Below are 288,358 nucleotides of genomic sequence, written 5' to 3' on the forward strand. Positions count from 1 at the left end.
AAATTATAAACATAGTATAAGAAAAACACACATTTTTTAAAAAGTTATATTTATTCGAGTAATAACTACATCTTAATATAAATGGATAATAACTATTTCTCGGTATGATAAATATGATTTTAGGGGGATTTAAGACACCAGCATATTAGCGTGTCACTTATTTTGAAAGCACTATCACATACTTCAAGTTTGTATTACATCGTCGCGTAGAAAAATATTTTAGCATTTTTAAAACAGCGGTAAAGCAATGTTGCAGCTGGGAGAGAAGTCTGCATTTTTTATTCAACCATATAAAAAAACTTAAATAAAAAGTAGTTTGTATCGACAACACAAACGAGAAGCAACACCATTTGTGTTTGGGTTATGTATTTGCTTGCTATATAATTATTCATATAACAGTTAAGCATGAATAAATCCAGCAGCAGTTTTCACTAGCACCACAAAAAGTGAAAGTCCTCGGTAGCGTTGTCGCGTTGTCAAATGGCACTCAAATGTACTTGATTGTTCTTACTTTCTTAGTACCTAAAGGTGGTAAGCAATCGATGCCATGTTACCACCAATATTAGTATTCAAAACACATTTCTACAAAAATAGTATCAATACAGAATGCAAATACATATTACGCATAAAGCCTTCATGTTCTGGTAAAATACGTTCTCTATATTAAAATATATTTTATATAAAAGTTCCATTACACATTGTAAGAATAATAAAACTAATAAAAATTATATTGCAGGGGCATGCCAAATTGGCGGTAATTAACTCAAGTAAAAAAATATATAAAATTCTGGTAAAATATAATGTGTGTCTCGAATTGAAACACAATATTACATAGAATCTTTTCAAGTATATGCAACTCATGAAAAATAATGTCTAAATGTTTAAAATATGTGACAGATGAATTGCAAATACTCGACATTCCTTTTCATATAACACACGATTTTAAAATATAAAAAATACAGCTTCCTCCCTATTACTCGTCAACATTGAAATATAGTTGTTCCCTAAAGTTACTCAAGAGTTAAATTGAGCAGGATGTATTATAGCTACATTTACACTAAGTCAACTTAGTTGGAGGACAACATGATCGATACAGTAGGCCTTCGATTATATAACTATTTTATACAGTTCCATTAATGATAATATTACATCAGAAGTCAGTCCCTTACCGTCATTTAACTGTTCTTATAATACATAACCCCATATTTCAACTAAAATTGCTGTAAATCTAGCTCTACGTTTTAATCTCAAAGCCTGCGGGAGGCGGCGCCTCCGCGATACATCCGCGACACACCCGCCACAAGACAGACTCCCGTCATCAGCATAAACATCATAAAATACTCGTTATAAAAATACTGTACAATTACAATAATTATTTGAAGGTAATAAACTCCTTACTGATAAGTCGTAAACGATTAATGCTCTGATATAATCTACGCCCTTCGCTTCCATCAATAATACACCATTCACAAATTATATACAATGTCTCTTATTTTTTTACATGTTACATAAACACACATCCAAATTTGTTCCCAAAACTGTAGTCTTTACCTCATTTTATTTTCTAAATTAAATAATGAGATCGAACATAAACATTATGGAATTTTGCAAATGAACAAGGAACAGAATTAACATTTAGAAATATTATATTGTATAAAATTTTATATGAATATAGCAGTACCTACGTGTTATGTAATGTTGTAAATTTGGACGAAGCCAGGACTTCTCGTAATACTTTTCGTTCATAAATATGATCATAATATCTTTATTTCTTTCAAGGCACTGAATTCAACAATTGATAACTGTATTTTGTTTATTTAGATCATCATAGAATCTTACCCTAAATAATAGCCAATATTAAAATATTTAACTCGCAGTACAAATATTTCGTATGAAAATACACACATGACTCTGCATACATACATCTATACTAAAATATAATATTTCAGTGTAATATACAATAGCTTGTAAATAGATCCCCGATCCTAGTGATCAGTCGGAAAACCACAATCTATACAAAAATATTTTTGCGAGCTTGCAAAACATATTTGCTATAGTTACAATATAAAATAATCGCAACAGCGCGATCACGAACGCTGGGTTAGGTGGGATCTTGTTTTTGGACTTCAACTACACGCGCCAATCGTTTTATTGTGACAATGGAATGTTCTTAGGACAATTTACTGACGACACCACAAGTTTACTGTTCGAACTTGTCATACATACATCTTATAAATCACGGATATATTGCTGTTTCGCTTAAATGCTATATTTATCAAAAATCTTAGATCGCATTTACATGATACATAGCGCATGTGTACACTTGTACAGCCGTGTTTTCTAGCACGACCTAGCGAAATTGACCGAATTTATTTAAACAATGTTTGTTTGTGTGTTCAGTCTCACGTGTCAGACTTGCGCCAGCGCCTTCGTCCCGCTCAGTGCTTCGACAAGTTCAGCGGCAAATCTGCAAACAAATACAGGAATCATCAATAAACAAAATAAGCGTTACCTCGGAAGTGGTATCAAATTCCGTGCCGACATCGACAAATAAAACGAACGTCACACTAGAAACTAACCTGAAGTGGGTTCATCCTTAGGTATGTGGTCGTTAGCGAGCGGAATCGCGAGCGGCGCCCAGGGCCCGGGCGGCACGCCGGGCGACATGGGGTAGTGCATCCACAGCGGCTGCGGCGGCGCGCGGTACAGCGGCGCCATGTAGGGGTAGGGGTACACGTAGGGCACGTCGCGCGCCCACTCGTCGCGGCCCGGCGAGCCGCGGTACTGCGCCCAGCGCACGCCGTACGGGGACGTGGGCGGCGGGTAGGGCGCGCGGTACCGCGCCAGCTCCGGCGGCGGCGTGGGCGAGTCGCGCGCCAGCGGGCCCTGCCCCGGCGAGCTCATCAGCGTCGAGTACCGGTAGCGGTAGTTGTCGGGGCTGGGGCTCAGGTCGGGCGAGTTCACACTCGACGGCGACTCGGTCTTCAGCGAAGCCGGGTGCGAGTGCGGCGATCGCTTCGCCTCCGGGGACCTCCTGGTCGGACTCTCGTCCGGCATGCTCAGCAGCGAGTGTATGCTGTAGCTGCTGACGTTCTTCGAGACGGTCGGTTCCTTTCGCGGCGCGGTGCCGTTGTGCGAGCGCACCGGCGTCTCGACGACGGGTTTGTGCGCGGTGTGACTCGGTCCCGGAGACGGAGGGTACGACGCGGTGCTGAGTGCGGGGACCGTCTTCGCACGCCTTTTCATCCCTTGGTCTTCGAGACTGACTCGTTCCAGTTCTCTGAGAATACGCTTCCTCGGCGAGACCATCATATGCTCCTGCCTGCAATTGGCCAACTTCGCGTTGATCGGCACAGGCAGCGAAGAGATTCTCTCGCGGAGCTTGTTAATAGTTTTTATCAAGTCTTTGCGTCTTATTGCCGACCTCGTCTTTTTATACACTCTTAATTTACGATACTGATACGGTTTCTTTAGTTTCATATGATAGTATTTTTCTCGGTCGTATTCCGTCCATCGATCGTCGTCCGAGTTTGTCTTCGTTTTCGGCGCTACACCGTCGACGGTATCTTCACTTCGACTACTCCTGTTTTCTGGTGAGCCGACATCACCGTTTTTCTTATCGCAGACCCCATTAGTGAGAGTTCTCCTGGAACTAGTGCCGTTAACTAAACCGTCAAGGTGGCTGGTATCGTACGGCCTCCTTCTCTTGAGACGGCTAGCCGCCTCGATGGCGGCGATGTGCAGCGTGCTGGGTCTGCAGTAGTACATGGCTAACTCTTTGGAAATGTTTCTGCGCGGAGCAGTTTGCTTCCAGCAGTGGTCGCGCTGCCAGGGCGAGGACTGCACGGAGCTGTTGTCGTCAGAGACGGACAGCGAGGCGGAGGGCGGGTGCACCACCGCGGGCGGCGTGGCCGGAGCGGCGGCGGGCGGCCAGAATGTCTTGCGCTGCACCGACACCCAGCCGGCACGCTCGCCATTTCCGCCGCACCCGCGCACCAACTCCAGAATAAACTTTCCATCTGTAAATGTGACAATACACTCACTTTATTATTCACTGTCTCTACTAAGGAATAGCAAAGCATTTTTTATAGTACTATGTATACGATTCAAACTTTATTTATATTTGTTTGAGGATCTACTATTAAGTGACTAGCTTGTAGTGGTTGTGGTTCATAATTGTGTTGAGCATAATAGGCAGATATATTTAAATAGTCATTGCATATAAAGTTAAAGGGTAAAGTTGAGCTAAGGATTGAAATTGTTATGTTTTATATTGCTGCATGAGCAGGGAAATCCATTGATACATAAGAAATATTGATAACAAAAACATGTTGCATAAATATAAAAACTACTAATCTATTGAGTAGATATTAATAACACTATCTTCAAAAATAATGGCTCATAAAAATTAAGAAAGAACTATGTGAATCAAACTATTAAGTCACATGATCATGATCAAGTATTTCATATACACATTTTATAATCCCTGAATTATGACATCATTGAAGAACCACCTAACATTCTATTTTAGGAGCACAATCACATGCAACAATACGAAAACACTTATATTATGATAATTGCTCAAATAATCCCTGGTTCATATTGTACTTTGATAAAAACAATTATTCTGTGGAATATCCATTAATATTGTGACATAGATAAATACATAATTATGTGCTAAGATAATGATAAATATACAAGAAGTATTTAAAACATTTAAGCATATTTTGCTCTCTGATCTCTAGTCCTATAGAAGAAGACATGATTTTATATAATATGCATGTTTGTATGTAAGAAGGATATTACTGACTAATAATATTTTAATCAAGTGATTAGTTAATGTATAGCTAATGTGTTCTGAGAACTAACTTCTTAGGTATAAGATTAGGAATGAGAGAACTCACTTCAAAAACAAAATCACACAAATCACATGCCTATTCCTATATACAGTGGGCGTGTATTTATACAGGGTTTATCTATTGAAAACATATAAACTACCTATCAAGAAACCTACATAGATGTTATTTCCCTTAATCAGGATTAAAGCAGATCAAGATCAATTCTGTATCACACCTGTTATACACCTAGGTCGGCCTGATACAGTATCAGTAACATAAACATTCAGATAGAAATGAGTATTTCAAAGTCACAAGTATGTCATACAGGTTTATTAATTTCAATGAAATATTACTTCATAATAACAGCTGACTTTCACATCCTTCAAACACAAAAATCAGATAACCAGATAAGTATTTGGCAATGATTCATAAACATTATTCAATAAATCAGACTTTACATGGTGATATTTCATTAACAAGGGATTAGCATGTACAATGTTCAATGTAAGATCACTATACATATGAGGCAATTGCGTCTAAGTCATTTGTAACCTTATCAAAATATTGACAAATATTGTAAACACTGAGGAAACAAGTGTACTCTAAAAATAAATACTCCTGTTTAGTGTTTACTTATGTTCACATGACATTCTAATCTGACCAAAACAATATACATAGTCAAAGCTAATATTTGTTCAATGATAGACCATGATATGTCTCTAACACACTCACCTTACTGTGACAAGTGAAATTGTTATTAGATCAACAATAACATTGATTTATATCCATGTCATATTATAAACAGTTCTAATATGTACCAGGAAAACTCATGTATCAAGCTTAGGTATAAATTATTGTTTACCACCAGTTATGTATTAAAGTAATAAACAAATATCCAGAAGCTTCATATCAATAAGACACTACATTTGCAAGTGTACATTAGTAAATAGTTGACTTGGGCTTTGATCTTGATGCTTGTGTACATATTTACATAAAATGTTACACACTATGAACAGACCATTTTAGTCACAACCTGTAGCTGTCAAATAAGAATTTATAACATGTACTATTAATGTGTAAACCTAACTCCATCACTCAAAGCATTGTTTATATTTTATTACTGATCCTATATGAAACCTATCTATTCATATGATGTTACAAATCTAAATTTTTCTAACAAAATTACACACTGACTGTTCAAAATAAGTCAAGTGCCCCAAGACATTATCAAATAGTTGTTTGTTTCCGCTAGGGTGCCCATACCTCCTTACGAAACTCACAACAATAGCACAGAAGCTGTGCTTAGACAATTGGCAACGGCTGAGTCAAATGTGCTTATGTAGGTTTATCAGAGCATGAATGACTTTCTAGTTTTTCTTAACACACTAACTGGCCCAATGGGTGCCACATATAATGAAGCCACATATTGCCATTTTATCCTAATCCTTGATATCAAAAGGCAACAGACACCTACCTTTGAAGAATTTGAGCCTCCCACCAGTAGCAGTGAGAGCAGAACTGTTCACAGGAGCATCTTCACTTGCACCCTTACTACTGCTGTTACCATTCACGCCATGTCTTCTGTCTACTTCCTCTGTCATTTTGGTACATGTTGTCAGAGTTGTGTTTGTTCCTTCCTGTATATGCATTTCATTTCTGACCGCTCATACATCACACGAGCGACACTTTAGTCCGAACCTTCTCGCCATGTCGTACCGAGACTGGGGAACGACGACGCATGAAACACTCGCGAATTAGGATCGACATACAATATATCCGTCAGAGTCCTCATCCTAATGCCACCTGCGGATTGTGAGCTCCACCGAATCTTTCGTATAAACACATTACCGACACGGTGACTTCTGAATTGAAAGATATTACGGTCGATCCTGGATCCAATTGCACTTTGAGTTTGTCACTGCCTAAATACTTGCAAACCAAAATCGCGACGCCGGATTCCCGATTATAATCGGGCCCACGACACAACTCAATAAAAAGCTGTTCGTTTTTCAGTACATAGTTCATTCACACCCAGCATCCATTTTGATTCGTTCAAAATCAAATATGATCGTTCTTTTGACCACAAATAAACTTGAAATCCGAATGGTCCGACGAATGCGTTGTTAAACGCGTTTAGTTTTTCCTGTAGTTAGTAACATCACTTCCTTCAAATTAGTAACCGGTGCGCTTTGCATGTTTGTGCTTGAAAATTGTAACGACCTTGATCTATTCAGTAATTAAGTATGAAATATCTGATAAGTTCAATAGTTAAAAAAGGGGTTTGACTTAGATGCGCCTGATTTTAAGTTCACATAGTACTACTAATGGCATAAATTGTTCCTAAAATTATTACTCTCACCAAATATAAAGTACATCTTCACTTATTCGGTAATTTCAAGATCTGATGACCCAATGTATAAAATAATAAAGTAGGTAAACAAAACTGTACGGGCCTCAATGGAACTCTCTACCGACGTTTAATTAGTATTATTTTAAAAGTCTGTGGCACGTAAATGTTATCTGTGAAAATTACGCATCGGCGGCCATATTGGTCGCGTATTTTGTTCCCATTTTTTCTTTCTCTCTCTTTCTGACATAGTACTTTGAAAAGAGATAGACATTAGAAATTGACCACACATTTTGTTTGCTATGATCCCAACCTCGCTTATTTCCTGAGGATTTTGAAGTGAATAATTTGTGTAACGTGTTCTAATTTAATTTTTTATTTCATAAGTAAATTCAATTGACGAAGCTTTCAAAAAAGAGTCAAGATGAGTGCATCAGAAGTTTCATATAATCGCAAAATAATATCGGAAGATTTGTCGAACGTTGAGTTCGATACAAGCGAAGATGTTGAAGTTATCCCAACTTTTGATTCTATGGGATTACGGGATGAGTTACTGCGAGGAATATACACATATGGTACGTTCAATTACCTATTTAATATACTTAAAAGTACTCCCTTACAATTTACTTTTTGTTACACGACTATGCATCACCTAACTTTCACATTTTTTCAGGCTTCGAGAAGCCGTCCGCGATTCAACAGAGAAGTATATTGCCTATTGTAAAGGGCAGAGACGTTATAGCACAAGCTCAATCGGGTACCGGCAAAACAGCTACCTTTTCCATTTCTATACTGCAATCTTTGGATACAACACTACGCGAAACTCAAGTACTGGTTCTATCACCTACACGCGAGTTGGCTACACAGATCCAGAAAGTCATCCTTGCTTTGGGTGACTTTATGAATGTACAGTGCCATGCTTGTATTGGTGGTACAAACCTTGGAGAAGATATTAGGAAGTTGGATTACGGTCAGCATGTCGTCTCTGGCACACCTGGCAGAGTGTTTGGTATGTTGTTTATATGGTGTAAGAAATATTATAGATATTACTTTATACAAATGGCATTAAAAAGATTGTATGTTAGAAGTTACGCAAATTTCTTGCACAATAATTATACATTTTATACCCGAGGTAGGTAGTATTCAACTAAATACAACAACATTGTTCAAACTAGATTAGGTTTCTATATAAATCTTATAAGGATTCACAAGTACATACATAATTTATGAATATTAAATCTAATAAACTTTTATTCAATCTTTATCTAAGCAAAGCTTCAAACAACATACCTATTTATCAATTTAAAAAGCATTAGATACTCAAAATAGACAATTTCTTATTAAATGTACCTATCATATGTTATGTAATTAATTGTTTTTTTTCAATTACAGACATGATTAGACGACGTGTGCTGCGTACAAGGTCCATTAAGATGCTGGTTCTTGATGAAGCTGATGAAATGTTGAACAAAGGTTTCAAGGAACAGATCTACGATGTCTACCGTTACCTGCCCCCGGCAACACAAGTTGTGCTTATCTCAGCCACATTGCCCCATGAGATCCTTGAAATGACTTCCAAATTCATGACTGATCCCATCAGAATTTTAGTTAAACGGTAATTTTCTAAACAAAAATGTACTGATTTTACCTGACTCCCTCTTAACCAATCCATCATCTCCAATTATCTATATTATCAATTCAGGCCAATGATGAATTATCCAAGAAAGCACTTTATACTTTTTATTAACATCAATCAAAATAAGCAATTAATAATTCTTATAGACAGAATACATTAGTATGATTAAAAGAAAAGTAGAATAATCAACTTAGATATGAATTTATAACCATGAAGAGATTATTAACTATACTAAATTTAAACATATAATTTCCTAATCCACAGTGACGAGTTGACACTGGAAGGTATCAAGCAGTTCTTCGTAGCAGTAGAACGTGAGGAGTGGAAGTTTGACACACTCTGTGATCTTTATGACACACTGACCATTACCCAAGCTGTTATCTTCTGCAACACTAAGAGAAAGGTTGATTGGCTTACACAGAAGATGCAAGAAGCTAATTTCACTGTCAGCTCCATGCATGGTGACATGCCCCAGAAGGAAAGAGATAACATTATGAAGGAGTTCAGATCAGGCCAAAGGTACACAATATTTGTCTGCATTATATCTCAATTAATATTATTTCTTTTACAATTTAGTTTTATTTACACAATGTCTTGTTTCATTGCAGCCGAGTTCTCATCACCACTGATGTATGGGCGCGTGGTATTGATGTACAGCAAGTATCCCTAGTCATCAACTACGATTTGCCAAACAACCGTGAGTTATACATCCACAGAATTGGCAGATCAGGTCGGTTCGGACGCAAAGGTGTCGCCATTAACTTCGTCAAGTCAGATGACATCAGGATTCTGCGAGATATTGAGCAATACTACTCCACGCAAATTGACGAAATGCCTATGAATGTTGCAGATTTAATATAACTTAATAAATACATAATTATCATCTTTTTTACCCAGTAATAAACAACTGGTGGGACGCACTTTGGTGGCAGGAATTGACAGCACCAACTTTCTTACTTTGTAAGCTATTTTCTAGATGTATCTCGGTATAATGTCTTAATAAATAAATAATTAACTCAACTATTTTGTTTCCTTTGCTCCTCAATTACAAAGTATACTCATACTATCTACTATAAACCTTTCATTTTAAAAAAAACTATAATCACAGCAATAATCTTGTGATAATGAGGACTCTGCAAGTGTGCAGTTAAAAAAGGAAATAATAATATATCCTATTTCTATATAATATACTGGATTCTATAGTATTGAGAATATTGTAGCACTTTGCCTGATCCAGAAGTCAAACCAATAACCTTGTGATCAGCAGTTGCATACAGTACCACTCACAGAGGTATGGTATGTGTTATGTAACAATGGTGTTTCCTACGCTGTTCAGCAGTCTTGCTAATAAAGTAATGATCCTGACTTTTTAAAGTTTCCATGCCTCGGTCTGAAGACACAGACGAGTCGGCCCTGCGCCTGAGTAATCAAGAGTACTTATGCACATACTCGATCGGCGGAAAACAGCCGCGAACAGGAAGAGGCAGTGAGGACATTAGTTTATGGTAAGATCAACAAATAAATAACAGCAGTCATAATCATTATGTAGTGAATTTACAAACTTTATTTTAGTAAAACAATGCAACTTAATATTCAGTAAGCAACATTACAACTAATTTACACACAATATAATGTACACAAATCTTATAACTACATGAATTTGTTATAACAAAAGTTAAAAATATATTAGTTCCAAAAGTTTGTTGTATTATGATTTATGAACAGCTAAGCTCTTGGAATGTTACTAACACAGATTGCATGATCTATAGTCAAAATAATTTATTATTCTATTGAAAAAAAGATAGTGCAGAATAAATAATTCGACATTTTATTATTTATCTATCATATTGAATACCTACTTAACATGGTTCTTAAGAATATTTTAGTTATATTGTAGTAAGTAGTATTAAAAACAATAGTAAAATGCTGGGAATCTGTAAAAACATCAATATTACATAAAACTTACTCTATTTGTTATTTAAATGTATGATTATTACTAGAAATACAGTGGTAATGATGAATGATGGCAAATGTAGTTAAGTAGGCCAATTATATTAAAATAGAGATCACAAATCAAGATCACTTTCATTTTCTTTGGCAAGAAATAACTATAAATTGTTAATAAATTTGAAACAAATTATGTTATTTCATCCATATTTTAACATAAGACCACATTTGGTCACAATATACAAAGTCACCATGTAACTTTTGAATCACATCATAAATTTTGCAATATTAAATATCCTGATTTGTTTCTTAAAATAAATAACTTAGGCAATAAAACTAGAAGGTTGTTTATGAGCAATCACATAGATAAGTGAGTGATGTAATTTTGATTCCTCTCAGAGGCATTAGGACGCCTTATAAGTATATCCTTATTCTTAAGGCACAATTTTCAAACTAAGTAAAACAGAGAGGATAAAAAAACAAGTATGAGAAGTCATTTCTATTTCTGATCGAGTCAACACCACAATTCAAAATTGATTTTAGAAAACAAAGATGCATTGCATCATTTATCATCACTTGAAAATACTTCAAAATTATTCTTAGGCCCTAGTGTCAAGGATCAATAATACAAATTACAGTTCTGTCTCTGAACTGTGGTAATGTGCATTCCAACGCCTGTATATAAATATGCCTATAGCCCCTACCAGCAGAGCAACCAAAATCTCTGTCAGTTGATCTAGGAAACTGTTTGTAGGCTCTGATGACTCCAGCACCTGAGGCTCTACTTCATGTACAGGTTCTTCTGGAGGCTTAGCATTCTGCTCATCTTCTCCTTTAAATGCTATCTGATCTAGTACTGATTTCTCCTCTTCAGTGATTGGTTTAGCTGCTGTTGAAGATAGGAGTGTTGATATTTCACCACACTGAGAACACACCCAACTAGCTGATTTCTTTGCGAGTACTTTGCGTTCTGCAGGAGTATAATCGAGAGAACCGATTGTTCCCTCGGCTGGCGTCGGCATAAATGCTATTAGCGCCAATAGAGCCGTCCTTATCGACCATGATGGTTGCCAAGTCTCTGGATGATGACCAGAAATGGACAAACAAATCTTTTTATTCACTTCAAATCTACCATTTGGCGTCAGAAGTATTATATGAGGCGGGTGCATGGGATATTCTTTCGGTAACAATATCCTACCGTGATAGATACCACCTTCAAAATCGGTGCCTTTCGGTCCTTGAACCGTAAAGTGCCACTCGAAAAGATTATCTTCCAACGGTCTTGCACAATATTCTTCTGTAGCCTCCGCTAATTCCATGGCCTCCCTCATAAGGCGTTTTACACCAGGACATTTTGTATTGTATTTCTCACTCATTTCAGCCATATTATCGTTACACAAAACGGGCAGTAATTAACTAAGTGATAATTGTTGTGACGCAACGGCAACCAAGCAGTGGTACACGTATGTTATTGATGTAATCACAAGAAAATTTGATAACAAAATCCTTTTGTATATGAGCGAGCGATTGTCAAAAACGTCAGGTGATTGTCAAACCAGCTGTTGTTTGTGGTTATTTGTGTCGCGCCGTGCTCGAACCCCATAGGTCCTCGACTTACTTCTTTGAATCTATGTCTATTATACTTTTGAAGCTTATTTAATGTTCAAAATTAAAATAATATTACCCTTTGGTTGTACAACCTTTGCACCAATAACAATCCCTATGACAGATACTTACCATCGCCACTTTAGTGGTTTGTAGCTCTTGAGCATTAAGATGGAGATTCAATATACCTAATTAATGTTTTGTTATGTACCTACATATATTATTTGGTTTTTGAGGTATTAACTTGTTAACGTCAACACGCCACTAATAAATAAAAAGGCGACGAACTGCGAACTGGTGTATAATTTCGAAACATTTAACAGTAAAATAATAAATGTAATTTAAAACACCACCAGTTTGTATTCTCATTCATAGGGATTGGTCGGTGCTGCCGTGTCGCGAACCTCTCCGGCTTAAATAGGTATTTAATAATAATATATCAACCTACGGACTATAGGTACGAAGCTTTATAATCGAGATTAGATAATACTCCATACGCTTCTGTTACAACACTTGCAACTTGCAACATTAGTAAGTTGTCAAATGTGTCAAAATCAGATAGAAAAGTGTGTGATAGGTTTCTACATAATAAAAAATCAATTACTTTCTTGTTAAAACCATGTAGTGTTTCATACGCGCCTGCAGTATCATAATTGATATGTCGAGTACTTAATTGTTTTTATTTTGTGCATTGGTTGTGTCATAAATAAATAATCCAAGATGGGTAATATTAACAAAGACAATTCGCTTTTTATGGCGAAATACTCTGCATTTAACCCATACAGACTGCGTGAGCGAGAAATGGGCTTTCAGAGCCCTATAGGATCGAGTGATGCTATGGCTAAGAGTTTGTATTGTGGCATGAAGCCCATAGCGTCATGGGATTTCGAAAGAGACAAGTCGCCTCCAACTGGAGGTGTTTTCAACCTTGAATTTTCCCCGGAAGGGTAAGTATACATTATTATAACATAGCAAGTTAGCCTTGACTTTGGCTTTGCGTCAATACCATTCTATCAGACCAACTCTGAATGCAGGAAATTAGGTATAGATACTGCTAATTATGATATGCTGCCAAACATGTCGACTCCGCCAGACGTCATTACGCTTTATCAAACAGGTAGTTTGAAAAACAAAATGTGTACTGATATTATTAATAATCTATTCCATTAGGTTGTTATAATGCTGTAATAGAGTAGGAAAAGTTAGATTTATCACAATGTTTTGTTTTTGTGAGTATAAAGCTTTTGTTTATAAATCATATAGGTACCTATCTAGTATTTGTATTTCAAGTCCACAGTATCTATCTATAACTTAAAGATAAGATATCATATATAATTAAGCAACAGCAAACTGATAATGGATATTTTGTTGTTGATATACCTAATTAATACAAAAAAAATTGTACATAGAACTTATCACTAGAGTTCTGATTGCCTATTAGAAATATTGTCATTTCAAATTACAGTTAGTTGATATAAAATTCATGGGATCAGTTATAGGCTGGAATTATAATTTGTTGCTGGAATGATAAGCACTGATGTAGCAAATGTGCTGCAGTATTGTCAAAACAATAATGTTGTCACTTTTCCGTTTGTTCCGCTTTCATCATGTTTATTGTCATTACCCCAAACTTATATTTGTTTTATGTAGATGTTGTGAATATTTTGCAATGTCTGAGACTTAAACCCACATAATCCTTAAACCATCCACAAAAAGTGACTATAACATTTCAAAGACTCCACTTTGCAGTAGCACATAGTCCATTTTTAAATTGGTCTGTGGCATTATTTACTATTGGCAGTGTGATGAACCTTATGTAGGGTCATTGACCTCAATGAATGGATTCTCCCATTGCTTAAACAAAAAAAAATTTACAAAACATTGCAGTTTTCTACGCATGATTTGTCATTATTAGATTTATTACTATTAATTCATTACTTTATTATAAGCCTTTGTAAATTCAATGATACAACCAGATGACAGATCCAGGGATATGGACATTGTAACATAAATTTCAATTGGGGTCAATTTAATCTTTTCTTAACATCAACCTGAGCCCGAGAGAAATGGATACTGGAATTGATTCTAGTATAATGTTAGAGAATGTATGGAAACCAATGGTCTGTCAATGATTTTAAAATTTCAAGTTTTCAGGATGATTATTACACATTATTTTTATCCCTGCTAAAAATAACATAAACTCCTGGACTAATAAAAGGTTGGGAGCCCCTGATGTAAACAATAGTCAAGCCAGTGAAATTCCTAAAATCCTGATAAAGAGTTGTACGGTTGGATCAATCTTTATATTGTGGTCTCTTTCCACAGGTCCCTGCTAGTAGCTGCATGCGAAAAGAAATCAATACAAATATTCGACCCTCTAACACAAGAGAAGATCCACTCAGTGACGGGAGCCCATTCTGACTGCGTCAACTGTGTTAAGTGAGTATTATTGAGTATGTTTTTTTTGCATATTAAGGATGGTAAATAAATTTAACCCATTGATGTCCCACTGCTGGGCAAGGGTCTCCTCCCGTAATGAGGGAAGGATTAGGCCTTGAGTCCACCACGCTGGCCAAGTGCGGGTTGGGGACTTTGCATGCCCTCAATAAATGTTATTAAACAATATTAAACAAATTTTAGGCATGCAAGGTTTCCTCACGATGTTTTCCTTCACCGTTGGAACAAGTGATAATTATTTGTAATACACACATAACTTCGAAAAGTCATTGGTGTGTTGCCTCGGGTTCGAACCTGCGACCACTTGCGTGGGAGGTGTCAACTTATACCACTCGGCTATCACTGCTCTTATGGATATCAAGGATGGTAATGGTCATAAAAAGAAATAAGATATAGTTATATATAGAATCTCACAACTGTTATACCCAAAGGAGTAAGCAGAGGTTTTTTAAATACATTTATATTTTGCTATTAACATTACAACATTTTAAGTTTATGAAATGGTAAGATAATGATATTTTTTTATATAACCAATAGAACTGGAGACTAATATTGTTAAGTCTTTTAGTTTTCAGAACACAATTTCATACAAGATAAGTCACAGTCCAAATAATATAATGTTTATATGTTCTTATCAATATGTTAGGTATTTTTTATCAGTTGTTTTCATAGTGTGGTTTCAAAATATTATTTAAGTTTATAGATACAAAGGATATATTATTAAAATATCCTTGGATTCTAAGATCACTGTCTGATTATATCAAAATATGTGTATGTCCTAATTATTTCTGAACTACATACATACTAATACATAATGTTAATGTTTTAACACCTAATTAGTACTAATAAGTACTTAAATAAATTAAGTAATTGAAAGTTCTTTCCGGTCTAAATTCAACAATATTTTTATTATCATATTTTTATGCAAAGTTGTTGAGATATCAAAATTTATTCATAACTGTGTTGAAAATAAAAAAGTTTATAAGAAGCTAAACAATAGTGTGTTATTGTTATTAATTATGTATTCATTCTGATTACTCGTATATAATTTTATTATTTCCTTAAATAAACTATCGTAAAATGGCAAGGCTAAAATTACGATAGTTTAGTTCATTACAGAATTGCTAAAAAATATGTTTTTGCGGATGTTAAGCATTGTATATAAATATTGCAAAGAGTAGTTTTAATGAAAAATCATCGAACATTGCCACCCTCTACTGCAAGAGTATTTTAAGTTATCGGGTTTTATAGAAAAAGGTTTAAAAAAATATCACTTGTTCACTCAGACGCTATAGAAAACGACTTGTTATCAACTATCGTCATCATGGTTGTTGTTCTCATTATCTTAACTACTTATTTGACGACGAAAAATTATCAAGAAGTAATTCTAGTTAAAAATATGTCAACAGCACAGCCTACACGAGTTCTACAGTGGGAATTACTATAAATAATCTACATTTAAGTGGATTAAATAGAAGCCGTCCTTGACACACTCGCAGTCGGCATTTATTATCAACACGCCTTTATTGCATTTGCTGTTTTAAGGAAAAGTATCATTAGCATTGTAAATGACATACGACGGTACATCTCGTACCGATTGAGTCTGTTTTATCTGGCTTTTTAAAGTCCATTAGAATGCAGACTATCTATGTGATTACGAAACATCGCTTGAATAAATGTTCAAGCATGTAAGATCGCATTTTGATGTCCTTGAAATTAAGGATCACGTCGGTACGTACTGCGTATATTATTATGCTGGACTATGTCATGTCATAAATATGTGTTATGAGCGCAAGAAGGTATTTGCAAAATGACATTTGTGTTGCCAAAGGGCCAGATGACAGGGCTAGGAACTACTGTAACTGTTTTATTTGAAGCAACTCAGAGACTTCCATAGTAGACCCTTATACTTCTATGACCTCCTTATTTGAATTTCAATCATAATTGCAATTGTGTACTCTATCTATCCACACTCCATTCATACATAATTATTATCTATTCATACTCTATCCACACTCTTTTGTTTTCCTAGATTCCTAGACGGACGTATGTTCGCAACGTGTTCAGACGACACAACCATCGCACTGTGGGACGTTCGAAACCTCAAAAAGAAAATCCGCTTACTCCTAGGTCACTCGAAATGGGTGAAGAACATAGAATTCTCAGTAAAAGACAAACTTCTCGTCACATCGGGTCTAGACGGGAGCATATACACATGGGATATTAATTCTTATACAGAGTGTAATCTGTTGTACCAAAGAGTGTTTCACACGTCAAGTTTGATGCGTTGCCGGCTTTCTCCCGACGCTAGACAAATGGTTATGTGCACTACGGGCGGTTTGATCGTTATTATACATGATCTCAATCTGTCAACCTTGTCACAGGATTTACATGGTTTTAAGGTTTGTGGACCCATTTTAACATTATAGATAACTTCGTCCATCATGCTTTAACTGTAGCATTTTACATATTTATCCTATATCATATTTTGATTTCTGCAAGTACCTACCTACTAAGTACAGGGCTATACCCAAGTTATAATGAAGGCCTATCGAGAGCAAGTTTGTGCAGCACCTTCCGGCAAATAGCGACGTTAAAAAATACCCTTGTAGCCAGATTTATAGTGATATTGATAACACAACGACGTTAAACGCAAAATCATTTTTCTTATCTAAAAGTCATCTATATAATTTACAGCCAAACCTGTATCGTTTGATGCAAATGAGCCAGCAGCTGATCCCTATCGCGGCGATGTACGACCACTTGTTCGACTCGTCGCGTAAGGAGAACCGCGTCGAGTTCGTCTCTGACTTCCCCGAGGGTAATGATGCGGAGGTCGTCAGCGCGCTGCAGGTATTAAGCCTCACCGTTCACTACTTTATAAACTTCTGACAAAGGTACTTTATATGTTGTTTGTGGTTAATATACGTAGACAATTGACACAAACTGTCTCACGGCCTGAATGAAGGACTATGGCGTACAAAAAAAAACCTGCATCACGAATAATATCAACAAAATGCTATCTGTACCTTCTTTTAATATCTTTATTACTATGAAGGACAAAAAATACGTCGTATGTCCCTAGTCTACTGGCCCAATGCCGAAACAGACGCAGTACGACTAAAATATTATGATAAAGAAATGCCTTATAATGTGAAATTATAATTCAAAGATTGGTCGTTTCATCATAATTTTTTTATCATAGATTCACCCACAAGGATGGAGCGCTTTGAGTAGAAATATCAGCCACGATGATAAATCAGAGGTAAGACATTAAGAATTTAACAAAACAGACATTTAAATACCTATTATACTAATATAGACATTTGTTCGACAAATAACCGAGATGAAGAAGGACGTCATTAAGTAGAAAAAATAATGCGAAGGTCACGATTGCATTCAAATTTGCACAGCATGCTATCTACCATACGTACGTCATAGGAAAAACATAAGTGCATCTAAATATCAATCATTACGTCATTAATGACATTGCTAAACACATTAATAAATGTCAAAGGAACGTTTAACAAAACTTTCACAAAGTGTTTGACATTTAGACGATAGGAGTTCGATACTATCGTATCGAACGGATATAGAACAGTTAGATTAAAACTGTCATCTACATTGGTTTTTGAAAGTCTTTGACTATATTCGCTTAGGTTGGCTTTCTGCCTATGCTGGAGTTACTAGGGGTCAGTTTTACAGTTTTGAAATAAGTGTCAGATAACTTTGTTATGATAAAATGACAGAAAATGTATGAAAACAACTGTCAACTTTTATAAGATAGGTAGCTTATAAGATGAAATTGTAATTATAATTAATTTTATTACAACTTAACAAATTACAACTGACAAAATGACATTTTGACAGTGGTTTTCCATGTAACTATTAAATGATAGTAACCCAGAAATGATGAATCAATACCTAGGAATAAAAAATATATCTGTCAGATAAGTTATTCGACTTTTATTCATAAGATAACTGGCTCTTATGTTCGTAATGAAGAATCCAGTACAATATTTACTTGACGTGAATGTGTGCGTGTGTGTAGTGGACGTGCATCCACGACATCCAGTCGCACGTGGACGCGTCGGAGAAGAGCACGCGCGACCCCGAGCCCGTGCCGCGCCGCGCCGCCCCGCGCCGCACGCGCCTGCGCGTGTACCGCATGCCGCGCGTCAACCACTCGCCCACCGGGTCTGTACTCACTACTCACTATACAATATACATACAATACGCGCAATCTCTCTCGGCCAACTTGAAGTTAGCAGCAGTAGCTGCCAAGATGACATTTTTTGGAACTAAATGGTGATGTTACAGGCGTTGCCTGCTCATATGTTCTATTATGCCTAACTTCAAGCCGGTCAAGATAGAATGCGCGTACTGTAAATCGTTTTTTCATTATTAATGTGTGTGATGATACATTATAGTGGTGTGGGTTAATTGTATAAAATAGAGTAAGCTAAGTAACTCTTTAGAAGTCTAATTTGGTTTCTTGAATTAACTTTTTGTTACTCAAATGTTTGAACTAATGCTGTTTTTAATAGTTATTGAATACATATATTATCAATTGAGATGCAATTCACTGATTTAAGAGATACTTAGCTTGAACTCTGTTGGTTGCTTACTATTAAAGTAACAGTCAGCAATTAAGTCATTTCATCATCAAAGTAGCGCGATGCAGGATACAAAGTTAAGGAAACAGATTTAAACCCAACCGATACTATTTACGAAAGAACAATACGCGCTCAAATTAATTGTAAATAAATAGTTTGTAAATGATAAATAGTTAGATGGTAAAATTTGTCGACAGATCGCCTCCCCCCTCCATTCGCATCCGTCGGTTCCCCGGGGAGGCGGGGCCCACCGCGATGCACGACGCCATCGCCGTGCCGATGCCCGGCAGCCGCTCGCGACTCCTCGGGGTAAGCACAGCACCCCAAACACCCCATTAACGAATGGTGAAAAAAATCCGTTAAAATCATGATAAGCCTTCGTATGAACAAGCCTTAAAACCCTGTTACTTTGTTTAAGTAATACTGGAGGAATAAAAAAGAATAATTTTATTAATATTTACCTCTTGTATTCTATTGTCAGAGAAAACCTTGTTAGGCAAAGAGGCAATTAATTGTGTTTTTATATAGCATTTTTCTTGCTTAATCTCCCAGTTGAAAAAATAGCTTTTTAGCTACAATTTTCCTTTTCCTTTCAATATTTTTTTTTTCTTATTATCTCAATGACAAGGTACCAGTCCATTAATCTTAATATTTAAACTTTGTATTTCTATTCAAGCATAGATTAACTGAAAATTCAAGTAAAGGACGTTAATTTTAAAAAAAATATTTTAATGTACCTTTTACTTACACGTGTAGTAAATACTGTTAGTGTAAGCTGGTAATAAATAAAGTTTACTTAACTAATATAACACTGGGCTGTTCTCCAGGGTCTGTCTGGTATTCAGAACGATGTGTGGGAGGCCGCGATCACGATCAAACAGCACAGACTACTGCAGGACATGTATAACAGGTGAGAACTAACAGACAGACAGGCAGATAAACACATTTCTATTATATAAAACTTTAACCCGAGTCCAATGTTAACACTGCAAAAATTCAGATATTAAACTTGGAATTAATACCAATTAAAAGTTTTACATTAAGATGACGTGAAAGTACATAGTGGTACCTAAAATTTGAATCCTGCATCGCGCTATTGATAACTTTTATGAGCTTGTAGTAGCAATTTAAAATCATCGGTCTCTTCCTATCAATGTAATTTGTCGCCGAATATCGATTGGGAGGACATAACAGTCTACGATATAAGCAATTAATAACTGCGTCACCAAATTATCATAACAAGATAATAGTAATATATCTTCATTGCTCATGTCTTCCTCTCACAGGAAAATAATATTCATGCATCTTCAAAATATATTTCACTGTATAATAATATTATTTTTTTATGAGGTCTAATTAATAATACCAATGTTTTACATAAAACTAATGTTAATGTAAAATATATGGGTACAGGGGTCAGGTGCGGCGTAACTTCAACATGCAGCGGATAACGGGCGTGAACACGGGCATCTCTCCGCCCACCGCGCCAAGACCGAGACCGGCACGGAACGATGAGGACACGAGGTAATTGATATGAATAACTTCATCTCATATATATACATACATACATATTATATACACAAAATTTACGCCTTTCCGCTTTAGCTTTAGGCAGAGACCAAAGAACGTCACTTATTACGATTCTTACAAACTTCCCTTGCTTCATTCACATCTTGTGATACATACATAATAAAGAATTTAAAATAGGTAGTAATTTGATTAGTTTTCACTTTAATCTCTTTCTATTGTAATTATACAGACTATTAAATGCGTTAACCAATAGTTCTCATATTTTTAATATGTCTTGGACAAGTTGTAATGGTTAATCATTTTAATGACCGATATTCACGTGACAAAGTGATGTACAGCCTATCATAAGAAATTGGTACTCAAAAAAAACCTAGAACTGAACAGAAAAAAAAATGTACTGGACTGCCTTGTAATGTGAGTGACAAGTGAGCGTGTTGAAGCCTTTGAACACGCTCACTTGTAAAATTTTGGTAAGCACAGCATAACGTATTATTACTTTTTATTCTCAGCACTTCACCATCGACGTCGGGACAGACACCATCGCAGGACGGAGCCGGCCCCAGCGACGAGGACTCTGCCTCCACCGCCAAACATAACATACGACAGAACAAGAACAGACTACTCTATTACATTGAAGAAACTAACGAGGGCAAGGGTTTCATCAAGGTATATTTAGTGCTTAATTATTATTATAAACTACATATTAAAAACTACAAGATTCCCAAGGAGAGTAGCCGTCAAGCAGGCGGCCGGTTGAGAAAATATCAGCCAATGTCTTTACAGCATGTTTTTGACAAAGAAAACATAATACAGTATGTTGAAACTGAAAGAAGGAGGCCTTCTTGATTGACTGATTCTACCTAAAATTTCATTTGATGTGACCACTTTTATTTTTTTACTCAGAAATATTTGTGGATGATGCTTCTTTTATGCTTTTTAGTTGTTATTATTTACGTTTGTATTTTTTATTTATTTACAGGAGCTATGCTACTCAGCAGACGGCCGCATCGTATGTTCACCATTCGGTCGAGGCATGCGTCTCCTAGCGTTGAACAACGACTGTAGCGAGCTCTCGAGCTGTGTGCAAGAGGCTGGCAACGCGAGGCCCATGGTTGAGGTCGGTCAGAGCCTCGGCATCCACCAGGATCTCGTCGTCAGCTCCAAGTTCAGTCCACGCTACCACATGCTCGTCACCGGCTGTCTCGAAGGCAAAATAGTGTGGTACCAACCCTTCAGTGGCGAATCCCTGTAAACATGAACTCTCAATGAAACGTTACCATTTAATGCGTACTTTTCTTTACTCCAGCTTGACAAGTGAATGTGTGGAAATAAACAATTATCCTAATTATTGGTGTCGAAATGTAGTTTTATCTGCGTCTCGTCTGTCGCACTGTGTCGTAGTACGGAAAAGATGACATAAACATCGCAACCAACTGACAGGTCATGGTTATCAAAGGAAATTGTTGGCATTACGCCGTGCGGCTTTCAATGTAAATAAATCTGTGCTACAATGATGGGTTATAGTTCTGGCAGCTTTGTTTGAAATGCTCCTTTGTGTTCTGCTGTATGTCATTATTAGCTTTTTGTTGCAAGAACAGGAATTGAAAATATTACTTGTATTTTCATGCATCTTTAGTATACCTGTTCTATAGAATAATCCCTGCAGTTTTGCCATAAAATAGTTTTACTTAAGCCAAAGTTCACGATGTATCTTGTCAGAAACATCTTTCAAAGTTTTATCTATGAATGTCTATGATAATTAAATAAACATATTCTCTTATTTGCTGACAAATAGATTAGCATTCGATGTGGCATATTCAGCATGTATAACCAACAATGCATTTTACATAAATATAAGATCATTTTGTCATAGCTCTAGGGAATAGTGTTATCAAATCTATTGCGTCTTAAGTAAGGAATTAAACATAAGGCTGAATATAATGTATGTTTATATTGTTTCTTACGCTTGCTACACGCGTAATCGGCGCGGCACGTTCGGTGCGGAAATATTTATTTAACAACATAACCGACTTGAAGCAATTACTGCACTTATTTGGCATCGTCACAATTCTGGATTGGAAAACTAGATTTTTCCCGAACGTTCCTCTACACATAATCGGTTTTGCCGCCCGGCAAGGCCGATTAATACCAAACTGAATATGTGTGTAGCAAACCTTAAACACTATGTCGCCAGCGTACAGAGCTTGAGAGTCATGTCTATATTTGTCAAAGCATATGTCCGACATTGCAAAATTTTTATAAATAAAGGCAATTAAGTTACTATGGCAACGGGTAAACGACACCGAGTATTCAAGCTTTGGTAATAACAAACCGTTTTTCAAATGACAAAGGGCGATTGGCGACAAAGTGCATACACCCTTATGGTGAAGATTTCAATAAGAATGTAATATTAACTTGATCGTTTGTAACAATAAATCAAAGATAAAGTGTATAGAGCAACACGGCTGAGACTCGCCTCACCGTGTTTTAAGAAATCAGATTGACGTAGGAGTTAAAGCCTGTAGAGGCAACACAGGTACTTAAATAAATTTAATTTATCATTCAACTAATCTTTTATTTGGAAACTACTTTACTTTCTAGAAAAACATCACGAAATCGAGCTGCTAACTTGTAGAGTGTTTTTATAAAAACTAGACAAATCTTATGTTCTTTTGTAGTAGCACGGTTTATACTCATGCTTTAAAAATAAAAAAGACTTAATGTTTGTTGATAAATCGACAGTGAACATTTAGACCTCCCCTTCTAAATCTCATGTTTGAATACTTTAGCGACAAAACACATAGCCACATAAGTTGCTACGTCATTATGATCAGGTATCTCGGGCCTCCATTATGGACTAATCCATATAATAAATCAAAACAAAAGATAACAGAGATTAAAAACGTGTATTTTAACATTTTTACATAATCTACAATACCACTTTCTTCATACAAAATATCAGTATATAAATATGATTTCGAATTGAACACTTTATTTCACTATGTAGTTGATTTGTTTAGATGTGTCCGCCTTCTTTGAGCTTAGCGACGAGAGTGTCGACGTCGGGGACGATGGAACCGGCCTGCCTCACTGGCGGGTCTTCGACTGACACCACCTTGATCCTAGGCGCTAGGTCAATACCTAAGTCCTTAGCTGTCACCTTCTTTAGAGGCTTCTTTTTGGCTTTCTGAAATGAATATAAGATAATGGTCATGAAAACAGTAGTACAACATGGTTCCATTATTGCTGTAGTTGACAGAAGAATATTAGAAACAAAGAAATATCTTCATTTATTCAACATTGTTAACAAAAGCAACAATATAATATATCCCGAAAACAGAAGAAATTAATGGAACTCGGAAGATTGTTTTAAGTAGTTTGGATTAACGTTTCTTGTTAATTACTAAGGGTGCATACTTTATTCATATAGTTCGTAACTCACCATGATGTTAGGGAGGGTAGCGTATCTGGGCTCGTTGAGTCGCAGATCAGCGCTGATGACGGCGGGGACCTTGGTCTTGATCACCTCCAGACCACCGTCGATCTCACGGGTCACTGTCAGACCCGCGTCAGACTTCTCTACCTGAAAAAAATAACATTTTAAAGTTAAAATTTAAATCATTATTGCAACTACAACAAGCTCTTGTCGTTTACTCATCATCAGCCATTAAGCCCTTACATTTACATGTCTTCCTTTATCCTTTAATATCACATATCACATAAGTATGTTTTGAGTATATAAAAATAATTTCTATAGTAAAGGTATGTTAACTCAAAAGCTTAGCTTAGCCTTACAAAGAGTTAAAAAATTGCAATTTACAATGTTTGCTACTTACTTTGGAAGCAAAAGTGCCCTGTGGCCAGTCCAGCAGAGCAGCAGTCATTTGTGCGGTTTGATTGGAGTCATCATCAATAGCCTGAAAACATATTATATATTGAAGAAATATGTTCAATGGAATATTGTCTAAGATGCGACATATGGATAGTCATATTTAATATTAAATTACATAATTTGGCAGAATATTCAATTAGCAACATCTAAGTTGATAATAAATAGTTGCATATTTGCCAAACCAACCTGCTTGCCAACAATGACCAAGTCTGCTTTCTCATCCTGAGACAGCTTGGCCAAGATCTTGGCTACATGGAGAGGCTGAAGGGTTTCATACTCGGCTCCAGCCACTTCAACGTGGATGGCACGGTCAGCACCCATGGCTAGGGCTGTCCTGAGGGTTTCCTGAAAAGAACCTTACTATATTAACTCTTTCATTTCAGACTTTGTCACTATATTTTGTGAAACAGATTATTTGTGAAAACAAAAACATAATGTGGGTAGGTAGTTTAAAATATAAGTCTTTGTAACATTAGTAGTATGATAACATAGTCTTTTTTGTTGAAAGATCATGGTAGGAAATCATGCAGTATAAATAAAAATCTTACCCTGATAGCACAAATTCATAAAATTAATAACATTTGGTTTTTTTATCAATAATTGTAATCTATGATTGTTTAAAACTTACTTGTGCCTGTGCAGGTCCACATGATACAGCAATAACCTCGCTGGCAATCTTCTTCTCCTTCATTCTGACTGCCTCCTCAACGGCGATCTCATCGAAGGGATTCATTGAGTGCTTCACGCCATCAGTCACCACACCAGACTTGTCTGGCTTAACACGGATCTAGAGCATAAACAAATTTAAAAACCCTGTAAGTAACTAATTTTCATAACAATTTAGGTGCTATAAAGACTAAGTGATCTAAGTGAGATTTGATTTATGGATTCAATACCTAGTTTTAGTTGCATTCATTATAAAATTCTATGCTTTTGTGAATTTTCTTTGATAGCTACACCTAATTGGAACCCATCCTTGCATAATAAATTAGAGTTCCACTTTTAAATATTGTAGCATACATTTGTTTTGAGTATGAATGTGGCTACTAATGCATTCTGTTGCTAGGGGACTATGATTATATAATGGAATTTTCACAAGGTATTGTATGTTTTCATCTAATCACTTTTAGATATTTTGATAATGTCAGTTCAAGGCTGCAACTGATAACAAGACCTGTTGATGAACAATTAATTTGTGGTTATAAAATTATTTCTTCCGTGTATGAAGTGCACAACTGTAATACATAAGTGTAGTTTAATTTATACCTGACCTTAGAATTAAACTTTAAATTGCAATGAACTTGAAATCTAAAATAACAAGTTGAAAATAACCTTTGCACTCAACAAATACTCACTTTGACGGCATAGTCGATGACTCTCTTAACTCCAACAAGTACGCGAGACATGTTTGATGTTTGTGCTAATTAATTTAATTCACTAAAAACTGTTAGAGCTTAATTTTAATAAAAACAAATGAAAAACTTCCAACAAAGTACGAAGTCCAGTTAGCTTTTTTTAATGTCAGTTTTTGGGAACGCATCTGACACCCAGCCTTTTGAGCCGATCAACAAGACATTGGCGACAAGTATTACCAGACTAAAATATTTACTTGCGTAAATACCGTATCGAAACCTTATCAACAAGGTTTATTCGGATTATAAATAAAATGAACCATATTTTTATATTTTTTTTATTACACAAGAATAAAATTACATAGTTATGTACCGATACACTTATAAATAACAATTAGAATATTTTCTATTATCACTATTAGAACTTGAATTCTTTGTATTTCTTCGATTGTTTCGAATCTGTATTTTGCTGTCGCTTTCTCTTGTTCTGTAAACAAATTCAAACATTAGCATAAGAACACATGGACTTAAACATACAACGTGTTTGAACAGTAATAATTACCTTTTGCCTCGCGACGTGGTCGGCCAACATGTCTGATAGATCTTCGTGTGCCTTGGGCCTGGTCTCTCGCAAGTGTCGCTCGTACCTGGCAGCCACGGCCTCTGGTTCTAACTCCAGTTCGGACGGGTCTAGCGCGACTTCTACGCCGCCCGCCGGCCCTCCAGCGCTCTCGCTTGTGGTGCCGCCTGGTGGTGCTGGGATTGAGCGCGCCTTGCCTGTGAGAAAGAAAATTATTGACTATACAACCTATGAATTAACCATACAACGATTTTCCCTCTATTCAGAACTAACAAGTTTGGTCTTTTTTACATATCAACAGTGTATAAATATACAATTACAGAGTGTTTAATTTCAAAGAGTAACAGAGGTTTGAGATAGTTTTCTTACCAGGGTTGGCGGCGCTGATATCGTATACGTGTGTGGAGGCCATCATGCCGGCAGTCAGACCGACGCGGCGCTCCGGTAGCACCTGGTACAGGGCGGGTGTATCGCCGCTAAAAATATAACATCAAGTTAAAATTGTTGACATTACAAATTATAGACATAATTTATACATATTGCTTGTTTAAACAATTTGAGAATTCATTCAAAATATTTTTTTCAGATAATGTTTTTCGCTTGAGACAGATGCACTAACGTTACATCTAACTTTACTTCTTCGAACATCGACATACATAGTAAGAGCTAAATAAGTGTACAACAACCAAAAACATCAATAATATTTCTTACCCTTCCATATCGCTCTCGACTTTCTTCTTTCTGAGCTCGATGGTGTCTGGTGTCTCCATACCGGGCGGCACGGAACTGATGCCGAGCGGCGTCACCAGCCCCTCGCCAGGGGTCGCCACTCCCGCCGCCACGTCGCCGTCACCCGGCTTCTCGCCCTCATCGCTCTCCTCCTCTGTGTAAACAGATAGTGTTAGAAATTCACTTAGAATATTGCAGAAACACAAAAAAAGTTAAAACACGTGAAAAGGAGATTTTTTTTTATGACTATACAAAACTAAACAAATCAATTGATAACAAAAGCTGGATTATCAGTCTATCATTACCAATTAAGTACATAATAATATATAACGATTGTGCATGAGTTACCTTCTTCTGATTCTTCGTCAGATTCCGACTCCAGTTCGCCCCACATTGTTCTGTCAATATCTAGGTCTTCTACATCCTAAAACATAAAGTAGAATTATGTATTGTGAGTAAACACTGGGCTGGATACTTTAGAACCATAATGTTGGCTAAACTATTGGCTTCACTTTAGTAGTAGCTTATTCGACAGAATTACTACGGTAAGATGCATTGAGGTAATTGTAGACGTGCATCGATTTTCGAGCAGCGCATACTCGTACTACAATCATCGGTTTACTATCTCAAATTTATACACATTGATACAAGTTGTATGTAATTACTATAGTTCGTGTTACTTACGTCCTGTCCACTGCTCTGGTGTCCAAACACATCACCATACAGCGGCTTGCCAGTCTCGTCAACAGGCGGTTTGCCCCAACCTCCCGCATGATAACCGAAGGCACAGCCCTCGGGGATGGGTGCGTTTAGACCAGGGATCTTCAGGTTGGGGTATGAGGGCGGAGGCCCGTAACGTTGCTGGGCAATTAGCCATGGTGGTGGTACCTGGGTAAATAAAGATTATAATAAATACTTGTATCGTTTGGATGGAGACCCTAGCCTAGCAATAGGACAGCCAGAGGTTAATTTTTTTATTATCCTTTGAGAGGCTTATTTAGACCTATCCAAAAATCCTTTTCAAAACGCTTTTCACGTGGTTCTAGCGCCAGTAAACCTGACAGCAAAGTCAACACACATGTATGCGGTAGCGGGGTGGAAACCAACCTATTTGTGACGACTGTAAAGCACATTTAATAAAAATGTTCGAACCTAAATAAAAAGTACCTTTATGCATAGAAATCAAAAACCATTTACTTGGTTTGTCATATGACTATTAATCACTAATGAATACAAACCTTGTGTGAGCCAGGTCCCACAGGCATACCGAGAGCCGTCCTCAGCTCTTCAGACAAGTCACCAGGCTTCTTCTCCCTCAGCCGTGTCTCGAACTCCTTACCTTCGTAGTACAGGTCGCCGTGGATTGTCATGCGCGGTTTGGTCTGCCACCTGCAAGAAAAAATATAATTGAAGAAGCTTATAATAAAATTAAATTGACTGGTTTACCAGATAAAGGAATAAAATAGATAATAGCAGGCTAGTTCTATCGCCGCATATGTCTGCCTGCTGCTCGCAAAAAAAAATCGACTGAACGGATTTTTATGCGATTTTCACCAATAGATAGATAAAAAAAAATCACAGCAAGGTTTAGTTTTGTGTATAAGTAACTGTTTTAGCCGAGCGAAGCTGGGAATGATCGCAAGTAATAAATAATAGTAGTCTATTCATATTTATATTGTTAATATGTGTTTCGTCTCTTTCAATAATAAAACATACTCACCATTAGTGACTAAATTCTCCTTGCTTTCTTCTTCCTAAAGGAAAAATACGGTGGCCAGTGTTCAAACTGGATCCTATGTGATCAAAAATAGTAGGAGTTCAATAAACTCACTTTTAAGATCACATGAAATAAATGAAATTGTAGAAAGTTAAAAGAAAATATGAGCTGATCTTGATCTCACTCCCATAGAAAATAAATAATAATAATAATACATAATTATGAATATCCCAAATTCAGGACAGATCGAGCTATTAAGCATACCCTCTGAAGCAAGTACAAGTACTGCTAAAACTAAGAAGAGGCTTCGACATTTGTTATGTAAATGTATGAATGATCATATAGTTATTTAGAGCAAAATAGGAGATCATTTTGCACACATAAATGTCAGTTGTATAGATATTTTAATTGTTGATCATGAGGAACCAGAGATGATTGCGGATTCAGTTTTGTTAAGTCTTGCGTTTTATCTATTCACCTCCAAATTAAATTTCACATAGGTATGAAACAATATTTGACATTCATACTCACTTGAAGAAAGCATCATGAAGTTTCTGGTAGTCAATATCAATCTTGCCGAGTTTCGGCCTAGTACGTTCCCGCATCTTCGCCTTGAGGGTCTTTGTTTCTTCCTTGTCTTGCAACGACGCTCGCATTTCCATGATGCCAGTCTTCTTTATAAAGTCGGGCAGGTCGAACGGCGGCTTCTCTATACCACGTTTGCCTTGGAGATACTGGTACAAGAGAAATAATGTTAGAACATTTCAACATTAATTTCAGTTATTTTAGACTGCTATTTTCAAAGCTATCATATCTTCTTAATGCTTTATATTGTCAACTGAAGCTATCACTAATTTCCGAAGAAGTGATTAATTAACAATAAAATGTAATTGAATGATTATTAGGAATCTTGTTACCCAACCTATCCTAGGGTTAGGAATGAGGTCAAGCTGGTGGTGTTTAGGTAAGAACTTAAACATCGATTGGGTCGCCATTGTTAAGATAACAAACTTGCCATCAATTTCAGATTTTCTATAATCCTTACCTTTCGTTTGTAACACCAGTGTCTCGGCACTTGGACAGTGTTCCTGTGCGCCTTTAACTGCACCAGCAGCTTGGGGTCACGTGCCGTGACGTCATACATCTCCACCACATCGGGCCTCGACACCAATTGCTTCAGTTCAGCAACTGACAGTCGCGATAACTTCTTGAGTTTACGTTTTGATAGACGCTCCTTTTCGTCTGCTGCGTTTTTCTAAAAAATATAATGTTAGTAAAATCTATATGAATAAAAATGGATCATCGAAATGTTACACACATAACTTTTGAAGAACTTAATTGGATTATTATTTTTTTAATATGTTTGGAACTGTCGGGAAAAGGCTTGCTAGTTGCTAGGGATCAAAATTCCCACGGGAATGGAATCAACTGGATATAATTACTCTATAAGTGGACATAGTCGGACTAGTCCTCTAGTATTCTAAATAAAATGTCATTATACGCTTCTTAAACATGCCTGTTAAATGGAAGGTGTCGATATATGAGGCTAAAAATATATTAACCAATCCACATTCATATTCCGAATGTGATTAAAAATTGCTAGGCTAAAATAATTTATTCTCATGAAACAGATGTCGTAATGATCAAGTGCTCACCTCAACAGCTTCTTCATCAGCTGCAAACTGATCCTGGACCTTCTCCTGAGGTTTAGAAGGCTTTGGAGTGTCTTTGTCCTCCTCCTTGATGGCCTCATCTTTCTTCTCTGTGATTTTGAATGCCTCCAGAATGCGGTGGAATTGACGGTACATTGGCTCTAGCTCATGGAATTGGATAGACTCTTGGACATATCTAAAATAGAAGATAGCATTTGATTACAACTATTGTCAATATAGAAAATGACTATACAGGATTAGATAGAGGTTTATGAAATAGACTAGTGTTTTGCAACTTATAGTTTTAGCCAAATGTAATAGTGGACAAGCCTGATACTATGGTTTTTTATTTTTTTAGAAAGCCAGCTCCACCGCCTAATACCCGGTACATAACCCAATATTTATTTTGTCCAGAAATCAATGCATGAAGAATCTTCTCTGGATGTATATTTTACCTCTTGTGAATCTTCTATAACTAAAAGCACAGTTTATTGTATACTCACTCAATATCAGCCTCTTTCTCATTCTCTTTATCACTAGACTTCTTCCCAGGCTCGTCCTGACCAGATGCTGTGTCACCATCTTCCTTCTTCTTAGACTGTTCCCTTCTCTTCTGTCTCGCTTCCTTCTTCTTCTTTTTCTTCCTTTTATTTTTACTTGCTTTGTTTGGATGAGCCTGTATTTGATAATATAAAACTAGATAAATTGGTTATATTATACACACATAAATAAAATCACATCTTCTTACCATAAATAAACAGAAACCAAAGGTGTGATTTATTTGTGTATGTATGTATGTAATTTTAATATAGGTTAATGACACAGTTTAAACAGAGAAAGAAAAATAAATTATCAGTAGAGGTAGTGACAAATCCATAAATAAGTAAATAGCAAAGAAAACAAGCAATTAACCTCAATCCAGGTTTCAAAACATTAAATCAGCAGACTCAAAGTTCTACTGGACTGAAATCATCCCAAAATAGAATATAATTTATGGATTTCTCAACTATTACTTCAGAATTCAGGCCCACAAAATCCTGGCAATCAACACAATGCCACAGACAAAACAGTTTTTTTTTTTTCTTTAATTGTAGATAAAGTTATAACAGACCTCTTGTTTAGATATGACAGGAGGTAATGGTGCATCAGGTATGTTGTCTTCATCTGAGTCACCCTCGTCTTCCTCAGCATCATACTCTGTACTGATCACTGGTGCCGGAGGAGCTTCTGGCGGTAGCTCTCGCTCTGATACAAGATTATTACATGTTGATTTATAAAATAAATGTTAGAGATATTTTTTTTAAAACCAGATTATATAGTAAGCAACATTTGACTTCTGGTTATCTGAGACTCTCAAAAACAGACTGGCAGAGAGACACAATTTGTGTTTCAGTCACTGGCATTGACTAAGAGCCATCATTAGTTGATTGTGATCAATAAACACTACATAAAAGTTCCATAAAAGAAACTTTAAATACAACATTTATTTACAACATGTGTACATTGAACAGTTTTATGTTCTTTTTTTCCACAAATACAGAAAAACAATAGACTTCTTACCTCTTTCTCCTTCATCTGTATCACCCAATGCAGCTTGCCTCTGATCTTTGTATGCCAGAGCCTCTTCCAAAGCCTTGGGCAACACAACACCACCTACACCAACAGGCTTGTTTCTAAACTCCTCTGGGGTGTCAATCTTCATAGTCAATAGTGATGGCAGTGATGATGGTGGTCCCTGCATGCTTCCTGATTCATCTCCCTCCCCTTCATCCTCTTCACCTTCATCTTGATGGTCATCCCATCCTGGTGGTCCATCTTGCCTCCCCCAACCAGGAGGACCCTGACCTTCCCAACCCATCGGTGGCATACTAGGCGGAGGACCCATACCAGGTGGACCCAAATCCATGCTTTGATTACCAAAATTGCTTTTCATGCTAGGCCCTCGCATCATATTTGGTGGCATTCTAGGTGGTCCCATGCCAGGCGGACCCATTGGAGGTCCCATACCCATTCCCGGCGGCGGTGGACCCATGCCCGGGGGCGGTGGCCCCATACCTGGAGGGCCCATTCCCATCATACCGGGTGGCGGACCCATACCTGGCGGCATAGTCGGAGGCCCAGGAGGCATATTTGGCGGACCAGGTGGCATGTTTGGTGGTCCTGGAGGCATATTCGGCGGCCCTGGTGGCATAGTTGGTGGTCCGGGCGGCATACTCGGTGGGCCCGGTGGCATGTTTGGAGGACCGCTTGATGGTCCGCCAGATGAGCTTACAGGAGGCATCGCTCCCGGAGGTCCCATGGGTGGTGGAGGAAGACTCCCTGCTCCCATAGATCCTGGCGGCGGCGGCATCGGGGGAAAGCTTGGGATACCCGGAGGACCCATTGAACCATTGTTGTTAGGTGGCCCCGTGCCTGGAGGCCCTTCCATTTTCACACAATTTTAGCCTTTATATATAAATAACACTATTTTGCTTACAGTTTTATGTATCTTTTACCAAAAGTTTATTGACACAACAGCGCAACGCATAGGTTATAAATTTCAATAGAGATGTTCATCTCTTTAAAGCATCTATATCGATAATTTACGCGAATTGACATTGACACTTATTAGCTGAATTAAATTGAACCAATAAAAGTTTGTAAAAATTGTATAGTCTAACATTATTATTAAAACATGTGAAAAAGAATTTACGATTTAAACAAGTGACATGATATTATCTTGCACGGGTTGGTTTTATCGAAACAAACAACGATAGGTATTAAAAAAAGCGTTTTATTTCACATCCTTATAGTGCTGCGTTCACATATATTTACGATGTGAAAAAGTGCATTCAAATATAGAAAAGCCGTAAGCCTCATATAAAAGAGTACTTTTTTAAAATGCGGGTTTTAAATAATTTAAATGCTCAGACACTGATTGTTTTATATAATGACAAATCATTTTGCCATAGTACAAACCCATAGCTTGTACCAGTCAATCATAGAAATCAGAATACAACTAACTTCTATATCCTATGGAGCATACTTACTATAATTTAACCGGAATAACTACAACTAACATTAAATTTGCTTTAAATAGTGCTTTGTAAAATTATTTTATAATTTCCTCCAACTTTAAACTTTTTATCTTGAGTGGTTTCTAAAGATATTAATAAAGTACCTACATATTTAGCTACTATACATACCGTTATACCTAAAGATGTAGGTAGGATAGGATAGGATGTAGATAGGATACCTAAAGACGTCTCGCCGTTATCAATGTCAGTCCCATTTAACAGAGGGCGAGTCTATCACCATTTGCTGAAGCCTAGCAAACTCCGGGATACTATTGAGCACAATCCTAATATAAATTAGAAAATACCAAGAGCACTTTGCCCGACCCAAGAATCAAATCTGAAACCACATAATCAGCAGTTGAATGCACTACTGACTGCGCCACAGAAGCAATATTAAGTAAAACATATTAAAAATATTTAGACCACTTTTTATTAAATCATTACAACATGTTCTATATAAAAAGAGACACTTAATAATATTACCTAATTAAAATTAATGAGTTCAATATTTACAGGCAAAATCACAAAAAAAGCTTATACTAATTACTAATCAGTAACACGTCAGAATAAACAGTAACAAGATTACATTAATTTGCAACAATACTACATAATATTTCATTTACTATCTGGTTAGGATCTTGTCAACATTATTACCAATTGATTTGTTGAGCAGGTACAGGTGGAGAAGGAACATCATTTGATTTTAATACAGTTTGCAGGTACACCTCCAACCTAGTCTTAGGTCCGCCCTCATCAATGTCTTCTAATATTTTTAGATACTGAGAACTTGTTAATTCTAAAATTTTTCTAAATTGTTTACCATAGAATTTGTTAAATTCTGATCCACACATAATATAAAAATCATGAATTAATGTAGCAGAGATGTCAGGTTCTGGTTGTAAATTGATAAAAGACGCAAGCCATTGCCAGCCATTTCGTAGCCCTTGTGGATGTGGAGTATTCATGAATTTAGGCATCTTAGCTGTCCATATTGCACAACGTAATCTGAAGATACCAGTCATTCTTTTGAGGAATTTATCTTGTTTTTCAACAACACCTTCGTCATTATATGTGTAGCCTCTTGACAAGTAGAATTCTTTGTCTGTTTGTCCTTCTTTTTGGGGCAGGTACATTGGTACTAGGTAAGGACACATCCTATGGAAGTAGGCTTCAACCAATTTGCCAAAATGTGGGAATTGGGCCCACAATGCCACTGTCACAGCAGCAAGAGGATATGCTGCTTCTGTGTTGCTGGATACCAGAAGATCACCCTGCCTCACTATTTTTTTAGCAAGAAGGGCAGTACAGTAATACAAGCCTTGTGGGTGTTGTGTAGCTTTTACATGAATATCTAATACTTGTACAGTTTCTCCTTTTAATAACTTAGAAAGTTTGTCATACTTGTCCTTCATGTGCAGAGAACTCACAGATGACAAAGCATTCACTGGGGTGTTGACTGCCTTTTGACAGTCAAATCTAAACTTCTTAAGATTGACATCTTGCAAGAGATCTTTATATTGTGCTTCATACTGGTCCAAATAATTTTTAAGGTCTTCATAATAACTGTAGTTTTTAGCAGAGAAGAATATTGGTCTAGATTTCTTAGGAGGTGCACTTTTAGCCTTCTCCGCAGCTGCTGCTGCTTGTAATTCTTGTGCTTTCTTCTCTTCTATCTCCTTTTTTAATAGTTCTTCCTCTTTTAGTTTTTTTGTCAATTCTTCTTGTTTCAGTGCTTCTAAATCTTCAGAAATTTTTCTTCTAATGTTTTCAATGTTCAAAGCTAAGATCTCAGCTTGCTTAACATCCTTGTCATTGATGGCTCCTGTTTTACAAATGTCCATAATAGCGCTGATATTTCCTACCACTGTATTAATAGCTACCATATATCTTTCGCAAGCAGTTTTCCCCAGTGGTTCAGTATTTAAGATATTTGATATTTCATTATAATATATACAAATTTTTGTATGACTGTCTGTGATAGCAGCAAACCTTGCTGTAGCTCTATTTTGCTCTTCTAAAATCCTATTCATGTTATCTATAGTTTCTGTGTTCACAATCTGACAGTTCTTTTCATCAAGTCGTGCTCTTTCCAAAAATGTGGAGTTATCGTTCTCTTGTAATCTTTTCATCATTTGTAATTTTCGTGCTTTAAATTCTAGAGCTCTGCGTTCACACTCTTCGCCTTGTTTCTTCCAGTATTTTGACATGACTTCGGCACGGTTGGATAGCAAATTGTCTAGAATATTCTTGAACCTTTCTTCATAGTTTTCCTGTATTCTGTTTTCGCACTGCTTCATGATGAGTGTGTACCGAAGGTCCTCACGAAGTTTGTCTTCAACTAGATTTTCTTCCACTTTTGGTTTTTCGACTACCGGCTGTATGTCTCTATAATCATCTCTTTTTGAAGGACTATTCGGTCCTATAGTCACTTCTTTCACAAGAGGACTCATTTCAGCGGCTTTTGTAAGAGCTGAAATGCGTAACCTTTCAAAATCTTCCAGTTGATCACTGATGCTAAGGTCACCCTTGCGTGTAGAATTATGCTTTGATATGTCCTCATAGCTGCTAAAACTTATATCGTAAGCACTATCCATTTTGATAAATTAATAAAATTCGTTAATTTGAAGACGATGCTACTGAGACATGTTTTTCAATTTCAAAGTACCACAGCTTATGTCAGCTTATGCTCAAATGTCACTTGTCAACTTTTCATTCTATAGTTGTCATTGTCTGTCATCCTTCAGCTTCAATTTGCTATGCTAGGTACCTACCGTAAAACGGAGTGAATAAATATAAATATAAATAAATATAAATATTAAATATTATTGGACAACTCACACACGGTCATTTGATTCCAAACTAAGCAGAGCTTGTACTATGGTAACCAAATAACTGATAAACATACTTATATACTTCTAAATACATACTTATATAGATAAATTGACAACCAGGCTCAGAACAAATACTCATGCTCATCACACAAAGATTTGTCCCGGGTAGGATTCGAACCCACCACACGCGGCGCTACGGTTGTTGCGGCGAGGTGAAATAGAAATAGCGGATTGAATCACGATTGAATAGGCAAATCAAATATAATGAAGACATTTCAAATATGATGTCTATTACTATTAGAGATTATATTTTGTATTAAGGCGACGAAATAATGATAGCAAATTTGAGACTAATTGAATAAAGTTTTTTTATTTTGTTGTTACTATACCGTAGAACACTGTTATATACCATTTTTCACAAATTACAACTATATCTTTATGTAGTTCCATTTCAGATTAGGCTGTTTAATATCTGTTCCTTACCTGCACCAATGAATCAAAGAAGCCAATATTAAAAAGAAAAAAGTGGCGCGAAAATATGACAGTTGCAGCTGTTCTGTCAAAACTGTTTCAACGATGTCCTTTCGTTTCCCTGAGACTATAGTTTTTGAATGAAATAACAAAATGGTTTTACAAAACACAGGAAAGTACAGGGCTGATAGAAGTGAATATAACAAAAATGAAGCAGGTACATCATCAGGGCCCAGGTATATAATACAAGGCAATTGTTGTGTTGGAAGTGGAACCATTCAGACTGTTTATGATTTGATTTGTTTATAGAGAGGAGTCGTCGGAGTCCCGTATACGTGTGGCATTGGAGAATGATAAGATTGATTCAAAGTACGGATTTGACAGAGTACGCGATGCTAAAGAGAGGACAGGTTACCTGATAAACATGCATACTGTAAGTAGTTACTGATATTGAGTGTTATTTCGGTTACAATCTATAATACTATTGTAGGTAAGAAGAATTACTGTGATATTGCTAATTTACATTAACTGTATTATTTATAATAGTACATGTGTACCAAGTTGGAGGTAAATTACATATGAAACTGAAAAAAATTGTGTGTCCAATATTTTTTACCAGAACTGGTAAATATGCTTCTAAATGCACATAAGTTGGCATTTCGGCTGAATAAACACCTGCCTGAGGAACTAGTATTTGTCTGGCATATAGATACATTTTTTTTCTGCTAGGCGGAGATACTGGATGAAGACAAAAGGCTAGTAGCAGCTATGGACTACTACTTCATAGAGATGGACGGCACCAGGTTCAAGGTGTCCCTGACCTTCCAGCCTTACTTCCTCATCTTGGCTCGCAAGGACTGTGAACAGGAAGTCATACAATTCTTATCAAAGAGGTTTGCTGGCACTATACATAAAATTAATGTCATAGAAAAAGAAGATTTGGACTTGGTAAGTTTCATTAATGTGTTTGAGTGAAATAAAATGGGATAGTTTTATTTTAATGATCTGCTAAATGGATTAAACAGCATTATTCAGGCATCATAATACCATGTGATTTAAAAACTACTACTATTCTATTCAAATATGATGCATGAAAAATTAAAAATATTTAAAAGATATATTTACTTTTTGCTTTTATTTTCTGAAGAACAATACTTGTAACTCACAATCTCAGCATTTTACATATATATTTTTGTTTCAGTTAAATCATCTATCAGGTTTAAAACAGCGCTACATAAAGCTGTCCTTCATATCCCAGTCTGAGATGATGAAGGTGAGGAGAGAGATCCTCACTGCCGTCAACAAGAACAAGGAGAGGGAGAAGAAAGATCATATCTACACAGAACTACTTACTAATGCATTGACCAGTGCAGCAGCTGTAGAACACGCTAAGAAGACTACAGATCATATGGAGAATATTCTAGATATTAGGTAACACTCTTGTTCAGGACACTAAGGGCCAGTTTTACAGTTTATGAATAAGTGTTAGATAGCCTTTGTATGCAATAAGATGACAGCAATTGTATCAAAACAACTGTCACAATTTCATCTAAGAAGCTGTATGATCCAGAAGTGGTGAAACTGGGCTTTACATTTAAGAGTTCTTCAGGTGAAATTTTGAAAGTTGTTTTAAAACATTAGCTGTCACTTTACCTATCAGATAGGATATCAATTACTTATCCATAAGCTGTGAAAGTAAAGTATATCCTATTTCTTTCCCACAAAGACATTAGATAGCTGATACTGATTAACTTAGCTGTTCAGTGAATATTTCTACATTCATTCACAATGAGGTAATGAATTGCTTACTGGCCATATTTGCTGCAGCTTTCCAGATATATGATGTGCATGTAATACACACTGTAAAGCAGTCTATACTACATAAACAAATGGTTTTGTGAATATAATATTTATACACAATCTAGGTCTCACATATATTTCAATTGTAAGGCGAAATTAATATCTTATTATCTGTTACAGAGAACACGACGTCCCTTACCATGTGCGTGTGTCAATCGACATGCAGATCTTTTGCGGTACTTGGTACACCATCAAAAGTAGAGGGACAGAGACACCAATATTTACGAAGCGAGATGACATCATTGAAAGACCTGATCCAATAGTACTGGCATTTGACATAGAGACCACTAAATTACCGCTAAAGTTCCCAGACTCGCAGACAGACCAGATTATGATGATCTCTTACATGATTGATGCTCAAGGGTACTTGATTACTAATAGAGAGATCATATCAGTTGATGTTGAGGATTTCGAGTACACTCCCAAGCCTGAGTTTGAAGGGTAAGTGATTGAATGAGACACAATTAAAATGTAAGCAGGTTAGAGTAAACTAATTTCAAAGATTTTCTTTATGTGTTCACTCTGCATTACATGTATATTTCATACACTTCTGTCTATACTTTCGGGTAAAATAGGCGTGATATTATGTATGCGTGTATTTTCACAAAGTGGCAATTTGCAGGCAATTCATAGTGTTCAATGAGGAGAATGAGCTGGCTCTCATACAGAAGTTCTTTGATCACATCATGGATGTAAAGCCACACATCTTCGTGACATACAACGGTAAGTGCGTGCACGTATTTATTCGTACACGTATACCAATACAAATCTGTTACGTACTTGTCTCGTTGCAGAAATATAATAACGTTTTTATATATTTTTTATTTAGTCTTTTTCTGTGTCCCACTGCTGAGCAAATATCTCCTCTCTGGGCTTCCAGACCCTCAGTTGATTGTTATGTTCGGCCATTCATCCAAGAACGCGTCCAAGCCGTGTATTATTAATTTTTTTAAAATATTGCTAGTATTATTCGATTACGATAAAGCCTCACTAAAACAAAAAACTGGGTATTAACACAACAAATCTTTTGCTTAGCTCACATCGAAGTTTCAAGCTTTCCTTCAAAATGTTTAAACGTACATATATCTAATGTCTATGCTCTAGGTGATTTCTTCGACTGGCCGTTCGTGGAGGCTCGCGCGGCTGCGCTCGGCTTGGATATGAAACAAGAGATAGGGTTCAGTAAGATTGCCGCCCGAGACGGGACTTACGCATGTCGGCCTGCTATGCATATGGACTGCTTATGGTGAGATATTATTTTACGGGGCTATGTATATTAATTTCTATCTTTTATTGATCTAAAGTCCAATAACTTAGTAGAGAGCCTTGTATGCAAAGTTCACAGCAAGCGGACGTATACAAAATACTGAATTTAGGAGATCAGTGTCCCGCAGGTTTATGCCGCCAACGGTGAACTGTTTTTAATACAGCTACATACTTTATTTTGTAAATAAGTAGAATTCATCAATTCTTATAATTATAGTCCAGATGAATTTTTATAAATTTTCTTACTAAAAGTTACTTTATAGAGCTACTGATTATTCTCGGCTCAGCATCAAAAACTTTTGTGGCATTTGGCAGATTTATATAAAGATAGAAGAACCTTCCATTTATGGGAACATTTCTTTCAGTTGGGTGAAACGAGACTCGTATCTACCGGTAGGGTCGCAAGGTCTTAAAGCTGTGGCGAAGGCCAAATTAAGGTACGATCCGGTAGAGTTGGACCCTGAAGACATGTGCAGGATGGCAGCTGAACAACCACAGGTGACTTATTTGTATATTTGTCTATACATCATGAGACTGGGTTCGAGAGGTCGATTCCCACACGGCACAAAATATATTATTGGGCCCCATAGTTAATATGAAGTTTAGGTCTAGTCCGTGTCAAAAATATGTGTACATACGTAAATATGTACTGAGCGTAATTTGAATAAAAAATATTAAATGTTTTCTATGCAAAGTAATTATGGTATGTACTTTCGCAGGTGCTATCAAACTACTCAGTATCAGATGCAGTGGCGACATACTACTTGTACATGAAGTATGTACACCCGTTCATATTCGCCTTGTGTACCATCATTCCACTGGAACCCGATGAGGTATATAGTATATTCCTTTTTACATGTTGCATACCTAAAAAAATCCTGAATGTACCGAAATAACCTGTAAGAAATGTCAGCGTCGATATTAATATTACTTTAATGATTTTCTACATTTTGTCTTTCTGTTAAACTCTTCGAAATTTACTTTCTAAAAAACATAAATTAAAAGTTTGCGAACGTTACTTAATTACAACACAAACTAAAACTTCACAAAAAGAAAGGACCAGAGAAACATCATTCAAATCAATAAAATCTTTAAAATACCTTCTAAACAACTTCTTATATTTCTAGGTTCTTCGAAAAGGTTCAGGCACGCTCTGCGAGTCGTTACTCATGGTGCAAGCCTTCCACGCGAACATTGTGTTCCCGAACAAGCAAGTGGAGGAGCTCAACAAACTTACAGCCGACGGACACGTGCTTGAAACTGAGACGTATGTAGGAGGACACGTTGAAGCTTTGGAGTCAGGTATGTGGAAAAATGTCCTGTTATACCCGAATGTGAAGGTAGAGGTGTAAAAAATACACCCAGGTTTCGCCATTAACAATGTTAGTTCCATGTAAATGGGGTGAGTCTATTGCCGTTTACTGGGTTAGTTACCAAACTCAGGACTGTTATCGAGAGATATTCAATTATAAATTAGGACAGAACAATTATACATTGCCCGACCCAGGAATCGAGATCGAGAGCTCATGATGAGCAATCTCTGTCAGTTTATATCTGTCTATATGTGTCTGTTCAAATATAAAATGGCATGTCAAATAATCGAATAACAATCATGAATAGTCACTATAATGGTTCACGTATTAACAAGTTTGATGTCAACGTATACGTAAAATATATTTTGTATTTTAATTAAACAACGACAAAAAATACTAAATAGAGTTAATTATAGTGTTCAATTATTACATTTTTAGGTGTATTCAGAGCCGATATAAAATGCAAGTTTAAAATCGTGCCGTCGGCGATAGACAAATTGATGGACACCACTGAGAAGACCATGAAACATGCCATAGAAGTAGAGGAAGGAATTCCTTTAGACTTGGTGACGAACTTCGACGAAGTGTGTGCTGAGATCAAAGCGAAACTGCAGCACATGAAGGATCATCCAAGGAGAGATGAGAACCCGTTGATCTACCATTTAGATGTCGGTGCTATGTACCCAAATATTATATTGACTAATAGGTAATTAATTGTCATATAAGCTCTCTCTCTCTCTCTCTCTGTGTCTCTTTAAATATTGTATATCTGTTTTAGATAATTTTAGTGGTGGTGAGAGTTTTCATAAAAAATATTTTTTCGTGGTATACGTCTGTAAGCTACGAAAATATATTTTCAAACACTTAATTTGATTGACTTATTTTAAGTTGCTCCAAAAAATGATTTTATAACATATTGAATTATTTTTGAGTCATGATTTGCGTACCAAACAATATTAATTAAACTAAAATGATGGCTTTGTAGTTAATAGTATGTAATAAAACTATTTATGTATAGGTTGCAACCGTCGGCGATGGTGAACGCGAGTATATGCGCGGTGTGTGACTACAATCGTCCCGGCGCTACTTGTCAGAGGCACATGGACTGGATGTGGCGAGGAGATTATTGTGAGAATATTCACTATTATAGCCTTCAGGTCGATACCGGTCTCAAACAAAGTGTAGGAACTAAAGCAGTCTAGTCTTTCGCAATTAAACATCGTTCTTTAATAATTTCTTTATAAACTCATTGTTTTTTTTGTCCATGCATACAGCGAAGTCTGTGAGTTCTGTAAATGGAACGAGTGGAAATGAGGTAATAATCGAGTTTTCTATGAATTGGAGCAGAGCTCTGGTGTGCTCAGTCAATGGCTTCTATACACTCATTAAATCCATTAAAGGGAAACTTATAGAGATTCTATATTAATAGAGAAATATAAATACTATAAAAATCAAGAGTAAATAAAATATGATAATATGGTTTATTTTGCATACAGTGCCAGCCACAAGGAGCGAATACCAACGCATTCAACAGCAGTTAGAAACAGAGAAGTTCCCGCCGCTACATCCCGGCGGACCTACGAGAGCATTCCATGCTTTACCGAAAGAAGACCAGGTAACAAACTATATTTTGAAGACTGCTTCTTCAGATGTATATCTTATACCGCCTTTTCTTTTGGGCGTAGTCAAATAATTCCACTTGCTGCCATTCTTACAAACTTCTTTTGATCCATTGGTATTCATGTATTTTATTATATATGCATTAATACCAGTTTCAAGTTATAGATTTATCTTATATATGGAGATTTACCATGATTAATATTAAGAATACTTGAATAATATGATGTTTCCTTCCTTTTTTAAATCGGTTAATTATTTAAAACGGCCGTTTGTCTCAGGCGGCGTATGAGAAGAAGCGTCTAGCGGACTATTGCAGAGTGGCTTATAAAAAGACTAAAGTGACGCGCACTGAGGTCCGAACCACTACCATTTGTCAGAAAGAGAACTCTTTCTACGTCGACACTGTAAGAGCCTTCAGGTAAGCATACAATCGATACGACCTTTAGCTTCTAGAATAAACACTTACGCTGCCTTGGTGAGTTCAAAACATACACTTATTGGGTTGGTGGCAGCGAGTGTTAAATATCGAAATCAAATTTTTAGGTAATATTGTATTTGCTAGTAAAAGTTGACCTTGTTAATACGGGTTTAATTAATAAAACCTCTGCGTTCTCTACCCACACCTTTGGGTATAAATCGCATCATGTTTTATATTTATCTGTTTATTAGGGATCGTCGTTACGAGTACAAAGCTTTAAACAAGCAAGCTAAGGCGAAGGTAGCGGAGGCCGTGGCGAGCGGCGACGCGGCCGAGATCAAGAGTGCCAAGAGCAGAGAGGTGTTGTACGACTCACTGCAGCTCGCGCACAAGTGTATTCTCAACTCTTTCTACGGATACGTCATGAGGAGAGGGTGAGTTGTACCTTATAGATAGGTGTAATGATTTCGACTTTGTTAGTTCTTTCTAGAACTTTATAGAAAGGTGTAATGTTTTCGCCTTTGTTAGTTCTTTCTAAAAGTGCAATATACCAGATTTGATTATGTGTATTGTAACATCGAGTAGAAGGCAGATAAAGACAGATGTTGTCGGCTTTAAGAAATTGCGATGTGATGCCTAGAATGCGATGCCAAACGTCACTTGCACAAGACCCAACCCTAGCACACCCTTAATAAACACCGAATAAACAATAAGAAAGCCGTTGACCGACACTTCGAAAAAGACATCATCATCATCATCAATAAATAATATCTGATTTAATATAACCCTGTCTTTCTGAAATAGAGATGAGAAATAAACTTTTGCCAAATATAAAATATGTCAAAAATATTCAGTATACGTAAATTGATTGTTTACTAATAATTGTTTTGTTATTGCCAGTGCTCGGTGGCACAGTATGGAGATGGCAGGCATCGTGTGTTACACGGGTGCCAACATCATCATGAAGGCGAGAGAGATCATCGAACAAGTTGGACGACCGCTCGAACTTGATACTGACGGTAACTATTACCTACATTGACCTATTTTAGGCTTAAAGAAACTTAATATAGTTATATTTAGACGTAACAAAATAAAACTTAGTGTCATTTTTATTTGTGCAAAGTAAAGCGACGAATTTAGCTATTATATGGATGCTATAATGTCCGTATATATATTGTAATCGGCGTTTATACTAAGAAAATGAGTATATGCAGTGCACTTAAAGAGCGTACGAATTAAAAGTAGACGTGCACGGGCAGTTTTGAAACAAAAAATGTTATTGTGTAGCTTATTTGATTCTCGACTCGTGTGAGCCCTCATCGTAAATCTTTTGCAGGTATCTGGTGTGTGCTGCCGTCATCATTCCCAGAGAACGTGACAGTTCATACAACTCATGCGAAGAAAAAGAAAATTAATGTGTCCTTCCCTAATGCTGTACTCAATGCCATGGTTAAAGTAAGTAGGAATTAATTTATCAATTGTTACTGCTTCATGCATGCATGCATTCTGTTCGCGGTCTTGTACAATAGAAACGATTTCCCGCGGACAAAATAGAATCCTTTGTGTCCAGGTACAGGAACGGTGCGTATTCCAAATTTCATCAAAATTCGTTAAGTGGTATCCATACTGTAATAATTTTTATTTCTACTTTATGAAAGACATTTCAGAAAGCTGAAACATTTACGATTTACATAACATATATATTTTTCACAATTCAGGATCACTTCACAAACGATCAATACTTCGAGCTGACAGACCCTGTGGAGAAGAAATACGAACAACGGGCGGAAAACTCTATATTCTTCGAAGTGGACGGCCCTTACCTCGCTATGGTACTACCAGCCTCTAAGGAAGAAGGGAAACGGTTGAAGAAACGGTACGCCGTGTTCAACTTCGATGGTTCGCTGGCAGAATTGAAAGGTAAGATAGCAATAACATTCGATTTGTATGTACGGCTGTACAGGGTGTTAAGAAAGAGTAACTGACTGTCACTGGTGCGATCGGTAGTGCATACGATTGTCATGCAAAGTTCTTGGGCGGAAGGTGGAATCCCGAGTCAAGCCAACTGTAGTGATGTATATACTTAAGTTTTATAAACTAAGCTATAAATAACAAAATCCAGCGTCTTTTAGACATTGCGAAAACAAATAGTCTGCCCTTTCGGGACATTGCGTATATTGTAGATCAAAATCATGATTGCCAATCTATATTTTTAATTATTTTACTATGACTTACCGGCCTTCAGATTTACGGAAACGGACTGCAACATTTATAAAGTTAAAGGGCTTGCAGGTTAAATTAATCATTTGTACATTTTTTCTCCAGGTTTCGAAGTAAAACGCCGTGGTGAGTTGCAGCTCATCAAAATCTTTCAATCGTCGGTGTTCGAGGCGTTTCTCAAAGGGAACGACTTGAAGACTTGCTACGGCGCCGTGGCGAAAGTAGCGGACTACTGGCTCGATGTACTATACAGTAAAGGAAGTAACATGCCCGACTCGGAACTGTTCGAGCTTATATCAGAAAATCGTTCTATGTCTAAGAAATTAGAAGACTATGGCGGTCAGAAGTCCACTTCTATTTCTACTGCGAAGAGATTAGCTGAGTTTTTGGGTGATCAGATGGTGAAGGATGCTGGGTTGGCTTGCAGGTCAGTTTCAATTTAATGTTTTGCCTCTTAAGTAAATAAATTATGCAATTATCAAACATCGCTGTTTAATATTTGGTTATACGAAACTTTATCGTATTCTTAGGCACCTGAGGTTTAATATACTTTTCTCAGAAGAAAAACATTTTCTCATCGCTACTACGTCCAAGATTCTTCTCTCTAAGTTTAAGTTATATTATCGAGTCCGAAAGCTGCGGCAAATACTACATTCCCATGTAATATTTTAAAAGGTTTTATGCCCAAAGTATTTAAATTTTTTTCTAGGCATTGAGCTTTAGTTTACTATTATATTACCGCCTAAAACATGGAAATAATATTTATCTCAACAACACTCCACAAAATCTACAATAACCACGTCATTTTTAGGTTCATAATATCTAAAAAGCCAGAAGGGGCTCCAGTAACAGAGCGAGCTATCCCCCTCGCAATATTCCAGTCGCCGGCCGCCGTGAAGCGTCACCACTTGCGGCGCTGGCTCAAGGACAACAGCATCACCGAGGACATCGACATACGAGATGTACTGGACTGGGGATACTACATAGAACGACTCAGTGGCGCTATACAGAAGATTATTACTATACCTGCCGCTATGCAAGGGGTAAGTATAATTTAATTTTCTGGAATTTTGTGTTATTGCTGTGCCAAAATGTCAAGAAAATCGAGGTTTTAAAAGTTGTTATCGCTTTAATCTCTGTGTATATTTCAGTTTTGTTAACTAGATTGGAGTAATTTTGAGTCATTTTTCTTTCTTTTTCAAACACAGCTCTCGCTAAGAACTTAATCTCATGGACCAGCTAATTAAGCCTGCGGGTTACTGATTTTCTAAGTTTTGTATAGCTCCGCCAGCAGAAAATGTGGCATACAAGGCTCTCTACTAAGTTGTCGGAATATATTAAAAAAGCCCTTTTTGTTTGAAAGGACTCTTCAATGCTTCTGCTTTATTCTGGAAATCCACAGAATTGATAATAATAAATTAGATAAATGCATATCACTCTTCGAAATTGCCGAGATGTAGCATTTTTCTCTTTAGCTGGATAACCCGGTGCCTCGGTGCCAGTACCCGGACTGGCTGCACAAGAAGATGCTGGCTAAGACAGACAAGTTTAAAACTAGGAAGATCACGGACATGTTCAGTGTACAACCCAAAGACCTCAAGAGTAAGCACGACGATGGTGATGATGATGAAGAGGCTTCTACTAGCGCTGATGGTGATATGGTAAGTTTATTACGACTTTTGTTTAGTATAACTACGCGATTGACGCAGTGGTCATAGCGAGATGACTACTGTGCCGTGTGTGGTTCAAATCCAGGACAAATATTTGTGTGATGAGCATGAGTATCTGTTCTGAGTCTGGATGTAATGGATCCATCCACAATAAGTGTGTATTATTCGTAAATAAGTATTCTTACGAGTTGTCTGGTTACCATAATACGAGCTTTGCTGGACTCGAAAGACGGTCGACCCCCTAAAAACGTCTACATGTAGTAGGTCAATTTAGAGTTTGCAATTATTCTTTTTTTTTTCCTGTGAATAGGAGACTGGCGACATAGAAGACATAGGTAAGCCGAGTACAGAGAAGGACAACACAATCCGCCCTATAGTCCACACAGTGAAGAGAAAGCGTGAGGAATCACCGCCCAAGCCACAGACGTGGAGGGAGGCTCTCGGCTCACCACCACCCTTCGGAACCACTAAGGTACTGTCTTAACACCTGTTTATCTCCTTTAACATACCCATGCTTAAATATTACGCACTATATATACGCGTAATGTGCATTCTCTGCCTCTTGTACCTATATAGAGCACTCTTGTATACACCTGCTAATTATGAGTGCGATTCCCTGCTCGACAAATCTGTTGAAATAATTGCAGTGACCCCGTATAGCAAGGCTCTCACTGTTACATGGGACAAAAACTTATTAATATTACACGATTTTAATGAAATGTACAGCATGTGCCGTTAAATGCTAGCATTATAGGAATTATTGTTCGGTTGTTACAGCAAGAGCGAAGAGAATGGATACTGTTTCAAAAGAAGAAATGGCTGTGGCAAATGGAGCAGCGCGGTCTACGTAACCGTAACAAGAGAGGTAAGACAATATGACAAACTAGCCTTGGCTGGCGGATCTGTCTGTGACGAAATTTTCACAAAAAATGTCTATCTATTTTTTTTTTCTGTTCGTAGGTAAAATGGACAATGACGTAATGATCCCGCCTGCTAGCTCCGGTCCCGCGACAACACTGGGCGGATTCATCAGACGAGCGCAACGAACTCTGCTCAATACTCCATGGCAAATTATACAGGTAATTATATTATAACTATAAATTAAACATTTAAAAACCCCCCGATTTTATACTTAATTTCTTTTTTCATACTTTTTATATATTGGGAAGTTAGGTTAAGCCGTTCTTATATTTCCACCACCAACTTTCTCATCGTACGACGCTATTTGAGACCCCATCTGAGTAACATTTCCTCTCTTTTTGCGTCGGGGGTTAAAAATGGTTTTCGACCAACCAGGTAAGAGTAAACATCTTACGCAAGAGTGATATCTAAACCAAAGATTCAAGCAAAATTCATTGTTATATTATATCATGGTCAAGTAAAATTTTCTCGATACACGCCTAGTAACCGCACTTTAGTAGTCTTTGCTCTTTAAGCCGCGTACATAAGCGTCCGCACGGAGCATACGGTTCGCTAAGGTGACGTTCACGACGGTCAAATGCGACGAATGTTGACAGTAAGCTTTCACATAATATCTGTAAAGTAAGGCCAACCAGACAAGATAAAAAAATGTAAACAATCGGCCCGTTTAGGACTTCGGTTCGGTAGTCGACTCGCCTACGTTCGGCCTCGCTCGGCGGCAGTGCTCGCTTGTTTGCGAAATGTAAAAAGCCTAACAAAAGCCGGACAAGACGGACAACGTTTATTTTAGCCGGACATGCAATCAAAAAGCCTAACTATGTCCGGCTTTATCCGGACGCCTGGCAACGCTAGGCCCGTTACTGAGTTACATTTCGATAGCGACCGATTATAATCTCTGTCCTTTTCACTCATACGTGCAGCTATAGCGACGACAGCTGGCGTTATGTGTTTCGTGGTACAGGAATGCAGTCAGTACCGTTGTTGTCAACATTTAGTCCGCCATTTTGTGCACAAGTTCATTTCTGTTTGTTTTTCGTCTTCGTATTTACTTAGATTTCTGTTTAAAATTCGAACTTTATAATAATTTATTCAAATAAATATGTTTTGAACCCCTGAAACTTTATTTACATTCTTTATCTCGTCTGGTTGGCCTTACTTTAGACGGCATTACGTTTTAATTTTTCAGTAAGTGCAGCTTTGAACTCGTTCCTTTTCATTATGTTCAGAGGTTGTGACTTAAAATATTCGTTTATCAAAATAACTTCTTTAGGTTGCCGAAACAGCAGAGCCGGGTCTTTTTAAAGTGTGGGCGCTGGTGGGTACAGAGCTGCACCAGATCAAGTTGTCCGTGCCTCGTATCTTCTACGTGAACCAGCGCGTGGGTCGCGCGGCGGACAGCGGCCCGTACTGGCGCAAGTGTAGCCGCGTGCTGCCGCGCGCCCACCCCGCGCTGCACCTGTACCAGTACTGCGTGCCCGAGAACGTGTACAGAGAACACCAGGAGTAAGTCACCCACCTACTAGTATTACTATGTCCACCTATTTTACCTCTCGCGACTTGTACACATAATACTCGTATTATATTTAAACCGCCACTACACCCGCCAGCCTGAGACTACGATCGATGTTATTGGATCGAATCGCCGGTAAACAACTAAGGTGTCCTCCTTAGCATTAATTTTCAGTCGCGTTAAAACCTTTTCTTTTAATAACCCATTTCTGTCCCACTGCAGGGCAAGGTCTCCTCCCAAACGAGAAGGTAGGGGTTAGGCCTTGAGTCCACCACGCTGGCCAAGTGCGGATTGAGAACTTTGCATCTCTCAATAAATGTATTAAACAATTTTTTAGGCATGCAAGGTTTCCTCACGATAATTTCCTTCACCGTTAGAGCAAGTGATAATTATTTGTAATACAAACTTCGAAAAGTCATTGGTATGTTGCCTCGGGTTCGAACCTGCACCCACTTGCGTGGGAGGTGCCACCTTAAACCACTCGGCTAACACTGCTAAACCTATTGCATTTTAATATTAATTTGTACTTTCTTCGACTACTTATCGTAATTATTATTGCATTAAATGTCTGGAATGATAATTTTGTAGTACAGCCAGAAGATTTACTTTTAAGACGGCGTTCCGAAACGTTTGAAGATTTAATGTTCCTATCTGAAACGGTAATGCTTTCAAAATGGTTTTTGGTAAATGTTACATTTTTGTTATAGGCAACTGATGGCTGAACTGTGTGCTCCAGAAATTGAAGGAATATACGAAACTCAGATGAGCTTGGAGTTCAGAGCTCTCGTGCAACTCGGTTGTATATGTACCGTAGATCCACAAGAAGCGAGAAAGTAAGATAGTTTAATATGAAGTATATTTTTTCTTTTGTATGCAGAAGTTAATTATTCTATTTTTTTCCAGACAAATTCAATTCGGCTCAAGTAATATGGATTCATTTTCGCTCAATCAACTACAGTTCAAGAGTGTGGCTCATCAACCTTATTTACAGAAACAAGTAAGATAATCGTTCATTAATTATTAAGACAGTTATTGAGTAATGTCTTGTTTCTATAATTGAGTAAAAAAGTTGAAAACCCATTGCAAACGGATTTCTAACTTTTTTATGACACACAAGGTCCCTCCTACTTCTATTATTAGTACTTTTACAATGTGTATGGGTGTAAAAAACCGCTTGTTGATGGTCAGGACGGCGTGGCCCCCGTGAAGCACATCTACATGTACCAGCACTCGGCGCCCAGCTCCAGCCGCAGCATGTGGGCGCTGGTGCTGCCGCCCGTCAGGCGCGCCTACATCTATGTACTAGACACTGTCAAGACCAACCAGGTGCCCAACATGAACACGCTGTATCAAGCTGAGAGGACTGCTAAGTAAGTTTCATATAGGCACAAAACATTTTATTCAGGCCTTGTATATCGAAAAATTTGGTATTATTAAGTATGTCGAACAGACTTACTGCCTAGATAATATGTTTTCTTTATTATACATGAACCATGAAGTTTACTGTTAATAATATATTTCCATATCGCACTTTTTTGTTACTTTCTTTTTGTAGTCGTTATTTTTTTATAAGCACTTTTTATAACTCACGTCTGTCCCATTAGTGGGCGAGAGTCTCCCACCGAATGAGGGAGGTGTTAGGCCTTGAGTTCATCATGCTGGGCAAGTGCTGGCTGGGGACTTCGCATGCCCTCAAGAAATGAGTTAAAGAACTTTTATGTAAAGTTTCATCACGATATTTTTCTTTACCGTTAGAACAAGTAATTCTAAACCGAAATATTATTATGTTCTCGTCAGGATCAACCTAGGCACAGAGGAGAGTACACTCCCAGGCTCGGAGCTGTCGTGGGAGGTGGTGGTGGAGTCGGACATGCGCGCCGTGTCGCGGCACATACAGCGCGCGCTGCAGCGCTACCGCGACGAGCGCTGCGGGCCCACGCTGCTGGCGCTGCAGGCCGCGCTCACGCCGCACGCCTGTGTACAGCACATGCCATGTATGTAACACATCACTTACTATTTAACTGATTAGAACAGAGAAGTTCTCACGATGATGCGTTGATTCAAAGACCATGTGAACAAACCCTTACGGGCTCCCTGCTGTGCAAGTGTCTCCTCGCTAAATGACGGAGGAGTCTACCATGCTGTCAGAGTGTGCATTGGGACTTCGCATTATTTCCAGAGCTTTGTTAAAGATCACTCATGCATGCATAATAAAAAAAAAGTTCTAATTTTCGACCGCCTGCGTTTTAGGTGCATGCTGAGACCACTCGGTCTTCACAACTTTTTTATTAATTTTCTGTTATGAATGATTCTGCCATATAATAAATTGTTTGCTTATTTTATTTGGCCTCACTTTGATACCTACTGTTTACTGTTTTGTCAGTAATATCGGAGTTCCCCCTGGTCCGGCTGCACGTCCGCGACGTGGAGACGTTGTACTCTGCGCTGGACTGGCAGCGCGTGGGCGCGCGGGCCATCGTCCGACACTACCTCGGCCTCGACGCCATACTGCAGCTCACTGTCGAACAGTGCAGGTACGCAAGACACTATGCATTATTTTTTTACTTAAGTGCTGAAACATTTCGCGTTCCCCGATTTTTTATTTTTGTGATTATTATATCCATTATATGTCGGGACTTGTGTAATAAGAAAACTTTATAGTATTATGAATAAGCGTAAATAATGTTGTCATTTAAGGATTTGATTTGGTATAATTGGTATGTCAGGTGAATTGATATTTTCTTCTAAAGTACGGGACACAAAAGGGTATGATGTCAACTAGGAAACTCATTCAAATTATTTCCATGTTCAGATACTTCCACGTGCCTCTGGGTAACATGCCGGCAGACCCCACTCTGTTCGGCGCGGACTTGTTCTACGCGCGACACCTCGTCAAACACAACTTCGTGCTGTGGTGCTCCAACACCGACCGACCTGACCTCGGCGGCAGAGAGAATGATGACAATAGGTAACACTTTATATTATTTCTAGATAAGATTTTAGAAAATGAAAAATTAAAGGTGCCAGCAAACAACTTAAGCTGTTAAGGTAGCAGTTATATTATGTCTGTTTTGGAGAAAAACTGCGAAGAGCGTTAATGAGACATGGTACTATATGCCGATTAAACGTTGTAATTAACCGAAAAAATTGTGGGGGCGGCGTTGGCGAGCAAAGGGTTAAGAACTTGGCGCCCGCTTCACGTGGTTACGTGATACAGCGTCGCATGCACTCTCCGCACTACGCGACACGCACGCAGCACGCACGCTAGAGAAACGTGCACGCCTAATGTGGAGGCGGCTTTAAAAACTAGAGAAGTTAAGACTTACTTCGCGACGTCTTATTAATTGCGTTATCAGCCAATCCGTGCACGGCTATTGAGATACCAAATGTGTATCAAACTTTCGTTTTACAGGTTAATGAGTGAAGTAGAAGATCTGTCGGGCTGCACGCACTGCAGCGGCGGGGCCTACAACAGCGTGTGCGTGGAGTTAGAGTCAGACGCGCTTGGTGTATGTGCACTGCTACAAGCGCAACACATCCTGCAGCTCGAGGGCACGTCCGTGGCCACCGCGTTCGGCGCGCAGCACAACAACATACATGACGTCATCGCTAACACTGGTCAGTTCATATATCACATGTTATATGGCGAAATTTTGAGCTTATCCTACACTGGACACGTTGCCAAACTCCGGTCTAATGTTAAGAGGATTCCGTCAAATGTAAAAACTCAACAGTTTCTCCTATCCGGGACCTTTTAATCGGCATTCGTTTACGTTACTACCAAGACCAAAGAGACAATCAGTCAGTGAATGACATACATTTTAGATCATCAATTATGCAAGGTGAAATTAAAATCCTGTAGTTAGGTACTGTTTATCATCATAGTCATGGGTTTTGTTGTCAGGAGTGAATGCATCTCTAAGTTACGACGAGACGGCGCAGTGCAGCGCCGCGTTCAAAATCCTCCGCACAATGGTCGCGTCGTGGCTGCGTGACGTCACACTGTACAAAAACGTCTTTGCTGACTTCCAGATATCGCACTTTTATAGGTAACTACTTATTACTTCACCGACAGGCTTGTTCATAAAAGATCTCCTTTTGATTTGCAAAACCTGCAACATATGAGTCAACAGATTATGATTTTGTACCCCCTTATATATTAGCAGTTACTTTAGTTTACACACTACTTAACTACAAAAACTAAAATCCATGTGTGCCAATACCACGATTGATCCCGCGTTTTTTGATGTACATAACATTTATGTATATACTTACGATCACACTGAAAAACATCCCGTAAGCTCTTACAAGTTGTACAGTCTTTTGCTTAAAATTGTTTGGAAGTGACAAAACATTGGATAACTAGTATGAGCTTACACGACGTTAACTTGTAAGATAGTTGATATATACATAATATAAACTGTATCGTTGTATTTCCCAGGTGGTTGAAGACGTCATCATCACTGCTATACGACCCCGCACTACGCAGGACTCTGTACAATCTAATGAAGAAACTCTTCCTCATGTTGGTGGCCGAGTTCAAGAGACTCGGCTCACAGATCGTGTTCGCAGACTTTAATAGAATACTCCTTTGTACTAAGAAGAATACTGTTATGGATGGAATAGGTAACGTTTTAGTTACTATTGAGTTCTCCTCTATAAAAATATTTATTTTATCTTGTACTAACTGACTCGCGCAACTTCGCTTGTGTCACGTAAGAGAGAATAGGTCAACATTTTTCCCGTTTTTGTAACATTTTTTACTGGTACTCTGCTCCTATTGGTCGTAGCCTGATGATATGTAGCCTTCCTCGTTAAATGGGCTATCTAACACTGAAAGAATTTTTCAAATCGGGCCTGTAGTTCCTGAGATTAGCGCGTTCAAACAAACAAACAAACAAACTCTTCAGCTTTATAATATTAGTATAGATTGGTTTATAGTTCTCTTGTATAACAATTTTTTTATCAATTGTATACCGGTGTACCTGCAAACTGTCGACTTGTTGTATGAAAACTTGATCAGAGCCCCTACCGGGTGTCATAGGAACGAATTACTTTGGTACATTTTAAAATTCCTTCTCGAAACTCAATAGCACTTTCTGGTTCTTTAGAAAATTGGGCTACTATATGAGTATTGCCACTAAGCATGGCTGGTGTGGTGAAACATATAGAAGCTATTTAACAATCTCCAGTCGTGCTGAAACAATTTCGGTATCCTTATTATATTTCTTAACACAGTATTTGTGTGCAGGTTATGTGGAGTTCGTAGTGCAGAGCATAAGAAACAAAGAGCTGTTCCACGGCATCGACATTAGGTACAAGCAGTGCTGGTCTTATCTGCTGTGGCTTGACGAGGCTAACTACGCGGGTGTGCAGGTATACACAAATACACAATCAATTATCACTTCTAGTCACTTGCCATGTCTGTCTGTTCGCGATTAACTCGAAATCTAATGAACCGATTTTAATGTGATTTTCTCCAATAGAGTGATTCACCAGGACGATTAAAGTGTATTATTTATTACTGCGATGTCGAAGTCATACAGGTGTCAAGGTATTGATAGATTTGTCATAAAATAAAAAAACTGCCATCAACAGATGTAAATTTATAACAAATTTCTATTGTTTTTTAGGGTAAACTGCCAGAAGGTTTGACCGAAGTCGGCTCTTCACAACTACCACCTCCTAGTGAAGAAAATGGTGGCGATGAAGTAAGTACACATGATCATTTATTAAAACATAATTAAAATAAGGCAGTACTTAATTAAGCTAATTATATTTTTCATTGTCCACAACCAAAACAGTTTTCACACATTATTATCAAAATCAATATTTTTTTCTTTGTATTACTATCGTTTTAGTTACTTAAGCATTACTAATTCCACAGGACAATTCTATCACAATGCACTGGAATCTATCTAACTTCTTACCGACGGCTGTACGGGAGCCGTTCGCGGCCGCCGTCGCAGGCTTCCTCAGTGCCGCCTACACACAGCCAAAAGAACTGCCGAGTCTCATACAGGGAGAAATCTCACAGAAACTGTTTCAGTAAGTAGAGGATTTTATACTGCTAGTTGTAATACTTTTTCATAGATAGTACTAAAACTATAATACACAGGTATATATGACAGAGGTTTTCGATCGACTTTAATATCTTTTAGGGTTTCAATCTTACGGGCTACGTATTGCGACGTCCGTTCGATACTACGATATCTATGGAGTTGTTATAGTGGCCAATCACATGGAAAATACATGATCCATCCACTCTTATAACCTAATAAGGCGGTAAGACCGACAAGACGCCGAGATCAATGTCTGGTCTCTGCCTACAACGTATGAATTTAGGGCATTATCAGTTTCACATTACAGTGTTTTTGCAATACAATTCCGCGGAATAATAATGCTTGCAGTAATCAGTTAAAACAAATTTGAAATACTGATATTTTGTTTTCGTTATCTAGAGTGACAGAGAGGATAAACACCCGGTACCCGTCGCTACGTCCGTCTGACATCGGTCCTCAGCCGGGGTTGAAGGCGGACGCGTTCGGCGCGGAGATGTCCCCCGCGCTACTATACGTCAACGCTGTTTGCAGAGTGTTCTCACTAGACCCTGCTTTAGAAGATGACGTAAGCAATTATAATTAGTATTTTGAAATTTAAGTAATACACACATAGAGCAGGTTTCTGCTCTATGTAATGAAGCCATACATTTTTGAGTATGGTAAAACCGAGTTTCCTAGTACTGATAATTGTACAGTTTTATCGCATGCCCACATATCCTGTCGGTTATGCATGCATGGCTAAAACCATCCTGCAAACTTTCACGTGTATGGAATCCTCAAGCTATTGTTGTTACTCAACAAAGTGCATTGAGAGAGGAGCTAGTCACATTTAATTTATTTTGATTGATTTGACACAAATAACATCGTGACATAAAACACAATGGATTTTAGATTGTGTTCTTATTTAAGATGTACTGTAGATTGGTTTATAAACAGTTATTTGTGTGACTAATTGATATGAGTCGTATGTCGTATAAGTTTATGTTAATGGTGTACCACATGGCAGGTGACCCTCCTCCGGCGCAACTTGCTCCGTCTGATCGGCGTGGGCGAGTTCAGCGCGGCGGCGGAGTGGCGGGACGCGTGCAACACGTGCACGCTCACGGAGGTCATCTGCAAGGTGTGCAACCACTGCCGCGACCTCGACCTGTGCCGGGACACGCATCGAGGAACACATCATGACGAGTAAGAACAAATTATACTTTTTTTTAACCTGTTACTGCCCCATTGCAGGGCAAGGGTCTCCTGCCAAACGAGGGGGAGAGGCTAGGTCTCGAGTCCACCACGCTGGCCAAGTGTCGGTTGGGGACTTTGCATGCCCTCAATAAATGTATTAAACATGTGTCTTTGTATATTATCATATTATAGACCATAATAATATACAACGATAAGTCATAGAACACCAATTGCTTTTTTGAGGAAGTTTGCTTGCTGTTCTCCAAAGATATGTATATAAAAACTTTAAAAGCATTAGAAACTATCTAACTGAACTTACTGCCCGGTACTCCCTGTTTTCTGGTTTATTCGTTTTTTTTTATTGTTCTTCGTTCTTTGGTTCTATGGGAAAAAGGCGTGACTTTATGAATATAATGAACACCCAACACAGAGCTGATGGTAAAAAAATTAGGAACATTCCTAAAAATATGAAATATTTTTGTCAACAGACCGGTATGCTTATGTCCTACATGTGGCACTCCTTACGAGAACCAGGAGTTGGAGTGGCGACTAGTCGAGATCATGAACAGACGCACCATGGCGTTCATGCTGCAGGATCTTATCTGTACCAGGTGTCATGAGGTATGTCATATTGTCACTTAGTCTAATGAAAGAATTGTCTTACTGTTGTTTTTTTTGACCTGTAACTGATTCACTGCTGGGCAGGAGTCTCGTCCCGAAGAAGGGAGGGCCTTGAGTCCACCACACTGGACAAGCCTAGGTTGGGGGACTTACATATCCTCAGGAAATGTATTAAATATTTTTTTCGACATGCAAGACTTTATCACGATTACATCATACAAAATATTATGAAGCTATACAAATTGTTTTAAAAGGCTTCTTGCTCTAATATAATTAGTTAACCTGTTAATGAGTAGTAATCCAATATTTACTTATAATCTTGTTTGTTTTCACAGGTAAAACGCGATAACATGACTATGGTATGCGAGTGTGCTGGCGCCTTCGCTCTCATGGTACCTACAAAGGAGGTTCGAGCACAGCTGACAACCTTCAAGACCATAGCAGAATACTATAAAATGCCCTTACTTCTAGAACTCATAGGATTCCATCTCGGCAATATGTGATATATAAATGTATTAATAATGTTAAGTGTAATTAAACTATATTTTGTAAAGATGCCTTTATTTTGTTACCTTGTTAAATCTTGTAGCTGATAGATCGAAATTATTACAACTTCTATGATCCACAAACTTACCTAATGAGATTTTCTAATTAGAGATAGCTGCAGTGTGATTAATTCATAAATTAACTGGAGATTCTTCAATAAATGAATAAATATATTAATAAAACATAGAGTGAAAGTTATCAATATTATGTATATTACTATTAGGAAATTATTCACAAATTAATTATAATAAAACAAAAAGAAAACCATAAATGAAATCAAAGTGTGCTTCTTTCATCATTTGGAGTTTGTCCCAAGCCTTTGGCAACTTCACTGATGCATAGCCATTGTCCATCGGTCCCTTCACGCCAGAGACTCACTTTATTGTCTCCTCCTGACACTGCAAGGATGTTACCAGTGAGAGACCAGCTCACACTCCAGACTACATCATCAAAAGTATTCAGTATGGTAGGTGTCCAGGACACATTGTCATCACTGGTCCAGATAACGACTCTCTTGTCCTGGGAACAGCTGGCAATCATGGAGCGTTGAAGACCAAGAGATGGAGCCCAAGCAACATCACGCACCCAATCCATATGCATCTCAAGCCTGTTTTCTTCAACCCATGAATCACCTTGTTCTCTCCAAATCTGCAAATAAAATAACAAACTGTTTACATATCATAAATTAAACACAAATTCAATGACTTTCATAAGTTATTGTGTCTAGGATTAGTAGGATTATGAATATATTAACCTAAAATTCAGTTAAAATTATATAAGTATGCAACATAAAGAAGAGCTCCTTACTACTATTACCTTATTACTTATTCACCACAACATAAATATGATGATGTAAATGTTTGTAATTGAAGTAGTATCAATTTATGAAAATTTATCAGACAAGTTCAAAATGATTGCCTAATGTCATAAAATGCTTACTTTAATCAAGTTATCACATCCTCCGGTAACTATCCTCTTTGGTGCCTCCTTGTTGCTCAGCGGGTCGAGGTTCAGGTCGGCGGATATCGCCGGGCACCAACTGACTGAGTTTACGCCAATAGCATGCGCACCCGGGATCTTCTTAACATCCCAGTTTCCTCCATCCTGTGAGTACGTTATGATAGACACAGAGCCGTCAGAGCTGCAGCAAGCTAAGATGAGCCCGTATTCGGCGGGTGCCCAGGCTATAGAGTTTACAGAACTTTCATGGCCAGTGTATTCATATAGTTTTGTCCACTCGCCGGCTTCCTTCCATATAATAACTTTTCTGTCGTAAGAGCATGACGCCAACAGATTTCCGTACTTCGGGTGAGCCCACGCTACTTGCCACACCGGACCAAAGTGGCCTTTCAGATCAGCAGCAAGAGTTTGTGTACCGCTCTTGATGTCATAGATCTTCACTGAATTGTCGGATGAGCACGTTGCCAATCGAAGTCCGTAATAATCTAGTTCTGCATCATGTATCATATCCTCGTGACCCGTGTCGATTGTGTTTAGTACAGTAATCATTTTGAAAATATTTATCAAAAAACACCAAAATGAACTAATAACCGCGAGTACTTCAGCCAGCTGTCAAACGGTTGACGTGGAATACAATCGATGTTGCTATATTAAGTCTGTGTGAAATGTGTACAATCATCATTTATTTTATTATAACTTTGTTAATTAATCTATTAATGATTCTGGTGATATTTTAACTGCGCACATAGTTACTAAAATGTAATAAGATATAACTAGAAGACAATATAGACATTACATTTAACAATCTATGGCCTGTGAATCCGAGCAAATAAAAAGTTGTGAACTTTACTAGCCTTGCAACATCACTAAGAAAATGTCAAAAATTGTGAAAGAAAGCAAATTCCTTAACTCAAATCTGAAAATATTGATGAGCTAATATAACGAAAATTATGAAAGACTTTTAATAATAAATAAAAAAATGGCACTAAAAGAAGAAGGCGGATTTTTTTACAATGTTCAAAATCTATTACAACAAGACTATCGCGGAGTTAATGTAAGTGCAGTGACCTAAAAGATTTATCAATGGTTAGCCGATGATTATCACCTGACAATTATTTACAGATAGCGGTATATGCTCTGGCGACCGCAGGCTTAGCGGTATCAATACATAAGATCCGTCCGGTAGGTGACACTTGATCTTGTGTTTAATAATACTGGCATTATGTAATAACATCTGTATAAATGAATCTGTTAACTAGGTTAGCAAGTTCTCTAAAGCAAGTAAAGTTCCTGATCACTTCATAAAGCAGCATGAGCCATTACGTGGGACGTATGCAGGTGTACAACATTCACCAGTGCGTGTTCTGGTGAACCATAAAGCACCAATACACTTACCACTATGGCATACAAGTAAACCACCTCTTTCAGTCAAGGTTAGTTATGTGTTTACGTTAGATATCTTGATTTAGCCTAATTGGGTCTCTGCCAAGATTAACAAATCATCTGTTACAGCTATGGGGTGTTGACATTGTCAGTGGGAATGCTGTTAACTGGCTGGAGTGTGTGGCGAGAGGTCACCAAGTGACGCTCAAACCTATTGGGAGAGATAAAGAGGATCTTGTGTCTGCTGTCTCATTGCACTTACCACAATCTAAGGTACCTATGTCTTACTGTTTATTTATCCTGTTTGACAACTATGAGTTGATTGATTACTAATGATAACTTACCCTTGTATTGCCGTACTATGCACATCAAGTTTGTATACATACCATGTTTGCTTTACAGCATAATAAACACAATAATTAAACTCCAATCATTTTTGTATGTCAAATGCTATCACCAGATTTTGTTTTACGTAATATTGTTATGACAATAAATTATCTTAATATTCCAGGCAAAATCTGTGGAGACCCTAGACATTGGACAAAAGCTTATAGAACTTGGATTTGCTAAAGCTTCAGTGCCCAAAGATATTAAGAAAAATACAATTGAGTCACAACTAGCCCCAGCCTTGCTGTCAGCAGAAGCACATGCTAAGAACTATCGTAATGGCATTTGGTCAGACAGCCTCCCACCATTACCGTTATATGTAGTATACTGGAGGAAAGGATCACAGTGGACCGCAGACATCACAGTTCTCACATTAAAGACACTGGTCCATCTTTTAATTCTAGCATCAAAAGGTGCCTTAATAGGTGTGAAGAACCTGGCCCTGTGGCCCTTCAGAGCATCCCGCAAACAAGTACAAGCAACATGAAAGCATTTATTAATAGTTGTTGTTACTTAAATTCTAGTTTATAGTACCAAATGTGTTACAAGTGATGTAATTTTTTGGGTACACTGAAGCTAGAGGTTTATTCTTCCATTTGTTTAAAAAACACAAAAATACTTCATTTTGTATATAATGTTGGCCAATAAAATGTTGATACTATTATTAATTTGGGTGGTTTAATTATTACAAAAACTAGTTATGTAAAAAAGCACTTTATTCAAATTAAATATCATATATTACATTAAAATATATATCTTAATTAAAATAGCAAAAGGAAAAGTACAGCTAAACAATCTATTGAATAAACCTTCCAACCATTATTTGTATGATGTAACACCGTAATTTCGCCCTAATATAAAAATAAATCGTCACTTTAGAAGTAAACAAATGTACAAGATAATTTACGAAAAAATACTGTTTCGTCTCAACCAAACGTCGAAGTAGGTATCATAGTCGGATATAAAAATACAAAAAGCAAGTCTGATCCCCCTACGGAGTTGACGCACCAGTTTAAAAAGATCGAAAAATATAGTCGAGGTGGGTGTTATGTGTGTAATGTCTGTGGAGGCGGCGGGGGCGGGGCGCGGGGCGCCGTCAGAGCAAGCTGCAGCGCGACAGCCACGACGGCGGCTTGCGCTGCTGCTCGTTGGCGCGCAGCTGGTGCCCGCCGCCCGTCCGCGCGCCGCCGGGGTTACTCGCCTCCTGCACACGCACCATGACACATTAGGATTCATTTAAGTCTTACGAAATAACGATGTAAAGCATACTAGTGAGGAAAACAATCATCTATTAATGTTATTAACTCCAGTTACTTCCTAACATAAATAAATAAATTAAAAATAATATTCTATTCATCTAAGAATAAATACAACTATTGATAATATTATCAGTTCAGTTATGGTTCATTCTATGTCTGCAAAATCTACGAGTGATGCACTTAAAAATGATAAGAGTTGACTTGTTACGTGAAAAATACCGTAACGACGATAAGTAACAATGCTTATCTGATAAAGCTTTCAAAGAAGTATATGAATAATCTACATTTTCTACGTGAATGTTATCGATGATGGCGCACTATCGACATCTAGGCGGCTTGTTCAACACTGCTAGTTAAGTGATACAAGTAATTAATCAGAAGATATGGTATAGTTAACAAAACGTTCAAGAAAAAGATCAACTCTGCATGTTTTTTAGGCTTTAATTAAGACTCATTAACACTTTCATTTCGAACCATAGTATTAATGCAAGACAAGGCAACTATCATCACAGAAGGAGAAGATTATTAAGTAAGGTGTATTAGCACCTACATACTATTTTGGCTCCATAACTCTTGGCTTTGATCGAAAGGATACCTTTCCCTAACACCAGTTTCAACTGCCTGTTTACTATGCTCAGTGTGTAGAAAGCAGCACATTTTGTATTTTGTTAGAAGTAGCATAACATGCTTGTTTTTCAGAAAGCTCTTAAAGACATGAGGGTGAGGATGAAAGCATTCCTCCAGAGCCTCACAATAGCCTACGCATTAGGAAGTCCATCCGCAACGTCAGATACACAAAACTGCTATCTCTGTGCGAGTTATCGAAGCAATGATGAAATAAAACATTTAAGATACCGTAAAACATAATACTAAATGGAATTACTACACGTATTAATAACTAATCTAAAGATAACTACAGCAATGCGAAGTTTCCTGCTTCGTAATATAAATTAACTAACCTCATATATCCTCTGACAGCGTTTATTTACCTGAAATATTCCTAACAAAATACACTATCGAATTGATTCGGGAATCGAACCCGAAACTTTTAGACTTTTCGGTTTTGACCAATAGAAAATGAGGCACTATGGAAATACTTCTAAAATTATTAAGTAATTCATCATTTAAATTCAGTCATATTTCATGTATATGTTTGAAATTCTAGTTTACTATATCAATCATGAACGTCGTAAGTAACAAAATAAACAAGTTATTTTTAAACTAGCAAACCTAACAACAGATATTTATGTACTCATTTATATAATTTCAGCATTAGTCGTAATGTGAATAGGTAAGCTATTAGAACATCTATACAAAAAAGGCAAATGCATGCAATGCACCTACATATTTATGTACGAATAAATCTCCACACGAAAACGTGCCACTAATTAGTAATACACGGCAATTATTGCTATTTTTTGTACTTGAAACTAAACAAGCAAACAAAAAGACAACGGTAAAAACAAAATACACTCGTAACATTACCTTCTGTATTCGCATAGAATGTCATGGAACAAAAGAAGACATTTTAGAAACGTAATATTGGGAAATGTTTGATAGTACCTAAATGTAGTGGAAAGCTTATAATTGATGAACGTGACTTAACTTAAGATGAACGTATGTAACGTAACCTTGCACTAAAATATGTAAAGGCTAAGATTTTTTCCCAACATGCCTACCCGTGGCCTATTACCCCGTGGTCTACAAAGATGCCTCTCACTATCGCTGTACGCGTATTTTTTTATTAGCGCTATAAAAATACCCCAGTTTACCACATATTTTGACGTGGCGGTCATATTGTGTCCATTGCAGTTTCTATTACGATAATTTATTAAGTAGGTGGTGGGACGAGATCACAAATAGTCCCGTTTATGAATAAGACCTTGATACAATTGTTACATGCACAACAATGTAAATAACATATAATTGGTGAAAGTCCATGAACAATGGACCTATAGAATTGTTTTTAAACCTATGATTATAGAAAGCTTCTGAATCAAATTGGGTCAAGATTGTAAAGAACAAAAGCATTTTGAAATCTCTATAAAATTAAAATAAGCATTTGAAGTAGCCCTTAAGCTTTATCAACTAAGCAAAACAGTATGTAGTTTCTTAGAGGCTAAAGAATTACCAACAAGTTATGTAGGTATGTTTAGTACAAGAATAGATAGATGTGACATTGATGGACATGGCACATAAACAATCACAGCTTGTGTTATGGCAATATTCCCAGCTGATAAGAAAATTCCATGTGATGTCATCATTTCCTTCATGTTATGAAATAGGTTTTGTTATTTATATTTAACCGGAATAATTATCCTTGTGCGTAGTATTTATTTCCTACATCGAGGACACGCAAGACGACTGTCGTTAAAATATTTGAAGTGAGTTTGTCTCGCGAACTATCTATTTATTGGCACACACTCAACTTCAGCACGCATAAATCATTGATGTACCTACATGCTTGAAGAGTGGTCATACTCTTTTAAATTGACGGCATTTAGATGATTCGCAAATTCTACAATTATTAAATATGTGTACAGCGACATATTTAGGTATATTAGTTTATGCATTGAACTGACTTCAGTACGAATATACAACAAGGAGGGAGCACATAGAACTATTGCGATATTGTTTACTACAAAGTTTGACCATGTATCTGTGATCATCAATCCCATTATTTCGAATTTGTGGAAATATTGGTGTTAATGTTTATGAACTACTTTCTTTTAGCATGATAAATGTGTTTCTTACCTGTTTCTTTTCCATTTTAGCCTTGATATCCCTTGCTAGAGTATAAAACGCTGATTCCACATTTAACGAGTCTTTCGCTGACGTTTCTATAAATTTAATCTGATATTCTACAGCTAACTGTTCACCTCTTTCTTTTGATACCTAAAAATATAAAAAAATAATACAACATATTTTCTCTATTTAACTATTATCAAAATAAAAAATATACATAATAAAATGGAAGATTCCATAATTGATGATGGTGAGGGATTTACCATAACCCATGACTCAACAGGGAACATTTTATCTTGGAAACAAGTAAGTTGGACTACATTTCCCAGCAAGGGTTTCCCCTCAAACACGATAAAAAATAATATAGGCATGAAAAAAGGATATGAATGTTATAACCATTGTTTACCCTGAACACTATTAATTCTTACATGAGTTGGTAGAAACTTTGCATTAACTAAGCTAAAATACTATAGAAAAAAAATTACTATGTAGAGCACTTAATAACAGATTATTCAAACTTATATTATGAATACAAAAGCAACTGACCATGTATTATATTTTCATATAAATAATGAACTGAACAATAGGAAAAAGACTGCAACTTCACCTGATCTGATTCATTATGGAAAAGTCTATTCAGAGGAAGGACATTATACTAACTACTTTAAAACATAGTTAATTATATAACTCCTGTTTCAATATGCTATGTTAATGTTAATTATTGTTGTATAGTGCAGCTGAATACCATTATTTTACATGGAGCCTATCAGACCTCCAAAACCTAGTTACTTATATTATATGACCATGATAAGACTGACCCATTGGCAAGACTTCAAGTCTCTGACTACTGGTAACAACTGTCAAAGATCTTTGAGACTTAACTAAGTAACCAATAACTTCATAATAGGACCTTAACTTGGCGATAGATAGTCCTGTTGATGTTGCCAAGTTCTGGTACTGTATAAGTATGATTGTGGTGAGTCATTGGCATGATAGAAGAAGAAGACTAACTTCATAGTAACTTATTAATGACTAACACACTATAATTCTATTAGCAACATATTAGCAGTTTATTCAACACTTATCAGCACCAATACAAGATAACAGTATGAGTGTATAACCTATATTTTAAAAAACATTTATAATTGATAGTAAAAAAATTGCCTGTGATTTGGTTTAATGTTTAACTAAAGCTTCATCTAAATATTATGTTGAGAAATTTTGACAACTAAGAAACAGACAAACAAACAACAGTAACAGTAATGTTATTAGTGGTATTATTGCTATTTTAGTTTCAATAATAATATTGTCACCATATTGTTAGGTTCTTCCTTAGGGATATTACATAAAATCACTGACTAACACTGCATTTTCATTAATGATACATTTATGTTGGATTGTTATGGATAAATGTACTAAAGATAACATTTATGTAGTTGTTTTGCAGCAATAATTGTTTTAATATTAGTGCAGATAGAGTATGACAGACTTTAATTGGTCTGTATATTTACACTGGAAGACTAAAAATAGAATATAAACATTCTTATAACTGTATTGATAACAATGTTAAGTGTTTACCTGTCTTTTTGCCTCTAAGTCACACTTGTTCCCAAGGATCATCTTTTCCACATCGGCACTGGCATTTTCCTCAATATTCCTTATCCAATTCTTAATATTTTCAAAGCTCTTTTCATTTGTTACGTCATAAACAAGCATAATTCCCATTGAACCTCGGTAATATGCTGTGGTGATTGTACGGAATCTTTCTTGACCCGCAGTGTCCCTGAAAGTTGTTGAACATTACTTAATACTAGTTGACTAAATATCAGTAATGTTTTTAAAAAGAAGTTATTAGTTTTATAAATGCAAATTATGCTGATTTTAACAGGATAAATACATTTTTATTTTGTACAATGTCATGAATAAGAACATCTAAATACATAGTTCACAAGTTTAGTGCTACTGAAGTTGATTGAGGCCACCACTGGAAATGTAAATTGTTGTTTTGTTCTCTGTTGTCTTATAGAGCTACAGCTTCAACCATTGTGTTCACTGGCTACAGAAAGGATGTGGGTACATTGTATTAGCTTCATTACTAATTTGCGACAGCATACTGGCCGCTAACTCTAATATGACCCCGCCTCCTAATAGATCCACTTTATTTTATCCCCTAAAAACAAACACTCCAAAAAAACTACAAAACACACTTACCATATTTGTAATTTTACTTTTTTCCCGTCTAAATCTATCGTACGTATTTTGAAGTCGATACCTGCAACAACCAGTCGACTGTTATTCGGGAGGCAACTAATTAATTAGTGTGTATGATGTCATAAACTCTCGATCCATTTAATTCGATAAGGGCTCCATTTATCACGGCGCCGCGCCCCATCCGCCATGAATATGTATCAGGATAAAAAATAGACACAATGAACATTGAAACAAAAAATCCTGTTCATGACAAAAAATTATCTGACAATAACCTTTGATATAAAGACATGAATCAAAGCACTCACCAATAGTCGATATAAATGAAATATTGAAAGCATCCTCTGAAAATCTAAACAATATAGACGTCTTTCCCACTCCAGAATCACCTATCAGAAGTAATTTAAATAAATAATCGTAAGTTTTTGCCATTTTTTACAACAATCTGATTACGATACACAAGTCTGCCATTCATTTGGCATTTTTGAGTAATCATAGTGATGTCAAGAACGACATTCCTAATTAATTTTTATCCGATTTTTCTTTTTATCGATTCAGATTTTATTAAAATTAAATCAGATTGCTTAGTTAACATTAATAGAGGTAGTCAAGGAATAACAAATTTTATAAAGAGGGAAATATATTGGTATCAAAAGTTTTTATTTTATTTCACATTATTACTAGCTAGACAATGTGCCTACGGGTAGTAATAGTGGAATTTCCTCAACACATATTGATGAGATAAAGACTGATCATTATAAGCTGTAAAGAATATCTAAATAGTCATTCTAAAAAAATATTTTTATTCTTTACAGTACGTCAATCTTAATCATATGGATGATATTAATTCTAAATCCTCTGAGCCTCAAGCTGTTTCAGCTCAACCAAAAACTGTGACAAAATCTCTTTGTCTTTTCGAACTAGACAACAAATTAGCATGTAATTTCGCTGCTGTACTATCAAACTTGCCCATTAACTCTAATCGGTTTTTTCAAGAAGAGAAATGCATAAATCGATTAAAAATGGTACTGACTTAAAGTATTGCATACAGCCACATCACTAAAACAAGATCGGTTTCGTTCCATTCCACGCATATTCGCTAAGTCAGCCCTGTTGTGAATTTGTAAGTCTATTGACCTGTCACGTCACGTTTCAGTATATCTGTCAAAATTATACTTGACATTCTTGACAATGACAGATATTTGTTGTGACGCCAAAGACCACCGTTTTAACTTGGTAGTGATAAGTTCAAGCATTTAAATGAAATTTAACTAAAAATAATTTTGTTTTAGTACCAAAAAAACATTCACTATGTTTTATCACGTAAGTTTAAAGTCTTTAATTCACAGGTTCCTAATGTAATTGCTAATATAAAACTTGGTTTGTAAACAAACGTTTCAGATTTCTTTAGAACATGAAATTCTGCTTCATCCAAGATATTTCGGACCTCAATTACTTGATATTGTTAAACAAAAGCTGTACACCGAAGTAGAAGGAACTTGCACAGGGAAGTAAGTAAATAAAAACAAAGTTTATTAGCTTTTAAATTAGAGGTTAGGATTTACAAACTGAGATATTAACATTTCTGCAGTTGCGTTAGACTGTTTACGTGCTATGTTTGGTGTTTTATGTTACTTAAATATGCCGCATGTGACCGAATAAGTTGACTGTCTTGTATTTTGTTCATAATTGTTAATTATATTGTTGCCCTATTGGCATTACATGTTAATGGGAAGTTAAAGGGTGATGTTAGAGTATTATATATTATGTATTTAATAATCATTAAATACCTAAGTATTCTAGCTTCTAAAGTCTGTAACACTGCGTCTTTATACTGATTGTACCGTCAAGTTTGTTACCAGCGCATAAAGTTTTGAATAGCATGATTATTATGTCATGTATCAATGTAATTGTTTGCAGGTATGGTTTTGTGATAGCAGTAACAGCTATTGACAGTATAGGAGCAGGTCTCATTCAGCCTGGACAAGGGTTTGTGGTATACCCTGTCAAATACAAAGCTATTGTGTTCAGACCTTTTAAAGGAGAGGTGCTAGATGCTATTGTCACTCAAGTTAACAAGGTAATATTATTTTTCCTCATAATAAATCTAAATATCATTTTAGTAACCATATTGCATGTTGGTAATTAGCTTGTGACTTGTGTATATTCCTGTTTTAATCTGATAATCTTATGTATTTTGCCTGTCTTAACTCACTGTGCTCAAAAGTGGTCTCTGACTGTAGTTCAGAAGTCTAAACTGCTAAATAGCAATTGAAGCATTTTAACCTAATTTTTTCACCATATGTATAGTCTGCCTGACAATGGGACAGTAATTGGTTAAAATAATTTAAAAAAGGCTAATTTGTAAATAATTAATCTCTTTATCACCACATAGTTTAAAACAAAGCCACTTAAGACTGTTTTGCCTTATGCATGCTTAGATCCTTAAAACTATGTTTTGTTCTTAATAGATAGAGTGATTCAAAAAGAAGGTTAATTGTGTAAAAATTGTAAAGGTTTTTTTGCAATATAACTCATAAACCAGGGTGGGCCACTAGTAACATGTAACATTATTTTGCAGGTTGGGATGTTTGCACAGATTGGACCACTCAGTTGTTTTATTTCACATCACGTAAGTCTTACCATACTGTTTTATATTTTGACACACTAGAATCAATTGTTACATACATAAGTCAGTAAGACTCTCCTGTAAGACTCCTGTTATACCCAAAGGTGAAGGTAGAGGTGTGTGAAACGTGTGCGTTCGCGCAGCGGAATGTTGTTGAATTTAAAGATATTAATTATGCAGATATTTAGTGTATGACGTCGTATAATTGTGTATGGTAAAAAAAAAATTGTGTACGCAGCCATTGTGGAGAAATTCACCAAAAACTGATTCCGCTGGGCGAACGTTGTCCTGGCGGAACTTATTTTAATCCATAGACTTTAGAAGAAAAGAGGTGTGTCCAAAAATTAGTGTGTATTTGTGTGTAATTGTGTATGTATGAATAAAATGAGTGCATGCATAAACTTCGGAGAAATTCAAGTTTCCGCTACGCGAACGTTTGGCCATTAGCTAGTTTTCATATAAAGCGCTTACATAGAGAGCTGTAGATTTTTACATACGTTGTTTTGAATTTGTTTATATTTGTTTAAAAAACAGATTTAGAAAAAATCGTAGGGCTTAAAAGATAAAAATATAAACTTAAAATACACTTAATAGGTCTTAGTTCTTAAAGTATGCACTTTGGGGTCTAGATTTTCACGTTTATACAAACCTTGTAAGTATCTGAAACATGTTGCCAAGTATCAATGATGTTCCGTTAGTAATTAAAGAGTTAAAGGACAATTTTACCATGAATAGATCACTGTTTACAAAACAGTCAAATATCACGACGTTCTAAAGGAATTGCATGGTAAAATGTATGCCAAAAATTAGTTTATTCTTCAACTATTCACATGCAAAATTTCATGTCATTAAATTTAGTAATTAAAGAAATCAATTAAAATACTGACGAAGCATCGAAAACCTACATAACCCGACCAAGTTCGGATAGCTACAAAAAAGCGGCCCAGCCATATATCTAAGAGACGTTCTTAACCTTCCAATATAGTATTTACTAATATGGTACAGTTCCGTACACAAGCGTTAGGAAAAAATAAAACAATTGCATTTCTTGAATTAAAAATATTTTTTGAATAATAACCCAACTATCTACGATAAAAACAAATCTTCAATTAACAAGTACTTTTCTATTTAAATATCCGTGTACAAATTTTTTTTTATTAAGTATATTACATATTATTGCCCTCTCTTTTCTTCAAGGATGGAAGTACCGTTTCAAGCGGGAAGCCGCGCGCGTCCTGTTCGACTAGCAGTTTGTGGAATATTCCACAGACGTTAAATAACGTGCGTTCACAAGAATATAATTAAATCAAAATATTAACTTTTAAAAAATGTGAATACCTATCGGAACTCCGGAATTATTCCAGTCAATTCTGGAGCTGAAAAATCAGAACAATTGAACAACAATTTGGTGTACAAAAATAAATGACCTTTAAATTATATCGAAACAACAATTGTGTTATCACCTATACCAATTCAATACCGGTATTATACGGTAAATTTTGGGATGTTACCTAAATATATTGCATGGACGCTTTTTTGTAGCCATCCGAACTTGGTCGGGTTATGTAGGTTTTCGATGCTTCGTCAGTATTTTAATTGATTTCTTTAATTACTAAATTTAATGACATGAAATTTTGCATGTGAATAGTTGAAGAATAAACTAATTTTTGGCATACATTTTACCATGCAATTCCTTTAGAACGTCGTGATATTTGACTGTTTTGTAAACAGTGATCTATTCATGGTAAAATTGTCCTTTAACTCTTTAATTACTAACGGAACATCATTGATACTTGGCAACATGTTTCAGATACTTACAAGGTTTGTATAAACGTGAAAATCTAGACCCCAAAGTGCATACTTTAAGAACTAAGACCTATTAAGTGTATTTTACGTTTATATTTTTATCTTTTAAGCCCTACGATTTTTTCTAAATCTGTTTTTTAAACAAATATAAACAAATTCAAAACAACGTATGTAAAAATCTACAGCTCTCTATGTAAGCGCTTTATATGAAAACTAGCTAATGGCCAAACGTTCGCGCAGCGGAAACTTGAATTTCTCCGAAGTTTATGCATGCACTCATTTTATTCATACATACACAATTACACACAAATACACACTAATTTTTGGACACACCTCTTTTCTTCTAAAGTCTATGGATTAAAATAAGTTCCACCAGGACAACGTTCGCCCAGCGGAATCAGTTTTTGGTGAATTTCTCCACAATGGCTGCGTACACAATTTTTTTTTTACCATACACAATTATACGACGTCATACACTAAATATCTGCATAATTAATATCTTTAAATTCAACAACATTCCGCTGCGCGAACGCACACGTGTGAAACCTTCCTGGGGGCAAGCCTATTGCTCCTTATCGTTACCAAACTTCAGGTTACTATTAAAAAAAATCAAATAAAAAAAAATGTTTTAGTTGTTTTATTGATAGAACTATGATGTAATTGTTATTATTTGTACGTAACAGTCGATCCCCGCCGACATGGAGTTCTGTCCGAACGTGAACCCGCCGTGCTACAAGAGCAAGCAGGAAGACAACGTCATTCAGGAGGAGGACGTCATCCGGTTGAAGATCGTCGGCACCAGGGTCGACGCCACCGGCATTGTGAGTAATTATTTGTGTGTGTGTGAATTGAGTGAGCACCCTAAATAAAATTTAATAATATATACTAGTCATTTAGTAAAAGGTGTGAAACAATTGTAAAAACAATCTTACAATTTGTAAAAAGATAAAACATGAGATATATCAGTTAATGAATGCTCACTCAGTTCGCACATACGACCACCCTGAATCTCAGAACGTATGAAGAATTCATGTAAGATTTATGTACTACTCTTTAGTAAAACCTTTATAAAGTTGTCGTTTTAGATATCAATCGCCAAGGGCCGTATAAAAAAAAATTACAAATACTTTCATATGCTCACTCAATTCACACACTTTGAAAGGACCCGATTTCTTATGAACAAACCATAATTTCATTTTGTTATAAATCTTGTTTTATTAAAAGGTATACACGTGATTTTGTAAAATACAAAGCGAACCATAAATGTAGCACGTTTTGTAATAGTTAATTAATATAAGTGCTCACTCAATCCACACAATTCTGAAAAGTTATAAACGTTAATATCTTTGAATTTATAAGGATTAGAAAGCTATAAATTGCGCTAGTTTTAGTAAAGAAAAGTTACTAAAGATTTGCCATTTTACATTTAGTACTCTCAGTTTACTCTAAAAGATATTCAACTGTTTGTGTTTCAATGAAAATCTGCCATACTGTAGGGTTGTCACGGTATTTCCGAACGCAGCCTTATCCATATTTTGTTAATTTTACTAAACTACCCTCATAATAATATGCACCTAGTTTCGGATTATTCAATCCTGTTTGTTTGTTAAGTTTGTCATTTAACATTAATCGTATTATTGTGTGGCATACGTAGTACAGTGCAATAATGTACCTATTCACAAGTCGACAAAAAAAAAATTTTTTTTTGAGCCTGTGTTTTAATGAATATTTTCTGATAATATAAATCAAAAAGAAAACAGGAACAACATTAATAATAAATTAAGTTTGCTTTTGCACTATATATAACGAAACCTAAATATATGGGCTTTTGGCAGATCTTTTGAAGAGCCGTTGCATTTATGATGCAAAACCAGGGGTAAGGGGGCTGGGGGTGTGAAGTGAGTGGTAGCAGAGTATCATGGCAGTATGCGCGTGCGCATTCTTTTAAGGAAAAACGTATTTTTTTGCGTCTCGGGGTCTAAAAATGGCATCGAAAAAGTGTAAAAACGAAGTGGACTCTTTTTGCTACATTTGTGGTGAATTTATTAAAGTGAAAGCCAATAAAATTTGTTTATCATCAAATAAGGCATTTTGTGAAGCCTATGAAGCTTACTTTAATATGTCAGTACGAAATCAGGATAAAATATGGGCACCTCACTTCTTGTGTAATAACTGCAAAAACACTTTCGAAGGTAAAAAAATACTCCTTATATTAAATGAACATTTATATGCCTATATATTTTTTTTTAAATATACATTACATGTGTACATCGTTCATTAATGTTATTAATTTTTTTTTCAGCCTGGTACTGAGGAGAGAAAAAAAAGATGAAGTTTGCATTACCACAAATATGGAGAGAGCCTACTGATACATCAAGTTCATATTTTCACACAAGAAAAACCAAAAGCATTCATTTCTAAAAAAAAAATTGTATCGTTTTTGTATTTTGTGTTTCTTAATGCCTTATTTCATCATTTTAATTAATAAAAATACATAAATCATAACTTTTTTACTTTTATATATTTATAATTGAATGTGAATAAAGAGCTTTTCCATTAAAATTTAAAATTCGTTCTAAAAGCTACAAAAGCAAACTTTTTTAGGTAAAAATATGATTTCTTTATTTAGTTAGGTATACGTAATCAAAATCGAAGGTACAGAACTCAGACTCAAAATTCGTGTTGACCAATGTTATCAATGTTATTGTTTTTCCTGGTGGTGTAAGGTCATTATAAAATAAATAAAATTTTAGTTCAGCAAAAATGTCCAGCGTGACAACCCTACAGTATGGCAGATTTTCATTGAAACACAAACAGTTGAATATCTTTTAGAGTAAACTGAGAGTACTAAATGTAAAATGGCAAATCTTTAGTAACTTTTCTTTACTAAAACTAGCGCAATTTATAGCTTTCTAATCCTTATAAATTCAAAGATATTAACGTTTATAACTTTTCAGAATTGTGTGGATTGAGTGAGCACTTATATTAATTAACTATTACAAAACGTGCTACATTTATGGTTCGCTTTGTATTTTACAAAATCACGTGTATACCTTTTAATAAAACAAGATTTATAACAAAATGAAATTATGGTTTGTTCATAAGAAATCGGGTCCTTTCAAAGTGTGTGAATTGAGTGAGCATATGAAAGTATTTGTAATTTTTTTTTATACGGCCCTTGGCGATTGATATCTAAAACGACAACTTTACAAAGGTTTTACTAAAGAGTAGTACATAAATCTTACATGAATTCTTCATACGTTCTGAGATTCAGGGTGGTCGTATGTGCGAACTGAGTGAGCATTCATTAACTGATATATCTCATGTTTTATCCTTTTACAAATTGTAAGATTGTTTTTACAATTGTTTCACACCTTTTACTAAATGACTAGTATATATTATTGAATTTTATTTAGGGTGCTCACTCAATTCACACACACACAATTATTTTAAATCATGCGTATTTCCTGTAAAGTTATAAACGTTCCGCTTCTTTTTCTGGAATAAAAAGTATCGCCCCGCTAATTTAAATCTGGATCGGTTTAGCAGTTTTTCGTGAAAGAAAGACCATTAACAGCACATTTTCATATTCCTATTCCCTCAGTACTATTTGTGCATGTCGACTAAATGAAATGAACGCGCCAACAAAACAAAAACATTTCCATTCGACTGTTCAGAGGAAAAACGTAACAATACTAGCAATTTTTAATTTTTGTATTTTTTTTCAAAACAGTCTTAATTTTATCATTTCAGTTCGCAATTGGGACATTGATGGACGACTACCTAGGATTAGTGACGCAGTAATATAAACGTATTATTAAAATAAGTATAAAAATAAATTAATTTTCAATAAAAATAAAAAACAACAAATGCTTTGTAATTATTTATTTGGCATTCAAATAATTGGGTAAAATTCCATACACAATGTAACAAAAACAATCGATCAAAAATGATAAAATATTTGGACACCTTCAGTCTATTTGGGCAGTATGAGTGGTGGCTAATAATTAACACGTAGTTATAGTGCTCACTGTCGATGCTTCACTGACATACATTATCCTATATTATTATATTAGTTTTAAACTTACGCCTACAAGAAACGATTCTAGTTTGAAATATTGTCTATAGATATAGTGTGCTCAATGTTAGTACTGACGCGCGCGATTCCTACAGTTCTCGTGCTTACAAGGAAAGCTAATCTTGTCTTAAGGTCTTCAGGATCGAACAGATCACACAAGCCCTGTACAGAACCGTGCGCGTATAAATTTATAAATCGTGTTATTACGAAGTAACGGTGTTAAAAATTCATAACATTAAATAATTGACTTACAATAAGCCGGAAGCCAAAAACATCGTACCGAATGCCAAACGTTCCAATAATTTAATATAATTTCAGCCTCTATGATATTACGAGAATTTCACGTCAATGAGTATACTATGATGTCAATAATTATTTACAAAAAGTCTAATTGGAATAAGTAAAAGATAATAATTATCCAAAGGGACGTTTCAAGTCTTTGGTTCACCAATTATATACAAAGTTATCAAAATACATTATTAAAAATAAATAAAACCTAATCAAATATTGCTCGTAAATCAAAATATGGCATCTAAATAAATAATACTCAATATGAGATCAGAAACACAAGCTAAGCAACTTCGGGATAAGCACCAAAGAGGTCAGATATAACGTGTGTCGACGATACAACAACGAGAGATATGGACGCGACGCTCCACGGAGCGACATCACCTCCGCGCGTCACGTCCAGGGCGCACTACACCGTTTAGGAGCATAAAGTCAAAAGCGCGAAATGACAAATGATCGCAAATGGTCAAAAGCGCAGAATGTCACCGACGATAATACCGATAATCTGTTTATAGACATAGTCGCAGGAAGCGAAGCAAAAAATCATTGCCTATACCAGTGGTAGTACCGACGGAAACGAGTATGTTCACCTTTTGAGGCGCTGCTATTCTGTTTATTTCTTTCACTCTTATCAGTAATACAACATTGTCAATAGTCCTCGTTGTCTTTTAGTTTTGATAAACGTCTGCTGTTTGAACATCAGTCTTGTTACATACGAATATCGGTCGAAATATCAATATCATAACAGTTTAGACAAAATTGAACATTTTCCTCAAATAAAGAGAATAACGCAGCGCCTCTACAACTTAGCGTCACGACAAAGTAAAATTTCTTACATTCCAATTAGTTCTACAATATCAAATATATTTTTATTATTACAATAAAATATTGAGACATAACATTGTGCAATATAGTGTAATATGCATGATAGAAGTTATACTTTTTAAACAATCAGTAATTATTTTGCAGTCACAATAAATTTGCACAAACGCTCACAGAATTTCGCCTAATAATGCGCTGACAGCCCTTATATTATAAACTCATTATTTTAATTGATAAATGCAATTTGTTAGAGATTTAAATGATAGGCTTTGATCAGCAACATTACTTCAGCTTTATACAAGGCACAAAACAAGAGTTCAGGATAAAATATACTATTAGGCATACTATAAAGAAATGTATAATTTCTATTATATACTATCGGGACTCTAGAGGGAAGATATTTCTATAGTAGGATACAGAGTAGGAATCTGAAATGTTAATATGTGGAAATACAGTCACAGAAACAAGAATACATTTGGTACATACATACTAATCAAAACTTTGATATCTTTCCCTAGACATTTTATTATACTAAACACTTCAATAATTGCTACTGATGGAATACTGTAGTAGCAATAACACAATGCGTATAATTATATCTTAATCCAACTCGCATGTAACACTTGTTCACGTATTCTTATTTCAATAGTAGACTGTAAGTCGCACAGTCACTATTACACATTATATACTCTACAACAAAGTTAAGTTTTAATAGAATATCATAATAGAATGATTCACAGTGGGTTGGCTTAGCCGCTTGTATGGACACTTTACCTATATCCGCGTTAAGTAAACACATAGTTCAAAATGTCGATACTAGATCTTACAATACCAAAGACTAAAGGGGAATAAGATTGATTACTATCTACCACCAGAATAAATCTTAAACATCAACGTTCAATACGTCTAACTGCAACATTTAATCTAACATACAATTTAACAGTAATAATACTGGCATACATTTACTGTGAGGAATTCAATAGACCGGAATATAACAACTATTATATAATAGTGGGTTAAAACTGTTACTTTAATGACTATGTAGTATGTGGATCATTTTTGCTTCCCCGTCTTTTCTGGCAACTGAAATCGTCCATTCTGACACTCAAAACCTAACACCACTCGTTGAGACCTGTTGCTCGTGAAGTAAATGCGTTACTTGTTCACAGATTATGTACAACTAATTGTAATATAAAATAAACGTAACAACGACTCGCGAGTCGTCGTATGGGACATTTTGAGCCGATGCGGTCGCATCAATTCTTCATTTACTTGTCACTACCAACATTTACTTCTTAAAATGACTGGCGTTACCAACTGTGTCCGAGACGCGAGCGTTCACTCCGAGCACGCAACTTTTAATATATCGAATAAATCTTGCGTCAGTCGCATGTTCGGAGTCAGATGAGCGAAATAAGCCCAAGACTAACGCGTTACACGATTTATATTTTAGTCAAACCCAGTAATAGAATGGAAGACTCGAACGGTAAATAATTTCAAAATATTCGTTCGCACGTCACGAAACCGTGCGACATAATAAATTTTACTAGAGATTCGAGAGAGATTCTCGTCGGGTTAGAGCGTGTTTCAAATCGTGCGCAGCGTATAGTCGGTCAGGTCGCGCGTCGAACGTGTCACATTCCCGGCCGGCGTGCACGGTGCACTAGCGGCGGACGTGGAAGCACTGGCACTAGGCGGCCGGGTGTCACGAGGGCGGCGGGCCCGCCTCGGCGGCCGCCGGCACCGCGGGCGACACCGGCCCGCGCACCGCCTCGATGTAGTCCTTGATCAGCGTCGCGATCTGGTACGCCTGCACATTGAGATCGAAACATTAGTTCGTCCGTCGAGCGCGGTCGGGTCGTCGGCGGAAGTCGGGCAGAAGGGTCCGCTCGTACCTGGTCGGTGGAGAGCACGAGCTTGGCGTGCTTGCGGTCGGCGCGCGTGACGAGCAGCAGCGCGCGCGGCGCGGGCGACACGGCCAGCAGCTGGTCGTGGTCGTGCGACACGAGCGCGGCGCGCGAGTTGCGGCGCAGCAGCGTGAGGCCGCGCGCGTCCACGGCCAGCCACAGCGCGCGCGGCCAGTTGGACGTGAAGGACTGCATGACGTCGAAGATGGTGGCGCGCGTCAGCGGCCACGACGAGGCCAGCGTGAGCGCGCGCTGCATGGCGGCGGGCGGCGGCGTGCCGCGCAGCGCCAGGTGGTGCAGGCGCACGGCGGGCGCGGGCAGCGCGGGCTGCGCCAGGCGCGCCGGCAGCACGGCGCCCGCCGCCGCCGCGCACTCCTCGCCGCCGCCCGCGCACTCGCCCTTCACCACCTGCGCGTGCAGCGCCGCCAGCATCACCTGCGAGATCACACCGCGCGTTAAAGTCGTACTTTAATATTAAAAACACGATGTAGAAACTAGCCTGTCGAACTAATGCAACGTGTTATATAGTTAAACTCATTTAGGTGGTCGAAAAGTACTTACAGCCTCATCGGTCTCGATAGGCAGTCTGTCGTGTCGCACGGAGTGCAACACTTGGTAGTAAAGTAACTCCATCTCGGCCGCACAAGTCGTCTGGAGAGGACGCTCGCCCAGGAACAAGCGCTTTTTGAACACCAATCTATCGAAGAAAAGAAAATTTAAAATTTCACGAGCGATTCCTTAACACGGACATCTTAAAAAAAAAACAATCTAAAAAGGCCTTTATTTCTGATCAAAACAAACCTGCAAGCAGCGGCAGTGGCGCCAGCTTTCTCCCATCGAGCGAGCACATCACCGACACGCTCGCTTCCCGCTAGTGCGCGCTCACCCGCACCTGCTGGTGTTGAGTTAGCGCACACTTCGTAGAGTGCGTATCCTGCACAAAACAAGAAAAAAATTGTTAGCAATGATAAAAACGTTGTATATCGACATAAATACTGTTGAAATCATCATCATAAAAGAAGTTCTTCGGACTAACTGACCTGTAGCAGCATCGCTGAGTCCGATCTTCTCGCGCAGCATGGTGACGAGATGGTCGGCGGTGGCGGCGGGCCCGAACACCAGGCCGTGTTGCTTGCCGTCCAGCAACAACACGCGCACGTGCATGGGGCGCCGCGCCGCTGCGCACAGGATCTCTTCCTTTGACGGGGCGGCGAGGCGGCGTGGCACTTGAGCTATACTGAGTGCCACCTACGAAATGATAACACGAATTAGTATACGCAGTTTTAAATTATTATTGGGACAGCATGTACCGATGCCAACAGAAGGCAAAGAAGATTTTAATACTTTATTGTGAAATCGTCCTGGAGAAGTAGACATAAGCAGATATAATTAGTTGAGAATACTACACATAACAATAATTAGAAAAAAAAGAGCTGAAAAATGTTTAGAAGATAAAAATACTGAGAAACTATGGTAAATATGAAAATGTGTTAACCAAGTGTTGGTACCTGTTCAGCCCGCCTGGCGAACTTGCCCTCCTCGCCGGCGTGCAGCGCCGTGCCGCGGTAGCGCAGGTGCGCCAGCAGCAGGCGGCGCAGCGGCTTGGCGGGCGGCAGCGCCGCGCCCACCGCCGCGCACAGCAGCGCCCAGTGCCGCGCCGACACGCGGGACGACGGCTCGGGGTGGTCCGTCGTCTGCGCACAACCATTACTTACGTAAAAAATTCACATAAATGCTTCACTTAAACACACTCAAATTTCAAAGAAGAGTAGACGAAAGAAACAACACACAACTAAAGTGATGCTTTGTATGTATGTACGTAAACGTACACGTATACGTCATACGTAGCTTTACACAATACATAATATATTCAGTGATAACAACGCCGCCGTGACGTTAACTGTCTACCTTTTCACGTATAATAACATAGAGGGTATTTGATGCTCTCATACCTGTTTGATAAGTTGCATGTACAGTTCACAGAGCAGCGTGTCCTTCTGCAGACAGCGCTGCAGCAGCGCCTGCGCCAGCGCGGTGCGGTCGTCGCTGTCGGCGTCGTGCGCGTTGTTGTTGTTGTGCAGGCTCGTGCTGCTGCCCGTGCCCGCCTCGCTCGTGCTCAGCCCCGCGTGACTCATTATGTCCTGACATTACAATCATAAATTGCTTAGACGTCAATGCTACAGATAATTATAATGTTATTAAAATTACAGTGAAAAGAACAGTCTCCCCTCTTACACCACTAATCATGAATAGTAAAAAGCATTTTACAGAAACGTATTGTGGCCTGACACCAGTCCTCGAACGCCAAAGTAGCGAGAAGTCATTGAGTCTAAGGTTCTGGTTGTTAAGTATTTTCGTATTTGAAGCAACGAAAAATTCGTTTAAGCGGCTGTTACCTTTTAACAGAAGAGCGAACGCGCTCGTGTCCGTGCTCGTAGCTACATTACTGAAACACGCGTGACGTTGAAACGAATATTTTTTTTATAAAGTTTTAAGTGTTTACCTTGAAGATCTGCATGGCAGCCACCTCCTCGGCCTCGTTGAGCTTGGTGAGGCTGTGCGGTAGAGTGCGCGACCAGCTCCAGTAGCCAGGCGGGAAGTTCTTGTAACTCTCGCCAGACATCTCCGCCGCTTGCACCATCATCTTCTCCAGTCTGTGTTTACTTAACCTGACCACCAAAGATACATATTTTTTATAATATATTTCTGTTATTATTCAAAACATTGATAAAATTAAACGACATTGAAACCAATTTTATTGTTTTAAAAGATAAAAAAATCGACTTGGGGCTAAACAAAAAAATTATTTATGTCGGCAGTAGAATGATGAATTGTAAAAATTAATACTTAATTTAGGGACGGATGGGGCGGGATGTCACGTGTTAGTGCCTCGGTCAAATAGACGTTTGGGCGACCATCTCCAGTTTGGCGTCATCGTCGCTTTCGTTCTGTGCGCAACGGACGAATGCTTTTACATTCATATATTTTAGAGTATCTTTCGTAGTTGTAGAAGAAAAGCTGAAGAGTCCTCGAGCACGTAATTAAGGAAATTTGGCAAGGAAGAGGAGAGGAGTTTGTCTTTCGATATTGAAGGCTATTTACAATCATATACACAAAGCATAAACATTGTACGATAGACTGAATAAGAAGTGAGAAAACAATGTGAATGAGAAGGATATCTTGGATAAACATGGCTAGAAACTGGGTATTCTGAGCGAGGTGGTTACATACCGTCGCAGCGTGTTGCGTAGGAAGTTTCCAGGCGTGGCGTCACTAGGGCGGCGCAGTACTCCGGCGTCGACGGCAGCCCGGCGCGCGGCACGTAGCGCGGCGGCCAGGCGGGAGCGCTCCGACAGCGGGGCGGCGCGGCGCGGGGGCTCGTCCGCCAGGCCGTTGCCCAGCACGGGGCTGTATGCAGCCATCAACCACGCCGCTTCGTTCTTCTGTGCTGATTCTAACACTATGCACCTACACACAACACAATTATAATTATAGGTTTGGTCTTCAGATGTTTAACAGGACAATTTTATCTTGATTTTTTCTGTTTGAGTAAGCGCGCTTCTCAAATCGTGGTGCTTATACCCCACGGCTTTCGAAAATGTAACCCAAAGTTCACTTCTTTTGGATCTGGCTGTAGTTAACGCATCAATGAAATAGCTACCTTAATTTTACAAAATACAAAACACTAAGGCTATCTAGTACTTACCGGTGCCCATCATGTTGTCCGTGGTGTGTGAGACTGATGGTAAGTCCGTTGTCGACGGGGTCCATGAGTAACGCCGCGATGTTGCTGTACGGGTACTCGGCGAGCACCACCTTGTCCGTCGGCCGCACTAGCACCACGCCCTCAGAGCCCACGCCCAGTAACACGTTGGGACCTACATTAACAGAACACATTAAATATATATATGCAGTGATTAGTGCTCTGAAGCTAGTAAACAAACGAGTGGATAGAACGGCATTATAATTTTTTAGTATGGCGATCATGGGGCGGCGATGTCGAAAAGTTTATATAGAAAACTTTAAAATCTGAGTCTGAGTAATGCGTGTAAACTAGCACTAAAAACAGAAATACCTATTTTTTCAGCAAAATATAACTACGATAATAAACTCACCATGAGCCCAATATCCCTTGTAAGTGACGGGGAAGAGCGTGACTCCGTACAGCGGGTACTGCATCACACACGACAGGTACAACGCCTTGGCGGTCAGCTCCGCACGGCCCGCGCCATATTGACGATGGGCTTGTGCTAGGATTGTCGCCTAAATAACAAAACACTCATGATCAACTTTTTGCCCATACAGGTAAATAGAAGATGTCCTATTTTATATAGGCATATCGATCTACAGAACAAAATTGCCTGCCTATGATTGAAGCTACCGTATGACAGAAAGCTGTTTGTTTTGCATGCATTTACACGTATATTACACGTGTCTTTTTTTTTATTAAAGACCTTATTCGTTATGATCTAGAGTCTACTCACCCACTGATGGGCAGGTCGAGCCCTTGCGATCCTTTGCGGTAGGAACTGGTCGGGCTGCGCGTAGTAAGCACGCGTATGCGGTGGCGGCGGGCTGGGAGGAGGCTCGCCTAACGACACCTGCGCCTGGAGCCCGGCTAGTTGCAGGGCCACCTTCTCTGACACTGGGAACTCATCCATCTGTACAGAAAAAATATTTAGATTCTCCTTTAGGCGAATCCAAGAAATTTATATATTTGATTAATTTTACTTTCAAGACTAGTTATTTACGAAGTTTGAAATCTAACGTAACGTAGGCATACCTTTACAACACTGTGTACAGCTTGAGCGTATAGTAACGCGACTTCTACAGGATCATGAGGTAGTTCTCTTCCGCCGCGGAACAGACGGCGTTTGAACACGAAGCGATTGTCAGCTGAACCACCGCCTGGACCTTGTTGCCTATAAAATAAATAGATAACTGTAGCAACATTATACTTTTACACGCTTACAGTTCAGCAAATACACGTGATGACATAATATAACCGCAAAATCAAATCAAATATAATACGCCAGATCTGAAGGCATTCTGATACGAATAGGAAGTCATGAGTATAGGACCGTTTGAGTGGGGAATCATGTTTAATTTCTAAAACTTTAAACAATATTTTAACTAGTTATAACGACTTACATTTCCCAAGCGGCGATGACGTCATATAGATAGTGCGTCGCTCGCACATGTTCCTCTGTGCCAGCTCGTTGCTGGTACACGGCCCAGCCTGCTCGCGAGTGTGGCGAGAGACCCAGCTTATCAGCCAGTCTAGCCGCAGCCGCCGCCGCCGTGTCCGCCGGGTGCACGTCGATGGCCTTCGTGCGACCGTCCAGGAAGAAGAAACGGCAGACTATCGTGCCAAGACGACGCATTGCCTGGTGGACAATAACGCTGGTTTCAAAAATTGTATGGAACAGTATGATAGACAATATTATTCATTTTTTTTAAATAAATAATGTTCTATTTCGAATAGACCCTGAAACTTTTCATATTTTGCCTTCTTTTCTTATTTTACTATAATAAATGACTTACAGCGATCTCGACAGTGCTGGGCGGCAACTGCCTGGGTGCGGCACCGCGGCAGTTGTCCAGGCACCACTGAGCGCAGTGAGCAGCTCGGGCGGCGGGCGCGGGCTCAGTAGGCGAGGCGGGCGAGGCGGCCAGCACGCGGGCGCGCGCGCGCAGCCACGCGCTGTAGTAGCGCGCCAGCCCGCGGGACGGCTGCCACGCCACCGCGCACAGGCACAGCACCAGCCACACGCGCTCCGCCCAGTCCTCTACTGGACACTCCGTTATCTGTGCGACAAAAAACAATTGAAGATTCACGTACTTTCTATCAAAGCAATTGATAAAAAAATGTTTGCAAAAAGCACCAATTACTTTAAAAACCACGTTATTGTTAAATTTCGATGCACAATGCACATATTGCACATCATAGCGGTTTACACCACAAAAACGTTTAACACGATAACAAAGTCGAATTGTATTTACCTGTCTCACACATTGTACGAGAATCTCGTCGCGGAGTTCTTCTCGCTCGATACCTTTGCCGATGATAGACTGTATGACCTGAGTCTCCTTGTCCGCCGTCAACTCGCCGCGCATGTAACGACATAGATCCTAAAAGAAAATGGCATTTATTATTTCAATGCACATTTTTTCAACTAATTACAATGCATTCTTACATCTTAAGCAAATCTTGTAAACGAAAAATGAGTTTGATCGTACTTATCGACCGAGTCAACGTTTAAAAAATGCCTTCATGAGACACAATATATTATTATCGGAACAGCACGAGATGTTTTAATGAACTTTGAACTCTCTCACAACGTAATAAGGTGCATTATCCAACACTATACTCACTCTGAATATATTAACAGCAGCGGTGACACTGTCGGGGTCGTGCAACTGAATGTGCGAGGTCGGTATGTTGTTGCCCTTATGGTACGTGATCATCTCCTCTTTGGTAAGCAGCTCCATCGACTTGCTCTTGCGGGTCAACGTCGCTATTATTGTACCTGGTGGAAAATTATATGATTAATTACGATAATTAAAAAGCAGACCTTCATTACCGGCTCAAGGTGTTCACATTTTCACGACATTTTTTTCTGTTAAAACAAATGTTTTCTCTATATTATTTACGGGCGTATACGGACATATAAGCATTTGTTCGTATTTTGCAAGCGTTCGCTGCAATATGAATATTCGTATAATTTAGTAGAGTAGTTGTCAACATAATGTAAAAATTTGCTAAAGCTCTGTAAGGAAAAGTTCTAGTAGTTCTACTTATAATTAGTTAAAGTTCTAGTTTTAGTAGGAGAAGGTTACCTTCGGGCGACCTCGGGTGGTCGTTGAAGTACAGTTTGGCGAACTCTGCGATGTCAGTGGCTGGGTCGGCGGCAGGGGGCGTGGTCGGCGGCGGCGCTTCAAGCTGATGCAGCCGACGTTCTACGCGCTCCTTGCGACGAGCGTTGCGGTCGTAGCCCTGTAGACAAATGTTATACATTTATATTGATCGTTGAATATATTATTATGATTTTTTTGGAATTGGTAATTTTATATAAATTTTGAGGAAAAATTGCATACAAGTTAATAGTTATGCATCTTTATACATATATTTATAGGAGACGTAACGAAGTCATTATGACGTCAAGACTTCTATGGTGAGTAAAATTTTATAAATACAGAAAAGGAAGGCTACTTGTAATTAAATAATAAGTACGTACATAAATATTGATAATGGACGTTCATACAAAATACATACATACAAATATTTATTCAAACCACAAGTATCGGTTACGTCGTGTCCCCCAACAGCGCCAATGCCTTAGTTTGATGCGCTAAAACATTGTAATAGCAAAGTAAGCAAAGTTACAAATTGCACGGTCTTTTCCAAACCAGAAGCTCTTACGTCAATGTTTAGTATTTACCAGAAGGCTAAATTATAGGTTATATAATTATTAATTCAGCGCGTCAATAAAAATATATATTGTTACCCTCCACCACAAATTTTCCTAGGAAAGTTAAGCATATAGATAGTGGCAGAAATATAAGCACTTGAACAGTAACTTTACAGATGTTTGACAAGATCAGTTTTTAATTTATTCTGAAAAAGTTCCACATTACACAGATTCATCAGCTAAGTAATAATGCGACGATGTATGCGCTTACGTTTGCGTCTCCGTTGAGTGCTGGCGGTGGACTCATGCATGTGTCCATAGGCACTGGGGGCGGCGGCGCGACCGGCTCGGGCACCGGCAGTGGCGGCAGTGGAGCATCCGCCGGCTCTGTCTCAGTCTCCACTTCCTTCGTCTTTTGTGTAACGAACCTGATTCAAATACAATTCGGATTTATATGGGAAGTCTAAATACGTTACTAAAAGGTATCTTTTTCAAGGTTTTTGCTATAAGCCCTTATTTTAATGTTCGGTAATAAGTGTACGGTATAAACCTACACCTTATCCGTGCGTATACGTACACGTGAGAATCTTTTTACATCAACATTAACGTACAAATTCGCTAAAGTTTCATAATAAAATGTATGTACTTCTCTTAACAAAGAACATGTAATAAAGATATAGACAGGAAAAATACTATGAAGTATCATAGATTTCTATGATAATAAAGCATACCCATTGTCAGTGGGTGCAGTTTGCACAGGTGGCACGCCGTTTTCACCGGGCGGGCGCGGTATCACGGACTCATAGATGGGCTCCTTGCCTTTGATCACGCACAACTTGCCATTGGGGATCACGCCGTTCGTCAGCTCGGGTGGGGTTACATCTGTGAAGTATGTGCAGTTATTAACATTTGCCGAACAATGATAAATGAGCCTAACCTGCCTAAAATTGACTCATGAAACCAAGCCCGAGGTAGTTCTTGACGGAAATGCAGGTTTCTTTTACTTTATGACATATTTTCGACTATCGGTGTTTTTAAAAGACAACTACTAACACCTTTAGCTTTGAGGCAGCTTAAAACGCAAAATTAATGTCAAGAATTTGTATGTTTGTATACAAGTCAAACAGATCTAACCTTTGGTAGTCGGTGGTGGCGGTGGCGGCGGTCCAGCGGGTTCCGGCAGCGTGCACGTGGTGGGAGGCGGCGGGAACACCGGCGACTCCTCCGATAATGGCTCTATGGGCGGCGGCGGGGGCGGCAGGATTAACGATGACGTCATCGCGTCCCCGTTCGACATCGGAGACATGCCGTTCGTTAGAGATGTCGACATTATACCTGAGAGCAAGATATAAGTTTAGAATTGAGATTGCTAGGCTTTATTTTAATAGCGATTAAACTAATTTTACAGTTATTAGCTCCAGATACCGAGATTTAGCTTCTGAGGATGCTTTATTATTTAATACTACAGGGCAAAATGTAAACGGAAAGACTAATCACATTGAATTCTGACGAAATTTTGGTGTCTCCATGTAATTGAAAACCAGGGAGTTAAACAAAGACTATTTGTTTTAGCGAATTCGTGGACACAGCTTGTAGGTATGTAGAAAACGTATCCGTACCGTTCATAGAAGACGTCATGGCGGGTGGCGGCGGCGGCGCGGGCGGCGCGGGCGCGGCGGGCGGCAGCGGCAGGGAGCGCGGCGGCGACGGACACGCGTCGGACGGCGCGCCGTCGGGCTGGCGCTGCGCTGCCGTGTGCGACTTGCTCAGCTCGTTCATCTCCGCCGCCAGCACGTGCTCCAGCTACCGACATAATGGGATATATAGGGACTCTAGATAATGGCCTATTATGTACCTACGTATTACTAGATTTAGCTATAGAAGTAACGATTATTTTTATTTGAGGTAACTACAGAATATTCATCGATGATACGATTAGATCTTTTTGTCAGCAGAGTTCAACATCTTTTGTAAGAGTGTACTACAAACTTTAACAGCTTAAGTTTTATTTTAAAACAGCTTAATGTGAATTGCTCGAAATGCTGATTTTGATTAACTACATAAAGAACCAAGACCATATTGTAGTATTTTCCCAATAAAAATAAATCCAATTTTCAAACAAACCTCTTGATGCAGATCATCAGCGAGTCTCTCCATGGAGTCTCCAATCTCTGCGATAGTGGGTTGATGCGTGTCGGGCTGTCCATCGGGCGCGCCACGCTGTGTGGGCACGTCGGCGAGGAAGTCGAACAAGTTGTCCAGGTTCACGGACTCCGCACGCGTGCTGGACGGACAAGATAGACCACGGAGCTGATCCGCCATGTTTTCCAGTTCGGCACGCTCTTGATTCGCTTTTTCTTGTAGACTAGAACAAGAGAGATTTGAGTCAGCTGCATTCTGGAGCGGTTAAGATAAAGATAGGTTTTGATTTGATTGCTCTATTTAATACATATATTTTTGTTGACACTGAGGCAAATTCCAGGCTAATTAAATCGTCATTAAATTTCAGGTAACAAAGAGTCACTTATTGAAAAGAGCGCGACACAGAAAAAGGGGAGTATCACTTTCCATTTTTACCGTTACGACAACGTTCAGTTCCGACAAACAATACAAAAGGTAAGACGTGTATAACGTACCTGTTCCTCTCCTCGCGCAGCTTGATCTCCTGGTTGACGCGCTTCATCTCGCGCAGCGCGGCGGCCACCTCCCGCGCGAAGGCCCCGCGCAGGTGCCGCTGCAGCGTGAGCGCGGCGCGGCGCATGCGCAGGAAGGCGGCGCGCTCCTTCCAGCCGCGCCACGCCGCCTGCAGCACCACCACCGCGCGCCGCCACGTCACGTACTGCCGCCGCTTCACCGACCCCTTGTACCACTACGCAGGACACAATAAGTCAAACTTTGTCGTCGATGTCAGTTAAAAACTACTAACTTATTTTGTGATGAATATTGAAACGCCTACGAATAGTTTAAAGACTGTTACATTAGGTCAAGTCATCAAATCAAAGTATATCTACATGTTAGACGAATAAGACATCCTTCATTTAAAAACCTACTAAGTAATTTAACTACTAGAAGCATATTTGTAATAAAGTGGAAATGATTCAGCATCGTACCTTCTGTATACATAAGGCAGAGGTCTGCAACAACGCGGTCCGTTTGGCTTCTAACGGCGCGTGCACCGATGTTCTCATGAATATCTTGGTGTGACCGATCTGCCAGTCATCCTTAGGGGCATTCACTATCGCTGTTATGTCTCTGCGGAAAATAAAAAATAATATAATAAACTGAAGACAATAACACTTCTAAGACTAATTTCTCAACTGACTACGAGTGAGCGTTCTTTGGTCTCTGACAATCCCTAGAGAAACAAGCGTGATTTGCTGTATGTATATAATTATCTGACTAAGATATTTGGCAGAGCTATCTACTATTTCCATGAGTATGACGAAGTAGAGCGTATAACTCTAAGAATATGATAGAATTCTTATTCTAAATGATTGAGTGAGCAGAGCCGTGAGGCAAAAACTAATTTACCGTAACCAAATGGTAACATTCAAGTGACTCACTTAACATCAGGGTGCATCGGTCTGGGATGCGGCAGTAGACACCGGTAGCGCGCTTGGAACAATGGCGTGTGGAGGTGTATGGGGTAGCCGTCGCGGCGGATGCGCACGATCTCGTTCATGCCCAGGTAGCGCAGCTGCTCGAGCACCAACTGCTCGTTGTACTTGCCCGCCTCTTTGTTCTCGTTCGGCTTTATACAGCGGACGTACCTGTGACGGAAGAAAATAATATTCAATTGATGAACAACGATTTTGGAAGTAAAATAAATTATTAATTGGTAACGGTTGTCTAGTGGAAGACTGTTGTTTATTAGAGTTCGTGTGATAAGAAAACTTAAAACGATTTGACATCTTAAGACGACCAGTGCGTATACGTCAACGTTATAAAGTTCTCCGTAGTTTTTGTCAAATTGTGTGTGTAGGCTTTTTAATGTACAGGAAATATGTATTTTATTTATTTGTGTGTAAAAGATTGGCTTTAATTTTAAACTTACCACACATCAGTAGCTTGTAGCATATCTACAAGTGATTGCAATTGAGCTCTGAAAGTATCGACGACTGTCGGACGCCCCTTTGACGTGCCTCGCTGTGTCGTTCCCGTTGAGTTTGGACTTGATAGTGAAGTGTCCTGTAAATAAAAACAACTAAATTCTGTATTCTATTCCTTACTTTAGACTACTTTTTCTGGGTTTGACACGGAACACAAGCCGTGTGAAAACCAGAAGTACTTTAAATAAGCTTCCCCACTAAATACCTGGACTATAAAACCTGAAAAATATTTGCTATAATATCCTAAAAAGTGCGTAACAGTAAAGTCACTTACGTGTCCAGGCGGCGCGAGATCATGTACATAATCCGCTAGCTCCCTCACAAACGGGTTAGCAGAGCGGGACAGATGATCTATAAACGCATCCTGCTGCGTGTCTCTGTTCTTATCGACGAAGCCTTGCACGCTGTACGTGACCGCGCCCGCATAGTGTTGGACGCCAAACTCCTCCTCCCATTTCCGACGAGCACCTTTTACGAAGCTTTGGTGTTCGCCGAATTCTCCTTGTATATTTGTTAGATAAGCGCCGTCTGAACCCTGCGAGGAAATTATACATATTTTAACAAAATATCAGCCGGAACTCATCTTTAAATACCATCTTTTAAGACTTTCGTAAGTAGTTGTTACACTGGGCGCATTTTTTAACGTTTACTGTTTTCGATCAGCACTGATTTTCAAAGCTATCGAGAAGTTTATATGAAATGGCTAGTAGTATAACATACATACCTTAGGCATATGACACTGTTCGCTGAGCAGTTTGAGTAGACTGCGAGGTGGTTTCTCCAGAAGTTCTAAACACGCCGCGTTGTCTGTGAACTGGATCTGATTGTACACTATGCCTTCTTGACGATACTGCAAATGAAAATGTTATTATTAGGAATTTAGAAAACCAAAAATATCTGGAATTTAAAATAATTGTGTATTTGAAGAGATGTATAAATGATACATACTGAATGTTAGGGATACATAGTGGCTGCTAATTAAAATGTCGTGGTATTTTTCTCTAGACATTAGTTAATAAGTTTTATGAAAATGTATCCTTGATATTACTACAAAGACTCACAATATCCTGTTCGAGTGCGAACACGTAGTTATTGAAGAACATGTGTAGTTTTTCATTGGCGTAGTTGATGCACAGTTGTTCTAGCGAGTTGGTGTGGAAGTTCTCGAAGCCAAAGATGTCGAGGACGCCGAGTGCCCGCGCCGCACGCCCGGGTGCCGAGCAACTGTTCACGTGACGGACCAACCATGCGAACGTACGGGCGTATAGCGCACGGGCCATCGCGTGACGGTTCTCGCGAGCCTGTGAGATACAATATATCAATATTAATTGGACGTTTTATTAGTCGACAAGTTCTTTACGATGATATGAGTATTTTTATATCTCTTCAGCGTAGATTTACGTGATTTGCTCTCGTAGCGTTAGTAAATACCGCTTGGTAAATGCACTTATAATCGAAGCAAAAAACCTTTAAATAAATACAAGAGTAATTGTAAGATGATGTATGAGATAGAGATATCGTGAGTGATTTACCTCAGGCAAGCGCAGTGGAATATCAGTGACATTGCCGCGCACGTTGATCTGTCTCTCCAACAGCACGCGCCGGGCGGTCGGCAACGGCAGACCTAGCAGATTGGCTACTGCGTCGACCGCCTCTGAATCCTCGGCGGCAAGAGTTGTACGCTCACCATCCACATCCTACAACACAAAAATCAACAAATTAAAATTAGGTAAGAAATATACCGCTTTTCTTACAAGACAAAGATAAGATGAATTGATTTGTATATTGTCGTATTGATAGTAGAATAGTTTACACATAGGCAGTTTGCTATTTTTTACAATGAAGCTATAAGGAAAAGATACTCTCCCACATTGATCTCTCATTAATGTAATAGATCAATAATGATTATTACGCAACATACCTCAAAATGTATATTCCCGAGCCACAGTATAGCAGCCAGCACTTTAAAGAGTCCCTCACACATGTGTGGTGGGACCTGCAGCACTGTGAGCGCCAGTTGCAGCGCCTCCAGCTTGCCCTGCTCTCCGCCGCGGCCGCGATGAGCCTCCTCGTCTTCCGGACGAAGGTATGTGTACTGCACGTCTTCGCGGAGACGGAGCGATGAGCGAAGCTCGGCATTGTGCTACAATCATGAGAAAAATATACATACAGAAATTGGCAAATCTATAGATATGTTGAGAAATGGTTCTTGATATTCGGAAAGGAATATAATAGAGAACGTGTGTGTCTACCCTATCGCAAGTGAAAAGGGCGTGATTTTATGTATGACTAGCTGACCCGCGCAACTTCGCTTGCGTCACCTAAGAGAATGGGTCAAAATTTTCCCCGTTTTTGTAACATTTTTCGTTGCTACTCCGCTCCTAATGACCATAGCGTGATGTTATATAGCCTATAGCCTTCCTCGATAAATGGGCTATCTTACACTGAAATAATTTTTCAAATCGGACCAGTAGTTCCTGAGATTAGCGCGTTTCGAACAAACAAACAAACAAACAAACTCTTCAGCTTTATTATATTAGTATAGATTGTCCGTAGAACATGCTTAGATACGGCAGAAGAACTTTATCTACGTCAATAGGCCTTAGTTTTCTAGATTACAAGCTACAATAGCTACGATTAGCTACAGATTCTTCTTTCTAATTTATGTACATAAGTATGTAACATATTAAGAAACAATGGCAAGACTTATGATACTATAAAATATAACATAAGCATTGTTAATACCATAAGGTACATATTGTAATGTTTTAACTGTGTGATATCTTACCTTCGCACCTTCCACCAGTTGATAGAACACATGGTAGTTAGTCTCCCTGGGCGCAGGTCCTGTGATCCTGGCTCGTTCCAGCAGAAAGTCCCTGAGCACGGCACCTTTGATGCCACCGCGGTGATCCAACCGCACCTCAACGAATTTACCGAAACGCGACGAGTTGTCGTTGCGAACCGTTTTTGCGTTACCTGTAACGATTACAAAGAAATTACAAACAAATAATAGCAAATTTTTACCTATTATTTAACTATTTATGAACGTCTAACAAGCTCTTCTCACATGCGTCTTAACCTGTTGCGTAAGATCAATAAGTAATGTTGCCTCCAGTCTTTTTCTTCAACCCTCAAATCTCATATAAGTTATTAAAACTCAAACAGATTTGAGTCATTATTCGATTTCAGTCTCGAGAAGGGTTGGGCTCTCGTTACGCCACGTCACCCCCCTTCGTTTGATATTAAATGAGGGGTGTTATCTATGGATATGACAACTTGATAAGTCGTTGACACGACAATGTTTATATTTGGGCAAGGCCTTTGCTTCATCAACTTTGTACAAAAAAGAAAATCAACGTTAAAATTCTACCGTACAAAGGAGCGTGGGCGCTTTGAAGCTTTTGTAGGTTTAATTAAAATAACAAGTGCCTACACAGAACTGGGAATTATTCTCTTAATTGTTCTGTACAGTTAGTACGTAATTGTCAGAGGATGCTGAAATGGTTTTCGCTAATATCTGGCAGGTTTAACGTTGGTATTAAAGTGGTGAACGTTGAAGCACATTGCGACCTGCTATAATAATGCACGGTGTCATAAGATTTGTACGAGACGGCATTAACTTGCGTCAGAATTACCACTTGTAGACTGTAATTCCTTATTAACGCGACGAGTTGACGCGACGCCTTAGCGGCGCAGAATGCTGCACTACAGCATATTATGCAGCATCACATCTTCGACGTAAAGTTTTTTTCAAACGTCTGAACAGCAATATTAATGTCTCGAATCTTTATAAAATTGTCTACTCACCAAACGCTTCCAACACGGTGTTTGCTTCTAATATCTGTTGTTCAGCCCACGAGGCTGTTCCACCTGCCGCACAGAGGTACTGCAGGATCAACTTTGTAGTCTCTGTCTTGCCGGCGCCACTCTCTCCTGATATCACCACTGATTGATTCTTCTCACCGTTCTAACAAATCATAGAAAATCCGCTATTATTTGAACCAGTAGTAGAATCAGCTTATAAGGAAAGGTTAGAAATCTATCAGTACAACAGGTAAAGACAGACAGAAGTAGGTAATAACAGGTCAATAACTAGAACTGTCTACAGTATATTGAAATCAAAAACCGTTAGTCAGAGGACATTAAGGTTAAAGATTCATATCGTTTTTCGAGACATACATTTGTATGTCTCATACAAACATTGATGAATCAGACAATCATTAAACACTAGAAATCTGAATCATATTCTTAAGAAAACCAACATGATCGAGGGGAGAAACTGCAGCTATCGTGTGAATAATCTGGCCTCTTTGTGACGGATAAGTATCGATGGTAAAACTGGTAACAAGTAACAATGAGCGAATAATGTACGGTCATACCTGTAGTGAGCTGTACGCTGACTCAGCCAGCGCAAACACATGTGGCGCCATCGAGCCGAAGGCTTTGCCTCTGTACTCCTGCATGTGTTCCTGCAAACATCAAATTTATGTTATGTTATGTAATAAAATGTAGTTTTAAAGTGACATTATTTTGGTTAACCAATAAGGACATAATATATCGTCTTCAATTAAATGTATGAGATGGCATGATATGCATTTTCCAGGAGCGAATTCGACAACCAATGTCGTTGCATTTTTTATGTTTGTAGGCTAATATAGGATATTAAATGCTATTCAAAATCGTAAGTCCTCTAATGTTATCGATTTTAATAGAGTACAGTAAAACTAGACTTCTATAGCAATACTATGAAAGTACCTTCCCTTTTAGTTCATTAACAAGAAACGATCAAAACTTTAGTTCTTTACTCAACATCAGCCGACGAAGTCAATCAGCCATAAAATTGCCTTATCTAACTTTCGTATTACATATTCCGTATAATTGGCGACTATCAGGCGTGTGTGTACGCACATAATGTATGCAACGGTTCATACATAATAGATAATTAACAGCTGATGAATAATGTATTATTTCCTCCGTACATCTGCGTTCAACTAATGGAAACTGACAAGCCATTGTTGAGAGCAAACTTTGGCGTAAGAAATGCGAAGACAATCATTAGGAAGTGCGTAAAATTGTGTTTAATGAATCGACATTCTTTTGACGCCTCTTTTCTTTCGACAATTAATCGATAAGGAATTTTCTCAAGGTATTTTGCATATTTATTACAACTCTTACTTCCGACTGGAAATAGTTACATCGCCAGACTATAGAAAGCTTGCAAAGTCTTCGAAGTTTTGCAAAAATATGCAATAGTAGAGAGCAACAAATAATTAGAACCCACACTTATTAGTCTAAGTAAGGTACACAAGTAACACGCCTGTCATTCAACCGTTATCCATACTAATATTATAAATGTGAAAGTAACTCTGTCTGTCTGTCTGTCTGTCTGTCTGTCTGTCTGTCTGCTACTCAATCACGCCTTAACTACTGAACCAATTTGCATGAAATTTGGTATGGAGATATTTTGATACTCGAGAAAGGACATAGGCTACTTTTTATCCCGGGAAAATGATGCATTTCCCGGGAAAATTCAGATGACGAACGAAGTCCCGAATAATCACTATTATAATGACATTGAATTAACAAAATTCCGTTGTCATGGCAACTGTTTTAATGACGGATATGCCTTAGCGCAATTTCGTTACATATATTAAGAGATATAAAAAAAATTGAGAATATTTTTCGTGAAAAAAAGCAAATTTTGTATCATCACGCTACGACCAATAGGAGCAGAGTAATAGTAAAAAGTGTTACAAAAACGTGGAAAATTTTGACCCATTCTCTCTTATGTGACGCAAGCGAAGTTGCGCGGGTCAGCTAGTATTTCTATATGTTTTACTAAAGTATAATTTTATTTGTATTACAACTTACCGGTGTGTAGCATCCTAACTCCTTGTAAGGATTCACTGCGACTAGAATGGATCCTGTGTACGTCTGTATTTATTATTAAGGAAACTAACGTCTTACTCAATAATAAGTGTCCATTTTCAAAACGGAACAACACAATATGGAAGATAAAAGCTAGAAAAATATACGAGAGCGCTTTGTATGGGAATGAATAAATGGAAATTTAATTTCTGGATTTTCATACGTTCATTAACATGTTCTGTTCTGACAGGCATGGCTATCGCTACAAAAATATACCGCGAATATAAAGCATGACTAAAGACTCAAAATCTAAAAGCAGAACCAGACATTTTTAATTGTTACCTCTTCTTTGGATTCCAACTGACAAAGTATTTTTTGTATAAATGATATCTACTTAGAATTCTCGTGATTCCTTTTTTAAGCGAATTTCGTTCGCCTCCTACATATCAATGAAACTGGGTCGATACGTTTAGCGAATTTAAAGATAAATACAATGTTCGCGTTCATTCCCGTTACCCGTAGAAGTCCGACGGAGAATACTCGTAAAACTTAAGTTTCCACTCACACCTAGTTACGTGCTGGTAGATTGAGAACTACGACCGTATTTATTACGTACAAGGCAGTATTCTTGATATTAAAATGTATACCTACACATAGGTACAGGTAATGAAATACATAGTAAGTTGAGTATAGTTTTACTATTACTCGCTCGTAATTCTCTGCGAAAGTTAAGTAACATGTATTCAAGTTTATGTGAAATGGAAGCCATAATACTCATTACCTAATTACTTTTTATAGTTGTAAGTCCGGGGTTGAAATAAAATTAAAATATTGCTACTGCAGCAGATTTTGACGTCTTCTGCCAGTTGCGTTGCAAGTAGGTTCATTGATATAAAAGGATACGTATACGAGGTTGTGCATGTATCGTTTCTTGAGGTTGTCGTTGATGGCCTGCTCGGTGATCTCCGGCATCATGGTCATGTCGGGGACCCCATGGTCCGCGTCGTTCTCCCGCTCCTCCATCTTGTCTGAAACAAACAAATAAATATATCATTAGTTACATAATATCGGCCGAACTATACATGAAGTATGCTTATTTTATGATGATCTAACGGCAGTTACGGGTCCATCGTGGCGGAGTATGGCACAGGACGGACAGGTTTGGAAGAAAAGGGAGAGGCCTTTGCCCAGCAGTGGATAAAGGATTAAAATAAGGATTCTTTTAATCCTTATTTTGTGCTGCGTGGTGATATTGACTATCACGCTTCGCCTAAGAATAATAATACTGGTAGAGAATAAAAATGTACTCTTAATAAAATTGATTTGCTAAACCCCAGATAGATATACAGCTATACGCGTATGTGTCTGTGGGGCTTTCGAAGACACATTAAGGTTTAATATGATTGGCAGAGGAGCGAGGGAAGGTCGAAGGAAAAGCTAGGGGAGATGTTATTAAAAAGCAAAATATTTCGCACTTATCCGATTGACGTCACCGTGACTGAGGATACAGTCTCTATACAATTCACTGAGAGAATCTCCCTAGAGGTGTTCACCTTACGAGTGAGAGTTTTTGTTTCAGAGACTTCAAACGACAACGACATTTAACATCACCCTAGAAAATTCCCTCAAGAATTACGCAAAGGGATACTTACATTTTTACACAATAAGAGTAACTGTGAACTACTTCAATCATGACATTGTTGCTGTTGTAATTTCCTAACAAAACAAAGACATTGTCCAAAATATTATGTCCCAGGGTCCAAAAGATGGGATATAAAAATATGTAATATCCTAAGTGCACCGCAACCAATAGGAGGTAAAGTTTTATTATAGTAGCCACAGGAATGCGGTAAAATTCCTACAAAAACCAATGCATTAGGATGCGGATAAACAAGGCATAATAATAAGACAATTGCAGGAACATTACGTCAAAATAAACGTAGGTAACATTTGAGTCAGTAGCCTATTATATTATTGTTCTTTATACGGTACTAAGCCTTGAGCTAATTTCGTGAAATATATTCATTCATACGACGAAACAGCAGACGTGGGATTTTCCGTAACTCCTAAGTGGCTATTTAGATAATCATGTGCATATATTTGGCTCCCCTTACAACGTTTTCTTGTAGGACAATAATATTGCTGACAAATTAATTTTTGTTATTAACGACTTTTGGGCTTTTCTTTTTCTTATATCTAAATTCGGAAGTTCCAGAACATATATGCAGTTAAACAAGCTTCACATTGTTAAGGTTACAACTTCTAAAACTTGCTATTTAAAACAATGTACCTAATCAAAACAAAACTATGTCTAGATAATCTGTTTACTAATTTGTCAAAACGTTGACTCGAAAAAGGCAAACTAAATGTAAGTCAGAATTAAACAGACACCAGTTCCACAAAGTTATTTAAACTCAAGTGTAGTGCTTGTCAAGAGAAATGGAAAGCATAAACGGTCGTGTTCTCTTAAAAATATTGCATCAAGCGGATTGAGTGAGAACACTCAACACTAAGTATTTTCCACTTAAATACTTTTGTAGAGTGGTAACCCCTCTCACTTCGTTTACTGCATCAGTCTAGCTCTTAGTACGTGGTTCAGATTGAAAGCGCTTACAAATTGGATCTATATGGCACGTCAGACATTATCGTTGTTCTAAATCGTAAGTGATAAATAGGTTTTCGAGTAAAACGCTTTGATAAAGATCAAATCATTCGAAGATTACTATAGTTAAGTACTTATTACACCTACAAGCCTAAATTAACGTATACCAGGCGTTAAACTCGATCCAGCCATTTATTTACATTTAATTGATAGAAAATTACAGTCCGTAAACTATTATTGCGTGTAAAATAAACCATCACAAGACAGAGGGAAATAATCAAACGTTAAGTTAATTTTACAGCCGACAAATTGCTTTAACATGATGGTATTCATTTATTTGAAACGGTTTTCATCGCAGTGTATGATTATGTCAATAAAAGTAGAGATAATCCCCAACGAGGGCTGCAATGTTGTCTCAAAGTCGACGGTCCGAGGTGACTATTTTGACATCGCTCGACTTTGTAGCGGGTGAAACAAGTCACACCTACACACAGATTGTTCATTAAGATTTTGCTGAAAATGTTTAATAAAAAGCTTTGATAATAAAACAGTTTTGAATAAATAACAGGGTAATATTAGCCAAAGAATTCATTTTGCTACAGCGAGAAAACAAATAGAATTGAGTTCCAGACGTTAATCTTTGGGGAGCAATCCGAAGCGAGACAGCAACTTGTTATAATAATAATGACTGTAATAAGTTACGAGAAATAATAAAAAACAAAAGTTTCACGATAAAAAGCGGAATATTGCCTTGAAAGCTCTAGTCAGGGTTCGTTAGGATATTGTCATTACTTAAGTTTGCGTATTTGCTCTACACTGTCGGGAATTCCAGTTACACCGATTAGATAACGAAAATAAAATGGGTCAAGGAAATAATATCGACACTTTTTTGTAAATATTACTATGCGTTTATTTACTTTGTATGTTATTTACGATTGTAGCTAAAATAATCGCAAATACCTCTGGACGAAGAAATTCTTACCATGCTTGTTATCTTTAAACCATCATAGAAGTAGTAAATCAAACAATAAAAACCACATTTTTAATAAAAGTACTTATTATTAGAATACTTTGCGTGATGCTCTACTTATCTGTATAATGAATATAGAGCGGTTTAGAGAATAACCCCTTTAACTCGTGTATCAATTTACATCGATCTCAAGTCGCCCTCCCACCCTTGGGCTCCCTAAACACGATGTTATCGTCCCCGCGATTGATAACTGTTTTATTACATATTGAAACACATCAACATGTTTTTATCTAATAAAAATAATATTATTTTGGCCACTTCGTGTATACACCCATAACAGAGGGATTGACATTTTTGTATCAAAGTTATACGCGTACATATAGATAAAGATACATTTTGATAATTCATACATATTTATTTATTACTACAAAATAGGGCTCTATGTGAATAGATTAAGTATAAATCTATACTAATATTATAAAGCTGAAGAGTTTGTTTGTTTGTTTGTTTGTTTGAACGCGCTAATCTCGGGAACTACTGGTCCAATTTGAAAAATTCTTTCAGTGTTAGATAGCCCATTTACCGAGGAAGGCTATAGGCTATATATCATCACGCTACGACCAATAGGAGCAGAGTAACCGTGAAAAATGTTACAAAAACGGGGAAAATTATGATTATCTTAAGTGACGCAAGCGAAGTTGCGGGGGTCAGCTAGTTGAAAATACACCTTTTTTGTATGACAAATAAACAGCTCTTCGAAAGGCAGCTTTTTCCATAGGTTTTGATCATAGTTCTACGAATCTTAACCATTCGAAGGAAATCCATTGAAAAGGTTTATGTACGTACGTCGCCCGTACTTAAGACATCTTATCATCGTATTCATGTTTATAATCAAATTCCACCTAAATCCTAGTTCAATGACTTTTATAATTGAACTAGCTGACCCGCGCAACTTCGCTTGCGTCACATAACAGATAATTTTCCCCGTTTTTGAAACATTTTTTACTGCGGCTTTGCTCGTATTGGTCATAGCGTGGTGTTATATAGCCTATAGCCTTCCTCGATAAATGGGCTATCTAACTCTGAAAGATTTTTTTCAAATCGGACCAGTAGTTCCTGAGATTAGCGCATTCAAACAAACAAACAAACAAACTCTTCAGCTTTATAATATAAGTATAGATGATTGAAATCTTGAATGTAGTTTGTTATATTTTTGTATTTGTCTCTAAAATAAAAATGGCATTTTATTATTTAAAAAAAGTGTTTGTAAACCTATACATAATATAATAAAATTATAACAATCTCATGTCTGCACATTATAGATCATATTAAAGAAAAACTAAAATGGGGGGTCTTCATACAACCAACAGAAGCCAAAAATATGATTAATTTTTTTTTGTCTGTTTGTTGTTTGCTTTTCACGCAAAAACAACTGGACGGATTTAGATGAAACTTTTTTGTTATATAGCTATTAGTCTTCGCTAACATATAGGCTATTTTCTTTGGAAATTCGCTCTTTAGGGGGGTAGAAAGAGGGGGTAAGTTTGTATGAAACTCCGTCAGTTTTGGAGTTAATTCGATTAAAATTAATATTTGGCTACATAGTTAGAAATTAAGAATGACGCAATAAATATTTTTGGAAATTCTGCCTTAACGGGGGTGAAAAAGTTTCTATAAAGTTACGTCGGTTTTGAAGCTAAATCTATAAAAATTAAAGTTGTTTAGCAAGCAAGTGGTCATGATCTCCTGGTAACTGTGAAAAGGTTTATAGAGCCGTTTTTTAGTTTTTTAGGCCTAATTCTGATCGGAAAATAGATCCACAGCTACCAGGAGATCATGACTGATTGGTGTTGTTATTTCCATATTCTGTTCTTCTAGCATGTTCAAACACGGTCGAGCGGGATAAAAAGTATCCTATGTCCCTCTCCTGGCTCTAAGCTACGTCCCTACCAATTTTCAGCCAAATCTGTTCTGCCGTTCTTGAGTTATAAGGACTTTCTTTTATATATATAGATTTGTATGAGAAAAAGAAAAGGGTTATTTTTAGGATTTTTCCAGCGATAATTCTAATTTTTCTCGCCGTAAAAACCATCCTTAAACTTCAACGAACATTTAAAAAAAAGATTTGGCCAAATTGGTCGAGGCGTTGTTGAGTTATGCGCTTACCAACACATTTTGCGATTCATTTTTATATTATAGATGAGCAAGCCCGGTATTTATTTGAAGTATATAACAGCGTGTACCAATAATATTTAATAAGCCAGACAAATTGAATTTCGAGAGCCCGTGCCTTCACAATAGAATTTAAGACTGAAAAGGTCTTGGCGACGGCAGAAATTTCATGTTGTTTGATATTTTTATTTCACCTATGTACTAAAAATTATTGGAGGACTTTTATTACTGTTATTGTTTTAAAGTGATCTTTGATGTTTTAACAATTAAGAGTCTGTCTTGGAATGATCAAATAAACATAGCACTATTATATATATAAAGATAGTCGAGTCGAGCGAAATAGTCTAAAAATGGGAGACGAACGTTACTGACACTTTATGACAATGGTAAATCGATTCACGTATCGCCAGGTTAATTGAAAATACATCTTATACGTTTATTACTATTTGATATTTTGTACAAAAATCTCACGATTCTAGGTATTCTATAAAAAGATAACCTATAAATGTTAGCTTAACACCAACAAACAACATTGATCAACAAGTAGACTAAAGTCGTCAGCCAAAGGCGTTGGATTACGATGGAAAGGTCGCGAGTTCAAATCAAACAGTTGAATTACTGTAGCGAACACTGAACTCTATCGTACTACTAATGTGATTTGATTGAACTTGGGCTTTGAAGAACGAGTGTGTTATTCAATAAAATACGTTTTTTTTTATGAAATATCTTTTAGTACTGATCGTATCTTCCTCTTCTTACCGCCGATAGGGTGATTTGAAATAAAAGATAGGAGGTCTTTGCCCAGCAGTGGGATCCAACCAGGTTAAGGGAATTAAATGAAACAAAAACTTTCATATTTTAATAAAAACTGGAACTATTCCGTTTGTTTGTAACATGTGCGGTGTATTAAATTCTTTCAGAGTTCAGAATAAAAATTAATGCCGCATGTGACGCGGGTGGTATTCTGGTAGGTATGTATGTGAAACGTGTGCCCTAGGGTTATACATCCCCGCTAGAGCGTGAGCAATTATTACCTGTTGCCTATTATGAAAGGGCGTTTCGGCGTGTCTTTGACAGTCTAGGGGTAGTCGGCTAGTTAATTGTCACGTCAATGGCTGCGTATAGAAATGTGGCTAGATACATCAATATAATATTATTGATATGAAAATAGGTAAGACAATACGATGTTGACAACTATAGCAAACTTGAGAAAACCAACCGAAATTTCTCACTTTCCCCTTCAATAACAAATAGCTTACAAGAAAAGCAGATAACACCATATTACTCTTAGAAGTGGGAGTGTGGGACATTCGCAAGAGCGGGGAGAGTCGGCGTCAACTTATCGGACGGAAATGTCACTTGCGGGAGCACTACGTCACGAGGGCCCTCGCACTTATCAATATCACACATTATTTGCACAATTACAGAGCGCGGCCAGTGGCAGTGGCGATGTGGCCGTGATTCATAACACTCGTAAAGACAATAGCTACAGGATGCGAGCATATTTGCGATAGGAGTGCCTATATCCGTGCCGCTAAGTCACGGCCAGAGTCAAGGAGAAAGGGTGTGGAGTTCCGAACACGCGACGAAACAAACACGCTTAAACGCAAAAATACGATGTAAATATTGGCTGTAAACAAACAACAATTTACTCCATCATTAGTCTTAATCACGAAGAAGATTAAAGGAAAAAGTCGAGTGGTTGTACCGTTCGCAAACATGTCGTGCACCAATTAGGGTAATAATCGACATAATCGATACGGTGAATATCGTAAAAAGCAAAAAAAAGTCTCATGCGTACCTACTAAGCCTTATAAGCTCCACGAGTAACTACTACTACTAAATCATTGTTATCCAAGTTTGTAACTAAAGTAACTTCGAGAAACCTAATTTAGGGATCCTAATCTCGTCATTCGGATAGTCTGGCGCCTCTTTTATCTATAGGCTGTTAAAACCTTGCTCACGTATTCAGTCTGAGAAAGTTTCGTCTCGCATTGTTCGGTTCATTACTCCTTCACATTCTGCAAATATTTCGTTCTATCGCGCTGGACAGTCTATTTACTATTATCGCCCTGATTCACTGGTGGGTGGATCAAAAACGTTAATGACTAAAGCGGAATAGTGATGACACTGACAATCGCGTCAAAGCTTCCTGTGATAGACTCTACTGATTTACTGATGTTGCTAAGTGAGATTGGTGAGCTTATAGAAAATATGTGATTCAAGGACTACTTCAAATAAATCAAATGTGTTTTGAAAAGAAACTATGATCCGTCCGTTTACAAACTCAAGTCATTTGGGTCGAGCTGATAATTCTTGCATTACTTTTAGTTTAAAGACAAATGAGTTTGTATAGTTATTTAGTTCTCCTTTGAATTATGGTGATTCTAAATAGACTGAAAGGGTCTTGGAGCTCATAAATAACATGTGAAGCTTTCAAACACGCATCCCTGTGATAAGGACAAATTCTCAGTTATAGTTAAAACAACATAACGTTTCAATTATTTTATATTTGTCAAGTTGTATCAGCAACAATATAGGAGATATATTTACAATACACACAAGTTAAACACGTTAGCTGATATGTTCCCAGCGTGATACAAGTATTGTTTGAACGAGACAAAGGATCTGGATCGTAAGCGAAAATCTGAGTTATTCCGTTCGGATCCCCAATACTGATACCCTAGTATTTTAAAATTATTTTCTATTCCGGTCTGATCCCCCGTATATAAACAGTCAGGGTATCCGATCGGAATGAAATATTTAAATTTATTATAATGTTTATATACGGGGGATCAGACCGGAATAGAAAATAATTTTAAAATACTAGGGTATCAGTATTGGGGATCCGAACGGAATAACTCGAAAATCTTATGTTTATCAACATTTTAAAGGGCGATATTATTAGCTAAAAATACTACATTGTTTTGTTTAAAAAAAATGTGACTGTGGGGAAACACATTCTAGATAAATCTCATCTATGACACCATAGCTAGCTTATTCTAATTAGCTATGTATAGAAAGAGAACAAATTCAATGGTAGACAGCTATCTAGTCATTTTTGTCATTGCATTCAGACTAGTCCAGAATTAACCTAAACCAAAATTCGCAATATTTAAAATAATATTGAAATTAGACTTTCATTAAGAGTTATATTGAAGGTGGAATGTCATTATGAGTTCAGCACACTATTAATGAAAAGCAAGTGCTACCAATACACGGAGTATTGGTAGCACTTGCTTTTCTCATAAGTTGGCGAAAATATTCTTCCAAACTTCAAGAGAGTGTTCACTTATTACTAACATTTTCAAAGTACAGCATTACCCTTAATAGCAATCGTTTTATTGACTCATAAACCCTTTGCAGGCAATCGCATCGGCGCCACGTTAGCCTGTTATGGTGCTACGAACAGATATCGATGAATGAAAGCTCAGTGATAGGGTTATCAAACGTGTCTTAACAACTTGCGGGGCTTTTTGATGAAGATATGCGATAGTGTCTGTCTGCCTCTTATGTCATTGCAATAACGGCATTAGATTTCAGAAAATAAAAACGATACTGCGTCCGTAGGTATGGCAAGATGTATGGATGTGGATAAAGCAAAGAAAGTTTGTAAGGATTGTACCAAGTGGCATTCTCTGGTCTTTGCCAACACCTATAGGAAGAAGGTGTGATTTTATCTTTACTGCGTCCTTTCTTATAAATCTCATCTAGAATCTAGAAGGGTAAAATAAACAACGAAACAATAACAGTAAAGTTACACCTACTTACTTTGAAAAGAAGGATGGGGTATTTAAAACGTTGGGTAAAAGTGCAAGTACCAACCCTACTTCAATCCAAAGTACTGTAGACACGCACTAGCGTGTTTAGCCGCTACGTTTTGTATTTATACCAGACGGGGGATATTCCCCTAATTTATTTGTTGCGTGAAAATCTATTAGACGAAATGACGAGGCACTTTCGAGACTACACATTGAAAAATGTGCTTAATGAAATTTGTCCCCAACACAATTCTTTAGTAAGATTCTAAGAGACAAAGAAAAAAATGCAGTTTTTGAATAAATACTAAAATATGTTATTATAAGTATGTCTTTATTTATTTTAAGGGTGTGTTTGTATGTTAACGGTACATCGATTTCTTGTGCGCTAGTGCGTAGAGTCGTTTAATTCGATAGACAGTGTGTGGCACCATATACGACATTCTAATGTGGACTCCCGACTGCTCCCGAGGGACTCCTGTCCCATGTGGCACAAGTCAGAAGGATTAGCGGCTATTTCAACAAGAATGTTGTTTTAGAACTGATTGTTCATGTTTACACTTGGAAAGAGAATAATTGAAATCATTTTCGTCTAATTAGAACAATAAATAATAACAATAATAAAATATATAATACAAATATTTAACGATACAAAGTTTGAGCCACGAAAAGCTTTAAACTTTAAAAAGACTATTCTACGCTCGTGACTTGACCACACAAGAGGAACTGGTAGGAGGCGCCGGGCGCCATCGCCCACAAAGTATTCGAGACAACTTGGTATCAAGGGTCTGTACCCTACGCCTTTAAAGGGAAGGGGACACCATTCAAACTTCTGATTTAATGGGACCGTTCAAAAACTATACTCACCAGAAAGGGAAACCGAATTGGGTATTATTTTGATATGTATTCATTCGGTTTATTGAATCAACGTAAGCAGATTCAGAAGTTTCGAAGTACTTTTGAGTTACAAATGGCTTATCAATAGTGATCGCTACTAATGGAGCAAAAAGGGCTCACTCAAATGAAACGACATTAGCCCCAAACGTGTAACTTCAACAGTAATTGCTGTTAGTTTCGCCTGACAGATTCTCCGTCTAAAATGTCAATCGGAACAAATACTATTACATGATCATTCCGTAAAGCTGGAGCAACAAACTTTACATAACGTATCTGTGTGAACAGTATATCTAAACAGTTGCGACATTTCGCTGAATCGAAAAGAAATAAAGGACAAGCCGTGGGCGGACGGGTGCGGGGAGAAAAGGAGAAAACCTAGGATCGCGCGTAAAAAGAATGTCGCGACTATGCGAGCGCGTGGGCGAGCAATAAGGTTCGTTCATAGGCCGGGAGCTATTCCCTACTTACTCGATAATATCGTGGTAGCATACTAACGTGATTTGAGATTTTATTACTTCAGTCAATGGACATGCTTGTTAAAGAATCGCTTCAAGCACCGCCGTGTTATGAAAGAGGTTACGTAGGCGTAACGAGCCAATTGTAGGAACACGCTGATAATAGCATAATTTGGAAACTTGGGTGGTATTAAAAGCTATTGTCAAAAATGGAAAGGTACGACGTAACGGTTTTATTGATTGATAGTAAAATGTAAGATGAGTAGTTGTAAGAAAATAAAAGCGGCTTATTATTAGTATCTTAAACAAGTTTCCTTTATTTGAAGGTGAAGTTATCAAAACAATGAACTAGTTATTCCAGCTCCATAAACTACTTTTCGAAAGCAAACGTTTTCCAGAGATCGTAATAACCATTACTCGAACTAAAACCGGCGTCGCTACGACTAATATATTCCGTGACACGCGCACTATTAAGATGAATGAATAGAGCACTCGTTTGTTAAAATTAGTTCGTAATGTGGACGTGAAGACATTCGTGGTTAAATTACATTCCACTTGACTTTCAAATAGAAAAATAAATACAAACTAATTAGGCATAACGAAAGCTGAAGTAAAAGCCTTGTGTTATTTCCACAGGGCGTAGTAACCAGACGAATGTATAATTGTATACGAATGTATAATACGACGCATAAGATATTGTAATAAAGACACCGCACTATAATAAAGATGTGCAACCGGCAGCGATAGTTCTAATAGCAGTGTCCACAAAACTGTCGCATCCTATACTTAAGGCAGTGTGACACCCGCTATCCATCAGGCATGTGACAAGTCACACGACGGAGACAGACCAGATTGTCCAGATTGTGACGCCTCGTTTACTAAATTAGTGATACAGGGAGCCGGCGTGGGCGTTTTCGCACTATTATTTTGGTCTGGATCCTTGTAGGCGTCAAGAAATAGCGACGTCTAGGGCGTTGACCATTAAACGAGCAGGATTAGTGGAGCGATGACATTGTGTTTTTGAAAACAAGTAAGAATTGGGGTAGGGTGGGAGTATATAGTGAGGCGTAATAAAGCGTGAACCATTAAGTCGAAACTGTACAGGATGTGTAACACTTCAGTCCCAGAGCGCAGTGGGTAAAGGACGTTAACGTTTTGCTTGATAGGTAGGGTTAACAGTTACGAGAGCATCGGTGCAAAGCTTATGATTAAGTACACCACATGATACCCGCTAATCCACAGTTGAATAAATACAACTGCAAATTAAAAGGCACTATTTGTCACCTAATTAGTTCGCCGCTGGCGTTCATTAGGCAGTGTTAACTTAATAATCGCTCTAACACAGAATACTGAACGAACCAATTAGCAATCACGACACGCTTTGTAATAAACGTTTATATTCTTGTTTTTTGACTTAAACACCTCGTAAAAATTTACTTAGGCTAGTAATGGAAGCTATTATAATCAATCTTCCGTGTACAGAGAGGTGAAAATCGCGTGAAAACATGTAAAATACATGCAGGAATTTCCGTATTCATTTAGGGCAACAATGCACTGATATGGAGGTAAGAATAAGGTGTGTTCACACGGGCGCCGGCGAGCGTATCCAAGCGTCTCGTCCCTTGAGAACTGAGTGCTCAAGGCATAAATCAGTACCTATGTGTATAGCTGTGAATAATAAAGTAATCAAGGGCTAGTGATCGCTCATGTTTGTTTAACGCTTGTAATAAAAACAAACGTTCTGTATGTATGTTACTAGTTTATGAGCTGTACGATATAAATTATGGGAGTTGTCCGGAATGTTTACAAACATTTTCAAACAACCCCTTTTATATAACATTACTTATGTTAATTGATTATATGGTGTTTGACAATTTTATCGAAACACATGATAGTATTCGTTTTTAATTTGGATACAAGACAGCTTAAATGTTGTGAATTCCTGGGGATACTAAGATTACACACCATTTTCCAAAACGTACTCACGATCGATTAACAAAACGTGAAAACCCCAAGATTTCCGGCACAGTACTCCCGACAGCGGCACACTACTAAAGACAATGAAACTCGAAGAATCGGCACATGCATGAGGAACGCAGACGTACCGACAATTAAACTGCCATTATACATGCATTATGATTCTTCTCCCATTTGTGTGCGCGTATTCAAAACGATACGCCTGCACAAATGCCTGATAGTCATAGCTTGTAAATAATTATACGGCAATTATCTTGTTTTACTGAGCACCAACACTGAGCGACTACTGTACAACTACTGAGCGACTCAACGGCGACTGAAGTTGCTGCCTTTAATTTATATTTAGCTCCTCTCTGGCAGTGATAACAGCCGCTTGGAAATAAATTACAATCCAAAATTTCCTGTTTGTAATATACACAAAACAGGAAAAGTATGAATCCATGTTATACCTAGGTATTGCACATAATAGCAAGCGTTGGTACTTAACAACTGAGTTACGTGTTGTAGATTTAATTTATGACGTATGTTTACTACAGATTGTAAGACGAGATAGTGTTTTGCTTTTATACAATCGTAAAACTTTAATTATGGTATCCTAAACTTTACAGTGGTCGGGCGACAACCATCAATCGTAAAACGAGTCTGTAGAATTACTTTATTCCTAACGTTGCAGGGTTGCTAAAAAGCCGTATCCCTAGAACACGAAATTACTTAAAGGCAAAGTGACTGCTAACTAGAATGAGAGGGTTTTTTTCATAACGTACAATAAAGGTTAATGAACAGCACTCATTCCAGACACGTATCCGTCAAAAATAGCTCCACGTTCTGATTAAAACTTTTTAATATCCCTCCTACCTTTGTGAGGCTAAGCACTGTTTTATACTTTCTTAAATATACTTCATTACACGTTGTATCCATAATTTACAGGCTGTACTCAGGACACGTGAGCTCGCAAGATGAGGCGAAGCCGCGTGAGGATGGGGAGGGGGAGGGACATGCCTTTACCTAATGTGGAAGACAATGCGCCTCTCAAGGACCATGTCAATGTTATTTCGGGAACTCGTGAGGCGAATACCGCTCCCGTTCAACCTGTATTATCGTAACAAAAACTAGTTTATCTCAAGATTCGAACCTTCAATACCGATCGTTGATATTTAATTCAACTTTGAACTATATCTTCTATGTACTATGAAGGATAATTTTAAGAACTACTGAACCATGCTAAGGTTCTTTTACGGGTGGATGCCCAGGTTAAATGTTGGTGTGCGTCCGGTCAAAGGGACAAACGACCGAAATGGTTTCTTAGAAGCCTTCTAAGCCGTTGTCTTTCTAAGTTTGGATAAGTAAATTAGGTGTGGAAATTGCGTTCTGACGAAAACGTTTTATTATATAAGTTGGAACAACTTTTGTTGAATGGAGTGTTTCTTTGGAAGTTGTATGATGGCTGACGTGATATGAAATACTTGTAAAAGTTGTAAACCGTACTGGTGAAAAAAACAAGGCTGAATGAAGTTAGGCACGCGTTGTAGCGTACACGAAAAGTCACGAAGGGAAATTGGTATTGCACTTCAATAGCCAACCAACCGCGACATTGAGAACGCCAGTGCCTCGTCGGTGGTACCCATTGAGAGAGAAAATATTTTTTCAAAGAACTCGCAACGTTTCGTACATTTGGAAATGTAAGCGAAAGGCTCGTCATTTCAGGATGTTTTTACACGATACAGCGCTACCAGCTTATCTTTTCTTGTTCACAGACATGTTGTGCTTTCTTTCATACATCAGTAACACATTGAAATACTGATTAAAGGCTTGTTTCATCAACTTTTTAGCAAACAAACGTACCTACCTATGCTTATCTGCATTTTCCTCAACAGATTAGGCTTTAGCCAGCGTGATACATCCACATCAAGCAGTATATATATGTACCGAAAAATTAAACAGAATTTAATGTTATGAAGCTGGTTAGGCTTTTATATTTATTATCTCGACGGCAAGTGATATACCGCGCTTTAACGGTTCGCCGGAAAAGCTCAGCCGTGTGACGCTGCAAAACCATGATATTGATATCTGATGAGCTCAGTCTGCCAGCCGTTTATTAAACCGTATTTTATTCAATGGAAGCTGCAGTTCATTTGATGTTGGGTAACAATGTGAACACAATTTTGTAGAATATTAATGCTATAATTTATATCTCTTTTGACTGAAATAAAATAATTGATTCTATGAAAAATACAAATATTACTCATATTTTTAGTCTGTATCAGAATATAGTGAGACAGAAGGAGTTAAATAACCCAGAAGTAAAAAATGAGATCAATATCCAGTCAATCAATTTTACAGGAATATTGCAATACTACAACAGTAAAATGAATCCAACGATTTGTTTCCACATCCCAAATATCATCATTAAGCAATCATTGATCAATCATTTATTCAAACAGCTTTTAGACAATGAATAATTAAACTCGCAGCTATACATAGGCGTTTCCATTGCGAATTGTGAACTAGACCAGAATTCGCTTTAATTTGACCGCAAGCTTTCATAATTGAATTATGAACGAAGATAGATCGTTTTTATGAACCAGTTAGCTGGCCATCTCTCCGATTGATACTTGGACATGTTTGACGACACCGCGGGACGTGACTGACAATTATTATGACGCTATTCAATAGAGTTCAGACGATTGACGGACGTAGGACATTAGATGTGAAATGTCTGAAATAAAACTGAGACGGTTACTCGATCATACGATCGCTAAAACAAACTATTCGGAGTAACTATGGACAAATAAATAACGTTACTCTAGCGAATTAGAATTACCCAGTACTAATAAATGAGTATCAAGGGCTTATCAAATAAAAAAGGACTTTATAAAACTTATTTTTCGAGTTCTTATTAGGCTAGAGCTAAACTTACGAATGACAGTTTCTTCATTCACGAAAACGTGTAGTGCTATAACCAAAACCTGAAGTGTTATATTTTAGGTATCCTATAAAACAACAAGCATTGTTTTGCCTAAGTCCCGTCACGGCTAAAGATTACTGTTGTTTGTGAGGGCTCACCGCGGCTCGCGTTAAACGCTCTTTATTGGGCTCTGTCGGCTTAAAGTTTCACGTTCCGAAGGCATTACACCGCTGCGAGTAATTAAATTGATCGTACGCAATCATGTTGAATAGGATTAGGTTTAGAAAGAGGGTTAGGTCTTTCATTTGAGCTTTATCAAACAGTATGAGCACGACATCTTTCGCATATGGAGATAACATAAAGGCGTTTGTTTTTGACTTCGAAGATACGACCTACGTGCAAATAATACGTGTAATATAATTCTATCAGTCTTGCTCGGGGAGTTTCATTTTTCAAACACTAGGCTAGTTAACACACAGAATAACTGCCATACCAAATTCTGTGATTCAAAGCAAAATTGGTAATATAAACATCAAGACCTTGTTATAAAAAGGAACAAGTGCTTAACTCACTGCCTATCTAATTTACAATCAATTGCCACCATTTCGTGTCACGCGATCTTCTATTGGGACCTGATTATCATAACATTGGCACAGAAAGCCTCCGTAACAGAATTATGTTGAAGCTAGCAGCTAAGTATGTACCTAATAACGTTTTATGAGCTCCCTACACGGCACGGAAAGATACCTCTTATTAGTTTATTACTCAATATTAATATGGTAATTTCATACTGGTGGTACGAAATTAATGAAAGTAAACGATAGAGAAAGTACATAATCTAAATATTAGGTATTAACCCTCTGTACGAAACTTTATTTGCGAGGACTTCTAAACAAGATACTGGCAATAACTTAAGGTTATAAATAAGCTGTAAGCTAAAATTATAACAAAAAAGATTCAGTTCTGTATTTTGAGGAACTGACTAACAACTATACCAACTTGTATATAGAGTCAGAACTGTACGTATAGTATTCATAGCCGAAATACACTACAAAATACGAGGGTTTAAATCGTTACCTCCGTAACCTAATTTCACATTGACCGCGTCCTACATTCACAGTTGCAGTCAGTCTGAAATCGTACTGCAAAATACCCAAATATCATGGAGTACTGACAAATTATTCCTTTACATTTTCAAACGAGTTTTCCGCCCGAATTTTAATTTTCAGCCCCTTCAATGTGCAATTTCCAAAAATCCTCTCTTAGAGCTCCTCTACACTTACTTCTTCTAAGGAATCTTCATACCAAATTTCTATTCTCTACGCTCAATAATTTCGGCTATGCGTTGTCCATCAGCGAGTCAGTCAGTTAGACATTCACCCCCGGTTTCTGAGGTACATTTAGCGGTAGTTTTTCTATTCAATAGCGTTAAAACTCATACAAAAAAACGCTATTGAATAGATAATCTACCACTAAATGTACTCAGAAACCGGGGGTCAGTCAGTCACTTAGTAACAGAAGAGTTTTATACATACTGATATAAACAGGCGCTTCTACAAAAAATAAAAAAGGCGTAGACACGGTATAATAAAGTAGAATGTTACAAGTTTACAGCGAGCGTCACCCTCCCTGTACAATGACATAAATATCATTTCCGTCACTTGATTTATTAACGCTTTTTTTGTTCAGAAAGTAAAGCTCACCTCTTGTTTTTATTACGACACGAAATGAATATATCGAAATACAAATAACGTTTGTTCTGTTTTGAACAGTTGAGTCTGAACATTGTTAAAAGATTTACTAAAGTTTTTCTTTGCAAAAAAACATGTTGTTGACTTCTGACAAATATCCCAGAACGAAAATTTTACGCTCCAATTGATTTGACTAAAATAAAGGAACTTAATTAATTGCAAACTTATTCTTAATTAATCAAGTGTATTTAGTTATAACGAACCTAGTTATTAAGGCAAACCAAATACATAATTAAGTCTAGTAATATCAGTACTATGATTAAATAACTCATTTCCTCTCGGCCTTTCAAAATGTTGAAACTAAATAGAGCCTTGAGTAAACGGTCAAAACTCTAATGAGCTAGTAGATTTGGCTCTCATTAACAAACAAAGGATTATTATAATAAAGAGCCGTATTTAGTAAATAACAATTAAGCTGGTCAAAATAACTTGTCGAATAAATCTACTATTTGCCGCAGCTGTATACGAAAAAGAATTTAAGTATACTAGACAATATTTACTCACAAACTGAACAATTTTCTATCAGTTTCCAATCCTCAGATATATACAAACTGCAGCACACACTGCGCCATAAAATTGTAGGGTTTACCATATTTTTCAAATTCTACGTGGAGCGAAATAAATTCCGCCTGCACGGACAGAGATTGGCAGCCGCTAACAAGATGGGCTCGTAAACTGCCCCACACAAACGTAACCAAGTTATCAAAACATCTACGTATATTCCCATAGAAGTTTATGTGTTTGTGCTGACCAATCAAAAAGTTTAATCAAGATAACATCTATGCCTTAAAAACCCATTGAAACCTGTGCAGCGATCCGTGTTTATATCGAAATCGTAATTAACAGGAATACGAACCGTTTTCGCAGGGCGCGCTATAAACTGGCGCATTTCCCTCCGCCAGCCTGGCTGTACGGCACATAGCTGCACTCCGTCGGATGTGGCGTCAAATGAACACGGCTATATCCTCCTATATACCGTCAGGCCAATGCACTTCGCGTGCTCTATTTACTTCGCTCTACCAAGCGATATACTACACACTTTTCTTTCTTTTGGAAAAACAAAATCTTACTTTTATAAAGATTTTCTAAAATACTAAAAACAACACAGGAGGCTTACAAACAAAAACTGACAAACGATCGTCTTTTCGATCTGAAAATGGAATGATTAAAATATTTAAATGCCAAAAAGCCATTTGAGTGTAACCTTTTCATAATTTAAATACAAAGAGGCCGCATTACAAACGATAAAATGGGATGGTAATAAGAGTGAAATTATGGCTAAAAATTTTCGTAAGCCCGTAATGGAAATAAATGCGATAATATACAATTGTAATAAGCAATGAAAACGCAATAAGTTAATGATTAGAGACCTATTATATAGCTACCATTTTGGTACTTATCATACGAACCAGGTAATAAAAATAAAGAATATTAATGAAGGTAACAAAATATAAAGAAATATAAACGTACAAACTAACAGAATAATGACTGTTTATTTTCTACTGCGGTATAATATTTAGTTTCAATTTTCATTACGCGAAGAGATTGCGATGCTATGCGAGATATACTGCAGAAATTATTACTGAACTATTAAAATAATATATCAGAACAGCTGTGTTGGCCTCAAAACAATAAACGCCTGGGGACATGCTAGGCTCACAACTTAATTACAGCCCACGGGATGTCGAGATATTGGTTTTCTGATTGCGTACACAGCAGGTAATTTGTAGGCAAATATGTCATGTGTGGTAGCGAATATTTCGGCTTTGATGAACGTACATATTTACGCAATAATAACGCCTAACACTCAAAATATATTCTGTTATCATTCTGTGCTTTCGTCTTCAGATTTTAATCAAGATTTGGGTCTTCGCCTCACTCAGTCACTGATAAAAACCAAATCCTCCACGTATTATGCGAGCGCGAAAATGAATTTTATTTTTCCATTATCGCCGCAAAAACCTTGAACAATTTTCCAATATCAGTGCACACGAAGCGCAGATATTTCATTTCCTCAAGAGTGTTTACTTTCTCTGTAGTCACAGATGAGTTTACGAGAGACAATTGGAAAAAGTACAGTAATTATACGTTTAGTTTTTGTACTTCATTGGGGTTTACGATTACCTTAATCTACCAGAAATATAAACGTCGACACTTTCTCGTTAAAGCCAATTAAAATTTATCCACACAGCGCGACCGATTAGTCAACTTTCTGTGGTCACGGCGCAACTAAACATCCGTTAAAAAGTTTTGGTTTTTATTTTTATAATTTCCTGGCGCGAGGCGGGTGCGCACGCGCTGCCCTGTAATTTATCTCCTGTTATCTAATGGCCGTAAAAAGTGGCACGTGCTGCGGCACAAATAGATCCCTTACAAGTGTAGATGCAGCTTTATGGCTTATACCGATAATTAACTTGTGTTTCGTCTGCACATACGTAAAGTGTATTTAAATTTATTATGACAAATCCATTTTTGTAAGAATTTGTTCGATGGACTTTTGTGTGACATCTAAGAATACTTTTTTGTGTTTCGCGTGAATACGATGTTTTAAGTCCGTCACGGTATAGAAATGCATTAAGTTATGAATTGATACACCTGGGGGCTCTTTAAAGCTTATTAAATACTTGTGAATTGAGAGCTGGATTACACAAGTTCGACACGATTCTCTCAAATACTCGAAAACTTCTCGAAGCTGCTTGCGAAGTTTAATCCGTAGGGAACTGTTGAACGAACATTATCGTATAACAACTGAGACCAAGGGTTTTCTTTTCGTTTGAGAATTGAAAAAGAAAGTATTTTTTACCCTTAGGGCTTTATAAAAACGTGTCATCAGAGTTACTCTTTAACTTTAAAATATTAATAAGTTAACAGCTTTAAACGTAATTATATTTTGAACCACTAATGTCCCACTGTTGGGCAAGAAACTCCTCCCAAATTGAGTGAGATGCTAAACATTGAATCCACCACGCTGACTTAGTGCGGGTTGGGGACATTTTAAGTTATAAAATTCGCGATCTTTTCTATTTTAACGGCAAAAAGCATCATCTCCTAAGGCAAGTGTCGCTATTATGACGTCACTTTTATCTTCACGCCAACGAACTGTAGTGCACTAATTAGCTGACACATTGATATAGTGAGTAATTAATGTAATAAACTTATCTTGCTCTTCGTACAGGGGGTCAACGTCAAGGCGACGTGAGGTCCGAGCGACGACCTAGCGATCAATCTTCGTTCTGAATTTGCATACTGAATTCTAATTAATTTAACAAAGAACTAAAGCATACTGAGGCGAGAACATTTTAATGAGAAATATTTAGTTAAAACTAAATAGTTTTGGATTGATAGCTAAAGAAGAAGACGGCAAAAATACTTTACACTTAGGTACATAAGGAGCAATGTAAGTATTGTTATTTGGTTGTGTAAATTCTATGTAAAGGCGACAATTTATTTTAGTGCAGAAGTACTGAATATTGATTTTATCTTCAATATTATTCATATTATATTTTAGTAAATATCAAATGCCTAAACATTTTATGTTTCATACACAGTTCATGACAGTACAACAACTGGCAAATTTAGGCCAAAATACAACGTAACTGACTTTCATTAATCCCATATTCGTGTTCTAGTCTAGTCTAATTTATTCTAATCTAAAAAATTGTCGCATGACCCGAAATATACCCATTAACAGCCATTCATGGAACCCACACATAGGAATTATATATACGAAGCATTCTTCGTACTACCGTCGTACGTAATAACACATGGGCTTGCAGAAAATCTCCCAAGTCTTACTGACCTCTATTCCAAGGTTTTAAGGTCTATTTTGTTAAAATTGGTCTGCAAGGTAGGGGTGGTCTTGTAAATGAATAGAAACAATTGCGTTGGCGACCGCAGATTGAATAAAGCATTTAACCCGGCCCTGGATACATTAGACTTACTTTGTAGCAGGTTTTTGACGCTGCTAAGCAGTAATGATCGTTAGTTTTACGAAATAAATGCTATTTATTACAAAATCCATACAAAAGCCAAGTAATTGTCGATATTCTACTATATAAAAATAAGTCGGGTTTTCCTTCCTGACGCTATAACTCCAGAACGCACGAACCGATTTCCACGGTTTTGGATTCGTTGGAAAGGTCTCGAGCTCCGCGAGGTTTATAGCAAAGAAAATTCAGGAAAAAATTCAACAGAAAGGCGAAAAAACAGAGAAAATCATTTTTCTCATACAGCGCCATCTCTGATACATAGCATGTACTACATACCAATATTTGTATCGTATTTCTTTTAATATTTTTATTTGACAGCTACTCATTGTAGATGGTGCCGGTGCGTGATATATTGTTTGACAGAGAATTTCATGTGAAAAAACGGTATTGTGTTCAAAAAAGTAAAAAATATAAGTTATTCGTTTCCTAACATTTTAATTGGAAACCAACAAATCAATTACGTGTATTGTGCAGATTTTTATTCGATTTCAACAGCAGACATTTTGTCTTTAAGGTGGTAAGTTAAACTGTGTAAATTATGTGGATCGTGCATTTGAGGTTAAATTCACTACTCTGTCCATAGTCCAAAATGCCTAGAGGACGACGTGCGAACATCGGCCGCCGCACAAGACATGCAAGCCAGCAACAAGTGTATTCACAGAACTTAAGCGAAGTAAGACAAAATATAATAAGAGAAAATGCCCGATTAAGACAGCGCGTGAGCACACGAAGATCATTGGCATCATACAATCGCTTGGCATTCCAATATGATCCCACTGCGAACTACAGTAATGATGAAAATTTAGATATTGGACCAATGACGACTGTATGCCGATATTGTAATGCGTTAAAGTTTAAAAGAGAAACGGCTGGATTGTGTTGCGCAAGTGGAAAAGTCAAACTGGATCCATTACTTACACCACCACAGCCACTGAAACAATTGTTCGATGGAAGTGATCACGATTCCTACCATTTTCTTCAACACATCCTTGAATACAATAACTGCTTTCGCATGACTTCCTTTGGAGCTAATATCATTCGAGAAGGCGGCTTTATGCCGACTTGCAAGGTAAAAGATACAACACACAGAACCAATCACTCACACTAACAAAATGAATTGCAACAATAAAAACTACATATACACCAAACACTACACCATCACACGATCAGAAGTTACACCGTATTCTTCAACAAATGATTGTTTGCAATTACAGATACAAGGACAAATATATCATTTGCATGGTTCAATGGTGCCATCACCGGATGAGCCGCATCAATTTCTGCAAATATATTTTATTTCGTCGATGGTGGATCAGCTGAATGTGCGTTGCAATATACAGGGAACACAACAGTTAAAGAGACGAATTATAGAACAGTTGCAAGCATTTTTTCACGCTAATAACGCTGTGGTTAATATGTTCAAAACAGCATTGGAACAAATGCCATCGGATACGCACAAATTTGTCATAAGAGCGGATTGTACCCCAACAGGTGAACACGTGCGAAGATTCAATGCACCCACCGTTAATGATGTTGCTGCAATTATTGTTGGCGATCCAACTAAATCGCGAGACATTGTCGTTCAGCGAAGAAGCAATATCATGCATCGTGTAAACGAGACACATCGTTTGTACGATGCGTTACAATATCCAATCATTTATTGGCAAGGGCAAGACGGATACGACATCACGTTGAAGATGGTCGATCCAATTACAGGTAAAATATTCACACACTAATTATATTGCTATTATTGGTTTCTATTAACAATTCATTTAATTTTGCATTTTCAGGTGTATCAACGAATAAAAATCTAAGCGCAATGAATTACTATGCGTATCGTTTGATGATTCGTACACATGAGGAGAATGTCATTCTGAAGTGCCGTCGGCTATTCCAGCAATTCGCTGTCGACATGTATGTCAAAGTCGAGACCGAACGTTTAGCGTTCATCCGATACAATCAGGCAAAGCTACGATCTGAGGACTATATACACTTGCGTGATGCTATTCATTCAGATGGCGATGTTCAGAATGTTGGACGTCTGACGATTCTTCCATCATCATATATCGGAAGCCCACGCCACATGCACGAATACGCTCAAGACGCTATGACGTACGTGCGAAATTATGGAACTCCGGATTTGTTTATTACGTTCACTTGCAATCCGAAGTGGATGGAAATTGAACGTGAGATGGAACCGGGACAAAAACCGCAAGATCGCCATGACATAATCGCCAGAGTATTTCAGCAAAAACTCAAGGTTATGATGGATGTGCTTACTAAGTATCGAGTTTTTGGTGACACACGTTGTTATATGTACTCGGTGGAATGGCAGAAGCGTGGACTACCGCATGCTCATATCCTAATTTGGTTGCTGAACAAATTACATTCAAATGAAGTGGATGACATCATATCAGCTGAAATTCCTGATCCAGTCACTGATCCCCATCTACACGACATTGTGACGACGCAGATGGTGCATGGACCGTGCGGTGCTTTGAATCCATTATCGCCTTGCATGGCTGATGGAAAGTGCACAAAACGATATCCGCGACCGTTAGTTGCTGAAACAGTCACAGGGCACGATGGATATCCAGTTTATCGTCGGCGTTCAAAAGAAGATAATGGTCGAACTATTAAAGTCAAAGTTCAAAATCAAGAGATTGAGATCGGAAATGAATTCATTGTACCATATTGCCCGCTGCTATCACGAATTTTCGAAACACATGCAAACGTTGAGAGTTGTCATTCGGCCAAATCAATCAAATATTTGTGCAAGTACGTCACAAAAGGCAGCGACATGGCTGTGTTTGGTATTGCGTCGGAAAATGCGAATGACGAAATCAGCAACTTCCAAATGGGCAGATACGTCAGTACTAATGAAGCACTGTGGCGATTATTGTCATTTCAAATTCATGAAAGATATCCCACAGTTGTACATTTAGCAGTGCATTTGGAAAATGGCCAAAGAGTTTACTTCACTGAGGCTAATGCCGCACAACGAGCTGAGAGACCACCATCGACAACATTGACTAGCTTCTTTTCAATGTGTGAAACAGATCCATTCGCAGCGACGCTGATGTACGTTGAAATGCCCAAGTATTACACTTGGAATCAATCAACAAAGAAATTCCAACGTCGCAAACAAGGCACCCCAGTTCCAGATTGGCCACAGGTGTTTTCCTCTGATGCACTAGGTCGTATGTATACTGTTCATCCTAGAAATGATGAATGTTTTTATTTGCGACTGCTGTTGGTAAATGTACGTGGACCAAAATCATTTGCGCATTTGAAAACTGTGAATGGCCACCAATGCCAAACATATCGAGAAGCATGTCAACTATTGGGTTTGCTGGAGAACGATTCTCATTGGGATTTAACACTTGCCGATTCAGTTGTTTCATCAAATGCGTACCAAATACGAACGCTGTTCGCAATTATCATCACCACATGTTTTCCTTCACAACCAATGCAGTTATGGAACAAATACAAAGACGACATATGTGAAGATATCTTGCATCGTTTGCGCATTCAAACGAATAATCCTGACATGCAAATAACCGATGAAATCTACAATGAAGGATTGATTCTGATTGAGGATCAATGCTTGACTATTGCAAACAAGCTACTGATTGAAGTAGGAATGATTGCGCCAAATCGATCGATGCACGATGCATTCAACCAAGAATTAAATCGAGAGCTGCAATACAATGTTAATACATTTCAGGAATTTGTTCAAAATAATGTGCCGTTACTGAATGAACAGCAAAAACAAGTATACGAAACATTAATACAAGCGGTGGACAATAATACTGGTGGTCTATTCTTCCTGGACGCACCTGGAGGGACAGGGAAAACATTTGTCATTTCATTGATTTTGGCCACTATTCGATCAAGATGTGACATAGCTTTGGCGTTAGCATCATCTGGAATTGCGGCGACTCTTCTAGATGGCGGTCGTACTGCACATTCTGCGCTTAAGTTGCCACTCAATTTAAACACAATTGATACTCCAACATGCAATATTTCCCGATCCAGTGCAATGGCAAAATTGTTGATGCAATGCAAGCTCATTGTTTGGGATGAGTGCACAATGGCACATAAGAAATCACTTGAAGCACTTAACTTGACACTGAAGGATCTTCGGCGAAATAACAACATCTTTGGCGGCTTGATGATATTGTTGGCAGGCGATTTCAGGCAGACTTTGCCAGTAATTCCCCGTGGAACGCCTGCAGATGAATTGAATGCTTGCCTGAAGGCATCACCTTTATGGAATAACGTAAAAACATTATCGCTAACCATTAATATGAGAGTTCAACTTCAAAATGATCAAAGTGCTGCACAATTTTCCAAACAATTGTTAGCTGTTGGAAATGGAAAAGTCCCAGTTGATGCGACATCTGGATTAATTACTCTTACCAACGACTTTTGTCGATTTGTAGACTCTCAATTAGCTCTTATTGAAAATGTTTTTCCAAACATTAGTGAGAATTATCAGAATTATGCTTGGTTAAGTGAACGAGCACGCAAAGAATAATGATGTACACGCACTGAATTTCACCATTCAATCAAAAATAGCAGGCGATTTGGTGACATACAAATCCGTTGATTCTATAACAAATCTCGATGAAGTAGTAAATTATCCGACGAAGTTTTTGAACTCTCTGGAGTTACCAGGATTTCCACCACATAACTTGCAACTCAAAGTTGGTACAGTTATTATGATATTGCGTAATTTGAATCCACCACGACTTTGCAACGGTACTCGACTTGCGGTAAAAAGACTTATGTCGAATTTGATTGAGGCAACCATCATTAACGGAAAGTACGCAGGTGAAAATGTATGTATTCCTCGAATACCAATGATTCCGACCGATCTTCCGTTTGACTTCAAACGATTACAATTTCCAGTTCGCCTTGCGTTCGCAATGACAATTAACAAGTCGCAAGGCCAATCGCTTAGTGTTTGCGGGATAAATTTAGAGAATCATTGTTTTTCACATGGACAGTTATACGTTGCGTGTTCACGAGTTGGTAAACCATCCGCTTTGTTTGTGTTAACGTCAGACCAAAAAACAAAAAATGTGGTTTACCAAAGAGCACTTCAATGAATCTTCGAATAATTTGCGGACACGTATAACGCTTCGATTCAGTATTTACTTTGGATTCACTTTCATATACTTAGAGAAGTTCAACTAAATGACACTTCATTTTTGTATTCAAAATGAATTCATTACTGTTGTGAAATGCAATATTTTTTTCCTTTTCAAATATAAAACATAAAAAAATGTTTCTTCATCTCTTAATCACAAAACGAAATGTTACATAAAACGAAGCCATTTGGTGGCGAAACGGAGTTCGCCGGGTTTGCTAGTACTATGATAAAAAAACAGGTCAGTTAATGAAGTTAAAATACTTCGTCCAGTTTTTCATCAGCACTATTATAACGTACAAGAAAGTAAAAACATTTTTTCTACACCAACAAAAACCCCGAACATACAATTAACATACCTTACTAATTTGCCAATTATCTATATGATGGACGGATCAGAAATCACTACCGAATAGGCGAACGGGCCATTTGAATGAAATATAACAGTAGCCAACAATATAACGATAGAACGAACCATTTAAACACGTAACAACGATCCGTATATAATTACAGAAAGAAAAAATGTTCCGGTCTCATGATAAACGGACAAAGTTGATACATCATTCATTTCGATATTTTTTATAGAAGCAGATGTTATTGCTTGAAGACGATTATCACATAACTACGAGTACAAAACATCTTGGAGTAATGAATGACGGTAAGTTCCAGGACTTGTGTTATTGTACAAGCTTTTAATATTGCTGGTATGATAAACACACATCGTTTATAAATGTAATTATAGGACTTGGTGTATTAATTGGAGCAAATAATTTAACAAACTATCTATGTAACCTAAAGTAATGCAAACTTCTAGGCATATCCAATAACTGTAGTAAACTAGCTACCGAATTTAATATAGTTCCAAAAGATTTCCTTACTAGTAAAGTCAAAACGCCACACGCGAAAGCTTTACAACAAATCCGTTTCATACAATGAACGTATTCAATGAAAAAACTCCACCGATATATTTCCTGGTAGCTTATTATGTCTGATTATAGACATGTGTGGATCTGTCACACAATACAGCTTTGTAATCTGCGTCGTGCGTAGTAATGACGGGGAACCAGGGGATGAATACGAGAAAAAAAAGGCAAGGCTTGAATGGGCGCGCGATTGTGATACAAAGGCACTGCGAGCTCAGTACCGAGAGAAAACATTACTTAGCACCAGCGAAGACGGCAGGATTATAAAGGATCGTGGTCTTGAATGACGTTTTTTTAAGACAGAATATTGTATCAGCGTAGTAGATGTTTTGTTTTATGTTAAACGTGTAGAAAAGTAGGAAGTAAGAGTAATACTGATACGACTATACTTCCTAGACCATATTATTACCAACGGAGAGCGAATTTTGATTGCTCCTCAAAGCTCAGAAGTCTCCCCTTTACGGGCTGACCGCGCTTATATCGTTGCTTGCCTTTACCGACAGGATAACGGAAAGCATTATTTTATTTTGTTCAGAGTTGAACTGCTCTACGATTTGCATTCAACTCTTTGTTTCGATAGAATTGAACCGTTTTACTTCTAACGCAAACTCTCGTACTAAAACGGTAAAAGTTTTAATTGCTTTTTTTCAAATAAAAGTAGTTGGAAAAAACATTCTCTTTCTTTCCTCCAATTCTTTTCAGAACTAAAAATAAACAATCTCGCTTGAAACCACAAGATTTTCTGTTGGAAACTATAGACGTAACAGTTTAAATAATCCCGAGTGTAGATAAAAGCCCGCAAGTCTGGTATAGGTCTGGGCGCACTATTGTCTGGTTTCGAAGACAATGGTCGGAGACGACAGTCGCAAGAGCCCTTCCAGATGGAAAGTTTCGTCTGGATACATCGTCTTGCGTTCACTATTCAAGTAGGAGATAGTGAGATGGAAAAAACACAGTAAAATGAAGTAATTTTGGTATCACTATGAACACATTTCAAATTACAGACCCATTTTTCAAGACAGGCCTGGGGGGTATTAACAAATCAACAGGTGTACCATCATAACAAGCCAATTTAAAAAAGTATCTTAGGGCTTCAAAGAAACTGGCCCGTTTCTATCAGGTTTGATTTGAATCACGCTAGTGACAGCCGCAGGCAACTTATTTTCTTAAGTAGCTACTCATTTAAATAACTTAAAGATGTACGCAACAATTTTTCTAAAGTAAAGTGGTTGCTTCAACTAAACTTAATTGAACTAGTTCATAGTTTTGCACATGTCTCGTTCTAGAGATAGCAAATTTTTTGGTGGAGAAGAAACCGTAAATTTAGCACTAAGCAGTATAAAGTAAAATCGCTTCCTGCGTCTGTCACTATGTCTGTATGCGTAGATCTTTAAAACTACGCAACGAATTTTGATGCAGTTTTTAATAGATAGTGTGATTCAAGAGGAGGTTCTGTAAAAATGTAAAAGGTTTTTTATAAAATAACTTTTGTAACCGGGCAAGCCGGAGTGGAGCGTTAGTCTATTTATAAAGCTTAAATCGTAACCTGTCGGCAACCACAATCGTAATTTGATAATGTCTTACTACTATTAATATTATTACACATTTACAGCACAATAAGCAAGCAGTAAATTATAACTAAACGTAAACTGTCTGGTTAGATTTGAGTACATTTATGAGTCCAATCAAATGTTTATAGCTCATAAATCTATTGGTAGGTGTTTCGGTTTTGTTACAGCGTTAATATGAGATAACCTGCGTATTGTTTGATAAATGCTACGGTATGTTGAGTAGGTGTACTGGTTTTCTGTTATGGTGCAATATATTGGGTTCTGGGGTCAAATGTAGCGGTGTTCTAATTTGTTGTTGTTTTTCTTTGTTTAGACGGGTCTGGTGTGAAGAAGCTGTAAGATTGAACTAACAAATTGATTTAATGGCAGATACTTAATTCAACTATTTAAAAAAACTCATATTGAAAACCAGTCTTTCATAAGTTACAAGATATGGTCAGTTGTTGTAACAAAGATGTCCAATATGAATAAAAATAATAAGGCTCGTTTTAATCATAGATGCAATAATAACCTTTGTGTATGCTGCTATTCTGCTGGCAATGACAATTAAACTTTATGTAATAATTATGCGTACACACCTTATTTGTACAGATACTTTTCCTTTATACAATTTACATGAAACGCCGCAATTAACTCACAATGGAAAAGACCACGTCTGTGACTAACAATCCATAACCGTAAAAGGTTCGAAAGATTTTCCTATTTAGACAAACATAAAGTCCACGCAAAGGAAGTTTGTAAAGAACGAACCAAGTGGCCTTCTCTGGCCTCTGTCTTACCCCATGGGAAGGCGTGGTTTTAAGTATGTAAAACTGTCTGTCTGTCTCGTTTTTTACCCATTGGATACGGGATCCCTCAAATTAGTCGCAAAAGTCACTGTATCTGTATGAAGTTCTAGTTCCTAGATGACATCATACTCTTCGAGAAAGTCCACACTCACCGCGGTCTCTTATTATAATAATATTCTCATAATATTTGTCACAATCAATTGACAAACGTACGTTGTATTAGAAGGTTGAGCGTCTAACCAATGAATTTTCATTTGTTCTCTATAGCGGTCTAAATTGGCAGGGCCACAGATTCAATTTGAAAGCAATATGACAGATGTAACATTTGCATTACAAGATATTGTGTTGGCTGTGTTTCCGTAAAAGATAAGGCAGACGTGAATGAGTGTAACACCCACTTTCAGACATCAATTTATTAGTCCCCACGCAATATGAGCTAGAAATGCATAAGCTCAAATTCGAAATCGTAGATTAGAAGATATGGACTCCACGAGGTGCAGGAATAATGAAATTATATATATACATATATGAATAATAATACCTTATTGTCTCTCTCTTATGTCCATGGATCAACACAAAATTTAAAAGCTGTTTAAAAACATTTATTTGCCGAATAAGAACTGCAGTATCTAATTAAATTCAGGAGCTATCGTTTACCCTCTTTAAATACGAATGTAGTAAGCAAAAATACATCATAAATAAAAAAAAAACGCACCGTCAAAACACTATTATGAATGGGAAAGATAGTATAAAAGTTATGAAGCGAGCAAGCATTTAAAAATGAGCCGCCATACACTTTACACAGTGTAAAAGCCGCGCCCGAACTAAACATTATATCATATTTATAGTATTTCCTTTTTGGTCCGGGATCGGGGTCAGGAACCTGCCAGCACACGTCCCAGATTCCCGCATACCTGGTGACCTATGACCTGATTTAATATAGACCAAATTAAAATGCATGCATGTGCCGTATTACGAGAATCCTCATCAATATTTCAGGTTATATTAGAGAACTAATTATTAAATTTTATGCATTGGTGCATTTTCGTGATGTAAATTCAAAATTAGTATGGAAATGGTTGGATAAGTTTGGTAGAAATGTGTCGTGCTCATTTTATAATGATTTTTTTTACTACTTTAAATAGGCAACTGAGGACGTATGTATGTACGTACCTACTCGCTGTTTTTTTTTCCATATTTAAATAATTGTTTAATTTCCCACAGAGAAGTTAGGTTTTTATGGGGAAATACATGCAGTCATAAAACAACATTTACACTCAATTAGGTACACAATTTTGTAACTACATAACACGATAAACAAGGATAGCAAACTCACAAAAACCACAATCAATTATTTACCCTAATACATCGTGACAAATAAAATAACTATGTGCAATGACGTCACGATTCCCGCAATAATAATTAGGCCAACAGGTAGGAATGAATACGCATAATTTCATCCAAGTATAAATAACGGCGGCTCCACACCTATGCGACGCACGAACTGTTGACGACACGTGAATACTGGCGTGCTAAAGAGTTGTTTACAGCTTTGTTTATTAACATGTGCTTCGGTCTAGATAATGTATAGGATTAAAAATATAATTGTGGTCGGATTTTCCAGACCAATAGGCATTACAGTCATATCACGCGAGAGTCATGTTAGGCTGATATTATTAAACTACAGCGTGATCCGAAAAAAAAAATATAATCCATTTTGAACGCACACTGAGGAAAAAACTGTATAATCTACATGTAAAAAAGTAAATCTAATCAAGATCTGAAGTCAAGTTTCCAATCTTTTATCAAATACATTTTGATATTCAGATTGAAATAGCAGTAGTCTGTGACTCAATTATTATTGTAGAAGCATCTTGTCTCGTATCTTAAGTTTTATCTAAATCAAGCAATCATCGCTCCAGCGCACAATCTTTCATGCAAAACGCTTCATTAGCTCATAATGTTGTAAGAAGTATTAATTACCCGGCACCTAATACAGCGATTACCGCTTCATAGTGTGTGACACGTAATTAGGGTGTTTATTAGTTAATCGATACACCTACATTACATCATGTGCGATGTCTGAAGCCCGCCCAACGCCGAGTTAACTCATTAAGTTCAATGGGCGTAAGCAATCTTAGCGCGATTCGGTTTAAAGTCGATTTAACTTTACGATGAAATGTTCAAGTTAGTAAATTAGTTTATTATAAGCGTGCTTATGTTATACCAATCAGTTTTTCAATTTCCGTTGGTGTATTTTCCAATGCAATATCTGCAACTCGTCTGTTATTACAAAGGGCAAACACCAAAACCATAGAAGACGGGACGCGCCATAGTACCCCCCTGAATAACCTTTGGAGTATGTTTTTTCTTATATTTAAAACTTTACGGATGCCGATAAAAATTAAATAACCGTAATTTTATACTATGTTTATTTTATGCCTCTACTGCATGTCTAACTGCACTACTTGCATAATATGAGGAAGGAAGTTCAAAATGCGCATGTGATGTCCGCAAGTGACTTTATTAGCCATTTACTCAGAAACGTTTATAAATAACTGTGTTCAATGTAAGCCCGTAGTATTGTTTAACCCGGGAATGCACATGTCCGCAAGCATCAAAGAGACTGACAACACCCGCATTGGAGCGGTGGATAGCTTGCAGTGTACTCCCACTGTACTTGGTTTAGTTGGTTTCACTCTCAAAGCGCGTCCTAGTTTGCCCCGCTTCCAGCTGCAGGATTTTACTGCCGACCCGTCGACAGATTTGTTGCCCGATTTATTGGACTATTAACTCTGATCTGGTAGGAATTGATTTGATCCAGATACCTTATTTGGAAGTAGATAATAAGGAACTAATAGTGATTGGAGCTTTTACAAAAATAAAGACATTGTTTATTCAGCAGTTAATTGATATAGAATATAATAAATGTATAATTAATTATTAATAACATTTTTAATGTTGTTTTATTATATGTTTTTTCTGTCGTAGTTCATTACTGCCCCTCTGTTGGGCAAGGGTCTCCCCTGCCAAACGAGGGAAAATTAATTCGTTTAATTACCTACGTTTACTTGTTAAATATTTTTTTATACTCGGTATCGGAATAAACTTTTTTAACAAAACCAGTTGCAAATTGAAAAATCCGAAGTTCGACCTCAAACTCTAAAACAAACACCCGATAATGGAAAACAAAAACACTTGACTCGTTGCTAAACAAGTTGGCGAACAAATATTTGAATACTAAACTGAAACGTTCAGAATTTGCCAATTTACATGACACAGGCTGTTGAACTAATCAAGAGACGAGTCTGCGTAACGCCGCTAAGTCAGCACAGCGAGAGAATTGGGTCGCGGATGCTCTACAACTGGGTCTCCGGCATCCTAAGTGGCGAGTTAGGGTTAAAGAACGCTGCCAAGCTTCCGTAGCGCCAATTTATAAAACATTTTCCGTATATTCTGTAGGTAATTTTATCCGTTGCGATGACAGTAAGAGCCTTAAAATAAATTTTTACTTGCTAAAATCTAAATTACGGTAAATTGAAACAGGAAGTCTTATTTATAACAAGGTATACGTTGTTTGTATAGGACTGTCTCGGTATCACATTAAAAACAGTTAGACGAACCCATAAATTAATTACAAAATTCTACGGCGGTACATACATAATACATTTTATTTGGGAATAGCCCCGGTGTCGGACTCCACGGGGTCTTTATTCATGAGCCATACCTCCTGACGCTTTTATTGCTAAAACTAAGGGTTTCATTCACTGTTTGTATGGGAGTATATTAATGTTATTCGCCCTACATCCGTATTTCAAGTGTAAATCACCCAAGTCAATTTGTAGTTTACTTTCAATGATTGAAGTAACAGATACTAGTAACGATGAGAACACGGATCCTATAGTATAATTAATAGAAAGAGCAGCTTGTAATGAATGAGGAAAAAATCTGGGCCAGTCAAGTGGTCTTAGAGCAGCGTGCACGGGCCTATTATACCCGCGGTGAGCAGTTTTAGGGTTACTGAACTCTGATGTCGCGTGTGATTTTTGTACCTTTTTTTAAAGCACGCTTCTAAATTATGAGTGATAATTTGGTTGTTAGTGAAATGAGTTTAGATTAATGTGGACATTCTTTATGATTAACGGTTCCAAACACTTGAACATTTTTTAACAAGGTTTTTAGATTGGCAGTATTAGTCACAGATTTGTCTATTAGTCAGCATAGTTTGAAGAATATTTTTCCGATTTGTCACCAAATCTTATTAGCTACTAAGTGGATAATAATAGCCCCACAATGCCTCCGACACAAAGTTATATTTAACACCCAGGTGACAAGCGAGATGGTACGGTAATTAACTAATTAGAAATCTAATTCTGTTCACACATCTAATAGGTCTTCAAACAAAAACCAATCGTCACATTTCCCATCGTTTAACAACACAAAACATAAACCGAACGGAAGTTATTTCCTATAGAAGTGTCAAAGAATTATGTCGATGAATCCACAAGAAGTATGGATTCCGTTGACGGCGCGCGACATAGTACAACTTCCTCGAGACGTGACGTCCGGAATTACAATCAGCTATTGTGTATTGTACTGCGGCTCAGCGGCCACGGTACACATACGTCTGTAGCCCTTAGAAAGCCTTAGATTCTCGATAGCCGATAATAATGAGCGAGGAACAAACTCCTTTGTGTTGTAATTGTAGGGAGTAGGCGATGACCTTTAACGTCGATGTTTAAATAAGGAATTATTTGCAGTAATCAATCTCGCATTGGTTTGTAGTTTTTCCTCATTTGGCATGGCTGTTGGTATTCAGCCAGATTTTTCTAGACATTATTATGGTTATAAATAAATAATTTTCTGACCTATAAATAAAACCAACTTCATTGTGGTTCAACTCTATATTTTTCCTATTTCCCGTTAATAACTAGCAATTTGACTACATACATCCAGAGAAACCTTAAATTCAAATATCTAAAAAACAATCAAGTAAAAGAGAACAATGCCTTTGTTATTAACTAACTAAGCTGAATATTTTCGGAATATTTCGATTTTAACTCTTTAAAAAGAGAGATTACCATAAAGCGTGTCTGAATGGGAACGTGCCACAGATAACAAAACGTTGGGTGTAAGAAGCGCAGGTGTTGGAGCGCACTCTTCATCTTGTATCATGAATACGCACCTGTTTGTTACGTCTCGCGGAGGATTCCACTCGTCACGGACGTCTCATTGTATCTGAAACAAAAAATAATATGTTATTATTATTTATGGTTTTGAAACTTTCGCGGGAGATGTTCCAATACTGAGAGTCCACGTTCTAAATGATATTACTTGGGGTAAAATAAATAAAAATATATAGAATATCTATCGTTTAAGTTACAAGAACGTCTAGAAATAAAATACAGACATAAACAATACGAAAAAACTAATTGTTTTAAGAATAATTAAATGAAAAAATCATAGATCTTTATTTTCGTGCCATAGTCAGTTACAAGTAGTAAATAGTCTTAAGTATCTGTAGTGTTAACAGCTTCTAATTATTACTGATAGAAGTAATTAATTGTAGGTTAAGGGTACGCCTACTAATTTGTGGTAATCAGGCTGCTCATACATTCAAGGTTGACTTAATCTATCCATCGGATGTTGGATGTTTAATCTTACATTGTAGAGATTGTATCCATTTTGTTTTGTTTGCGTACAGCTGAGATAAATCATAAAATCTCGAAAAGATTTAGATTTAGGTATTGTTTTTTTTCTATGAGTGGTAGAGTGACGAGTTTGATTGTGAACATATCTTATCTCCTCATTGCTGGAAGTAATATTTCTAAAACTCTACAGCAATTTTCCAAAGGAAGAGAAGTAATCGATTTTGTCCGCATCATTTCACATATTAAATCGCAAAGTCAATCAAAAGTTTTCAACAAAACTTCGGGAAGCATCGTTATTGAACAGTACAGGAGGAATATCGATGTGAGTGCGTAATTCCATCAGTGTTACGGAAGCAAATATCGGGCAAGTACGTAGATCTATCAATAATTCGCATCGTCGCCTGAACCGGGACGCGCTGAGGAAACATTTCCTTGAGACATCAGCTATCTATATTGAATTTGTTAGACAGCTTTAGGAATACTGATCTATCTCCATATTTCCAATATTTACGAAATCGGTTCAGATATAACTGTCCTGTTCAGATGTGTACACATTTGTGTATAGGTTCAATTCCCGAGTCAGCCTAAAAGTAGTTTATTTTAATTTATGTTTGAACATTTCTCCATAGGACATAGTAGCCCGGAGTTTGGTAACGTTCCCGGTAAATGCCAAAAGGCTCGGCCCTTGTTACGTGAGACTAACATCGTTAATTACGAAACGTGGGTGTATTTCATACACTGTCGGGTATAACAGACGTAATATTATGAACATATGCACGGACATATATATGGTTCAGATATTTGTTTGTTTTGATACTGGGGTCATAGCTTTTGTCGGCAATTCTTTAAATAAAATACTGCTTAAACCTCCACCGTATGTCATTGTGTACACACATATATGGTATAGACCTTTCGATGCCGTATTATTTCCAAAAGTATAACGTAACAATTAAAACCAATTTTTTGCAGTACCATATATTTATCCCCATTATACATCTTATATAAACACTTAGCTACACAGCCGTGCACTAAAAGCCAGACGAGTCCAGCATATTATTGTATTGTATGAATAAAATTTAAGTAGCGTGAATGTTTCTATAAATTATTAGTTGCATTTCCAATATAAAGAGATAATAATCCAATTAGTTCTCATTTATGTTATGTTTTTGCAATATAATAAATCTTGGTGTTTATTCTGTCAGTTTCCTTCCTTCATGAACAGGTGTAGTTTGTAATATTGTGATGTAAAGGAAAATATATCAAAGATACGTAGTTTTTCGCTCTAGATATTAAAATAGGTCACTATTTATAATATAATAGGTATTGTTTACTGTACATTTTATACATATTTTCCGTTTAGATGTAAACAAGTAACATTTTAATGTATTGCTGTAAACGTAATTTATTAAATAATTTATAAAAATAAATCCATAATTTATTTGCATTTTTTTACTGCATTTATCGGATAAAATACAGCTAAGCCTTTCTAAAAAGGTGCGTCTTCAATTTCTTAGACCATTTTAAATATAATAACTTGTAAATGCTAAGCTTATTTCAGAATTACAGTACAGACTGAGAAAGGAGTCGCCCAGTAACACCCACGCAATTAATGTCGGTGGCAGGAGAATTTGGCTTACGATAAGCTGCAAAACCTCTTTTGTTTTGAGAGCATTTTGTTTTTAAACTAAAATTAAAAACATTTGTGATGCCTTGTAATACAATTTGATTATAAATTTAGGCACACCACGAAAGGCACGCAGGATATTTGCGAAGCTATTTAAATGCGCTACAGTGAGTCAGCTTGCATCAATTAAACTCTCGTTACACAGTTATTAGGCAAAAATATTATAATTTAGTCACCGTCGATACATTTTTGGTTGGCACCGGAAAATAGCGGGATTCATATTCATATTTTTTTATTAATAATTTGATTACGTCACGCGAGGGTTTCCGAACGCCGTGTTGTGGTTATAAACGCATTAATTTGAATATTGAATCAATGTCCGGAAGTAAACCAACGGTTACACTCGGAACCTAAATCGTGCGTTTTCTTATTATTTTTAAATAGTGATTACCAGTTTTGATCTTTATAGTTCCAGAAGATGATAATTAATGCATGAACTAATTATTGACTAAGTAATCTTAGTACAATATAATTGACTTTTCATTTTGTTTTCTTCTTCACGTTTCAGTTGTTCCTACAGGCAATTACTGCGTAAATATTTCAGATTCTAAATAAAGACATATTTTCCTTTGTGATGTTCAGCGCGGAATTTGTAATACAGCAGTAATTTTTCCTTTTTACTGAAAACGTTGCTGGATTAAGGTTAATACTTCAGAAATTCCAGTAAATGCAGGATAAACCTGGAATGCGTGGGCGTGGTGGTGGAAAGAAAATAATAAATTATGACATTTGACGTTTCAACGGAGGGGCGCTAAAGACTAATGGTCGCCATTATTGGTCATTTAATGAAGATCACGAAACGTCGATTTGAACACAGTAATTGAAAAAAGATTTTATCTTTGTAATGTCCTGTAAGTGTAGTTAATATATATTCGTTTTGTCGTGGTGCCAGTTGTGTGGTGTATAATTAAACTTATATATATTAGGTTCATCCAAGTTTTTACATGAGCACAAAGATTACTTTAATATACCCTTATTTCTAGTTCTGATTTTATGACAAACTTACAGGTCACAGCGTCTTTGCATACATAGATTACTAATATTAATAGCGATTACGTTGTGCTCTCAAAAACAATAGTGTTTCATAGTTATGCACGTTCCTGCAAAATTGATTATTGCCGCAATAAAAACGGCGCAAACACTAAATTGTTGAACGGCACTCATACAAGAATAGTTTCAAAAACACATAATTATTGCAAACAATTCTTCTCTGCAGTCTCATTAAGCTTTCATTAAGGAAGTATTCATTTAAAAGTGTGGAGCAATGAGCAATTTCCGCTGGGTACCGCATCGATGCCAAACAAGAATGCATCATACACGCTAATATTATCTGATTCTAGAAATGATACAACTGAAGAAACATGTTAATAATAAGAATGAACATTATAATGTCAGTAAAGTATTTATTGCAAGTGATTTATAACCATTTCTCACGGATGGAGACTGAGAATCAGAAATGAATGCAACAAATATTATACACTGCAAGAAACAGTAATCTATATTTTTTCTGCTTATAAACAATAATAACAGACTGGGTGTAAGAATATAATTAATAAATCATTTTAAGATTAGTTATGGCTCTCCGTGTCTTCACTTCACGTCGCAATATATTTGGAAAAGTAAAAAATACTTTGGAATCACGTGAGCACGACCAAAGATTTATATCAATTCTGAACTCCTGAATGGTTACAATCTGAGCGGTGTGGAATGGGAGTTTCAATGGCAGGGACTCCGGCATAACGTCGATGTGTCGTTGTCGAAGCCGTAAGGAAGCAGCCGGCATTCGAACAAAGCCAGATTGAGCGGCAAGCGAAGATAAGGTCTGACAATATGTAGACGTGGGCAAACCCGCAAAACACACGGAACTTAATACACACAGGAAAGTTTTGTTTGAGCTATATAAGTTTATATCTCTACAATTTGCAAACGGTAAATACAAGTAACATTGTGGAAGTTAGTTCCATGATACAGCTTTTTCTTTCAGTATGTAGATGCAACGAAACATACTGCAAAAGGAGAATTTGGATCTTCGGAGTGTAAACTATTTAATTTCACTCAAAATATCCAGAATCAACACCGGCGCTCTAGTAGGTCACTAGAACATCAGAGAAAAGTAATAAAAAATAGGACCACACGGGCTGTGCATCACTCCATCTCCATGCAATTTTAATGCAAGCTCCAACAAAAATCTCCGCGTAACCGTGTTGTAAAATGGATTAAAAAAGGAACACTGAAAAAATGGTTCGTCAACGAATTTTAGTACCAAATTCGTGTATTTTAGGACTGCAAAAATTTCTCTTCTTTTACGAAAATTACGAATGAGGGGAATAAATGCAGTTATCCTGTTTATTCAGCGTATAATTAAGTTTATTATCGCTTCAAAATGTTAAGTTGGATCAGATCCAAGTCAGGACATCAGCCCGCAGGCCGAAGGTCATCGACCATGTTACATGTGTGGCCAAAACATAACGCTTTGTTGCCATACGCAAACAAAATTCAAACGATGAACTAGGACTACAAACAAGGCACGGAGGCAATCGAACAACTTGAACGACTGTTATCTGTGTCCGGAAGTAGAAATTTTTCTTTGATGTATTCTACAATTGGACGCGATATCATTGTTTTTGCAGTGGTTGGTGGAAGACATGCTATTACAGTCACGTAGTAAGAAATTAATAAGAACGATTAAGTTAAGTGGAGAGTGTTACCCATTTCTGGACCTGCGTTATTACTTACATTATAAAAAGATATAAAATAAAGCTTGTTTTTTCATCTGCCTGGATAAAGCTTGGTTAGCAGACAGTATACGCTCTCATTTTTTATTTAGTCTTAAAGTGACTATCTGGTGTACATTTGAATGTAGAGTCATGCTCAAATGGTCGCGTGCCAAGATCTGACGAGTAGAACCTTTACAAGTACGTGACTGTAACTATCAGTGGGTTAGTAACAAGCTAACATCACACTAATAACATTATATTTATTCGTTTTAATATAACATAGACTACTCTTAAATGCGGAAAACCACAGTCTTTGTTACAAGGAATATTACTGGATATAAATCCTATATTTATATTAGGTTTATATCATAAATGTATAGTGCACAGAGGCAAATGAGTATGCTGTGTTAATTAGATGCCGTTTGTGGGACGCATTCGTTTGAAATAGGATCCAATGAGTTTCAAATGAAGTGAGGAAGTAACATAATATTATGAACGTTGAAAATGTCTCAGAGGCCCGACTTCCATAAAGAACGGCTTATTTGCGTGCGACAAATCATGGGAACGTACGGAGAACGAACGTACATTTTATTATGATAGTGGGACGTGTTGTAGACTTGTGACAACTGACAAGTATGGGTCATATGAGAAATTCCGCGCCTCTTTGAGCGTCGCATCGTAGATTGTGATCACGATCTGTGGGAGCATGGAGCATGCGACCGAGGTATTTGCATACCGCGCCATCACGCGAACACTACACCACCGCTTTCCTGGACACATCCATACTTCCACTTTACTGTCGTACGATCGTGCCTGTCAATCAGCCATTAAATTTCCTACACAAAAAGTTAACGAGTGATCCATGTTTAATTGCGATGGATTACCAACAAAATACAAATAATATCACAAACAATAAAAAGTCACGAATCACGAACACATATTCGTTCAGAATGACCACACATCGCAATCACATTGCAAAAACAGATCAGTGCATCGCGTGACGTGTGCGTAAAAACAAGTAAACTGCACACTTATGTGTAAGAGAGGAAGATCATTAAAATCGAATGTAATAAAAACAGTTTGACGTAACAATTAGTCGATATGCTCGGAAGTAAAGATTCGTAGTAGTGAAATAGTAAGATAGTGTTGGTTGCGTGTCGGCGGCCATTACCATGGGCCATCGTGCGGCACTAGCGCACCGCCGAGCCACTGAGCCACGGCCACGCGACTTGGACTATTCCGCAATACAAAATGTTACTCGAGAACACTTTAAACTGACTAATAAAAAATATGCAGACATTATGCAACTTCAAAAAAGACAAAATGACTCCATAAGGAAGAAATGAGTGCCCGTTTATGGCGTTAATGGCCGGTAGCACTACATAATAATTGCCTCTTAGTTCTACCACTAAAACATACTCAGGTACCTACTTTGTTTTTATCGGTATACGTATATGATTTCCTACACTCACATTTGTTGTGTCTTAAGCACAACAGGGCTACAAAGCGAAAGATTACTGATGGAAGCATAAAAAAATGCTGAATCACTTTACTTGTAAAGCCCACCCGAATTGATCAGCTTATTCTATATTCGATTGAGAAGCGACGAACGATTAATTATCCCGGCCACACTGTACCGTACAAAGCGTTGCACAATTAATTTACAATTATCCCAACAACGGCCAAACGTACCACTTTGTAGTCTAAAATTACATTAGCGTCTCGGAATCAAAAGAAACGGAGTAATTGTCTTAATAAAACTGCTGTTACTGTTTGCTTCGGCTGAATTAAGAAGCCAATCTGTGTATTTTAAAAGTGGGCAATTAAGACATTGTGGTTACATTGTTAGAGCAGAGCTTAATAACTAAGTTGAGATTACTAATTAACGGCAAAACTTAATTGTACTGTAATATTTGCGACAAACTTAACTATGTAATAAAAAGTATGTCACAAAACTTATTAAACTATTATTTCCAATTCATAAAACATTAAATGTCAAGATATATAGCTGTTAGAATGAAACATTCCCATTCAAACTGAACTCAAACATACATTACTGAAGTTGAATACTGGCAGCTCATTCATCCAAAATTTGATGCAAGTTACAATTTAGTTTCACAAAACAAATAGCACTTGCGTTTAACACGACGTATTAGTTTAGCGTCACAGTTCCAAACCCTGTAACCGTTTGACATACATGAAGATTGGTATATGTATGCCAGTTTAATAGGAAATTTCGAGGATCATATTCTGTAGCTGCGATGGGCGAGTCAATCAGGGTGCGCATAGTATCAAGAGCTCTTCAGCTCTGTTTGACAGGCCTGTAGTACGTTACACTGAACGTCCTTGATTGATCAATCGATTGCTCTTTTGATCACTGCAAATATTATTTTACGGGATATTTGTGAGAACTCTCCAAAATTGCTGTAGATTTTTAGTACAACACGGAATAACATATGCTTATAGTTAAGAAGTTTTCTTTCAGAACAAGGTGAAATGATTTTCATGAACTTTTATTTGAGTACATGATTGTTTTTGGGTCCTAAATATATATGTATATTATCAGACTTGATCAAAACAGCTACCTTTATTACTTAATCTTCTGGAATAGCATACAGTTACAGCTTGCTATCCAGAACAACATTAATCATGGTTCTACCATGATCTACATTAATGATGATCATGTAAAACTTTCTAGCAACTTAAACACGAAACTAAGACAATTGCAGAATCACCTACGCAGAGTTTCATTGCTTTAGCGTATTAATGCAATAGCTTTTGTATATGTATTGATCTCTAATTGCCCTCTGACCAAAAGAATCTTCCTAGTCCTTGCAGAAGTACAACACAAGTACGTCTAAGTGCCCTTGCTAACAAATAAGGGCGATAATTGACCTACAAATCGTGTAGATCTATTGATAGCTCATATTATATCCGCACTTGATGTGCAAACATGTTTGAACACGTGTGCACTGAGGGGGTTATAATATTCGGTCATGTGGGGGTCAACAACCGGACCACGTGTTTAGTCTACATTTATTAGCCATAACTCGACCCGATTATATCAGGTCAATACCTTCAGAATACAAGGATAAAACTGGAAATATCTGCTATATTTAATTAGCAGACAATTTACCTGTATCGTTGGAATTAGTTCAGTTCAATCGCATTGGAAAATACAGTTGCTGAGCATTACTTACCTGCAATCCTACACAGAAGAACTTGACTCAACTAAGTTTGCACGATCTGTAAACGAAACCCTTGCACGGTATTCGTGGTTGCAGGAAGGTGCAAATTAGAGCATATAGCAATATGATCTCAGATCATGAAGATGAACACAATTAAACATGTAGTGTGATCAAAATTGTCCTGTTTTTCAAGCCTACCCACACACCTGTTCGAAAAGCATTACGCTCGAGACCCAAACATGTCCAATTGTTTATTTAAAGCGAATCGTATAAAACTTTATCGTTTTCGGGTCTGTAAAGTACATTTATCTCGGATGTTGGTCATTAAGGGAGGTTTATTCTAAGAGTAAAGTTTCGTAGCCCTACGCTATGGAAGGTTGAATCAATCTATCGGAAACACGGCCGATTAGTTGATTGAATTGGTTCATGTGTTTCAATCGGTAGCCGGTTGACTCAGTAATTATTGAAGGTTATTTCACTAGGTTGGTAGTCATTTGTTGCTTTGTTCACTATTTTGATTAAATGTCGATCAGTAACCGGCAAATTGATCAATTTATGGTGTTCTGTATTTATACTTGAGACCATATCGTATACAATATTAATGAAATAGACAAAATTTAATTATTTGATATGTAATCTAACCCTAGGCGTAAAGAATCTCTATCAAATCTTTTTGATTTTACCAACGCTTAAGTAAATAAGTTTGTGTGTTACCATTTCAGGACTTAAATCTTCTAAACTGAGGTCGATCAAGCTCAAATCTAAATAACTACTGACATTTATTTAGTTTTTGTTATGTAAGACATTTCAGATTACTTTAAAAATGGTGGAAGTGGACATGTATTCACCGACTGATATTACTTAATGTTATAATCTATAGACGTGACCAAAAGCTGTTATTGGTCTATGCCACTAAACGATAACAGTAGAAATGATACCTACATTTAAACAATATAAAACTATTATTTCTGCAAGAGAATTCTCGGTATTGCGTAAATATTACCTACAAACGATGATAATATGTAGTTGTCACACAATATAATATTAATTGATTAAATAACTATAAAATCACACAAAAACAATGTGCAAATTACAAACAGATTGTCAAATAACAGGATAACTATGATTTGGTTGGTTAAATTTATCCTTGTTGAACAAACAGGCCGGAATGCGGACACTTTGATAACTTTGTGTTAATGTACTGATAATACAATATACTGGATGTCCGGTAGCTTGTGGAACATTTTAGGATGCTCTCATAAATATTGAGTTGATTTAATACGATTGCCTAGTGTAATTTGATTAATGTAATCAACGAAAACGAATATTCTTTGAAATTTCGTTTGTTTCCTATCACAATTCTTTACGTAGTACGAGTTACGTTCAGTCGAACTATAGTACAAGAATATAAGGCATGCTTATCCGATACTGCTTACTCCGTGCCAAAATAGAATGGGATAAGGCCATTAACAAAAACCTTCAATATTTGACCAATTTTCATTTTCACGAATCATTGTAACACAATACATTCAGAGGTACATATATGCGTAAGAAACATGTTGGCAAACTATTCTTGTATTTTTTTTTTGTGCATGCGAATCCCAAACTATTGTATTGTACATCATTAATGTTTTATTAATTACGTGCCACATACTTGCAATAAATCCAGGAAAAGACAACGTAGACAAGTATAACAGGTAAACATTTTTCTTACCATGTTAATATAGGTAATAAATACTTGTTTCTTCACAAATAGGCACACCAAGCATTTCCTTCGTCCTTTTATAGGAAACGAAGGTTAAAATAAAAAAGTAAGATGGTGCGTCGGTATATTTATTGGTAGGACAAGTTGGAGATATAAAAATAAACGATTTAGCTCCTAAAATAGATCTGAGCTTGAAGTTCGACATCAATTCGTGTCGGGTTACAAAAGTTAAAAAGACTCTCACTTTACTAGGACTTGGCTGAATTACGAGTGTTATTCCTTTCTTTTTCTGTCTGAAATGTTTCCTTGATTTTATAGTGGTTGGTAGATGGGTGCAGCTCGTGTTCCGTCGTTAAATGTGGAAGCTGTAACAACATCGCTTGGTTTTTTCTTTTTGTTGTTAGTTTATTTTGATTGTAGTTTGGATAAAAGCTTGCTTGTTTTATATTATTGAAAATCGTAACCAACACATAGGAACTAACTGCACTGTACGTAATAATATAAGCGACTGTGAATCCGTAAGGAGCCAATAACCAGCAAACAAAGTCAACCCTTGTTCCCTATAAGACAGCCATCAGCTAAACTCCAGTCGAGCGAAAAATATTACCCACGAAAAAGTCTCGATGGCCGTTTTTGCTTTAATAATGGAAGGGCCACGAAGGTCAATCTCAAGAACGAGCCTATTATGCAGCCATTTCAGCCCTGTCGCGAAATGATTAATGGCATGGATCATAGCCGGCCATTACAGACATTACCCAACATTGAACAGATTACGAGAAAGCCGGACACGGTTCATTACAACCGTTTACTTATTCGTGACCACCTTAGATAATTGGACATCGAGAATGTTTTTTACTCGCCACTTCTCGTAAATGATCACAATAGCAATTATTACGCGAAAGATTTATGTGCTGCGGTCTTTACTCAAGTTGGAAAATTGAGCGTAAATTGATCCGTCACGAACGATGTCGATTAGTTACTATCATTCAGAGAAAGGAGTAGCATGACAAAATGTGTGAAACCACACTTAGAAATAACGAAGCCGTTAGTTGCTGATAGAGTTTTGAATCCCTCTAGGACAATTGTCAGGTTAATGATCGTCGCAGCTTATTTGCCAAGCTTATCTCTAGTACGCAAACTATTTCTGATCGTAAATTCGATCATTAAAAAGCTATTAAAGGACACCTTTATATGGAAATGTAGAACCGCTACTTTTCATGCGGACACCTGTACCTTTTACCTAACATAAAGTTAAGCTTAATTTAAACGCCTAATACATATTCAAGACTTGACCTCTGTCTACAAAGGCTTTGAGCCAACATTTAAAGTTAAGCGATTTGTGTCTTCGTACAAAAGTACAATAGACTGGCTCCATTCAGGAGCAAGAACGTAGTCTACTTTATATTTTGTCCAATCTGGTTGAAGTTTAGGATGCTCCGATTTCTATCAAATCTTTATAAAAATATATACTGTTTCCGTACTTTGCATACCTATATAGAAAGAAATAAGATCATTATTTTACCGAGTAACCAGCGTGTATTTATAACTTAAGCACAAAATCGTCGTCTTTGATGTTCTACAATTTATACCGGCACCGAACTCTTGCAATGAATATGTAAGCCAGATGTTTACCGCACATGTGTTATGCGAACTGCCTAAATCGAAAAATCTCCATTGTGATAAGTATAGTCATTATTATAATCAGCAATCTCGGTCGCTTTTCCCAAAGATTGCGATTGCTAACAAACTCTGGCTGAGATAATAGAGCCGTAATGAATCCGCTTGGGAAAATTAATGACGGAGCGGCTAGAACATTGGAGCATACTAATATCCAATAATCTGGATAATACCATAAAGCCTGGCTGTGAGGTCGATCTTCTATTTGTTACATAAAATCTTCAAGATAATATTGCGTTCTTTGTCGGTCGGAACTTATATTTTATTAGGTCACAGGACACCAATTTTGCGTGTCATATAATATCAGTGTGATTTCTTAAACCTTTTTACGATTGAACCTTTCATCGTATAAAACACCTAAATAAGAATGCCTGGAATTTTATAAGGAACAACGTTTTAGTGCCGGCGAATTTGTTACCATACTAAACTCAAAGGAAAGGTTGGCATTCTGACAGAATCATTTCGTAAATTGTATCACATGATAAGATGTTTGCTGGGCCGCAGGTAGTAACATTAAAGGTCGGGTCCACTTGCACGAAAATTGCAAATCGATGTCTGGTGTATTCGTGCAAAAAATACAAAATCTGTCACAGCTGCCGATCCTGTGTGCTCGCAGCTCGCACCGTGCGCCCGCGCAGGCCTGCGTCCGAACACAGCGGTATCGGTGCGCGATAATATCGATAGTAATTTACTTTGCGATTTTTTGCTGTAAAAAAACTGGTTCGGACGGTTAATGAGGAGGACGAAAATATTTGAAGCTTGTTGTACAAAGTAATTATGAGAAAGTATGATCGTGTGTTCAATATTAATTAACTAGCACATTTTGTCGTAAGTATAGAGTAGTGGTAATTTGAAAAGAAACAATTATGGACTTAGAATGTAATTGCAAAATTGAACAGAGCGCTACAGTTCGCTACAAATCTGGGCGGTTGTATTGCGGTTTACGTCCATTTTGTCCGGTAGCTTGGAGCGAAGCTTGCAAGCTGTTTAACTATTAACAAACAATTACCACTGCAACCACGCTTCATTCTCGAACTAAAATTAACTACCTCGAGTTAATTATACTTATATGTTTTCGCATCTTGATTGGTTTGTTATCACAATATTTATGAACTGCACATTTGATTCCAAAACATCTGTCGTCTTCTCAGTTTCATGGTCATTATCTTGCGAGAGCGAGACGGTGCATAACGGGCCTAAAAAATTAAGGCGCGTGCACACCTGTTGAGGTGATCCTTACATCTGTCCTGTCATTATAACAAAACGAGTACCTACTGGTAAATTGCCCGCTACGAATTTGGTTGAAGGTGATAAAATAACCTGGTTGGAAGATGATTTATTTAAAGATTTATCATGTGGTTTGTTATTTCGGAGAAAAAAGGTGAAAATAGTTTAAACGTGGTAGAGTTAATAGATCACGAAGAGATTGAACGAAATATTTGGAGTATATCCCTTTTTGGAGTTGTTTTGATTTGTTTTCGAGAATCAAGGATAATATTTTGTCGATTATAACTTTGTTTCTCGTCCAAACTGTTTCAAAATTAAATTTTACAGATACCGTTTATTACAAAAGATTTTAAAACTTTAGCTACAATTTCAAAGTTGGTCAAGTTTTCCCCTTCTTGGGTTTTACTTAATTTTCTCATTAAAATGATGAAGGGTTGTTCGGCTATTTGCAATAGAGAAGGACAAAATTAATGATGAGCAGACGTGGCCATTTAAGTGGAACATCACTTTCAGTACAGTCTATTAAACAAATGTTTGAATTATAATAAAGATCATTCAATTAAAAGCTTTAAAGTATAAGCCGATATTACTCTATAACAATACATATATGAGGGCAAAGTACTGCGAAAATGTAGTGTATGAAACAGCTTCTAAAATTAGTCTGCTTCAATACTATCAACACAATATCGTAATTCGTACATGTTACGAGCTCGACCGTAACGGAGCGTACTATCTCGTGCACTAGACGTTTCGCTCGGAAGTACAACCTAATGAAAAGGTAATAAGGTAAAGTACACAATAAGATGTGACGTAAAGTCACTACCTCGTCGTGATAGTAAGGGCAAGTGCCCCGGGCCGGGTCACAGTCGTGTCCACTCCCCGTCGCATGACTATTATGGGCACAAAACCGCGATTTTATCTCCACTGACAACCATTTTGTACGACGCCCGACAGACCACTAGCTGCAACTCGCGGTACCGCTCGCTACAACTTTTGACATGTTCCAGATAACAACGGTTAGAGATAACACTAGTTTTATTTTTGTTAGTACCAACAAAAGGATTGCCTTATAAAGTTTTTATGTCCCTTTCTTCGAATAAACTCGTTCGGTCGCTTTTCTTGCTCTGTTGAGCGATTAAGTAACCAACTTACAAGACTTTCGCATTTGTTATATCTGAGACAAAAGGCGACATTGTAGTTATTTCTCGAGGCACCCGAGGCGAAGTGAAAAACGTTAGTCGCCATGCTCAACGATAACAATACGTCGATATTTCATTTATTAATGTTTTAACCTTTACGAAATAATTGCACATTATCGATCGATGCGATTCCATTTTTTCGAGGAGCCATCCGACCGCGACTGTATTGAAGCGAAGATAAGCAAGAATTATAATGTTGCGCTATAATTAAAGCGTCTATATTTAGGTTTTTGTCTGGAGTCTAGCTCAGCGTCTGCTTAGTCTGGCATAGTAAGTGACTCAACTTAAGATTTGATCATTTCATTTTGTACTTAGTCCGTGTCAGACGAACATGCAACCTAATTAATAAAAGCTGCATATGTATCATAAGCACAACAAGTTGCAAATAGTGGGGGATCTGCAGTAATTTTCAACATTATGCAAAATTATAATATCTGTTTGGCAACTTCTCTTTTTGTATGGCTAAATTCTTTGCGCTATAATTATACCGTCCAGGTGGCAAGGGATTGGAAGATTGCCTTTTATTCCATAAAAGCAGATCAACAGACTTGCATACCATCGTTTATTTCTCTTCAACACCTTTAATTATAACGTCACATAACACAACATTTTAGTGTTAAAGCGTTGAAGAATAGCAGCAAAAGCTTTTAATATAGTTTATTTTGTACACTTCGCGTTGTTTGTTTTCACACTTCTTGTGTTATATTTTACGTTGAAAGTTGCACCTATTTAGGGATGTCTGCACTCTCTCTTAACAAAAAGAGCATGCTTGTTTTGATACAGAACACAACACTGGCTGAAGAAATAAGCCGGTAAGTATAGTTTATAATGCAATTTTACGTGTATTTATAATGAGAGAGCGTGTGAAATAATTCATGGGTTAACTGATCATTAAGTATATTATTATTTGATAAATAATTACGAGATTAGTTACAAAATACGTTATTAATAAAAACGAATGATAGCTAGTCGCCTATCTGTAGATGTATAGTCGAGTTGGTTATAGTCTAAACCACAAATAGTTATTAGATGTCTGGTTTAGGCGACCGCGGGATTACATTTGCACGTGAACCGTAGCTTTGAATCGACAATGCTGCTAGGATTTGTCTCTAAGTTGTTTGTGTGTCTAGCTAAGCTTCTTTATGCGGCTTTGCTTTTGGGAATCCTTTACATAGGAGACTTATTCTAATAATTTTAGAGTTATGTTGTGTGCCGTTGAAAGTGGTAAAAGCGTTTTTTTTTTCCATACGTAGTTACATCCTATTTTATTCCTTAGCCGGTAGCTGGCAGGTGTAGTTACTCTATTATTGTACATACCATCTTTGGCTTACAATAGATTATGTTATAAATTAAACATTATGTAAGCAATACGCTAGATGTCATCATAATAACATGTGCAAGTAGATCGTCTATTTTATGTGTTGTGATAGAAGGGGCCATGATGGATGGATATTTGCCATCAATCGTTAGCGTAACGTGGTGATTACATCCCCCATACTTTGAGTGATCTGGACCACCATAATATTGTAATTTGAAACGACACTCAGAGAGGACAACCTTCAGCGCCAATGATGACGAGATTTTTACAAGAAAGAATATGACTATTTTTCTTTCAAGTTATGAACATTTTGTAGCTCATCTCTTTATTTTGACTCTCAAGTTATATCATAGAAGTTCCAGTCGCTTTCCTGAAGTTTTATAACGCTACTGTACAGTTTTTAGCGTTCTGCACCTCGTTATGGAAAAGGGATCCGCTATTAAAGATCATTTATGCGTCTGCTCGGTAACTTGGTGAAATGTTTCACTTGCTCTGACTTTTGCCATGAATTTTAATGTTCCAAGGCACTTAGTGCAAATGGATTTGGTAAATTTTGGTGTAGACTGGAAGCTTGTTTGATATACACGTCCTTCGTTTTTCGAAATGTAAATAATATGGTGGCTCATCAAAAGCAGGGTCGTTACTTGTGATTCGGTGAAGCAATAACGAAAAGTAGGCCATGTCCTACGTAGCTATGACAAACATCTGTTTCTACTATCAACTAACCATCATACACGAATGTTACTACTATCATCGAAACACAGCTGAGTCACGCAACACCATTACCTTTCTTCAAACAAATATGTCTCAGCGTTACACAAGACTCGGTCATTCAGCTACATCCTTCTCGGAAACCGAACTCCGGATCCGCGAACATTAGTCGCGTCATCTGCGTACGGACATGTGACGTCACACACTATTGAACGGTTCTTTACAACTTCTACAGTTAAAGGAATTTCGTTGTCAGGTGCCTCGTCCTACGCTTGTTAGAACTTCAATAATGGTTGGCTTTATACAAGATTATTTAGTTTCTCGGTAAGGGCGGCGGTCGCTATAATGGGGTATTGTGTTACAAGTAAGGTCCTATGAAATATGACGTGTAAGCCGAGACGTCAGCTGTTTGAATACAAGGTGCTGAATTAATGTGTGCGTATGTAGAGTTCGTGTAATAAATGTAATATTTGATACGCGCATTGTAATTCTAGGATGCAATATATTGCGTTAGACGTTGAATTTCAAAGCCTTTGAAGCTAGTTTACAACACGATAATGCAAACAGATAGTGTAACAAATGTCACCTTTGTACAAATGAAAAAATAAAAAAAATACGAGTGTTATGTTTTTCTTTTCTTAAATTCTTTCGCTCCGTGACTTCTCGAATAGGCTCCGAAAACATAGGCAAACAAAGATGTCCAGTCAGTTGAACTTACATAATAATGAGGCTTACCTACTAATCAGATCTTAGATAAGAGTTCCTTGGAGGTTGAATTGTATCGCGGTGATTCACGAGATAATGACATACTGATCTTGAGGTTATTCTTTAAACTGGTTCCGGTGACTCTGACTCATAACTCACGCGCATTTTTTTTTCTCTTTCATGCGGTTTTTTAATAACAGTCCAATAATAGCTGGAGGGATGTTTGGGCTGCTACATGAGTCAACTGTGAGGAATTTGATATTTATGTTGATCGGTGCATAAGTGGATGGGGTCGTGACCTTTTTAGGGGGTTCTTAACGTATTGCAGGCAGGTGCAGTTTTTTTCAAATTAGTTAGGTAGATATTGGGGAATGGTCTCACAATGTTGTAAATAATCTCTTGTTTATTAATTGTGCTATTAAATTGTTGTTAAAAGGATTAAATGAAGTCTAATTGGCATGATTTCAGGACCAATTGAGTACCTCTTACAAAGGTACGTAGGGTAGGTACCTACGAATTATATACAAAACGAAATTATTTTGCGACCTCTACAAAATTTCGAAGTTGCAAAAAATTAATGACACATGTAACAATTTTTTTTTTCATTCTTAAAGTTCTAGCTAGATTTTTGTTGAACGTTGTTTTCTTATACCTAGGTACTTTTATTCTTAATGGTTTAATTACATAGGTACCTAAATTATCTAATCAAATATATTATTAAAAATAAACAGTAAAAAGGTACATCGCTCAAAGGTAAGTGGATATCATTAAATCTATTTATTAAAAATAAAGGTACGCCTATTTCATCTTCTCTAATTAGTACCTACCTACCTAAATCGTTTACTTTGACAAGCATCGTAAGTAAAACATGAACGAAACCCACAAGTTATGACTTAACTGTATACCCAGTATGTAACAATTAAAAAAAGGCGAGCCCCACAGTAATAAAATGATCGTGAACAGAACCCGCCCGTCCAACCCTCGCAATAATATATATTTTTCGCAATGGGGCGGTGTGCGCCCGACTGGGGAAAACAAGCTTGGCACTGTTCAAATGATTAAAATATAGACGTGTATCACCACTAAAAGTATAAAAAATAGCACTTTCATTCATACATACCCTCTTCAATGAAGAAATGTTGCGATTATTTTATTGATCACATGTGTATGTACACAAACCATAAATGAAAACCTTAAAAATGGTCTAAAACAAATGAATGATAGTCTTTCTAGCTCATAGAGTTCGCAGTCAGTTCAATAAAATTTATTAGCTAAAGTCAAAACACTACAAATAAAACCGTTTTCAGTTCATAACAATTTTTAAATTTCATGAATTCGGAATCACACAACACAACACCTCCCGTCACCAGATGTACTGTGAGACTGAATGAAAAGAATGAACAGAACGGTTCATTCTAATTTGGTGAACGAACTAAAGATTCCAGGTTGATGATTGGTCGCAAATTCTTCGAAGCCCGGATCGAGCTAGATAGTAGAAATTTAATTTAGCGACATCTATGTCTCAATATAACGAAACAATTTATTTCGTCGTCACCATTACCTAGGAGCTGCCATCTGTTAGGCAGTAGCAGTACTATGAACGATCCTAACATCCATGTTATTACAAAGTTTACTATATATATTTCTAGATGGCGTTAATTGACATTGTATTTGTATCGAATCATTTTATGATGAAAAATAATATTTTTTTAACTGTTTCACTTACTAAGGTTAAAAAATCGAACATAGAAATGAACAATCAATAAATGAAAAAATAATATGATCAAAACAATTTTTGTGTGCTTATCAAGACGAAAAGGTCATTGTACCTAATTCACAGCTAACTTCAGTTCATACGACGCTGTCATTCTCACACGTCAAAAATGGAGGAGGAACGTCTTTTCGACGAAAGAGTTTCTATTCGGGATTCAGCTCGACCCCTAAAAAAATATGGAAGTACTTGCAATCATATGAAAAGGAACGATGAATACATCAAGCATGTGATGGCAAAAGGCGATACCCTGCAAGGGATCGCGCTCAAGTATGGTGTTACTGTAAGTGTACTAACATCGCAATAAAAGTGTTATTATCTCGATAAATTCTGGTGTTTTTCAATAGACAGAGTGATTAAAGTGTCGTTTGTTTCTTTTAGATGGAGAAAATAAGGAGGGCAAATCGTTTATTTGCTTCGGACAGTTTGTTTTTGCGGGAGTATTTATTGATTCCCGTGACAAGAGACTCGCCTTTCTACGAGAATGGAGAGCGGGTCACGGAGCTGCCTCCGCCGAATCATCGCGCCTCCATCGCTGGCATGCCTACCGGGGACTTTTCTCCCGGTAGCCCCGACGAGAAGAAGAGTTTTGACGAATTCCTCAACAGACTAGACTCTTCACTAGCTAACATTAAGAAACACGTAGAAAAGACCAAGGAGACTAGCGAGTGAGTAACTTTTATTATATTCAATTTAACACAATTCACTAGAGAATATAATTTTAGGACAAATTTTCTATTCAGTTATGCATTTTTTATCTGATCTTGCTTAGAACAGTTGATTTGAAACCATGACCTTGCATTAAATATTCTGTGAGTTGGAAATATGCATAATCAATTTCTGTTGCAATATAAAACATGCTGTAATCAAGTTACAAACATTATTTAGGAATTCCTATTATAAATGATTTTCAATCTTGTTTTAAACATGAAACACTATGAAGTGATTATTTAAGCATACTATTTAGTACATTTTATAATACAATACAGTTCTGCTGTAGTTTCAAAATTGGGGCATATAATTATTTAGATAGTTGAAAACTATAACTTATTACTCTTTTTTTTGTTAGCCTGTACTATCCCACTCCTAGGCAAAGGCCTTCCCCATTTATTTCCAGTAGTTATATTATATATAACTCTTATTATGTAATTATCACAGCTTATCTATAGGGGGTAGGTTGAATGAGGGGCCGTAATACATTGATCTGAATGTACATACATAGTAATAACTAAATATTACAATATACATATATTAAGTGATAAAGTTATCTCGTGTTTGAGTAAACAAATGTAGGAGTCAGTGTCTGCTCGTTTGATAAAGTTTATTTGCGTTGCTCTGATAGGGAACTATCTATATTATGTGGTTTGGGAATAGTTACGTATGTGTCAGTGAGGGAGATATTTCATACCGATGTTATGAAGGCTAACGTTTCTGAGCATGTATCACACACCCATCCTGGCAACCATTACCATTCAAATTATGTATGTTTGTTACCCTATTTTACAAAAACTGTCTAACAGATTTTAATGAAGTTTGGTACTCATATTTTATACCCTGGATTAACACATAGGATATTTTTCACCCTGTTAAAAGTTTTCCATATGCAATATTGAACCTGGGATATCTATGTGCTGTACTAAATCTTTCAAACTATTTCAATAGGTAAAATGGCTCCACAATTCCTTGCATACACACAAACTCAATGGTCTTATAATACATAGTAGTATTACAGATAACACCATATTTAAACCATACTTCAATATTAATTAAAACATTTATTGTTATAATTAATTTAAATAGCAATTAATTAAATTATCTGTTTAGATGTATTCAAATCACATACTATCATTATTTCTTTGTTCTGTGCAGTAGTTAGTGTAATAACTAAACAGTTCATTGCAAACACAATACAATATTTTATTATTGTGCATGGTTCATTTTAAATGGAGTAGTACAATGACTTGTTTTTAAATATGTTCTTGTGTTGTGGAATAAGTCTAGCAACAGCCAAAGTTTAGTATTGTAAGACAATAAGGAACTACACATAAACATAACTAGTCATATGGATATGGTAGTATTGTATAGGTGTAATAATATTTAGTTACTAGGTCATCCACATAGCACCACTGCCATGAAAATGGACATATCTTTGAGGAATTTCTCCATCTCCTCATGCCTTAAGTAAAATTTATTTTAATTGGTTAAGCCTTACTCAAGTTCCCCGTTTAGCAACACATTATAGCATTTAAATTTTATTTTAAAATTAACTGTAAGTTACAGCTTGCAAGCAACATCATCCAAAGCTTTAAATTTTTGATGCAAAAATATATTTGTTTTCCCAAGAATATAATCAATAACACTGCTCATTTTTTTGGAAAATTGGTTTAGCCATTTGTTCATCAAAACAGAATGCACATCCACACTGTCACATATGATTAGGAGTAGGAAGTGAGAGCATTTCTTATCGTATTCTTATAGTACATTCTCGACGTTTTACTGATAATTTGATGAAACATATTGATATGCTAATTTGATAACAATAACATATTGATGTAAATACAACTTTCCTTTTATCAAATCAATGCACTCGTAGGATTACGATTAGCGTTATCAAACTGTGTTAGGTAATCAATATTCGCATGATAAATAGTCTTAGTTGTAACCACTGACCTATTAGTCTAGTGTTAATTATGGGTCATGATAGTAATTAATTATTCTGGTTAGAATGTTTGTATAACAATAGATGTCTGAAAGATAAGAGAAATGTGTTAAGGATTTTAAACTTGTATGTGTTCAAATGCAGATCATATAATGTGACAAGATATTAAGTTTAGGGTTTTGTACATGTTATACAACAAACGTGATTTTTTTCGTTTGTATAAATAATAGTACAGAACTTTTCGTGCGCGAGTCCAAATAGCACTAGACTGTTTTTTTTTAGAAATGTGACAGGATAGCCGTACGAAATAATAATTAGATAATTATGATGTTATATGAAAACGGAAATCTACTATATTAAAAGCAAGAAACGTCATACACAGATTTACTTTTTTTTTATTACACAGATGATTATTTTATATGCAAGCACTTTCTTATAGAGAATTCATGATATTTATCTGTCCTACAAGTTATTCAGCCCCCTATTGTCATAACTATCGTAAGTTCCGTGCACCAGTTTCGTTGTTACAGCATACTATGATTTAAATATGTGATAGATGTGCTGGCTGCAGTGTTTTGTAACATCTGCAGTTGCCAACTTTTCAGATCATTTACTGCATGCCATAGCTGTGTATTGTGTAGGTACCACGTTACGGACTAAATACCTTTTGATGCGTCGATACGCGATTGTTTTGGAAGATTAAATAGTAATTAAAATATAATTATGAAGAAATTTTATGTTGCCGATATGTTGCTCAATATTTATTTCTTAAATACACGTCGGGTTAGTTGTTTTGCTGTGAAATGAGGGCAAACAAACACATATTCTCATAAGTAAAATTAAGTAAGGTTAAAAATACTACATTATATGAATGATTGCGTAAAGAATAGGTAGTTATTTTTTAGGGATTTGCTAAGAGATGACGGAAAATCTTTTACCGTAGGTCACGGACGAATTCTAGCATTCCATATTGATTGGATCCGGTGTTACAACCAAAACTTTACAGCATTATGATGTTATAATTGTAATCAAACAGACAATTGAAATGCCGAGTGGTAGGCGGAACTGATAATGTTTGACGTATACACCCATAAAGCGTATTCTTTCACGATTCGATGACTCAAATGTAAACATAGACGTACATTGCTGAGGTAGGCAGAAACCACGCATTAACACCCACAAAACCAAAACTATATTGAAGTAAATTGTTTTATTACAACAATTACCTGTGAGGTTTCCGTAAATGTGTCATTTGCTTGTGAGAATTATATTTTTTGGTTTTCCCTGAAAGAGAAATTGTATATTTTCCTACAATAGTTACCGTAATCCCGGCTTTATATTTTGCGAGAAATGCGTGATGCGCTTGCTTGCAGTCTATTTCCACCTTCAGAAGTTCTATGCTTACTTTTGTCCACTGTACTATCGATCATAGAGCCCAGGACCTTTTAGTATTTTCGAAATATGCCGTGGAAGGTACCGCTGTGACCTCATTTTATCAAATATCTCACATTGTGTTACTACTCGTCAACTAGCGTAAATAAAACGGGGCGGTGTGAAATACAGCTTATTAATATCAATCGTTGTTAAATGGACGTCAACCTTTCGCTTATTGTGAACAATATATTCTCTTATGCTACATTCTGCGCATTAAGATAATCCACTTTCTAGCTTACTCGGTTCTAGACTCGATAAACTATGCAAAGTAACAAAAGAATACGTAACTCTGAACATTAGCGCCACAATTTGCCAAAAAAATGTCTTTTAAGAAAATGTTCTTTTTTTACTTAAAGTGTAATTAGATTTTCGTTTCGTGTAGCTTAGATGAAAGTTCTTGAAGGACACTTAAGTTATAACAATGGTATGGAGATATCGAGATTCATTTTTTCATAAAGAGCCGCATGCCGAGCTACTAATCTTTAAGCAAGAAAAGTTGGCAAGCATGTCTGGCCTGCAAGCATGCCTAGCCGGCAAGCATGCCTTGCCTGCATGTATGCATAGCCTGCAAGCATGACCAGCCGAGATCCTATTTATATGAAATATTTTCTTTTAAAAAGACGATAATTATAAAGACCGGATTATAAATTAAGTATTGTTATCTGTTTCTCTTGTTTCCACTCATGATTTGGCTTGCGGAAATTGCGTAAACGTTTGCCCAATCGATGCGTGCTCATACATACTTTAATTATGAAAGAAAAAGTGTGCAGAATTGCCTATTAGACAGGAACGCAATACTGAAATATTTGTTAATCATATTTCATATATCGTGTTACTTTAGATTAATCGTCGAATTGTCGTAAAGATCGTGATGGAGGATTTCGTTACCGATTATTTATAGAATTAATGAATTATTTATGTACGCTAAATGATAATTTTCCGCGTGTTGAACTTCTAGTTGGCAAAGCTGACGACGTGAACGGTGTTTGTTTCTTGTTTCTTACTACTTCCTGATTGTGCAGTTATAACTTATTACGTAAGAAATGTCATATAAAATAATGAACTAGAAACTAATTGTAACAAATTACGATCTCAGCTAGAAAAATTGTGGAATTGTGATTTAATTCTAAAAATGGACAGCTTTCCCTAGATTATCATGAAACTGTATTAAATGTGATGAGACTGATGAGGATAATTATGAGGAAAGTACAATTAATTTGCTTCAGGAAAATTAAATTATATTTTTCAAATGTTATTGTGGTTTAGTTTTCCTTCCAATTATATTTTCGACAACATCAAAGATAGGTATATCAAAATATTGTTGTGCCACTGTAATATTTTTGTAGGGATGTCACAAGAGTGGTATGTAATTCCGACAATAAAGCAGGTGATTATTGTCCCGCGGTGAGTCATTCAAGTCGCTCAAGGTCTGCGCTCGCCCGCAGCGCAGGCCGCTCGTCGAACACTTTCTATGCGCAGACGCTAGACGCAGTCACATGACGATGCTTCCTTTCTTGTTTACGTATGCGCCTCGGCTTGTGCGGCCACGCTTATTTTGTATATTTCTGTGAAAGTGAATATGGTATGCGAAATGTATCGGAGATCTTTGATATTGTGGCTTGTTCGCTTTTTGGTTATTTTATAGATTCTTGTTAGATAATAGTGACGGTCTCTGACCCCCCTCTTTCTGAGGTATATTTAGCGGTAGTTTATCTATAAACTATAAACTCATAGAAAAAAAGGCTATTGAATAGATAAACTACCGCCAAATGTACTCAGAAACCTAGCTTTAAGCATGTAATTGGGTCATATTATTATTTTGATGACGAACTCTACCGCGAATATTGGAATGCCTAGAGTTTGTTTCAATTCCTTACAGGTAAAATTGTATGGACTCTATCAATGGTAGGTAAAACTTTGGGTTTTCTAAAAAGGAATTCTCCGGTTTAATGATGAATGTTTCAAGTTAAATTAATTATCCTTTTGAAATTCCTGTTAAATAAACTACACCTATAAAATTCCACATGTGCGACCTTGTTAATTGTTATGGAATTAATAACAATTAACGTATTTCAAATTGTTAGACAAACTGTGAGTAAATGAGTAAATATTGTAAACAGAAGAATTTGAATGGATGTTAAAATAGGCCTAATTTTCAGCGTAATTTATTCGAAGAATAATTTGTAGATTTAATTTGTTTTACGATGGGAGAGTCTTCCCTTGTTGAGACGTTCCTACATTCGTCGTTTATATCTAGGGTCGGCGGACTAAAGAACATAAGTCAAAAAGTCTAGCTTTACAGGAACAATAAAAAACGTTTTTTATTCCGTCTTGGAATTTTCAAATTGTGCGAGGCTGATAAGGTACACCACTTAGTATGCTGGGAATTATTTCTCAGTGACGTAAGTGCTTTAGTCAGATGGCGTATTGAATTATTTGAAGTCGAGAGACCTAATAAAAAAAATATCGAATTTTTTGACTTATGTCCTTTAGTCCGCCGATCCTACATATATTGGACTCAATACTAGATTCGTTTATAGCGTTACTTTTGTACCGACAGTCTCTTTGTATAACTCTAAATGACTTAGTATACTTTAGCTCGGTAGGTGGCCCGACCTAGCATTTTCAGCGACCTTGTTTGCTTTTAGCATTCATACGTTATATTCCATGTACAATATATTACATTTACGGTCTCGGGCCTTTTCAATATTGGTAGGTGTTCTAGCAAAAAGCATGTTTGATATTTTGTAAGGTATGTTGTCATGCAAATGTGGGTCAGTAGTGTTATTATTGAAGTACTTATGTTGTTTTATTTTAGTCTCAATATTGTAATGAAATGTATTTATTATTCAGATTTTCTTAAGAACTAGTTTGACCTGTCTTTATATATCAGGATCGTGAGAAAATATGATACGGTTGACATTTTCCAAAGACGGCTTTGTTTACTTCCGGTTTGTTGCAAGATATTGAGTAATTGTGATTTATGGGTAGGTACTTTGGGACCAGGAAAAGGGAAAACGCGTCACAAATGAAATTCCTTTTTCAACTTATATTATTAAAGCGAAAAAACCGTTCAAAAAGTTATGTAGCTGGTTCCTTTCAATCGATTTTGCATGTCTGAATCAATTCAATCGTCGTTTGTAAACAAAGGCAATTTAAAGCAATTCTATCACAGTCTAAACCTATACAATCTGCCTTAATTCCAGTCTACGAAAGCAAAAGTTTTATCCAAAAAGCGAAAGTAAATCAGTTGTGTTTTTTCACTTGCTTGTTCACGAATATTTAAGTCCGTGACCTTCGGTTTTAGATAGACAAGTTTATCGCTCTGTTCTTTCAGACTTGCGTGTTTACATGTTTTTAGGTTCACAGTGTCAAACTTGCACGTGTCGTAGTGTACTCACATGTGGCGTGTTTTTGATGGTTTTTGTTGTTTTATAGGAAATAGGTAAGAGCTAAGTTACGCGTCCACTAGGTCGGAATCGTAGCGAACCTAGGAGTTTCTATGGTACTTCGTGCACAGGATATCTGCGCCATAGAAATTAATTCAACGCAACCAATCAGACCTCCTGTTCCGACCCAGTAGAAGCGTATCTTGAGTGTATGAAATTGTGATTGGTTGAAAGTAATTGAACTCTTACATGTCTATTTTAACTTTAGTAATAGCGACGACAAATCGTTTTATAGAGAGAGTACATGTCTTGATTTTTGGTTAATACTTTACAAAAAAGCAATAGAGTGGCGTTTTATCAAAATATCCACATACAATTATTCTTGTAGCACTAATACAGAGTAACTTAGTTTAGATTTTTGTTACTTAATCACTACAAAAAAACTGGATGAATTGGTATTAAATTATGCACAGCTAGCTTATAACCTGGATTAGCACATAAGTTACATTTTATCCCAGGGAATATTTCGACCTAGATAAAGTAGCAAGCAGAAGCTACTGTTTAAATATTTCCAACCGGCCCCGATGTCTGCTAATACTTTAATACGGTGCTTACCCGTCTAACGGCTGTGTAAATAATACATGAAGCTTCCCCGTTCTTTGTTACATTTGTGTAGGAGGCCTGTAATGGCCACTGGACACTAATGACCCACTTTGATTTATTAAAGACTAGATTAGCTTTGTCTTTGTTCAGTTATTGCTCGTAGACTTCTAGACAAGATATTTGATTGATTGATTGATAACAAATGGTAAATTAAGTATTTGTTTTACAATGGACCAATAAATTGAGTGAAGGTATAGTTTAAGGATTATAGTCGACTGTTAAAATTTTAATTTTCCAGTAAGGAAAGCTTTAAGAATTTTCCTATAAAGAAAGCTTTTGCACTGACGTTAATTTGTGGATTTCATTCCGTGCCTTACGTTTTTTGTACTTACTTATTCCTCCAGCTACTAGGTCAATCTGGGTAACTTTGAATCATTTGGGTAACATTGACAGTGGGAATGTAAACTAATTTCGATCATTTTTTAATATGAAACCAACACAATTGATAAAAGTTTGCAAAACTAAAATAAACTTTTGACTGTACATATTTTGTACTTCAATAGTTCCTCCCATTTGTAATAAATAGACATATCACTAGTAAGGTAATAATATTATTTAAACAGCCCTACATAAAGTTTAATGTACTCTCCAGTTTTATGACTCTATTATTCATGTTCCAGTATCACATGTCTCCTATGTTTTATTGGCATTTAATATTAATTTACAATGTAAAGAATATTTTTTACAGTGAAATGAGACCCGACCCGACTCAAAACACTAACGACAAAACTTCATATAAACATTGAATCTATATAATTTTACTACTATTCGGGACTTGTACATTTTGTGTTGTGTAATTTCTCAATGTTGATGATTTTTTGGCTCGGTTGGTCCATTAATTAGTGATATGTGCCTTGTATAAGTGACTGTACTGAAGTGATGAGTGGGAGTTACGGGGTAGGTTCACTCTTCAGTTAGGCAAAAATTTCGTCCCAGTTTTTATCGTGAAGACATCGTTAGGTCTGGTCAAATAATCTGAGGAAACTTTTGTATACTAGCGACTCTTAAACATTAAGGAACTCTGATTTTACGAGAATCTTCCAGATTCTATTCTGTAATATTCCGCTGTCCTATATTTACACTGTGATTAATATATTCGTTGCACAAACATCATAAAGTAACACGTTATTTGACATCGGTTTTCGAAGTCGTTGCCCTTATCGCGTTGGGTCGTTATCAGTCCCGCTGCGGACTCATGGGATGGTCCGGGGTTATGGGATGGGTCCGATAGCTAGCTATACAGTACATTAACCTGCCGTCATGCTGACATTGGCGAATCTATATACTAATTATGAAGTAATTTCCGACCCATTAATGAAAGCACTATCCGCATTATGTTAGCTCGCCTTTTCCATTTTTAGTGCTGCGTGAAAGTTCGTGTAATTATAACTTAGTACAGGGCCTTGTTTGCGGAGTGCGGCTCCAAGAAAAATCTGAATTAAAATTTATCAGTGACCCATAAGCTTATACAGCTGACTGTGGCTAGCTTGGTACATCTACTTTTTTCTATATTAATCTAGATAAATCTATTAAGTTGTCGGATCAAAATATTCCATTTTAAGTGCGAAAATCTAGAAGCTATCTTTATGTGAAATTGCTAAACTAGGAGATAAAAAAATATCTTCCAAATCACTGATTCTCAGACTGCCCTAGCTTGTAGTTCTTATGATAATACGTAATCTCAAAATACACCTAGACAGAGATATTCAAAGATTAAACGGATTAAATATTTCTTTAGTCGGTTGTTGACCTCTCCTAATGCGTTGTTATTGAATGTTGGTTTGTTTTGTTGTGCAAATATCAATACACAATGAAACTAACTGGAGAGTCACGTATGCGAATTTTAACCTCGTATGTTTATGGACGACAAGTCCCCAACCTGCACTTGGCCAGCGTGGTGGACTCAAGGCCTAACCCCTCCCTCATTACGGGAGACCCTTGCCCAGCAGTGGGACATTAATGAGTTGAATTTTTATTTTATGTTCATGGATAGCCCAGGTCAATAAAAAAAGTATTTAACATAGTAGACGTATAGTATTTTCCGTCGTATACAGTGCTCGTATATAGCTCTCCTTGGTTAGGTTAAGCGATATTTTGCAAAGTGAGTTTTCACCTGAATTTTACGCCGGCGTTATGATAGAATGATTGATTACTTCTTATTTAGGTTGAGCCTTTAGAAAATTAATTTGTCGTAAAGATAAACGGTCATAATATTCATCATACAAATAATCATCTAGCTGTTAACTTCTCAGTATACGTGGCCCTTATCTTATTTAAAAATGGATATATCTAGTGCTTTCTATAAAAATGGGTAGTCTTATATTTTCAATTTTACGGCCGTAACCTAGAAACACGAAACTTTTAAGCCTGAACGCAAACATATACGTATCCGATACTCAAAAGCACTTAGGTACCGTGTATCAATATAACTGAAATTCTTGAAACTATTTTCGCGTTCTACATTTTCGATGTCGGTTATTCTAATTCCGTTACAGTTTGGTACGTGATTTCTGAGACTGCAATGAGATGTTGTGACACATAGATCGATAAAATTATGATTGATTCTAGTAGAATTTCTGATGTGTGGCGCCAAGCGTGTTCATTGAGATAAACATTTGTATGACTACATGCATATATGCATAAAACCACGCCTATTTTTCCATGGGGGTAAGCAGAGACCAAAAGAACGCCACTTCTTACGATCCTTATAAACAGTCCCTTGCGCCATTCACACCTAACTACTGAGAATATTAATATTTTTTTATACTCTTACCCATATATTAAATAGGATTTTATAGATTACTTCCTTCATCATATATTGAAGTAGCTCTCTAGAGTAAAATGGGGAAAATATGTGTACGTCTTAAAAGTGTTTTAACATGTATGAGGACATTAGATACGAGGTTTCAAGTTACAAAAATAACTTTACCAAGGATGTATGTGATGGTAGTTCTTTGAAAACATACAATTTGTGTGATAATTTCTAGAAAATATTTCAGCCTGTTGTGGAAATCTCCATAATATAATACTGTTACATATTTGTCGATTCTTATATTATTTGTGGACTTATTTACTCTTTTATTTTTATCTTTATTTTGATACTTACACAGTAGTGACGTTGGTAGAAAATTATCAGTAGCGCAGTTTTACAAAATATGTCCCCTGACCAATTGTCTTAGTACTATGTATTACCTATTAAAAGCTATTACAGCTGTGACGAAGGTGTTTTTATTTAAACACGCTATTAGGTTAACTATATGACCATGAAAATATGCCAGCGCATTCCCTTGACATCGAAGCAAAATGTAATTTCATTGTCCGAATCGCTTGATCAACGAAATCTTCCATCAAGTTTTAACGAGTAACTCCTCTAAGTAGGTATATTTAGGAACTAAGAATTGCTGAGCACATGACATGTAGCCGCCAGTGTCTGACGTCACACACGAACTACATACGTCATGCAATGTGACCCAGCACTCCTATACTGACCACGTTGAACAATTTACTCATTCATTTAGTGCTTACGTAGTTTGTGAATGATGCTCCTTATACGCTCTTAGAAGTCGCTCTTTATGAAATGATTTTAAAAACGAGTTATTGCAGTTTGAAAGAACCTGTATTTCGACTGTAATGAGTATAGAGACGCCTCTCTTATATAACCTACTAGCTGACCCGCGCAACTTCGCTTGCGTTACATAAGAGAGAATGGGTCAAAAATGTTCCCCGTTTTTGTAACATTTTTTACTGGTACTCTGCTCCTATTGGTCGTAGCGTGATGATATATAGCCTATAGCCTTCCTCGATAAATGGGCTATCTAACACTGAAAGAATTTTTCAAATCGGACCAGTAGTTTCTGAGATTAGCGCGTTCAAACAAACAAACAAACAAACAAACTCTTCAGCTTTATAATATTAGTATAGATTAGTATATTAGTATAGATATATTAAACCGTATTCTTCAGTTTATTTCTCTCGTCTATTTACAATCTGTAACTGCCTCTTTAAGATTTAATTACAATTTTTGAAGAGACGCGGCGTCTGTAGAATAGAAATATGATTCTACAATATCTTACAAGATTAGACGAATTCTCAGTACTTCGTCAAAGAAAATTGTGATCAAAGTGGGTTCTTAGCCAGCGGCTCGATCAATATAAGTGACATTCAAAGGTCTCTGAATGTCAGCCCTGTATTGTGAAGCATGTTGATAACGAGGGGGTAGGTGTGCAAATATTTTCATAACAACGCCCGTGGTACGAGCGCGGGCGGTACGTACCATCACAATTATATTTGTGTTCCATTTTGTAAACTTTTTCGTTGCGGAATAAAGTCCTTTCTGAAACCCGTGACTCGTGGTTTTTGTCGTTGTTAATTATAAAAGTTTTGTTGTCTGAACAAGAGGCATTTTATTTTATACTAGCTGACCCGCGCAACTTCGCTTGCGTCACATAAGAGAGAATGGTGAAATTTTTCCCCGTTTTTGTAACATTTTTTACTCGTACTCCGCTCCTATTGGTCGTAGCGTGATGATATATAGCCTATAACCTTCCTCGATAAATGGGCTATCTAACACTGAAAGAATTTTTCAAATCGGATCAGTAGTTCCTGAGATTAGCGCGTTCAAACAAACAAACAAACAATCAAACAAACAAACAAACAAACTCTTCAGCTTTATAATATTATTAGTATAGATAATATATAATATTAGTATAGATTAGTTAAACATACCTCGACCTTTTGAGCGTCTGACTGGCGTAGGGTGTTGGCCTATTCAACCATTGTGCTTTCTAGGAGCAAGTTCTTAGTCTAGAACTGGGTTACACAAGATAACAATAGAATAACTCCCAGGAACAACGCCTTAACACATCATGTTTTGACTTTGGAGATAGAATTCACACGATCTAGGGAAAAATTACACGACAACGTCGTATTGTGATCTGAAATAAAATCTATACTAATATAACAAGTAAGTTTGTAATAAAAAACAAATTGCTTGGTTTGAACATGCTAATCTCAGGAATTCCTTAAGAAAGGCAAGGACTGTAGTATAAAATCATGACTAGGGCTGGAGCAGTTGCAATAAAAAATGCTGTGAAATGGGAAGCTAAAGTTCGCGCGGACGAAATGGTTGGCGGTCGCTAGTTAATTAGCAATTTAATTTTAATTAGCACGTCTTTAAGTTTAGGTTCGATTATACAGATGGTAGAAACACTTGTATTTATAAAAACACAATATAATCGAATCATCGTTATAGCGCGGATGTTATTATGCAGCTATTTCTCATTTCATTGTGCCGGTGACTTATTGTTTGTTTTGATTGGTCGACACCTTTTGTTGCTAGGCAACAATGATGATGATCCCATGAATGATGGAATCTATATTCTTTGTTAATTATAACTGATTGTGGAGTTTGTGGATTCGGCTGTCCTACAAGAAAAAATAATTGTAAATTGAGATTTATCATTAGTTTTTCGCAGATAATACTTCTAGCCTCTCACATGGCCTTGCTGTAATGGCTGTGTGAAGTATCTGACACCAGTATTTTTTTTTAAGTGTCCTCTTAAGCATAAAGGTTTTCATTTTCATACGCTCTATCTTCACTGAAATTTTTTTTCTTGCTTAACCGAACAGACTATTCTCCGGTTATAACGTTTCCTTTGCTCCCATGTCCTGCTCTCGTAATGTTATTTCGTGTGACCTGCTTTCATTATCCCACGGGAACGTCTCTCTGTCACGAGACTCACGAGTAACTCGAGCAATAATTACATAAAAGTATTTTGTAATTAATCACGATCACGAAATACTCTACAGTCATTATGAAACTGACTCATAATTAACCTTCAAGTCACGCTGAATTGTTTATTCAATACGTTTATTCAAATATCCTTCAGTTGAACGTAAACATTTAAAATCCAAGAATAGCGAGATGAATTTCCATGACTCGTTCACACATAACTGTACGGTTTTCAGTTGACAAAAGTTTTTATTACTCTTCTTACGTATTGTACTGCTATCACTTTGCAAACAGCAAAAACTAATAAGCAAAGCCGACAACCGTGCCCTACGAATTGTCGCGATACTGTCACACGAAATGATACTTTATGCTTTTGGACTAGATGTTATGTTTCTTTGCACTTATGTTCGGAAGTCGTCAGTGTCAATTGTGCAGTCGGGTTTATTCCGTTCGGAGTTGCTAAAAATAATATTCTTTGTGTGGGTCAGTTAAACTGTATGTCCCTGACTTAAGTACTAACCAACTGATTTAAGTCTAGAAAATCTGTAGTAAATTGAGACATCGGTTGATTCCTAACAAGATAACTTTGAAAGACATTGATTGCCTCCAGTATTCCTTTCAAGGAACACTAAATTGGAGTGGTTTTGCTTTTGCTAGTTATTGAAAGAAAACTGGTATGGTTTCCTTGTTGTTCCCTCAAGTTTTCTCAGAAATAATTTGATTGGAGGAAACCTCAAAATTGCGCATATCATTAAAACTTCTTTACCTCTGAAGTATGCTTTATCTAGAATTTTCTTGAGAATACTTGAAAGGGTTTCGGTGATCGTAGTTTTTTGCTGAGATTCTTAGAATGTTTGCGGCAATGCCATGATGGTATAACTTCAAGGTTGCCGTACAAAGCGGCGACAGGCAGAGGGAGGGCGTGAGAAATAGTCCATTTATTTAGGTCAAGTTACGTTGAATGAATCATAATAGTAGTCCACGGTATACGTGATACATGGATACATAAGTATGTAACATTATGCGCAGTACTTTATGAGAAAGATGAAAATAGGTGTACAGTAAAGATTTTCTCATAGCTTCTAAGAGTTTAGCGTCAATATGATAAATCAATACAGGTTGACAATGTTGCAGGTGATCGTTAATTTTTTTTACCACAGTGACGCCAGTAAAGGACATGCGCATATAACTTTCGGGATGATTTGTTTAAAAAAATCTCGTTTTTTGAAATTCGATCTAAGAAATAGAGTTCCTTATTTCATTGGATTTTTACTGAATTAATCAGCATAGAACTACACAACCTTTTCACAACAGAGTGCACTCCCATTACCAACTAATCCATTATTCGCTACAGTTCTCTTCATTTCATTTGTAATTCTAATATCCATTTATAGTGGCATTATTTGTCTGTTCATACAACACAGGTATTGATCCTTTTCTCATATTGTAGCAGTTTCAACTGGCTCTCTGCCAGTATCCGTTTGCACGAATACTTCGGTCTTATGATTGCTTCGCGCGTCATATCCGAATTCTTAATATTTCGCGGTTTGCTCATTTTAAAACTTGAATATCAGCAGCTAATAAATATTTACAGATGAAAATAGACTGTTGAACTAACAGTTCTGCAGTTATTAATGTTATTTTATAAACTTTCAATAATAAACTGTTTCTTTATTGAAGCAGCGCTTTGAATAGTATTCTTAATAATAATATGTATATAGCAACCTGCCTACGGCCTGCTATTAATGGATTTTTCTTCAAAAAATGACATATTGTCAATAATATGCTATATTTTTTAAACAACTTTTTTTACTGACTCTATAGTGACATCTTCATTCCATAATAGAGCCCCTGGATACGGCACTCGCGAACATCTTAAACGACTAAAACGACCTCGTCGCGCTGAGTCCCAACGGGTCCTTTTACCTAGTTTTGGCCATAACATATCTCTTATTCCCAACATCTTCAATTCCAGATTCGTCAAAGATCTAGAGGACGGTTTCGTGAGACATCGGCCGCAGGCGCGGCTGCGTCAGTCGGCATCGATGACAGCTTCCACGTCGTACAACGAGGTGATACCGCCGCCGCTGCCGCCGCCGCCCGCCGCGCTCACGCAGGGCCGCCGCGTCGACACCTCGCTGCGACGTCTGGAGAGGGCACACGATGATCTCTTCCAGTTGTAGCGGCCGAAACAGCGCAGGTAATTTTCTTTTAATCATGACTGTCCCAATTCCCAATGGTAGGCAAGGGTTTTCTCCCGAACGAAGGAGGCAAGACTACAGGTAAATATCCAACAATATTTTTCGCGCAAGCTGGCCATATCATAGGTATTGCACCTGGAGTGGAATGTCATCTGTTTTTTCTATGCTTGGTTAGACGTTGATATTAAATATTCGCTTCAAATCTTGATCTGCAATTCCAAGTGTGGGAGTTGTCTTTTAGAAAAATAAAGAAATCAAGAATTCTTGTATTAGAATTCTAACCACTACGTTGTTAGAGTAATCTCCTTTTACGTGGTTCATTATAGCCTTTGACTGAACGAAGAAAAAGTGATTACATGAAAAACTTAATGACAGATTGTCGAGTTACGGCCACAGGCTGAATGAGAGGTAATTAAAGACTGGGCTAATTGACCGAATTAATGATGTGTGAAAGGTCAGGTGGATTACGTATGTGGAGACGCATTTATTTTTAGCTATGTTATAAAGTCTGCTGGATTGTTAGACGGGCGGGGTCTCGCGGAGATATACAAAATCTAGAATTTAGAACACTCGTCAACTTATGCGGTGTCCTGTAAGATACAACTACATTTACCAAAATACTTTTAATTACATAACTATTTATAATGTATATAAATTATGTATGACAAGACTCTCTACTAAGTTGTCAGACTATAACAGAAAAGTTAAAATAACGAGACGAGAATAGGGAGAATCCTTTGCTCAGAAAAATAATTTTCTAGATTTATCTCAGAATAAAATATAGAAAATAGTCAGTTAATTGAAATACATTCTTCCTACGCAGACGAAGTCGTGGGACGCACGTAGTCTGAAATGGAAACGAAGAGTGCGTAGGTGTCTAACTTAAGTACTATGGGCTTATATAACAGTCTAGACTGTAATAGACTGTAATAAAATCACTCAAAGAGATATAAGATCGGCTACTCTTATAAATATACCTACCGTCTTATCTATTTATTTTATAGTCTCATTCAAATTATATTTGATAGCGGCTGCCTGCGACTTCGTCGAACTGGTCTTTAGTTTTAAGTTCCTCTTCTATAAGTCATAGCATAATTTTATATAGCATACAAGAGACCGCCCGCGACTTCAACCGCGTGGAAACCCTTCCCGTGTAAATCCCAATTCCTTTGGGTACTCCAGGATAAAAAATAGCCTATATGTTATTCTGGGTCTTCAGCTACCAATATACCAAATTAAATCGTCATCGGTTCAGTAGTATTTGCGTGAAACACACAAACTTTCGCATTTGTTATATTAGTAGGATAGCCTTTCTCAATAAATGGGCAAAACACAAAAAATCCTAAATTTTGAGTATACAGACAAACAGACAAACAAACTCTTCAGTTTCATATTATTAGTATAAATTAAGTATCTGCTATCTAAGATCAAACAGATTTTGAAGATATCGGAGTTCGAGAAAGTCAATATTCTGTTATACAATTCTCGAATTGTCTCCTCTCAAAGAACTTTCGATTTATACGAGAAGCGTTCGCGTCAAGTGTTAGATATAGATAACTTTATTGTTATATAATATCGTTTACACGTGGCTTCGAGTGTTGTTGTCGCCTCTAGATAACTTGGCATTTCACTCATTGAGGGAAAGTAGCTGCTGATTAAAATAAATAGTCGTTATAAAGCTAGTGCTCTTGTACCTGTCTTCTGGGTTTCTAATTTATCAACATATTATTGATTTACCGTTTAATAATGCCCTCCATTTTTTTCAATCATTAATTGATGTTGAGAAGTGCATAGGTTTTGATTAATGATTGATGATTCAGAATTCCACAAGTCTATTACCAGTATGAAAAACAATTGATCCCTATTTTTTTGGGGTTTGTTACCACTTAGGTAAAGGGTTGAGTAATTGGCAACTATTTTCTGTAAACTAAGAGACGACTGGTTAGTGGTATCTAAACTGAGCGTCTTTTGCTTGAGAAACAAGACCAAAATTAAAACGGTAGTAAAATATGGATCTGTTTCTATTATCTTTGATACTAATTGGATGCTAGTGAACTCGGCCTAACACCTCACTCAATTCGGTAGGACACCCTTGCCCAGTGGGTCAGTAATGGGTAAAAAATCTATTTGAAAGATGGAATACAATTTTGTAAGAAACTTGAGTTACCATATTCAACAATTTACTACGAATCAAATATCGCGTCAAAGGGGCTGTAAATCATCATACGGTCTCCTGGGACTTAACCCTCTCTTCCAAGTTTATTTCCAACCACATCCAGTATATTTCAACACTATACCGAAATAAATCCTGATTCACTTAAACATAATGTGTTTTTATAAAGCTTCTTTCATTCAATCGTTTGCAAGCTTTTACTGCTGTACGTTTTGACGTCATATTCTGCGGTAACTGTTCACTGTTCGTATATTTATGTAAACCCACATCGGTAATTCATATTTTTATATTTGAACGGATGTAGTCATGTGATGTTGATGGCTAGATGTTTTTGAGTGTTTATTTGGGTTTCAGAATGTTTTGCTCTTAAGTCTTTGATGATGGCAATTTTGTTTTTGTATTAAGGTTATGCCAACGTTGAATTAGGCTGGGTGTAAGTGTTATGGACTATAGAAGCCTTAACCCCTCATTCATTTCTAAAGGAAAGTTCATATTATTAGGGGACGTGGCTTGCGGTACTGTCGTTTGGATTCCACGTCAAAACGTTTTGAGCCTAGTTATATTCTGAGTCCATTGTAAAGTCACGATGATTCTTATCCCGGGTGTAGTATTATTTCTAATGTGTACAATGTGGGGAATAAAGGATAATAAGTTATCCTACCAAGTAAGTAGTATTAAAACATACAGTCGAGTCCAGGTCGAGTTACATAGAACATCGAATATAATTATAGACAAAATATTACCACTTGTAAGTGCATATGTACTTAAAATAATTGAAGAAGTAATGAGAAATTTTAAAGCTGCATTCAGATTTTATTAGTTTTGATTAAATTACAATGGTTATTTAAAAATGTATGTTAATTACTTGTTCCTGTCGCATTGTAGACATCGTATGTTATTGATGACTAACGTAAAAAATAATATTTTTTATGTTTATCATTTCTAAGTAAGTACCGGTTTGCTTAACAGGTAGATTATAGACGGGAGTTTTCATACATTTGCTTTCACTTTAGCTATCAAATAGCTACCAGGTTTCACAAGCGTGCTAATTGTACTCATAACGATACGTATTGTATCTTTATTTACGACACAACTGTTACAAGATAATATTGAACTTATAACCTACTGATATCAACTGTGTACGAATTTACTACATACTTGTACTATCAGAGTGTTATAACGAACTATTGCGTTACACTTTTTGATAAAGACAGCTCCCCCGCTAAAGTCTCATAACCATAATAAGTTACTTATTTGGAGTATAACTCAAGTCTTTAAAATATATCTGGTATAGCAACCTATAGGAACGCAAAGAATGAGAATTGGAGAGGATCATCAATGACGGAAGCAAAACAACGATGATTTACTCTAGTCAGTCACACGAAATCTTTTCTGATCAGTTTATCATATAAAATTTGTGGACATTGTGGAAGCGAATCGCCTTGCTACACTCCTTTCTTTCATATTTAGTATATGTGTTTTGCTTACCTCGGAGCGGCTTGCCCTTATACCGATTAGCAAAATTAAATGACACGTACTATTCTTCAATTAAAAATTGATCGTTCAGGCAATGACGGGGCAAAGCTCACCTATACCAGGGAAAGGAAAGGAGCTGTAATTATTAACGTAGCCCCTTGCTACCAGGCATTTCATTTTCTAAATTGAAAATGGTTTAAAATTCCCATTAAAAAGAAGATTAGCCCAGATTGGATGCTGAAATTGCGGTTAAAGTAAATATGTCTGAATCAAATAAATCTTGTTAAAGTCCGGTCTGGAAGCGAGCCAAATTAATTTTATAACTTATAGAAAAATATATTTAGGATAAGATGCTTTAAGAGTTTGGTATGATGAAAATTGCTTGACGGGGGATGAAAATGTTTAGGGAATAAGAATAATTTATCTTAACAAATTTGATTGTCATTTGCTGTAAAATATAACAGTTAATTTTTAATGAGATTTTGTATTCAATCAGGTAACTTAAATTTTCACTTGACAAATTCAATTGAAAGACTGGTCCGTGTTTTTTTTTATTATGAGTAGTTAAATACCCGTGGCCAGTATCAACAGCTTAATAGTCGAAAATATGCCATCAAATATTTAAATATGAGTGGCTCTACATAGCAATTATTTCAGGAAATCCATACCTTTCTTCATATGACTATCGATACTGATAATAATCTCTCATATCATATTCATTTTACCTATAATTACCTGCTACCACCTACCGCTAGTAAACGCTGACCTAAATTCGAACGATAGTATCATGTTTTTAATGTAGGTGTAGATAAAAATAAGGATTGTTTACATTAAAGAAATGCATAATCTTGCCTGTGCGAAAACTAGTTTACATAAGAGAAATTGCTTACATATAGCACAGAAAAATTGCGATTTTGATGCTATAAAATCGTTTTAACTGGACAACCATCTTTAAAATTATTTTTTTTTATTTGATGACTGGTTTAGTGACGAGTGTATTGAATTATTGCCTACCGGTAACGGTGTTATTTAATATATTTCATGAAGTTAAATGTTATACTTAAGATATTTGTAACTGATAAGATTCATAGAAATGGAGATAGTAGTAATATTTTACAAATATTATTTGTCCGTCTGCCTAACACATAAAATAAATAAACATACTTATGAATATACCATTGTCATGTTCCAGGTATGCGCGGTTACAATAAACGCGATACTCCTGCGCCGTGCTTACGTCACAGCGGGCGCTTCGATCACGAGCGCGTTCGTGCGTTTCCGCCGTTGATCGGGCGTCTCCGCCAATGAACGTGCAGCGCGAACACTCAAGTACAGTCGGTGAGTTCGTGAGGCCACGTGTGATATTCCTTACTATATATTATAGCTAATGGTATGTGCATGACCTAGGAAAATTAATGTAAAAAATATTGGCGTACATTTGATATAATGTAAACATGTATACTGCATTATGAGGCTTGCTGCACACGTATTCGGCCAAGCTGGGCAGTAAAACCAAATATGCTTTGATTAACGTTCTGGAAATAATGACTTTTCCGGGCCTGAATAAAAACTAAATTGTGACAATCAGACTGTCCGATAAGCACAAGCCGAAAAAGTGCAGTAATTGCTACAAGTCGGTTTTGTTGTTCGATAAATACTACCAAACCGAAAGTGCCGGCCCTAATATTTGTGTAGCAAGCGTAATATGACTTTTGTGATGAACAAAGGCCGGATAACTTTTGATGTTTACAATTTGTATGAGTCTAATCATGTTGTATGAATATTTTAATACACTTTGATGTAGAAATGTTCACGTTTAATTTGGTAGCTGATGATTAACCTATATAAAACGATTGATGTAGTAACGTGGGAGATAACGAATATTTAAATAATGTTTTGGATAAACAACGCAGTGATTCATTGCTTTGATTTAGACTATGTTTTGTTTTATTCGAGAAATAGTTTATAAAAACTTCCCTGGCTTTCTTTATGGTATTTAAAATTGCATATCAGATGCAAAAATAACTATTCCATGTATTATTTCGTATATATATTTGAAATATTATGAATAGGAACGACTGTGAACAGTTGAAGCTATTAATCTTTTATAAACGATGTATAAATAGGTTTAAATTATATAAATTCGTCCGGAAAATCACCTATAGAGTTTAAAATTAAGTGCCCATTTCACAATTCTATACTATGACATTATTGGGATCATATTGTCTCTGTCTTTTTGATGTTGAATGAAAGAGATAGCTATATGTGTACTGTGAAAAGGGCTCTGTTATAATAATATCGCATAAATATCAAGTTCGTATTGGTGTTGTGAGCACAGACTTATTGGCGTTAATTATAATATGTGTATTTATATGTACATAATAACTTTTATATGTAATTTTAGATAATATCCCTTAAAATGTACTGACTTCTTCGTAAATGCTGAATATTTACGTAAAGCTATTGATGACGTCCATGGCGCAGCGGTTCAGGTGGTCACCATACTGCTTCCACTGGGTCGTACCCATGATTCGAGGGTTTGATTACCTCTCCCCAATCATTACAAGAGCATAGCGTGGGAATACTTTGGAAATGAAATGAAAAGTATTGTAACATCTATGACATAAATTAAGACCAGTATATAAAAGTTCATCGTTTATGGATAAGTCAGCCTATTGTATAATATAAAAGGGAATATAATGAAAAATAAAATAATAATAATAAATGATGATAACTAGTAATCTCAGCCTCACACGACTCATCGTCTAAACGTGATATAATTATAATACATAATAATACTATACTATATTACATTATATAAATTATATCAATGTAGATAGAGAAATGCAGTGTGTTTCATTATTACTTACTCATGGCTGTCAAGCTATAATAAAAATTGATCAAAAACCAGAATGACTTGTTTGAATCTTACAATGTGAGATAAATTAAAGTTACTGATTGTCCAATAGGTCGGAAACAAGATGATTATTTAGTCAGTCAAAGCGTATGTGCTTACTGCATTAGTGGTTCATAAACTTTGTTTTGGGATTTTGCTATACACAAAGCCCTGAGTTCATTTAGTTCGGTACCACAACTTTCTTTTACAAATTAGTATCAGATTCATCTCCTATGACATGAAAATGTGCTCCGATATATCTCTAAAGTGAAGGATGTCAGTCATGAGTAAACAATCTTGTAACACCCTGTATAATGTAAATACTGGTTTTGATGACATGTGACAAAATTGCAATGTAAAAATATTTAAATAAAAAAAACAACGATCAAATAACATAATAATCAAAATTTCACATAGTTTACGTTTGTATTTACTTGTCGATATTCCGTTCAAAAATGACAATAATAATGTAGAGATTATTTTCGGTATGTGAAATTATTTGGCTTGTAGTCGATCGGTTTATTTAATAGTCGAGTAGAGTTCTGATTCTGTATAAAACTTTTATTCTTGTTTGAAAACTATCATCTCAGGTAAATGAAGGAGCAGTAAAATAAATGTAAAGAATTTTCCGTTACCGTATTTTTTTATTAAGTGACGATTTTTCCTTTCTCGGACCGCTGAAATGAGGCACAATCAAATTTTAAAATTTGTGACCATTTCTTCGTATCTGACAAAAAGCAAAATAAAATTGAAAATTCTCTTGATTTTACCTGAGTTTGACATGTATAATAATCAAAAATTATAACCTTTATTTATTTTATACATTCGTGAATCATAATTTCTATAAAAATATAACAAGATATGTATAGAATCGCTCTACTATCTGACTATTAAATAACTACAAAATTAGTGTTAGACATTTGTCACATATTAACAAATCCACTCAGAAATGAACGTCCCTATATCCGTTTTAACTAGTATAATCGTGAGGCACTAAAACAGTTATGTGTTGAGCTTACATTCTATATAGAACACATAAATAATATTAAACTCTAAGCTAATAGACATAAGGTATAGTTTATATTGTAAATGTTGAAATTTATAACAGATCGCTTTTGATAGATGTTGAAGTTCGATTATATGTGTTGTCAATAAATATCCGAATAGCTAGAACTAGTATACCACTGTTTGTTCAAAATTGATGCTTTCCCACTGCTGGGCAAAGACCTTCAAGTCGCAAAAAAGTGAAAAGAAAGAACTTCAAAGTTTCTTTGTGTTAAGTAAAATGTCGCATGTATGCAATGGGTTAAGGAACAACTAACAATGATAAAGCAACAGTTGTATATCAGTGCTAGTCAAATATTTCAAAATTTTAACTGTGAATAGTATAATGTAAAAAAGTAATAAATATTCCTATATTACATGCAGATTTAGGCCAAAACTATGTGAAATAACTGTTTAATATAGCATGTACTCGATGTCTAACAATAATCTTAATAACTGAAAATTTTAAAACCTATTGATTTTGTTGGTAACTAATTGAAATGAATTGTAATCATACTTTCTCTCTTTCTAATGTTCGTTGTTAGAAAGGAACAGTGTCATTATCATCAAGACAAATAAATAATTTACTACTCTTAGTTTAAAGTAAGATTAAAATTCATTTACTTTTGTAACAACAAAATCTAAAACTAGATACAAAAAGTAAACTACAATAAGTAACATGTGAATTTGAATCTTTATTGCAACGAAATTAGGTTCAATTTCGTTCATACCCTATATTGACTTATTACATTACACATATGTATGTACATAATCATATATTACTACGTCCCTAAACTTCCAACCCTTACCTCATGTTCGTCTGTCACAAACACATTAAAATAAAATATAAGTGTATGTAACCATCGACTACTGTTTTATCAATGTTCAATATAACATAGTACCTAGACTTATTATCAGCTTCATATGAGAAATAGCAGTCGGTTATAGCAGGCGTGAAAATATATAGGCGCTTTAGTATTTGAGTTTGTTTTACAGTCATATCGTATAAACTATGGAGGATTTTTAATTTGAAAACTCAGGTCTTCGGAATTACTAAAGCGCCTAATATATGTACGTTCAAAATTAATAAATATTCTCAATGTATCTCATTAAATGTATAAATGTTATGCCAAAAATAAGATTGATATCGAACGTCAACCCATTTACGTGCACGTGTACGCTCGCAAACGACTACTTTCAACTGTGTATGGCGTCCGTATCGTTTGTATTTATTACACACAATTTGAATTTAAAGAATGTGTGGTTTGAAAGTAAAAATTTGATGAACCACCACATTTTTCCTCCGGCCGAATCTGGCCGCTTGCTAACTATACGCGTGTGCCGTGCGATATACGTCGACGATCTTGTGACCTGGAAACGACTGACCGCTGTTTTTAGTGCCCAATCTATTCTCTGTTGTTTACTAAAAACAAGAATTGCCCATTTTTTTATCGTTACTTTGCTGTTCCCTATTCAAATCCCATCAGTTTAGTAAAAAATGGGTAATTTTGAAGTAATAATCTAAGTTACTGTAATTGATCTGTAATCTTTGATAGAACATTAAAAATGGCCGTAAGAGGTCCTAAAGTATGTTGTGCGTTATGGGTTGACACCTTCACTCATAAATATCAATGGTACCCAGTAGTTGTAGGAAAATCCCCATTCAAATATCATTGGAAGTTATTTACAGTGTGTCGCGTATTTTACGATGTCAGTGCCTTGTGATAGCTAATGTAATTACTTCCAATAGTCTAGCGAGTAGCAGCTAATGTTGTAATGTTTACTATTTTGAGTGTATCGACTTACAACCTACAAGTATTTATATTATGTCATAATATAGGGCGAGCTGTTTGAGTGGGTTTACAGTATATGCTATTGTGAACCAAAACGCGTCTTCGTAAGTAATCTTAGATAGAAAACATGTCATAATTATAAACCCAACTTCTAAATGCTGACCCTACTTTCAATGGCTTTTGTAACAAAGAATACCGAACATGAAACATTCTTAGCGCCACCTACTTTGATAAATAAATAACATAAAACTTCAAATCTGTAAATAGTTCAACCTACAGTACATAGATGGCGCTTTACTCAATAGACAGCGATAAAAATGGTCTCAAATTGTATAATTTCGTCACAATAAAATCTGAGAAACTATTAAAATTGCTCATTATCCTAGGTCAATCAGCAATGGCAGCTGAAATCAATGCGACGTATTAATGTCGCCTGTTATTGGTACGATGGAATACTTTTCAGTTTCTACCTACTATGTATAACTGTATTTATATAACTCAATGTAAATGATCTACAATAGTGATTGAGAGCCACTGAGTTTAATTTTGTACTATTTATTTTATTGATACGATTTAATTTATGTATACTTTTTAAAATATTTTTCTTTTTACTTTTATTTAATATTCCCTTTTATTGAAAATGCAATGGCTGTGTATATTCTTATTCGCTTTTATTCAATCTAAAAGCGTTAAAAATGATTGTTTGACTGTTCTATCATGTTTTTCTACCCTTATATCTACGGAATTAAGCAAAGTTGGCTCTTTAAAGAAACTGGTGCTATTACCATTTGTTTTAGTTAAATACAGCAGTTATTTGTCAATCTTATAGTTAAGTGATTACCAAGTTATTGTCATAGCTAACTAAATTGGAACTGTAGAACGGTCAGTGAGAAATCGGAGTGAAGCTTTTGGGCCGTATTACTGTTTCAGACTTGGTAATAATACTTGTTCTAAACAATGGAAATAATTACGAACAATCTATGTTCTATAAGGATTGTGTCACTGTATGTGAACTGTATTTGGCCTCAATTTCGTGTATGTATGCTATCACTAATGTATTTATGTAAATAGCAATAATCGTAATGTAAAGTATGCAAAGTCGACTTACATTCAAAATGTAAAATATCTAGTCTTATACGACTTGGTATTTAAAGTTCAAGTGTTTTTGAGTGTAAATTATTCGAAATTTTCCAACATTTGAATGTGCAATGTAATGTTAGTGTTGTACATTTATGTATAAATTTGTTAGTGTGTCCAAATTGATAGAACAACTGTTAATATTATATTATAGTTTGCCGATTAGCATATGCTTTGATTTTTTATCAATTTCTCTTATTTATTTATGCTAGTTGAGCTTTAATAAATCATATTTTATTACTCGTTTAACTGGAGTTTTATTTATTACCCTTATTCAGTTCTGTCTGTTCTGTAATCTGTTTAAAAACATTAAGTAATTACATTTGTTTAGCATCAAAAGAAAATAGAAATAATTTCAGTTCATCAGCATATTTTATGTTGGACTCACATCAAATATTTGTTTGTCTGGCTCTTTAGTCGGCACAAAACTTTTTTAAATCTGAGGAAATAAGACACAAAATTAGTTACAAGGAGTAACGTAATAGAACATGCATAATCTTTCGGAATCCACAGTTCGATTCGTTTTAAGTATGTATTGATGATAACCAAGACTACAACTTTCGGAACGTAGATATGTTCAGTTTCCGAACGACTACTAATTTGTGACATCATGGTTGATATCTTTACGTCTCTTACATATAAAGTTAGGCACCAACTTTGATTCCTAGTCTCGTACTCGTGTTAAAACTCGTTCTAAACTTGTTTTAGAAATTTTGAGGATTTATCTGCAAAAGTTTTTCACACGATCACATTTCAAAGGTATATCATGGAACATAGAGTAAAGTTTGGTGAAAGGAAACTGGGAAGTAACTCCGATTTTCCCTGAATCAGACCGAGTTCTAGTTCTCAAGTTAGATTAAGGATGGATATTAACTAGTTGGGAATTAGTTAGGAGTTCTGTAATCATGAAATGGTTCATAGTAATATCGGTGGGGTACAGTTAGTAATAACAACTTGTTTAAACGTTTGAAGGGAGATCCAACTTTTTAGTCAAAGTGGTTGTGTTATTTAAGCTTTGAGTAATCGTAGTTTTGAGTTACGTGAACTAAAGTTGATAGCTTAGCGGAATGCCTTAATTGAGTTGCCTGTTGCATTGAACGTAATTTAATATTTAGTTATGATGATGGTATAGGTACCTGAAAATGTAGTAACTATTCTTATCATACTGGCCTGAGTTAAATCTCGTTCAAGAGCATAATAATAATCATCGTTAAGGACCATTCCGGTGTTAACTTACCAAACTTAGTCGAAAACCGCTGAAAGTTAGAATCTAGTATCCTTTACACACCTAATTTATCCCGGCAGCTCCTAGAACGCTCTATAACAACCACACGTTTAGCAAACTGATTGGATTCTCGACGCTCGAACTAAACGAGTCCATCAGTTGGAGCATGTTCGACGGAGCTGAGCGATTAATCAGTGCGGTTAAATAACAGTCGCCGGTAATTGGATGGGTGAGCGTTAGTGCCGGGCCCTCTCCGCCTCGTTAACTCGCCGCTGTCGACGCCCCGGCTTGTTACCGCTCGCTATGTCCGCACGATCTATTGCGGGGAAAATTGCTAAAATTAATTTGCAGAAATATCTAAGAGCCACTTATTTGCCATGCAATGGTGGATGGTGTGGTGCGCATATTTTTTTGTAATTTTCAAAATGAAGTAAGCATTTTTATTATTAATTTTTATCTTAATTTTTTTTAGGCATCGTTTCATATTTTGGTTAATTTCCTTGAGTACAAATAAATATAAGATGTGTAACTGATAAATGTTGAAATCTATGTACATATTTTTTATTGTACTATTCTATTTCTCTTTGTATTAGAATCATTGTCATTTTGTAGCACACAAGCTGTTGCAGATGCGTTTCACGCCGGTTTAGCAGACAGTTCTGTTTCCGACATGTTACAATAAATTTAGAATTCAATTTTCGGTTGCAGCCTCTGAAATGCTTTTCGAGAATGGCTGCAAAAGCCTTCTTCGATGTGTCCGAATAAGATCCGGATAGGATTCGTCTTTGGAAACGAGAACTCGGTTCAATACAATCGTACAAAGGATTGACCGAAATTGTATTGAAATAGAATTGTAGGAATTGAAACGGTGCTGACGTTTCTTAGATATCAGTGATTTCTTGAGAAACAATACAATTGCATTCAAGCCAATTGAGGCCAAGAAATTATCATACCGTTAAGTCATTTCAAGGGTACAAAGTTCAGTCGGAGTTTTATAGCTTTTTATTGATTGTTCTACTGTTGTACACTAACTTATTTAACAGTTGATCCTTTCTCTCATAAAGTCATAACTCTTCTTTATTACGAAACGCACTAGGCACTAACATAAAAATGTTAACATAATTCCAACATTACGATGCATCTGGCGGGAAGCACTTACAATAAAAAAGCGAAGCGCGTCTCTTGCGGCGCGGAAATTCCTCCTACTCAGTCAATGTTTAAAATGAGATGGTGAAAGTGTATATTTGCGGGTTTTTATTTTCGCAGGGGAAAATAAAATATATTGATTGACAAGAACACTGTTAACATCTCTAGTGGTTGTCAGGAATCGGCTTCAGCTCCATGGAGTGTTGGCCGTAAAGAAAAAAGGCGTTAAAAGAGATCATTCATTTTCCTTTTTTTAAAGTGCCGCCGTTATACACCATTATTTTTATTGACCGGCACTTTAAAAAAAGACCCAAAAATGTATGGATATTGAATGATCTCCTGTACCTATACGGGTACAGGGTAAATTTGGAACTAAGAATAAAGTTTGCTTATACAACTCTTTCATTCAGTTGTTTCGTAAATGTTCAATGAATGTTAAGTAAGTAGGTATAATCAAAATGTAAACAAATTAATTGACGAAACCAAGTACTTGAGTAATCCATTAACCTTCACCAAGTTCACGAAGGTCAGACACATTATTTGGAATTAAAAAGTGTCTGGAAAATTACGAACATTATTTAGCAAAACTTTGAACATTGGTCGCGCACCGGAGTGGAAAACGATCGGTTTAAAACAGTCTTAATTGTACAGTTTTCGATATAACCACGATTATTTCGAACGTATTTTAAAAGAAAATTGGACTTTAATTTCTATTCAAACTAGACCATACTGTAGTGTTTTTCGGCTTCTAGAATAATAAAATAATATTAACTTAATTTTCTTTTTCTTACAGAAAATTTCGCAATTATCTTCTGAGCATAAAAAGCTACTTCGCTGTTCTTTATGAAGAAGCTTGTTTATAACCCCTCATCCATATAATGCTCATATCAGTTCATATATTCTGGTAGAGTCGAGCCTTCGCTTCCGATACAGAGTGCCTCCATTGTGCCACTGAAATACACGGCATATTGTTCGACGTCCACAATTTTCACCATGTGAAAACTTTCCGGCCATATCTAGCAATTTATCGTTGTTCTGTGTACAGGACACCCAAATGGTCTGTGTTTTGTATTTTTCTTTTCGTCGGTCAACTAATAATGGGCCGCATTATGCAAAAGCTTTGGCAACAAAGGCAAAGGAATGAACAAAAGATAAAACGTTTGAAGCGGATTTAGGAATGGTTGTACTGAATCTACACTTTGTGTTAGTAAGAATTAGGTCAGATAAATAAGAGTTTTTGAAATGTTTGTGAGTGTATTGTCTTTGTAGTCTTAATTTTATTTAAATAATGTTTAGGTTTGTGCTGTGTTAGCAGCCGGGTTTTTAGACAAGACTTTTAGTGAATTCACTCACGAGTTCTGGTGATTAGTTTTCAAGTTGGTAGAGCCTTTAAAAGAATATAGCGCTGAGTAAGTGTCGCGATATTGCTCATCACGATTTTTAAAGGCTATTATGATATATTGTATGTAAAATGTATGGACGGTATCGTTCCTTGCAAGTAAGTATTAATAAGTACAGCAATTAGATATCTATGCACGTAAGTTCTTTGCTGCAATATCAAGCACGCACTAGCACCACGTATCACGGGATAATGCTGACGTGGACGTCGACGTCCGGCTAATTTATGACGTCATAACTTACTCGGCGACGCGCGCTGTGACGTCACACGTAATTTGTTGCTGCTATCTCGCGACACACACTTTTGACTATTCCGTTTTAGTGTAGTAGTAGTAAAGAATATCGTAAAAATATCATAAACCGCTCTTTCACGGAAAAAGGCTAGTGTAATCCACATTCTTCATGTTTGTAACATCACTACAACAACCTACGCCGATTGCTAAGCTCAAAAACACTTGTTAAAAAATATGGGAGTATTTTTGTGGCGAACATAACTTTTTTTAAGTTGAAAGGTTGAAAGGTGCCTGCATTTTATATTAATGTATGCACTAGAAGGATAGATACCGAAAGCATATTAGTTTAGAGTACACAACCGACTAAGTAAATATGTACACTTTAATTAGTGTAACCTCAGCTTTTATAATATGACTACGAACTAAAGTATTATGCTAATAAAATGAGAGCAAGTTCACACTCGACCTAAATTAATTTGTAAAATCTTTTCACTGCCAATCTAGAATATTTCGTGAAACTAGGGTTGTGGAGCGCACGCCTTTTGAATCATATTTGCTTTCAAAATACAGTGATAAAGTTTTTTCAAACCGTTCTGGATGGAAAATTACAGTCATGCACAGAACTCTTGAAATAGATGCCAAAAGTACTTAAATAAAAACTTTTATAAAATTGTAGAAAACCTCCACACGTTTCTCAAATAGCAACTAAGTTTACGCAAATTAGGTTGTAGCTAATATTAAGTTACTTCTTGTCTATCTTCACTTAATTCTTTACTTAGTTAAGATTAATTAAACTGTCTATCGCTAAACGTTTCAACTCTGTCCTAACTACGAAATTAAAATAAAATTATACCGACGTAAAATTGAAGGTACTTTAAAATCTTTTCATTAAAACTTTACGGTTGTATATCTGGCATTTGAATAAAAAGTTTTCGGTTGCTTAAATTAATTTTGAAATGAAAGGATTATTCAGTGGACAGTGGGAGAACGCGTTGTTCACAACAAATACTATGTAGTTGTTATTTTCACAACGTTTTTTCTGTAGTTTGACCTTTTAGGAAGCCGTTTCACAGTTATTTATTAGACCGCTCGTGTTTGTGATAGGGTTGAACTAGTTTTAGGCACAGTGCCAATATGGCAGGCAATCGCCAAGATATCACAAATAAAAAGAAACCAGCAAATACTCAGATTTTGACCTGAATTTCATGCCGCGCTCTCAAAGTAGCTCGCTTTTTACATTTTCGCCTGTATTTGTATAAATGTTCTGGAGTAAGCTTATAATAATATTTAACGAAATACTTTCCCAACTTTGTATTTGGAGCTAAAATTTTTGAACAAAATTGAGACCTACCCGTTGAACTTTAGGTTAATGAATGCCTTTAAAATATATTTGAATTTGTAAATTTTGACTCATTAACTAAATCCGTAATCATCAGCTTTCAGATTAAATGTAATGAAGACACATTTTGCCTTGAAAAGTGTTACTATTTTAAAGTAATTTACACCGTTATATAATTTGAAGTCGAGATTACCTACTTGTTGAAAAAATATCCACGTTTATTGTTCAAGTTCATAATGGTTCATACTTTCGGCTTGTGCTCACAAAAGTCTAGATAAATTGCAACTAATCAATGCTATCTTTGGAAACCTAGGAAATATGTAGCTAACCTTATTACAGTGTCAGAGTGTAGCAATAAATATAGCTCGGGTTTCGCTTTGTTCTAGTTTAAATTGAACAGAAACCGATGTGTAGCAGGATAGACTGATTGCGCAAATTTTGTAACAAAATTGCTTTTGCGCAAGTCATTTGTGACTGATCAGTTTGCGCAACGTAACAATAATACTTCATACAATTCATTATTTATTGATTTAAATATTATTTTACGATTTTGCGAGTAAATTAAATTACGAGCAAATTAATATCCCAAATATACTCACGTAGTATTTTGCGCTTATTTGCATCACTACTACTACTCCACTTGCCAAAATGCTGATAACCCCAGATTAACTTCAAGCAATTTTAGATTCTATTGTACCAGCATTAAAGTTGAATGTAAGTTACGGTATCTTTAATCTTGCAACAAAAACCACGTAGTAATGTGTGATGTCTGAGATTCAGCCAAAGCCTTACAGAATCTTGGCATAGTGTAGTTAGTAGGGTTTGGCAGGTAGAAAACTTTTATAGGGATATTTTATTCGTTCATTATTTATTAGAATTGCTTTTTGCTTGAAGATACTTGGCTCGGTTCTTTGATTCACTATTGTTGTACAGTTTTTATCTAAGACTACGGGTGGGAACAGTCGTAGCGTCGCGTAGAGGCTTTCGTAGCGTCTTTGCTACGCGTTGCGCTCGTAGCATTTCTATGTTTCTTAGTCCAGGGTCGTCTGTTTCCTTACTCTTTTAAATATAATAATATAACAAAATATATGTGAAAACGGGGTCACTGACATTAATTTTGCCTCCTATGTTTTGTAGGTCGACAATAACCAAATGTCATAGAATCCTTATGCTCTATAATATAATATTCCTACCACACATAGTAACTGTATCACATATCTCGGTTCATGTTATCGCATTCAAAAGGCATGTCAATCAATTTAATTAATACCACCGTGTCGAATTACAGTGAAACTGATACGGTGTTTAATTGGCAGGATTTATTTAAGCTCAATTGTTATATCGGCCATTGAATTGCAATGTATTATGTAATATGACACGTGGATTAACGCGTACGTACATTATTTATCTTTGATTGTGGTTGATTATTCTGCAAAATACATCTCACCCCAGTGCATTTTGCATGCAGTTTTTAATACGTTAATTTGGGCTATGACCTTTCGGGCTAAATTATTTACATATTGCCTATGAAATCTCGGAGACTAGCTCGATATAATAATAAAAATATTAATCTTGTCTTTGTACCGCGTTCATGGATTTTAGAAATATTATCAATGAAAGCCAGTTAGTGTCCATTTTTTATTTACATAGCTTAAGTCGTAAAAAATACTGGACTCACCCATTAGAAAAAACTTAAATACGGAGGTTGCTCAAAGCTACCTAAAATAAAAAAAGATACGGTGACTTTTGGTGGTCTTTATTATAATTATTTCATACACAGACGTTAAATCTCTTTTTACCTAGTAGGTATATCAGATTGATAATAATATGTAATTACTTTTACTAAATCAATAATATCAAATACTGTGCCATATTGTTCACATCTTTTGTGTGACATAAACTGTAGTGTATTGTAGTGGCCAGCTCTAGGCCCAATATATCCTGGAAGATTTTAGGATATACTCGTAATAAAGTGGAATCGAGATAAGCTTGTCAACTGAGGTCATGTAGCAAGCGATTAGCGGATAGTCTTAGTGCCTAAATATTTTTTACTTAACTGTTGTTTTAGCTGTAGATCAATATTTTTCTTCTAACTTTAGTAGGTAGTTAATTTGAGTACCCAAACACATTTTATTTATTAGATGAAATTATAAAAGTTTATCTCTGTTGTCCGTCATCTTAAGTGAATCGGCCACGGTATGATTACATTTAATATGTAAGCGGTCTTAATCTCTCTACATATTCAGACCACTTCTTCCCACTGTTCTGGTCTTAATACCTACATTGTAACCTAAAAACCACGCTACTTGTCTATTGCAACAGAGTTTATTTCTTTTGTTAGGTTATTGCACCATTCATTTCACAATGATGTGAATTAGACATAAATCATTAAGGCATATTAATCTTACAGATTGTAAAGTCTGCTAAATTTGTTTGAACACAATAATATCGCTTGCATTGTGACAAAGCCTGAAACCTTTTTTGAGACGCACACAGGCGTATAAAACGGCCACAACTAGCGAAGCGGGGACGGACTCGGAATATTAATAACCACTTAGCGACCAGACCCCGACAAATATGCTTCATATGGGACACAAATAAATCTATCTATCTTTAGTACAAAACTATAATACATATTTATTTGTAATAGTTACAAGGCTAAAGGTTTAATATAATGACTTATTCCATTAAATATAGATCTAATAAATTCCCTTGTATCATTATCATCATATAGCCATGTAAAAAAGTGTGTATTGTAAAGTAAAAAAGTAAGGAATACCTACGTACGTATTTATTTCGGTGGAGTTAGTTATATGCTACTTAACCTTGCAAAAGTACTTTTTAAGACTGAAACTGACCTATACTAATTTATACTGAGAACTAATCGAAAACTGCAAGGTCAAAAAATATCGTTCGCGTATCTTCTGTGTCGTGGTGACTTCGAGGTCAATTTGACGACGGTCAAGCCGCTCACCCCTGTCACTGACACGACAAACCACGAAAAAGTGTAACGAATAACTAATGGAAATCACCCCGCCACTGAAAACGATGAAAATACTGTCTTCAACATTAAGGTCTATTGTTTCGTATTTATTGTTTGTGTTGTAGGATAGTATCTTTCATTCTGTTTTGTATGGTACCTCTTGTCTGTTGGTTTTGAATAAATCTGTCTACATGTGCGTAGTACATAGTATGTCTGTTAAAATTGATAGTTACACTAAATGCAAATAATACCGGATGTTTTATTTCTTAGTTGACATTCGGCCTCACTTAAATAAAAAAAGTTCTTCATTAAAAGCGCTAAAAGCTTTTATCAATGTAGCGTCAAACCAACAGAATCGGTGATCCTAATTTGCCCCTAGCAACAGTGAAAATAGCTCTCCCCTATATTCCCAAATGTTATTCCATTTCCATACAAAAACAACAACACGAATATAAAACAACTAAGCCGTTCCAGTCGACCAAAACCTTTCCATGGTTTGTGGTTGTAGATAACAACAAACTATGAAACAGCCTACTGGTGCTTCTCGGTTGAAACGTTCGGTCAACTTCTCTGCCACAAACATTGTTGCTAATAACTTCAATTGAAACTTTTCTTATTGTGTGTAGTTTTGCTATGAGTTGCGACTTTAAGTGCTCGCCACACGGATATTGATTAAAAGAAATGGAAATATAAAGTAGAATGTACGGTACATACCTAGTTGCTTGAATTACAATTATATATATATTATGTCAATGTCTCTTGAGACTCAGTTCTGTGACCGTGATAAACTGTTCTTCAGGGACCCATAAATGAATAGTATAGAGTTATTACGTTGAGTGGGGTCAACAGGTGCACTATTTTCTAATTATATGCCGGTTTATCGTAAGCGTCTTTACGGTCAATATAACTGTTTGTTCTAACAAAACGCTAAGTACTCGACACGTAGGCGATAGTCTCAAAAGTTTATAATCGCGTACAACAGAGGAACTATATCAATAAATGATGAGAGTGTGTGCAGAGTGATTGTCATTCTCATCACGCGCTCGCGACCTACCCGCAGTACCCGCGCTCCGTAAAGGATCGCTGCTTGCTGAATATGCTAATAGCATAATGCTGTAAAAGGAACTTTTCTCACAATCTAGGCCAGCCGTGATTTTTTATGGACATCCACTATATTTTCTTTGTTGAGTGTTCTTTATTTTTTCGCGACATTTTGAATTATATATTCTAGTATCAAAACAATTGAAGAAATAAAAACTTAATTTTAAAACTCGCTCCACAAGCTACATTTTAAAAATGTCATTTCATGAGTGTTTTATCATAATTTAGTAATGTTATTGTGATTCGCTTATTATTACATAGCACAGTAAGCATTTCAAAGGCATGACTACCTATCATCAAACAAAACGTTTAGCTATTACTTCCTACGGCGTTACATAATAATATTTGCTACACAACGCCGGGACGTCTAGCACATTTGTACATCGTAATATTTGGCTTAGTCTCCAACTGATCCGAAAACCAAGCTCCGTGGTTTGTTTACTATGTTTTGTAGCATTAAATACACAATTTAGTTGAAGCAAATCTGTGGATAACATTTCATTTCATTATAAATAATTCATAAAAATAATGTAAAGCTGAAACTTTGTTTTTTTGAACGCGCTGATGTCAGGAACTACTGAATTGACAATATATTTTTGTTTCAAACTTAAATTGTATTAAATAGTCCATTTGTTGCGATAGGCTACATCACATTTCGCTATGACTAAAAGAGTGGAGCTAAAAACATAAGGCCGGAGAAAACGTGGGCGGCAGCTAGTTTAAAAAAAAATGCCGTTCAACTCAAACACAATATTAATTTCAAAAGTTACTTAAATAAAGTATAACATTAAAGTATATCAAATCTAAATATCGGTCCGTTGATAGTGCACAAAAATATAATTATTAAAATAGTTTTATTTAAACAAGACAACTACAACAAAAGTTATAAAAAGTTAACGAATCAAATCAAATTGATTCTCAAAGTTTTACTAAAATAATATTTGAATGTCAAACTTGGTAGAGAAAATATTTTTGAATATTATCTTGTAAAGTAAAATAACATACATAACAACATTTCGTTTTAGTTTAAAACTTAAAGGAAGCAGGTTTTGAAAGTACTAAGATTGTTTGCTGTGGTTTGAACATTCTTGCCATTGTCCTAGCTTCGTTTCTCGTCCACAGGAAATGACCAGTTCCGTCCTTCTCGGGACAAAATTATGTTCCATAATACCGGGTTTGACTAAAAGTTGGACGGAACTAGCGTGTATCGAAAAGTTACAGCCTGTGGAAAACAGAATTTTCGTTGGAAATAACTGTTTTGTTTGGTTTTAGAAAGATTTTCATATGTCTTAATAACGGTTACTCCAATAATGTTTTATATTTAGTTTTTTAACCTTGTGTAGACTTTTTAAAAAACAATCTGCAAACTAGTTGGCAAGAAAAATAAAAACTTCGATGAAATATTTAGAAACTTGTAACTTGAAAAATAAACGCTTAACGCGTTATTTTTATTAAAAATTGTTTGTAAAAAACAAATACAAAGTCACATTTAAGTTTCGAATTGTTTTGCTCAAAAATATATATTTCTTATAAATGTTAATTTCTCTATGGAATAAAATAAATCGTTTATGTATTGAATATCAAAAATACTTTTTAGTGATGATATTTTTATTTGTTTGACGTTTTTATGTATTTTTCAATTGATGTTATAAAACTTTTTTATTTCGACTTCAAAAGAAATATTGTATCGTTTATTTAAATGTTCGGCTCGGTACTTAGCGTGGGTGTCTAGACTAGTAATCATCAGAAAGAAAATACAAAACGAATTATTTATGACGCTTTATTTTATACTCATTCGGTATTATGAATAAGTTGTTATGGAAATAACGAAGTCAATAAGGGATCAAGTGTATTTAACTTGTCGACATTTGACAAAAAAATTTGGTACACTGTCTAACGAAACCATGTGATATAAATTTCGAAGGTGTTCGTGTTGTTTCATGTATATGTATAGGTACACTAATGGGATTTTAAATATTGTTTTATTGGTCGTGGCGAAATACTTGAAACGTTAACGTGCGGCCATATAGATTGTATAAAGTAGGTATTTCGCCGCAGCTTAAGTGTAAAATGAAGGCTTATAGATTTTATATGAAAATGTTTTTTGTAGGATGTAATTTACATAACTATCAACTTTGCTATGCTACTGGTAATAGGTACCTACTTACATGTAGACCAATAGTGTCATTAAATTCACTCTTACTTTATAATAAAAATAGAAACTTAAACAAACGAGTGCAGTAACATGTCAATCACGTAATGGAGTAACCTTGTTTCGCTTGAAGCCATTTTAAAATTCCACACACAATCTCCCTGTAAATATAACTGGAGGTAATAGAATGCTGCACATTTATTGTACTAACAATTCTCAGGAAACGAGACACACCAATGTAGATTTATATTATGAGACGAAATATGATGTACAACCAAAAGTTATGTAAATATTTGATAACCGTAGTTTTATCAAAGAAAATAATAAAATTACTACTGTTTCTGCACTTCAAGGTATTTTTCTAATCACTCTGTGTTTGTTGTTGATTTAATCCAATCAATTAAAGTGATATTTTCATGCAAAAAATTGCGATTGAAAATGTCATTGTATCTACATATTTTTGCTCGTCACAGTACGTACTTATGTCTAGAGAGTGTTAAGTAGAGAAGAGTTAATGAAGTTGACAGTAATTATTCAAGTTGAACTGTAATTTTAACAAGGAGGAACCTACTTGTCGTAGACTCTGTGAACTCTTGTGTGCTCTGAATAACGCAAAAGATGAACTTTGTTTGCGAGTGGTAGTTTCCGTAATCAATTCTAAAAATTCTTTCATTGGTTGAATGTTTAATTACGAGTATTTGTAATTAGCATAGAATGGTTCCCATTTTCTTTTTAAAATACTTATGACTATTTTGCTAAATAAAGTAACAGCAAATGTTTCTAAACAGCTGCCAAAATTCGATGTGATATTTATCCAGAAGTAGTTAAACGGGCCTTTCTGTTTTAATGAACAAGCTGTCTTGATAACGAAAATAAATTATTTATAACAATTTTTGCTGTAGGTTCAAATTTCAAACTTTCGATACTCGAATGTACTGACTGCTTAGAGCTCGGAATTCTGATATCTATCTTTATGATTGATTCTAGTTTTTTAAACTCAACATCTGAGCTCTCAAAGCTTCAAAACAACTAGAATCAAAATACAAACTATTTCTATTTCAGTTTGTTTTTGTACGTTTTGTTTGAGTTTCGTAGCCTTAAATTGAGTTCACAAGCAGAGTGTAACATCAAACGACGCAGGTTTAGTTCCGCTGCGCTGAAACACGACTCTTGTTCTTATTTGTACCTGCATTCCTAACAGGCTTTCATTTACACTTACTCTACCTTAAGCTTTACAAAATTATTTCTAATATTGCAGACTGTTTTTGTAATTAAAATGTAAAAGACTATTTACATAGTATTAGAGTTTATTGATATAGAGAATTTCATAAATGAGAGTATATTGAATTTATTTTCATTCGGGTATGCTTAATAATAAATAAATCTTTATTTTACGAAGATTAAATAAACAGAAAAGGCAATGACTTGCCGCGCAGTTGGAAACAAAAGAACGTAGAATATTTCTATCTCAAACGATACCCAAAGAATCAATTCTAGGAACTGTTAAAAGCAACTGCATACTTGTGGGAGACTGAAAAATGTGAAAGATTTTAATATTAAGATATCAAGTTTCCAGATTGCCGGTGACATCCGAGGACAAGTCTTTAAGAATTTAATAAGTGAGTTTTATACATTCTTATATAAACAGTTTCTCAGAAAAAACAACGCTTAAAAATAAAGACAATTAGCCTAACATGATTTCCAAATACCAGTAATGTAAAATGTTTATATACGTATTTAATTACTATGAATTCTTTAGAACATACATACATATCACACTTTTTTCCCATAGGAGAAGGCAGAGACAAAAGAAAGCCTCTTGGTAAATTACTTAAAAACTTTCTTTGCCTTTTTCACATCCACATATCTTGTTACACAGGGCCACCGGTTACAAGTATTTACTACGCACCTGCCCTTTTTCAAGAATTCTTTAAAATCCTTTTTAAAAACAAAACTACTACACTAATACTCTAAATTAAACTAGATACTGAGTAACAGTGCTATTTTTAGAAAGAAAGCAGAAACAACAAAGTTGTTAACTGCTATTTACACGCGCTGCCAATAATATCAGAGAGAGAGAGAGAAAAATCCTTTTCGTATTTCTCCATAATACCTTTAATAAAAGCTTGTGTTCGGACTCTGCTTCATATTGTACCTTAAGTTTTCATAGACATTGTATTGTAGGAAACTATACTTTTCCTTTGTCTTGCTGAAACGCAGACTTTACTAAAGTGTTTTATATTATTAATATTATAATAATGTTCTGCCCAGTTTGGGAATCACGATCGAGTCCAAGGTTAAATCATGTTCATTAATAGCTATAGTCAAACAAGTCCTATACCGCGATTTTCTACAGTCATTATCATCGGGATCCCTATGTTGATCATATTTTCGTACCTAAATAGGTAGCCGGTTGTCTATAGTCGATAGTGGCAGAGAATCGCGCATTTTTTTGTGTAAGAACCCGCAGTTCACACCTGTCTACATTATAAGTGTTAGTTTGATAAAAAAATACTTTACAAAAAATAAATGAGTATAAATACGATAAATTCTTTGTTGCCCTTTTTTGTTTAATTGAAGTAAGCGTTGTGTGACTCTAGTCCCTTTCTGTGTCAGATTTAACGGCCACTTCTAACGAGGACTTTTCAGATTCGATTTGTGTAAGGGTAAGAAAAGGTCTGTCGATACGCTACATTTATTTTACTTTTATAAATAGCTGACCAACTGTGAGTTCTTTTTATTTAAGTGTCGTTTTAAGTTGTACTTTTAGAGTACTGAACACATACTAAATAAAAATATAATACTGTAACACGATTCTCTACAGTCGCTACGCGTCGCTACTATTTAGCGATAGTTTAACATTTAAATGTACTGCCAAAATAGTTCATTGGGTGCCCGTTAGAGGCGCTTATCAGACTGTCATACTAATTTTGTCAGTGAAAGTGGGTTGTCAACAAGTAGATTTAGACATACGACATTAACATGGGAAAAATAAGTTTTCTTAATAAGGTTTGGACAGCTAATTAGCAAAAGAGGCATAAAATCGAGTAGAAACTAATTTTCCTTTTAAATAAAATTAGGTACCTAATTATATAATACAAAATTCTATACAACTTTAATTACGCTCCGACACAGAACTATAATACAAGGTACTTACCGCGTAACGAACTAAACTAGCACGTTCAAAAGCAAATAGTAATCATAGTGAAATTTTCTCATTACACCTAACTGTAATAACATATTTAAACACTAATGACGTTGTATTAGCGAGCATATACGCGGGTTTCTGTGAAAATGGCGCTTGTTAAAGTCCATACAGATTCACACAATGTAACATGCAAAGCAAGAACTTACTGAACGTACTGCAACATGCAATTAACAAAAATCAACACGGACACAACTATCGACTGTTCAAAACTGCGTACATATAGAGTACAATATCGAGAAATATTGTGAGGTAATCTGAATGACTGAAAACTTATACTTTAAAATCCTTCTAAAATTGACGTCAATGAAGACTGTCTCTCGCAGCGTACACGTCAAATGTACGGTTTGCACGCATAGAACATCCACGAATTGTATGAATTTACGCTACACTGCATGTTACATTACATTGCATGTTCAGTCAGTAGATTCTTACGTTGCACGTAACATTGCGGTGAATCGGTATGCACCCTTATAAATAGTCTACAAAGTATACTCGCAAGTATGTAGGTTGAAAGGAATTTTCGTTTTTAAGAATCTACTTAAGGCTTAAAAATAAAACATGTAAAGACCCTCTGAGATAAGGATTTTAATTAACCACTTTTGTATTTTAAAAGGCTGAGTATGTTCTTTTTAGGCTCTCGGTTGTTGAAAAAGTAATTTTTATCAGAAGTTTCTACAAAGAATATTAAAACTTAGCTTTTTTCACAAAGTAGAGACATAACTAATTAGTTTTTGTTTAACTTATGAGATCTTTTACATATTTATAAATAAACTTGTCAATGTTTTAACAAAGGAATGTAGTCAGCGCTACTGGGATTAGCTTTGTTTTGTTTGAAATCTTTCACTAGTTTTCCAGCTCTTGAATACATTAATTATGTTGATTAATACAGTATGCGGCTAAATTAATATTTCGCATATTATTCTCAGCGTGTTTTGATATTGCTCAGTGCTATAAATAAGCGAGAGTACCCAGCTTGACTTTACTGCATAGTCATTTTAAAGGAATGACATTATTTAAATTCTATGTAAAAAGCATTTTCAAGTCTCTATACTTTTATTGAGCTAAAAACCAATAATACTACGACCGAAGATGCCCCTTTTTTATAGTGAATTGGGTAATAAAAATTCAATGTTATTCAGCTATAACATTTGATGGGATCCAAGGGAAAGAAAATTAGAGTCAATGTAGATGGGATCAGGCACGAATTATAAATATTGACAATAGCCAAAAAGGTTATAACAAAGACTCCAGAAAGCTATTGTAAGCAAGATATTATGGAAAATGGTTATTTGGAAGTTTTCCTATATTTTTCAATTACTCCTAATGGTCGCTGGACTTATTCAAGATTGAAGATTAGCTGTGCCCTCAGACTCTTACGATTGTTTGCTTAACTTAACCGAAAACGGTTATTGGAAGGGGAACAACAAAAAACAAATTAATTTTAGTAGCCGTTTAAAACTTGAGGCGAGGGCGCCGAGTTTAATACTTTGAATTTTAAATATTGTTTAGAAGGAATTTGAGGCTAAGAGCGTTAAAACACATTTTAAATTAATAAAGAGTGAGTATCAAAAATGTAAGGCAAATAAGAAAATTCACGGTTGTCAATCTAGTTCTAAAGAAATAGGTTCGTTTGATCTATTCAAATCCATTACAGCATACAGAATAGAATCAATTCAGTAAATATATCTTCAAACCAAACTCAGTACCTGCCAAGTTTAAACAGCCTCTGCCAAGATTTTATGTGGTTTTGGTCAGACTTGGCAATGGGACGCATCCCAAATATTTGTGTAGGTTTAGACTGATGGTTCGGAAGCTCCATTGTATAATAAACTTTATTTCTTTAACTTTAAAGTGTAATTTTGTGTGTTTTTGTGATTGTAGGTTCGGTTATTACCCAGTGACGTTTGGTATTTGCTGCCAACTGTCGTTTTGTTTGAACATGGACTGCGGTATGAGCTGATCCTCTGAATATTTATTCGCTTCGCGGCATTTTAATTTCATGATATATGCTCGCTTTCAGGATCATGTTGACACAGCTATTTTATAGAATGCATACGAGATTTTATGAATTGTAATTTATTTTATAGTTTTATTGGACAGTATATCTGGCGAATAATCTACGGTCCTGGTTGTTAGTAATTTACCTGTATTTTCTTCGCCTAGTCTTATCCATTGACCTACTGGAGAAAGGTTTCGCTAAGATTTTATATAGAGAAGATATTAAATATTACAGTAAAATACAAGAACACTTTGCCTATCTATCGATTTTGTGTATCTACCTATTTATCTAACAATATTTGTTAGATCAATTTTCATTTTTTAAACTAAATCTTGTATGGCTGTTCATATTTCTCCAAACAAACAAGTACTAGCACATAACATACGCGAGTAAAAATAATAGCAACTATTTAACAAACCTTATATACTCTTTTACGACACTAACCTTTTTAGGGTCCAACAAGATATCAAATAGTCCGTAAATAAGGTTTCAATTACTTATGTCTATACGGAACACCTGTCGCAACCTGACCTCTGACAAAACATAAGTGACTTGGTCCTTTCTGATCCGATCATTTTGAGGGTTCATTTCGAGAGACCTTACGAATAAAATGTATCATTGTTATAAGACAACGTTGAACTTAGCTTTAATATCGTGTCCCGTGAAATTTTATAAATATACAAATAACAAAAGGCAAAAGGTAGGTCTAATTAGATTTGATATTCTTCTTTCTTTCTTTTTAAAAAGACAACTCCCGCGTTAAGTATTGATCTTGTGTCTTGGGGATTTTTACAAAAATACAAACAACGGACACAAAGTACAACCAGACTCGAAGCAATTATTTGTTCATCGCACAACTAATTATAATCGCACAAATAATTGTTTCGTGAGGAAATCGAACCCATGACCTCCCAACGCAGTAGTAGCGGCGTGGAGGAGGCAGTCATTATATTGCTTGACTTACCTGTATTCACGATTATATTCAATGTAAGTATAGAATAGAAATAACCCTTAGGACCTCGCATCTATAAGTGATGACTGATTGGTGTGATATAATAGAATACGGAAATTAACGCGAACACGCATTTTCCCTTAAAATGCCTAACGTTTCGGCGCAGGTTGCACTCGCCGTGGTCGCAGGCTGACTGGAGCAGCGATGACATTAGGCATTTTAAGGTTAGGCATTTTAAGGTAAAATGCGTGTTCGCGTTAATTCTCGCATTCTATTATACATTAAACAAGCAACGCGAGAGTTTAAAAGTTATGATTGGTGTGACTAAGGTAGTTATTTTCCCATCGAATAACTAAAGTTCTCGAAAAAAAGGTCAGCTAGGAAAATACCTGGACGCCTCAACCCTTATTTTATTGTGTAAATATTTCACACACTGACAGCGGGTTAGTAATAAATTGTTTGTGAAAACAAACGAGTGCCGTTATTCTCTAAACATTAATTGAGAACGGGAAGTTACGAGACTGAAGAAGCTTTAAGCCTTTTACAAGACGGACTAAATTGAGATACAAATAATTTAAAGACTATTTAAAATGCTACGTGATAATTATTTTAAAAATAAAGCACTTATTTATAATATAGGGTCGAAATTATATGTGTATTTTGTAGGTAAATGAAAATTCCTTCAAGGGCTTTGTAAATTAGCAGTATTTTTTACTATTTAAATCGAATAAAATCACGCTACAAATGGCCAAAAATTATAAATAAAAAGTCCAATTAACGGGCATACCTACCCATAAAAAAGGAAACAGTCTTGCAAAGTAGGAAAAAACCTATAAAATCCGGCACGAGTAAGTATGACCGCCTTGCCCGTGAGATGGAGGGAATGGAAACAAATGACACACGTTGAGTAAGATGGCTTATAGTGCTTCTGATGGATGATTCGCCATTTTAAAATACTCCATCTTTGTCGGCTTTACGACACACTGTTTTATCTGAGCTGAGCACGAATTTTAAGAATTTTATAGTAGAAAACTGCTAAGCTAACTGTGGACTTGTTTGAGCAAAAGCTGTGTTAGTCATAAGGGGCGGAGACAATGACACGATTGAATAACAAAATCTTAGTTTTTTTAAAACACATATTTGGCTGTCCCACGGTTGGCCAAATATGTGTTTTACAAATAACAAAATAAGTGAGAGTAACCCCTCACTTGAGAAATCAGAAATATTTAATAGCCTCATAAACGCGAGAGCTTTAGATTCGGATTTCAAGTTTTGTAAGACCTACGAATACGAACATAAAATTAGGCAATAACTCCTTCCAATAAAAAAGTATACAGTCACATTGCCTCTGAATTACATTGAATTTTATGATGTAATGTCTCGTTTACTCAAACAATATGACACAACAATCAATATATATGATAAACTTTAACATGTCTTGAGTAGAAAATACAGCCATCTAGTATCTACAGCTGTTACTTACTAAAGATAGGCATTATCATTTTATAGTTATTTCGCTTTCTATAGTGCAATCATGGATAGTAATCTTCACCGAGATCAGTTATTGCTAGATCATTTTGACGTGATAATCTTACTTTATTTTGGAAATACACAGAATTATCTATACTAATATTATCTATACTAATATTATAAAGCTGAAGAGTTTGTTTGTTTGTTTGTTTGTTTGAACGCGCTAATCACGGGAACTAATGGTCCGATTTAAAAAAATCTTTCAGTGTTATATAGCCCATTTATTGAGGAAGGCTATAGGCTATATATCATCACGCTGCAACCAATAGGAAGTACCCGGATTACGAGTGAAAAATGATACAAAAACGGGGAAAATTATGATTCTCGTATGTGACGCAAGCGAAGTTGCGCAGGTCGGCTAGTTAATCATAATCTAGATAATTCGTGCATGTCAAAACTCTTTACTAGGTTCTCGCCTCGTCGAACTAAAATAATGTTGACAGAATATTAGGTGTTTCCATATATTTAAGCACGTTACAAGTATCTACTGAGAACGTCAATTAATTACCCTCGCACGCTCCTTTATTAATAAACACCAGTTAAGTACATTTTGTAATTAGAATTAGCGTTAATTAGCCTTATTTATTTACAAGCTTGTTTAATATTAAGCTACGAAAATGGGGAGAAGTAAATACACAGTTCTGAATTACGACGAATAAATATTTAGGTTTATTAGATAAGTTTTAGGCTTTAGTCAGTTTTAAATCACGTCTATGTATTTTAGTTTTGATATACATAACACTTGATTTATGTGAGGAGTTAGATCGGTATAATATTGTTTGTTATGTCTACTAAGGCCTTCATTATTTCCAGGTCTCATTTACATACTCTGTCTGGATAGTTTGACGCAACCAAAGGTAGGAAGTGTCACTACCTATGTCATTTAAAATTCATCTGTTAACCTCTACCGTTAGTTACCGTTACTTTATGAATGCATGGTTTAAAAAGATTATCCATGTAATGCCGGTTTTAATTAAAGTTATTCATCACTTTCTTTATGATTCCAAAAGCTTATCAATGTAATCACGGTCTAAATTAAACATACTCATCACTTACAATTAACGTTATCTCCACATACAACCTTATTAAACAAAAGTATAAATTTAAAATTTAACCCATTACTGTCCCACTGCTGGGCAAGGGTCTCCTCCCGTAATGAGGGAGGGGTTAGGCCTTGAGTCCACCACGCTGGCCAAGTGCGGGTTGGGGACTTTGCACGCCCTCAATAAATGTTTTAAACAAATTATTAGGCATGCAAGGTTTCCTCACGATGTTTTCCTTCACCGTTGGAGCATGTGATAATTATTTCTAATACACACATAACTTCGAAAAGTCATTGGTGTGTTGCCTCGGGTATACAAAATAAAATACTCTTCAGTTTGCTCAACCAGAAGTTTGAAAAATAAACTACTTCCCGATTCACTGACATGAATATCCCACAAATAGGAGAAAATCCTGTTCGAAATAGTACATAAATCAGCGTGGCTCTGCACACGCAATAAGCAGTCAATCAGTAGGTATGAGTCATACATATATCGATGGCAGACTCGTGTCACGGAACGATTGCCTTTGATACAGTGCTCTTGCATTAATCTCTTTGACGCGTCCAAATAAAACGCGACACACTTTTGCCGACTGTGTTTATTGACACCACTACTAACTTTTAATTCATAAGCTTAGATATGTTTTGAAAATCTGAAATATATTTTTGTATTTCAATACGTTACCTCTAGAATAAGCAATTAACGTAATGTAAGATTTTTCACGTAAACGCTTTAATAAAACTGAATTACAAGCATCAACAATTTCTTTATCACATTATAATTTCCGCTTATTTGGTCTATAGATCTTATATTTCAGACTGCTAAAGCAGACCATCAACATCTCGAAATTCTTTACTAACATTACTTTATAGCTATTTAACGATACACAATAACACTACAATCGTATTTGGATTTGTCTTGTCCCTTAAAAGTAAATAACACAATCTAAGCCAGTAGACCTTTGTTAAGACCCGGCTTTGTACGTGGTAACATCTACATTTACGAGTATGTAGTGTATTAGGACAAACCTAGCGATCACCAATTTGCCTCAGACTTGCGACGATCTGTAGCAGTTGATGTTTGCTCCACAGCCAATATTCACGTCTTAATGGGTTCTCAGGGGTCCTCACGAGAATCGATATGTAGTAGGGGATCTAAACAAGGCTCGGAGGCAAAGTCTATAGCTTTGAACGTGTTCGGTACGTGTTGAACAGACAACACCTGCTTTATATTGCTCGCATGACTTTGAACAAATGAAATCTAAAATCGAGATGATGAATGTTGAAACTATCGGTGTTTTGATATTGTGTTTTTTTTGCGTCAAACCAAGATTTTTTTTTGTATTATAATCTAATAGTGCTCAGTTTCTGTTGTTCCCTCAAAGAAAGACAAAGTGCTTTTGGGTAGTCGTTATTCACCAAATGAAACTTTGTGTTTTTATAATAATTAAGTTTCATAACATTATAATGCAACGGGTCTTATACGCGATTGAAAATTTAAAGGTTAGGATACCTTATTTGCTGCCCGACGTATCGATCGATCGATCGAATTACATCGACCTTGGTCACGAGCTGACTGATGTGGCTGCTAAGCGTCGTCTCCTTGCGGCGCGAGTTTCGTGTTCAATTGTAACTTTATAAGAAGTAAACGTCTAAACGTCGCGGCGTCGTGAAAAACAAGTAATAGTTACAAGTTAAATCTAGCTGAATTTAATGTTGAATATCTGATTCATTCCTAAACATATCGTGAAATTATCATGTCCTGAATCTGAACCAAAAAAATGAGGAAACGCAAATCACACACATCGTTGTGTATAGAAACTTGAGAAAATTCAGATAACTCTCGTATTTTAACGATAAACCAATAAATGGTTGGAGCTCATCGTCGAGGTTTATCGAACGCCGCGCCGCCGCCGCGGCTGACGAAATTTATTCCTTCAATTGAACCAAGATCTTCCCACTTCGCAATGATTATATTTTAACTGTGAACCAAATTGAATTTGGGTATTTTCGACGAGTTGATGCGGAAAATGTGAAATATATTCGTCGCTTAGCGAACACAATTTCAAATATTAATTGTGGTATTAATGTTGCGGTATAGATAATTTCTTGGATATTGTAAGATCATCGTATTTTCTAGCTTTTTCTTACAAGACAAAACAGTTCGTGTTTCTCAGATATATTATGAGACCCAAAGAAAAATAAAAAACTTTTTACATCCATAAAAAAGTCCTAAGAATTTATAGACAAAGTATCAAATTATGATAAAAATATAAACAAAAACTTAAAAGGATAAATTAATAATAGCCGAAACATTCTTTATTTTAATCCTTACGAAAACTTATTTTAATCGAATGTAGCTCGGTACTTGAGCAATGATTTATATTTATATGTGAACCGTTAGTATTGGAATTCACTTCGTATTTCCTAAGGAAATGCAAGCGGTAAATTGTGGATTTATTCGCTGCTTAACCCCGACACTTTGAAATGTCATTAAGTAAATGTTACGTTACCAATTTATTGTGAAATATGCGAAGAAAGGTTTTTTAACTGAACGGTTACCTTCCAATACCTATTGTAATTGTTAAATTGCCGGGCCATAGTATTGTTGGTTGTGGCAATACAAAAAATCTATTTTATTTTTTTCATGATACTAGTAACTTGTAGGTACTGGTACTAAATGACACCTAAAAAAAAACTTGCGTCAATATTTTTACTTTTCAGATCAATGTACCTATAGCATGAGATAAAAGCTTTGGTATTCCAAGCTCATGTGCCAATCTGTTCAAAGAACAACGGCAATGTAACTTAACCCTGATTCAATCTCAGTGGTCCTGAAAAAACATGTTAATATCAAATGTAGCGTCTTCAAATTCATGTCAGAGCAACCCAAAAGTTTCCCGAAGCTTATAAAAACATAATAATAGGAGAGAAAATATCGAGTGTAATAACATTTTATTTGAAGTGTCTAAACAAGTTTGTGGGTCGACGACACCGTATCGTATTGGCATCTGTACCTCGATTCTCTACCACTATCGACTACCGATAACCGGCTAGCTATCGAAATTTTGACATTTAGAATGTACTGCCAAAATGTTTCCTACGACACCCGTCAGAGGCGCTGATCAGATTTTCTTACAAAATTTCTCGATGACAGTTCGGTTGTCGGTAGTCGATAGTAGTACAGAATCGAGGCATTGGAACAACTATATTTCCTAGCCTGTATTGTCTAGAATGTCTAGGGAATATTACGCAATGCTAAGCGTAGATGGCGCCACCGGAATGGAATATAAACATACAATATGTTAAAACAATTGCTATATCGGTCTAAATACTTTAGATTGCTTCCTTCGTTTTGATCCTTAGTGCCAGTTTTTTACTTACGCGTTACTAATTGTTACGCGTAAGAAAAAAAAACTACACCATAAATAACCATTAGCTTGGGACAACCATAGAAGGCGCCACTGATATACCACGATAGAGTACTACCGTGGTATATCGGCGGCGCTTCCATCAAAAGAAAATAGCGGTAAAATGTATTGTCTAGATTTGTATTATTAACATAAAGCGGGACTTTTCTAGGTTTTTGCGTCTAGTGGTGTTTGAAAATGTATTGTTAACGCGTTCACAATGAGAGTGACAGTACGCTATTACGCGCTTTCCGATTTAGCTGCTTATGACAACTCTATACAAATACAAACTGGTTTGGCTAAAAGGAACTTTTGTACCTTTTTTGTTTCGAACTGAAACAGAAACTTCGATCTTTACATGTTACTATTTCGTTTTATGAATAAACGCAACATTTTCGAGTCATTAACCGTAGGGAAAAAGTGTCTATATACGTAAACGTGTGTGTAAACTTTAGTAATAAATATTTCGAAACAATATCACCAACATGATCCGTTTAAAACTTCCATTAACTAGATGGCGCTAAGTACCTAGTTCAACATACTCTGCGACTAGAAATTAATTAAATCTGAGAAGTCAAATGTTTAGTTTAGAGAGAGGATTTATCGTCGCGACGCTCCAACTATCACAATCTCAAAGCCGCGTCAACTAACATTGGATAAACTTTGGTGAAGCGAACATACGAGCTCCGAGATCAGATTGTTCCTTACATTTAACATCTTAATGTAGGATATACTTAGTACTTATAAGTACCCAAATGTCGTAAGCCTAAGTACAGAAGTTACTAATGTTCGAACTTTTACTCGCAATATTCAGTTAATTTGTCTTTAGTCTGAGTTTAATCACGAGCAACATAAGCCCATATAGACTTTGATATTGTTAAAGTTTCAGTAAGTAATATGACAGGCGTGATATAAAATAAACTTTATCAGAAGTTTGTTTCACAAATGGCAAGTTATTAGGTCGCGGAGATGGCGCTGCTGCGGTGTGATCCAATCTCTATAAATATCGTGTTGAAACGGATCGATTAAAACTTCTCGAAAGTTTTATGAATTTGTTTCAAGTTATGAGTTCTTCCGCAACATTTCCTCGGCTAAATTAAATTGAATAACCGTTATTTCATTTAGAGTTTCGTGTTGTTGTTAAGACTAATTTGAATATTAGGACAAAAATATTTTGTCACATCGCGTATTTTTTAAACTAGTCTAGTATTCCTTTATTTATACTAGTATACTTTGGACTTGATTTTTTAATGTATTATAAGGAAGGATCTGAAATAATCTTTCCTTTCATTCATTCATTTATTTATAGAAAGCTTTATCCTTAATTGAAATAGGATTATTCTTATTTCCGGAATTAATCGGATGATCACGAGAAATATTATTATCACGTCGCCGCGTAGTCATCGTCGTAGGCAAAAGCTAAAAATAGAAAAAGAAAATAAAATTAACTAAACAAATAACATTAACTTTGTTTCTTAGAGCCTTTGTTCATGACCTAACTTGTGAATAGTTTTTGGTACTTTAGGTTAAACCCTCTTTTTGTTTGAAATCTGTCCATGTCCCTCTGATTCATTACAAAGGCTTACGTGGAGACTTTAGAGAAATATTGTGATCGCGATACCACACGCGATACACGCGATACTAAATATTTTAATAAATATAGAAGAAACAAAAGTCTATTAAATAATAATGAGATAAAATACGCTGAACTGTAATTGCTTCTACATTATTTTTGCGTTGAATTGTACGATTTTATGCAGTGAAAATAAGTTGCAGATTCAGGAAATAATTTAATCTTTATCACAAAACTCAAACAGAGTGAGACAACTTCCTAACAACGTTGCGTGTAACTTGTAATGAGGTAAAGTTATTCAGAACTGAAATCACGGGCAATTCATAGCTTAATTATCGTGCAAAATTCGCGTCAAAAATTCTCATAAGCTCCTCAAATTTTTTACTTTGACATGTCCCTGGACGGAAAGCTTTGGAAGGAAAGTGGGCGACCTTTACAATAGAACAAATAAAGGGTTGAGCAAAAAAAAAAAAATAGGTTTAACCCTATATGTTACCAGCAAGGCTTTTGACCATTCTAGTAGCAGATATCGATTCAAAACACAAATAAGTATTTGAAATTTGAAATAGTGGATAAAACAGTCAAGAAACGTAGTCGTATTTCACTAGAAATTATTTATGAATTTTGTGGGTAAAAGTATCGCTAAAATAGACTAGAATATAGCGTTGAAACGTTACTTAATAAATGTTATTTATATTAAAAACCACGCGACATCAAATATGATTTAAGATATTACGAGCATTTCAAACGCTTGACATTTTAATATCCGTTAAAATATTCATGTACAAATGTAAAATAAGCACTCATAGCTACTTAAATATCTTACTGTAATGTTGACGCAACGAGCTCGCGTATGTTCATTTACATCTGTAAAAGTAGAGCCTTTAAATAAGCGTGTTACTCTGTAAACATACTTTAAAAACTGAAAAATGCAGTCGGGATATGAAGGGGAAGTTAATATGAAAGGATCCTATTTTGTTTCTTGGATATGGTTCAAATTTTGCGTAGGTAAATTTATTTGCACTTTAGCCGCCCTTAATTATTTTTTAATATTAATACGTAGTCAATAGTTTTAGTCGTACTAACTAAGTAAATAAATATTACTCAATCACGCCAAAACTACTGACCGGATTTTAGTAAAACTTAGCAGTGCTGTACCCGAATAACACATTGGCTATAGAAATATAGTGCATGAGAACAAATTTGCGGGCAAGAGATAGTCGATATTTCATTTTATTTTTAAATTATCGCTTGTTTAGCAGCCATACTGTAAATTATAATAGCTAGGTATTATAGCAGTACGTTCATACGCAACAAAGATATAACGAAATGAAAGCCTCGTTATGAGAAACTCAAAGAAAAGCGTCAGCGAATTATTTATTTACGAAGATATTCGTCTGACGAATTTGATATGACATTTGTAATTGCGATCTTTGGACCGTTTAGTTATTTATTTTCATTCATTTGTAGGTGGGAAACTCTATAGGCCAGAAAAAAATATTTGCTGTCAAAATGACAGTTACAATGAGCGTGGGCTTGATTCTAAATCAAGATAATATTAAATAATTAATTGTGCGTTATTTTCGCATTGACGCAGTTATGGCGGGAAAATGAAAGGTGTTTTCAAACAATGGTTATGAACAACTGCGGCTAACGCCATTCTGTTCTTCACAAAGCCGACTGCGTGATTTTACGCAATAAATAATGAATGAAATGAATTATTTATCGTTTGATGAAAAAAAGAGAATTGGAATTTTATTGTTCGCTCTATTCTGATCAGAATTACAGCCGACGATTTAACAGCGGAATATTTCACACAAAAGAGGTTGTAAAGCTTTATTTTTTCAAACTTATAGACTATCACGAACAAGCAAGGAGGCCTTTCAACCTTCAAGAACCCTCTCGCACCAATACAGATGTAATTTACCGTAAATACCTCAGGGAATACGTGAGTTTCTTCACAAACAAAAGAAATTGCTGCGGATTTTCTGAAATACGTATTGTAGTCACAAAAACTTTGTAAATATTTTTTTCTTTATCATGTCATTGCGTATTTTTCACCTTATCAGCCAATTATAAAAACTAATCAAGCCAAACAAAATCTTAACAAGGTATCACTTGTTATTACATTTTTAGTAGTTTTTGTTACAAAAAAGTTACAATAAGTATTATATATTTCAGTAGATTCAGGCCACTTAGACAGAAATAATACAAATTACAACCATTTACTAAAAAAGAAACAATAAAAAAATATTCCATGGCTTTTAATTATTAACAAAAAAAAAAAGAATGAAGCTAGTGTTCAAGCTTGCTACTAGATTTTAACAAAAAGTTTTGATTCCACTTTTATTGCGGCAACAAACCCGGTAATTTGTTAATTTGCGTATAGTTTCAGTGAAGCCGCGAGTTCGGATAGAAGCCGCTGAACTGTGACTTTTCAATTTATTTAGCCTCAGTTTGATTTAGAGATTAATGTGCACTGGCATTCAGCTCGGAAGCCTCTCAAGTTAAATAAAAGCAGTTGGCTGGTGTTTCAATTTTGTGAATTAAGTAGTTTATTTGTGTAGAACGGAGCTTAAATGAGAACGAACGATGCATGTTTTAAAACTTTTTCTACAACGTTGTATAAAAAGGTTTATTAGATGACTATCTAATTAACAACTTTTCAGGAATTACGTATGGATTGCAAGAAAAATATTTTCTATTACAAGAGGTTTTTGTCAGCACCGCTGTAGATTGTTTCCGTATTACGGAAGCGCGTAAAAAGTTCAAGTGTTTCGTGTAAATATTTGAAGCGTCTAACCTCGTTGGTAGAATTACGTTTGGGCGAAATTACCTCTTTACAAAGTGATCTTGTTTATAGGTACCCATTGACCCCTCTCGGGTCCAAATTAGGAATAATTCGCTGGCACTCAGAACATTCAATATTCAGTGGGGCTGTTGGTTGAGGGCAAACACTGTTTGTAACGTATTAGCCTCAAGTGAAACGGTCGAGGCGCTCGGTCAGATAATTGCGCCCTGTTAGCTGCGTCTCCTGTCACTATTAGAACCTCGTGAGTACAACACTGTGTTTAAATTGCTTCACAACTCATGTAAAATTATTAAAAGATCGCGTAAAAAAATTCGACTCATGTAATGCTCGTCATTTCATATCTGGAAAATTGAATCAATTTTGATTTTTGTTACTTTGTAGACCTAAATCGGAATCGAATTATTAATACCAAAATAACGTAATCTATATGACGCTCAAATCACATTTACCGTGAGTCGTGACTAGACAAAGGCAAACATATAAATAAAAATGCCCTCTCTTTGATTCCTAGCGCTTATCTAATTTTCGCCAGGCGCTTTGTTACACAGAAATCAGAACAAAAGGTCGCTATAAAAGGAAGGTCAGAGCGATTCCTTTGTAAATACTAGAGGCACTAAGTTTTACTTATAGTCTAATACAATTTATGTAGCCGCCTTATCTTACTTTATATTATTTGCTATAACTTGTGCTGAGATAAGAAAAAGCGAATAATTGTTTGATAATATTATAATTTATTTTGAGTCTTGTGTTGTTTGAAAGTCAAAACGTATAAATGTCTTTCATCTTGTGTATTTATTATCAAAAAACCTAATTCATCTCCTCGACCAGTATAACAAATTCGGATTTTTATGCCAAATATAGATGAATTCCAAGCGATTGGGCATCCCTCTCATTTTATTTTGTTGAAATAACTTTGATTTTCATAAATAAATGACATCGGGGACGCGCGAATTCTCAGAAATATCAAATTGAAATTATTTAATAATGGAAGGCGCCTCTCGCGAAAGTCATTTTGTAAGTAATGAATTAAATGGACTGTCAAGAAATTATTAATTTTGTTTCATTTTTGTTTTGAAGACATCAAAATATTTATCTCCAGAATAATAATATTTGAAAGCATACATAAATAAATACTTAAGAATCATTATGAAAAGCAAAACAATATTAACAATATCTGTCCTAAATATAAAAGAAGACATAAGGTCGTAAGTGGCAGTAAGTTTTATACACCATACAACATTTGAGTACGGTAGCGAGGTTGCTGCACCAGCAGAATCTACCTTTTAAGTTAATATGTCGTAAAATGGCGCTGGTTCACGTTGCTTCGAGGTTTATAGACAGTATTAGACAGCTCTGTCATCAAACTCCAGTAGGCTGAAGAGCCTGTGGATCGCTGACGCGGTGCTGCTCATAGATTTGCATGACAGTTACGTTTTATTGATCTTTTATATAACGAGAGGGTAATGAACTCATGGGTTAGAATTTGATGTTAAAGTAGGGTGAGATGTGCCTTGCAGAGCCAGAAACGGTCAGTGAGTTCATAAAATCTATGTGACCTTGATGGGTCACTCGACAACATGCCGCGATCAAAATTTAAAGTTAAATGTTTTCTCGTATATTTGCTTTCAATGCATGAAAATAGTACGTTGAGTGTGATCAAAATAAAAGCTGTCTATCCAATTACTTTGAAGAGAAAGTCAAATCCTGAGTAAATACAAAAAAGAAAAAAATCATACCCTTTTCTAGAAAGTCCCGCGTTAAATCTCTGTCAATAGAACAAGTAAATAGCGTTCAAGGAAGTGGAATAAGAATTGTAGCTCGTTGGTACTTTGTGAAAGAGGCTTAAGCGAACGGATGGGACGTACCGGGGACTACGGAGACTAGTAGTGAGAGATTGGCACAGATGGGAACAGTGAATAATGCATGCTGCATCGTGTGCGCCGACTGCGGATAAACTTACGAATACCGTGACGCGAATACTTCGTGTCACATGTTTTATTCTGTTAGAATTTTTGTGAAAACTTGCAAGACTTGAAGCAGTTTTCTTTTCAGGTATTTATATAACCGATTCATGATTTCACGCGCTGCTTATGTACCTATTGAAGCATATGTCAATGACAAAGTAGCGCTGACAAATGATAAAGGTACATTTTATTATTGCTAAACTACAACATTTCAGAGTGTCCGTTTCAGAATGGGAATAAAATTGTTTCGCGTCGCAAGACATGCATAATGCAATAAAGCTGGCTGGTTTTACAAAACAAACTCTTTATTCCCTTAATATATTTCTGTGACTGGGATAAGGCGAGCTTTGTGAATTACATCGTAACAGACTTGAGAATTTAGTTTTATCAAAATTTTAAGCAAAATTGTGTTGTTTTTTATATTTTTATTTCACAAGACATTGTACCTACAAGGGCTCGAATAAGTATTTTTTTGAACTTTTGTTCTCTTTTGTTATTGTTTATACTTTTAGTTTGTCGAAATCTTTTATTTTACAAAACTTTAACAATTGTATAATTTTCTTCAATATACTGTATATTTTTACCTACTAACATTGCGACTTTTTTCTAAGAACAGTTTTTGTTTGCAAACAAGTTTCAACACCCAAATAGCTTTATTTTAGATAGAAGTTCTTTACACTGTAGCTTTTGTCAGATATACACCTAAACAACTATTGCGTTTTTACACGAATGTGATAATTACCTATTGCTATAAAAAGGTAGATAAAGTTATAATGGAATATCTAATATATAAAATTCTCGCGTCACAGTTTTCGTTACCATACTCCTCCGAAACGGCTTGACCGATTCTCATGGAATTTTGTGAGCATATTGACTAGGTCTGAAAATCGGCCAACATCTATTTTTCATACACTTAAGTGACACTACGTGACACACTCGACTATATAAGTTTTGTGTAGTTCTAAAAGGCACTACATGCTTTTATTTTACTTTTAACATACGAGTATGTTGCATTATACATTCTTCGTTTAAATTTGCTGTACAGCGTAAATAAATAATAAACTTAAATGCAAAGTTATTTCTTGTGAAAGTGAAGTTTACAAGCGCGAAGCCGGCACACTGTTGGCTTGTTATTTATGCCTTCCTAAAAACAATTTATGTACTGAGGGGAACAACATTATGACGTACAGTTACGTGGTGATAATGTGAACGAAACTGACACTTTTTATGACTATTTTATAACGTGTTAGTGTGTTAATGTGTCGAAAAAGTAATGGGTTCCCTCCGATTTTAACGGATAACCAAACTGTACAGAAAGTCCGTCAAACTGATGCCTCCGTGGCGCAGTGGTTTAGGTCGCCACGCCGATACCACTGCAACGGGAGGTCGTGGGTTCGATTCCCACACGGAGCAATTATTTGTGCGATCCACAAATAATTGTTTCGGGTCTGGTTGTGCTTTGTGTCCGTTGTTTGTATGTTTGTAAAAGTCCCCGCGACACAAGAGCAATTCTTAGTGCGGGAGTTGTCTTTTAAAAAAAAAAAAAAAACTTGCCACAAAACCGCTAATTATTGTCGTCACCAAATTAACATTATACAAAAGAGTTACATTAGAAATAGAACAAAGTGGAATATTTTTTTTACGAGTCCTTACATTAATCTATCGCCAATTGTACGATAATCAACGAATTTTGCAAAGTAGTCGATCAAAACTGTTTTATCAATGTATTTCTTACATTACTCTTCTTAATGCTAAGTCGACATAACCTCCAGAAAACGTCACCTACTACAAACAAAACGTTACGTTACTATAAGCAAACCGCTTCCATAAAAATAGCATCTCAAAGCCGAACATTACTCCGAACTCATCTTAAAGGCTGTAAGTACAGAACGTCCTTACACACGAAGGACTCCACAAAGACATGTTCATGAAGGTGAGCTATTTGTATGTATGAGACATATCTGATTGATCGCTTAGCGCCTTCACACTCCAAGATTTATGTATGATATACTACCAAGCTTTTTGTCATAAAATTCGGTCGGGACGTGCGAAAATCTAAAGGTGTATTAACTGGAACATGACTGCTGTAACACGCTACAGCTAGTTAAGATGTTTTTTACAATTAAGTTAGGAAAAAACATGCCTATATATTAATTGGTATCGAAGGGATAAGCTCTAAGCAGGCTATCAGGAATTTTAACTGCCCTTTGAGCTTTGAAGCTAGAATAAACCTCTTACTTTATAAATTTTCCTAAACCAAGGTTATGTACTGTATCGGTATTGAAATGTATGCGACTGGAAATGACAACGGCATCACGACTTTAATACGTTCAAAGTCACCTATCATCAACTTTGTCAATTTTCTAATTTGTTCAACAATTTTCAATTATGAAACTAAGTAAATAACCTTGCTTTTGTAATTAATATTTAGTCTGAGACATCTTCAAACTAAAATATTATGATGTTCAAGTATTTTTAATTAAATTATACGAAGACATAAACTTGAAATCTGACATCTTATTAAAGTAAAAATCTTAAAAGGTCAACGTCGCATGAAGAAGTATGAATACAATTTTTAGTTTGAGTTTACGGGCAGAGGTAAGACATTAAATAAGAAGGTATTTTTATTTGTTTTTGTTACAAGTTCAGTGTATTCTTGATGCAGGTAAAATTTAATTAAAAGGTTGAACCTAACTTGGAAACTTTCTTGTAGCTCATACGCCAAGTAGGTGCATAAACTAATGTATTATTATAGCATCTTAAATAACTAGTCGTCGTCGTATATCGTATTTATCTACTACACTTAGCGTCTACTCTAAAAACCAAAATCTAAACAGTAAAGTTACAATAGAACTAAATGTACAACCAAATCCAAAAATAAATCGTTTCAATTTACCTTTACGTAATAGAATGATAGCAAAACTTATTCAATTATTAGCTAACTTGTCTTCTTGTCGCATTTCCACGGAGAATGTACGGCTCTTTTACAAGTTGCAGATTGTTGGAGGATGTTGGCAACTTGCGTAAAGTAATGGGACCAATGTTCAAGGGTACGGACGCTGTATTTTGTTTTCTTTACAACATGAGGGTAAGCTTATAAAAATGTAATGAAACACATAAAACGTTGAAGGCGTAACAGATGTATAAAGCTGTAAAATACCAGTTTATTTACGAATATTTATTTGTATTTATTCTCTTTTATGTAATAAACACTTGAGTGTTTATTTATTATCTAAATTAAAAGTCATCCTGATTAATCAAAGTGAAACCTGTTGATTTGTTTAATATAATAATTTAATATCAGACGCCGGCTGTCAGTTATCATCTCCGACAACAGATTGTTAATCTCGTTCCCCGCTTTATATATTTTGACTTCTCCATGAAAACTGAAGTCCTTAAGAAAAGGTCTTAAGGATTTATTGAAATGCTGTCTAAATCTCTATTTCTGTAGAAATTCCAAGACTTCATTTTAATAGCAGTGGTTGAATAGCTCCTGATTTCAATAGTTGAACGATGAATCAACCATTAGGATTCAGTGCGGGAACTTAGAACCTTCCTTTACTGAGTACATTTATCAATGGAGTTCAAGCTAAATTGATGCTAGAAATATTATAGGTTTATTCACCCGAAGTCGAGTAGTTTAACGTCGATCGTAAAATATAAATACTAATAGAAGTGCGGGTTTTGTGTAAACAAATAATAAAAAGTTGAGAACTAATAAAACCTGTGAAAGGAGCTTACCTTTAACAAATTACTTTATATTTTTGTATATTTGTTGATGGGACTTGATATTATATTACGATTTAATCCTAACTTTTATGTTGTTTTGTTATGCTGTGTTGATATGGAAGCAACTGAAACGACTTTAATGTCCACAGTCGTCGTGTATAAGGTTTATGTTAATTCAAATCTTCGGTACGGTGACAATACCGGTAGGTATATAATAATACTAGCGGACCCGACAGACGTTGTCCTATCTACACGTCTTTAATTTGAAAATTTTTACCTTTTTTTAATAAGCTAAAACATTCTGGACCATTTTGATGAAAATTATTATTCAAAAATATTTGACACTGCGATGGTAGCGCCGTCTGTCGGATCCAATGTAAAACATTCCAAAATCAACAACTACAAATAAATTAAAAATTAATTAAAAAAATATTGTCCGGCGGACAAAATTGCGAATCTAAACCATTCTCAGATCCCTTTGAACACACACAAAAAATTTCATCAAAATCGGTCCAGTCGTTTAAGAGAAGTTCAGTGACATACACACTTACAGAAGAATTATATATATAAAGATAGGTATGACCACTATCAGCGGATTATAATGTTACTGTCGATGATAATATATGCATTGAATAAAAATCTATCACGCTTGTAATGAGGAGTTAACTTGTTCTAAGCGCAGGTTATAAAGATTTAAAGAAATTATTTTTTACCACGGGATGAGATGAGCTTCGAGCAATTAAATCAGATAATCCTTTTGACGTACATAACTCTTATAAGTTACTCTACGTGCAGTCAATATCTGAAAATACACAACAACAAAGTTAGGGTCACAACATGTTAAAACTAATAATTGCTCATACAAGTTAGGTGGGCCGGTGCATGAGCTGACTACGTCTAATATTAACTTTAATTACCAGTTAGCTGCAAGTTAGTGTTTTATTAGCTTCACACTAAGTTTGTTCGCGTGTGAACTTGCAACGGATAAGCAAACACACTGTATAAGATACATAGGCAACCGCTACCGGCCAGAATTTCTCTTCAAAATTTAATATTATGATGAAGGATGTTTTGTAGTACGTTCGATATTGTCTATGTAGTTATGATACACGGTAGGAGGTCGGAGTTCAAAATGAGACCTAAAAATTGCAAAAACTACATGTAACTGAGAATATTTATATTGTCCTTAGTAAATGCACAGCTCTATCGGCAACAGGTGTAATCCTGTAAAATGAAATAAATATGTTGGATATTTTGTTTTTGTTGTACAGGTCGTTCAAAGTCAAAGTCAAATATTCTTTATTTCATAAACATTAACAAGTATTTGAAATCGTCAAAATATTTTTTATTTACCACCGTTTCGGAAAAGCTGTTGCTTGTGAGAAGAAACGACAAGTAACTCACGGCTTGCGATAACAACGTCATAATAATGACTAATAACAATGTTCAGTTTAGCTTTTTGTAAAGCTTAAAGACAAATATATAATACAATTAAATAAATTGCTCGCTCCAATAATTGTCCGCTGTCCACAGAAAGAATTGAAGCAGCAAACCCTCATAATGTGTGCAAACGAAGTTCCTTTGATCACAGGAACACAGTCCCCAAATGAGTTAATGTTCATCGTCTATACGTTCATGGGCACGTAAAGTGCTTTGATAATGCGTTGCAATGCCTTTGACCGGTGAAGCAATTGTCGGCTTTATGTTGGCTATTTACATGATAATGTATAAATTAAAATTGCACATTCATGGTTGGGCAGAGGTGAACCATTATGAAAAGAATTCAGATTACAAGTAATTGGTGTAGGTTTTTTCTGTCTACGGTAATAATTGTTTGAATATAGTAATAAATAAAATGGGTTATGGGTACACTTCCACGTAATTTTATAATTCTACTCAATATAAATGTTGTTTATCTCTGAATCTGACGTTCGTACAGCAGTCATAAATCTACCGTTTCAGCCACTGAAACAGTAAAATATTAGTTATAAGACTAACTACACTTAAAACGTATGTGTTATTTCGCGATGTACATAAAAAGTTTTAGTTTCTCATATCCAGAAAATATTATAAAAGTGTACAAGTAAAACATCTCATCAAACTTATAACTATTCTTTATTGCGCTAGTGCTGGTTTTATAAGAGAATATTGTCATAACTTTTATATTACGGTGCATCTGAGAGCACTCACAATACAACCACAACTTGGTCGTTACTTGCACCAACTTGCCTCTACTTTAGACTACTTTTGATGGAAGACGGAAGAGAATGGCTTGCTACATTATCTTGATGAAAATGGGGTAAAATGGTCCAGTGAAAAGTTTATAGTGGGGTTACTCTTATGACTCACGCAGTTTGTCAAAAAAAAAATCAAATCTGTGCATAATTACTGAATACAACGGATTAGCATCTTATATATCGAAAACACTAGATATTTTTTAACGTTACACGACATTCACACAGTCTATTCTACAAAAAAGGAACTCAATTCCGATCCAGCGATGAGCGATATAATCGTACATGTGCAGATTGACTTCAATTCGGAGTCGGAAGGACTTCCCTAAAAGCTTTTTCCGCAGATTAAAAACAATTGTCATAATCCGTCGCGGTGTCGTGGGCGGTGGGGACGGTGGGAATCGTTCAAAATGTCAATGTTCCACTCAGCGTTGCGGCGGGACATGTGATCTGACAGGCGAATGATTAAACGCGTTCGTGTATCAAGGCTCTGTGACTGTTATGAAATATACCATCGTATGACACAACGTTTATAAATGATTTTACGTTTCGTTTTGTCGTTTTATTATGGGGTTAGATGTTTTGGCGGGTTTTCAATTGAATTTTATTTTGACTTAGGTACATGAAACATAGGTACAAGAAAATGAAATTATGTACCTCTATATGGAAGGAATCATATTTGTGAAGAAAAAGGACACAGGGCATTCATACTAATATTTATGGCCTATAGATGACCTAGTGGTTTTATTATAAGACCGTTTTATAACTTGCTTTGGGTAAAGTAAAGGGATCTGTCAGATTTGATGTTGTCATGAATCATTATGACGTATACAGAATGATACATCATTTATCATTACCAAAAAAAGGACTAAAGGAATAGTAAAACAATAAAATAATAATCCTGCGAAATACTGATGACAAAATATGCTTTCAAACCGTAGATTAGCAAAGCAATAACAGAAAATGTTCGAGCGTGGAGAATAAAATTGCACTGGGAGGTAGCTAAGTGGAAAGTGCGGCGACGCGTCACACAGAGATAATGATTGAAATTTATGCTCCATTAGATTGTATCAACTCTTTCATACACATACGTTTTATAAGTGGCTGAATATTCTTTGGTTTTAAGTTTGATTACTTAAGTAGGTTTTTGGCTGTGCTAATGATTGATTGTAACGAAATCAAGTTCAGTAGGTAAATTAATATTGTTTATTATGAAGTTTTGAAATCGTGACCGGTAACCAAATGTAGCGTATGTATGAGTTACGTCATAAAATTGTCATCAAAACATGACAATGCGTTTGTATAATTCAACGGTTAAAATATATTAAATATAAATATGTTTATTTTATAATATAAAGTATAAATAATTACGAGTTGCTTTACTCCAATACATGGCGATAAATAGTCACTGAATCCGGAGGTTTTAGAATCTATGAAAAACCATAGCATAAAGTAGTAGCTACACTAAAATGTACCTACATTTAGTCTACATTTGTCTATCCTCCAATGAACGTAGTCGGATTTTTGTCAATTATCGCACGTGGTACCCATCTAACGTCAGAATAGCAATAGATGGCCGCTGCAGGTATAACAGAGGGGTGAAAATAGAGCACGAAAGTAAGGATGATGTATCGTCAAGCGCGACTGTGACGCCGAATAATGCATCTATTCTATTACAGGCGAAGTCGGGAAGCGAACCATACCTGTGCCGGATTTTATACAGAGAACAGATGATAAATGGTTTATCATTTATGTTCCCTTCGCTTTTCATGAGTTCCGGATTCAATTCCCAGGTTGGATAACGTTATGTCAGTTTAGTAAACTTGTTGTGAATGTTGCTAATAAAAAAACTGGATAAATGGTTGCCTACTCACCCATTTAGGATTTATGAAGAAATGATTACAGACAGTAATTTGGTGATTCAAAACAAATCATCGAATAATAAGAATAATCTAAAAGTATGCAACCAAAAGTTGTTAAGCTACTTATGTATATTAAATAACATCAAATTATAATAAAACGTGAGCGTTGAAGTAATTATTAGCTAGTTATTAAAGCTGTTAGTAGGAGCTATTTATTGTAGTAGCCGGTCATTATGCAGAACGGCCACCCGCCAGGAACGGCAGGAACGGATTAACATAAACATACACGTGGTCGCTATGCTCTTATGTATTCTAATAGTAAATAGATAAGTGTTACTAAAGTAGAAGTTAAATTATTGTAGTGTGTCCTATTTAAATAGGCAAAATATCGTTTTACAATGTTAAAATAAATATAAATTAATGTTTAAATATAAATAAAATCATTTTTTAACTGACCTCTTTTGATATTCCGTAATTGATTCTATTATTACAGTCTTGAAGTTCAATTTCTGCGTCGTATAATACACAATACGTAAAGGTCTCCTCCCTTTACGAGAGAGGAATTAACTCGAAACTAGTACTCGAACATAATTGGTAAAAGCAAAGCAAATCACATAGAAATTATAACTTGAAATATACCAATAACGATATTCTCAAATAATTTAACCAACTTTGGCGCAAACTACTTTATTACCCATTCTCATAATAGCTTTTACTTCCCTGATAGCCTCTAGCGGGTCCCATTGTGCTGCTGAAATACAACGCATATTGTTCGACGTTCACAATTTGCGCCATGTGAAAACTTTCCGGCCATATCTAGCAATTTATGATCGTTTCGTGGATATCTTTTTTACATTTTTGCGAAGGTAATGATAGCCTGCATAATACAAACGCTTATAGAACAAAGAGGATGGGATATTCAATGCAGATTTTGTTGTTTGGTGTTGTGGTTGCAGTTTAAATATAAAATTCAGTATGCTGATTTTAGGGAAGCTTTTAAATTTTCAAGCAACAGTATAGTTTTCATCAGACGGTGTGACTATGTTAAAACATCTTTTCATTAGAATCCATAAAAATCATGTGTTAATACTGTTTAAAATACTTTAATTTCAGGCCGTAATTTTCTTCCCGCATATTCTAGTCATAGTCACTCTATGCCTTAACTCGGTCATCGGCAGAATCATTTACATCATTTTATTCGAACAGTCCATGTCAACTGCACTCAAAAACGTTGTACATATCCACCATGTAGGTAAGTAGCACACATTCCGTGCGGTGTAAGAGTGAGGACGACAAAGTTTAAGTTATTTGTTCCGCCTCCAAGTCGAAGCACTTATTGTGTCACCAGCACAAGTATACGGAAGTTACTCGTGGAATTTTACTTTGTTAAGTATGTGAAGGTTGCGTTTGATACAAAACATTATTTAACTGTACGTTAATAGTTTTACTGTTTAATTTTGTAGGATGCTTGTTCACGTTGCATAAGTACCGTGATGATGATGATCTCCGACCGATTTCAACTTCTAAGCTACCTAACGTTAATGTGTTTTGAGATGACTTATATAGCCAATTTTGCAGATAACGGCACAAAGTGGGCACGTGAGTTTGCCGCTCACTAATTATAAATAGGTGATAGATGGCAGCAGGTGGACGATCCTTCAAAAACTGAATTTTCCTAGTAAAGCGGTTATGTTATATTATTTAAACAAAAAATATCGATGTGTTTTCAAATATGGTAAATAATCTTCATCCCTTTTGTTGGCATAAATTTTGATTCCGCTATCAAAACAAAATGTAAAAAAATATTGGTTCCATTGAGGGTCAAACAATTCTAGTTCGATGAAATCATTTATCATAAAAAAGGTCGAACAATCAGCAAAACAGTACATTATAAATATAAAGCTGTCCAAACAATTTATCTGATATGAACGTTTTTGATGTTATTACAATTTCATTTTGTTATACAATACTTCTGACTGACATTTTATATTAACCTTTATGTCTATTATACTAAGGTTGTTATTGAATTAAATTAGTATTCGTTGAAGGTTGTTGAACAGAGAAATATTATTGCCTAGAATTCAGTCTGAGTGGGTGCGTGGGTGTGAAACACGTTGACGAATTTCGCGTAGGGACGGTCTCTGCCCACTGTACGCCTGTATGTTAAAAATGGTAGAAAATAAAACATCACGAATAGCTTGAAACAACACGGGTGTATTTGTTTTTAGTTTCAGAAAAGATACACTAAAACTTTTTTAATTAAAAATACGCGATAAGACCCGGAAACTGCTTAATTTTAATAAGTTATATTTGCGTAATCTCTAATCAAGCAAAACTAAATCTCAAAACAGTATATTTTTACTTTATGCCTTTGTTATTTATGGTAAAATAACACGATAAACGTCTTTTTTTACTTTTGTTCTCGCCACTTCATCAGTGCGATTCAAAAAGTGCACTCTGTGTAGGGAAAGGTTATAAGTTGATGGATACGTAGTATTATTCAATGAATATTTTATATGATTAAAGAAACACAGAAAAAAAAACGATGCCGTTCCTCATTACTAATCTTATCATAAACAATGACTTAGGTAGTTTACAAAAGGTATTACGTGACGTAATCCAGTAGTTAGCTCATTAGTAGGGATCTTCAGAGAGGTGGATTATCATACAGTTTGTCTCTGGACACACAGCCGCGGGTGATGAATACGTCTTAGTACTCCCGCTTTGTCTCTACATACTGTATAATGGATTAGCTCTGTGACAGATTAAGATATGAATAACTATAATCTAGGTTGGAAACTGTGTATTGTGAAGTTACACTTTCAATAATGTATGTCCACAACTTTGTTTGAATAGTAAAGTTTCGTGTGGTTCTCCGTACATTTTTTGTAAAAAATAGGCTGTGAAAATTATGTATCGTCTTAGCTATATATTGGTAAAACAATTGTTAAATGATAAGGCTTGTTTACTCTATTTCCTAAAATAAACAAAAAGGCTATTTATAATTTCGTGTTCGGAGCCAAAATTTAAATTCTATCGAGATAATTTCTGGAGTATTATGATAACAAAAACGGTTTATATTATGAGGGCAACAAGGCACCTAATTCTAAAAATACTTTGCGTAAATTCTTGACTTCCTCCTCATGAATATACTTATCTAGTTATAGCAAAACAAACACTCGGGCCACGCCGCCGCGCCGCGCCGGTGGCTCACGTAGTCGAGCGATAAATTGCTAAACTTTGATGCACCGGTGGTTCAGTGGCTCCTCCTGAATAAATTTCACATTATTTCGAACACGTCCACGAGTTCCCGCGCTTTAGAAATGAAAGTGAAATAATTAATTGTTACGGTCGATCGCAAACAACTTAACTTTGTAAATATTAGCTATCCGTTTGTTTGAATTTTATTTTATGTTTATGTTTTACAACAAGACAATTCATCAATTCATTAAATATAGGCTCTCAATGCATTGTCAAAGTACATTAACTACCGTAATCAATAAGGTTTTCAAAGTACCGTTTTCCCAGAATGAAAAACGACCATTATGTAGTAAGTAGCGCTGACATAAGTGCACCGGAGGGATGCGGAGACATGACCAAACTAATATTAGTTTAGGATCCTTAACTAACTTGGTAAATATGTACACTTAAATTACAACACCCACCACTGCTTACATAAGACAGTACTTTACAAGAGATCATAACAAAACTAAAGTGGGCGTGGATTTAAATTCATTATAATAGTTAATTCCTTTCGATGGTAAAATGAAAACATCTTGAATTTCAAGTTGAGAGCGCTCAAAGTCTTCGCACTAAGCCGCTTTTGGCTTCAATTTCGATGTATACTTGGAGGCTTTTGTACTCTTTATTATTAGGCTTACAAAATTGAAACGAAATTCAAAGTCTTAAATTTATAAAACGACGCAGGAATCTACTTAAATTAATAAAAGGAGTATAGGTGCGAACTTGTGTTTATACACGGTCTGTTTTGCGGGATAATCATGCATTACATAGATCGTTTTTAAAACTTCTGCACTCGTTTATACGAAACTCTTTCATTTTTGATGAACACTAAATAATAAAAATGACGTTGCTCTACGAATACTTTATTCTACTTCTCAATACAAAAGTGAAGTTGTGTTTAATGATTCAAATAATTACTAAACAATCAATAATAGGCGAATCTCAAAAAAACAGACCAAGAAAACTAGGATATTAAAAATAATATGAACATAATTCCTAATCACATTGTTCAGGATTATTGAAACTGTCTATCATCAAACATTTCCAGTCAGACTCCTTTAGCGTTTTGTAATTAATATAAATTTATTCCTGTATAAAATTGAAGGTACTTCACAATCTTTTCATTAAAACTTTAGGGTTGTATATCTGACGTCGGAATAAATAGCTTTAGCCGTTGGAATTAATTCTGAAATTAAGAGATTATTCACTGAACTGTGCAGACTGGCATTGTTTTGTACAGAAACTATTATCATTGTTTTGTTCTACTGTTATTCTGAAGGAAAATACCATTGTTTAAATAAAGTTGTTAGCAAAAAATACGGATACTTACACACTTTAGTGTTCTACGTACTCGTATAACACAGTTTTTATTAGACAGACCATGTTTGCGATAGGAATCGAACTAGTTTTCAGGCAGTGTGCCAACTCCAGAAAATCGTCGCGATATTTCTAGACGCCACAAAAAAGTTTCTGACAAAAATGTCTAGAAGGTTCCACACTCAGATTCCTAAATAAAATATCGCGTTTCTATGTTCCGTTTAACTTATTTTAAATATTATTCTACAAGCGTTGTGAGATTAACAGCTGCGTAAATAGAAGCTTTATTCTGAGTTCTCGTACTGAAAAAAAGGCTTAATAAATTTTCCTTTATAGAGGTTGTTCTAAATAAAAATACCCTCTTTCTCCTAAAACAGAGGTCCGAAACGTGTCCGTAAAACCCGACAAAGAAGGAATACGTTGAAATGGTGGCGTGTCCATCAGAGGCACCGCTGTCAGCCATCTTTTACAACGTGTGTCATTTGTTACCATCCCTTCCATCCATCCTCAGATGAGTGAGTACTTAGTAGCTTTTGGTAGCTCTCTATTTACGTCTGTTATTCCGTATTTCCGCAATGTTACTTATCTCAATTCTTTTCTCGTTGTAGGTGTATAATAATCTAACGATTTCAACTAATAATGTCATCGTGATGGGTCATCTTTATTTGATTTTACAAAAATTTCTTCGTACCACTATACCTATGTGTTACACAATTACAAAGTTTAATTTGAACAAAGTTCTCGTCTCTCCACCCACGCCATCATAATGTTTATTTTCGTCACAAAAGTTAGGATTGTTTAACCATTCTTCTAAAGTAATAATACTTCACCGTGGACTATGCAAACCATAAAGTTACACACAGGTTCTGTAACTATTCGTTCAATTAAAGTGTGCCGGTGACTCGATGACGTCAGTCCACATTTCGGAATAAAACGGGTGGGACCGGGATCAAAGTATGTGTTAGTGGGGTGCGTGTTATCAGCAAACTATCAGTGAACGAGATGCAATGAGACGTTTTTCGTATAAAACTGTGCTATAGTAACAGTTGGAATAAATATATTAGCTAACATTATAATTAAATTTGCTATGCTTATCGATATTGATATCCTAATAATAATATTTATTTCGTGGATTTAGTTCGGTATTTAACGTTTAGCATATAATGTATAATTAAAATGAATTTCAAACATATTATAATGAGTATGCGTACCTAATTTGTTTGATAACGTATGCGTGATTGGAATTACTGTATAAAATAGCCATGGATCAAACATCGTAGTCATTCGAGACTGAGGCTCTGCGACTTTAGTGACCTTGTTGAAAATTATACAGAAAATATTTTGTTACAAAATAATATTTTCTTTTATTTCAGGTTTAGATCATGGGTAAGTTACATAATTATTAAAATATAAAAATGTCTTTGTCTACTGGTAATATATTGTCATTACTTTATGTAACGTATTTTTGTATTGTTATTTTCAGGTGTCCTAAAGGTGCTTGTGTTTGCGATAACTATGCTGTTCATCAGCGAATACGTTACTGGTACGTAGCATAGTGATGTTTTACGATAGTATTTTTTAACAATCAGTAGTAAATACACGATACCCACAATTTGGATTATTTATTAAAGTTAAAAATGTTAAACATATTTGTCAAATTGACTATTGATTAACTTGATTGATTTTTAATCTAACAGATTTCAAATTGAAACAGATACATTTAGCTCCATTCAATTTGCTTCCCCTTTGGAGAAAGTTCATATCATATTTATTTTTTAGCATCTTCGCTTCGGTACTTCCCGGGAATGTGTCCACCTAAGAACGAAGTGGATTTCACTTTCGGTGTTTGTGAGAGTGATGACGGCTGTCGAGCAAATGGCATGATCTGCTGCCCCAATGCCTTCAATTCTAAGAGTTGTACCCCCATTATTATCTGGAGTAATGAAAGCGACGCCGACGGTGATTCGAGTGAAGGTACCTGATTATTTTATGACTGAACTAGGTTACCGCCCGCAGATTTGACCTCTCTTAGTGCAACTTTTAACTTTCTAAGAAATCAAAGGAACTTTCAACCTTCTACGCTGAATAGATTCGGATGTGCGTTGTCTATCAGTCAGACACTCAGTAAGGAAAAAGTTTTATATATATGGATTAAACAGCAATAGGTTCGCCCCTTGTTACGTGGGACTAACACTGTCAATGGCGAAACTTGAGTGTATTTTATATACCTCTGCCTAAGCCTTCGGATATATAACAGACGTGATATTATGAATGTATTCACAGATTGAACAGGTATATAATATAACATTGAAAAAAGTAATTGAGTATTTTTGTATTCCTGCGAATAGTGTATGCTTCTAGTAAGTAATAAGCATAATGAATTAATATTTTTGTTTATGTTTTAGACATAGATAGTGATTCGTTAGTCAGACAGGGTGTCTACTGCGCCGGTGCTAAGTGTATGCCGTGGGAGGTCTGCAAACTGGATAAGAACACGAACAAGAAGAAGTGCATGCGTCCTTAGACAGTTTTAATAATATTAAATATAATTTCAGAATGATGACAACTATTACTTTTATTATGTTTTTCTTCATTAAATAGTGTGCAAAGCAAAAACTACAATTTAATTTTTATCCTAAATCGTTGTAGTACTGACTACGCAAATGTTGATGACAGAATATAGGATACAGTACCTCGATTCTCTACCACTATCGACTACCGACAACCGGCTAGCTATCGAAATTTTGACATTCAGAATGTACTGCCAAAATATTTCCTACGACACCCGGCAGAGGCGCTGATCAGGATTTTCATACATAATTTCTCGATGACAGGTCGGTTGTCGATAGTAATAGAGAATTGAGCTACAGTACCGCGATTCTGTACAACTATCGAGTATCGAGTAACGAGTAGCTATCGAAAAATTTTGTATGAAAAATTGATCAGCGCCCCTAGCGGATTTTCGCAACAACTATGTTATTCAATGGCGCCATTTTCCACCAAACATTAAAATAAAATAAAATTAAATAAATATTTTTTTTTCCTGGAGCGCACTTAGGGGCAATTCAAAATTCGAATTTCGAAATAAAATATTCTTTCCATTTTTAATTTTAATAAATTATTTTAATAATCTTTATTGGATATTTTTAGGAAGACGAGGCCAACTGCACGTTTGGCGCAGCGGTTTAAGCGGTCACCTCGCCGCAACAACCGTAGCGCCGCGTGTGGTGGGTTCGAATCCTACCCGGGACAAATCTTTGTGTGATGAGCACGAGTATTTGTTCTGAGCCTGGTTGTCAATTTATCTATATAAGTATGTATTTAGAAGTATATAAGTATGTTTATCAGTTATTTGGTTACCATAGTACAAGCTCTGCTTAGTTTGGAATCAAATGACCGTGTGTGAGTTGTCTAATAATATTTATTTTATTTATTTATTTAAATCAATAACATAAAAATATCATAATTAATGTTGTTCAACGAAACATTATCAACACAAAAAAAGAATCAGCGTCTTTTTTTTCTACGTTGAAGCAGGCAAAGGAGACAATATCTTTTCAATTTTGACTAATACCGTTTAAAGTAGACTATAATTATTATTTATGAGAATAATACCTTTAATGATTATTTTTTATCCACTATATAATATATTTAAAATTAGTTTATACACAATTATTACCAATAAAATTTAATTTAAAGAACAAATTTTCAGAACGTAACTTTTTCTCACTTTAAATGTCAAGTTTTCGATACTCGATAGGTCGCGATTCTCTGCCGGATTGCTGCCGGTTTCCTAACGAGTAGCTCGATAGTAATGTATGGTATTCGATAGCGTGACGTTAGTATCGAATGTACAGAATCGAGGTACCGGAAGAGACATTGACGTTGGATAGTAGATACGACAAGATAGACAGTTCGTAGCATTCCGTAACCATTCGTAGCAACTCGTAGCACGTAGTACTACGTGACTGACCAAAATAGTTAATACCAACATGTACATTATAAAAATATAAAATAGGGTCTTGATATACTTGAAGCTCTAAACCAATCAATTGGTCGCATTGTGTCATGATCAACACAGTCACCTAAATAATTCCTGCAAGGCACACACATAGACACAGTTATTCATAGAGCAGTCTATCGAGGGCCGACGATATTTGATTTGCGAGGCAGACGAAGAATATTAATATCGTGAGAACGTCGAGCAAACGTGCCACTCAGCACACAAGTAATTAATATGATTGAAGGCTCCCCTATATGACTGCTGTAATCAACGTTTATTTGTAGGCTATCTAGTATTGGATAGGATATGAATGATTGCATATAAATAGAAAAGAATAGGAATTGTACTAAGTAAACGAACAAAATATAATATTATTTTTAGTAGTGCGCGACTTTGTATAATTATTTTTACTTACCTCTACATACTATTTTAATCTATACTAATATAATAAAGCTGAAGAGTTTGTTTGTTTGTTTGTTTATTTGAACGCGCTAATCTCAGGAGCTACTGGTCCGATTTGAAAAATTATTTCAGTGTTAGATAGCCCATTTATCGAGGAAGGCTATAAGCTATATAACATCACGCTACGGTCATTAGGAGCGGAGTAGCAACGAAAAATGTTACAAAAACGGGGAAAATTGGACCCATTCTCTTAGATGACGCAAGCGAAGTTGCGCGGGTCAGCTAGTACTTTATATTATAATTAGTTTATGTACATAACTAATCAATTTTCATAATTATTGCGGAAAATGTGCTTTGCTTACATACAGTTATATATAAAATGAGTATATTATAAGTTATAATAGAATTGTTATAGAACGTTTAGAAGTTCAGTATATATTTTTATGAGGGATAAGTGAAGTTATTTGTAAGAGTTTCAGTGAAACACGATCTGTGCCCCCGGGGACAATATTGACAACGCTTTATATTATAATGTTACTTTCTTTCTATGTTTACTACATAATTTGTAAGTATTTTTCGATTTCTTTTAAAATGTTCGAAACATTAGTCCGACGTTCGAATGCGTGTCCGTTATTTTTTGGTAGACTTGCCCTTATATTATGAGACCAACATTCTAAATGGTGGCGTACACACTACAACACTGCTTACACTTTCTAGCGTAAAAGTCGTGAAGTTATAACTAGAAAAAAACAATAGACAGTGTATTTGCTTTACTAAACAATAAAGAATTTAAAAATATAACACTCGCCTAGAGTCTACCAGTTCAAGTAAAATACTTTACTCTTACGAACTGAGAATCTGTTTCAAGGTAGCTACAGCCCCCGGGAAATACAAGCGTTGAATAACCAGATCACTCTACTGTGTGCACTTCAATCCTTCCCTAGAGACAATACATCCATTCTTCTATCAACTGAGCACTGACTCCTGGGACTTTACTTTGTTTGTGCCGTATTTGTTCTAGATGGTAGTATATGACTGCACATTTGGTTGTTATATTGTTTTAAACTAATGATGGACCGTAACTACGGAAATCAACTTGTAGTTTGTAAACATGATATATTACGAGACTTAATTTGCTAATTGTCTGTCTGTCTTTTCGCGATTAACGCAAAAATAAGTAACCAGATTTTAATTCAATTCTTACCGATATTCAAGAGATAGGGTATTTAGCCAGTTGTGCTCACCAGCCGGTTAACGATCTGTGGGTTAAGCAAACCTTGGTGCGGTCATTCCAAAGATGGGTGACCGCATAGTGGTATTTGAATTAGGCGTTTCGGTGCTTCGAAGGGCACGTAAAAAGTCGGTCCCGGTTGTTATTAATTAAGATAACAGTCGTTAAACCCCTTCAAAGGCATTCAGCCTCTTGAACAACTTTGACACTAGGTTGACCACTAACCATACGATAAGAAGAGAATGGGTCTATCTTGCTTATAAACCACTAAAATGTAGGTAAATTAAGTTGTTATTGATTATTCTGAAAAGTATATCAAGCTTATTAGTGCCTGCATAAAATCACGTGGTACCTATGAAAGTGCTATAATTACGAGAGAAATTATTGGAAAAACAAAGCATAAATTTCCGCTCTCCCCATAAACCAGATTACGTATTTAATGAAAATGAATTGATGTTGCGATACCGTGTTGATTTTATCATTGAACACGGAACCTGCTCATGAATAATCATTGAAGTCGGTTCAAGTGATCCAAAGTAATTATTATTTCATTTCCATTGAATTTTATGTTATTAACATGGATGCGTATTTAACTTAAAAATGTTTAAATTTTAATAGAACTGATAATAATTGTTAACATGAAATTAACTTATCTCCGTTTTTATGCGTTGTATATCTTCACTGTCTGTGTCGTTATCGTTTTGAATAAAATTCGTGTTAGCTCTAGTTAGTTATACAGTGTTTTATCACTTTAAATCAATTTTGCAATTGTATATGAGTAAAGATACTTTACAATCAGTCAGATCTTAAACAACGTAAACCTTTGACTGTATAAATGCAACGATAATAAGTCTAGTATTCTTATGTCAGTGTTATTTATAATTGCGTCACATAAGAGAGAATATTTCCCGTTTTTGTAACATTTTTCGTTGCTACTCAGCTCCTAATGGCCGTAGCGTGAAGTTATAGCCTTCCTCGATAAATGGGCTATCTAACACTAAAATAAATTTTCAAATCGGACTCGTACTTCCTGAGATAAGCGCGTTCAAACAAACAAACAAACAAACTCTTCAGCTTTATAATATTAGTATAGATGTCATTAAAATTGACGGCTACAAAAACACTACTCAGTGATTAAGTATATTGTGTAAGGCCCTTATATGACATGAATGCTTTTTCTACTAAAATTATTTCGCTTCATTATGCCATGGCTCCCTCTCATAGCTCTGTATAAAAATATGAATGGTACACCCTTACAATGATGATGTGCAGTTTTGAGAGTTCAAACTTTTGTGTTTGGCGTTATAATTAATGGGTTTTTTGACTATACGTGTATTTTTAATGTAGAACAAAGAGAGAGATTTTTTTAAGGATCATACCAACAGGAGATCTCTGGTCCCTGCCTACCCTATTGGAAAAAGGCGTAATTTTATGTGTTACATACATACAACAACACAATACATACTTTTATTTATATATTTTTCATAAAGTAAATAAAATTAGTAATTTTTTTTTTCTCTGTTACGCTTTTACATAAATATATCGGGCATTTATTTCGGGCAGACTGACTGTATCGCAATTTTACTAATGCGACGATTTCGTATTATGAATTCGACAGGTGCTTGGATAAATTAGTTTTTTTTAAAATACGCTGGGAGCGTTGACTATTTTTTGTATGGAAAAACTTAATATATTTTAGGATTTGGGAAATCGATGATCGTCGGGCTTATGCAGCTGATCGTACCCTGTTTTACTATATTTTAGAAATACACAAAATGTATATAACCTAGACAAATCACGCTTGCCAATGCTCTCTGCTAAGTTGTTGGACTATAGCTGTACTGTTGAACTCAGTGTGATTGGTTATTGACAATAACATGTTCGTTGAATAAAACTTGTTGACGTGTAAAATAAATGTAAAAGTATTTTATGTGAAGTTTTAAAATAAAAAAGCTTAGTTCATTGAAATAGAAGCCGACATTTTAATAGAATTCGTCCGGGCTGTTGGAACTATATTGAATCCGATAGCTAAATTTGGAATAGAACAAAATTCAATGTTATAGCTAGCTTTTTGCTAGCGACAGTTTTGAATATTTAATATTGGATTCTGATTTTATTCAACAACATTTTACATACGTGTACTTTCAGTTTTTTTTAATCTATACTAATATTATAAAGCTGAAGAGTTTGTTGGTTTGTTTGTTTGTTTGTTCGTTTGAACGCGCTAATCTCAGGAACTACTGCTCCGATTATGGGGTAGAGTGGTTATAGAAAGGCCAGAATGGAGAAGATTGGAGGAGGCCTTTGCCACGTGGCAAACGGACACCCAAATTTGAACAAAGAAACAATATACGAAAATTAAGAAAATACTGTCAGGTCGGAAAAGAGGCTATAAATATAAATAAACTAGCTGACCCGCGCAACTTCGCTTTCGTCACATAAGAGAGAATGGGTCATAATTTTCCCCGTTTTTGTAACGTTTTTTCGTTGCTACTCCGCTCCTAATGGCCGAAGCATGATGTTATATAGCCTATAACCTTCCTCGATAAATGGACTATCTAACACTGAAATAATTTTTCAAATCGGACCAGCAGTTCCTGAGATTAGCGCGTTCAAACAAACAAACAAATAAACAAACCAACTCTTCAGCTTTATAATATTAGTATAGATAATATTAGTAAAGATTTGTAACTAGCCCTTAGATTAACCTAACCTTTATGACACTTAAAACTTAAAGACATCTCTATACAATGGGCTTATATAATAATTATATTATATAGAAATGTTTTACATACATATTCAAAAACACTATTATTTCGTAAGACGGTAATGTATCCATCGTAGTCGAGTACTTGGTTTAAATGGCTCCTTTAGCGGAACAAAGCGAGAGCGAGCCTGTGACAAAAGACGTTTCTATCTACAGTATCATGTGAACACTTTTAACGCGATGTCAACGCAATTTAGCTTAAATGTAGCTGAAAGGCATCTTCTTTAATGTGACGCTAAATAAAATAAGACACGTGGGAAACTGCTAGTAAAATTTAGACGTCTTGAACGTTATGTGTGTTAATCTATATATATAAAAATGAATTGCCGTTCGTTAGTCTAAAACTAGAGTAGGGCTGGACCGATTTGGCTAATTTTGGTCTTGAATTATTTGTGGCAATCCAGAGAAGGTGTAAAAGGTAAGTAATTTTGAGAATGCGCGGTATTAAATAAAAACAAGAAAGCGTGAGCGGAGCTGCGCGGGTCAGCTGGTAATAAGTAAATATCATTAAATCACTCATACTTGACAACTCACTTCATTCGAAACTAAGCAGAGCTGAAGCCATGGTAACCAAAAAACTAATAGACATACTTACAAATTTCCAAATACATACTTATAACCTACTTATTCTGAAATAGTAAAAATAGGGCTTATTTTACTAAAAATAAATGTCTTAGAAATTCCGACTGCGAATAAAACCATATTATATTTAAAAATTAACTCATAACCATATTGAACAGCAACTCAGATTACCCTTTATTTAACTAGTACTTATTTAAAAAAATACTAAGCAATACTAGGTATCCCGTACTACAGCGTCGCTTTTTTCCTTTAGGTTCGATATTTTCAATTTATATTCGTGATTAGATACGTGACGTCGACCGTGAAAGAAGATTTTATTCACACTTATTTGGATTCACTTTTTTTGTCACTTGTTATACATCGTGCTTGCAAATACAGTAGCTCAATTCTCTACTACTATCGACTACCGACAACCGACCTGTCATCGAGAAATTTTGTATGAAAATCTGATCAGCGCCTCTGACGGGTGTTGTAGGAAACATTTTGGCAGTACATTCTAAATGTCAAAATTCGATAGCTAGCCGGTTGTCGGTAGTCGATAGTGGTAGAGAATCGAGGTACAGTTTTTCTATCTTTATTTGGGATTTTAGCGAACTAAAGTAAAGGGGTCATGAATGTTTCATGATTTAATTATTATAATTGACATGATTAACATTAGCCCTTGGCTAGTTCTGAAGGGTTGTCAAAACGTAACCTTTGCCAATGGGATCTCCATGGCTATTTTTGTTTTTTTTTTCATTCTACATCTAGTATCTATTCAAATAAAAAGTATGTGTAAATATGCATAGTAACGAATTTAGTAAATAAAAATACGATGCGTCCTTTTAAATACTGAAAACCTCTTTCATAACGATTTGATTTTTGATGTTTTTCAGCAAATATTGAACCAATAAAGAAAGATTTAAAAAAAGGTTTTACTTTTTCAAGATACATTACAAAAATCTCATTAAACATATGGAATAGGTACCTGCTTTTACAGAAAATGTGTATTTACATTAACCGACCGAATTTCAGTAACAAAAGTAGTGAGTGAGCATTGCAGACGACATTCATCGCAGAACAGTCTTTGTTCTCACCGCGATTGTGAGCAAACGATCTGAGATACCAACATTACCAACTGAGTTTTATTATCGTCTGACAATTAACTCGGTCTGCCTTCACAATGTATTGCAGGGATACTTTTAAATCATTACAATTTTATACGCCACGGACGACATTTGGTTCTTAATTTTAAATGTTTTTGTATCACTTATTGCAAGAAGCTTGGAAGCTTGACGCTGTTTTTAATTAATTTGTGTAGATTAGAAGAGTGGTTTTGTATTCGTAGACAACCAATAACAATAATTAAAACTTGTTGAGCGGGTACCGTAGTAACTAATCTAAGAAGAGAATATTTTAAATGTCAACCTCTCCATACTCGATAGGACCGACTGTAAAAAATCACATTATAAAACTAAGTTGCGTTGTCTTTATAAATGTTGCTTTGCCCGAAATGATTGGGTCTAACGTGGTCTTTCTCAACATATTCGAGTATAGTAGAGATAAATAAATGTAGGTATAGTAACTAATAAAAATTTTCCATACCTGAATACGTATTTTACAGTGCTTAGATAAAAAATGTGATATAAAATTTTATATCCAACCGAGATTGCACAGAATAGTAGGAAAAATAATAATATCTCCACTATACGTATTTGCTAAGCTCACCCGTCTGTACTTTTCATATTAAATATGAACATTTTAATATTTCATTCTATTTGTGTAAGTCTTCAGAACAATTTTATATTACTCTCCTGTGTAAAGTTGACTGTTATTTTCTTCATAAGTCGTCCATAATAAAATTATTTTAGGTTACTATTACTCTGTATATCTATACAGATACATTATGTTGTAATAAAAAGTACAACGAATTTTTCATCGGTCGGATATTGTTATTACTCTTGTATAAGTTGTAAAATGGCTATTATTTTTCGAACGTATGGGTTAATTAATTGTTATTATTCACAAATATTTACAAATCCCAGCCTGCATCTAGCCACGTGGTGCACTCAAGCACTTGCCTTACCAAAAAATAAAATCATAAATTATAAATGATAAATTCTGTTTGAGTCACCTAAACGCAAAACAAAAAATCTAATTCTTAAAACGCTTTCATTTACAGTTAATTCATGTGATATAAAATGTATGAGACGGAAAATTAAAGGGAAAAGAACATGAAAAGCGGCTATGTTTGTTGAAGTTCATGCGGCTCGTTTGCCATTAGCCCGCAGTGGTCAGACGGCAAGAGAAATTACACGACTAAAATAAAAGAATACTGGACACTGAACACTTGTGGTATGCTGCTGACAGCCTCGTTACGTCATCGTAGTCTTTTTTCTGTACCCATTCCGTAGAATTTTAAAAGCCTTAATGAAATATAGCTCCTTCTTTGATTTAAAATCTGGCGTAAAAGTTTGATGAATGTAAGATTTAAGATAGAAAAACAATTGAAGAGCATTTTAGTGTTTATTTTTATTCGTGGGCTAATGGACTTGAGATAAAAACAATGCCATCAAAAACATTCTGTAAAAACCTCAAGTCTCGCCGTAAAAAGTTGTGAGATCTATATAATACCAAGTCGATTAATCTATTTAGTCTCTACTTAAAGGACCTCCTGTCTTAAGTTATTACGTATGTTATTATCATGCCAATTTAAAAAAAATACCTTTAAAAGAAATAGACCGACTTGGCCATCGCATGATTTGATCATTAGTATGTGTCACACTACACAGCACGACGAGAAGTTAATGCTCCTGAAATGTTAATGGCGAATTTGTGTTTTCTTGCGATGACCAAGTCGATCTATTTGTTTTAAAGGTATTTTTTTTTAAATTGGCATGATAATAACATACGTAATAACTTAAGACAGGAGGTCCTTTAAGTAGAGACTAAATAGATTAATCGACTTGGTATTATATAGATCTCACAACTTTTTACGGCGAGACTTGAGGTTTTTACAGAATGTTTTTGATGGCATCTCACTTCTTTTTGTAGAGCGAACATAAGTCCAATTTGTATGGAAAGACGTTTTTTTTTTCATAATTCAACATATTTTCCTATGGGAATGTTATTCAGTTTCATGGACTAAACACCCTTACCGACCCTATACCCCCTCTCGTTATGCCTCATATAGTAGGTACCTATTTACACCTATTTATTTTATTTTCTACAGAATTAATAATTAATTAACTGCAAATGTAACCTTGTAATCTTATACATTTATATGGGATTACAAGGTTATTGTTGCAGTTGGTGTATTTAAAAAACTGGATCGAAATTAGAAAATATTTAATTTTTCCCATGATTAAGACACTAAACCCTATTTGTATTCAAAATTTTAAGCTTCTAAGTCTGCTAGAAGTACCTTAGACTTTTGATGATCGGTGAGTCAGTGAGTCAGTGAATCAGTGAGTGACAAAATTCAAAATTTTAACAAGTTGTCATTCTTAAACTACTGGTTCAAATTGACTGAAATTTTAAATATACCGTGTTTATACAATGACTGATTAGTTGCTGAAAATCCAGGCTTCTTGTTTTATCCACAACGAAATTATAGGGGTGTCAAAAATAGCCCGAATTGCTTCGAGAAAAGGATGTTACGGCCGTGCCGCTTTTTTTTTGCTCGACTTGCGGGGGCACTTCCGTGCCCCCAGATAGGCATTGAGAATGTTTCATTTAGATAAACCGGTTACATAAAGAATTATTTATCTTCTACCAGTAAAATCTTTTCCAAAAGCGCCTGTGACTGATAGGTACGATTAAAAACAATGAATTTCACAAGAAATTAAATATTTTATCTCGTAACTTAAAACATTAAAACAAACGAAACCGTCTCCAGAGATTTTGACGGCATTATTCCACTTTTGTTTTTTGGTTTTGTAAAATGTTCTCTATGAAAATGTAAAAAGCGGTCGCAATTTTGTGTAAGAGCGTTTTAAACCATTATGAACGCAGAGCTTCATTTAATTTGCGTCGTGCATTATGACGGACCACGTTTTCATATTCTAATGGCCAGCTCAAGTGTTTGCACAGGTAACGTTTTAAAATTTGCGAGCAAAATGAAATTAGCCTACTAAATTATGTTTTTACTTAGGGATTTTTTAAGCCTTCTAAAATCTACATTTTATACCCACAAAAAGATATGACAAAAGCTGGCTTTAAACAGTCTGTTTTACCTCTAACAATTCTGTTTCTAAATCTAACTTAACATGTTTATGAGCTTTGAGATTCCTAAATGTTTTAAATGAAATGCTGTCTGTGTTTCAATGTGCACGTTGACCTTATGGTTTAGTAAATTAGAAATAATTTGCTAGCACTTAAAGCATGCAATATTCAGCAGTAAGAATGAGCTCTGTGCTCTAAGTGCAGGGACTGTTTACGAGAGTAATTCACTGACAAACTCGATAGTTTAGTAATGAAATGACATAATTTGTTTGTATATTTGCTACTATATATGCTATAGTTTGTCCGTCTCTCCATAAGTAGTAGACGTATGTAAGTATATTATATTTTTTCCACGGTCAATGTCCACATTCTTAAACATTGTGAAATAAATGTTTCGCAACTTTTGGCGTCGACAGAGATGTATCGTAGCATCTTTATTAATTAAAGGTGTGATATCATCATAGTTTTAAAACTATATGAAACGGTTATGAAGCTTGTAAAGCCCGCAATAAGGAAATAATGGGTTATAAAGTTCAGCTTAATAGTTTATTTTCCTTTATAACTTTTAGTTATGTTTCCTGCGGATGACGGTTGCACCAACTTATCTCGCTTACAGAAAATATGAAACCATATGTCAAGGAATTAAAGAAACAGTCTTTGAAATGTTTTTAATAATAAGCAAAGATTATATATGTATGTAATTATGTTTTGGTAGAGTAAGTAAGAGCCGTAGGTTGAGAAAGCCTCATTTATAAATAAAAAATCTATCTTTTTGGATCGTTATAGGCGCGCTTATACGTTTAACCTATGTCATACAATAATAACTTCTGTAAGTCTACATTTTAAGTAGAGTAAACCCAAGCCCAAAAGAATTCTAGGTCAAACAATTTAAGCCAGTTTTTAATTCGGGGAGGAATGCTAGAGTTACCGTATATTTTGGGTAACGGCAGTAAGCGTGCGGTAAGATTGTGGTGAGCGGGTGAGCTACAAGTATTTGACATAAGGGCCGATTCCATCGGTGCATGCTCGTTATGGTGGACGGGCCCTAGTTTCTTACATAGCTGCGAAAGTAGCTGGCCCATTATGCCCTGTAATAGCGATAACCACAATCTGCCTGAAGTAGTGTGTAATTTTACTGATCAAGTTGACACTCATATTAATTCTAATCAATCATCTGACAATTCAATAATTCAGTCATTAATTCACAATAACTCTAATTTTAATCGTCTTCAAAGAATCATTGCCTATATCTATAGATTCATTCATAATTTAAAAAAATCTAATTGCAAATTGCATGGTTCGCTTTCTACAGATGAATTAATCGGGAGATGTTGCGTCGCGTGACGTCATCCTTTGTAGCGTACCGACCTTTTTGTTAAGGACATTTTAGAGGTTTTGGACAGTTTTCTGTATGTAAAGAAATGTATGTTATGAATATACAGTGATTGAGCTCGTTTATGAATTAGAACTAACTAAGCTGTATTGTCAAAACACGAATAATGATAATAATTTTATTGTTGAAGTTTAAAAAAAGGGTTTTCTTTCCCAAAGATATCATCACTGCATTGGCGTTATTAACGTGTTTCAAAACAAGTGTTTTAGAACATAAAAAATGTTTACACTTCCAGATTTCCATCAACCATTTAAACGATTTATTGCCTCAAAATGTGGGTCGATTAAACTACATAAACAAGACATAATCTTCCTGTCAATTGACAAGATACTCAAAAAGGCCTGACAGCGAACGGAGGTATTTCATCGATATCTAGCGCTTATCTTATTTCAGTAGTTCGCTTTATTGCACGAATTCAAAACAAGATGCCGCTATAAAAGGAAGGTAAGGCAATTCTTTTGAAAATGCTAGACGGGTGCGAGGTTGAGTTAGACTTTTTCGTGGACTAAATACCTGGCTTGCTTATGTAAACAGTACTCTTATCTTGGCTTGTTTAATTTGTAGTTGTCTGGAAGCAGTGAGATTAAGGTGATGTTTTTTTTGTGTTTAAATAAGGCAGCTGTATTTTTGTTTATTTTTAGGACTTATGCTTGATCAGGGTAACTTAGTATAATTTGAGGTACATCTTGAGTAATGAGTAAAAATTACTGTAAGTCAAGTGTAAGATACGTGTCATAGCAGACTATATCTGGTAGTGGGTAATAAAAACCGTAATTAATTTCTTGTATATCAATGTTATCTTACGTTTATGAACGTTTAATAGTTGCTAAAGCTAGGAAAAAGCTGTTTGAATTTTATGAATTATAATTGTATGAATTAGAAGAAGACTTTTTTTACATTGTAAAATTATATCTTTTAAATTCACATAATAATTGACTGCAGAATACAAAATTGATTTTCATTTGATAACTACAAAGTTCTTAATTGCATTAAATTCTAGTTTGAGTTGAAGTTATTAAGCGATCTACATTTTACAATTGTATCATTAGTGGAAAAGCGTCTCTACGGTTTATTAGAGCTGCCTCAGTTAAGCTCCGAGGGAGGTTTGTCGTAATTAAAGTAACTAACATTCTGCGGTTATATTCTATTGAAAACTGACATCATTTTATATTGAGGTATTCTCTCTGAAAAAATGGTTTCATATAGTTTTTAAAGTGTTACGAAAGTTTATCTCGAGAGTGTTGACAATATTTCATGTTCATTATTAAACGTAATTTGGCACGATGCCGGTATCTTTATTAAGCTAACAGAATTAGGCTGGGACATATGAATGGCATTATTTGGGAAACCACATCCATAGTCATTCTTACTGTACAGTGTAAAAATATAATTCATTAAGTATACAAAGACTTCAAACATTTTACATTTAAAAAACTTGACCTATTTTAATTTCGTTTCTCAGATAGCCAAGCTATATTGCAAACTGGAACTCAAAAGCGATATTTTATTTAACTTATAATCCTAGCAATTTTATCAGTATTTAGATGAAAGGACCGACATCAAAGCGAAGTGTATCATTGTAACAAGGCAGCGATATTACAGGCTAAGTGATTCAGGTCAAAGGTATCTGTCAACTTCACTGAACACGCACCTTTCAACTATTCATTTCCGGGTCACTGCTAAACCGTGTTGCTTGGCTTACTAACCCCCGGTTTCTGAGGTACATTTAGCGATGGTTTATCTCTATAGCGCTTAAACTCATATAAAAAAAATTGAATAATTAAACTACCGCTAAATGTACCTCAGAAACTGGCGGTTAGACAAGTGGAGATCCTGAATTAGTATTAGTATAGATTATTTGCAAAGAAATGGGAATGCACTGGAGTTTCTGAAAAATAAAATTGAGCAATGAACTTTTTGATTGGAATGGTTTCAAATGTTTACTTCAACTCAATTTATAAGATTATTGCAAGTTGCATTTGCAGGATTTTGAGACAAGAGTCTTGAAGCTGAGCCAACTATGAACTTACTGGAATTGACTTTGATACTTTACTCTATGTCAGCTCGTGTCATGTCCTGTTGGCAATTGTCCGAATTTATGCCACGCTTGCACAGAGCAAAATAATCCTATCACAAAGAAATTTTACATCATAATGAAAATATGTGTTGAAAAGCCTGCGCTGAAACGTCAGACATTCTAAGGTAAAGTGCGTGTTTGCGTTAATTCCCGTATTCTTTTATAAACTTTACATTTATTTTTTTCGCCAAGCTATATAGCTGTAATTTCATAAAAAAAGCCATACATATAATGCATGCAACGGAAAAGTTGCGATTAAACAAGACATTGCTAAAGGAAAAGACAATTTCCATATCTTGGTATGCGAAGACTGCGAAGGATAAAAAGAAACAAAAACGTAAAGCTTCACTATCGATAAAAACCGTCAGCAAGTTCAAAACAAAAACATTCAGATTTCAATGTAATGCAAAATCTTAATGAATTGAAATTTTTATGAAAGTCGGAAACACAAAATTTTATCTCAAGTTTAGGAACTTTAAGTTACCAAATATAATGCAACGTCTTATTGGTCTTTTTTTATCAAAACTGAATATATCTGTTCGTGTATGTTGCACAAAAATAAACTAATAGCAACTTATAATAAGTTATTCAAGAAATAATTTTGACTTATACCTAAAGCGAGTAAAGTACCTAGGCTGATGCGTAGTATTATTGAACCTGTAACAAACACTGGCCTTTGAGATCAATATTAGGAAAACAATCAAGGCTACAGTCACAAAAACTACGAAAATCAAATGAACTATGTAGCAATTCTTTGTCGCTCATATTTTAACAAAAAGTTCAAAGGGCCAATGATTGTACTAACTATCTAATATTAATATGCGTTACCCTAAATTTGTATGGAAGGATCTCAGATAATTTTTTAGCCATATTATGCACACACCAAGAAAGTACCAAGTTTAAACAAATTGCGCTGGCTTTAATAGTGTTTGAGGAAGCGGAATAAGAAATGCGTCGGTACTTTGTAAACGGGAGCTAAGCGAACACAGACGGTGCATCGTAGAGAGATATTGTCACAGATGGGAACAGTGAATAATGCAGCTTGTATCGTGACCCGATCTACTTGTGAATAGCATTACACCACTACTAGATGTTAGATGGATTGTAGCTGCTGAATCGTGAAATTGCTATCGACTGACAGTATTTTCTTACATTTCTACTTGCAGTTAAGTAAAGGAAAAATAAATTATTGGGCTCTGTAGTCTTTTTAAATCAGGGGTTCCAAACCTTTTCTTAGTCCGGGATCACTTTTATATTATTTTGGTTAGCAGGGACCACTATGTAAGTTTATAAAAAATAAAGTGTAATAATCATCCAGAATATTTTAAATTTTAATATCATTCGCGGACCATATTTTCGTTTCCACGGACCACTGCGCACTGGTTTAAATACTTAAAATCAATCTAAAGAGAGGCCATTCAATTAAATGTAGTGTCTCTGAGAGACTCCAAAACCCTTTGTGTGATGTAATACCAGTTTTACTTATCTACGAACAAAAGGAGATCATCCATTTTGGGCCTTTTTTCAAAGTGCCGGCCAACAAAAAAAAGTGGCATGTATCAATAGAGCTAGCCATTTGAAGCAATAGTTAGTATGGCACGAAACCGGTAGGATCGCTTTGAACCGAGTTATACAGGTTTGAAGATTCATAATATTCAAACATTAATTCATTTCTGAAAGTGCTGTGAAACATAAAATAATGATTGATTTTGCTGGAATTAACTATCTAAAGCAAATGACCACTCTGAAGTTGATTTAAGGTCGTAAGCCCACGTATCAACTCGGAAACAGGTCGTCACCGTATCAGCTTGAGATCATCAGTATTATTTGTATGTAATTCCCTACTGTAACACATTTATCGGAATCGTTATGTGATCACCCCGGCTCACGACCATGGGAGTGGTTCGTATGCACATTATGCATACACCAGCACCCAGGGTGGAGTGCGGGGCTATGTGCAAATTCCGATAGAATTGTGGGCATACCTTCTAAACCGCAACATGTGTCCTCATAACAAGGGCCCTCATCACAAATCGTGCCCGAAGCACAAAATATTGTTCCACGTGCCGATGAGTCGGACATAACAACCCAACGGCAACACACAGATGACCTCTTACCTAGACGATGGTTTGTTAGTTGCACACAACCGAGGGTGCGGCTACGGAAGAGTTAACCAGGAAAATTTTAACCCCCACACTGGTTGACTCTGAAGTGTCGTGCAAGACCGACGCCATGAACTCATGGAGAATGATCGTTCCAAATGCCGAGTTGCCCCGAAACCTGTCCTCCCAGAGACAATGGGACGCGCCGCTCTGCAGTTTATTAAGACAAAATCTTTTAGAGACGTCATCCTCTCCTGCGGAGCGTGCTCGCCTGTTGGCTGTGGGAGAGTGGGAGTCGGGCCTTTGGGTTGAAGCACTTCCATCTTTTAACGTGGGCACGATGATGGATGATTCTACCTTTCGCATCGCCACTTGCCTCCGTTTGGGTGCTCCTTGCGTTTCTCCGCATCGCTGTCTCTGTGGAGAAGCTGTCGACCGCCTTGGGCACCATGGTCTTTCCTGCAGTAGGAGCTCTGGCCGTATACCCCGACACGCACACCTCAACGACATCATTCGCCGGTCTCTTGCCGCCGCTGGAATGCCAGCCATCTTAGAACCCAATGGGCTGGCGCGCGATGACGGGAAGAGGCCGGACGGTATGTCGTTGATGCCTTGGAGGATGGGACGACCTTTGGTGTGGGATGCAACTTGCGTCGACACCCTTGCGCCGTCTCATCTTCCAAGGACGGCCGGTGCTTCTGGAGCTGCTGCTGCGGCTGCCGAAGACCTCAAGCGGCGCAAATACAGAAGTCTTGTTGGTGAGTATGTGTTTGAGCCGTTTGGGGTCGAGACGCTGGGACCATGGGGCCCGAGCGCCCACTTACTTTACAAAGACATCGCCAAACGCCTCGTCGACAGTTCCCGTGACCAGAATGCTGGCATTTTCTTGGGACAAAGGTTAAGCATTGCCATACAACGTGGCAATGCTGCCAGCATTCTGGGAACGTTCCCGATAGACAGCGATGTGGAGGAGTACTACGATGCGTAGCGCGCTTCCTTTCTTTTATATTCCAAATTTTTTTTTTTATATATTTTTTTTTTTTTCGTCCATGTGTATATATAGTTTTAATTTTAATAATTTCATGTAATTATTTAAATTCTATTCTTATATAAATAAATTAAAATATGTATATTTTAGTATCGTAATATGATGGAGCTTTGAAAAATCCTCTCTATTGATTTTCAATTACGAAGAGTTCTTGTATGAAGCAGCGGCACAAAGAACAACATTTACATAATTTCTATTACAGTTGAGATTTGTCACAAGTGCAACGTTTGTAATAACAAAATCTTGCTATCTCTTTTTATCCTTACTTAGATATCTAAGTTAAAAAGAGACAAACGTAGGAGCATGCTCAGCGTGTACCTTGACTCCATCTTTATGTAAATGAGATAAATAATTTTGCTCGCTTTCCGTGACTGTATTTTTGGATATAGAATATTTTGTAACCAAAGTTTAGAACATTTGTGATTTTACGATTCTGATTTGAATTTTAAGCGAATGTGTAAACCTTATTATAATATGGTGAGGTTTTCTTATATGGAATACTGATTCAACCAAATCTGGCTGAATACGATTCATATTTTGTTTTGTATGGTTTTGTTGTAATATTACTTTTAAAGGCATATATTTTTTTACAAATCACGAACATTGGTTTTTGAAGTATATATTTCTGATACTGAATATGGCGATAAATATAATTTGCGTATTCGCTGAATTGGTATGAAAATCGTAAACGTAAGTTTCCAATAAAACACTACCTCATCAAAAATGTTTATCTGTATTCAGCTGCGTCATTGATTTCCATATAAATCAACAGCAGAATTGAAATGATTGTGCAATCTCTCGCGGCTATATTGAGTAAAAATCTTATTTCATCGACGTAACGAGCCGTGCCTAGGAACAGATTGGATTTCCGTTTTGCTTCCCAGCTCACATCCGCTCTCAGGGAAGTCAAATGTGGTAGCTAACTTAGTTTCTGACTGCCGACTTGGCAGAATATTATGTTATAGTTTCAACAATTTTCTCTGTATACAGGACGCAATAAATTTATCAAAGCGGAACTTTGTGGCAGATTTCCTGTACTCTGTCAGATAATTGTCAGCAACTTAAAAAGTAGAGTAGGATAAGGGATGTTTTGTTCAACAGATACATTTTGTGTTCTGTAATAAATAGCGTATTTGTTTGAAACCACAACAATACAATCAAAAAATTAAATAATCTAAATAGAACATAGCCCTGTCCATAGATTACAAATTGGAATAATATTATGATGCAACATGAATTCCTAGAAACTAGTTTAATATTTTATTCATTTTAGTTCATAGATATAATAATGTGATCGTTGAAATTCAACAATTTCTGTAAAGCTTTCGGTTTATCGCGGAACAGACAGCGTTTCACGGTGCGGTGTGTCATGGCTTTCCCATGTAAGCTCACGTTTGACAAGCCTTGTCAGTGCATTTATGTCAATAGCTGGCAATTTAGCATAGTTTTTAAATTATAGGATACTATTTGTATTAACGGAATTGCTGTAATTAACTACCTTATGGAGAGATTATCTCAGTGATGATTGAAGAATTGAGCGCTATCTATTTTGATATGATAATTTCAAGTACTAGCACATTACTGGTAATAGGTTATTAAGACTGGGCGTGACAAATCGTTAGGAAACTAAATCATGGTTAAGAATCTCTAAAATTCAAAGAAATAATGTAATATACAGTGTAGTGTGTGTTGGCGGTTGGAAAAATCAAAATATGAGGGTGGATGGACATTCGTCCGCCTCATATACACGAAGTCCTGTCATCGCTGCTCCAGTCAGCCTGGGACCACGGCGAGTGCAACCTGCGCCGAAACGTTAGGCATTTTAAGGTAAAATGCGTGTTCGCGTTAATTCCCGTATTCTATTATACATTAAACATGCAACGCGAGAGTTTAAAAGTTATGAATGTAATATACATATGTATATATAAATAAATGGTTTTAAAAAAAATCTAATTGCAAATTGTTTACCTACTTTCCAAGTAAATATGAAAATTTAGGCAACATTGCAACTCATCTACACGCATATAATTGCTGTTGAATCACTAATTGAAATTCAAAGCCAGAACAGTTCGAATATAAATTAATGTTAAATTGAAAATGTATTATGAGCTGAGTATACAATAAACTATTATAAATGGGCTGAAGAGTAGTTGATAGCAAGCTTAAATTAGATATTAAAACTATTTACAAACGGCACAAAATGATGTTATTAACTAACAAGTATTTATCTAATAAGTAATTTAAGGCTTTTAGGGTGACGCTACTCGCAGAGGGCATCAAAAATGTTTGTAAAAAACAATGAATGATTTTATACATTAGGAACTTATAACAGCTATTTAAGGCATTATTTTGAAAAATCAAAAGTATAAGACGCGCGCTGCTGAAATAGGTCTCCCTTATGAAATGAATAATAATAACAAACTAGCTGACCCGCGCAACTTCGCTTGCGTCACATAAGAGAGAATGGGTCAAAATTTTCCCCGTTTTTGTAACATTTTTCACTGGTACTCTGCTCTTATTGGTAGAAGCGTGATGATATATAGCCTATAACCTTCCTCGATAAATGGTCTATCTAACACTGAAATAATTTTTCAAATCGGATCAGTAGTTCCTGAGATTAGCGCGTTCAAACAAACAAACAAACAAACAAACAAACTCTTCAGCTTTATAATATTAGTATAGATTAAGGAGCTAACCTTTGCGCTTCGAAATAAATTTAACAAAGCAAATTGTAACAAGAATTCTATTAAAGTTGAATATAATATGATTTTAACAAATATTCCAAATGTCAATGAAGTTCATCAATGAATCGTTTCAAGGAAATTCTTACATAATTTTGAACTCAGATTCACATTAACGTACACTTACTTGAACACTTTCAAATATTCATGTAACCTTTGGCTTAGTTCTCGGAATACGTTTTGGAAAATAAATGGTAATTTCGGTCTCTATTTGTTAATTCCCGCAGTTTTAGAATTTACTTAAACTAGATAATGAATTCAAAATTCCGTAAACCTTTAAGATATCTCTCTATTACAGAATTAATAGAATTTTGTAGAATCTTTGGTGTAATTTAAATAACTTATGAAACAGTTAATTAAGTTCAACTTTTTCAGGACGCCTTTCGGGTTATTCTTATTATAAATGCTGCTTATTCCAATAATCAAATTTGAGTATTTAAATTAGTAATAAGCGATTTAGATGAATTTATTATTTTACTTTTTATTTATGTAAGAAAATATACGTAAAACAGACGTTTACTAAATTAACACCTTTCTTATTTAGTTATATTAGTTATTTAGTTAAAAACGTTAACCTTTCTTATTCTTTCTTAAAATAGAACTTAATGCAATAGAAAGACCTACGGAATAGTAACCCAAATCTTCTTAAAGAGCTATATTTAAGTTTTCACCGAAAGCTCTCAATTAGCGCGTTCTTTTCTTTGTGTATTCACAAAGCGTTGTGATCGTCGCAATAATCGAACGACTAGCGCTTGTGTTGATCGCGCCGAGTGCACTTGACGCTACTGCTGTGACGTTCAGATGAAAGAGCTCTTCGCAATCTGCTTCTCTTCACTTGAACTAACAACTGCTTAGTTAGTGCGATTGCGATATTGGAGATAATGTCAAACTCAGTTTTGAATTTAGCATTATTGCTGGTATTTCAATCACATACAGTGAGCAGTTGTAGCGTAATGCAGTTGTTTAAGCACTGTGTGTGAGGTGGGTCACCCAAATGGAGCCTATGGTCATAATATGGAATATTTCTTAAATTTCTCGTTTCTCGGTTTCGAATAGCCGTATATAATAGAAGAGTAAAACCCGTGGACAGCACAAAATTACATTCATAGAAGTATTATAGCATTGTCCTATGTTATTTTACTTTGTGCTATACGTACAATTTTTTTCACTTTAAGGGCAAGCACCACTATGATGCTACCTTACCTTAGTAAGTATAGACAAACTTATTCCTTTTTCCTCAAAAGGCCCGATATCGTTTTACTCACTGTTGAAGCAACAAAGTCAGCAACTTGTAACTGTATAAACCTAATATAATTGAACAATATGGCCGGAGGACGGCGGAAATAAAAAGCAACGCGCCACAGGGGACTTGAAACATATTGAATGAAGTTATTGAAAGTATCGATCGTCGTGTCAATGTGTGCTGAATTGAGCTCTTGTCGCCAAATAATTGCGACTGATCTCTTTATTTTGCTTCAATTCCGCCGAGATTTTCATGTTTATTTTACTGCCAGGCCATTGGTTTCGGATATTTTCTCTTAACATCTACAATTTGGTATTTCATTGCTCAATTATATTTTCGAGATGTTAACGAAAATATAATTTGATAGAGAATGAATAATTAAACTTTATTAATCAATAAAGATTCTGGCTTGTTCATATTCTGTTGTTGTAGAGCTAGGTATCTGCTGTAATTTATACTTCTAAGAACTATGTTAAATAGTCTCTCAACAAAGTTGCTGTGCCATAACACTGGCTCACTTGCGTGGTCCTTTATCTCACAAGAGCTTGTTGTCAAACTTGCGAGGTACAGCGTTATTCCAAGCGGTTAACTCTTAAAGTTGCGTCAAAACTATTTACTTTGCGAGAGAAGTATAGTCGTACTCTTTGTTAAGTTTTTAAGACTTCTTGAGTCCGTAAAACTAAACTTACGAATGCAGGTATACACCTCTAGGTAGTAGCTACTTATCTTATGCTAGCTGACCCGTGCAACTTTGCTTGCGTCACATAAGACAGAATTAGTCAAAATTTTCCCCGTTTTGTAACATTTTTTATTGGTACTCTGCTCCTATTGGTCATAGCGTGATGATTTATAGCCTTTAGCCTTCCTCGATAAATGGACTATCTGACGCTGAAAGAATTTTTGAAATCGGACCAGTAGTTCCTGATATTAGCGCGTTCAAACAAACAAACAAACTTTTCAGCTTTATAATATTAGTATAGATTATGCTTGTTTACTACTCAAAGTAGTAGACGAGCCGAAAACTAGACGAGCGTGTATGTATTGCTTACAATACTATTTTATGTTAAAGTTGTATAATAAAATAAGTAAAGTAAATTCTTCCAATGGTGTCACAAAATTGTGTTAGGTATATTATTAACTGGGTCATAAGTAAAAACATAGCGATAAATGCCTTAAAAACTTGTTTGGTTCGCTTCTACTGACACACTAAACAAAATATCTAGGAGAAACGGTCATTACACGTCAAAGAAGGTTGTAGAAGAATCGTCCGCTACGACCTGGAGAGCCGATTAATAAGAAAAAAGTACAACGAGGCCGTGGAGGTATCTCGGACACGGGACTGTTTTTTTTTAGTAGCTGTTAACACTCTTAAAACCATGGTTTTTGAACTAAGCTTTTTATATTTTTTTGCGCCGGTAGAATTTAAAATTTTCACCATAACTTTTTGTGACTAATACAAAGTCACGAAGTTTTGATATAATCAAGGTACCTTCGTTTTAAGTGTGGATAGAGACATCATTATTTATTTATTAATTCGAGTTTAAGTTCAGCTTCAATAAATAAGCACCTAATATATCCTTCTTTGTTTTTTCAACCGTCCTAATTACTAACCCAATAAAAAATCTAAAGTCAAAATAATATTTATTAGAAAATGAGGCACTCATGAATCCTACCATTAACTAAGTGTCCTATTAAACGTGGGTAGCTCACGAGTATATTTTATCAAGCCCGGCCTTTCATATAAACTGTAGTATATGAGTCGAGGATCGTGGGTGGAGTAAGGTCAAGGATATTTCAGGACAGGCCATCATAAAGAAGGGTGAGATAAGCGCGGGGTCGGGTACTGAGGCGTACAGCGCGTATGAGCTTCACTCGTTCAAACTTTTCTTGTTTGGTGAAGTTTTCCAGCCAGTTGTAGGGCCACTCACAACTGAGTATGTAACGTCATCCATGTGTAACTTTCGTCTGATTAAAACTCAGAAAAAGGTATAATGGGAATCTAGAGTTATTTTTGAGAAAAGTTTGAGTATTGCTGTGTTTTTTAAGGAGTATGGCTTCCATGTTTTTTGGGAATTAACAACGTATGGGTCAGTTAGTGGTAGATAATTAGTTTATTCCTACTGGTAAGGTTTTTAGTCCCACAAGTTTATGTGATGCTGTGAGCACGTTAAATATTTAAATCAGTGTAGACATTTTGAAGCGAAACAAGGACAAATAAACGTATTATATAAGTATTGCGTCTCTGATAAAATGGAATTGGCCTTATTCTCCAATTATTTTATGAAATGCAATGATTCACAAAGCTTTACTTTGACTTCACAACAAAGAAATGAAAATGCGAAAGAGAATAATGAAAGCTTATTAATGTAGAGTGTAAATGACGGATTGTAAAAAGCAGCCTGACGCAGCAAAGACACAAATAAGAATCGGAAGTAAGCCGTGTTTCAACCACCTTAGCTCTTTGATATTTTCACTTTGTGACTCGCAAAACTGAGTTTATGAAGGAAAACGTTGTTTTGAACACGACTACGGAATTGAGAATTGTAGTTTTTTTTTGTTTAATGAGGAGAGCTCAAGGCCTGATCCCTAACCCTACTCTTACCCAGCAGTAGGACATATTTTATGGGTGTAATTTACTAAAATGAAGTGTGCGTCTTAAGCCAATAACTTAGTAAAGAACCTTGTATGCAAGAGTCACGGCTGTCGAACGTATACAAAATTCCAAATTTAGAATATTTGTGACCCACAGGCTTGCGGCGGTGGCCTGACTGATACAGCTGATTTATTTTGGAAGGACACTGAATTATTTATTATTATGTATCTAAATCGTACATGCCAAGGCTCTTTATTAAATCGTCGAACTATTTGCTAAAAATCGCATTAAAAGTCAACAAGATAATTATATTTCATCGCACGACAAGCTCATTACGTTGTATAATTACAGTAATAATCCGTATATTAACTGCTCTCTACAACTCGGTCATGAGTTCCTGACACAAGGATGCACATTATATACAGACATCATAAAAATATACACGTATATTTGTTTCAGTACATGTATTTGTACTCGTGGCTTTGTTAGTTATAATAAATGTGCTGCTTTCTATTACGCCGAGTTATATTTGCTGAGAGATTGTCTGCAGAATTTTAAACTAGATCTCGGAGAAACGAACTACATTACGTGATTCTATATTTTAATGCACTTGTTCGTTATGAAAGCTTGTTGCAATATACCTAGTTATTGTTACCTACATTACAAGTAGGTATAATTTTCTATATAGAAGTGTTTGTTACAACCGCATCAGAAACCGTTTGCTGCTCGAGTCTTTTGTGTAGATTTTAATAGGCCGCTGTTTACGGAATAATAATATAGTCAGTAATAGACTAATATCACTAGGACTTCACCACTACATCTGTTAAGTTAAAACAACGTAGTGGTTATGATGACAAAACAATCGATTATTGTTCAACAAAAACATTAGTGATTTAACAAAAAGGACATCTTTCACGAGAAGATGGTACCTATCAACTTTTCGTGAGTCCATTAATAAGGTAACAAATAACATTTCAAATGAATTCGGTCCTTTCGCTTTAGCAACCAACGGACTGTGGCAAAACTTACTCCCAAGTTTGTTGTACAAACGGAAAACAAAAAGATTTCATTGTAATCCCAAAACATTATTCTTAAGAAAGAAGGAACTACTTACATCCTTTCTCATTTGGAAATAAGCGACGTTGTAGACGAAAACAACGGAACCATTTACTCCACGGGAGTTCTTTGAACAAATTATGTTAAACGATAAAACTTTTGACGAATTTGTACCCAGAAATATTTGGCTATGAATTCTGAGAAACGTTTATTTACATCGGAAATGATTTAAAATAAATAAATGAAGCATTATATCCTTCGCTTGGTACTTTGTGGGTGATTTGGTAGAATTAATTGCGTGTACTTCATATTTTGCCGTCAAATTCCACGTTTATGGCCAGTGCACTTCTTTTTTCGTATTGCATGTCTTATATTATTGATAAATCAGAAGATTCAGTAGTCACTTCAGTCTCAGTAGTCTCTAATTGAAAAAGAATAAGACTTAAACACAAAAGGAAATCAGAAAACCGTAAAAATCGCAAAAAATAACAATTATTCTTGCTGAAACGTTAATTGTTTCACATAATTCGCTACTTAAGAAGGTAATTATACAATTTGAGCCCTCATAATTGTTAAAGGTGCTCGCGTCAGCAGTCAGCGGGAACCTTCATAAACAATAAACGCTGTCAGTAATTCTTCTAATAATTTACATTAATACCTTTTACAAGAGAGAGGCCCTAATTTATTAACAGGATGTATTGTGTGTCAACGTCAAAATGCTTTATGAGAGGAACGTAAATTATGTTGTTTTGTTGCAACTGCTTTGTACAACGAATTCTGCTCTCTTGTGCAGAGCTAAAAGAATTTATGATAATTACAGACAAATTTTAAATGAACACCTCTTTGGCGCGGTTCGTCCAGGTCCCGGGTTTGATTAAATAAAAAGTGTTATTGGTCTTTTTCTTATTCCAATTAAATTATTCTCCATATTATTTTATTATTACACGGGACTAACATTGTTAATGGAAAAACGCGGGTGTATTTCACACACCTCTGCCTTCACCTTCGGGAATAACAGGCGTGATAATTAGTATGTATGTAAGTGTGTATAATAAATAAATTACTGTAAAGAGAATTGAACAGTCATAAAATATAGTTTTGTTTTTCAAACGTTCACAAAAACAAAATCTGAATTATAATGGGTAAAAGGTTACCCAACTTATGCATATACTATTCAACAATAGTAGCCGACATTCATTTAAAAAGACTTACTTACGCCGTGATAATTCAGTTTTCAGCGATATCGCAGTAGAAAATTACCATATCAAAAACCGCATTGTGCAGAGTAGAGCACAAAAGCGAGGCAGCGCGGGTAGTTGTGACGTCACCACTTCAAGTGCGGCAGAGGGCGCTGGCGTCTCGTGTAATTTAAATCACTTAAGACAATTAGATTCGAGCGATTTATTCGCACTGAAACGTTGTATTGTCAACGTTTATAACTGTTTACGTGTGGTTTGCTTTGAGATGCATTGTGAAACGTCTCAACAGTTTTTGGCGAGAGATTTTTGTTTACTTTTGGTTTGTGGATTTTTCGGTTTTCATTTTTATTTAAGCTTCATGTACAATTGTGGTACGTAAACGGGCTTAATGCTTGAAGACATTTTCTACCAGTAAACCATTGGGATGAATAAACAACGTTGTGGTACGTATGTCATAAGTACCTATTTTTAGCCGGATATCAGAGCGTGTTTTACGTGTCTAGTCTTAATTGGGAATAATATTACCCTTTTATGAGGAAACGAATTATTTTTAGTTACTTCGAATATTGATACAGACTACCTGAATGGATTTTATCAATTAGTTCGTACTCTACTATCAAAACTACTCGGAAGTAATATGAAACTAAACCTCAAAGATAAGTACAAAGTTTGTAACAACCTCAAATGCATCAGCACTGATCTCACAACTGAGATTACCTACAAGATAGGCACTTTGAACGCTACTTACTTTACAAGCTCTCAAAGGGTTGCTAGATATATTTTCTGCCTCCGAAAGTTCAACTGAAATATGTTTTAGAAATATAACGAAACAGATTTTAAATGCAGTTCACAAATCTGATACATATTTCAGTAAAATGTCTGTATAAATAAGTTATACCCTAACTTCCTGTATCTATGATTTAATCCAAAATTGTGATTATTTTCCATATTTATTCAGTTTAAACTTACAATTATCATTGCACGTAATCATAAAAGTACGAAGGGTTAACTTTTTCAAATAAATAACCATTGCGTTTCCTTAATTTTTCTATAAACAAGCCTTTGTTTTGTATTAAATCATAAGTAATGTACCATGCACAAGCGGATCATCTTTCAACGCTAAGTACACACAAAGTAAAACATTCTTAGCGTGTGAAATTTCACAACATTGCATACTCCCGTGCTCATAGCACCGTTCTACCATCACATATCCTCATTATATTCGCAATGAAGTGTTTCCAACCCTCATCTCCTTAACAATATCTACGGCCGTTGTTTTAATCCGTGCGTTTCGTTTTAATTAAATCCAGAATGATCATAATTCTCCCTCCATAAGCCTTTGTATCCACAGGTAAATAAGACTCTCGTAACACTTGTATTTTGTTTATGAAAACGTTATATTTTATTACTGTTTTCCTGTGTCTCGTAAATGTGGATGAAATATTACACCAAGTTTGTTGGTTTTTATTCAGAGATGACAAATATTAGTAGTTGCTAAGCTTACTTGAAATGTTATTTCTGAAAACTTGTATAACTTTTTTTTTGGGAAATACCTTCTAAGATATTTATCACTTTTATTACCAAGCAAACTCACAATTTTTTTATGATTTAACTAGTATTTCTATCAAGAGGTATATTTCAATACATTGGTTCAAGACTTTGCTAGAGAACCAGTTGTTTTGTTAGGTTAATTTGGGTTTTGAACGGAGGTTAACTAATGATCCGAGGTAACAAACACACGTTTGTGTTCCCGGCATCTATTGTGCAACATTGTTGATGGGAAGTTTACTCACAGCTATTGTTACGGTTCACGTTGTTGGTTTACTTAGCAATTGAATTGAAGAGAAGTATATAATGAAACAATTTATTATAAAAAAAATTGGTACAAATAAAAGTTGTTACAAGATCTGAAAAGATCATCTTCACCTTGCTATATTGTGTGTTAATAATGTCTATGAATTCGTAAATATCTTCCTAGAATTTTAAAAATTACATACATTCTAAAATCACGACTTTTGCTCATAGGGTAAGCAGATACCAAAGAACGCTACTTGGTGCGATCCTTACAAATTTCCTTCGCTTAATTCACATCCATACATCTTGTTATATGTTCACATTTAAGTAAAATAACATAATAATATGTAACAAGAACAATACTTTAATAAAAATAACCTTAGTGCCGATAGTAAATTGCGTCTGAATGCCAAACGTTGCGATTAATTGAATAAATTCAATACGTTTATAGCTCAGTATTTCATATGCAAAGCCAAATTGATTTCACCTCTTTCAATATTTTCCATTAGGAGTGGCACGTAACTCGCGTGAACTTAATCAGGATGAAATGAAATGAGATTTAAAATACTTGAAATCGTTTGTTAAATACATGTGGAGTAAAAACTAAAAGAATGCTTTGATTAAATTTGTATTGCATTAACCTTGCGCTTTATACAAAATACCACGAAATCAGATTAAATTCAAAGCGGATTAGTTCTGTTTAACTTTTCGAATTAAATGTGAAAAGCGCTGAGTTTAGTTTTGCTTACGCTATTGTTGGTCGTTTCAGTTTATATTTTGGTCCTAGAATATTCGCTAGAAGCTGAACACAAACCGGTATCGCGTCGAAAATTCATTAAAACTCAAGTGTAGGCAGAGAGTTTAGACTACAAGACTTAATCTTAATAACACACAACATATAAGTATTATGATTTAATCATATACCGTGCTTCGTGGCCGCATTTTATATTAAAATTACATATATTTTTAGTAAGCAAATATACCTACTTTTATATACATACATAATATCACTTCTTTTTCCCATAGGGATATACAGAGTAGAGACCAAAGAACGCCACTTCGTACGATCCTTACAAACTTCCCTTGTCTCATTCACATCCATACATCTTGTCATACAGAACCGCAAATATGTAATGAAGCAAAGCAATCGGAGTACGCCATAAATCTCGCTCTTTAAATTATCAAAGTTCAAAGACACTTCATCTGTGCCTCGATTCTCTACTACTATCGACTACCGACGACCGAACTGTCATCGAGAAATTTTGTATGAAAATCTGATCAGCGCCTCTGACGGGTGTCGTAGGAAACCATTTGGCAGTACATTCTAAATGTCAAAATTTCGATAGCTAGCCGGTTGTCGGTAGTCGATAGTGGTAGAGAATCGAGGTACTGTCAGTTGCATGTAAACTCAACATTTGCAATTGTCTCGGCTTAAGATAACAGCAGAAGACAATTCGTCCTGTCATAACCTCAGACATAATACTACTCAGTTCACTGATAGTGTATTGCTTCGTGTATTAAGACATATTATATGAAATACTGTTTTAAACTTATACTTATTTTAGATACCTACTTACTGTAACGCACAATATTAAATATGCGAAAGGCTGTAAGTTAAGGCTTTCACGATAAAACCGTGAATCAATTTTCTGTGAATTATACTTAGAGGTAATTCAAGATCAAGGTTAAACACAGGTTTCTTTATTCTTTAAAAAAAACAACTCCCGCACTAATAATTGCTTTTGAGTCGCGGAGACTTTTACAAACATACAAACAACGGACATAAAGCACAACCAGACCCGAAACAATTATTTGTGAATCGCACAAATAATTGTCCAGTGTGAGAATCGAACCCACGATTTTGTTTCTAATATGTTTAGTAACAGGGACAGGACCGTGTAATGTAGTGCTTCATAAAGTACAAATATAGAGTTTCCAAGAACGTTTGCTAAGGAGAATATGTAGAAAGCTGCACTTGCTTAGGGGTAAAGGTAAATAAATTTAAACGTAATCATTCCACGAATCTGCAACTAGTTTGTGGTGCTAAGTGCTTTCACGCTTTGAGTGTGCCGCTGCTTTTTTGGTAATTAAGCCAGCCGAGTCAAAGCCTTTGGATGTCAAGTGAAACTATATTTTTGTTAGTTAAAAAAGAATTACTCGTGACTCCTACTGACTCTATAAACAAGAACACAATTTAAAGGAAAAAACAAAGTTAAAATGATAGCTCGATAACTTAAAACTCACTGTCTCGATCGTGTCGCTCTTTATCACACGTCGATTAACTTAACTCACCAAATACACGCGCGTCCGCCCGGCAAAGCAGCTAAACTCTATCAGCGTGAACTGGTCGATGGACGCCTAGTCTTTCCGAGGTAGCGAAGGATAACTATAAGGGCAAAGACCACCCCAAAGATCTACTCGTTTTAACGGGTAGCGCATGTACACTGTAAAAGGCCCACAAGCCTGAGACAGTATACCCACCGCCCAAAAAAGTCACTAAATAATAATAGGTAGCAACTATAGAGTCAAACCAAATTTCTCGGCAGTGACCTCCATACTTAAACGTAAAATAAAACACGAAGATCTTAAGAGCTACAGGTATTACAAGGTAAAACTGACGTCGAAGAGGTGCGAGTTGAAGACCCTCATTTACATTTTATTGCATTCCTCGGAAGAGATCGTTCAGCAGCGGCACTTGGCATTGATTCCTGGCATTTCTGCTTGTAATTTAGAATATTTTCAACTTTATTGATCATTGGATTGTGTAATCTTGTAGTTGAACAGTAAAGTAGGGAATACAATACTGTATTTGGTAACAAGTATTACATTTGTCTCATGAACTTGGCACTTGCTCGGCGTTAATGATGAAAAATGATAAAATGACAATAGAAAAGTAACAAAATTAACGGTAGCGCGTAAAGGTAACAAAGACATTCAACTTTCTAACATTTGGCGAGCGAACTAAGGGAATGCGCGGAGAAGAGATCCGGTTTCTTATTCCAGAGATGCGCCTAGTAAATGTGACCGTGTTGTAAGTGTAGTGTCTAAATATATATTTTTGGAGGAACGTCAATATATGTGTACTCTTATTGAACAATATTGGCAAGATGTTTCTCGTTCTCTCTGTCAATAAGTAAAGCTGGCATTAAGACATCGTTTCAAAAATCATACGCATTTATATATAGAAGATTTTAATATTAAATAAAATTATTTCTCATTTCCAGAAACGAATTTACCACTACCCGCGCTCGCGGGTCTGAAATGAAAGAGCAATTTATCTTTTACTTTTTCAATAGCGGCCAGCAATTAAGGTTTAGAGCTAAACCGCGGTCACATTTGTGTTCTGAACCGTAATGCCACATTAAACTGCGGAACATGTTGTAAATAACCGCTATCATTTGTACAAGTTGAGCCGCATGCGGGACCATAAAGGCCTATTGGGAAGAATGGCCCATGAGATGCTCCTATTAGAAATAATCGAATCGTCCAAGAAGATGGTATTGACTTCGTAAAGGCCCTTCCAGAAGATTAAGGAGCAATTACATACCCTCCTTTAAGCCAAACATATTGTTACAGGTTTCATTAACTGTATTGACAAGTAAGTTAAAGAATTTTTGTTTCAACCTGATGAATGACAGCCATATTTACTATAGTTTACTATTTTTATAGTAACCTAGTTACTATAAAAATACAAAGCTTACATACCTTCAAAAAATGATGCCAAACACCAAAGAACGGCAATTGGTACATTCCTCAAAAACTTTTCTAAACCAATCTTATCTATTTACATAATTCTAAGGGAATAATGGGACATTAAAATATGTTCAAACAGTTGACCCTATTATAAGAAAAGGGTCAGATTAAAGCCTTTGATGATAAACATCGAACACCACAGCTATAGTGCGTGCAAACAGGACGTAGGCCCCGGAAACTATTCTGGCGGTTGACCCAAAGTCACGAGATAAATATCGTATGTTCCAAACTAGTTCTTTGTACTGAATTTGACAAAAGGATTTAAATTTCCGGCTCTTTTTCAATATTTAATATAATAATATAATTTCATTAATCTTGTGACTAAAAACCTTCAGGGAGCGTATCATCTGTATGCGGACGACTTGCAACTCTACTCGCAAGGAACAGTGGATTCTATAGCCTCAGTTGTCGCCACGTTAAATAACGACCTCGAGCATGTCAAGTGTTGGTCGATGAAATTCGGCTTGGCTGTTAATCCTACCAAATGCCAGGCTATAGTGGTAGGAAGTAATCGTAGCATTAGTAGGTTAGATCATATGCAGGTACCACCAGTTGTATTTAATGGCTCTACCATAGAACTGACCCCTACCGTAAAAGATCTTGGCCTGTACTTGGACTCAACTTTAAGCTGGAGAGCCCAAGTTTCTAATGTTTGTAAAAGGGTCACTGGCATACTGAGGGCTCTTTATCGTCTTAAGAACTTTTTACCTTCTAGGACTAAAGCTATGCTTGTGCAGACCTTAATCTTCCCTCTGATCGACTATGGTGATGTGTGTTACTTTGACCTGAATGCAGATCTCCTCAACAAACTAGACCGTCTTCTTAACAACTGCATTCGATTCATCTTCAACCTCCGCAAGTATGATCATATATCTACTTATCGCTCCCAACTTAGGTGGCTACCTATTCGTGAGCGTCGACACTTACGTGCACTCACGACTCTCTTCTCTTTTCTCTCTTCTTCTACTCCCCCAGCCTACCTAACTCCCTACTTTCAATATCTGTGCGACAATCACAACCGTAACCTCCGTTCCTCAAACAATCTTCTTCTTCTATGTCCATCTCACACTTCTGGGTTTGTCAACTCTTCCTTTCCTGTCCAATCGGTTTTATTATGGAATGCGCTCCCTCTTGAAATCAGGATGTCCACTAACCGTCATACGTTTAAGATCAAAGTGCGGAATCTCTTGTTAAAACAAGTAGCAGAATCGTCACACTCGTCTTAGTTTTTATTTATATATATTTATTATTCATAATATATATTGTATAATTCAGTATATAGTATATTTTATTATTTATTTATGTATATAGGTATATGTATTTAATATTTCTTATTTGTTAATCATTATGTATGTATAAACCTATTTATATTTAAGTACACGTACATACATGACCTTATTTTTATTTATTGGTAAACCTGGTTCTTAACGTCCTTTATTTTTATTTTTTTAAACACCTACTTCTTTCAATCTCTGCATCACCCTAAGGTAGACTGGTAGATAATGCCTTTGGCATTAAGTCCGCCTATATACACATGTATATGAAGTTTAAAATAAATAAATAAATAAATATATATATATATATTTTTTTTAATATTCAGAGTTGGTGAGTTTTCACCTTTGATGGTGGATGTTTAAAGTGCGGACAGTGTATTTGAGGAAAACAAAACAAAAACATTGACAACTATAGTTTTAATTTTCGATATAACATTGCAAACAGTATGCAGTACAGTGGCGCAATTTCGAACCGTCATCGTTGCTGAAGACGGACCGAACAGTAGCAATTACTTGACGAAACTATTTATTTCAAAATACGTCTAAAGCACTCATGGCCATATATTATCGTCTCGTCGAGAAGAAGCGACCGGCTCCCGGTCGGTGCTGCAAATGCCGCATCTGTGAAGCGACCAGTACCTCGATGCTCTACCACTATCGACTACCGACAACCGGCTAGCTATCGACATTTGACATTTAGAATGTACTGCCAAAATGTTTCCTACGACACCCGTCAGAGGCGCTGATCAGATTTTCATACAAAATATCTCGATGACAGTTCGGTTGTCGGTAGTCGATAGTAGTAGAGAATCGAGACACAGGAGCCGGTCGCCAAAATTACACCCCTGCTGTAAGGGGTAGTTTTTTTTCTCATATTATACAGTTACTTCCCTATTTAAATCTTACAAAAACTTCATAAACATCCAAAATTATGTTACTGGACCAAGATTTCTGCCAGTACACGTCATTTATTCTGCAACGGAACCCCCAGAAGAGATGTTATCGATTTCTGGGTCAATTGTGGTAGAAGGTCGTTCCTGTCCCTCTGGTTCTTTCTCAGGCTCCGAAGATTCATCGGAAACGCTTCGACCCCAGGCTTCTACTTGGAATCCTAATGGGTTGTTGAATTGGATCAGAGGAATGCGGAGCTGAAATCATTATAAATGAATAAACATTAATGACTCGAGAAAACATGGGTACACTATAACTACTATGCGGTATTTTAATTTGTTTTCACTAAATGCCCTTGATAAATTAAACTTCTATATACTCGTAAGTTGAGATAAAAAGTAAATATAAGGTAAAAAGTATGTTAAGAAGGTGCAGAACGATACATATTTCGTGTTATTGAGTACAATTGCTAGTTAATACTTACTCTGACCAATGGGGTACCAAGTTCCCACGCGGTAGGTGAAGCGTAAGAGTGCGGTAAATGAACCTTCACGCAAATAATATTGGTATCGTAGGGAGCTATGATCTGTGGAAAATTTTAAAATAATAACTTTAATTATCAGTTAAATCTCAGTCATATGAAAAATTAAGTGTTCATTTTAATAATCGCTAAGAAAGTATAATCGGAATGTACAGGCGATTACTTAACATTATGAAGATTTATAAATTTCCAAGTATGGCCCTAAATAATTACAGAGAATTTGCAACAGTAAATTTTCAGAGCCTTTAGGATTTTCTAATGTATGATATCTGCCCAAAAACTTTTTCGTTTTCCGCACAGATCATCATTTCCCAACCGATTAAGATTAAAGGGTGCTTCTTCTTAGTGAAAAGGTAAAATAATTAACAAGTGAATACCTCTAAAAAGTACGTCAATTGTGACGGTAGAGTCGGCTTGATGTAGAAAGTTTCGTGGTAGAATCTGAAAGGCTGGTAATCGGCGTCTGGCGGCAACCTGAGGAAACAATGCTGACCAGCCGTCCACCAGTGCCCCACCCACTTCGTAGTTAGCTCCTCGACGTGTGAACGCATCATGTTGTAACCTGATCACGTACATGTACAAAGCTATGAAAATTTATCTAAGACCGTAATCCATAAATAGTCGTTGTAAGAGGACGAATTTGAATTCTTATTTTACACTAGCTTTTACCCGCGACTTCGTCCGCCACCTGAATTTTCCCATGGAAATGCGTCATTTTCTCGGGGTAAAAAGTAACCTATGTCCTTCAATGTACATTAGTAAAGGCCCATTGTCAGGTTAAAGTTGCAGCATTTTCGTTCCACACACCACTTTGCCTTGCGGGAATTGTAAGATTGTTAAATAGCCATCCTGTCACCACCGAGACAGGGCAAGTATGTCTTCTCGAAACACTAAGTTTTAATCAGCCTATAAAAGTAAACTTGGTTACTTCAGTAATAACAGAATAATATTTAACACACATTTATACCTATAATTTAATGCTTAATAAGTTTTAGAAGAAGCAGGTTTACCGAAAGGATCGTCGTTGACAAAGGCGCCAACTCTATTGCCTGTGATGGCAGTTGAGATCCACGGCAAGTAGGGAAAGACCATGAGATGGTGTGGCGGAGTCGCGGGGTCGGCGGTGCGGAGAGGATCCGGGCAGGTAGAACCACCTGTAATTGCCATTATAGAGATATATTTTATATTACAGAGAGGCTAAAAAGCCCACTGTTTGAATTAACACTTTTTAAATTACTTGGCAAAGTAGTTCTTTTGAATTGTATTAGAAGGCGCTTGTTAATAAAATTGTCTTTATAAAAAATCTCGATAGCTACTCAGTAGTCATAATTACCTATTGACAAAAGCTTCTTAGGTCTCCTTAATACTCAGATGTAGTCAATTTTGTAAAATCGGCTTTTATCCGACGTCACAAAACCTCGCTATTGTCACAGCGATGTGTCATTGATCACACATGCCATTAGCCATGCAATATTTATAAATTTTCATCAAATAGCTGCATAACATAATACGTGGAAAACGTTATGGGTTTCACATATAAGAAAAGGGTATAACTGTTTGTTTTTCCCGAAATAAATAAATCTATCTATCTATCTATCGTATGGTTAGTGGTCAACCTAGTGTCAAAGTTTTTTAAGCCGCCCGAAAGGCCTTTGTCATGGCTTAACGACTGTTATCTTAATTGACAACAACCGGGACCGACTTTATACGTGCCCTCCAAAGCACGGAGACGCTCAGTTCTAATACCACTATGCGGTCACCCATCTATAGAATGCTTAACCCTCAGATCGTTTACGGACCGGTGAGCACAATTGTGTGATATTTGTGTCCCTAGTCAAGTGTTCAAGACAAAAGATAACACAAACCTATTGATAAAGCCACCAGAGTCCAATGTCCAGTAGGTTCGTGGACGATCATCGGCGCCCCGGAGCGGAACCCGCACCCAGTGCTACATATCGTTCGAACGTTGTATATACTCGATAAGTTCAACTGTAAACAAAGTATTAGACCAATAATTATAATAATATCATTGGCAAGAAGTTATTCCTTGCACATTAATTTAAAAAAATAACAAAGACGTTTTTCTCAAATCTACCACGTTTAAGCTAATAACAAATGTATTATTTTAAAGATAAAAAAAATCCGCATTAATTGAGCATGGTGATAGACTGTGTTACACTGTGTGTGTAACTCGATAGTTTAGGCAAGTTTCTACAAAAACAAGTAAGTGATCTAGTGATCGTTTTAACATATATATGTTACTGTAAAAGCTCGAACTGTGGTAAATCCTAAGATGTTCCGGTAAAACCTAAGATTTACCAACTCTCAATGGTAAAGTTTACCGGAAAATATTAGGCATATACACCATATTGAAAAACTCACGTTTATAACCCGACGATTGGCCTCTTCATATTTATTACAGAGTACTTTCGGTAGTAGAGTCACTTTAGTTACTTCTTTCTCTTCTCCTCCGAAATCTCTAGGTGAATCTGCAAACACGTGTTTATAGCGTTAAAACCCTTTCAAATTAAGTAACAAAAACTAGCACTTTAAACAGAATGGTCTTCACATTCAATGCAAAACTAGGGGTTTAAGGCACTAATAACAATATAACTAGTATAAAACGAATTATTGTTTTAAATGTATTTATTTATAATGTTTTACCAGCAGTGTAATCCACTTGTATCATAACCTGCCTAGTCTGTAATCCATGTTTGTTAACCAGTAAGTCTTGGAGTGGCAAACATACTGGCACCATGTATTCTGAAAAAGACCACCTAATTAAAACCAAACAACCGCATTTATCGCAGCAACTGACCTTTTTAAGTCTACTATACTTACGTCCACATATTAGTGGAGAAGGATTTCAGATATAGTATTTGTGTATAGATTTAAGAAAGTGGGCACGTATATTTATATTTCGTCACTTACTCGATTTCAAAGGTCTAAGCATTTTAAGTACGGCCACGCTGTCCTTTCCTCCAAAGTGTTTGTACTCTGGATGTAGGAGAACGTCTGCTATAGGCATTATCAAGATGGCCGGCTCGCAGCTAGCACCATCGTTGAGGTCGTTGAGTGACAAACCGCATTCTGCTTCATCACGTTCGTAGTCGCCGAATGCTACGTTACCTCTGAAATTATACAAAGCCTTTACGCTATTTTCAGAAGGCGATTTCCTACTACTATCGACTATCCACATCCGGCTAGCTATCGAAGAATTAAAATCTATCGTCCGCTAGAGACTATTTTTGTATCACATTTTGTATGTAGACCTCTCGATAGTCACTGTTAGGAAACTCCCTTTTGCTGTAATGAATCAGATAGAATATAAATTATAATTAACCACTTTTAAATAGGGACACGTAAATTCAATAAAAAAGTAAGTTTAATTGACGGCTAATAAATCGTAAATTAAAAGGTTCATTGCTACTACACTTTGAGCACCTTATAATAAAAAAAAATGTTATTAATACAAGCTGTAAGTCGCGCGAAGCAACAGTATCTAGTTTTTCTTAGACCAAAAAAGGAAGTGGATACGTAGCTTGAGGTATAATAAGTAGGTACCAACAGAGCGTATTCCTCAGGCACTTGTGCTGCGTCAGCGGCGGTACAGAGTGTGAATTGTGGCGTGATGAGCACCACGCGTGGAACTCGGAAGTAGTGCGGGGTGCCTTTCTTAACTGAAACAATAAAATAAATATATTTATAGTATAAATTGTAAATATATTGTATAATTGTAAATATTTTGTTTTTTGTTAATTATTTATAGTTTAGTTTAGTATAATGTTAAAAGTACGTATGTAAATAGGAATTGAAAATAAATATTAATGAACTTCCGCAAAAAAAAAAACAATAAAATGTACTATGAATGTGAAAAATATTAAACCTTTGCAATAAATATTCGCTATAAATCGTGTTATATATTTCTAAACTAATTTGTAAAGAAATAGTTACGGGACGATCTCGTGTCTTCGTACATCGTCTTTCCATTTAATTAGCCATGTCATTGCAATAATTTTGACACTCATTTGATGACTTATGCCAGCCACATACACAGGTCTACTATACTGATAGATCAGAGCGCATGTAGCCGGCTTGAAGAGAATTTGTTTTCTTACTATGTATGTACTGTAGAGTCCCGAGCCAAGTGAATTGCAGGTCACTGAGCGGACCTTCGTCAGGTTCAAACGACGGATCATCGTGACACTCCTGGAAGTCACACTTTATTGTCGTTGAACCTGCAAATAATAGTATGAGTTAAATTCTTTATAAAAAAACGGTGTCCCGGACCTTATTACGCGTAGGTCTACAGTGCTATATGTTTGTAACTGTTAACGCACTAAAAGCGATCAACATCACTTGTGATCAAGTTCTTCATATTTGGAATTTAGCATAAAAAGAATTAGTTTATAATTCAGGCAATTGTAAAGCGTCATGGTTTTAACTCACATCGGGCAACTGACAGTATAATTTAATAAATACTTACAACTCATTAACGCGATGAGCAACACATATTTCCAAACTTGAATTAACATTTTAATTACTACACAATAAATGTAAGTGGAAGCACGCACTCACGATTTTATCACCTAAATGACTGAACTATAAGCAAGTGAACAGTATTTATACTTTTGTTATTGATTTTGAATGCACAAAAACATAACATTGATGCATAAAACTAAATTTGTTATTATGAAATAAAACACCGACAAAATTCGATACTAAATTATTTGTTTTGTCTAAATGTCGGTTTGTATTGATGGTATACTAATTAAACGTTAAACAAATATTTCTAGTAACAATAATAAAGCATCTATGCATCTATAATTTCAGCATCGATACTAGTTAAAGATTCATATCCGCACTTGGCCATCGTGGTTGACTCAAGGCCTAACTTCTTCCTCATTACCGAATATATTTACCCGATAAGATATTATTAAGATATTTATTTATTGCTAAATATAAAAGGAGATATAATCTTTGAAGTATCAAGTTAATACTTCAGTTTAATATCAAACTTAAATTCTAAGTACCTACTGTAAAAGACAGAGAATTTTATGATTAAGTCCTTACCCTTTTATTGTCAGATTCAAGATCCGGAAACCTCTTTGACACTGCTTTAATCCCTACTCAATTCAATGTCTTTATTTGATATTTGAAGATATTTTTTGTCGTAAAATACTCTAAATACGTTTGTGGAGATGTATCTATTCATAAATAAAATTTTATTCATGTGAATTATATTGTCAGTTTATTAAAACAGATTGGAAGCAGTGTAAATAAATAGTTTCTGTAGTAAAAAAGGCATACTTTATGTATGCAACAATATACATTTCACCGGCTGAATGTTGATGAGTCCGGCGAAGCAATCAGTGCGGTGTCCAGCTTGTGAATCACACCGCAAATTGTTATTCTACGTGCCATGTAGATTCGGCTGGATTTTACGAGGCCTTTTGTCATTTTTCGGATACGTTTTTTATACATCGTAATTATAGTCACAGCAAGGTTTTGAAGTCCTCAAATTCATGATGATTGATGCTCGACAAATGGTAGGTATCTTAGTTCACTGGCATCTAATTTCTGAGTTCGTTGAAGAAAGACATGCTTCTTATAAGTCCGCGGATGTTTGCGATTTTCCTTAATGATTCTATTTATTTGCCATTAATCACGTTAGTCATACCTATAGTAACTTATTTTTCCGTCTTATTCGTACCAAGACCGTGTAATAACACGGTCTTAATTTGCGTTATGCTTGAATATTCATACAATGTGTCCCTGCACTCCTTGCACAAACAATATCAAACTTTTTCAATATAAAATGAACAACAAAAATTATCAAGAAGTTTTGAAAAGTAAATAAACTCAGTATTATACGGGTCGCGAAAGTCCAGCGCTGGCACAAAATACATTTTCCAAATCAATAATTAAAACTTTTGCTAAACAAAACTTCGTCGAGACAACTTTTTAGTACGCTTTCCAATGGCCGGCACCTCGAAATGGATTTGTATAGAGTTCGCGGAAACGAAATAAAAAAGCCATTTGAAGGTAGAAGCGCTGCGCTGAGAGTCGCCTAATTGTAGAGTGCAGCACAAACAGTGTTGAGTAACAACGTTTAGCGAAGTTGTTACTCGGCGCTATTATCACTGAGGCCGCCGCTCTACAGGACTTGTTCTCAACGAGGACAATGCTGCTTCAAGTTTATTGTCCATTATGAACTCTGAAGGAAATTAAACCGTTAAGAGTCGTTTAAATTATGGTTGCCATTATTTTTCATTCTGATGAAGGGGTGTAACAAGAAGGAAAAGATATTAATATAAGATAATATTAACTATGAAATGGTGTTTAGTCTTATTTGATCATCGAGGTAATGAATCTTCCATTTCGACTTGTGGCTTAGTTTTATCGTTTGTTTGAAACAACGGCGCAGTATTTGTCAAATACTTGTGAAGCGTCGCTCTTTTGAAGGGATCATGACGCAATCATTTTCACCGCAGTAATTGCGGATGGAGCGACAGCTGCGTGTTATTATAATGTACTTCAATACTTTCTACTGATTATTTCAAATAAAAATTTATAATGAATTCCATTTTATTATGAGATCACAATCCACAGTCATTTTAAGTCGATAATACCTGGTAGAAAAGGCAGATCGATGAATTGGTTTGACGGAATATCTATATCCCTATCTTTTCGACCCAATCTCAAAAAAAATTAAGGCTGCCTTTTTCTTTCTAAAAAAACTTTTGATGAACTTTTCCCAAACTGCCGATTTCTACCCCGTTTAGCTGACTGATTGGATTTCCGAGATTCGGGCGAAACGGTGCCCGCCACTGAAGAGAATATGGTCGGGAAGCGGCGCTTAATCAACGCGGTTAAATAACAGTCGCCGGTAATTGGATGGGTGAGCGTTAGTGCCGGGCCCTCTCCGCCTCGTTAACTCGCCGCTCTCGGCGCCGCCCTGCTACCGGCGTATCCGGACGTTTTATCGACGGGGCTACACTATTTTACAAAACAAAAGTTGGGTAAAGGTTAGACATTTTTCGTTTGTTAAAATTTTCTAGCGAATAATAGAGGATTGCTAACAGAGTGACCCGTTCTGGCTTTATCGTTTACACGACTCTCCCGAGGCTATAAAAGCCGATTCGAATAGGATACCACACAGAGGGTAGATAAGAGTAAATATCAGTGAACCAAATAGTCTCTTAAGAATATGTGAAACACTTAAAAACTTATAAATATTGTTACGATTTATACAGAACGTGAAAATAAAATATGGCAAATACTGTAATGTGTAAGACCAAGCAGTTTTTTATATTAAGCTTAGGTACAGCCAAAGTACCTACGTCATGCTCGCAATAAAGGCAATACTGCGCCATCATCACGCGTCCAGTTGCGACGTCGACACTAGCTGTTGTGGTGTGTGTGGTACACGGTGGCTGACCGACGAAGATAAAAAGATGAACCATACTTGTCATAAATGCATTGCCATAAATGATACCAGTAAACGCTGTGTTTCCACATGACACTTTATGACGTGTTAATATGCAAAAGTGCTACTATCGATAGGTTTTGTTTATAACTAGTTTCTTGATTTAATTTAAACTAGAGGAACCTATTTCCTTTAACTCCTATTTGCCATAATTATGTAAAACAAGACACCTGAATTAAAGTATTTTATTAATTGTATAATTAAAAATATTTTGTTTTTCTTTTAATCCTCGGCTTAAGTAGGGTTGCAAGTTATGTTTAACCAAATAAAGTAATGAGGATGGTTATATTAGAGGTATTATCATTTTGTGTATAGAATCTAACCTTGCACGGTGAGGTATATAAATGACTTTTATAATGGTATTGCAATATCATAATAGCTTTGTTCATCTGTATAAGTATCTACTAACGACGTGGTCAATATAAGTCTCGATTCACACTAATGCGTGGTTTAACACTCTCATATTGTCGCTATAGTGTCCCAGCAATTAGTACAGAGGGAACACGTTCACTCTTCACTCACATTACACAGTATTATCTGTAAGCGAGGAGGCGTTACGCTGGACTGCGGCCAACATCTCATTGGCACACAATAATAATTAAAACATACATATTATCACGCCTGTTATATCGGAAAGTTTAGGCAGATGTAAATGAGTAGACCTAACATCGTGACAAAACCTTGCATGACTAAATTTTTTTTTAATACATTTGTTGAGGGCATGCAAAGTCGCCAACCCGTACTTGGCCTGCGTGGTGGACTCAAGACATAATCCCTCCCTCGTTTGGGAGGAGACCCGTGCCCAGCACTTGGACCGTAAGGGTTAAAAAAAATAAACCCACGTTTCTTCGCTGACGTTTAAAACGTTATTCCAATGAAATAGGTAGGTCACCAAACTCTAGGCTACTATTGAGAAACATTTGAAAATACCATTAGCACTTTGCCTAACCCGGGAATGGAAGCTATAATCAGCAGTCGATCTCACTCCCGGCCGCGCTACAAATTGACTGTAGTCAATCAGAATTCATATCCAATATAATGATATTTGAGGCAACACACCGTGATACAGATTGGAACTTGACTTGTTTACTGTGTGATTCAATTAAACGCGTCCGTAAATATGTGTACGATTGAAACTAAAATGTAAAAGTTTAACAAACAACAAGACCTGTTGACGTTTCAATTATAAATCTATGTCATAGTTGTTTGTATTTTCATGTTTTCAACATATTAATTTGAATGGCAGTTGGTATAAATATACAAAAACACAGTTTTTCATTTCTTTTAATTCCATGAAATAGGCACAAAATTATTTTTTGTATTAATTTTTGGAGAGGTTTTGTCTAAAAAAGAACATACAATTGATGAATGTTTTTTTTAACTAGGCGAAGTTTATATCAACGCGGCATATTAGTGGAAATGTGAAGTATTCACTACTTAAGATGGTATTGTATGGTTTACACATTTTCGAATTATCGAGCATCAACTCTAGTTTTAAAGAAATCCAGTTCTGACTGTATACCTGTGTAAAATCCTTTATTATTCAGTTGCTACAAAGTTGACAGAGTGATAAACTTTCCCTTTGCAAGCAACTGCACGTTGCATAAGTGAGCGTGTAGTTTTATTTCAATGAAGAAAACCAAAAATTCTGTAGAAATGTGGATTTTATTATGCATGGCAGAGGTTGAAACGTCTTGGAATATGTGTGAGACATTGTAGGAACTACTTATTATTACGTTTTTCTAAACGAATTCTGTCACTGAAAATAACAAAGTTTTAATTGAAAACATATTTTATTCTTCCTTAAACAAAACTTTTTTCTGCAAAACATCTGAATACTAGTTAATATATCGGTACCTAATTTGGTAGAGATTAATCAGATTTTGTAAATTCTTTCTTTTATTTTCATACCTAGCTGTGTACATATATTATGTTCTTCTATTATTGTATAAAACCCATCTTAACTACACATGTACAGAACTACTCAGATGTGCCTCGGAATGAGGTCGAACCTCGGAAACCGCAGACGCCAATATACGTAAAATAGAAATGAAGGCATGTTCGTGTTGCGAATATTTTGAAATAAAACAGTTTTGAAGTGCTGGGTGTGGTTGAATACCAAAAGACTCTATATACATACATACATAAAATCAAACTGTCTTCCTATATGGGTAAGAACTAAGCGATAATATGAACTCTCTGTATTATTTTTTTCTTTGGCGAATCAGGAAACATTTAACTTTATATAATAGTCTCTGAATAACTCCAAACAACCTTGTTTATCACGACCTATCAACTACTTAAATAATAATCCATATTGCATTCTCCAAAACTATTAACAGTCCATTAGTGTCCCATGGAACATATAATATTGAGCAAACACTACGAGGGAACGATCCCATGATTACGCATGCGGTTTCACCAAATTTTCGGTGTCCCAACTTGGGGTTGCCAAAGCCTAGCAATTAATTACTCTAAGTTTATGTAGGGAAATGAACATAGTGTATGTTTAGCTATTGCGTATAAACAATTTCAGTTTCCGTGGGAAGCTCGTTTATTCCGTATAGTGAGAAAAAATGAGGCGATTTGTTACAGACCCACTTTGGCTAAAGTTTCGGGTATTTATCTGTATAATAGCAATATTAATCAGGCAGAGATCCTTAGAGTGCTCTCCGAGGATCACAATCGCTCTTGAGTTGAGTTCTCTATTAGAATTGATCATTATGTTTGTGTAGCCTTGTGCATTACACACTTTAATATTAATCAACTAGGAGTATCAGTTGATAATTAAATAGTTAAAAAACCGCTGCTGTCACTACAGGTTTTATTTATTTAGAAGAAATACCATCCCATAAATACTTAAATCTTTTATTACAATATCGCTGTTATTACTTAGCGTCTAATTTATGATTTACGGCAAACATTTTACATATCCTTTTTAACGTTTGGTTAATTACCAGGACGAAATAGTTCACACAATTTATTTCAATTTGCGAGAGAAAATTACTTACATTATTGCAACACCTTGCTATACCGTTTAAATCATGTTAACTCGTAACCCTGTTATAACTTAGTACATTTAAACTATGAAATAGGTAGTGTTAACGCGGCGCGTTTTATGTGAGAGCAATAAACATCACTTATCGCGGTGGATGAGTTTTATAAACGACTGTGCAGCAATTTTACAAGTCTCCGGGAGCGCCATTTCCACTGCAATAAATTTTGAGTTTGTGGACGCTAGGTAAAATAAAACTTGATGGACTAAAACCACGAGTTTTAAAAGTGCTGACGGTAAAAAAACTACTTGGAAAACTAAATGTGCCTTTACAAAATTACGAGAATATTATTTCAAGTTCTGGGGAAAAAATACATTTAGAATAATTTATCAGTTTGCAAATAAATAGTAATTCAAAAGTAATAATAGCCGTTGTTTAAGATAACACACATGAGAACTTAAAAGAATAATCCTGCTAAAAGGATGCATACAGCGCTAGATTATATATGCCATAAGGATATAATATACAGCGAAAAATACCGAGTGAAAACGTTGGAATATATTTTTTGTTTTTGCGATGTAAATTGGATGCGCCGCTGACGGAAAAATTAGGCAGAAAAAGATGTGTAAAGCGGCCATATTTGTTGAAGTTCACGCGGCTCGTTAGCATCAGACAGGCGCGGGCGCGCTGAATATTACGAAATGAGCACACCAACGAAATACTATCTCTACGGATATTATTACAGTGAAAACTTCTGTGAAGATAGAAAATATTTTTTTAGCAATCAACTCTTCTAACAATAGGTTTCGAAACTATTTTTGTGAAAGCTCTCAGATTCTTGGTATGCCGTTAAATACTTTGAGCGCTATAGTGTTTGTCAGCGTTTAAATCGGACTCGTAAGATTCTTCAATAATAAAGCATTACTGAATGATTTTCTTGTTCTAAATTATCAATAACTTTTTATTTTTCGCGATTGTTTTTATACGTTTTGCATTTTGTATGACCCTTTCTCTAGATTTTACACAAATAACTTTTCACGATCCCAACATTTTTATATCTAGGCTTCATCCATTTTCGATGCTAAAAATGGAAAGAGCCAGCGCAATTTCGTATCAGACAGTTTTCGGTCATTTAAATATAAACGCCGCGCTTCGTTTGATTCCGAATATAATTTGTGACGAAAGCTTTAGCCCAAGTTTGAAGAAAATGTATTGAGGAGAATATAGCAGTGATCAGAGCCTTGCTTAGTTAAGTTGTGAGTCGTGTTGGCAGTAGAAAACAATACCAGGTAAAATAGATATTATACACTTTATTATATAATCTCTACCAGTGTAATATTGCATTTCCTAGTTATGTACTGCTCTAAATTTAAAAAGCCGTACTTGTAAAGTGTTAATACACAGTTTAATTTTCACCAGCTTAATGAAATGCTAATCAAAAAATCTTTCAGCGTTAAAGTTTCGTTTTAGTGAGAAAATAAGGCGCCGAAAACCTGGCATTCCGTTAATTAGCACAAAGTTTGAGTAAAACCGTGAGATTAAAGCGAAGCCGCCGACATCGGTCGTCGTCGCCGCTCGACCGAAACTTTTATATTTATTTAGTTCTCGGTTTGACTTAGAAATTAAAGTGCACCAGCGTTTAACTCTCATGCGCTGCCAAGAAAAATAAAACAATCCGTTAACATTTGTAGAATTTATGCTTCGTTATGTCTCGATTGTCTAATATAGACGTTGGTGCCAAAGGCCCATATCTCTTCGTTTTGAAAAAAAAACAATATAAGACAGGTCACAGAGTAATAAAACAGACTCAAAATTTTACCTGTACTAGATTAGTACAGAGTGAACAGAGAGTCAGAAACCTGTATTTGGATCCATCGTACGCTAATGAATCTTAGAATTTCAGACTTGTTTGCGTGTTCAATCAAGGCTTTAAAGGATTTCAGATAGTAAGCAGTGGCAACGTTGTATCAATATGTGAGCCGGCGGTCAATAATACGTTTTAAATTGGATCGGAATGCCTCTAAGCTGCGGTATAAGGCCGTGGTGACATTGCGCCGCCGGAGGCTTCGCTGCAAATATTGGATTTTGCGAATCAAAGTATGAGCTCTTTGATACAACAGTTTTTAATAGGCTACCAGTTGAACTAGTGTTTCTTATATGAGAATATTTTTAACACTGAATAATTATTATGCCAGTCTTGAAAAAATGGTGTACGATTTATTGCCTCTAATCTTTGTTTGTAGTATTCGTGTATTAGAACAAAATATAGCTTTCAAAGTTCAATTAATTCTTAGCAAATTAATACAATTTATCATAATAAATACCTGGCCTAATTATGTAGGCAGCTCTCTTATCTTACTTTATTCTATTTCCAAGAGTTTGGGAAGGATAAAGGTCATCCCGGGGAAGGATATAACAGTGACGTAGTGGTCACAGATTATGTTTATTTGTGTGGGAACTCTCCCGGGACATCTGTGACGAGATTCTACAACAGCTAACTGCTATGTTGAATCTTGAATCGGCATTAGATATTGAAGGCGAGCTATCACGTTCCTAGCTCGAGAATTCTTCTTGTAAGTAGTTCGTGTTTGCGAACATTCCATAGCTAGAATAGAGCTATGCTTTTTTCTTTTTACTCCGTGATCGGAATTCTTATATTTTTAGAGTAATAGACGTTTTACTTAATGAAATAATCGTAAAACTTAATCTGACTCTCGTTTAAATGTCCCTTATCAACGCTTTTAATACTCTTTGAGATATTCGTTATGGCTTAAAAAGCTTTAAATGGTTTATAGGGTTTACAAAATTATCATTAATTTCTCAGCGATTAAGAATTTTCTCAGAAAAATATATCTCTCCATGTCATTTAATTAAACTGACGAATGTAAGTCAAATGCATTGCTTTTCCAAAGACAATTTTGTATGACTTTCTATCATGATTTCAGCTGACGGTTTTAGGTCAAACGGTATAGGGGCGAACAAATTGCCAATTACCGGCCACAGCGCCAAACCGTGCCAGACAATCGCTACATTTAGTGTGACTTTTATTCCATTCACGAGAGTTAAAAATATTTAATTGCGTAAACCTTATGTAATACGACTTCTTCCGTGTGAATAGATTTCCCGCAGTAAAAAATATCCTATGTGTTATTCTAGAAAATATATCTATCTTCCATGCTATGAATCCCATATGGCAGTGGGGTCAGTCTTACTTAATACTAGCTTCTGCCCACGTCTTCCTCTGCGTAAATATATTTTACAAGGTAGAAATTCCCCTATTTCTTAATCTAGGTTTTAAACCGTGTGTCCCAAATTTCATAAAAAAATCGTTCAGTCGTTATGTGAAAGAGTAGCAAACATACGAGTACATATGTACATGTTCTCAAACTTTCGCATTTATAATATTAGTAGGATTCTAAATATAGTATTTGTTATCTTATTATACAAAAATAGTCTTAAAGAAATACAATGTTTTTTGTTTCTAACAACGTCATATTTCTAATATCATCGAAATTTGTTAACAATTGGTAAAATCAAAACGGATTGTTTCTTATTACTTGTCGAGAAACGGATTACTTCCAATCGGATGCGCTCTCACTGGTTTTATTTTTCTGAAATATCGTCGATTTTCTCAATAGGACAACATCGAGCGGTTGAAATTCTAGGAAATAAGGGAAACAATATTTTTATTTGAAGAAGTTTTATGAGATATCATTTCGAATTAAGTATGAGTGTATTTTTAACAGCAGGCTGATTGTTTTTATATTCAAGTAACCTTATTTAAAAAAAAAAAAAATTGTGAAAAGTTAATCTATAAATGATTAATTTTATTTATTTATTTCATGAAATATACATACTTAATTGCAAAAAAATAGTAAACTTAAACTTTATCCAAAGACTGTTTCCATTATCTGTGCAAAACATCAACATTGTAAAGTTATTTAACGGTGAAAACACTATCTCTAAAATTATATGCATAGAATCTTTAATAAATTTTATTAGAACGGCTTCTATAATAACTAGAACTAGAGCAGAGAGCTGTAAAGTGCTGATAGCAGTCATTACTTGTGTTACGAGCGAGCCGATAGCAGTTAAATTAATTTAACTAGGGATACTTTCATATAAAACAGGATATTTCTTCACAGCGAGGCTCTCAAGTAAAGTTAATCAACCTTGTTTAGTCTTAGTATATAAAGTAAGAATATCCGGATTTTATATATTTCAAGATGATTTCGCGAGTACAATGTAGTAATGTTTATATCAAAGAGGCTGAATATTTTATAATATCTGTCAATCATTGTGATTCTGCATTTCAACAAATTGTTTCAAAAATTAATTAGGCTTTGGCAATCGTTTATGCGTGCATCGTCAAAGGAACTTTTAAAGGGTTATGGTAAAGTAATGGAGAATCCTATTAATATTAAAAAAGCGAAAGTTTTATAGGATCGTTTAGTACACAAATAGTTTATAACTTGAATTAACAGATACTTACTCCCCGGGAAATATTTTCACGACGACGAAGTCACGATCAGAAGCTAGTGTAAAATATCCAGGTATTTATTCCAAACGTTTACTAAATCGAATCGTTTCAGCAAAATCTCAGCAACAACACGTATCTGGAGGGTCCCTCGAGACTCACACGTGAGTGTTACCTGTACTATGTGTGAGACCTGGATGTTGTCGACGACGCGACTTAGTATTCATGAGACTTAAACTACTAAACTGGTAAAGCTCTATTACCCACTATTTGCGGTCTACGTTGTTACTGTAAATAAGATTTTGTTGTACATACATTGATATACCTAATCTATACACATTATAAAGCTAAAGAGTTTGTTTGTTTGTTTGAACGTGCTAATCTCGGGAACTACTGGTCCGATTTGAAAAAGTCTTTCAGTGTTAGATAGCCATTTATCGAGGAAAGCTATAGGCTATATATCATCACGCTACGACCAATAGGAGCAGAGTACCAGTGAAAAATGTTACAAAAACGGGGATAATTATGATTCTCTTATGTGACGCAAGCGAAGTTGCGCGGGTCAGTTAGTAATTTTATATGGTGTTCAGGTCAACTTAATATGATTAGATATACAAAATAATAAAGGTAGTACTTACGAGATTGAAGTAAGTGTAGTTTTTAAATAAATGAGATAACTTTAGCCTCAGCCTATACTTAATGTCCAAATTGAACGTGCACTGAATTTATTTTATTGGTAATTCAGTAACCGTGGTAGTGCAGTAAAGAGAAACATTTTATTATTTGTTGGAGAAGGTGGCGGCGCATCAACTCGCTCCGTATTGGTACCATTACTTGCTCTGCTTGCGTACAGCGAAGAAATGGGACATCTAGCATCTTAAATTTAAAAGGATCTTTGACACAAAAAGGAGCTGTAAAGCTAATAAATGGTACCTTTACAAAAGTTTAATTTAATTTAAAAAAATGTATCGTAGTATGTGTTTTAATATTTTTGTCTGAAAGTAAAAAAAAGTTTGATAAAGGTTAACTTAATTAACTTAAAAAATATTGTGCAGTTTGCATCACTTCAAAATGGAGGAGCAATTGCTGTACATTTTTTGCCTTTTATAAAAAAGTAAGCACATTTTATGCTGTTATTTTGTGAACAATATATTTACTACAAAAAAAAATTACAATTACTCGCGATATAAATGTTACTTCTAAATATTTTTCATTTAATATTATAATGCAACGGGTCTTATACGCGATTGAAAATTTAAAGGTTAGGATACCTTATTTGCTGCCCGACGCGACGTTTCCTTTAAATTTTCAATCGCGTATAAGACCCGTTGCATTATAATATTATGTGTACTAGTCGCGAGAGCTTAAAAACATTAATTTCTCATTTACGTTACATAAATCGTAAATAACAAATACGAAGTATTATTTTAACAAAATAAAATAACACTTATTGAGAGGCCCAGAAACGTATATTTTATTTTTTAAACTCTTTCTTTAAAATAAAGTGTCTCATATATAAGAGCACGCCTGTAAGAAATCGTTTCATATAATAAAACGTGGAGCAAGTTTTTAATGTGTCGTATGTTGGCTCAGTTCCAAATCCTCCTCCTTACAGCCGAGGATCCAAGTAAAAACTCACCAACAATAGGATTTACTTTTTAGCGCAGCAGTTAGTTCGACCTACACTCACAGGAAATTGGGAGAGAAACTTATTTTACAACTAGTCGTTCATGCCTTTACGCTTGTGAACGTATATTTGCAATCTATACTAATCTATACTAATATTTATAAAGCTGAAGAGTTTGTTTGTTTTTTTGAACACGCTAATCTCAGGAACTACTGGTTCGATTTAAAACATTATTTCAGTGTTAAATAGCCCATTTATCGAGGAAGGCTATAGGCTATATATTATTACGCTACGACCAATAGGAGCAAAAATGTTACAGAAACGGGGAAAATTATTATCCATTCTCTCTTATTTGACGCAAGCGAAGTTGCGCGGGTCAGCTAGTTTGCAATATTCGAGCAAATGTTCAGTTCTCCTAAGTGAATACGAACAATTAGAATGTAGGATGTTTGTTATTTGATTACGTAGCAGTTCAATATATTCCGCTAATATTAGGAGAATTAGTTCATAGAATATGCCTGACTATGATTTGCATGACTCAAATGAATTCACTGTAGAACTGTTGAATACGACTCGGCATATTCATGCATAAGTTAGTTGTAGTTAATCCAATGTACTTTACGCTACGTATTGTTAGTACTTTGCTCTTTCTTACTTCGTTTCCCTCATTGCTATGCTGTTGTTCTCGTGTATGTCGCATAATCCCTCCATTGTACCAACGTAGGGCTTATAAAACCTTGTATTGTTATTGTACTTCACGTTTATAAGTTTAAAAGTTTCACGTTGCATGGATAATATCTGATTTTATACGGGAATAAGCGTGAGCTTGTATTGACTATCTTGGTTGGAATTTTGTCTAGATTGCAGTGCGGCAGATATTACCGTTACTCCACACTGTCTCAGGCTTACTGTATCAATCTTGTCTAGCGAACTGCTGGCTTTTATCTCCCCTTGTGTATTCTTATAATGTTGGACTTCTATATTCAACAATTGCTAAAGAAACTTTGCAGTTAAAATATTGTGGAAATTCATCTTACCAAGAAAGAATATAGTATGAGTGGATCTGGAGCAATGTAACATGTCCTTCAATTCTCAATATCGGCTTTATCGCGCAGATGGTATCAGGTGGAAATTGCCACGGAAGGTCCCGTGAATAATGCATGTTGCATCGCGCCCCGACTGAGGATCAACTTGTAAATACCGACACTCTCAGATACACGCCGCTACAACTTTTCCGTACATCTTACCAACTTAGGCAAATCTTCCAACTTCGGGAAGACTTCGAGCTAGTAAGTTCTTTTGAAATAGAAAACTAAACTAAAACTTTGAAAAGGAATGAGGTCACGAACTAAAAAACTTAGGTAATGGTTGTTTTCTTTGTACGGTTTTTGCACTTGAGATTTTTCTTAAAGGCCATTTATTACACCTTCTATTTATAGTACATACTACTTAAACACATACATATATTACTGTTACATGTCAGAGATGTCTTACAAAAAGGTCAGGTATGTAGTACGCGTATTTTACCGGCCGTGTACATACGCATTGTATTGATGTGAATGAAGCAAGGTAAGTATGTAAAAATCATACTAAGTGACGTTCCCTAGTCTCTGCCTACATCTATGAGAAAAAGGCGTGATTTCATGCATATATGCCATTTACTTATTGCAGGTTTCAGCAATAGCTGTTTCTCTCTCTCTCTCTCAATAATATATAAGAGTAACTTTATAATAGAAACATGAGTTAGCGGGAGATGTTCTTGGGTTCATAAGGAAACTGTCAATTTACATTTTTATGATACACTTCCAGTATTTGTCAAAGTTATTTGTGACGTCACAGTCGCGACAGATGCTATTTTATTACTTGCTTTATGTTCGTTTTATGTCTTGATGGAGGAAGTTGTGAGATAATGAGATTTATACTCATAAACGAATTAATAGTAACAGATCATATTTGGATATTAATTAGTATCACTGTTAATACAGCATATTTCTTGTATAGTTCACGTGGCCAGTAATATTTATAACGTACGAGGTTCTCGTTTAGTGTAGTAATAGTAGCGAGTAATAAATAGTGTTGTGACAGTACAATTATGTGTCGCTATACAACTATACACAAGTACACCGCACTGCGGAACATGGGGGGACTTTAGTGGCTAACAACGAAATTGAAAGACACCAGTGCGTTGCAACATTTCACTGAATAGTAAAAGAAAAAGAAAGAGGTTGGTTTTACGAGAAACTGTATTGCATTCACATTACCAAATAAAACTAGAGGTAACAAAAAGAAATTGTGTTGACAGTGCGACTATCATTTGCAATGGTACAAAATATATAAATATAAACATAAATTCTTACTTCGTTTGTGTGTCGGATAATCGTTAAAAGGATCAAAAGATTTATTAAAATTGAAATATCTATATTGTTTTTAATTTACTCAGAAAATTTTAGATTTGCAAGGTACGAAAAATTATATTAAAATAGTACAATTTGGTGTAGGAATGACCTTTATCTTGTACTAATATTTGCAGAGAGAAAATAAGTATATTAAGTTGAAATATTATATTAGGTCGGGGAAAAGGTCATTTCGCATTATAGTATGTATGAACTTGTAATAAAATCTCTTTGGCTTCAAGAGTCACATATGAGTACACGGTTCACTAGGTTTCTGTCAGTGAGCTCGTGAGGTACCCAAATATCGAGCTTTTTTTGTGTAGAGAAAAGCTTTTATTACAAGTTCATACATACTATAATGCGAAAAGACTTTTTCCCCGACCTAATATATGTATTACTATTGCAAAAATGTTTTTTACAACTAGTTTAAGCAATACCAACCTACTTGTCGTATATTTCTCTTTAAAAACCAAGAGATGGGTTGTCAAAGGCTCGCAAGAGTCGCTGGAGGCGGCGCGTCGGACAGATCAAAGTGACTGCGCTCCGCAAGTAATAGCTTTTATAACATGTTCTTAACTTGAGCGTTTTACACACAAGTCGTTTCTTTTGCTATTTCTTTGCTTTAATAAACATTAATATAGTCAAAATCAAAATCAATAGTAAATATACAGACCTATAAAATTGTATGTATTTCAATTTGCGTTTTTATTTAAGGTCTGCGCGCATGAGAATTTTTATTTATTAATAAATTCATCGTAAAGTGCAATCCTCGCCAAGTTCATCCCTACAATAAAATATCAACAATAAGTTTTAATTGAAACAGTTTTATCAGAATTTATTTTATTTTTCCGAATCTGTACAATTTTAATACAAATATAATAATTTCGGTTTTGGAAATCCAAATGGTTTAACGAATAATAAAGAGCTTTATAGAATTTGTGTCGCCAGATAACAGGAACGGTTGGAATAATACGAATAAATATTTTATTTTTATAGTCGTTGGAGACCGTAGATTGTTGAGGAATTTTATTATTTTGCTAAGCATTCGTTTTGTTACAATGTAAAAATGTAATTGTAGCTGTCTTGTATTTAGATCGTAGCAGATTAGTTTCGTAGACTTTATTCTCGTAGCAGCCGTAGCGAGATTAAGTGCGTAGTAGCTATCCGTAGACACAAATCTTAATCGGTATTGCCTGGCCTTTGTCATGCGATTTTTATTTTAAATTTTCAATGGCATATATTATTATAATAAATATTTACGTGCAGCTACATAAAAATGATGGTTGTTTAAATGCTTAACAATTTTGCTTGTATATGACTTTGTGTGTAATAACTGGAGGGGTCCGTGGAGAGTACACACGCGTGTACATAATTAAAGAGCAACCATTTGAAATATTAAGTAACTGCCGGTGAGCGCTCCGGTGAGAACATAATAGCTTCAACTGATGCTTACATTCATTATGATAATATTATAAACAGCTGAGCTAATTCTTCTCAAATCAACTAAAATATTTTAAAGTAAGTTTTTCGAGAATCTCATGAGACATGCTATTATAAGAAACTACATGGGACTAGTTATGTTGGTAAACCATTTGATGCCGATTGTTAAATCATATTTATATCTATAAAGACAGCTTTCTTTACCATACTATTCAAATAAGCGTTTCAATCTGCCTAGTTGTCTTATTTTGTAGACGAGATACGGTAAACATTAGGTTTTAATAACAGCTTGTTTGACGACGAACAATCCTCAACAAAAAAATAACGCTTCTTCAATATTACTGAGTAGAATTATAATGAAAATTGATATTAACAGCGAAACATATCGTTGCCTTAGAATATAAAATGCCTTTATAAAATGATAAAATGATGCCTGATACATATAAAATCTTGCATCGTTCCTATGGGAAGCTGAAAGAACAAAGTGTAGTACAAGTAATAGGATAAATAAAATTTAAATTTTAAAAGTTTTCAACATGAGTGAGTAAATAAAATTGTTGAGTACGCAGTAATTTAATTACGCGCTAACATAAAACATTTTATATTTGGTGTAGTAAACCATTAATAAAATTAAAATAATGACTTTATGCTTTTGGTTTGGATGCTCGTAAAATGTGCCTAACGACACTTTTGAAACTTTTATTTCATGATGACGGACGGACGCAATAAAGTGGAACGTTAAATAAATTTTAAGCTAAATGGTGGTGAAAACATTAATTTTAATTTACACTAGCTGACCCACGCAACTTCGCTTGCGTCACATAAGATAGAATGGGTCAAAATTTTTCCCGTCTTTGTAACATTTTTTATTGCTACTCTGCTCCCATTGGTCGTAGCGTGATGATATATAGCCTATAGCCTTCCTCGATAAATGGACTATCTGACACTGAAATATTTTTTCAAATCGGACCAGTAGTTCCTGAGATTAGCGCGTTCAAACAAACAAACAATCAAACAAAGTCTTCAGCTTTATAATATTAGTATAGATAGTATAGATTAGTATAGATTAAAGTACATACAAGTTTAACTTAACATATTTTTGCACAATTTTTTTTTGAGTGAATGTTGATCTTACACTGTCGAGTTTACAGGCAATTTACTACACAAACTTGTTACATCTAGTAACGCAGTGATAATGTGTCGTAACTGTGTTTTTTACGATTTTATTAATGGCTCATAACTTCAAAGTTACAAAGTTTCGAATTGAGCTCGCAGATTTCCTACTGACGGCTTTAGTTGGACTTTTAAGTGAATGTACATCAAACACAAACATTAAGACGCTTTCGGTCTTAAAACTTGTAGAAGTCGCAACTGCACGAAGTCGGAGAAAGTTATTTGAAGAATTTTAAGCTTATCTAAGAGTATATTTTGTGCGGCGATAGAAGGACTTAACGGAAGGTAGATCATTGATTATTTCAATTAAGTATGTCTACATAAATATTTATTATGTTTGCGTAGCAAAAATGTCATTACATCTAACTGTTCTGTCAAAACAATTCTGTATGTACAACTATGTTATATGTATAGAAAAAACAAAGAAAACATTTCAATCCTTTCACAGAAACTCATAGCTCGTTGTCAATAGTCACAAAGCAAAAATAGGTCGCCTTTTATTGTGACATGTCAAAGACAGTAATTCAAATGTGTTGGTGAAAGTAAGCGATGTGTATGTATGAGCACATTCCTACTGATTGATCGCTTATCGCACATCGACATTGTATGAGATTTATGTATGATATTCGACTCTCTGTAGCGTTCAATATAAAGACAAAACGTGACGAAATATTTTGTAATATAAATTACTACTTTGTTTCTGCCTATGCCTTTATACTCACACTTTATTTTTGCAAAAATAAGACTTCAATCTTCACCGGTACATATGTATTTCATCAAAATCAGTTCAGTAGGTCAACCGCAAAAGTGTAAAAAACAGACATACGGTAACCCTGTTTCGAATTCAAAATAATATTAGTATCTACCATTTCTTTACAAAGTTTGACAATGCGTATTTAACTTTTACGTTTAAAATTCAACACCGGTTATTCCCTGGGTGGAAAATGAAGCAGTAGAACGAGAAATTATGAAAAAGTTGAACCAACATACGCACAACCTTTGAAACCCCCTTTATTTGTTAATGTTCTCTACATAATGTGGTCTTAGAATTCATAAGCGTGTTTTATAATTTTAAAATTCGATAGATTCGAAGTAGATATATGGACCTGCAATTTTTTTTTTATTTATTGCTCGTTTAACAAAAAGTTTTCTAGTTCAAAATAATTGTATCGAAAAACAGTTTGTTATTTATTTTATTAATCTTTGTTTATTAAAAAGATAACTCCTTAAGACGTTATGAAATAGGTGCAAAAAGCAGGTTTTAGTTTTTTACCACTTCAATATAATATAATTCATCGCTAGTTTTTCAAGTATATTTTTACCAATAGTATCTCAGCATGATTTGGTATACAAAACAGCAACAAATAAACCGAAACTCTTATTTGTATATGAATATCGAAGTTACTATGTTCCCCACATATGGCACATATGCATATAAACTAAAGACATCGTCGTGGTGGACAAGATCTTTGAATATTCTAAGAGGATTCGATATTGGAGATACGGCTTATACAACATACAACTTTATGCAGTAGTCGTAAAGTACAGTTTACAATGGCAGTTATATCTGCTGAGACAGCTGAACAATCGATTGGCTAGATGACACTTATTGAAAGGGTAGGCTCTACACTGTGCCTCTATAGATGAATATCTGAAGCAAATACAGAGAGTTACATCCTGTGGTTTGTTTATCTACAGGCTGTTAAAATTAACATAGATATTAAGTCCACCACCACAGATGTAAGATCACATGACTATCTAAATACTATGGCTTTTCACGGCTTTTTACCAGCATTCACTGAACCAACACGAGCCAATAACTGCTTAGACCATGTTATGTTGCGAACCAAGTCTAAAATAATAACTCTATTGTATGACACAACGCTCACTGACCACTGTTCCTCATTAGTATCCATACAGCGAATAGGGCCAAATGTAACACCTCAGAAAATTTTGAACAAGGTTAACTATGCAGCACTTGACATTGCTATGAATAATATTGATTTTGCCCCCCTTTTTTTGATATCAGACCCAAATATCGCTACGGAAAATTGTCTAAAGTTAATTACATCAGCACTTAAGCAATGTACTATTACAATTAAAGTACCCGCTGCCAAAAGAATCATTAAGCCCTGGATTACCCCTGGCTTACTACGCTGCATTCGTAACCGAGACACCCTGCACCGAAAATCAAAACAATCACCTCAAAATCAAACACTACTTATCACATACAGACGATACAGAAACTTTTGCACAAACATATTAAAGAAAGTAAAACGCAAATATGACACCGCAGAATTAAATAAGGCAACACATAATCCCAAGAGACTATGGGAAACCATCAAGTCTATCACAAACACAACTAAACACAAAACATCCTCATCTCAGTTATTATCGCAATCATGCTCACCCACACAATCTTGCACACTCGTTAATGATTATTTTGTAAATATTGGAAAGCTACTGGCAGATAGCCTTACCAATAGCCAAAGCCAAACACTACATATGCCTCATGCCTCCTCTTGCACATCATCATTTGTACTAGAAGAAACGGATATTGACGAAGTTATACGTACCATATTCTCTCTAAAAACCAATGCTGCAGTTGGCTGGGATGGTATTTCACAGCACTTTTTAAGAAGATACGCACGAACTCTTGCACCCATTCTCAGTCATATCTTTAACCTGTGTTTTCAAACTGCCACTTTTCCCACTCCGTTTAAAAAAGCGATTATTCATCCCATACTGAAAGGTGGCGACGGTTCCGTACCAAATAACTACCGCCCTATAGCCGTGCTCAGCTCTCTATCAAAGGTACTTGAACGCATAATTAACACAAGACTAGTACAGTACCTTGAACACTTTCAATTACTTTCTCCAAATCAATTTGGCTTCCGCAGAAACAAGTCCACCAGCGATGCCGTTCAAGGTTTAACCAGCTTTATAGTAGAGAAGCTTACGACTAAGAAGAAGGTTCTTACTATATTCCTGGATCTAGCAAAGGCCTTTGACACAGTCCCTGTTCTGACCCTCCTACGTAAACTAGAAAATATCGGTGTCAGAGGTCTTCAGCTAGATCTATTTAAAAGCTACCTAACTAATCGTACTCAGTATGTTACAATTGACAACCACAATAGTGAAGAGCTTCCTATCCAGTATGGCGTGCCTCAGGGTAGTATCTTGGGGCCCACGCTCTTCCTTGTATTCATAAACGAGCTCACTAACCTTAATCTATCTAATGCTAAAGTTGTATCCTTCGCTGACGACACTGCTATCACCTTTTTTGCCAACTCATGGACGGAGCTTCAAACGACTGCCCAGCTAGGCTTTGATACTACCTTGCAGTGGCTCCACACACATACACTATCGCTCAATACTACAAAAACAAATTTTATAACCTTCTCACTAAGTTCAAAATCTCAACCAACTACACCGATTATCCTTAAAGCACACTCTTCATTTAACGAACCCCACATCCACTGTAGCTGTCCTTCGCTAATCGCATTAGATCAAACTAAATACCTGGGTATTATATTAGACAAAACGCTGACCTTTAAATCACACTCAAACGCTATTGCCAACCGGTTGCGTAAATTAATATATATTTTTAAAACTCTTAGGCATGTCACTAACCTTACAGTTATTCGCAACGTTTACTTTGCTTTGTGCCAGTCAATCCTCATCTACTGTATCACTTGCTGGGGTGGAGCAGGTAAAACCATCTTAAAACCGGTAGAAATAGCACATAGAGCAATACTCAAAGTAGCATCCTGTAAGCAAATCCGATTCTCAACCGCTACATTATACAAAGAATGAGGCGCCCGTAGCCAGTTGCGCTCACCGGTCGGTAAACGATCTGTGGGTTAAGCAACCGTTGGCGCGGTCATTCTATAGATGGGTGACCGCATAGTGGTAGTTGAGCTGGGCGTCTCCGTGCTTCGGAGGGCACGTAAAAAGTCGGTCCCGGTTGTTGTCTACTAAGATAACAGTCGTTAAGCCATGTCAAAGGCCTTACGGGCGGCTTGAACAACTTTGACACTAGGTTGACCACTAACCATACGATATGAATGAATGAATGAATGAATACAAAGAATGGCATCTACTAAATGTAAGACAACAATATATTTTACAAACAACCTTAGCTCAACACCGTGAAACACCCTTCAAACAAATTACTAAACGCCAAAAAGACAAGGTATGTGTGATACCCCCTGCGCCTTTCGCTTTCATAAAAAGGTTTTCTATTTATTTAGCCCCATATCTTTATAACAAAATTAACGCAAGATGTGAAATACATATATGGAATGTCGTATTTTGTCTGTAAAAAGACCAATCGTTCATTCTTACTGAACTTGAGCTATGATGAGACTGAAGCATTTTTGGCAAAATAGTTTTACACACACCCACACACACACACGCACACATAAATACACACATACACAAACACACATACACACACACACACTAACACACACAAACACACACAAACACACACACACACACACACACACACACACACACACATAAAATGTACAAAAAAAAAAAAAAAATTAAGTGTAAAAGCAGCTTATACAATCACCGCTTACTGTTCGTCACACATATACCACAAACAAATCAAACATACTTTCTTACAATCGAGGGAACGGGACTGTATCTCCTTAACACAGGTTATTTTGTAGCCTAGCTAGGAGAACAGCGCTCCACCCAAAAATTGTAGATGTTCAATTAAATTTAAATTATATGTGCAATTTGTAATATGCATTGTTGTAAATCTGTCTACAATCACTTTGTTCTTAAATAAACATTTGTCTTATCTTAATCTTATCTTAAAATATATATGAATATCGAAGCTACCAAACTGGTAGTTATTGTTTTCGGTTTGGATAAAAATCCTTATCCTACTGATAGGCATATTGTCTGTAACTGGTGGTACTTAATAAAGGTTAAGTTCTGAATTAATATTTCAAGTTAGTTTGCTACTGAAATTAACAGATCTCAATTTGATAGCACCGATTGAATGGCCTTTGATTTCAATAGTGAAATGATGGAGTAACCTACATTATGTACTGCGTGACCTCTCACCAATAACCTAGTGTTCGTCAATAGAGTTCAAGCTAACTGGTCGATTAAGTATTTGAGGTCTGGGTATTTAGTGGTTCACCGAACTCGAAATGGCTGCCATAAATTTAAACTGTGCAATAGAATCAGTTATATCCGACTGAAGAATTCTGTGATAAATTCTGTATAAAATTTGATCGTGTTACATTGTAAGTTGACAGAGTTACGGAGTTGTCGATACTGAACTTAACATTTATTGACGTCATCGACTGGTTTAATATCTGTCGTGACATTGTGAAGTTTCCTGCAGTAACACGATTCTCTACAGTCAGAACTATCGAGTATCTGGAATTTAACATCTAAAATGCACTTCAGAAATAGTTCCTAGGGCGCCCGCTAGAGGCACTGATCGGATATTGTTACAAAATTTCACGATAGCTAGCCGGTTGTCGATAGTGGTGGAGAATCGCACGACTAAAGTTAGCGTACAAACGTGTATATCTGACGCGCTTAGAATGATCCCCTCTTAACAACTCTTCGTGTAATAGATTGTTTTAATAGTTATCTCGGTGATGCGAGTTATAATTACTATCTCAAGATTTATGATTATGGAATAAGTTCTGTCATACTTTTGGGTATATTTATTGCCGTATCTCTGGGACTAATAAAGCTGTTGATGATTCAAAGTTACTTCACATAAATTTAAATTAATTGAAAGATAAGTCATTTGTAGCTAAAAGATATTTCGTAAATTATATTTACGTCTTTTCTCAGTCGAAATGTCAGAACTGAAATTAATCTAATATGATAGTTAAGCCATCGTAAACGTAATTGCTCGTGAAATATCAAATTCCATGCTTCAATTAGTTTTATTACAACAGTAAAATATAAGTTGTTAAAATTAGACGAGCAGTAAAGTAAAGAAAATACATATTTGACACTTTTGAGTTTGGACTTTTATATTATAGATGGTTAATTTTCCGCAAATAATAATATATCTCCATTTTTAGAAAAAAACATTTTTTCAAATCCTTCCAACAGGTTATGCGTTTTAAATTGACTGAAAAATACACATTTTATATAGTTAGTCCACTACAATATTTTACTACCTTAACCTACATTTATATAAATCTATAATTTTAATTTACTATGGAAGCACCAAGAATACTTCACTTGAAGATAGTGTTAGAAATTGACCGTCAGCTACGTAAATAATAATATGGTGGGTCTATGTTAATTTACGTCCTCGGCTCACTGAGGGCATATCCTATGTGACGAGGATTAAACGGACCGATTGACGTTAATTGACCTTTATAAATACCACATAGACACGGCTTGCACGGAAACGATATGTGGGAGATTGACTATCTATACTGATACACAAAATACAAAAAAAAAATACTGATACGCTAAATACAAAACTACGAAATTCAAGACATTTTTATTGTAACACTCATTTCGCGCACTCATTTAGGTTTAATAATGCCAGCAATGTGTGATTGTTTTCAATAAGCTTATGATAGTTTTTATGCCAAGAAATAGTTGAGGGCATTCTGTAAATAACAAAGAATATGATAATATGTAGTTAAATTAAAACATGTTTTTTCGTAGATTCCATCAAAATAAAGCCCATGTATTGTTAAGCTCACGTATGAAAGTTTTGGTTCAGTAGATTAGTCGCGTACATCCCAACGTGTACGAATTTCTATTCCAACATATAAATTCAATGCTGAATTGTTAACATTTTACCAAAAATTTTACGTACAAAAGCTTTTCTCGGTTTAACAGTTTCGGTTTGAAACAAAATTCGTTATAAAATTGTATTCAGCGACCATTTTCGTGTGCGGTATCCCGGGAGAATGTGATAGCTTACAAAAGCCTGCTTGCGGTGTCCGAGTAAGATCGCGCCACGAATGTAGGCTTTGGCTTTTTGAAAACGAGCGCCCGATGCAATGCAGACGTACAAAGGATTGACCGGAATTGTATGGAGATAGCTTTGTACGGTATTGTAGAAAGATTAAAGTTCTTGGCGGTTTCAAAAAGTGGATGCTTTTGCTACTATAAATATGTTTTCTTATTGGCGTTAAGGGAATAAAAACGTGAATACATCCCTCTATATGCGTAGCAGGTTAAATTGATATTAGTTTCAGTAATTTTTCATTGTAATAGTATGTCATTCAATGTGTTTATTTATGACTGCAAAAAACGTTAAAAAAACAAAGCTTTGAAGATTTTTAATGAAGCCACAATATTTATTTCAGAGCTAAGTTATATCTTTTAGAGATAATGCTGAATGCTTTGCGATACAGTACAATGAGTGCGTCACATTGAGGCCGCTAGAGGGCGCTATCTCCGCGCTATTGTTACTATAATGAACCGGCCGATGCTGCGGACGACTCTGTCGTGACGTCACATCACAACACTCCAGCCACCGGCTCCCTTCCACGTTTGTTTTCAACAAAAAATCTGAGATATTAAAGGTGAAATCACAAATGCCACATATTTGTGATTTCACCTTTAATATCTCAGATTCAGTCAAAATTGTTTACTGACATGATAACGAATTTAAATGTGGAACAGTTTTGCTAAGAAACAATTAAGACTTTTGATGATGAAGCAACGAAAGATGATAGCTCTAAAAATTATTTTTATGTGTACTAGGAAAATCAGTTAATACAAAAAAAAATACAGGACCCGTCATCATTATAAACTTCAGCTAATCTATACTAATATAATAAAGCTGAAGAGTTTGTTTGTTTGTTTGTTTGTTTGTTTGAACGCGCTAATCTCAGGAACTACTGTTTCGATTTGAAAAATTCTTTCAGTGTTAGATAGTCCATTTATTGAGGGAGGCTATAGGCTATATATCATCATGCTACGACCAATAGGAGCGGAGTAGCAACGAGAAATGTTACAAAAACGGGAAAAATTATGACGCATTCTCTCTTATGTGACGCAAGCGAAGTTGCGCGGGTCAGCTAGTTCCATAATATAGAGGTACAGCAATGAAACATACAAATGAAACAAGTATTTCCCTTTTTCCATTCGTTACTAAATAAATTCGACATAAATAAGGAAGGAATTAGTTTCTGACTCTTCCGAGTGGTTTAGAACTAATAGAATGTAAGGTTCGATGTTGTTCCTCATTACAAGTAGTACGTAGTATTAGAGCGGATGTTCTAACAACTGATTACAAACTGTCTCTTGTTCTAACATGCTCCGCGGTTTTAACTCCTACTAACTGGATTTAGGAACTGGGATGTGCGATGAAATAAGAATTGTTAGGATTTGTTTTTAAAGCAATTTGTAGCAGTGAGTAGACTTTAGAGAAAATTCTAGGTTATTAACTATGTTTGATTGTGATGTAATTTCGGAGCGTGCTCTTTTTAAAGACTACTTCTTGGTCAGAACTTTAATATTGTGCTATTGCTGGGACATTTTCAAATGCATCAAATTAGTGCAAAGCACTCTCTATCTATGGTCTCTATAGTATATTTACTCTACGTATAGTAAGATTTAAATAAATATTAATGGATTTCAAAAATATTTTAACGTTTTGGAAATATTCATTTGGTTTTCATTGGGAATCGTAACCTCAACCTTTGTACTATTATTAATTACGTATTCTCGGGGTAAAAATTGTTTCCAACGAGACTTGGAGTTATTTTGCTTTGCAATTTTAATCTCAACAAAAAAAAATCCTTTATATTTTATGCTCCATCAAAGCCAGACCACAAACACTGTTGTCGTCCACAGGCTGCAGGCGAGTGTGTGTGAAGGCTTTACTTCCGATACTGACTGGCAGCCTCTATTGTGCCTCGCTCAAATACAACGCATATTGTTCTACGACCACTGCCGATATTCACCATCCAAAAATATGAATATTTTTCTAGTGTGGACAAAATGTATTTTTGTGCGAGAAATTCGATCGTAGGTACATAAAAGTATACTGAAGAACTTTTTTTCAGAAGAGTTCGCAAGAGTTTCGAACATTATTTTATAGTATTATAATGTATAAATGATTTAAAATAAAACGGTGTCGCCGCTTTCGGGATCAGTTAGAATGTGTAGAACCTACGTAATATATAATCATTTATTACTGAAAATGTTCAGTCAAAAATCGCAATAGACTCCCTTTGAGTCGTGAATCCGGAAAGTAGAAATAAATAAATTATATCACACTGGGACGCAAAGGCCAAGCAGGTGGGCGTTCAATCAATCTCGATTACATGTAGGTGTTATATACCTGCGGGTTATGCTCTGATCTTCGGCTTTACTTAAGGAATGTGAAGTCAGGCATGTAGAACCACTCACGTGTGATCTCTGCACTACATGACTCGGAGCTACGAAGACATACCTATATGTTTTATTGGCACTATGTAATTGCATGTATATCCCGTATTCCAATGTGCATTAAAACAGTATATACATAGGTAGTAATGCATTTTTTATGCTGTCTCCCCTTATATTTTGTGCTATTTTAATGCTTTACCGTAAATTAGAAAACACATCTTGCAATAGAGGGGAATAAAAGAAAAGACGGAGACGGATTAAATCCATCACCGGGAGAAAAATGTAAGATAAAATTTCAGTACCGCCTCCAACTACTTATAGTTCAAAAGTTGTAAGCAAGAAGCCGAAGCAGTAGTGAGTCGCGTGGCATTATTGCAGATCAGTGGTCCGGTGATTGCGATGTAACGTCCGCTATTTGTGCTCCCGACGACCACCGACAACTACCGACAGCTGCCGAGTGCTGCCGAGTGCCGACGATCAAGGAATTTATCTTAAAGCTCTGGCGATACTCGGACAGGAATTTAGCTATAGTGGTTTGTCAGTCAGTATTATACAATTGGGAATAATATTTTGATGTAAATGCGGATATTAATCAATTGTAGAAAACATTATTTTGATTTTGTTGGTCATAAAAGCTGAAGCGGCTTTTATGTAACTTACTATTGTAGATTACTGGCATAAGGCTTGCTTGTAATTAATACCAAAAATAAGGACCATCGAGAAAAAAAAAATCAAAAAGTTACCAACCCTTTTATCAGTAACGTTCGGACAGTAAATCAAGATCTGATGACTAATTTTTCGTTTAGTAGATACGTTGAGCGCAACGTTCCGTCGTATCACGGTGACGCCGACGCTGACACGCGACTAATTTACGACGTCATCGTTTACTCGGCGACATTTAATTTTACTGTTACTACCTAATTTGTTGCTATTATCATTTGACAATGACGTCAGTATTAGAAAAATGTGAATAACAAAATTGAAGTGGCGTACGTATCGACAGTTTTACATCTAAAATGTACTGCTAAAATAGTTCCTACGACGCCGGTTAGAGGGGCTGATCAGATTTTCATACAAAATTTCTCGGTAGTTAGCCGGTTGCGAAAATGGTAGAGAATCGAGCTACTTAAGTAGGTTTATTGTGTTTGAAACGAAAATAAAACTCACATCACACACCCTACGTCAAAAAAGTGCTTGAAAAAAATACACGTGATTCAGGATAAATGTAACATAATTTATCAAACGGAGGTGAAAAACCGTAATTTGTGTATGATAAAAAAGGTGTAGGTTGATCCTACGTAAAAGGGTAAACCTTGTAGGTAATAAACATGAAAGCCGAACAAACAATTTGTCAAAGCACACAATAAAATGAATAAGGCGATAAACCGTCTACAGTTCAGATTTTATTACACATTTTACGTCAATATTTTAGTTACCGCATAGTCACTTATTTTAGATTTAGTTCACAAGGAAGCTATAAATAAGTTTCACTACGCAATCTTATTTATTTGCTGACAAAATAGTTTACTTCTCCACCCGATGCTGTCACTATACTTCTTATCTTGTCCGTATATTTAGTTGGACTAGACAATTGTCTCGCAACCACTATCACCGCATCACTTTGCTTCGTATCGCGAGGCCGCAACACGTCGCACGTAGTCGAGCGATAAATTGCTAAACTT

The 288,358-nt window shown here is 35.9% G+C and overlaps 16 protein-coding genes across 19 annotated transcripts; 7 read left to right on the plus strand and 9 right to left on the minus strand.

The window, feature by feature from the left end:
* Nucleotides 1–209: 209 nt before the first annotated feature.
* Nucleotides 210–6,970, minus strand: H (transcriptional corepressor hairless). The gene is made up of 3 exons (XM_076126567.1): nucleotides 6,313–6,970; nucleotides 2,580–4,019; nucleotides 210–2,467 (listed from the first exon to the last, which is right to left on the minus strand). The coding sequence occupies exons 1-3, from the start codon at nucleotides 6,485–6,487 to the stop codon at nucleotides 2,439–2,441; spliced, it is 1,644 nt and encodes a 547-aa protein (XP_075982682.1). The 5' UTR covers nucleotides 6,488–6,970; the 3' UTR covers nucleotides 210–2,438.
* Nucleotides 6,971–7,410: 440 nt separating this feature from the next.
* On the plus strand, nucleotides 7,411–9,841 carry LOC142981023 (eukaryotic initiation factor 4A-III). The gene is made up of 5 exons (XM_076126674.1): nucleotides 7,411–7,760; nucleotides 7,859–8,194; nucleotides 8,578–8,800; nucleotides 9,086–9,340; nucleotides 9,430–9,841. Exons 1-5 carry the CDS (start codon nucleotides 7,610–7,612, stop codon nucleotides 9,680–9,682), a joined length of 1,218 nt encoding a protein of 405 aa, XP_075982789.1. The 5' UTR covers nucleotides 7,411–7,609; the 3' UTR covers nucleotides 9,683–9,841.
* Nucleotides 9,842–10,356: 515 nt separating this feature from the next.
* LOC142980886 (ubiquitin-conjugating enzyme E2 J1-like) lies at nucleotides 10,357–12,444 on the minus strand. The gene has a single exon (XM_076126459.1). It carries the CDS (start codon nucleotides 12,151–12,153, stop codon nucleotides 11,401–11,403), a length of 753 nt encoding a protein of 250 aa, XP_075982574.1. The 5' UTR covers nucleotides 12,154–12,444; the 3' UTR covers nucleotides 10,357–11,400.
* A 447-nt stretch (nucleotides 12,445–12,891) lies between these two features.
* LOC142980885 (DDB1- and CUL4-associated factor 10 homolog) lies at nucleotides 12,892–23,542 on the plus strand. 2 transcript variants are annotated; one of them, XM_076126457.1, is made up of 11 exons: nucleotides 12,892–13,320; nucleotides 14,699–14,812; nucleotides 16,863–17,232; nucleotides 17,528–17,683; nucleotides 18,036–18,095; nucleotides 18,882–19,027; nucleotides 19,644–19,755; nucleotides 20,274–20,356; nucleotides 20,860–20,970; nucleotides 21,486–21,642; nucleotides 21,956–23,542. In XM_076126457.1, the coding sequence occupies exons 1-11, from the start codon at nucleotides 13,094–13,096 to the stop codon at nucleotides 22,226–22,228; spliced, it is 1,809 nt and encodes a 602-aa protein (XP_075982572.1). In that variant the 5' UTR covers nucleotides 12,892–13,093; the 3' UTR covers nucleotides 22,229–23,542. The 2 variants fall into 2 exon arrangements, with proteins under 2 accessions (XP_075982572.1, XP_075982573.1); XM_076126458.1 differs by lacking the exons at nucleotides 19,644–19,755; nucleotides 20,274–20,356.
* Nucleotides 23,543–23,863: 321 nt separating this feature from the next.
* On the minus strand, nucleotides 23,864–26,410 carry Etfb (Electron transfer flavoprotein beta subunit). The gene is made up of 6 exons (XM_076126816.1): nucleotides 26,224–26,410; nucleotides 25,497–25,655; nucleotides 25,055–25,213; nucleotides 24,813–24,893; nucleotides 24,419–24,559; nucleotides 23,864–24,163 (listed from the first exon to the last, which is right to left on the minus strand). The coding sequence occupies exons 1-6, from the start codon at nucleotides 26,272–26,274 to the stop codon at nucleotides 23,993–23,995; spliced, it is 762 nt and encodes a 253-aa protein (XP_075982931.1). The 5' UTR covers nucleotides 26,275–26,410; the 3' UTR covers nucleotides 23,864–23,992.
* Nucleotides 26,411–26,542: 132 nt separating this feature from the next.
* On the minus strand, nucleotides 26,543–33,448 carry Sf3b2 (splicing factor 3b subunit 2). The gene is made up of 13 exons (XM_076126648.1): nucleotides 32,459–33,448; nucleotides 32,010–32,143; nucleotides 31,402–31,574; nucleotides 30,902–31,094; nucleotides 30,292–30,501; nucleotides 29,778–29,980; nucleotides 28,768–28,918; nucleotides 28,214–28,417; nucleotides 27,878–27,953; nucleotides 27,512–27,683; nucleotides 27,170–27,276; nucleotides 26,783–26,997; nucleotides 26,543–26,707 (listed from the first exon to the last, which is right to left on the minus strand). The coding sequence occupies exons 1-13, from the start codon at nucleotides 33,324–33,326 to the stop codon at nucleotides 26,639–26,641; spliced, it is 2,775 nt and encodes a 924-aa protein (XP_075982763.1). The 5' UTR covers nucleotides 33,327–33,448; the 3' UTR covers nucleotides 26,543–26,638.
* Nucleotides 33,449–34,371: 923 nt separating this feature from the next.
* Nucleotides 34,372–36,629, minus strand: Gle1 (Gle1 RNA export mediator). The gene has a single exon (XM_076126846.1). The coding sequence runs from the start codon at nucleotides 36,546–36,548 to the stop codon at nucleotides 34,605–34,607; it is 1,944 nt and encodes a 647-aa protein (XP_075982961.1). The 5' UTR covers nucleotides 36,549–36,629; the 3' UTR covers nucleotides 34,372–34,604.
* Nucleotides 36,630–37,342: 713 nt separating this feature from the next.
* PolE1 (DNA polymerase epsilon catalytic subunit 1) lies at nucleotides 37,343–58,466 on the plus strand. The gene is made up of 41 exons (XM_076126455.1): nucleotides 37,343–37,492; nucleotides 37,566–37,689; nucleotides 37,986–38,204; nucleotides 38,458–38,687; nucleotides 39,237–39,557; nucleotides 39,739–39,839; nucleotides 40,221–40,362; nucleotides 40,748–40,880; nucleotides 41,102–41,215; nucleotides 41,510–41,684; nucleotides 42,134–42,401; nucleotides 42,714–42,823; nucleotides 43,192–43,310; nucleotides 43,594–43,733; nucleotides 43,985–44,167; nucleotides 44,634–44,752; nucleotides 45,070–45,188; nucleotides 45,452–45,653; nucleotides 46,059–46,380; nucleotides 46,765–46,996; nucleotides 47,429–47,614; nucleotides 47,934–48,095; nucleotides 48,401–48,488; nucleotides 48,584–48,702; nucleotides 49,815–50,047; nucleotides 50,762–50,887; nucleotides 50,958–51,051; nucleotides 51,243–51,424; nucleotides 51,852–52,048; nucleotides 52,438–52,588; nucleotides 52,867–53,022; nucleotides 53,467–53,672; nucleotides 53,959–54,103; nucleotides 54,496–54,680; nucleotides 55,306–55,430; nucleotides 55,688–55,765; nucleotides 55,942–56,102; nucleotides 56,516–56,681; nucleotides 57,123–57,301; nucleotides 57,781–57,913; nucleotides 58,249–58,466. The coding sequence occupies exons 1-41, from the start codon at nucleotides 37,410–37,412 to the stop codon at nucleotides 58,414–58,416; spliced, it is 6,696 nt and encodes a 2,231-aa protein (XP_075982570.1). The 5' UTR covers nucleotides 37,343–37,409; the 3' UTR covers nucleotides 58,417–58,466.
* Nucleotides 58,467–58,648: 182 nt separating this feature from the next.
* On the minus strand, nucleotides 58,649–60,054 carry Sec13 (nuclear pore and COPII coat complex component secretory 13). Its single transcript, XM_076126456.1, has 2 exons — nucleotides 59,399–60,054; nucleotides 58,649–59,107 (listed from the first exon to the last, which is right to left on the minus strand). Exons 1-2 carry the CDS (start codon nucleotides 59,966–59,968, stop codon nucleotides 58,736–58,738), a joined length of 942 nt encoding a protein of 313 aa, XP_075982571.1. The 5' UTR covers nucleotides 59,969–60,054; the 3' UTR covers nucleotides 58,649–58,735.
* Nucleotides 60,055–60,272: 218 nt separating this feature from the next.
* LOC142981032 (protein C3orf33) lies at nucleotides 60,273–61,857 on the plus strand. The gene is made up of 5 exons (XM_076126686.1): nucleotides 60,273–60,473; nucleotides 60,542–60,601; nucleotides 60,679–60,852; nucleotides 60,932–61,075; nucleotides 61,314–61,857. Exons 1-5 carry the CDS (start codon nucleotides 60,399–60,401, stop codon nucleotides 61,674–61,676), a joined length of 816 nt encoding a protein of 271 aa, XP_075982801.1. The 5' UTR covers nucleotides 60,273–60,398; the 3' UTR covers nucleotides 61,677–61,857.
* Nucleotides 61,858–61,887: 30 nt separating this feature from the next.
* Rab8 (RAS oncogene family member Rab8) lies at nucleotides 61,888–67,885 on the minus strand. Of its 2 annotated transcripts, none has more exons than XM_076126688.1 (5): nucleotides 67,710–67,885; nucleotides 67,405–67,465; nucleotides 66,772–66,976; nucleotides 65,203–65,343; nucleotides 61,888–62,393 (listed from the first exon to the last, which is right to left on the minus strand). In XM_076126688.1, exons 1-5 carry the CDS (start codon nucleotides 67,831–67,833, stop codon nucleotides 62,286–62,288), a joined length of 639 nt encoding a protein of 212 aa, XP_075982803.1. In that variant the 5' UTR covers nucleotides 67,834–67,885; the 3' UTR covers nucleotides 61,888–62,285. The 2 variants fall into 2 exon arrangements, with proteins under 2 accessions (XP_075982803.1, XP_075982802.1); XM_076126687.1 differs by lacking the exon at nucleotides 61,888–62,393 and adding an exon at nucleotides 62,424–63,936.
* Nucleotides 67,886–68,588: 703 nt separating this feature from the next.
* Polr2G (DNA-directed RNA polymerase II subunit Rpb7) lies at nucleotides 68,589–75,720 on the plus strand. The gene is made up of 6 exons (XM_076126689.1): nucleotides 68,589–68,724; nucleotides 68,803–68,912; nucleotides 69,322–69,481; nucleotides 69,983–70,033; nucleotides 72,520–72,657; nucleotides 75,590–75,720. Exons 1-6 carry the CDS (start codon nucleotides 68,713–68,715, stop codon nucleotides 75,638–75,640), a joined length of 522 nt encoding a protein of 173 aa, XP_075982804.1. The 5' UTR covers nucleotides 68,589–68,712; the 3' UTR covers nucleotides 75,641–75,720.
* On the minus strand, nucleotides 75,707–149,388 carry Myo81F (unconventional myosin 81F). 2 transcript variants are annotated; one of them, XM_076126685.1, is made up of 39 exons: nucleotides 149,139–149,388; nucleotides 131,422–131,474; nucleotides 97,227–97,351; nucleotides 96,327–96,389; nucleotides 94,835–94,924; nucleotides 94,263–94,422; nucleotides 93,241–93,431; nucleotides 92,374–92,595; nucleotides 91,985–92,149; nucleotides 91,514–91,753; nucleotides 91,177–91,302; nucleotides 90,727–90,987; nucleotides 90,398–90,531; nucleotides 89,907–90,113; nucleotides 89,454–89,595; nucleotides 88,980–89,212; nucleotides 88,468–88,708; nucleotides 87,963–88,146; nucleotides 87,478–87,678; nucleotides 87,075–87,225; nucleotides 86,615–86,771; nucleotides 85,772–85,928; nucleotides 85,307–85,461; nucleotides 84,935–85,063; nucleotides 84,476–84,739; nucleotides 84,083–84,318; nucleotides 83,715–83,853; nucleotides 83,416–83,592; nucleotides 83,047–83,194; nucleotides 82,638–82,809; nucleotides 82,163–82,399; nucleotides 81,435–81,600; nucleotides 80,884–81,072; nucleotides 80,440–80,625; nucleotides 79,972–80,179; nucleotides 79,733–79,865; nucleotides 79,493–79,628; nucleotides 78,920–79,366; nucleotides 75,707–78,834 (listed from the first exon to the last, which is right to left on the minus strand). In XM_076126685.1, exons 3-39 carry the CDS (start codon nucleotides 97,344–97,346, stop codon nucleotides 78,730–78,732), a joined length of 6,672 nt encoding a protein of 2,223 aa, XP_075982800.1. In that variant the 5' UTR covers nucleotides 97,347–97,351; nucleotides 131,422–131,474; nucleotides 149,139–149,388; the 3' UTR covers nucleotides 75,707–78,729. The 2 variants fall into 2 exon arrangements, with proteins under 2 accessions (XP_075982800.1, XP_075982799.1); XM_076126684.1 differs by lacking the exons at nucleotides 131,422–131,474; nucleotides 149,139–149,388 and adding an exon at nucleotides 114,667–114,949.
* Nucleotides 149,389–149,880: 492 nt separating this feature from the next.
* On the plus strand, nucleotides 149,881–176,634 carry red (LysM peptidoglycan-binding domain-containing protein red). Its single transcript, XM_076126568.1, has 4 exons — nucleotides 149,881–150,072; nucleotides 150,171–150,457; nucleotides 165,641–165,865; nucleotides 170,708–176,634. Exons 1-3 carry the CDS (start codon nucleotides 149,902–149,904, stop codon nucleotides 165,846–165,848), a joined length of 666 nt encoding a protein of 221 aa, XP_075982683.1. The 5' UTR covers nucleotides 149,881–149,901; the 3' UTR covers nucleotides 165,849–165,865; nucleotides 170,708–176,634.
* Nucleotides 176,635–220,105: 43,471 nt separating this feature from the next.
* Nucleotides 220,106–221,403, plus strand: LOC142981161 (waprin-Thr1-like). The gene is made up of 4 exons (XM_076126868.1): nucleotides 220,106–220,223; nucleotides 220,321–220,380; nucleotides 220,617–220,811; nucleotides 221,243–221,403. The coding sequence occupies exons 1-4, from the start codon at nucleotides 220,220–220,222 to the stop codon at nucleotides 221,359–221,361; spliced, it is 378 nt and encodes a 125-aa protein (XP_075982983.1). The 5' UTR covers nucleotides 220,106–220,219; the 3' UTR covers nucleotides 221,362–221,403.
* A 33,863-nt stretch (nucleotides 221,404–255,266) lies between these two features.
* On the minus strand, nucleotides 255,267–260,265 carry LOC142981274 (uncharacterized). Its single transcript, XM_076127070.1, has 11 exons — nucleotides 260,217–260,265; nucleotides 259,849–259,968; nucleotides 259,299–259,410; nucleotides 258,662–258,861; nucleotides 258,395–258,493; nucleotides 258,122–258,219; nucleotides 257,596–257,719; nucleotides 256,741–256,884; nucleotides 256,108–256,292; nucleotides 255,674–255,775; nucleotides 255,267–255,446 (listed from the first exon to the last, which is right to left on the minus strand). The coding sequence occupies exons 1-11, from the start codon at nucleotides 260,263–260,265 to the stop codon at nucleotides 255,267–255,269; spliced, it is 1,413 nt and encodes a 470-aa protein (XP_075983185.1).
* Nucleotides 260,266–288,358: the final 28,093 nt, after the last annotated feature.

The sequence above is a fragment of the Anticarsia gemmatalis genome, chromosome 19 (genome assembly GCF_050436995.1).
Source record: "Anticarsia gemmatalis isolate Benzon Research Colony breed Stoneville strain chromosome 19, ilAntGemm2 primary, whole genome shotgun sequence".
NCBI lineage: Eukaryota > Metazoa > Arthropoda > Insecta > Lepidoptera > Erebidae > Anticarsia > Anticarsia gemmatalis.

Excerpts from the sequence above, each read along its gene's own strand:
- H (XM_076126567.1), bottom strand. The coding sequence starts at position 6,487 with ATGCATATACAGGAAGGAACAAACACAACTCTGACAACATGTACCAAA. Across the intron at positions 4,020-6,312 it reads GAGGCTCAAATTCTTCAAAG|ATGGAAAGTTTATTCTGGAG; the intron begins GTAGGTGTCTGT and ends TCACATTTACAG. Across the intron at positions 2,468-2,579 it reads TAAGGATGAACCCACTTCAG|ATTTGCCGCTGAACTTGTCG; the intron begins GTTAGTTTCTAG and ends ATTTGTTTGCAG.
- LOC142981023 (XM_076126674.1), top strand. The coding sequence starts at position 7,610 with ATGAGTGCATCAGAAGTTTCATATAATCGCAAAATAATATCGGAAGAT. Across the intron at positions 8,801-9,085 it reads ATCAGAATTTTAGTTAAACG|TGACGAGTTGACACTGGAAG; the intron begins GTAATTTTCTAA and ends CCTAATCCACAG. Across the intron at positions 9,341-9,429 it reads GAGTTCAGATCAGGCCAAAG|CCGAGTTCTCATCACCACTG; the intron begins GTACACAATATT and ends GTTTCATTGCAG.
- LOC142980886 (XM_076126459.1), bottom strand. The coding sequence starts at position 12,153 with ATGGCTGAAATGAGTGAGAAATACAATACAAAATGTCCTGGTGTAAAA.
- LOC142980885 (XM_076126457.1), top strand. The coding sequence starts at position 13,094 with ATGGGTAATATTAACAAAGACAATTCGCTTTTTATGGCGAAATACTCT. Across the intron at positions 17,684-18,035 it reads AGGTCGTCAGCGCGCTGCAG|ATTCACCCACAAGGATGGAG; the intron begins GTATTAAGCCTC and ends TTTTTATCATAG. Across the intron at positions 21,643-21,955 it reads AGGGCAAGGGTTTCATCAAG|GAGCTATGCTACTCAGCAGA; the intron begins GTATATTTAGTG and ends ATTTATTTACAG.
- Etfb (XM_076126816.1), bottom strand. The coding sequence starts at position 26,274 with ATGTCTCGCGTACTTGTTGGAGTTAAGAGAGTCATCGACTATGCCGTC. Across the intron at positions 25,656-26,223 it reads TCATCGACTATGCCGTCAAA|ATCCGTGTTAAGCCAGACAA; the intron begins GTGAGTATTTGT and ends TTTATGCTCTAG. Across the intron at positions 24,164-24,418 it reads CTACCCTCCCTAACATCATG|AAAGCCAAAAAGAAGCCTCT; the intron begins GTGAGTTACGAA and ends TATTCATTTCAG.
- Sf3b2 (XM_076126648.1), bottom strand. The coding sequence starts at position 33,326 with ATGGAAGGGCCTCCAGGCACGGGGCCACCTAACAACAATGGTTCAATG. Across the intron at positions 31,575-32,009 it reads CTGTCATATCTAAACAAGAG|GCTCATCCAAACAAAGCAAG; the intron begins GTCTGTTATAAC and ends TATCAAATACAG. Across the intron at positions 31,095-31,401 it reads GAGAAAGAGGCTGATATTGA|ATATGTCCAAGAGTCTATCC; the intron begins GTGAGTATACAA and ends CTTCTATTTTAG.
- Gle1 (XM_076126846.1), bottom strand. The coding sequence starts at position 36,548 with ATGGATAGTGCTTACGATATAAGTTTTAGCAGCTATGAGGACATATCA.
- PolE1 (XM_076126455.1), top strand. The coding sequence starts at position 37,410 with ATGGTTTTACAAAACACAGGAAAGTACAGGGCTGATAGAAGTGAATAT. Across the intron at positions 39,558-39,738 it reads CCCAAGCCTGAGTTTGAAGG|GCAATTCATAGTGTTCAATG; the intron begins GTAAGTGATTGA and ends GGCAATTTGCAG. Across the intron at positions 51,052-51,242 it reads AACCTTATTTACAGAAACAA|GACGGCGTGGCCCCCGTGAA; the intron begins GTAAGATAATCG and ends GTTGATGGTCAG.
- Sec13 (XM_076126456.1), bottom strand. The coding sequence starts at position 59,968 with ATGATTACTGTACTAAACACAATCGACACGGGTCACGAGGATATGATA. Across the intron at positions 59,108-59,398 it reads GATGTGATAACTTGATTAAA|ATTTGGAGAGAACAAGGTGA; the intron begins GTAAGCATTTTA and ends TTTTATTTGCAG.
- LOC142981032 (XM_076126686.1), top strand. The coding sequence starts at position 60,399 with ATGGCACTAAAAGAAGAAGGCGGATTTTTTTACAATGTTCAAAATCTA. Across the intron at positions 60,474-60,541 it reads AAGACTATCGCGGAGTTAAT|ATAGCGGTATATGCTCTGGC; the intron begins GTAAGTGCAGTG and ends AATTATTTACAG. Across the intron at positions 60,853-60,931 it reads AACCACCTCTTTCAGTCAAG|CTATGGGGTGTTGACATTGT; the intron begins GTTAGTTATGTG and ends CATCTGTTACAG.
- Rab8 (XM_076126687.1), bottom strand. The coding sequence starts at position 67,833 with ATGGCAAAAACTTACGATTATTTATTTAAATTACTTCTGATAGGTGAT. Across the intron at positions 67,466-67,709 it reads TTCATTTATATCGACTATTG|GTATCGACTTCAAAATACGT; the intron begins GTGAGTGCTTTG and ends TGGTTGTTGCAG. Across the intron at positions 66,977-67,404 it reads AAAGTAAAATTACAAATATG|GGACACTGCGGGTCAAGAAA; the intron begins GTAAGTGTGTTT and ends AACAACTTTCAG.
- Polr2G (XM_076126689.1), top strand. Across the intron at positions 68,913-69,321 it reads GAAGGAACTTGCACAGGGAA|GTATGGTTTTGTGATAGCAG; the intron begins GTAAGTAAATAA and ends AATTGTTTGCAG. Across the intron at positions 72,658-75,589 it reads GGGTCGACGCCACCGGCATT|TTCGCAATTGGGACATTGAT; the intron begins GTGAGTAATTAT and ends TTATCATTTCAG.
- Myo81F (XM_076126684.1), bottom strand. The coding sequence starts at position 114,730 with ATGTGCCGTACAGCCAGGCTGGCGGAGGGAAATGCGCCAGTTTATAGC. Across the intron at positions 89,213-89,453 it reads CTGCCTTATGTATACAGAAG|TGGTACAAGGGGTCGGTGAA; the intron begins GTACGATGCTGA and ends TGTCCTGCGTAG. Across the intron at positions 85,929-86,614 it reads CACTCAACGGAGACGCAAAC|GGCTACGACCGCAACGCTCG; the intron begins GTAAGCGCATAC and ends ATTTGTCTACAG.
- red (XM_076126568.1), top strand. The coding sequence starts at position 149,902 with ATGGAGGAGGAACGTCTTTTCGACGAAAGAGTTTCTATTCGGGATTCA. Across the intron at positions 150,073-150,170 it reads CGCTCAAGTATGGTGTTACT|ATGGAGAAAATAAGGAGGGC; the intron begins GTAAGTGTACTA and ends TGTTTCTTTTAG. Across the intron at positions 150,458-165,640 it reads AAGACCAAGGAGACTAGCGA|ATTCGTCAAAGATCTAGAGG; the intron begins GTGAGTAACTTT and ends CTTCAATTCCAG.
- LOC142981161 (XM_076126868.1), top strand. Across the intron at positions 220,381-220,616 it reads CATCAGCGAATACGTTACTG|CATCTTCGCTTCGGTACTTC; the intron begins GTACGTAGCATA and ends TTTATTTTTTAG. Across the intron at positions 220,812-221,242 it reads CGACGGTGATTCGAGTGAAG|ACATAGATAGTGATTCGTTA; the intron begins GTACCTGATTAT and ends TTTATGTTTTAG.
- LOC142981274 (XM_076127070.1), bottom strand. The coding sequence starts at position 260,265 with ATGTTAATTCAAGTTTGGAAATATGTGTTGCTCATCGCGTTAATGAGT. Across the intron at positions 258,862-259,298 it reads GTGCCTGAGGAATACGCTCT|AGGTAACGTAGCATTCGGCG; the intron begins GTTGGTACCTAC and ends GTATAATTTCAG. Across the intron at positions 258,494-258,661 it reads GCTTAGACCTTTGAAATCGA|AATACATGGTGCCAGTATGT; the intron begins GTAAGTGACGAA and ends GGTCTTTTTCAG.